A 281,352-nucleotide genomic window follows, 5' to 3' on the forward strand; every position below is an offset into this window, starting at 1 on the left:
ACGCGCGCCCACGCCGCGTCGAGCTCCGTCCACTCTGCCTGCAGGACCTCCATCTGGGCACCTAGCCCGTCCAGCACCGTGGTGTTCGCGGCGGCTAGGGCCTGCAGGAGGGGCTCCGCGTTCAGTGGGGCAGCGGAAGGCGAAGGAGAGAGCCGCCTCGGTGCGGGCGCCGCGTGGCACGGCCCGCCGATCGACGTGGCGGACTCGGGGGCGTCCCCCGAAGCTGGCACGTCCCGAGCGTCGCCCGAGGGGTCGGGCCCGAGCGGTGCGCCCGCGGCCTCGTCGTGGGTGGCCTCGGAAGTCGTCGTCGCCTCGGGCGGAGTCGGGTCGGGGGCCTGGCAGGCCGCTTGGCGTGCGCGCGCCTCCTCCGCCTTCCGGACGGACTCCTCGGCCCGGCGGAGTTTGGCCTCCTCCCGAGCGGCTTCCTCAGCCTGGCGAACTCGGACGGCCTCCTGGGCAGCTTCTTCGGCTTCCCGGAGGCGGTCTGCGGCTTCTCGCCGGTCAGCCTCCCGCCTCCGGGCCTCCGCGGTCGCCGTCTCCACGGCCTCGGACTGGCCGAACTTGGGATGGCGGGGGGGGGGCGCGATGGAATCTCGCTGAGGCAGAAGAAAAACCAGAGGACAAAAGAAACGGGTGAGTGAAAGCTTGCCTTGGGAGATGGGAGAATAAATACGGCCGCAGTGGGCGCGGGGACAAACCTGCGAGGAGGTCGGCTAAACGACCACCTTGGGGGGAGATAAGGTTTCCCCGGTATGGTTCAGTCTCCCCCATCTTGCGGAGCCGCTTCTTTTTTCGCTCCCCCTCGGGTTGCGATGTCGGCACGGCACCCTCCGGGCGCCTGCTGCTGGCACGCGCCGCCCCGCCCCCTCGGGGAGGAGATGGGGAAGGGGTTCCTTCCTGCTTCCTCTTCCCCCGGGTGTCGGCGGGGCGGCTGCTCCCCGGGCCCCCGTCGCGGGGCCCAGAAGCACGACCCCCTCCCGGGGTAGATTGTTCCCCCCTGCGGCTCCCGCCCGCGCCATCGTGGCCTCGAGGAGCCCGCTCCTCCGACGCCCCGACCGCCTGCATGATGGTCAGGATCGTGGCGCGATCTGGATCGCTGCAGAGGGGGAGAACTCCTTGGGGGATGAGGGATGCCTCCACGGAGCTGAGATTCAGCACCCGTTGGACCACTATCTTGAAGTCCTCAGGGGCCCAGTCCCATCTGACCCCCTGGTGGGTCCTCATGTAGTCTTCGGACCCGGTGTACTCCCAGGCGCCCCGGGCGCGCCGCTGGAGCGGCGCAATCCGGCGACGAAGGTAGTCGCCGTACACCATGGCCCCCGTGAGCCCCTGGGATCGCAGACCCGCCAGGCGGTCAAGAACGGCGTCGTAGCCGTCTCCCAGATCTACCGGCGCCCGCCAGCTGGAGACCTGCGCTGGGGGCTGGCTCGGAAGTCGGAGGCGCGCTTCGTCGGCGAGGGGGGTGTAGAACCAGTCGCTCTTCCAGTCGTCCCACTTCTTGCGGAGGACGCAGGGAATGTAGCGGCTCAGCACCGGCCCCCGCGGCTGGAAGTAGCAGCCACCGACTACCGACGGCGGCGACACTGGCTGTACGGTGAAGAACCACCGGAACAGCCGAAGAGATGGGCGCACCCCGATAAACATCTCGCACAGGTGCGCGAAGATGGCCAACGTCATTACTGCGTTGGGGGTAAGGTGTGCCATCTGGAGATCATAAAACTCCAGAACATCCATGAAGAAAGAAGAGAATGGCGGGACCAGCCCTGCCATTGCGAAAGGGAGGAAGAAGACGGACCGCCCCGGGTAGTGTGGTGCCGGGCGTCCCTCGCCCAGCTCGACCACCTCCCGGCCGGCGGCAGATGCCGGCATGAATCGGCACGGCAGCCCGGCCTGCCTCTCGCTCACGATGCAGGAAGGCGGCAGCACGCTACCGTCGAGCGGTGCGGAGCCCCGTGCCATGACGCCGGCGGAGGAGGAGCTTGAGAACGAGTGAGTGCGGCGAGGGTAGGGCACAGGAAACAAGGAGTTAGGGCGCAAGCGGCGAAGGCAAGGGGAATAATGGCGAGAGGAAGGAAACGAATCTCTTCCTTGGCGCCTTTATACCCTTGCCAACGCTATTCCCGGCTCCTCGTTTCCCGCGCCCACTATCTCGCCCCCTCGTTTCTCGCGCCCACGCCTCCACTAATCCCACTCGCCCGTTTGCGGCGCACGAGGCGGATGTGCGGCCGTGGCAGTCGAGATAGGGCATATCGTGCGTGCGTTAACTACGCTCGCCGACCGAAGCGCCATCATCATATCTCCAGGCGAAATGAACCGGCTCTTCCCGATTCGCGCGCTACTCGAGAAATGTAGCGGTCTTGAAGAGGCCACTCATTATTATCGGTCGTTTTTTCCTAGCCGATGCGCACGATTTGCGACCGCTGGGTTCCTGCCCGCCTGTAGAGACCGGTCCCACCTGTCACCAGACCTAAGGAGTGGCGTCACGCCCGAGCGCTTCCCTCGAGGGGGGCGATCGCCCTGGCATAACGCCGGGGGCTACTGTCGGTGACATGGGATCGGGGGTATCATGACTAGAGGCTTGGGCAGCCGCGGTCACCCACGTGGCCTGACCCCCTCGGGGGGGTCGGGCCCGAGGGAGACGTGGCCACCCCCTCCTCTGTCTCCCCGAGGGGTCGGGCCGCTCCTGTTTCGGCCCCGAGGGCTGGGGCGCCCCGACCCCCTGTGGTATTGGCGCCACGTGTGTGGGTTAGGTGGGCACAGCGGCGCTCACCTAACCGCATTTATTGCGGGATGGACAAGCGCGCCACGCCGCATTTAATGCAGCACGGCGCACGCATATCCGGTCCGTGACCGGTCGCAGTGTGTGACCGGTCACAGACCGGTCGGATCGCGGGTTAGGTGGCAGCAGGCGGCCTGTCACACGCCTCGCCCCGTCCCGTCGGAATGATGAGAGCCTCTTGGCACTCGTCCCTAGCTGGAGCCGGCGTGGTAACTCCTGGAGTTAGCACGTCAGTCCCGGCTCGATTCATGCCAGGCTTCATCGCAACCATTGCAAGGAAGTCACTGTTTGAAGAAGGGCAGATGTGCGGCATGCTAAACTGACGCGTGGTGGAGAAGAATGACCGGTCTGTGACTGGACTGACGCCGGTCACGTCATCGGCAGACAACCGTGCTCCCACGTTGCATCTGTTTCCGGCGGAGTGGAGGTAGGTATGACCCATCCCATCGGAGGGTCATTCAGACAGCAGCCATTGCAGATCTCCGCCCATTAATGAAGAGATGACAGGGTGATCCCCTGTGTCCGACGAGTGACGGCGCTGGGCATCACTCAAGGACAAGCGGTGATTTAGCTTCCAGGCGGAGGCGCGAGTCAAGATTTGGTCAAGATAGGGTGGGTCCCCACCCAAAAGAAGAGTAGGTAGAAGTGGTGCATGTGGTATCCCCTTGAAATATAAAAGGAGGACCTTGCCCACAAAGGAAGGGGGACGACTCTGAGAAGAGAAGGAAAAAAGAGGGGTTCTAGAGCTTGAACTCTCTTGCTCTCCGGCTCTCTGTAACTCTTTCTCACACATATCCACCAGAACACAGGAGTAGGGTATTACGCTTCTCAGCGGCCCGAACCTGTCTACATCGCCCGTGTCTCGTGCGTTTGCTCTCTCGCGTACATTCCACAGATCGAGGGTGAAGAACCTCACTCAGCGCCCCCGGCCGAACCGGCAAAGGGGGGCCTGCGCTGTCTCCCGGTGAGGAGCCCCACGCTCCGTCAAATTACTACTCTAATACTTGTACAAGAACTTCCTTCTTTATCTAGAGTCCTAGTACTAGAGCACTTAGTATAAATACTAAACAATGAACCCGTAAAGATGAAAATCTATCTTACTTAAACAAAGTAATTAAATAACATAAGAAAGGAACACTTATAGAAGTTCTCCGAACCCGGAGCAGAGTGTACCGACAGCTCCGGTACTCCTCCCGAATTCCTCCTAGGAAGCTACACTCGTCGAGGTAGAAGACGGATGAGCGCCAAACTTCCGGGCACTCCTCCAGAGCTTCCCCTCACTCTCTACCTTATTCTAATGTACAAAAGATACAATAGAGCCTCTTGTAATTCAGCTCAAAGTTGTATGTCGGAAATGATAGTGAACTCCTCCTTATATAGGCTCCAAATGATGGTTGGAGGCATGGGAAATTACCAAAATACCCTGCAACCGCCTTTGGGAAGGAATCCAAGCCATCCACGTGGAAGCAGATGGCGAGAAGCGGCAGGAAAGGTTCGGCCGAACCCAAAAACACTCCTCCTGGCCTCTCCTTCGGCTAGGAGGTTGCTTAATTGGCCCCCAACAACTTGGGCTATGTTTTGGCCCAATTCTAAATGGTTTTTATTGACTTATTGGGGCTCCAATCCGTGTAAACGCGTCCTGAATGCGGGGAGGTGCATTTTGTCACATGACATATGTGTTTTCTCCTCAAATTACCTGCATACACATATTTCACCAACACTAGTGGAAATGATTAGTAATAAACCCTACCACTAAGTTGGATACCATATTTTATTTCATTATATGCAAGTATTGACGGTCAAATATTATGATTTAAGGACCGTCAACACTCAACCAGTCATACCAACAGGAAGGTATGATGCAAGGGTATTCTCAAAGGAATGGCTCATTGGATATTTGCAATAAAAGCAGGATTTATAAATCATTTGAATAAGTAAAAGCATTATTAAATCATCACTGTTCAACGCTAAAACCACGTTGCAACAGGCCCAACCAAACCATCTGAACTACACCAGTTCTATAGGTCAAATTGTTATAGTGGGACTAATCATGGTGAGCTGGTTGACCGCCCAATAACCGCGGGCATGGCTATTCGAATAATTTTAACTCTTATCAGAGGTGTACAACTTAACCAACAAGACACGATTCCACACATGTTACCATGCCCCAAAGTACCGCCACGATACTGCAAAGAGGGAAATCGTGACAAAACCCGTCATATAACTCTCCCTAACCAAACATACCCACCTCAGGTTTCACCCCCTCCTTATTCCAAGTCGGGCAATCCCTCTTGTGCCTAGGTAAATCCGGCTACAACAGAGACCAATATCCAGGTCCAAACTGCACCATCGCCTCTACCCTTGCCATGGAATGTCAGCTAGGTTAAGCTATACTCTAGATTTAGCCTGGAGCCCACACTAGCCTATGGTAGGATTCCCAAGAACTGGTCCTTAATTGTCATGGGCACGACTTCCAAAATCATGTATGTACCCACAACCCAACATTAAAGCATATTTTAGTTTAATTAAACCATAACCATGGTGGTACATCATAATATAATTAAGGACTAAATTATAATGAATCCCATTGTGAGCTAATAGATCTAAGCATGGGTAAGCATTCCTAAACCAAGAATCCAATCAATTATAACCCAAGTTATCAACGGCATAAGATATTCAACAGGCTGAGTACGATAGGCATCCATCCCACATGACATTCTAAAGCAATGCAAGTTGATAGAAAGCAGGAGATTTTATAAAATAGGCTTCACATGATCAATGATGTATGTATAACTTGCCTTGCTCTTGAGCTGACTGAACCATGGCGACCAATTCGAAGTAAACGTGATCACCAGAATTGCCGAAATCTAAATGACAAACAAAGCACAGAAGAAATACAAGCAATAAGGCTACCGAAACAACAAAAGAAACCGATTTTATGGATTCTATACATTTTAATGGATTCACTGCAATTTGAATGGGTTAAAACGGAGCTCGGATTATTTAGTTATGAATTTTACAATATGAGCTGCGTTATTACTAATAACCGAAAAACCTTAATCAATTATTACATATTATTGCCCAAAGATAAAATAGATCAATGGAAATAAACCTCCGGTAAGCAAGTCTCACGAATTAACGACTCAGCGAGCCAATCCTTCGTGACACGGGACCATGCAAACGGTCAACCAAACCGGCGAACGGAACCAGCAGCGGCGGTGCAGGGCGGCTAGGGTTTTGATGGGCTAAACAACTAGGGTTTCAACGACGACACTAAAAAGAATTAACACCCTAAACAGGAGATTACGGATAGATTCCTCACCAAACCGAGATGATCTGCGAGGAGGAGACAACAACGACGGTCCAGCGACAACACGTGGAGACGACGGCGAGGTTAGATCAAAACCTAAGACAGAGACAAATTAGAACCGGATAGATAATGGTGATAGCCATGACAAAGAGAAGGAAAATGGATTACCGGCGACGCTAGGGTGATGATGGCGACGACGGGAGGTGGCGGCACTGACCGGTGGTGGTGGGACAGCGGTGAGCATCGGCGCGGCACTAGGGCTAGGCGGCGGCAGCGGCTAGCTAGGACTAGGGACAAACAAAACAAATAGGAAAAAAAAGGGGGGGGGTTGTTCTAACTTATATAGGTGAGGAGAAAAACTAAAGGATGTGGGGCAGAGGGGAGTCGGGAGAGGGGGGAGAGGAGGAGGCTAACTCGGACTAGACAGGGAGAGGGCGGCGCGCGGCAGAGGGGAGAGGGGGAGGAAAAATAGGAAAAGGATTAGTAAAGGAACTTCCCCAAATTGGAAAAGAAATACGGTGCCGTTTTAGGAAAAGAACGGAAATAGAACCCGCGAACAAAAACAGACACGACTTGTCTTGCAAAATGGAACCGCGGACAGAGAGGTGAGTGAATTGGGCACGATTCGAGACCAAAGACGGGAGAGAAAAAATATTATAACTTCAAATCTTATGAATTTACATTAACAACGTTAATTCCGATGCTCTGGATATTCCTCTTTAAGTCATGTTAATGATTTCAGAGCAAAGAGAATTAAAAAAAAATTCTCCTTGATAATTCCGATTATTAGACACATTGTTAATTTGTATTTTCTCCTAGTTAACCAAAACAATTTCTATAGACAATTTATTAGTGAATTAGAAACTACGGAAAAGGAAACTCCCGGTGTGACATCGATGCCACGTTTGCAGCCGGGCCCACCAAAATGAAGTCCACGCGTCCAACTGAAGCAACGTGTTCTTGGGCGATATCGAAGCCGCGCGCAACTAGGAGAAAGGGTGGTGGGTGCGCTGTGGGACGAATGGCTTCTCCCTCGTTCCCAGGCGCGTGCACCGACCTCCGCATCCCGGATTCGCCCTCTCCCGTGCCCTCGCCCTCGCCATCACCCTCTTTCCCGCGCCCCCGCTCGCCCTCCTGCGCACTCGCTGCATTCTATTTCCCCTACCCGCGCCCGCAGTCGCCCTCCCACGCGTGCCATAATTTTGCCCCCCTCCCGTGCTCGCCCTCGGTCACAAACTCACCATTGCCCTCCCTCTCGCAGCAACCGGCCTCTTCGCCCATCGCCGGGGTACTCGCTGCGGACGGAGGTACGTCGGTGTGGAACCCTAAATCATTTGGTCGAATTGATTCTTCAATTTTTGATTTTTTTTCCCCTCTCAACGTGATGTAAACCCTAGGTTGCGATGGATCCAAGCATGGCTGCTGCATTCGCTCATTTTTTGCAAGGTCCGAACTTAGTGGCTAGTTTATCTCAATCTGCCAGCCAGCCTTCTCCTTTCCCCTCACACCCGGTGATCCCATTCCAACCTCCATCGTTTTCCCCCTTCTGTACGCAGCCGCCGGGCCCGCCAGCTCCACCTCCATCGCCCCCAAACACAGCCAAGGCAAAGCCTTCGAGCTCCAGATCTGCACGCCGTCACCGTGTGACTGCTTCCCCAGAAGCTGCTGTTGATCCTAAGAGGAAAATGTACTATCAACAGAGGAGGATATAAGGCTGGTATGTTTTTGTTTGTTTTTTTCACTTGTTGACACACAACAGAGATATTGTGATTTTCTGGTACTATTGTGATCCTGCAGGCTGCAGTAGGACATTTAGGTGCTAATTCATTCTAAAGAAGTAGATTTAGGAGGTATGTTTAGGTGCTGCACTGCCGCCTCATATAAAATGGTGGTGTCATATAAATGATTCTTACAACTATACAGGTGATGGTGTTTAAAGAAATATTCTAGGCAACAATATCTGTTTACAGAATTACTCCCTTCGTTTCAGGTTATAAAACGTTTTGACTTTAGTCAAAAGTCAAACTGCTTTAAGTTTGACCAAGTTTGTAGAAAAAAATAGTAATATTTTTAATCCAAGACAAATTTATTATGAAAATATATTCGAATATTGATTTGATAAACTAATTTAGTAATATAAACATTACTATATTTGTCTATAAACTTAGTCAAAATTGAAACAATTTGACTTTGACCAAAGTCAAAACGTCTTGTAACCTGAAATGAAGGGAGTAGATTTTAATTTATAAACTTCTTATTCCTATATGTTTTCTGGGAAAGATCAAAATTTGGGCATGTGATGTTCAGTATTTGTCCTTCCTGATTCATACAGTATTATGTAGAAAAAGCAGTTTTTAAAAGAAGTATTGCAATATTTATCTTTATTTGACGCAATTAGGTGCTTCTTGATTGTAGAGAAGTCAAATTATGAGGTATATGCGATGTATAGATGCTAATTCTTACATAAATGGTGTATAAGTGATGAATATTCTTGGAATTGAGTGAATTTTGTGTGTATATGTGATGTATAGGTGCTGATTCTTACATAAATGGTGCATAAGTGATGATTATTCTTGGATTTGAGTGAATTTTGTGTGTATACCCTTTGAACTTGGTGTGTGTAGGTTTCCTGTGTCCATGGTCTCAATTTCTCAAAGAGTTTTCCTTGTAAATAGGAGCTGATTGAATGAAAAAAATATTATTTCTGGTTGGTCCAAGAACATGCATATCAGTGACCATCTTTTTTTTTTGCGGGGAATATCAGTGACCATCTTAGTTGGTGCATGTGCCAGTTGACAACTGTTTGGATTAGGGTCCTTCTATAGTTTTAAATTATTTTACTGTTATAAACTCTTGCCATCATTGGTTCCGAGAAGTTGTTAATATGAATAGAAATTGGCCCCCAAATTAATTGGAACAACTATTGATATTTTCTCTGTTTGTCTGGGTCCACTTGCTAGCTGCCAGAGAGTATGACAAATTATTTCTAAGATTGCTTCATATGCATGCCTAGCTGGTTTCATGTTTCTTAGTGCACATTTTTTTTCCCTTTGCTCATTTTTTCTCAGTGCACATTTTTTTTCCCTTTGCTCGGAGTTACAGCACGCCATGATCCATTGGAATCGCCACCGAGGAGGACAGGAAAAGACAGAGCGCCATAATTATTGATTTTCATATATAGGTAACCAATTTGAAATGAAAGTATTTTAAACTACGAATTTAGTGATATAACATGCATAATACTTGGCATAGATATTGTTAGTATAATCAGTAGTAAAAAAAATATCAAGTTTGATTTTCCCTTAAAATAAAGGTACTCTATAATTTGGGAAGGGAGGAGTACATCACAAACATCGACTCACTAAAACATATAAATGTCTCGGATAAATCCTCAACGGTGAGTGGTGCACCTGAAAGGATTTATTTCAATCTATGTGGCATTCAGAGAAGGCTTGCAGCTTTATGAGGAACTTCTATAGCCTAGCTCTTGTCAATTCCCTTGACTCATAATCCATGACACCGGGGATGTGAGTTTCCATAAAGTACTTGTCCCAATTGATGAACTTTATATTACAGGGTATCAATTCTCGGTCTCTTTCAGTAACCATTCCCATAAGATTCTGCATTTTCGAGTCATCGAACCTACAAGAAAGGGTACAAAATGGGACCAGCTCTTGATCAAAGAAATCTTTTCTTTTTTATTTATTCTTGGAGTTACATCTACATTACCTCGTTTTGGATATTGTGAATGGCCAGTATACCTCTGCCACGGCAACAGTAAAATCATACTCTCTCTTGAGATGGTTGTAAATATGACGGTCTTCAGTGGTAGATAACCCACGGCGCAACATATCCTGCAAGCGGAAATAATGACCCACTCTGTGAGAAAGTAGCCAAAAAAACATTGTCGAAGTGAGGTTTAACAAGAACAAACTAACCTGCAAAGGCATTTTGTAGTGTTTATCCATGGTCTCGTAGAAGCTGGCCATTGTTGCTAGAAAATTCGGTTGTTTCACCTTGACTACATCTCCTTTTGCACCGACGAATGGTATCTGCGAGAAGTATTTGTACGTTGTTTGAGACATCTGGCCAAGCTTGATCGGGTTGCTCATGGAAGAACCAATCTGATAGATGAAGTCTGCTGTTCCTTGAGGATGGTAGCTGATAATACAAAGCATCGCATTGACCACAATGTCTGCAGGTACCTGCAAGGATAGATTACTCAAAAATGGTAATACATTGAGTCCATATGTATTAAATTTTACAATTATATAGGTCAAATAGATGATGGTGGTACACTAAGGCTCCATTCCTTTCCACGTTTAACTTTTGAAATTTCCTTGTTTACCGTGAGCATTTTTTCAAATTGCTAAATTGTACTACGTATTTTCATCAATTTATTTAAAAAATCAAATAAACAAATCTTTCAAGTTTGTAATAGTTAATAAATCGTACGCTAATGATATTTATGTTTCACGTGCGGCAAAAAAGTAAAAATTAAACCCGCTTTCAAACAAAGCCTAAATCCTAGTCTTGCTCTACACCAATCGATCAATTCCTTATGCCCAATAGTACAGGAAGATAGTATCTTACAATGTCTATGACTGTTGCCACATCTGTAGGAAAAAACTTCAGTGTCCCCTTACCATAGTTAGTGATCCATGTGTCAATTGCTCTGCACCAAATCCACAGGGTGTATTTCAAAGTGAGTTTGCTGTTGATTAATAATGCAAGTAATTAATTAATGGTCCTGGACAGTGATGGACTGACTTGGCTCCTTCTATCCATCCAGGAAAAGGCTCCTTCCATGTGCTTGTTGTGGCTGATGGACGGATGATAACAATTGGGAGCCGTGAGTTTTGTTCATATGCCAGCATCTCACCCATTGCTTTTGTGAACACATAGGCATTCGCCCATCCAAACTTCTTAGCTCTATTTAGTCATCATGCGACGGTTGTCTTAATAATGTTGTTCCTAATGATGTATCACATAAAAAGTACTAGAAGTCTAGCGAATAGCAATGAATAAAATTATGTGTGAAACCTTTGTGCGCCTATCTTTTTCATGGTGTGTCTTATGGTACGTTCTGAAGCATTGTTGTAAACTAGCTCCTTCAACTTTTCATCCTTAAATGCCATCTCTTCTGAAATATCTAGATCTGATCGACCATCATAACTCCTCCATTGTTGAAGCGGCTTCTCCATCATGATCCCTTGTTTCATTAGATTGACATAAGCTTGTTTCATTAGATTGACATAAGCTGAAATTTAGAAACAAATATGTCATTTAACAAGAAATCATTGTTATTGGATAAGTAGCATAGCCATAGGTAAATTTTAGGTTTCACCTGTTGACACAAGAAGAACGAGCTCTAGGTTTGTGCATTTTGATGCAAAATCTATCATATGCTTCACACCCATAGTGTTTATTGCCAACGCTGTATCATATCTGCACTTATGATTAGCGTTAATAACTTGAATAAATCTTAAAGTAACCAGTAACCTTGTTTTACCTTTCTGCGAAGTTTACTGTCGCAGCCATGTGAACAATAATATTTGTTTCTTTCCTTATATCTTCAGCCAGTCTAGCGTCTCCTATACCGAAATTCTTCAAGGACACATCTCCTGCTAGAGGAAAAACCTTGTCCCAGAACCATGAACTGAAGTGCGTTTGATACTTCTCCCGCAAGGGTTGAAATATCGGAAGTTGCATGATCTGATATGACATGTAGAAGAGAACTGAACTAGATCAGATCTTAATCAATTACTCAACAATTCAACTAACTAAATTTTTTTCTGAATAAAAGACAATATGCATGCCGTGGGGGAGAATCCATGTTGAGCTTTTACACTATATGGAGGATGGAAATTTCAATTTGCTACATTCAGTCCACGCTTCACACTAGTATATGATCCCCAATCCACATGTCTTTTTGAACACAACACTCCTGCCATGAATCAATATCACTAGCGCTTGGCTTCGGGCTCGTCGCCTTCGCTGCGGTGCGACCCGTTGTCGGCCTCGTCGTCGCCGAACGTGACGGAGGAGTTCTCGGGCATCACGGCAGAGTACTGGTCCGTGCCAGCGCCGCTGGGCGCCGCGAGGTCATCCGCGCAGTCGGCGGCAACGCAGCCGGAGGAGGTGTTACGGCAGGTGGAGAACGAAGCAGCTCGAAGGGGCATTTTGGTCAGCCCGGGTGCGAAATTGGGTGGAAATGGAGAAAATTGGTTCAAATGGCAAAATAAATGTTTAGTATCTCTTGTGCGTGGCATTTTAACGAATCCATTCGGCGGAATGATATTTTGGCGAAACCCACTCTTAGCAGTGGCATAATGTCCAATTTCTCACTGCCGCCACCACCGAGCTCAACACACCCGACAACCCTGAATGTCCTAAATCGAACTTTCCCATCAGCTTTGGATCTGGATCAGACAGAGAGGGAAATTGTGAAGAAAGAAAGGGTGGGTGAGCTTGCCCTTTCCCTCTGGAGCTCACCACTGAGGAAAAACCGCTGGCGTGGACGCCATTGATGAGCCACCGGATCCGCCGGCAAAGAAATCGCGGCTGCCGCATCCAACACCCAGAGCCTCCCCTTCGAGTCTGCGTCGGCAGCGGCGTAGCAAGGAGAGCACCGGCAATGAGGGTGCTGCGAGGACACCACCCATCCACAACATCGATCCCCTTCGAGCGGAGAATGGCAGCAGCGTAGGGAGGACACCCGACGGCGGTCACGGCACTGGGAGGACACCCAGCGGCGGCCACGGCCAAGCCAAATCCAGGCGCCGCGCAGGAGAGAGCGAGAGAGATGAGAGGGACATGGCGGCTGGGAGTTTTTTCCTTTTTTTTACGCGCCTGGGATTCTCGCGAAGGGGAGAGAGAGAGAAAGAAAAGGAAATTTTGTGAAAATACCCTTCAGTTTCCAGGATTCAGGGCGCAGTCCTTTTTTCCTCTTTTTGTCTCCTATGTATTGAATTTCGTAGGATGCGAAGGGCCTAAACGCAATATTTTAAACCGAGAAAAGAACAGAGAGGACGTATAACAAAATATCTATAAAAGAGAGGGCTTTTCTGCAAAATTTGCAGAGGCGACGCGGACGCATGTAAGGCCGTGAAATCCATCCGCTCTCCAGCGCGTGTCCACGCGTCGTGACCCCGTGATGGCCACGGCAGCGCAAAACGCTGAGGGCGCTGCATTTCCCAGTTGGTTTGAAGACTTTAGATATCGTATGGGATCCTTAGTTTTCATGACCCCACCAACAGTGCCACGATGAATCTCAGTGCAACTAGCGTTGCTACAGGGCTTCTCTTCTGTGCCATCCAATCTTTTCATCCACCTTCGATCCCCTTGTCCACGAGCATACGTTTAGCTCCAAAGCCTCCCATCTGGCCCCCGGCCTGCACTTCTCGCAATCCCCTACTCAGCATGCTGGCCACTCCATCATGTTTCCTCCTTGGTTGGTTCAAACCAATCGGGAGGCTTGCCCAAAACTCCAATCCCGTCTTGGAATAACTCTGCATGCTTACTCCAAGTTTTATTTTGCTCTGTTTTCGCTTGCAGATCTGTTTCTTGATCAAGTGCACAATTTGTTAACCAGCTGCGTTCACGTGGAGCTTGTAGCGTCGTGCATAACGTGCCCTGGATCATGTGATGGTAACATGTGGCAAAAGGACGTGGCACGCACAAGCAGCGGTAGTGCGATCAGTGCCTACCGATCGATCGAGATTCAGAAAAGCTACCGATCCACAACATCAAAACTTGCGTTTTATGTTGTTGAATTGTTCCAATCTCATGTGGTTTCTATCATTGTGCACCCCATCCCCAATTCCCGATGCTTGCACTGGGTACTCAGATTAATGGTGGCTGGTCCATGCACGAGTTCATATTCATGCATAAACAGAGCTATGTGTGCTCGAGCTTGGTGGTGGTGTGATCCAAGAAGGCGGTGGTGGTGCTGCAGGAGGTTGTCGGCTTGGGGTTGGCATGACAAACCTTGTGAACCAAGGTGGAGCTCAATAGGCTCAGGGGTTCCCAGGCACCCGGCCCAATTTAAATTTTTTGTGCTTAACCCTCCTTTTTGTCATATGGGAACCCCTCATAAGAAAGGAAAAAGTCCACTTAGACTTCCTTAATTGTTCACCGAATCTAATTCGTTACCCTTAACTATAAAATCAGGTAGGACGACTCCCTGAATTATTGAAACTAGTGTAATTTGACTCCTCCAGCGGTTTTGGAGGGTGGTTTTGCTCACGTGGTGCTGACGTGGCGAGCGGGAAGAAGCAGCCGCTGCAGGGGCTGGACCACCGGGTGATGGTGGCGCTGGTCAAGATGGTCGCCGCCAACTTGTTCCTACCTCTGGGCAATGCCGCCGTCCGCCTACCCGTCGTCGCTCCCGCCGCCGTCCGACGTGCTCGACGACGAGGTCCCCGTGATGGTGCTGCTCCCGTGGATCGTGCACTGGTGGAGAAACCATCTTTCGTCGGTCGGCCGATTTCCACAATAGTCCCGGATGCAATAAAAACCGGGGCTAAAGATGATCTTTAGTCCCGGTTCAAAAGGGAAACGGGCATATTTGATCTTTAGTCCCGGTTTGTGTTACCAACCGGGACTAAACATCATCTTTAGTCCCGGTTCGAATGCTGTCAGGACCTGTCAGGCCCCCCCGGGATCTTTAGCCCCGGTTGGTAACACCAACCGGGACTAAAGATCTTAACTTTAGTCCCGGTTGGTATTACCAACCGGGACTAAAGATCCCGGTGATCTTTAGCCCCGGTTGGTGCTACCAACCGGGACTAAAGTCCCACCCCTATATATATGTCTTCTTCCTCCTCCAGCTGCCCGAGCAAGCTTCAAAATTACTTCAAAAAAGAGGGGAGGTCATGCCAAAATTTCTATTGAATTTATTTTGGTGATTACATACAAATCGGAGGTGCCTAAAAGGTTTGCAACTTCATCCTCCAATGTTTTTTTTGTCATACTACATTTGCACCTATGTTTTGCACACTTTTTTTTGTCTCCAAAATTTAGTTGTAAGTTGATGAGAGAGAAAATGTGTGTGGGGAAGAAAGAATATATAGAAATTTAGTTCATTTGCTAAACAAGGTTTTATAAAATAGTTGAGAAGGAAAACTCTAGTGAAAGTTAATCTTAAATAATAGAAAACAAACTAAAATGAAAATTAAAAGAAGTAAAACACATTAAAATTAGTTTAAAACTTTACAAATAGTTTTTAAGAATTATTTGGTGTAATATTTTATGATTTTTGTATGAATAAAGATATCTTATAATTATTGTATGACTGTCATTATTGTAAGAATAATTATTTGTGTGCGGTTTTTTTGACTCATGTAGATGGATCGGAAATGGATGTACGCTGACCGGCGGTCCAAAGAGTTTATTGACGGCGTGCACTATTTTTTGAGAGTGGCCGAAGCTAACAGGCAAAGGGGTTTTATTTGTTGTCCATGCAATAAGTGTAAGAATCAGAAGGAGTATTCTGCATCCAGGACTATTCATTTCCACTTGTTTGAGTCGGGGTTCATGCCAAGCTATAATTGTTGGACATCCCACGGAGAGCAAGGTGTTGAAATGGAAGAAGATGAAGTGGAAGACGACAATATTCCGGACTTTGCTCAGTATGTTGGATTTGAAGGAAATCAAACGGGCGAGGAGGAAATAGCTGCTGATGGTAACGACGTTGCGGATGATCTTGGTCAGATGTTGCAGGACGCTAGGGAGGACTGCGAAAGTGAAAAGGAGGCCCATAAATTGGACAAGATGTTGGAGGACCACAGAACTTCGTTGTACCCAGGTTGCGAGCAGGGGCACAAAAAGTTGGATACCACTCTGGAGTTGTTGCAATGGAAGGCAAAAAATGGGGTTAGTGACAAGGCATTTGGCGATTTATTGAAACTCATTAAGAACATTCTTCCGGTGGGAAACAAATTGCCCGAGACAACGTACGAGGCTAAGAAGATAGTCTGCCCGTTAGGACTGGAAGTTCATAAGATTCACGCATGTCCGAACGATTGTATCCTATATCGCGGTGAGGAGTATGAGAACCTAGAAGCATGCCCTGTTTGCAAAGCACTACGATACAAGATTAGACGGGACGATCCAGGAGAAGTTGACGGGCAGCTAACAAAGAAGAGAATTCCTGCTAAGGTGATGTGGTATTTCCCTATAATACCACGGCTAAGGCGTTTGTTCAGGAACAAGGGGAATGCTAGAATGTTGCGATGGCACGCTGAAGAGCGTCAACAGGACGGGATGCTGAGACACCCCGCAGATGGTTCGCAGTGGCGAAACATCGACAGAAAATTTAAAGAATTTGGAAAGGACGCACGAAACATACGGTTTGGTTTGAGTACGGATGGCATGAATCCTTTTGGAGAGATGAGCAGCGGCCATAGCACTTGGCCCGTTACGATGTGTATCTACAACCTCCCCCCCTGGCTATGCATGAAGAGGAAGTACATAATGATGCCGATTATTATTCAAGGCCCCAAGCAACCTGGTAACGACATCGACGTGTACCTAAGACCACTGGTCGAAGATCTTAAACAGTTGTGAAAGAAGGAAGGTGTCCCCGTGTGGGACGAGGACAAACAGGAGGAGTTTAACCTACGAGCGCTGCTGTTCGTAACCATCAACGATTGGCCTGCACTTAGCAACCTATCCGGACAGTCCAACAAGGGGTACAAGGCTTGCACTCACTGTATGGATGAAACAGAAAGTACGTATCTTAAGCACTGTAGGAAGGTTGTATACATGGGTCATCGTCGATTCCTTGCAGCAAACCACCCGGTACGGAAGAAAGGCAAGCACTTCGAACATAAGGCCGACCACCGTACGAAGCCTAAACATCGCAGCGGGAAAACAGTGTTTGCTATGGTTAAAGATCTTAAAGTAGTGTTCGGAAAGGGGCCTGGAAGCCAGCATATAGAGAGCGAAGATGGTCACGCGGCGATGTGGAAAAAGAACTCTATATTTTGGGAGTTACCATATTGGGAATTCTTGGACGTACGCCACGCAATCGACGTGATGCACCTCACTAAGAACCTTTGCGTAAACCTTCTTGGCTTCCTAGGTGTATACGGAAAGTCGAAAGATACACTGGAAGCACGTAATGATCTGAAGCATATGGAACAACGCGGCGACCTTCACCCGGAACCAAAGGAGAAAGGAAGCCATTACTTGAGTCCAGCCAGCTACACTCTTAGCAAGGCAGAGAAGGAAAGTATGTTTGAATGCTTGGAGAGCATAAAGGTACCGTCTGGATACTCCACGAATATCAAGCGAATAATAAGCACGAAGGAGAAGAAGTTCACAAACCTAAAGTCTCATGACTGTCACGTGTTGATGACACAACTGCTACCAGTTGTAATAAGGGGTATCCTTCCAGACAATGTCCGGGCAACAATAACAAAGATATGTGCATTCATGAACGCAATTTCGCAGAAGGTCATCGATCCGGATAGATTAGAAGCCCTTCAGAATGAAGTGGTGCAATGTCTCGTCAGTTTTGAGTTGATATTTCCACCTTCATTTTTCAATATAATGACGCATCTGCTTTGTCACCTTGTGAAAGAGATCCGTATTCTCGGGCCTATGTACCTACACAACATGTTTCCTTTCGAGAGGTACATGGGCGTTCTGAAGAAGTATGTTCGTAACCGTGCTCGTCCAGAGGCAAGCATCGCCAAGGGTTATGGAACAGAGGAGGTCATCGAATTTTGCGTAGAATTTATCGAAGACCTTCGCCCAATCGGGGTACCTGAATCACGCCATGAAGGGAGACTACGGGGAAAGGGAACTCTCGGAAGGAAAGCAATAAAGACGGTAGACAACAATTTATTCCGTAAAGCTCATTTCACTGTTCTGCAACACTCTTCATTGGTAGCTCCTTACATCGAGGAGCGCTTGGCTCTAGTTCGCGCAAGGAACATCGGTAAGTCCGATGCATGGATTACACGGCATCACATTGATACTTTCCCCGCGTGGCTACGACAACATCTCATGGGTAACGAGTCGATCAACCAACAACTTGCCTTCCTGGCGAGGGGACCGTCTGGGTCGATCGCGACATTCCAGGGATATGAGATCAATGGGTACACATTCTACACGAGAGCCCAAGACATGAAGAGCACGAACCAAAACAGCGCTGTTCGTGTCGATGCCATGGGACACGATGGAACAACTGCCACGTATTACGGTTCCATCAAGGACATATGGGAACTTGACTATGGTCCTCTCAAGGTTCCTCTGTTCCGGTGCCAATGGGTTAGGTTGACTGGTGGAGGCGTAATGATTGATGACAGTGGGATGACAACTGTTGACCTTAACAAGGTTGGATACTTGGACGAACCTTTTGTCCTTGCCAATGATGTAACGCAAGTCTTTTTCGTGAAGGACATGTCTAGTAAAGGAAAGAAGGGCAGAGGGCCTGATGAGCCTAAGCGTCAAGTGGTTCTCCCAGGCAAAAGAAAAATCGTCGGAGTTGAGGACAAGACTGATGAGGATTACGATCAGTTGGATGGGCAACCCCCTTTTACGGTGACGATTGACCCTAGCATCCTCCTATCAAATGAAGACACCCCTTACTCACGCAGCGATCACAAGGAGGGAACAATAGTGAGGAGAAAGTACGTGCCGTAATTATTGTGTACACGATGTAAACTATTTTGGATGTATTGATTATCCATATAAATCAATTGATGTATGGCATATGTTAATTACGCACGATTATTAGAGGTTTCAACAAGTTTAAATCATGTATATGCTAGTTATATGTGATACTTACAATTTTTAAAAGTTTTAAATCACACAGGTGGCAATTTCATATGTATGTTAATTAGAGTTTTTAACTTTTAATTTACTAGCATTCATATGCTAATTATAATTGACTAGAGGATTTTTAAAAGTTTTAAATCACGCAAGTGGCAATTTCATATGTTAATTAGAGTTTTTAACATTTAATTTACTATCATTCATATGCTAATTATAATTGACTGGAGAATTTTTAAAAGTATTAAATTTAATATATTTTTAAAACTATCATTCATATATTAGAGTTTTTCACAATTTAATTTACTATCTTTCATATGCTACTTATATATGACTATTCGAATTTTTAAAAGGTTAAAATCATGCATGTGGCATTTACATATGTTAATTAGAGTTTTTAGCATTTAATTTAATATAATTCCTACGCTAAGTACATATGATGATTACAATTTTTATTAATTTTAAATCATGCAGTATGTACATACATATCTTAATTAGAGTTTTTACCAATATAATAATATCATTCATATATATGCTAAGTATATATGATTATTGGAATTTTTATTAATTATATTTGCTTATTACGATTTATCCACTTAATTTATTACAGCCAAAAATAATTTTTCGAAGTAATTGTCATTAATCTTTGTACTTTAAATAATGTTAATGCATTAACTTCTATTTTATAAACACATATGTAAGCGAAAATCATATGCAGTGCTATAATCTTTAGTCCCGGTTCTTAACCCTAACCGGGTTTAAAAAGAATTTCGAAATAGCGGGAAAAGATATTTACTCCCGGTTGTTGAGAACAACCGAAACTAAAGATATCTTTAGTCCCGGTTGTTGAGAACAACCGGAAGTAAATATCTTTTCTTTACTCCCGGTTGTTCTCAACAACCGGGACTAAAGATATCAAGATATCTTTAGTCCCGGTTGTTCTCAAAAACCAGGAGTAAAGATCTTTTCTTTACTCCCGGTTGTTCTCAACAACCGGGACTAAAGATATCTTTAGTCCCGGTTGTTGAGAACAACCGGGAGTAAAGATCCAGGGGTATATATATTCCCGGTGTGCCCTCGTCTTCTTCACCAACACTTAAACGTTTTCGGCCGATCGATCTCTCTCGGCCTCTCTCCTTCGCCGCCACTACCTAGGGCAAATCCCCGCGCCGACGCCGCCGTATCTCGCCGTCGTCTCGAGCTCATCGTCCTCGCCGCCGCCTCCGCCTCCTCCGCTGCCGCCGCATCTCTGGGGTGAGAGCCGCCGCCGCCAGATCTCCCTTCATGCATCTCGATCTCTCCGATCTCGATCTCTCTCCGTCGCGCCGCCCGCCACGAGACGCCGCGCCACGACGACGACGCGCCACGCCGCCGCCTTCGACGCCGCGCAACGCCGCCGCCGCATGCCAACGCCACGCCGCCGCCGCCGTCGCCTCGCCGCCGCCGCCGTCGCCACGCCGCCGCCGCCGTCGCCACGCCACCGCCGCCTTCGCCGCCGCGCGCGCAATGCTGCCGCCGCCACGCCACGCCGCCGCCGCCACGCCACGCCACGCCACCGCCGCCACGCCACGCCGCCGCCGCCACGGCCCCACAACGCCACGCTGCCGCCGCCGTCGCCACGCCGCCGCGCCAACCGCCGCCCCGATGCCGCCACACCGCCGTTAACGAACGAGAACGAGAACGATCGAACGAACGAGAGCGAGAACGAACACGTCAACGTACGTTGCCGCGACAACGTGAACGAGAACGAGAACGATCGAACGAACGAGAGCGAGAACGAGAACGATCGAACGAAGACAAGCGAGAACGAGGGAACGAACGTGAATGAGAACAAGCGAACGAACGTGAATGAGAACGAGCGAACGAACGTGAACGAGCTAGGGAACGTCAACGAGCGAACGAACGAGGACGAACGTTAACGTGAAATGCAATATATATATATATATATATATATATACATGTATATATATATATACATGTATATATATGTATATACATGTATATATATGTATATATATATATATATATATATATGTTACTTCGCATTTATCCTAATACATTTTTTTTATCTTGCAGAAAAGACGTGTTGTCGGAGTCGTCCGTCAAGCCTGAGTGGAAGAGCTAGCCCTAGAAGGAATTGGAGCAGGCAAGTGACGTAATAATATAAATGATTGTTATATTTGTAATGCAATTAATTAAGATTATTAGACCTGTAATTAGACTTATCATATAAGATTGTGTAGTGTTCTAATATTATTTGAGTTTTAATATAAGATTATTTTATTGCAAATTAGACTTAGTATGACATTATTGACTACGGAATTGGTGCGACTCCTAGGAATTGACTATTGTAGTCTTAATTAGACTTAGCATATACGCACGAAACACTTAGCATACATTACTATTTTAGTCTTAGCATGTAATATTATTTGAGTTTTAATATAATATTACTTTATTTGTAATTAGACTTGGTATGTAATTATTGACTACGGAATTGGTGCGACAAGTAGCAATTGACTATTGTAGTCTTAATTAGACTTAGCATATACGCACGAAACACTTAGCATATACATGACTATTTTAGTCTTAGCATGTAATATTATTTGAGTTTTAATATAAGATTATTTTATTTGTAATTAGACTTAGTATATAATTATTTACTAGCTAGGGTTGTATAATATACGTCACCTAGACTTAGCTTATATCACGATTTGTAATTAGACTTAGCACGTAAGGTTGTGTAGGGTTCTAATGTACAACATTTACACTTAGCATACATGACTTAGATTGTTAAAACATAAATGTCTCGTGACTTAACAGATGTTTCTTGTATCAACAGATGGCTGACCGTGATGAGGAACAGATATTGTACGATACAATCGCGGAGGGAAGCAGCCAGTACTGGAATGAAGAAGAGGGGAACGAGGATCCAAACCAGTACTTGAACGAGGAAGGGAACGTGGAGAGGGATGCGGAGGGGAACCAACAGGGGCACGTGGAAAGGGATGTGGAGGGGAACCAGGAGGAGGAGGCTAGTGGTAGTCAACCCTCCATTGGACAGAAGAGGGCACGCGGGCAACGAGGTGCAGCGAAGAAGCTTGAGGGTCGGCACATCATAACGGAAGTGGAAGAAGATGGACGTCCTAGTGCCCCGGCCGAAGCCGCCAAGAACTATGTACGTCACAGCGGTTGGGTTGTGCGGGATAACGTGCCTGTCAGTACGGTGTACTGGCGAAGAACAAGGGCAAGCGGAGATCATGAGAGCTTTGTCCCAGATTCGGAGAAAGAGATGCTGTGGACCACAATGCTCGAGACATTCACCCTTCCTGCGGGTACAGAGGACAAAGTGAAAAGGTGGACTCTGAAGAAAATGGCAGAACAGTTTCAGAGCTTCAAGGGAGATCTGTACCAGAAGTATATACTGAAGGGGCAGACACCGAAGTTCGACACATTCCCAAAGCTAAGGGATCACTGGGACGAGTTCGTTGCATATAAGACAGGTGAACAAGGGCAGGCGATGATGGAAAGAAACAAAGAAAATGCCGCCAAGAAGAAGTACCATCACCACTTGGGGTCAGGAGGCTATAGCGTCGCGATGCCGAAGTGGGAGCAGATGGAGGCTAGCTTGATTGAGAGGGGTATCGAACCGGCAACAGCCAATTGGCCGGAACGATCGAAGTTCTGGTACTATGCTCACGGTGGAACGCTCAACCCAGCTGATGGCTCACTGGTCTTCGGCTATAAGATACAAGAGGCTGCGCGACAACTAACAGATGCAGTGGAAGCCTCCTCTCAGGGCACGTTCCGACCAGACAGAGATAGGGACGAGCTGACACTCGCCCTGCAGACTCCAGAGCATCCAGGACGAACTCGAGGGAAAGGGGTGATTCCTTGGAAGATTGGTTTCAAGGAGGACATCCACACGTACAGGAGTCGGATGAGGAGCAAGAGAGATACCGAGGCAAAGATTGCAGACCTAGAGTTCCGGGTATCGAGCTACGAACTCAACATGCAAGAGGAGGTGGCAAGGAAGGTTGATGAACGCATGGCCGCACATCGGTCCCATGATCCCCAGCCGACCATTCCTCCTGCAATGGTGAGCCCGTCAGGAAACCGTAGCAGCTGCGCCTCAACGGGGCAGGTAGGATCACAGAGCATGGACGCCATGCAAACACAGGACGAATCGACCTGTCCCGTTGATGACATCACTCAGCGGACACCATGTGAGCTGCATATTCCTTTCAAGAACTTATCAATAAAGGTAAGATTTAGCCATTCCGCTAGTTGCTGCTTATATATGTTGATTACTAATAAATAATCTCTCACAACATGAAGGTGGCGTCGGGCATGGCCATCCCAACGGACCCTTCAGGTACTTACCACTGCAGGCCGATTCCAGCAGGATACTCCAAGGTCGAAGTTGAGTTGGTCGAAGGCGCGTACGAGGACCTCGAGCTGGATTACCCTGGAGGAGACGGTGAGACGCATCTACGAAACACATGCCATGCCATTATTATATGGCGCAGGCGGTACATCATCCTCCCTGGGCGACAAGCGGCGTCTCGTGCACCATCTCCTCTGGCTCCGCCATCTCCTCCTCAGGATCCTGCACCGTCTCCTCCTCATGCTCCGCCAGCACCGTCTCCACCTCAGGCTCCAGCATCGACTCCTCAGGATCCTGCACCGACTCCTCCTCGTGCTGCTACACCTACTCCCCCGCAAGCTCCTCTTCCGGCACCTTCAAAGTCAAGGGCCCCCCCAGCTCCACCGCTTGCCCACACAAGGGCAACAAAGAAGGCGAAAGTTGACGCCGCCAAGAACAAGGACCCGGGGTACGATTGCACGCAAGAGGAGCTTGACGCTTACGTTGCATCAGAAGTCAAGAGACAATTCAAGCCTCGAAGTCCAGAAAAGAAGATTCCTATAGACCTAGTGTCAGGAACTTCTTCAGGGGTATGTCTGCATCTGTCAAGGAGGCCATCAAGCTATCGGACTATGAGCGAACGCTGAAGAAAGCATCTTCTGGAAAGTCCAAACCAGTCCCTCAGCTTGGAGAGCAACCAAACCAGGAGATCGAGCCGTTGGTGACCGGTAAAGAAATGACGATAGAACAATTTATTACTGACACCGGTCTAACTACGGATCAATTGCTAGGAGTCGCACCAATCGAAAAGTCGGAAGTGAAATACATGTACGAACTCGGTAAACCGCTTGTCAAGCCTGAGCTGCTGCAGTCCCTACCCACACAAATGTACAAGTTCCATCAGCTGTACATGGAGATGAGCGCCACCGGTAGAGAGATGATCGGAGCGAGGATCAGGGACACGGACTTCTTGCAAGGAGATGACATTCTCTGGATCAATTTCAGGGGAATCTACGAACTATACCAGCTGGACGCCCTCGACGACTCTATTATGAGTTGCTGGATTTTGTAAGTATATCGTTCAGTTAGATTTCTTACTATACGTCTCCTTTAATTAATTAGGTCCTTGTATATAAGTAGACCATAGAAAATAATATACTCCCTTTTATCGTTGTAGAATGGAGATTCAAAGGGCCCGACGGCGGAGGGTTTTCGATACTGGATTCATCGACTCTCGGAAAGTAAACGTCGCAATGCTCGACCAATATCCACAAGAAACAGAGGACAATCTCGTCCATCTCCTGAAGGCGCAGCATTACAAGACGTTCATACTGTTGCCATACAACACAGAGTTAGTTTAATTTTACTGTCTTCCTACATACCAAATTTCATTCCCGTACGAACTTGCTAAGTGTTTCATATGTAATGCATCCCACGCACATTGCAGATTCCACTGGGTGCTTTTACTCATCGACCTGGAGGCCTGCACCGTCAACGTATATGACTCAATGGATAAAAAAGAGTCTACGTTTGACAAGGTTTTCGAACTTATAGACAGGTACCGTCATAAGTTCCTTTGTTAATTAAGAAAATCTTGTTATGTTAATTGCTACTACGAATCATAGCTTTAAACTCCATGTAGGGCTTGGTATCGGTTCCGTCATTTGGTCCGCGGCAAATGGAGAGAAAGACTTAGGCGGAAGTTCAAATTTCCTGTGAGTACACATGCTCTACATTTATATTTCTCCGATTCAAATACATACAAGTGTATATTAATTAGATCTCTCGTTGTTTGTCATTTATTTGTAGTGCGCAAAGTAAAAGCAGGGAACTAACTTGTGCGGCTATTACGTGTGCGAGTATTGCCACTGCCTTGCAGACCAAATCATCACCACAAGAGAGCTCGATGTACGTACAAATAAATTCAAAATTTCATTACGTAGCGATTTCTTGTTTAATTACTAATCAATTTCATACATTCATATAGTTTATTCGCATGAGGGATAACCTGACCACACACAAGGAATTTATCGCGGCGGTTCAAGAACAACTCATGGGATTCATCAACGAAGAAATCCTTGATCCCAAGGGTGAATTCTACTACGACGGAAACACAATTCACCGGTCCTTAGCTTCTGAGCTAGCAGCGAGTACTACTACGTCGAAATCGTAGCTAGCTAGGACATATAATGGATTGTAATTAATACATGACTATATATGTTTCTATATGCATGTGTACATATTTTCTATAATGTAAATATATTTTGTTCATATATATATCTATATACATATGCATTTGCATAACATATATATGTATAAATACATATATATATGTATGCATATATATGTATTGAAACATATATATGCATGGTTTATATATATATATATATATATATATATATATATATATATATATATATATATATATATAAACCATGCAGCAACAGGGGCATGCAAAAAAAAAAAGGTCAGCTCGATCTTTAGTCCCGGTTGGTGTTACCAACCGGGACTAAAGATCGATTACCAACCGGGACTAAAGATCGATCTTTACTCCCGGTTATTTCACCCGGGACTAAAGATAGCGATCTTTAGTCCCGGATTGGTACTCCCGGTTTGAAAACCGGGACTAAAGGGGGGTTACGAACCGGGACTACAAAGGGTTTCTCCACCAGTGGTGGCCGCACCTCCACCTCGTCTACGACGTGCTCACCGCCGCGGTCGCCGCCGCGGACGCCAGGACGCTCCGTAACCACGTCGACCGGAGCTTCCTCGCCGGCCTCGTGGCGCTCTTCGCCTCCGAGGACCCGCGCGAGCGCGACCGCCTCAAGACCGTCTACCACCAGCTCTACTCCAAGCTCACCGTCGAGCGCGCGTTTAGGCAGCGCACCATGGCCGTCGCGCTGCTCCGGTTCGTCTACGGCACGTCCCCGGCGGAGCCCGAGCGCCACTGCGGCGTCGGCGAGCTGCTTGAGATCTGCGGCAGCATCATCAATGGCTTCGTCGTGCCGCTCAAGGAGGAGCACCGGGCGTTCATGGCGCGCGTGCTGCTGCCGCTACACCGGACGCGGTGGGTGCACACATGCCACCGCCAGCTCTCCTACTACGGCAGCATCCGTCGTCCGGGACATCTTCCTCCGCCACTGGCCGGCGACCAACTGCCAGAAGGAGGTGCTGCTTACCGACGAGCTCGAGGAGATCGTCGAGATCCTCGACCAGCACCACTTCGACAAGCTCGTCGTCCCTGTCTGCTCCCGGATTGCCCGCTGCGTCAGCAGCTGCAGCTCACAGGTTTGTGTGCTTCTTCATCCATTTTCACAATCGATTTCATTTCAGTCAAAAAAAATCGATTTCATCTACATTTCCACATTCAATTAAGTAGCACATGCATAATTACTGCTTGCTTCCAACATCCGGGTTCGCGCTGGATCCGAGCACCGGCCGGGCCTAGAGGGGGAGTGGCGGCGGGACTGCTTGGAGACGGGGCAGGCGGTGGCGAGGCCGTCGCCGCTCCAGCCCTCGCCCGCACCCTGCCGTCGCCACTCCAGCCCCCGGCTGCCGCCGCCACCGATGCTTCGAAAGGGGGAAGAGAAAAGGGGGAGAGAGAAGAGAGAGAAGGGAGAGAGAGAGAGGGAGGAGGAAGAAGGGAAGGAAAAAGGATGACACGTGGTCCATATGTCGGTGGGTCCCATGATATATTTTGCGTTTGAATGGCGGATGGGCCCCACATATATTTTTTTAATTCTAAATGCTATATAAGCGCCACGTGTAATGAAAACCGGGTTAGCACTGCCACATTAGCGCCACGTAAGCAAAACCGCTCTCCAAAACCACTGGAGGAGTCAAATTGCACTGGTTTTAATAATTCGGGGAGTCATTCTACCCGGTTTTACAGTTAAGGGTAACGAATTAGATTCGGTGAACAATTAAAGGAGTCTAAGTGCACTTTTTTCCCATAAGCAAAAGGCACTGGTGCATGGGCTCGCAAGCACCAAATCTTGTGGTCGTCCAGAGAGGGCAGCGACGCCTCGATCCCCCCGCGACTTTGTCGCGCCGCCCCGCCCCGCCCGCCCATTCACCTTTCTCTTTTTTTTTTCTCCTTTTCTTCCTTCTATACCACTTGAATCGCTCTCCTCAATCGTTTCCTGTCGCCGACCCGATGCTTGTCGATTCGACATCAGCAGCCCTGATCGGCCATCGCCGTCGACGCCGAGTAGTGGAAATCAATTGCTATCTCGTGGTTAGACACATCTCAAGCTATACACATCTCCATCATCGTGTTCTCTAATCTCAACTCGTCATGACATCCTCTAGTGTTATCTCCAAAAGGCCAAAAGTTTTCAGGAAAGGTATCGACTTTCTACTCTTCTTCTAATCTAATTTACTTTTTGTTCCAAATAAATCTCAAAAATCAAAAGGTATTGTGATTACTGAATACTGATAGTGCTTTTTCGTTTTATCCATATTATAGGTTAGGGTTTGAACTATTGAACATCTAAATTTGTGGTTATTAAATAACTGGTGTAAGATTATAAACGAAGGCATCTGCTTCAGGCAGGGGCAAAGGTACAGTCAATTACCAGGGTCAGTAGACCCCGATGATTTTATTTTAACCTCTCATATCCTCTTTATTTTACCAGCTATGACCCCGGTGAAAACAAATATTAGACCCCGGTGACATTAATTGTTGATTGTTGTGTTAAATTCCAATTGACAACTAGAAACAATACTAGCAGCAGCAAATAGAAAATTACCTAGCATTTATGGTTATATGTCAGCCGAATATGCATATACTTTGAGTTTTTGAGATTTGAGACCATGCATAAGGCCAGCGGCTCGTAACTTTTCAAATTCCCTAGCAAAATAATTTCTATAGAAAATTGTTTTAAAAACCATATTAATCTATTATCTTTCAAGTTTTTTATAAGCTAATAATGCTTAATTAATCATGTGGTAACCTCGCTCTATTTTGCGTGCTGGGAGGGAAGGGTTCAGATCCCGTAGCTAGGTCTGAACACACCCAGATTGTATCAGGGTTCACCAATTCGATTTAAAATTAGATTCCAAATATAGCAATATGGCTTTTTTTTTTACCAAAATTTGATATTTTTTTATTAATTTGGTTTAATTTTACAATTTCAAATTTGAATTCTTGAAAAACTATTCCAAATTTCACTCAAAATCTACTTTTGTCCCAAGTTGGAACATCGAAATTGCGTTGTTTTCAATCCGTTCTGGTTGAAAACATAGACCCGGTTAGTAATGACCCTAGCGATCATTTATCTTGGCTTCGCCCCTGGCTTCAGGACTTTTGCAACCTGCACTGGCTAAATTTCTCTTCATGGTGTTTTCCTTCGAGGCTTCCTTCTACCCTTTATTTTTGGTAAGAATTTTTCTTGCTTATCACATTTCAATTTTTTATGTTAAAAGTTGTACAAGAATACTATTAGTTAGAGCAATGTGCTGCTACAGAAAAAAAATACCATTAGTTAGAGCATTATTATCCCCTCTATGTATGAAAAAAAACACTATCTGTTAGATTAATGTGCCCATATATTCGGCAAAGTGGTGCACCCCCCTCCGTTCTGTTCCAGCTCCGCAGCTGTTGTGAACCTTGACCTATGCATGCCCATACTAGCAGTGCGGCTCCTCTTCCACCTCGCCCCCTCTTGTTGTGACCGTGTTCGACTGCGCATCAGACTTTTCGACGCTATACCAATACCGATTCCATTTCCAACCTCAACGGATAGTAGTTATTTTAAAAATATCAGTTAAGTTTTAAAATATGAGTTAGAAAGTTTTATATTTGGAGTGAAAAGAATCAACTATTGGGTAGAGTTTTTCAAATTTTGAGTTTTGAGTTGAAAGTTTCAACAACTGAGTTGAAAATTTAAAATTTTAGTAGAAAATTAATTGAATTTTGTAAATTTAAAATGAAACTTTATTTTGGAAAAAGTATCTATTACAAAATTTTACCCAAATTTTAAAAATATTCAGTAATGACTAAAATATTGTAATTCTTTTTCAAATATATCAAAAAGGTCTTGCAAATAGAAATTTTATTTAGATAACTTTTAATATATTCTAAATGATTGCATGTATATGGGCATGAAGGCCTGATGACTCTAGTCACAACACGAATTAATCATCTCGCTCATTAATTCACGGAGACGCCTACACACTTGGCCTAATAAAAACACGAAATATTTGTCCCACCCCTCTCCCTGCACTTGTTCTTTCTCTATCCACTCTTTGCATGATGACTTCTGCGTGCATCAGGCTATGCATACTTCTCACACACGGCTTGTCTCCACTTCCATTCTCTCTCTTCTTTCCCTTAATAATTTATTAAGCAAAATTTAAACTAATTTTTACTATATTGTCTATCTGATATGAGATCTAACTACACTGTTCTATTATTGTAAATAAGTCTTTACAGTAAGATCTCACATAAATATATTTTGGATAAAAAATTATTATGTTTCTAGTTGAAGTATTTTATATTATACATGAAAACATCGAATTGTACTTGTCGAAACATTATAAAATATCCACAGGAACCACAAGAACATAGAAAATAGTTATTGAAATATCCAAAAGAACACTACAAAAACATTAAGTGTGAAACATATTAGTATTTATGTTGAAATATTACACTCTCTTACATGGAACATTGAATTTTAACGAATTATAACGGTTGAAATATTTATATCATTTTCAGCGGGATATAATTGTGTGATATTGTCAATGTTGTAGATATGACATACCTAATATACTTGCACTTATTATCACCAGGAATACCGTATTTATCTATTCTTATACGATATGGTGTTCCTACGTATGAATAAAAATATGGACAATGAAGGAATCTGATCCACTTAATGAGGGACAGTGTAGTCCAATATATGGATGATAAGGTCTTATCTGCCCATATCCTATTTGGGATCCTGAGTTCTACTTACACAACGGGTCATGTTCTTATAAATATAGGGCCTCCGAGGAGGGGTATCGAATTATAAGCTTTCCATCAGGCCACATCGAGTTCACACTAGGAGGAAGCCTTTTCTGCTAGCCACCGAGTATTACCAGTTGTCTTGCTCATCGAGATTAGTTTGGTAGGCTAGATTAGCTAGCCTGCTTCCTCTTCTTTTGTGATATACCCTAGCTCAATACATATAAATTGGAGAGGTCCAATACCCTTTACGAGAGCCTGAACCAGTATAAAACTCATGTCTCCCATGTTTTTATTCCATACTCATGCATATGTTGGTATGAGCCATATCCTACGTCCCTCAAATATCATAGTCAGATATAACCCGTCGACCAATATATTGTTATAAAGATGAAATTGCAAATAATAGAAGGGTTTAATTGAAAAATAAATAATTTAGAAGAAAACATTTAAAGTTTGCTAATGAAGTGGTTAGAGCAAGGGAAGGAGAGGAGAGTTGTGGGAGGTTGAGTGTAGCCAGGGCTGGCCCTTGTGTGTGTTTTGGGTGGGGGGGAGGGGGTCAGGCCGTGCGGCCGCTCGAGGCCCCCCAAATCTAGGGGCCCCTGTACACATATAGTATATAAAGTCCATGGGCCATGGGTCCATATTAAGTTAGGCAGCTGAATAGCCGAATACAGAAAATGAATTTTAGTCCATTGTTAGGCTTGTTTCAGCGAAACCGAAGCGATCTTCATCTGACTCTCCTGTCGCTTCGCCTCGATCACATCACGCCACTCGCATCGTGCCGCCTCGATCACATCACGCCGCTCGCTGCTCCTACGCTCTCAAGGACTTCTCGGCGTCTTGCAAACGGAAACAACAAGTCGGCAAATCGCGGCTCGCTAGTAGCCACGCTCGTGTCGATCGTCCGCCGGTCACCTTCTCTGCTCGCTACTGCTATTTATTTCTCTTTGAAGTTTTAAAATGTTATATATAGATAATTTTATCACATCGAATATTAAATGTTGTGTGTGTGTTTATAAGACTATATAAATATGTATATATTAGTTTATGTATATATATAGAGGCCTCCATATAAGTTTTTGCCCTGGGGCCTCAAAATCCCAGGACCGGCCCTGAGTGTAGCTGTGGAACAGGAGGGCGCTCGACCATGGGCATTTTGCTTAATTCGGTCATACCTAATCGCACATGTGGGCGTAACACATGGGCTATCTTGTTTGCGTGGAAAAATTGTAAAAACAATCCCAAATGTCACACTGAGTTAGATGCGCTAAGTCATATAACACATGAGGGAAAAGGAAAAAAAATGCGAACAACGGCAAATGTTGAGGAATATCGAATCAAGGTGAATTAGGACTGTGTATTTGCAAATAATCTTATTAGGGGAATTTCAAAATCAGGATGACATTTAGTGTGGTTTTTGCAATTTTCCCAAATTGCGCCATTGACCCAACTCGGTGAAACCTTTACCGCCTGTAGAGGTGGAAAAAAAAGCTTGAACCTTGTGGCTCAGATCGGCCCAAAGTGAGCTCATCTCGGATCAGTTTGACCTCGTAGTCATAATGAGTCAAACCGAGTTAGGGTTTTAGCATGTGAGCAGCTCGTTTAGCTTGCTAGTACAAAAATCTCCCTATCTTTATATACTTATTGCTTCTTAACTAGTGCTTAGTATGTTAATTAACATTTAAACTATATATATATTTGGTGAGTTATTTATGAGTTAGTGTTTATTATTGTGTTAGTATACAATAAATTAATAAATTATGAAGGTGGTATAAATTAAATAAAGCTTGTTAACAAGCCAGCTCGTGAGTCGAGTCAAGCTTTTACCTCACTAAGCTTACAAGCCCAAACAAGCCGAGCCTTACCAAGCTAAGCTGACTCGTTATCTACACCCATCAGGCTTGATTGGTCAATTGAGTCAACCATGCCGCTAGTTGTCCATTTTGATAGGGATCAAAACGGTTCGGAAACTTTCCAGTTTCAGTACCAGTTTTCGAAAACAAAATGTGTCGGTCAGAATTTTTTCTGAAAGTTTTGGAAATGAAAGCAGATTCAGATTTTTTTTCCCAACGAGGAGTTTCCAAAAGTTATTTATGAGTTAGTGTACATTTTTGGAAACGAAAGTTTTGGAAAGAGTCCTCGGCTTCTTACACTCCGTGCGAGTGGAACGTAATCGACGGAGAAGGTACCAGTTGTGCAGCTGCTCGGGCAACAACGGATCCTGTTCGTACCCCTGCGGTGCCCAGTATCTAAACACTATCAACTCAGGGCCTGTTCGGTACAGCTCCAACTCCTAAATATAACTCCAGGAGTTGAGTCTGGAGTGGAGTTGTGGAGCTGCCTAAACCTAGCTCCACAACTCTAGTACATTTTGTGAGAGAGCTCCACCCAACTCCACTCCCAGTTTTAGTGGAGCTGAAATTGATTGGCTGAGCTCCAGCTCCAGGAGGGGTGGAGCTGGAGCTAGAGTTGTGTCAAACAGGCCCTCAATCTTGAGGGAAAGCCCTTTCGACCCAGTCTTGCACCCTAATGGTGATCAGTGGGTTCAACGACTACGATCTACAGTGGCGAATCTCAATAGTGCTTTTGCGGCGGTAATTGAATCACCGGCTCAGAACCCACCTCCACTTCCCGCTAGAGAAGAAGAGTTGAGATCTACGTCGTATCCCCTGCAACACCTCATCACATGAACTTTGTTAGCGGACCCCACCGCCTCAAGGTAATCGCCATCTACGTGACCACCTGAATGGGCGCCGGCAAGAACAGCGAGGACAGGACGACGCCGGGCATCGTCAGCGCCGTTCTCCACCTCGACGCGATAACAATGCTAACCCAGGTGGCTGACCCAGCGAGAACCAACACCGACAGGATCGCCAAAGCCACCACAGGGCGACAACGGTCGAGGTCGACGACAAGACGACAATGATCGACGACTGCGAGATTAATTCACGTTCTCCCAACGACCGTCGAGATCAACAACGAGGACGCTGATCCAGGGGTCGCACACCTAACCCAAGCGACCCTTCGTCATCATCATCGTCACCCTCATCGTCAGCTGGCCCACCCCGACAACAACACAGTCATCGACCACCACTTGTACCAGGAGGCGGATGCAGAGTGTTCACGCTGATGTTATGAGAAGTACGGTGGCCCGAGAAATTTTGACCAGGAGCGGTAGAGAAGTACGACGGAAGCACTGACCCTGAAGAGTTCCTTCATGTCTATTCCACAGTTCTCTACACTACTAGGGCAGATGACAATGTACTCGCAAATTATTTGCTTGCTGCGTTGAAAGGATCTGCTCGGTCTTGGTTGGTTCACCTCCCGCCCTGCTCAATCTCTTCATGCGAAGACCTATGGCAGCAATTCATCGCCAACTTCTGAGGCACTACAAGCGTCACACAATCGAGGATGACCTCCACACCTTAACTCAGAATCCAGGTGAATCTTTGAGGGACTATATTCGGGGATTCAGTGAATGCCGAAATATGATCCCTGAAATCATCGATGCTTCGGTTATACGAGCGTTCAAGTCGGGCATCCGAGATTGTTACACCACCTAGGAATTGGCAACAAGATAAAATACTTCCGCACGCAAGCTATTTGACATCGTGGACAGATGTGCCCATGCAGATGACGCCCTGAGGCGAAAGGATGGAAACAACAAGATGGGCGACGAGAAGAAAATAAATAGCCAACAAAGAGGCACCACAGTCTAGCAAAAAGAGAAACAGGAAGAACGGGAAGCGCAAAGCGATAATGGAGGTTCTCGCCACAGAACAGGCAGACCCACCCAAGCACCCAGAACCCCAAGGTGATAACTCGCAATGACAATGGTGCCCGATTCATAAAACCAACGCTCATTCTTTAGAAGAATGTCACATCTTCAAGAACGCGTTAGCAAGACAGATGGCAGTGGAAAAAGGAAAGCGAGTTCACGTCGTCGAAGCAGAAACTGACGTACTCTCGCCCGACAACGAACTCGTCTTCCTAGAGTTCGACCTTCATGTCACACACATCTTCGGCGGCTCTACAACATACTCCTCAAAGAGGGAATACAAGAAGGTAGAGCACGGAATCTGTTCTACATCACAAGGAGTTCCTCCTGAGATGAAGTGGTTCGAACAGAAGATCGAGTTCTCTGAAGAGGACCACCCGACGACTACAACTATCCTAGGGAGATATCCGATAGTGGTTGAACCCACTATTCAGAACATTAATGTCGCACCAGTTCTCATCGACGGTAGCAGCTCAATCAACCTTCTCTTTGTTGGCACCTTGGACGCAATGGGAATCCCACGAAGTGAGCTAGTCCCTTCGGATCAGTCCTTTCACGGGATCACTCCGTAATCGTCGTCCAAGCCATTGGGCAAAATTACGCTAGCTGTCACTTTCGGACAGTCGACAACTTTCGAACAGAGCAGATCACATTTGATATCAGTGCCATCTTAGGGAGGGCTGCACTCGCGAAGTTCATGGCGGCATCCCACTACGCGTACCAATTGCTCAAGATGCCAGGGCCAAAAGGGACAATCACTATTCAGGGAAATGCGAAGTTGGCAGTACAGTACGACAAGCGGAGCCTCGACATGGTCGAGCATACTCCCACATCACTCACCACAACTGAGCCACCTAAGAAAGTGAGCAAGCCCAACAAGGCGCCAAGACCTGATGACGCGATCAAAATTGTCCCGCTGACCAGCACCAACCCTGATAAGACTGTAAAGATTGGGGCAATGCTCGACAGCAAATAGGAACTCGAGCTCATCACCTTCCTCCGCGACAATGCAGACGTGTTCGCTTGGCAGCCGTCAGACATGTCCGGAGTCCCCAGGGAGGTGATCGAGCACAAACTTATGGTGCGACCCAATGCCAAGACAGTTAAGCAAAGACCGCGGTGATTTGCACCTAACCGAAAACAAGCCATACGAGAAGAGTTGGACAAACTTCTCAAAGCTGGCTTCACCAGAGAAGTTCTCCATCCAGAGTGGCTCGCCAACCCAGTCATGGTTTGCAAGGCCAATAGGAAGTAGAGAATGTGCGTAGAATTCACCGATCGCAATAAGGCGTGCCCCAAGGATCACTTCTCTCTTCCTCGAATAGACCAGCTAGTGGATTCAACGGTTGGTTGTGAGATATTGAGCTTTCTCAACACTTACTCTGGTTACCACCAGATCAGCATGGCTGCAGAGGACGAGGAGAAGACAACATTCATCACGCCTTTTTGTGTTTTCTGCTACACCAAGATGCCCTTCGGGTTGATCAGCGCAGGCAACACGTATCTGCGGGAGATCCAAGGAGTTCTCGGTGACCAAATCGGACGGAACGTCGAGGCCTACGTCGACGACGTTGTCGTCAAGACAAAGATGGGCGACACAGTGATCGATTTCCTTAGGGAAACATTCAACAACCTCTGACGCCATCGGCTGAAGCTGAATCCGGAGAAGTGCATATTTGGAGTACCGTCGGAGAAGCTACTCGGTTTCCTCGTCTCCGGACGAGGCATCGAGGCAAACCTCGAGAAGATCAAGGCCATCGAGAATATGAAGTCACCCACAAGACTCAAGGAAGCCCAGAGACTGACTGGATGTATGGCAGTACTAAGCCACTTCGTAGCCAGGATAGGAGAGCAAGGACAACCTTTATTTGCTTTACTTAAAAAGCAAGCAAAATTGGAGTGGACTCAAGAGGCCGAAAACGCGTTCATCATGCTTAAGCGCTACTTGTCAATTCTCCTGTACTCGTTGCCCCACAACCTAATGAGGAGCTCTTTCTATATATTGCTGCCACACCCTATTCTGTGAGCACGGTGATCATCGTCGAGAGGGAAAAAGTACAACACCCAGTGTACTATGTCAGCAAGACCCTCCACAACGCCAAGGCCAGATACCCACAGATCCAAAAATTGCTCTATGCTGTGATCATGACATTGAGAAAGCTGTGCCACTACTTTCAAGCCCACAAGATCACTGCTGTCTCTTCTTTTCCTTATTTATCCGGTCTACGGATATCCCTTGTCGACACAAAAGAATTCAAAACATATTCGATTATGCCACGCGTTCAGTGGATGATGGATGAAACGATTGGTCTATGACGCGTACAACTTGACCAAACGAGCACAAAAACCGACTCAAATATGTACCAAAAATACCGACAAAAACAACTTTATTTTTTATATTAGTAGAGATAAAGATAGGAATAATACAGCTCTAATTCACACCCCCTATAAAATATCTAACTACTCTACAATCCCCAACCCCTCACCAACCGAACCTAACATCGCTCCCTCCCTGCCGCGCCAAGCCAACGCGCCTCTCCCACCTGTCTCTCCTTCCCCCGAACTAGCAGCACCACCGGCACTAGCCTTACTTCCTACTCACTCCTGATCGATCTCTTCCTTGAACAAACCAGCACAACGCCTCTTTTTTTTTCCCCTCCTGATCCAAGCGCAAGAAAATTAGAAGAAAACAAGTTATAGGTCTTCCCTAGAAAACTGTCTCCTTTGTAACCGAATCTGAGAAAAACCGGCTCCCCTCCCATTAACCAATCCTCTATCTTTGTTTGGAAGCGATCCGAACCAAGACATATAGAAATCGACGGACGAACGAAAAAAATATCATTTCTACCTTTATTTAGATTAGAAGCGATACGAACCGAGATGGATACGGATCGACGGATGGAAGCAGATTTCATTTTTTCAGTAGGTAAAGATAAAGATTACATCATGTCATATTTGCTTACAGATACAGCTTACAGGTAAAAACGATTATAGTTTTTCTTCTCATGAAAAGTGAACTGTACAATTAGTTATTATTTGATAAAATTAAAAAAGCCGATTTATTGTTTTAAACAAAATAATGAGGTATATCTCGTTGTTTTGACGAGTTTAATTTGAGACTTATACGTTACCATATTCCCTTTGTTTTCGTATTAGGTTCCGATTTCGGTTTCCGATTCGTAGTCTCTCCGTTTTCATATTGATTCCGATTTTGTATCAGTGTTTCTGATTCGTAGTCTACTCCGAATAAAATTTGGAAACGGAAACAGTAGAGGTGATTTTCGTCCCGCGAGATCGATGGCTAATGGCTACGCCGCGGCGGCGGCGGCTCGGACTCAGTGGCGACGCTGAAGCCATCGCCGGCGCTGCGAGCCTGCGACCAAATGCGGCGAAAGCTGGTGCCGGACAGGCTCCTGCGACGGCGCGCGCTCCGCGTTCGCGAGAACCTGCTAATGCTCGCAATCCAGACTGGTGGGGCTGGCGGGAGTTGATGCCGGCCGAGCCCTCGAGACGGCGACGTCGGCGCCCGTCGGCGATGCCGGCCCTATCTTATTCCGGCGACGGCGGTGCTTATACCGTGCATAAACCCGAACCGCGAAGGTGCAAATCCCTCTTTACTTTGAGTCTGATTTGAGGATTTGATGAACTTCAGAACTTGGGTTTCTGATGATTGGGGAAAATATTATGCGACCTGATTTCTCCACCCCTTTCCCCGCCGGCAGGCAATACTAGTACTATACTACTATTTATCCAACTGATGCTTCCTATTCTACAATTCAGAGTTCCGATTAAATCATCTCTGTAATTTTTCCATCTCAAGCGCGAGTAAGCAAAGAGTAGGACATAAAAAAAAAATCAAAGTTTCTGCTCACCATGAACAGAGTGTAGTCCAGAAAAGAAGGCATACCTCGGATTCGACTCTCCTGTTCGCGGAAACCTGATCCGCAGCGCGCACGAGAAGGTAGAGCCTCTTCACACCCGGCTGCAGCCGCAGGATCTTCTCCACAAGTACTGCATCCAGCAGATGCGTTAAAGTATCAAGATTCGATCAGGTGCGTGGGGTGTTCTTGAAAAGCAGTGAGAGTTGATCAAGGTTTGGTGTTACGTACGTTTCGCTATGAAACCGGTGGCGCCCGTGATGAGTACGGTCCGGCTGTGGAAGCGCTCTGCAACACCGGCGAGCTCCATGCCCAGACTGATCGAGCAACCGACTCGGGTGATGGTTGCGCGAGCAGGAACGATGAGGGTGTGCTTGACAATATAGAAGCCGGAGTAGGAGCTCTGCTAGATGGACCTTAACAATTATTAGAGTCGACAACTTGAAAGAAATGGGAAATGGATTTTTTTTTGGTGACATACCCTGTTTTATATATGCCATTTTAAAAGTTATCTCAAAATTTGAAACTAATTAGTAAGATAAATCAATATGTGATATGACACAAACATGCAGGTTTAAATTTGAGTTGTATAATTTGAAAAAAAATAACAAATTTGACTTCGAAGTACATGTTTATTCAGAGTCAATTTTTTTTCTATTGGTATAAATTGAACTTAATCCTTCATGCCTGTGGAGTTACATGTCACATATTTAACTATCTTACTATAATTTTTTTATAACTTTTTAAGTGACATGTAAAAACGAGAGGACATTGTTTTAGGAAGAAATGGTGGGAAGGAGTGGAGACCGCCCGGCGTGAGCATTCATTGGTATTCGAAAAATTTGGCCATTTAAATCTGAGGACCGAAATATAGTGGAAACAAATTCGAAGACTTAGCTATTCGGTTTGGTTGGCCACGATCGAAATAATTAGGTGATTTCAGAAGAGCCAAAAAAAATCGTAGAAAGTAATTACAAAAAGTAATTATGTTAAAAATCAAATCTTGTATGCTCCATACAACGAGTGTAGTAGCTACAATAGGTAAAAATAATGTGTAACATAGCTAGATAACATAAGATTATGTAAGTTAAAGTGGTTTATGATAATTTAAATTTAAAAAGTATATAGAATGATGATTCAAATGTAAAATTAAGGTGATATGACTTTATGAAAAAAGAAAAATATTGAGATAGTTAATCATCTAAAGGCTAAAAATAATTGAGGTGATATGGCTTAATGAGAAAAGAAAAGAAGAGAGATAATTTAGACCATAGATTAATATAGCATATTTGAATGATGTTTAAATTTATTGATTGTTAGTGGATGATGTTGTGGCATCTTGTTAGTAGATGATGATGTTGCATCTTTGCATTTAATCATTAGGTATTAGTGGGTTATAATTTGATAGTAAGAGAGGATATTCGAGAGCTGAATGTAGTAGTAGCAAATAGCTCTCCTCTCTCTAATTTCTTCTCTCCTCCATCTCAGCATTTAGCCGATTTATAGCCTCCTATTATACTTGCTCTTAGGTATAAGTGGCAGAAAGACGCACGGGTGTTGGGGGAGGCAGCGATGGGTCAGTGGGGTCTTGGAGAGGCGATGCCAGAGCGTAGGAGATGAGAGCAGGAGGAATAGACGACGGGCACCGCCACGGGGGAGGTGGGGGGGGGGCGATGAGCGAATCAGGTTTTTGTCAGTGGGATGGGATATACATGTTGGCTTGGTGATATTTCGGTCAATTCAATTAATCGTGGTAGACAACTGAAATGGCTGTATTTATGGACAGTTTTGTCCAACCTCATGCCCGATTGAGTTTGACTAATATCCATGGAAAGGGTGAAACAATCTCTAATGCCGCATCGATCAGTCCGTTCATCAAGCCTGACCCTGACTACATGTCAACCAATTGTAAACAACTTGGTCGATGATAATTGCGTCGATGCGATATATCTGACAGGTTTACTTGTGATCGATTACAGCAAAGTGCTGGAACGAATGTAAAGATAAGCAATCTATAATATTAATTATGTTATCAAATCTTGTATGCTCTACACAACGAGAGTAGTAGCTATAGAGATGAATCTGAGAGTTGGATTAGTAGGAAACAGCTCTGTACTCCCTCCGTACGCATAAAGGAAGTCGTTTAGGACAGCGACACGGTCTCCAAAACACAACTTTAACTTCTTGTTTCTATAAAAATATTTATTGAAAAGTGATATATGTATAGTTTTATGAAAGTATTTTTCAAGACAAATCTATTCATATAATTTTTACATTTTCAAACTCAACAACTTGAGAGTTATTTATGATTTATATTTTCAAGGTTTGACTTAAATATTATCCTAAATGACTTCCTTTATGAGTACGGAGGGAGTATATCAGTATTATTGTAATTTACCCATTAGAAGACAGAGGGGGGCCTTGTTTCTATTGTATCATAATGAAACCAAGCATAAGTAGAGTAATTCTTGTAATTTGTAACTGTATTTATGACGCTCCCTGTTACAGACAGTTAAGGAAATTGCAAGATATATAGAGAGGTGTTTTTATTTTTTATTGACAATTTCATTTGAGTTTATAATTAGTTTACGACTTCAAGTAGATTACGGGTTCTGATGAAGAGATGAGGCAAGACCGACACGGCTTATTCTGTCAGCCCTTTCTGTACGCCCGCTGGCTGTTGCTGCAGGAACTAGAACTTGTTGCAGTACCAGAAGACGCCCTTGTGGTCCTTGGACTGGATGTAGATGCACTCCTTAGCCTCGCGCCATATCGCCTTGACGACGGGTGTGGGGTCGAACTGGTAGTACTCTCTGAGGACGGGTGGATCACCTTGGTCGCCTCCACCATGTGGTAGTGCGGGATGGTAGGGAACATGTGGTGCGCGACGTGCGTATCCGTGATATTGTGGAACACTCGGTTGAGGAAGCCGTAGTCGCGGTCCACGGTGAGAAGGCTAATTCACGACTGGTTGCGTGCGCCCTCCCCGCGCGACTGGACATGTCGTGCGCGGAGAGGAGGGTGGCGGACGGCGTGGTTTCTTTTTTTTTTTTTGGACTCGGTATTTTTTTTTGTTTTTTCTTTTTTTTTCATATCTTTTTCAGTTTTTCAGTTTCCTTTTTTTTGTTTTTTTTTTCTGTTTCGTTTTCCGTATCTTTTTAGTATTTTCAGTTTTTTAATATGTACTTAAGCAAACTTTGAATGCGTATGTGCATACAAAGTTTGTATACGTGTATATAATGTTTATATACGTTAATATTTTAGTTTTTTATACATATGTAATTACACAAACTTTGTATACACGTATACAAAGTTTGTATAAGTGTATTTTTTATACTTTTTGTACGTACGTACATCAACTTTGTATACATGTGTATATTTTTATACACTAAAGTGCATATGTATATACAATATACATATGTATAAATTTTATATTTACGTATACAAATTTGTACGTACGTATATGGTATGTACATACATATATACAGTAGTATATATATAGGAGAAGAGAGACTGGGGTGGGGGGGGGGGGGCAGCTGATCGCGCGTGTGCGCGGCGGCGCGACTAGCTGCGGATCAGCAGCCCCAAGGTCCACGGTGGCGAGCGCCCCGCGCAGCCAGTCCCACTCGTTGGAATTCGTAGTGTGGGATCGCTCGGTGAGTGTGATGGAGGTGTAGGTGACGACCACCAGCCACGCGTTGACGACGAGCAGCGGCAAGCCTTTACAGCGCGAGCGACACGGCCAGCATGCCGATGTCCGAGATGGCGATGAAGACGCGCTCCCGCCTCATGTAGATGGCTCCGGAGGGATCGAAGTGGCTGGCGAACCGCGGGTACCAGCGACCCCAGGTGTTGAACACCAAATACATCGGCCACCCGACAGTGAGCTGCATGCCGAGGAGCAGTAGCCGGGCGACGGGCCGTTGTTGTACTTGTACACGTACGGGGAGTTCCACGGCAGATCGGACTTGAACCTGGGGACGAACACCTCGTCGCGCTCCTGTGAGCTGGTGTTGGAGTGGTGCCGCTGGTGGCTGTATTTCCACGAGAAGTATGGTGCCAGAAGCCACAAGTGCAGGACCAGACCGAGGGTGTCGTCTTGGAGCGCGTGGTGCCCGCACTCGTGCGCGATGATCCACACCACGAACAGGAAGCAGCCCTGCGCGGCCCAGTAGAACGGCCAGGCGACGAGGCGGCCGGAGGACGCCTGCAGGGAGGACAGGGATGCCGACCAGCGCAAAGTTGAGGAGGCCCGCGGCAATGGCTACGTCACGGAGCAGGTAGGAGAATGACTTGATCACGGAGCGGTGGAAGCGCTGCACGGCTGCACTGCTGCCGGCACGGCGAGGCGGCTCCTGTTCACTACAAGAAAAGAGGTTTTCGCAGGTGGGCTAAACTGGTTTTCGCAGCGCCTGCGAAAATAGCTCTTAGCATTAAAAAAAAATTGGTAGTCACCGCCCACGGCAGCAGCTTCCCGTTCCCATTCCCCCATCCAATCTAGTGTCCATTCCCCATAAATCCAAATCAAATTCACAAAAACATCACAAATAGTTCACAATCAAAACAAACACATCACAAATTAACACATCACAAATCGTGACAAATCTGGCAGGAGGGAGGAGAGACGCCGCTGCCTCCACCATCCTCGTCGTCACCGCCGGATCTGGGAGGGAGGGAGGGGATCCACCGCCATCCGCCCCACCGCCGTCCGCCCGCCATGTCGTGAGAGAGGGGAGCGCTGCCGGCCACCGCCCTCCGCCTCCCCCCTGCGGCCAGATCTCGGAGGGAGGGAGGGGCCGGAGGCCGCCGCTGCTGCCATGTCACGAGGGAGGGGAGCGCCGCCGGCCACCGCCCTCCCCCGCCCCCTCCGGCCAGATCTGGGAGGGAGGAGCTGGGAGTCGCCGCCGCCCGCCGCTGAGAGTCGCCGCCGCCCACCGCCGCCGCCTCCAGCCGGGGGCCAGGGAGAGGAGGAGAGGTGAGGGGAGGAGAGGAGAGGGGAGGGGAGAGGAGTGGTCTGGAGGGGAGGGGGAAGGGGATGGACGCGGGAGAGGAGTGAGGGAGAAGGGAAGGACTTAGAAAAAATCGCCCGAGGTTTGCTCTATTTATATTCCAAGTCTATTTTCGCAGGTGGACCACATAAGAGGTCCACATAAGAGGTCCACCTGCAAAAATAAAGGGTACTTCCTCCGTTTCACAATGTAAGTCATTTTAGCATTTCCCACATTCATATTGATGTTAATGAATCTCGATAGATATATATGTCTAGATTCATTAACATCAATATTAATGTGGAAAATGCTAGAATGACTTACATTGTGAAACGAAGGGAGTATTTTTTAGGCGAACCACTTAAAGTGGTCCGCCTGCGAAAATGGATTTTCACAGGCGGTCAGCCAGCATTACCCCATTTTGTATTTTTAGGCGGCTATTTGGCTCAAAAGGTCTTGTCCGCCTACGAAAATAAATACCCCACTTCAGCGAAAATATTTTTTTTAGTGGTGGTTTCTTCCCCTCCTTCACCGTCGTCGGCCGGCTGCTGGTACCCATACTGCTGCTGACAGCAATTACACGAAGCAATCGGTCAACAAGTTCATAGTGCTAATTTCCTGGAGAATCGAGAAAAATATCCAACGGGGAGACCAGAAGACGAATTATTAGGGGAAAAACACTATTTTTTTCATTGATTGACGTGTGCATCTAGCACACATGGAAGCCGCCACCTTCTGTCGTTCCTGGTATGACATGATCAAGTAAGTCTGAATTAAGAATAATATGACAATGACTCACCACAACACTTGACTCATCTCACTTGGTTTAGATTGTCTAATGTTATATCTTTTAAGGTTTTAGGGTATGTGCAATCGTCATTAATAAGGAGCTCTTTTGCTTGTTAATTAGAAATGTTTGCTGACAATGAAAAGATAGTGAAGAGAGAAAATATCGTTGTTATGCTTAACAACAACTCAACATTAAATCTTATTCTCTATGAAAACATATGCTTTCATGAAGTGAAAAAAAATAAAAATAAAATAAATATGTTTAAATTAATGGTTACAACTTTTATCATCTTAACTAACTATCGTAAAATCACGGTCTCTAGATATTTTTGCAGTGCCTAATATTGTATATTGGGCTGAACATATTACGGGCTCGAATGAAGCATTTGACAGGAAAAAAAAAACAAAACACCAGTCTCTAAATATGACATGTAATCATCTTTTCTCGCTAGGTAGCTTGTTGGTTTAGATTTTTCATGGCCAAAGGAACATTAATTTAACATAAAAACGAGCGTGAGTCATAAAAAGGACTTTTCTTTGCTAGCTTGTTCAGATCGTCTTATGTTCTACTGGTGCTTGACAGAACCATTTAACACAAAAATTTAAAGCGTGGACACATCAAGATGACTTTTCTTGCTAGGTGGTTTAGATTTTCTTTGTTCTACATATATCTGGAGAACAAAATAGGCCTGTTTAGTTCGCGAAAAGAAAATTTTTAGGTGTCACATCGGATGTTTGACCGGATGTCGTAAGGGGTTTTCGGACATGAATGAAAAAAAAATAATTTCATAACTTGCCTGGAAACCGCTAGACGAATTTTTTGAGCCCAATTTATTCGTCATTAGCACATGTGGGTTACTGTAGTATTTATAGCTAATCATGGACTAATTAGGCTCAAAAAATTCGCCTCGTGATTTCCTCCCTAATGTGCAATTAGTTTTTTTAAGTCTATATTTAATGCTCTATGCATGTGTCCAAATATTCGATGTGATGTTTTTGGGAAAATTTTTTCAGAAACTAAACCAGGCCTAAGGCCATTCACAATGCGCCTAGCTGGCGTTCGGCCTCAACACCAAAAGTGAAATATTCGCTGCCGCATCGTCCATCCACGCGGCCTACTCAAGAACGCGGAGCAAACTGGCCACAGGTTCCTGGCGTCGCAGGTGGGACCCACGCTCGTGCTCCACGTGTCAAGGAAGAGAGAGGGAGGAGAGATAGCAGAGGGCATCCCCAAGATCCACGCCGCCAAATCTGAGCCGGACATTGTCCTCCTCCTCTCTGCTCCCGCCGAAGAGGCACCGTCGTCCTCCTCTTCTCTGCCACTGCCGGAGAGAGGAGCGCCGGAGAGAGGGGTGAGGGAGATGCACCGGGGTGGAGGGGCACCGATGGAAGGGGAGGAAGAGCGGCGCGGGCGGAGAGGGGCACCAGCGTGGAGGTGCGCCGCCCTCGATTTGCCGCCGGCGCCGTCGCCGCTAGGGCCACCCAGCGTCGGAGGGGAGAGGGGAACGGCGGCGGCGGAGTGAGGAGGAGGAGCGGCGGTGGTGGAGAGAAGAGACGGTGGCGGAAGGGAGAAGAGGTGCCGCCGCCGCCGCTCTTCCCGGCTCCGCGAGGACGACTGCGCCGGGCGGAGGAAGACGCGGAGGAGGCGAACCGGCGGTGGAGGCAGCGGCAGTGCGCGAGAAAAGGGGGGCCAAGTCCACCGCCCGCCCGAGCTCCACGTCTGCCGCTGGTGCTCCATGTCCATCGCCGTCAGCAGAGGCCGGTTAAGGTCTTGGGAGTGTTGGAAATTTGGTCATAAATCGGCATATTTTAATCCAAAATATTAAGACAATAAACATGACAATTGCAATATGAATAGATCTAATGACAGTGCTAGATGTATACAACTTGAGTACGCTTAATATGAAATAAGCATCAACATTTACATAGTAACGCAATGCTGCCATTGCGAAGAGTATTAACAATGAAACATCTAATAGAATCGGGAGAATGAAAGTATACCCCGAGAACGTCCCACCGCTGGATTTTGAGGCAGTATTGCCTCCGTTGATGTCGTTCATCATCTTGTCTCCAATCTCCGTCGACATCTTGGTGAAGGCGTCGATGCAGCAGTAGTAGCCGTGAAGAACAAAAGCAGTCGCGCTTGAAGCGCTACCCAAAAACTTGATCGCTCGCCTGCCCGTGCAAGTTCTCAAGCGGATGGAGTTTCGGAGGCACCTGCTCGTCCCGTACACCTGTGCGGGCAGGTGAACAGATCCGGGGAAGGATTCTGTAGCTCAGGAACAGAGGAGGAGGAACTCGAAGTGCAAGAGAGGTCGGGAAGAAGAACTTCCCCCGTCCTTCTGGTCGCTGCGGAGTATATATATGCGAGCGCGAGAGTAACGTTCGGAGTCATCAACCGCAGTGTTTAATTTCGTAACCGACGAAATCAATTCACGGTGTTTAATTCCGTAACCGACGGAATCAATTCACGACATTTAATTCCGTAACCGACGTGTTCATTGGTACGAAATCAATTCTCCGTGTTTATTACCGTCCGTTACAAAACGAGAGAGCGCAGCAGCAGCTGGCTGCCTCGCCTCGCCCCGCCCCGCCTGGCTGTCCGCGCACCATCTCAACCGGTCAACAGAGACTCTCCACTAGCTCCGTATTTAAGTTGAGACCTCTTCACTTAGATTTCCAAGGTGGTATTATTACCCATAGCACTTAATGTGGGCCAATGGAATTTATTAGGATTTAATTGGGCCTAGTCCATTAATCTAACAATCCCCACTAAATTTCATGGCTCATAGGAAATGCTCTCGATTCTGATCCTGTTTGTTATACCAGTGTTTCGGTGGAGACTGTTAAGTTGAACTTCCACCTAGGAAAAGAGCTACACCAGATCACAACTGAACAATGGACTATGCCTTGAATTGTCAGTCTTCTGCGATTCAGGTTTCACTCAAACCCTTAACTGGTACTAGGCTGCCGTTTGCATCCCCTCTGTTTGGAGCGTATAAATCATACTCCTGGCCTTTTTCATGAGTATCTAGAGATCACCTAGATCTCATAGACTGTGACTACCAGTCGGACTCATATAGGTGTGTTCCTTCTAAGATGTTTTGTAGGCCAACATCTCTGCTTTATGAAAAGCCACTCGGATCAAATTAAGGTGTATACCATCTCTGCTTTTAAGAGCATGCCAATGATCATCTCCTGGATTTGAAACAAATCGGCTCAACTTGCTCACAGCAAATGAGATGTCAGGCCTCGTTGCACTAGCTAACTACATCAATGAACCAATGATCTGGGAGTATCTCAATTGATCCCTTACTATTCTTCTGTTTTTCCTTAATAGCACACTAGGATCATAAGGAGTAGGAGCTGCCTTGCAGTCACTATAACCAAAGCGACTCAAGACCTTGTCCACATAGTGAGATTGCACAAGTGTAATCCCACCCTCATCTCCTCTCAGTAGTTTAATGTTAAGAATAACATTAGCCACTCCCAAATCCTTCATTTCAAAGCTTTTGGACAGAAAGTCCTTGACCTCCTCAATCACATTGAGGCTGGTCCCAAAGATCAATATGTCATCGACATATAAACACAAGATCACTCCCTCTCCCCCACCATAGCGATAGTACACACATTTGTCAGCTTCGTTCACAACAAAGCCAGCAAATGTAAGTGTATTGTCAAACTTCTCATGACATTGCTTAGGCGCTTGTTTGAAACCATACAAGGACTTCAACAGCTTGCACACCATTCCCTCTTGACCTTTTAGTACATATCCATCTGGTTGATCCATATAGATCTCCTCCTCCAACTCTCCATTGAGAAAAGCTGTCTTAACATCCATCTGATGGATGAGTAGACCATGAGAGGCTGCCAGAGCGAGTAGTACTCGAATCGTCGTCAAGCGAGCAACTGGTGAATAAGTGTCGAAAAAATCATCGCCTTATTTTTGGGTATAACCCTTGACCACAAGCCTTGCCTTGTACTTTTCAATTGTACCATCAGGCCTAAGCTTTTTCTTGAAAACCCATTTGCATCCTATAGGTTTGCACCCATATGGACGCTCGACGACTTCCCAAATACCATTAGACATAGAGTCCATCTCACTGCGTATCGCTTCTTTCCAATAGTCAGCGTCAGGAGATGAATATGCCTCTTCAATGGTTCTTGGAGTATCATCCACAAGATATACAATGTAGTCATCTCCAAAAGATTTTGCAGTCCTTTGTCTCTTACTCTTTCGAGTTGCTACAATGTTATCCTCTTCAGGATTTTCCTCAAGCGTTTGATCAATGTGTTCTATCGGCACAAAGTGCTCAGGGGATAAAATAGGTTCTTGACTAGAAGTGCTAGGTGCATTTTTCATAGGAAATTCATTCTCAAAAAATGTGGCATCTCTGGACTCAGTAATTGTACCAACACGCATGTCGGGAACTCCAGAATTTACTATTAAGAACCTATATCCCATACTGTGGATAGCGTAACCAAGGAACACGCAATCTACGATCTTTGGTCCAAGTTTACGCTTTTTGGCTATAGGTACATTTACCTTGGCCAAACAGCCCCATGTGCGTATGTGAGAGAGATTTAATTTCTTCCTTTCCCATTCCTCGAATGGTGTTACTTCCTTATGCTTAGTAGGAATTCTTTCAGGACATGACACGCAGTCAATATTGCCTCACCCCACCATTCCTTGGAAAGTCCCGCAGTGTCTAACATGGCATTCACCATCTCAGTTAGAGTGCGGTTCTTTCTTTCGGCTACCCCGTTTGATTGGGGTGAATAGGGAGGCGTCCTCTCATGAATAATTACATATTCTTCGCAGAAAGAAGTAAACTCATTAAAAAATACTCTCCACCCCTATCAGACCTTAACCGTTTGATTTTCCTTACCAGTTGGTTTTCTACCTCAGCCTTATGGATCTTAAAGTAATGTAATGCTTCATTCTTTGTTTTCAATAGGTACACATAGCAGAATCTAGTGCAATCATCTATCAGTGTCATGAAATATTTCTTTCCCCCTTTAGTCAACACACCGTTCATTTCACACAGATCGGAATGAACAAGTTCTAGTGGTGCCAAATTCCTCACCTCAGATGCCTTGTGAGGCTTGCGAGGTTGTTTCGATTGAACACAAGTATGATACTTAGAGCCTTTGACTAAAGTGAATTTTGGAATTAAACTCATGTTGGCTAAGCGTGTCATACAACCAAAATTCACATGACAAAGTCGCGAATGCCACACATTGGACTCATCATCATCATCGCTTACATGGTTCACAACTTTATTACACATATCATCCAAGGAAAAGCGAAACAAACCTCCACTATCATAACCTTTTCCAATAAACATTCCATATTTAGATACGACACATTTATTGGATTCAAACACAAGTCTAAAACCATCTCTACACAGTAGAGAGCCGCTAACTAGATTCTTCTTTATTGAAGGGACATGCTGCACGTTCTTCAGCTGTACGATCTTTCCCGAAGTAAACTTCAGATCGACCGTACCAACACCATGAACAGCCGCAAGCGATCCGTTTCCCATCAACAGGGAGGAACCTCTCCCGACTTGATAAGAAGAAAACAGGGAAATGTCCGCACACTCATGAATATTAGCACCAGTATCAACCCACCAATCAGGTGAGTGACAGACAGAGAGAACTATAGGTAAAAATTTACCATACCCCAATGTTTCTTCGCCCTCACTAATAACCATGTTTGCAGACTTCTTGTCCTTGCGCTCAGGACAATCCTTGGCCCAATGCCCAGGCTTGCCACACACAAAGCAATCTCCTTTTGCCTTTCCCTTGCCTTTCTTCTTAAAATTGGTTGTAGCCTTGGGTTTGACGTCAGGTTTGACTTTCTTCTTGTTGTTGTGGGATGCGTGAGGGTTCTTCTTCTGCACCAAATTGGCACTAGAACCTCCCTCGATCTTTTTGCCCCGGTTGTCCTTTGCCCTTGCCTTCTCCTCAATACCTAAAGAGCTAATAAGATCAGCAACACTGAACTCTTGCTTCTTGTGTTTTAGAGGAGTAGCAAAGTCCGACCAAGAAGGTGGCAATTTGGCAATAATGCCTCCAGCCACAAACTTGTCCGGCAACTCGCAGTTGTTGTTCTCAAGTTCCTTTACCAGCATCTGAATCTCATGAGCCTGTTCCACTACAGAACGGTCATCGACCATCTTGTAGTCATAAAACCGCTCCATGACATACAGCTCGCTGCCGGCGTCGGAAACCCCGAACTTGGCCTCAAGAGCATCCCACATGTCCTTCCCTGAAGGTATGTGCATATACACATCCACAATATTATCGGCGAGCACACTGATCAATGCTCCATGGAATAAGCAATCCGTAGCCTCGAACTTAGCCTCCTCCTCAGGAGAGAAAGGCGGTTCACTCGGTTTGCCCCGTGAGACAAAGAAACAATGCATCACCGTCAACCACAAAAGTGCACGTGCTTTCCATCTTTTATAATTTGAACCATCGAAAGCATGTGGTTTTAGTGATGCAGCAAAGCCAACTACCGAAAAAGACCTATCAAGTTTTTGGATTGTTGGAAATTTGGTCACAATTCGGCATATTTTAATCCAAAATATTAAGACAATAAACATGACAATTGCAATATGAGTAGATCTAGTGACAGTGCTAGATGTATACAACTTGAGTATGCTTAATATCAAATAAGCATCAACATTTACATAGTAACGCAATGCTGCCATTGCGAAGAGTATTAACAAAGAAACATCTAATAGAATCGGGAGAATGAAAGTATACCCCGAGAACGTCCCACCGCCGGATTTTGATGCAGTATTGCCTCCGTTGATGTCGTTCATCATCTTGTCTCCAATCTCCGTCGACATCTTGGTGAAGGCGTCGATGCAGCAGTAGTAGCCGTGAAGAACAAGAGCAGTCGCGCTTGAAGCGCTACCCAAAAACTTCATCACCCGCCTACCCGTGCAGGTTCTCAAGCGGACGAAGTTTCGGAGGCACCTGCTCGTCCCATACACTTGTGCGGGCAGGTGAACAGATCCGGGGAAGGATTCTGCAGCTCAGGAACAGAGGAGGAGGAACTCGAAGTGCAAGAGAGGTCGGGAAGAAGAACTTCCTCTGTCCTTCTGGTCGCTGCGGAGTATATATATGCGAGCGCGAGAGTAACGTTCGGAGTCATCAACCGCGGTGTTTAATTTCGTAACCGACACGCTCATTAATACGGAATCAATTCACGGCGTTTAATTCCGTAACCGACGAAATCAATTCACGACGTTTAATTCCGTAACCGACGCGTTCATTGATACGAAATCAATTCTCCGTGTTTATTATCGTCCGTTACAAAACGAGAGAGCGCAGCAGCAGCTGCCTGCCTCGCCTCGCCCCGCCCCGCCTGGCTGTCCGCGCACCATCTCAACCGGTCAACAAAGACTCTCCACTAGCTTCGTATTTAAGTTGAGACGTCTTTACTTAGATTTCCAAGGTGGTATTATTGCCCATAGCACTTAATGTGGGCCAATGAAATTTATTAGGATTTAATTGGGCCTAGCCCATTTATCTAACAGGGATGGGGTCGATTTGGGAGAGAGAGGAGATTGAAAAAGGGTTTGGTGGTGGGACCCATAGTAGCTTGTATTGTTCGCATTGTGGAGTGAGTTGCTTTGTAGGAGCTTCATCCAACGTGGCACCTCAGGTCCGGGAAAACCCCATGACGCACTGTGAATGGCCTAAAAGCAAGTGTGGCACAACCGTACAAGATACTGTCACCACCTCCATATTCTGTTCACAGTGGTGTGGCATGACTGGCGGTCTGGGTTCAATGAGTCATTCATGGTACAACAAAATCGTTATATCTTTCCCCTGTTCCCAACCCATCTCCCTTATTTTTCAAGTGCACGCTTTTCAAACTACTAAATGGTATACGTTTTGCAAAAGAATTATATAGGAGAGTTGCTTTAAAAAATCATATTAATCCATTTTCAAATCTTTATAGCTAATACTTAGTTAATCATGTGTTAATCTATCGCTCCATTTTCCATGCAGAGGGGAGGGGTTCCCAACCCCTCCAAAAGAACATAGCTGTGTTCAAGAAAAGAGAAAGAAAAACATTAATAAAGCAAGAAGATTAATAAAACATGAGAAATTAGTATATAATTAATTCAGTATTAAATAGTCAAACTTAAAAATTAGATTCATAATCTTATATATAGAATATTCTTCAAAAGATATATCGTTTAGCCGATAACTTTTGGCCCTATGTAGAAGGCAGCCGGGGGCAGTGTTGACGTATTCAGATTAGCTTTGGATTTTGCTGCTTTAGCTTCTGATCTCCGAAAGGGAATGGAGCTTAGATGGTGAGATAATGTAGTAAATAAGGTGGTTGGTGTGAACTTAGGAGAACAGCATGCAATACATGAAGAAAAATATAAAAAATAAATTTTTATAGCCTATAATCTAGTCGATACGTACGCACTATTAAGGCCGCTTTTGTTACAACGGATTGAGAGGAAAGATTCCTTATTTTCCAAATAAACACTTCTCAAATTGTCAAAACGATATACTTTTATAAAAAATGTTTATGTACAAAAGTTACTTTAAATAATCATATTAATTCATTTTTTAAGTCAAATAGTTAATACTCAATTAATCGTACCCTAATAGTTTACCGTGTTTTGCTATCTTAATCTTCTCCAATCCACTTCTCTCAAACACTCTCTTAGTTTAAATACGTGATGTTTTCTCTTTTCATCGGATTTAGATGCTACAAGCATGCCTACTCATGCGTATAATGTAACTATTGCGTATGCACTATTTAGTCCAAAACACGTGACATTGTTTTCTTCGTCTGATCAGTTTTAGATGCGACAAACCATATTCAAAGCCAACGTCAACAATCATAACTAGGGTAGGTTACATTAGTCTAGTTTTTTAATAATACAACTTTTGACAATTTATTTCTTGTATTATTTTCTAGATTTGTTTGAACTATCGTACTCTACTCGAAGTTTAATATTAATAAATATATTCAAAAAATTTCAAAGCAATATACTTCATCATAACATTAAACGTTAGAAGTAACTATGTGGTGGTTGACTTAAAATAAACTATGCAAGGTAATTAAGTTCACATGGATAATATAAAGATATAAAGAAGATACACTCAACGATTTTATTTGAAGTAATCACTGTATTGTTTTTTCTAAAAAAAATAAGTGCCAATTCGGTTCTCAGGATTTTCAAATCACAAGAATAGAAAAAACGTAGGAATAATGTACGAATGCATGTGAAAAATAAAATATTGGAACACATGAATTTTTCATACACTGAGCTAAACAAAAGAAGATAGTGTGGATGTTTTCATTCCTATGAAATTAATATATTTTGGAGGATTGACATAGTGTTCCTATGAAAAAAATTTCTTTTAATCCTATGAACCGAGTGCATGAAGAGTGTTTATTCCAAAAAGATTTCCTTTAAGAATCCTTCAAACCAAACAAGGCCTAGTTGTGTTTCATTTTGGGGTGGGATCTAAACACCCCCTATCACAGTGGCGTCACGTGACTGGCGGTCTGGCGTCAATGTGTCATTCGTGGCACAACTATATCATGTTCCCTGCTAGACTAGCTGTGTTCGAGAAAAGAGAAAGAAAAAGATTAAATATTCAAGCTTAAAAAGTAGATTCATACTCTTATGTAGAATATTCTTTAAAAAGATATATCATTTAGCAGTTTTTACAAATTATGCGTGTGAAAAATAAGATAACTTTTGGCCCTATGTCGGCCGCAGCTGCCTGCGGTGACATGTCGACGTATTCAGATTAGCTTTGGATTTTGCTGCTTTAGCTTCTGATCTCCGAAAGGGAAAGAGCTTAGATGGTGAGATAATCTGGTCAATATCGTTGCTGGAGAAATTTAAGAATATGACTCTATAGAGGTGGCTTTAACAGATGCCACCTGTAGGATGTCCTTATGAAAATGCCACTTCATAGAGGATACTTCTTAATAAAATACCACTTTGGGCTGCTTAGAGGTATTTAATCACATTTTAGGATGATTAGAGGCATTTAATCATACTTTGGGGTGATTAGAGGCATTTAATCGCTCGGTAGGAGGGATTGGAGGCGGTTGCTAGCGGGCAGCTGTGCGAAGCCAGCGAGGTCCGGGAACGCCGCCAGCACCGCCGCCACGTCCACCCCGGACGCGACAGGCGCGCGGCGAGCAGCAGCGCTGCCACCGCCTGGACGACGACACGGGAGGATGCGGGAACGGGAGGACGATGGCGACTCGGCCGACGGCGGTGCCGCGGGGGGGGGGGGGGGGGGGGGGGGGTGGTGCGGCGTGGTGGACGGGTGGCGGCGGACGGATGACGGCAGCCGGTATTCTCCTCCCACCGCTGCATCGTCCTCCTGGCGCATCCTCTCTCTCGGCCGGCAGCGCTAGCGGTTGTCGCCGCCGGTCCCCGGCCGCCGCTGCCGCCCGTCCGGTCACCCCCTCCCGGCTGCCGTCGTCCGTCCACCCCACCCCCCCCCCCCCCCACCCGGCGTCGGCTGCCGTCGCCCGTCCGCCACGCCGCCCCCCCTTGCACCGCCCCGCCGTCACCCGAGTCGCCGTCGTCCTCCCGCGTCGTCGTCCCGGCGGTGGCCGCGCTGCTGCTCGCCGCACGCCTGTCGCGTCCGGGGTGGACGTGGCAGCGGTGCTCGCGGTGTTCCCAGACCTCGCCGGCTTCGCGCGGCTACCCGCTGGCGACCGCCTCCAATCCCACCCCGCCGAGCGATTAAATGCCTCTAGTCACCCCAAAGTACGATTAAATGCCTCTAGTCATCCCAAAATGTGATTAAATACCACTAATCACCTCAAAGTGGTATTTCATTAAGAAGTATCCTCTATGGAGTGGCATTTTTATAAGGACATACTATAGGGTGGCATTCTGTTAAAGCCACCTCTATGAAGTGGCATATTGTTAAATTTCTCTTGGTTGCTGTGAACTTAGGAGAACAGCATGCAATACATGAAAAATATATCTTTTTATAGCGTATAATCTAGTCAATACGTACGCACTATTTAGGCTGCTTTCGTTACAACGGATTGAGAGGAAAGATTCCTCGTTTTCCACAGGAGCGTTTCTCAAACTGCTAAATGATATATCTTTTACAAAAAATATTTATCTACGAAAGTTGCTTTAAAGAATCGTATTAATCTTTTTTTAAGTAAAAAATTAGTACTTAATTAATCGTACCTAGTGGTTTACCATGTTTTGCTATCTTAATCTTCTCCGATCCTCTTCTCTTAAACACTCTCTTAGTTTAAATACGTGATATTTTTTCCATTCATCACTTTTAGATGCTACAAGCATGCCTATTTAGGCGTATAATGTAACTAGTGCATATGCACTATTTTGGGGGCGTTTGGATCCCACCCAAAATTTTAAACCCGAACGTTTAAACACCTGCATAAAATATTTAATATAGGTAAAAAATAACTAATTGTACAAATTAAGACTAATTTGCAAGACAAATCTTTTAAGCCTAATCGCTCCATGATTTGACAATGTGGTGCTACAGTAAACATTTGCTAATGACGGGTTAATTAGGCTTAATAAATTCGTCTCGTGGTTTACTGACGGATTCTATAATTAGTTTTTTGATTAGTTTTTTATTAATACCCAAACACCCCATATGACACCCTATAGAATACCCGATTTGATATGCTAATACTTTACACGTCTGGATCTAAACACCACTTAGTCTAAAACACGTGACACTGTTTTCTTCGTCTGATCAGTTTTAGATGCGACAAACCATATTCAACGCCAACGTCAACTATCAGAACTCGGGCAGGCACACTAGTCTAGTTTTTTATTAATACAACTTTTGACAATTTATTTCTTTTATTATCTTCTAGATTCATTTGAACTATCATACTCTACTTGAAGTTTAATATTAAATATATTCAAAAAATTCAAAGTAATATACTTCAATAGTAGAAGTAATACATCATAACATTAGAAGTAACTACGTGGTGGCTGACTTAAAATAAACTATGCAAGGTAATTAAGTTCCCATGGATAATATAAATAAGATACACACAATGATTATTATTTGAAGTAATCACTGTACTACTTTTTTTAAAAAAAGAGGGCCTATTTGGTTCAGATGATTTCTAAATCACAGGAATATGAAAAACGTTGGAATAATATATGAATGCACGTGACAAACAAATGATTGGAAAACATGAATTTTTCCTACACCGAGCTGAAAAAAAGAGGATAGTATGGATGTTTTCATTCATATGGAATTAGTATATTTTGGAGGATTTTTTTGAGGATTTACTTAGTGTTCCTATGGAAAATTTTTCTTTGAATCCTATGAACCGAATGCATGAATAATATTTACTCCAAAGGAATTGAGATTTCTTTTAGAAATCGTTGAATAATTGTGTTTTATATAGGAACTAATTAAACTATATTAAAAGTAACTTTATTACGGTATTAGAAGTATCTACACCGTTAGAGGAGAGGAACTCTTCACGCCGTGTGTTCCTCGGGGTGTGGTGGTGTCGGTGATATGGGCCCGGGGTACCAAGCTTAGAGGGAAGAGGCCGCCCCCAGTGTCCACGTGGTGCTCCCCCAAGGGGGTCGAGCCCGTGGATAGGTGGCAGCCGTCCCCTCTGAGCCCAAGGGGTCGGGCTGCCCCGACCCCTCCCCACAATCACCATGTGGCCGCCACGTGTGTGAGGTTAGGTGAACGCTCTCCAGCGTCCACCTAACCACCTTTGATGCAGGCGGAGCGAGCGCACCACGCTGCATTGAATGCGGCATGTTGCGTGCCTGACAAGCCTACGACCGGTCTGTGACCAGTCGGTCATAGGCCGAATGACAGATGGGACGGCAACAAGCCGCTCACGCCCTGGTCGTACGTCTGGCGGCGTGTGGCAGGTATGCCCCGTCCATCGTGATGATGAGAGGCTCTGGGCCTCTCATCCAAACTGTAGCCGGTTTGGCCGCACCAGATGTGCCCTAGATTGTATTCCCGGTACATGCATGCCCCCAAGTCTTCCTCCATTAAAAGGTGAGTGAGAGGGATGTCCCCTGTGTCAGCCGGCATGATTTGATGGGCCCCGCACGGCAGCCGACGCGCAGATGACTTCCAAGTTAAGGCACAAGACACACATTTAATGTGGAGAATATTTCCCTCTTCTCTAGGTAGCTCTCGTGGCATATGTGGTAACCCCTTGAGATATAAAAGGAGCTCCAGGCCTACTGAGGATGGGAGGATTCTCCCCCCAGACTGTGGATGAGAGGTTGAACTTTAGCTTGCTCACCAGAGATTTAGAGACTTTGTAAGCTCGGAAAAATCATCATACACAGGAGTAGGGTATTACGCTTCTTAGCGGCCCGAACCTATATAAACCTCTAGGGTCTCACTCTTGCTGAGGGGCCCCGACCCCTCGACATAGCCATACTCTTCCTTTCTTCCAACTCCTCAACTTTCACCCGCTGCCCCCGGCCGAACCAATAAAGGGGGGCCACACAGTCCCCCGCTCAAGGAGATCATCCTCCGACAGGTGGTGTGTGGGCACGTGGCGGGGTGTGTTTTCTATTTTATACTGAGTATAGCCTCCTAGGGGTATAATCTTGTATTAATTTGCTTCTCTCAAAGTCTTAATTCAATGATGCGCAACTCTTTTGCGTATTCTGGAAAAACATGAAGAAATGGGAGATGATTTTTTTCGGGATATCCATATTTTATATATATCATTTTGAAAGTTATCTAAATTTAAAAATAATTAGTAAGATAAATCAATATATGATATGATATTCCATAAATATGCAGTTTTAAATTTATATAACTATTATTAGGAGCACAGCGCACTCCTAATATTCCAAGTGCCAAACATGCATCAGCCTAGGCCCACCCCACCCCACGTCCCGTCATCCCACTCCCACCGTTATCGTAGTAAACGATTTACTCCTATCGCGCACCTCAACCACCCACCTTTATTCAAGTAAACGATCTACTTCAATAATAAAAACAACTCCCCTGCTTCCGATCCCACCCCATGTCCCGCATCGTGCTCCCACCATTATCGGAGTAAATGATTTACTTCGATAAAAACAACTTCTCTGCTTCCGGTATATATTCTATTTTTCCCGTACCCAACCAACCACTCTCGCCCCACTTCCTTTTTTCCTTTATTTCAGATCTAAATCGATCAACCATCCTAGCCCACAGATCGGCGATACACCATGGAGGAGGACGACGACACCGTGGCGGTTGATGGCGGTCGCCAGTGAGCGGTGGCCGGTGGCGGTTTAGGCGAAGGCACTGCTCCGGGCCTCGCTGCCAGACGTTGGGTAACACCTTAACCAGTAAGGAGGTGTTCACCTGGGCCAATAGCAACAACCAGCAGCTACTCCACGTCGACGACATTGATGCAGCAAACAAGTAAGGAAATGACACTCTGATTTGCATCTGTGTACTCTCCTTCAACTTCACGCATGAAGCCCCAATTTTCTTTTTTTTGCAAATCAAATTAACGTGCAATCTCCAATATTACCTAATCTCAATTGATGGGCTAAACAGGTCCTACATTTACACATCGTGCTCCATGTCGTTGGCTGCAGAGGATAGGGTGGAGTCCGCCGGTGATGGAGGTTGTTTGCTATTTTTGTTTTGCTCGTCATCTTTATTGACATGAACGAGAATGTTTTTGCATTTTTTTTCATGCTTGCTAGATGATGGATGGCTACTATTGCGCAATGTCGAGCTCATCTCTATACCACACCGCTACATCCTTCCATGATTCTATCGTCGACTACAGCTCGCCACCCGGTTGCCCTCTCCACAACCAGTCACAAGACATAGACCGTTCTCTTCATCCTTATAGCAAGATCCATATAGCAAGATCCAGCAAAGCCACCCGATGGATTTTTGGCTGAATCATTTTTTTTTCTAGTTTGATTCAGCTGTGAGTAATTTTATCGCTTGTGTGTCATTGAGCCTGCAATTTTTTCATTCATACGACTATTTTATGATATAGATCAACAATACTCTTAGTATCAGTTTTTTACTCTTATACTGTAAATTGAACATATCAGTAAACATATTACTACACGGTGGCTACGAGATCATGGATATATCGAGAGGAAGGTGGTACTTGTTTTACTCGCAGACCACGAAATCTCAGTTTTTACTTTTATACTGTGTATTGAACACATCAGTAAACAATATTACTACACGGTGGCTACGAGATCATGGGCTATATCAAGAGGAAGGTAGTAATTCTTTTACTCACAGACCATGAAATCTAAACAATATTTATAATATTGGTAAAAGAATTACTAGCGTTGTAAGCTGGTAGTAATTCTTTTACAACTGGTGCCATACGATGTGGAGGCATTCATGCGAGTAAATTTGTTACTTTTGAATGGGCAGATGTGGGAGGCTGGGAGTAAATGAAAAACTCCACTGAGTAAATTCATTACTTTTGAAACGTGCGGAGATACTAGAAAAATGGAAAACTCGGAAAGAAAAATAAGACGGTAAATATTTTACTAAAACGCGAAAATAGAAAAACTACAGAGAAGGAACGGAAAACAAAAAAAATGGATGGTTAATATTTTATTGGGCCCATTGATGAAGCACAGATGAGATGGAAAAGAGAAAAAAAGAAACACGGAAGGTGGAGTGGTAAAAAACGAAAAAAACCGAGAAAAGGTAGGACGCGGAGGAAATGTGGGGTGGTAAAAAATGGGAAAACTGGAAGGAAAGGACGTTGTGCGGCGCTCGAACTAATATTTCACGCTGTAGAGCGCGGAATAGCGCTACCGTTAAATTTAACTTGTTTAATTTGAAAAATAAATTAACAAATTTGATATCAAATTACACGTTCTGTTTAAAGTCAAATTTATTGTTTTTCTTCTACCGGTATAAATTGAATTTGGACATGTATGTCTGTGGAGTGACATGTCACATATTTTACTATCTTACTAAAATTTTTTATAACTTTTTAAGTGACATGTAAAAACGAGCAGACATTGTTTTATTTAGAAATGACGAGAAGGAGAGGAGACCGCCCGGGGGTGCATTCATGGGCCAGACCAAACAATTCGATTTGATGATTCGATCCTCTATTCGAAAAATTCGGTCATTTAAATATGGGGACCAAAGTATAATGGTAACAAAATTTGAAGACTCAGCTATTCGGTTTAGTTAGCTGATTTCAGTTGAGCCAAAAAATCGTAAAAAATAATTGCAAAAAGTTCATCAACTCATCGTGGTCGACTCCACACCTCTCAATTCCGCCGTCGTGGTTGACGATCAAGGAGGCCTTCTCTTCCTCCTCATTGTCGCAGCGGTGTCCTCTAGGCTAGTGCAGACATCAGGCAAGACGCATTATAAGCTGTTTAGACCAATGTGACGTTGGCATTAGCCATAAGTCGCCGAACGGCGCGCGGGTGTTGGGCGAGGCGGCGATGGGTCAGTGGGGTCTTGGAGAGGTGTTGCCAGAGCGTAGGAGATGAGAGCAGGAGGAATAGACGACCTGGGGGGGGGGGGGAATCAGATTTTTGTCAGTGGGATGGGCTATACAGGTTGGCTTGGTGATATTTCGGTCAATTCAATTAATCGTGGTAGATAACTGAAATGGCTGTATTAAATTTGATTGGTTACAACTGATAGCCTTTCGATCTTGGTTACTTTGGTTTTGGTCTCGGTTAATTCAGTTGTTATCTTTTATTTATGGACAATTTTGTCCAACCTCATGCCCGATTGAGTTTGACTAATATCCATGGAAAGGGTGAAACAATCTCTAATGCCGCATCGATCAGTCTGTTCATCAAGCCTGACCCTGACTACAGGCCAACCAATTGGAAACAACTTGGTCGATGACAATTGCATCGATGCGATATATCTGACAGGTTCACTTGTGAATTGTGATCGATTACAGCAAAGTGCTGGAACGAATGTAAAGATAAGCAATCTATAATATTAATTATGTTAATCAAATCTTGTATGCTCTATACAACGAGAGTTGCTATAGAGATGAATCTGAGGTTGAATGTAGTAGTAGGAAATAGCTCTGTATATCAGTAGTATTATTGTAATTTACTCATTAGAAGACAGAGGGGGACCTTGTTTCTTTTGTATCGTAATGAAACCAAGCATAAATAGAGTAATTCTTGTAATTTGTAGCTGCATTTATGGCGCTCCCTATTACAGACAGTTAAGGAAATTGCAAGATATATAGAGAGGCATTTTTCTTTTTTATTGAGAATTTCATTTGAGTTTACAATTAATTCAAGACTTCAAGTAGATTATGGGTTTAGATGAAGCGATGAGGCAAGACCGACATGGCTAATTCTGTCAGCCCTTCCTATACGCCCGCTTGCCGCTGCTACAGGTACTAGAACTTGTTGCTGTACCAGAAGACGCCCTTGTGGTCCTCGGACTGGATGTAGATGCACTCCTTAGCCTCGCGCCATATCGCCTTGACGATGGGTGTGGGATCGAACTGGTAGTACTCGCCGAGGATAGGGCGGATCGCCTTGGTCGCCTCCACAGCGTGGTAGTGCGGGATGGTAGGGAACAGGTGGTGCACGACGTGTGTGTCCGTGATGTTGTGAAACACTCGGTTAAGGAAGCTGTAGTCGCGGTCCACGGTGGCGAGCGCCCCGCGCAACCAGTCCCACTCGCTGGAGTCGTAGTGTGGGATCGCCCGGTGAGTGTGATGCAGGTACGTGACGACCACAAGCCACGCGTTGACGACAAGCAGCGGCACGCCGTAGACGCGCACCACCCACCAAAACCCGTAACCCTCCGCAAGCCTGTACAGCGCGAGCGACACGGCCAGCATGCCGATGTCCGAGATGGCGATGAAGACGCGCTCCCGCCCCTTGTAGATGGGCCCAGAGGGATCGAAGTGGCTGGCGAACCTTGGGTACTGGCGACCCCAGGTGTTGAACACCAAATACATCGGCCACCCGACGGTGAGCTGCACGACGAGGAGCAGCAGCCGAGCGACGGGGTTGTTGTACTTGTACACGTATGGGGAGTACCACGGCAGGTCGGACTTGAACCTGGGGACGAACACCTCGTCGCGCTCCTGTGAGCTGGTGTTGGAGTGGTGCCGTTGGTGGGTGTATTTCCACGAGAAGTATGGCGCTAGGAGCCATGAGTGCAGGACCAGGCCGAGGGTGTCGTCGAGGAGTGCGTGGCCCGAGAACGCGTGGTGCCCGCACTCGTGCGCGATGATCCACACCCCGAACAGGAAGCACCCCTGCGCGGCCCAGTAGAACGGCCAGGCGACGAGGCGGAGGACGCCTGGGAGGGCAGGGATGACGACCAGAGCAAAGTAGAGGAGGCCCGCGGCAATGGCAAGGTCGTGGAGCAGGTAGGAGAATGACTTGATCACGGAGCGGTGGAAGCAGTGCGGTGGGATGGCCTTTCTGATGTCGCCCAGCGTGAACGGCGGCTTGTCCACCGGAGAGCGCTTCACGGCTGCATGGCTGCCGGCACGGCGGGGCGCCTCTAGTTTCTTCCCCTCCTTCACCGTCGTCGGCCGGCTGCTGGTACCCATACGTACTGCTGCTGACCGCAATTACACGAAGCAATCAGTCAACACGTTCATAGTGTTAATTTACTGGCGAATCGAAAAAAATAAGCAACGGGGAGACCAGAAGACGAATTATTAAGGGAAAAACACTAATTTTTCATTGATTGACGTGTGCATCTAGCACACAGGGAAGTCGCCATCTTCTGTCGTTCCTGGTATGACATGATCAAGTAAGTCTGAATTAAGAATAATATGACAATGACTCACCACAACACTTGACTCATCTTACTTGGTTTAGATTGTCTAATGTTATATCTTTTAAGGTTTTAGGGTATGTGCAATCGTCATTAATAAGGAGCTCTTTTGCTTGCTAATTAGAAATGTTTGCTGACAATGAAAAGATAGTGAAGAGAGAAAATATCGTTGTTATGCTTAACAACAACTCAACATTAAATCTTATTCTCTATGAAAACATGCTTTCATGAAGTGAAAAGAAAACGAATAAAAATAAAATAAATATGTTTAAGTTAATGGTTATAACTTTTATCATCTTAACTAACTATTGTAAAAACACGGTCTAAATATTTTTGCAGTGCCTAATATTGTATATTGGGCTGAACATTTACGGGCTCGAATGAAGCATTTGACAGGAAAAAAGCAAAACACTAGTCTCTAATTATGACATGTAATCATCTTTTCTCGCTAGCTAGTTTGTTGGTTTAGATTTTTCATGTCCAAAGGAACATTAATTTAACATAAAAGCAAGCGTGAGTCATAAAAATGACCTTTCTTTACTAGCTTGTTCAGATCGTCTTATCTTCTACTGGTGCTCGACAGAACCATTTAACACAAAAATATAAAGCGTGGACACATGAAGATGAACCATTTCAGATCGTCTTCTGAAATTAGTTTTTTCATTTGCGTCCGAAAAAAACCTTCTAACATCCGGTCAAATGTCCGATATAAGACAAAAAAAAATTTCTTTCCACGAACTAAACAGTCCTAAAAGAGCAAGTGCGGCACAACCGCACAAGATACTGTCACCATCTCCATATTCTGTTCACGTTGGCGTGGTGTGACTGGCGGTCTGGGTTCATTGCGTCATTCATGGTATAGCTATATCGTTATATATATCTTTCCCATGTTCCTAATCTATCTCTCTCGTTTTCTGTATGTACGTTTCTCAAACAACTAAATGGTACACGTTTTGCAAAAAAAATTATATATGAGAGTTTGCTTTAAAAATCATATTAATCTATTTTCAAGTTCTTTATAGCTAATATTTAATTAATCACGTGTTAATCAATCGCTCCGTTTTCCATGTAGATGGGAGGGGTTCCCAACCCCTCCAAAAGAACGCAGCCTAGCTGTGTTCGAGAAAAGAGAAAGAAAAAGATTAATAAAACATGAGAAAATATTAGCATATAGTTTATTCAGTATTAAATATTCAAACTTAAAAATTAGATTCATACTTTTATATAGAATATTCTTCAAAAGATATATTGTTTAGCAGATAACTTTTGGTCCTATGTCGAACGCAGCCGGCGGCAGTGTTGACGTGTGCAGATTAACTTTGGACTTTGCTGCTTTAGCTTCTGATCTCCGAAAGGGAAAGGAGCTTAGATGGTGAGATAATCTATAGTCAATAAAGTGGTTGGTGTGAACTTAGGAGAACAGCACGCAATAAATGAAGAAAATATCTTTTTATAGCGTATAATCGAGTCAATACGTACGCACTATTTAGGTTGCTTTCATTACAACGGATTGAGAGGAAAGATTCCTCATTTTCCACATGAGCACTTCTCAAACTGCCAAACGATATATTTTTTATAAAAAAAATTATGTACGAAAGTTGCTTTAAAGAATCGTATTAATTCATTTTTTAAGTTAAATAATTAGTACTCAATTAATCGTACCCTAGACCATTCTCAACCAAAAAACCTGACATGGTTTCTATAAACTTCACATCATCAAGAAACTAGTACTAGACACCACTCTTTTAATGCAAACACTACTATTCCATACTTAAATTTAATGCTCTTTATCTCACATGATGTCTTGGATATTGTGTATAAACCATGTCTCATGCAAGACATGGTTTTCTTCTCTTTTCCTCATTTATTCACTTGCCACATCATTTTTCATCCTAGGTGGCAGTTTATTTAATACTATGTACACCATCCTAGTCATTGGGTTGGGAATGACCTAATGGTTTACCGTGTTTTGCTATCTTAATCTTCTCCAATCCTCTTCTCTCAAACACTCTCTTAGTTTAAATGCGTGATGTTTTCTTTCTTTTCATCGGTTTTAGATGCTACAAGCATGCCTATTCAGGCGTATAATGTAACTATTGCGTATGCACTATTTAGTCTAAAACACGTGAGATTGTTTTCTTCGTCTGATCAGTTTTAGATGCAACAATCCATATTCAAAGCCAACGTACGTCAACAATCAGAACTAGGGTAGGTTACACTAGTCTAATTTTTTATTAATACAACTTTTGACAATTTATTTCTTGTATTATTTTCTAGATTTGTTTGAACTATCGTACTCTACTCGAAGTTTAATATTAATGAATATATTCAAACAATTTCAAAGTAATATACTTCTAATGTTACATTAGAAGTAACTACGTGGTGGCTGACTTAAAATAAACTATGCAAGGTAATTAAGTTCACATGGATAATATAAAGAAGATACACACAAGGATTTTTTATTTGAAGTAATCACTGTATTATTTTTTTTAAAAAATAAGGGTCTATTCGGTTCACACGATTTCCAAATCACAATAATAGGAAAACGTAGGAATAATGTACGAATGCAAGTGAAAAATAAAGGATTGGAATACATGAATTTTTCTTACACTAAGCTGAATAAAAGAGGATAGTGTGGATGTTTTTATTCCTATGGAATTAATATATTTTGGAGGATTGACATAGTATTTCTATGAAAAAATTTTCTTTGAATCTTATGAACCGAATGCATGAATAGTGTTTATTCCAAAAAGATTTCCTTTAAGAATCCTTCAAACCGAGCAAGGCCTAATTGTGTTTTATATAGGAACTAACTACACTATATTATGAGTAACTTTTTTACAGTATTAGAAGTATCTACACTGTTAGAAGAGAGTAACTCTTCACGCTATTAATTAATACACTACTAGAGGGAATTAACTCCAAAAGAATAGAGAAGTAACTCTTTATAATATTAAAAGTAATTTTTCACAGTATTACAGATAACTACACTGCTAAAGGAGAACATGAATAAATTATAATGATTGATTGATATAGTAAATCTGAAAGTAGAAGGCATAAAACTTTCACAGTATCAAGTAGATTTGAGAATGTTATAGTGCATTTTTGTTTTATTTTGTTGCTTGTGCCTTCGGCCTGATTTGTCACATATCATAGTGGCTGGAGATAATTTTAACATAATTCGAACTAACATATGGGAGTAATTTACACATGAATAAGATGTAACCACAAAATATGTTTCTGTGGTTGCCCTGCACGTGTAGCTGCGTCCTTTCTATAAAATACGTGTGTTACGATCATCTTCACATGGACCTTTAAAGGGTGTGTAGAGATTATTTTAGTTCAGAGCAAATGTAAGATAATCTTCTCTAAAGTCTTAGACACATTAATTAGATGCATGCGCTACATGTAGACGCATTTACATTATGTGTTTATTACTAGTAGTGATACGATATACACTGGTCATTTGTTGCGTGCTAATAAATATGTAAACAGTTTTGTATAACACTTCTACTAATGGAAAAAGTCTCATGAAACCCTCCAATTTTACGTGAATACGTGTAGGACATCATTAATTTGGGTAGTGAAGAGCATATAGACGAGTGTATAATATTATGTAACTTTGACGCGATCTCAAACATCATATTTGAATGTTAGAGGGCTATATATATTGAAGCATGTGTAATGGTGTCTTTTATGGCGTGCGGTTACGTTGTGTCAAAACGTGACTGGCTTCTAATAAACAAGACTCATTTTTTTTTTTATAATGGAATTATGGAAGCTTATTCTAACATGAGATTTTTCTTGTAATGAAATGCTACTACCATGACAGACAAAAGGGTTGAAGTGCGAGGAGCCGAGGAAGAAGCTAGGCCCTCGCACTGCATACCCGGCCCAGCGCACATTTCCTTCAAATCAACTTACCTCCCCATGATGAATAGATACTAATTTCACAACGGTTGATATCCAAAAAGAAAACTTGCATATATATATATATATATATATATATATATATATATATATATATATATATATATATATATATATATATATATATATATATATATATATATATATATATATGTAAAACTGATAAGAAAGAACAAGAAACCCGAGAAGGCTAGGCGACCTGGAAGACTGGAACTGAGAAGTATATATGAAGAACAGATAGGGCGGATGCTTTTCTGGTTTCTCCTGTCCCTTCCCTTTTCCTCCCAAGGATACAACGAAACGGGGTAGCTTATGCTGGCCGCGCCTCTGAACCAGTTGGTGCAAGCCTCTATTTAAAAGCTGTCCATCAAGCCCCAAATCGAACGCTAGCGGAGTGTTATTGACATTATTTTGGATTGAACGAAATTAAGGTGTGTCACCGTATACACATTGAGGAAGATACATGTCATCTTTTCGATTTTTCTTTTGAAGACTCGCCTTTTCTTATATTTTGAAGTACTACCATGGAGTGTTGGAATGGATACAGATGGGTATTGAAAGAATCAAAGAAGGTTGATGTTTACAGACCAGCAGCTGCCTCCCTTGTTTTAGGCCTTGTTTAGCTGGGAAAAAAATTTAGGTTTTGTTGTTATATCAGATATATGGACACATATCTGAAGTATTCAACGTAGTCTAATAACAAAATAAATTACAAATTCCGCCAGAAAACTGTGAGACGAATTTATTAAGCCTAATTAATCCATCATTAGCAAATGTTTACTGTAGCACCACATTGTCAAGGCACAATTAGGCTTAAAATATTCGTCTCGTATTTTACACATAAACTGTGTAATTGGTTTTTTATTTTGTCCACATTTAATACTTTATGTATGTCTCTAAACATTTGAACATTTGATGTGATGGGTGAAAAATTTTTGTCTTAGGAACTAAACAAGGCCTTATTCCAAGACAATGTCACAGATGGTACTACAAGTACACGCTGACACATTTTAATATTACGAGCTTAGACACACCTCTTATTTAAATTCGTTATTTCAGATTTATAGTAATCTCTTCGTCCCAAAATAAGTAGTGCAGTTTTATATTTTTTATGTTAAATGAAGTACTATTTATATTTTATCATCTAATAAAAATAAAAATATTAACCATACAAAATTTTCAAGGCGAATAGGGAGTCATCGTTCCTCCTGCTGCATCCGCTCGCATCCATCCTGGTGAGCACGTCCTCCGCTACCGCCACTCGTTCGTCTTATTTGAAAACTTTTTATTATTAGTATTTTTATTTTTATTAGATGATAAAATATATCTAATAATCTACTTTCATGTTGTATCATCTAATAAAAATAAAAATACTAATTATAAAAAAAATTTCAAATAAGATGAACGGACGGCGGTGGCAGAGGATGCACTCACCAGGATGGATGCGGGCGGATGCAGTAGGAGGAACGACGGCGCCCTGCTAGGTGGGTGTCTAATTTTGGCCGTTGATGTACTCTTTACTATACTATAATTCAAAATTTCCGATAGTAGATGAGGAGATGAACATAATTATTTAGCGCAGTGTACTGAATTGCTACGGTCTCTGCATTCCTGCTCAATAAATAAATAAGGTTTACTGGTCATTGTAGTGTCATGGCACACTCTGCCATTGAAACTAAAACGTCGACAAGAAAAATGATTTTTTTTCCAAGTCTGACTTTATTTCTCAGGTTGACTAAAAAAAATTTCCGCTTGTAACCAGTTGCAAAAATAGAGAGAGACCCTATAGATCGAGTCCTTTATGTGAAAATCGATTTGCAAGGCCCGCTGTGAATCAATTTTAGCAAACATGATTTTCACAAGTAGGATCTTAAGTGCTCTGCCTGCAAAATATGGAGGCACTATTAGCGTCTGTTTGGTTTGGAGATAAAGTGGGATGGGTTAGACATATCCTAGTTTTTTTGGGATGGGATAGTTTCAGTTGTCTGTTTGGTTTGTGGTATGGGATGGTTATAGTTTTTTTTTTGTTTGGTAGAAGGGATTGAGGTGGGATGGGATGGACGGCTTTCACGGACCGTTAGGGCCATCTAGCTCCCAGCGGCTAGCTCGCAGCGAGTGGCGAGCATTGGGGTGGAGGAGCTCGTCGGCGCAAGCAGAGGAGAGGCGAAGGCGGGTCGCGGACGAGCGGCGACGGTCGCAAAGGTGGCGGCAGGGGCGGACGAGCGGCAGCGGTCTTTCACGGAGGCGGAGGCGGTTGCGGACAAGGTGGCGGCCGGGCGCGGAGGTGGAGATGGTCGCGGACGAGGCGGTGGCCAGGCACGGAGGCGGAGGCGGTCGCGGACAAGGCGGCGCCTGGTCCCGGAGGCGACGCGGTCGCGGAGGCGAGGCGAGGCACGGACAAGCGGCGGCGATCAGTCGCGGAGGTGGAGGTGGAGGCGGTTGCAGACGAGGCGCCGGCTAGGCGCGGAGGCAGCGGTGGTCGCGGACGAGGTGGCACCCAGTCCTAGAGGTAGAGGCGGTCGCAGAGGCGAGGCGAGGCGTGGACGAGCGGTGACGGTTCGGTTGCGGAGGTGGAGGCGGTTGCGGATGAGGCGGTGGCTAGGCGCGGTAGCGGTGGCCGGGTGCGGAGGCGGCCGCGGTCGCGGACAAGCAGCATCAATCGTGGATGAGCTGATGCCGTGCACTCGTCCCAGGTGGGACTAGTTTGTCCGGCTCTTTTTACCGGATCGATTGGTACCAGATCTGAGACGAATATTCCTCTCCTGAGACCAACCCATTGCACTCACCCCTCAACCAAACACCCCTAAAAGTGGGTTCATCCCATCCCATCTCATCCCAGCAACCAAACATAGCTAGCGGCTAAGTCCTCCATCTCTTCTCTCTCGGCTCTCTCATGTCACCTACTACATCTCTCTCACACTTCTCTCCTAGCTCCATCTCCTCCCCACCTCGATCCCTATCCACCTCTCCTACTCCTCCCTCTCCCGATCTTCCTCTTCCACTCCTGCCTATGACTGTGCCACGACGGCAACAGCAATTGCGATGATGACCGTGATGGTGACAACGACGACAATGATGGCGCGACGTCAACATCACAAATCCATCGTTGTTGGGCCTTGGGTGGGCCTCGGCTTCAGCAACAGAGACTGGCAACGATGGTGACAACAGCAGCAGACGGTGGTGACCGTAGCGACCCTCCCCTCCCCTTCCCCCTCCAAGTCTAGCTAGAGGGGTGGAGGTAAGCGATGGCACCGGTAGAGGGCGACAGCCAAAGAGGGGATGGCGACAATGACCACTCGGGGACTACGGATTGGCGGCGGGTCACCATACCCACTAGCAAGAAGGTTGGATTCGAATGGCATCGACAATGCTCAAGAGGGCGGGGGAGCAAGGGCGGATGTAGGGAGTTGCGGAGAAGGCAGATCCAACACTAGCAGTGTTGGGGAGCACCAGATCCGCCGCCTGGCGCTGCCCATCCACCGCGACGACGACCACGACATCAAGTGTGTCGAGGATGACAGTGACCTCTAGCGCTCGGCGAGGGACGGTGGATCCGGCTGGACTAGATTCATGATGCTATGTATTTGTTCTACTTGCTTTGGATTTGTGAATTTGTGATGTGGTTTTGCCCTTGTTCAACGAATTAGTGAGGCTGTGGATTTGGAAACTTTGATCTTTGAATTTGTGAATGGGAATTTTTTATGGGATTGGATCGGATGGGGAATCCTGGAATGAGAATGGGATGAAAGCTGAAGCCGGCTCAAATTTTTTTTTAGTTAGAAAATATAACTTGGCCGACTGTTGCCGGCTGTTCACCTGTGAAAATATATGCCTTAACTCACAGGCGGCGAGGTTGTCCACATGTGAAATTGGTTATCTGCGAAATTCATTTTTCTAGTGTATATTAATTAATTATACATGAAAGACCGGTTATTCAAGACAGTGCATAATTCTCTTGATTTGTGTGGACTCAGAGCATCACGTGCAAGACTAGCATGACTCCGATAAATCATGAGTGACGACCAAAACATCACGCTTCTTCAGTAGCGTACGTGACACGCCTTTTAATTTTGTTTTGTTCTAAAATAATGCTAACAGAACTTGCGTTCGCCTTGGGGCTTAATCGGCAGCTTTGAAAGGGAGAAATCTATCCATCGGACGTCTGATCACTCAAAAAAAATCGGACGGTCAATAGTTAACCAACAAGTGAAACATTAAGTTATATATGGTGAAATAAAAAAAATCAGCAACTGAAACATTTAAATATTTTATGAAACATGGTGAAGATATACGTTGAAATATATCGCTGTCATGTATGAAACAACGAGTATGAACGGATTGAAACATATGTTTTTCTTTTATTAAAATATAATCATACGATATCTTGTTGTAAAGATTAATTAAAACGAATACAATGGTGTGATTGGATCATAGATTGGATAAGTAATTTAAGAGAAAAAACATTTTGAAGCTTGCTAAAATACATAAATGTATGCATGGATGAGGTGGAGAGAGAGGAGAGAGAGTAGTAGCAGTTAGTTTCAGGAATTTTGTGAAACACACTGAAAATGCACATTGAAACTTGATAGCATGAAACATTTAGTTTTAACGGCTTGAAACACATGTTTTTCTTTTGATATAATATAATCATATGATATCTTATTGTAAAGATTTGATTGCAACGAATACAACGGTGTGATCGGTTCGTAGATTGGATAAGTAATTGAAAAGAAAAAAATATTTAAAGAGAGGAGAAAAGAATGAAAAGAAACCTTTAGCATGCATGTTACAGTGAGGTTCCTCCGATCCATCGAGCTTTTTAGTAGGGTAGATGAGACGCCAGATATTTCTGTTTTGTCGGACATGCAATACAAAGCATTTTCCCATTTTAAGGGGTGTTTAGATACAGAGGTGTAAAGTTTTGGAGTGTCACATCAGGTATTATATAGAGTGTCGTATAGGGTATCCGGGCAATAATAAAAAAACTAATTACAGAAATATGTCATTAAACCGCGATACGTATTTATTAAGCCTAATTAATCCGTCATTAGCAAATATTTACTGTAGCACCACATTGTCTAACCATGGAGCAATTAGGCTTAAAGCATTCATCTAGCATATTAGTCGCAATCTGTCTAATTAGTTATTTTTTAGTCTATATTTAATACTTTGTATAGGTGTTCAAACGTTTAATATGATAGGGTAAAAATATTTAGGGTGGGATCTAAACATGGCCTAAATACAGGCATGCGACAACAGATTCAAAAGCGGCCTGCACAATTAATATATACATGCCTGCATAATTTCGGAGAGTAAAGACCAACAGTTACCACCCGTAAACTTTTCATCATATCACATCGAACGTTTAGACACATACAGAAAATATTAAATATAGAAAAAAACTAATTACACATATTGTGTGTAAATTACGAGATAAATATTTTAAACCTAATTAGTACATGATTTGATAATATGGTGCTGCAGTAAACATTTGCTAATGACGGATTAATTAGTCTTAATAAATTCATCTCGCAGTTTACAGGTAGAATTTTTGTTATTAGTATATATTTAATACTTCAAATATATATCCGTATATCCGATATGATACGTCAAAACTTTTCACCCCTGGAACTAGATAGGCCTAAATAAGCAGACGAACTGAATTGTTCTGGGCAGTGGTAGTTAATTTAACTGTAGTCTACAAATCGACTATGGCTGTGTTTAGTTGCAAAATTTTTCTTCAAACTTCTAACTTTTCCATCACATCAAAACTCTTCTACACACACAAACTTCTAACTTTTCCGTCACATCGTTTCAATTTTAACCAAACTTTTAATTTTGGTGTGAAGTAAACACAACCTATATAACCACAACGTAGAACTAAACACAGCCTAACTCGAAAGAAAAAGAAAAAAAAGAGAGAACCGTTGGTTTCGTACAAGAGTTAACTCTTCCCATATACTCTTAGGTAAATGCATTTATTACAAAGGTGATATTAAGAAAAGAAGAAGAAAATTAGATATAACCATATAACTAATTTATTATATATATTAGCTTTAATTCTATTTTTTATTAGTTTATAGCTAGTTAGCTCTACTATTGAACTTGCTCGTGGTATAAGTATTTAGAGCAAGCTTCATAATAGCGTCGACTACTAGAGCAAGCTTATTAATAGCGTCGACTACTAGCTATCTATAAGGCTATAACTTATGCTACTTCCTCCGTTTCACAATATAAGACTTTTTATTATTGTCCATATTTATTTAGATGTTAATGAATCTAGACATATATATAGACATATATATGTGTTTAGAGTCATTAACATCTATATGTATGTGGATAATAATAGAAAGTCTTACATTGTGAAACGGAGGGAGTATTAGACTTGTTCTATTAAGCTATGAGCTTATAGATTAGCTATAAATTTATCTCAATTTTTTACTCCTCTCTCTCACTTATACCTGTTATGTATATATGTAGAGATAATTCTGGGATAATAGCCCACATTCCTCTTTTTTTCTCTCCTCCATATGAGCTTATAACACACTATCAATAGTAAGTTTAGTATTAGCTATTGTCAATAAGTTTACATATATTAGAGTAAATATGTATAATCGGTTAGCTATAAGGTTACTTCATTTCTTTTCTCCTCTCTTTCTCTCGTTGTTAAACTTAATGCACCTATCTTACAGTACGTGTAGAGCAAGTATTTACATTAGAATCAACACATCATATTTTTTATCCCTCTCCTCCACGTAATTTTATAATTGTCTTATAGCTCACGCTAGTACAATAACGATTTTTCCGTGCGGTCGGAATTGGTTTTCACGTGCGGATCTTCCACCCATCTGGAACGAGGTGTCTGTGAAAATCGTGATTTTTGCGTGAGGGCGCTTAAGCCGCCGGCACGGAAAAATAAAAAATCAAAAATAAAAAATAGAAAAAAACAAACCCTAATCCAGCGGCCATCGCCACCGTCACGCCGTCACCACTGTCGTCTTCTCCGCTACCACCGTCATTGTCGCCGCCTTGCACGAGGCCTATCGTCGTCGTCCCCACGGTCGCCGGTGACAAATCCGGCCTCCCCGCGGTGGTAGGCGACGGATCCAGCCTCCCCGCGGTCGCCAGCGACGGATCCAACCTCCCCGCGGTAGCAGGCGACGGATCCGGCCTCCCCGCGGTGGCAGGCGATGGATCCAGCCTCCCCGCGGTGGCCGGCGATGGATCCGCCCTCCTCGTGGTGGCCGTCGATGGATCCGCCCCGCCGCCACCACCCTAGCCAATGTCGTCGCTGCTCTCGCCAATGTCGCCCTCACCAATGCCGCCGCCACTACCGCCCTAGCCGAGGTGGCGGCTATCGCCAGGAGTGGATAGAGAGGGAGGCGGAAAGGGAGAGTAGAGGGAAGACGAAGAGATAATGTGAGAGGGAGTAGGTAGAGGAGGAGTGAGCAGTGGGAGACAGAGAGGGAGTGGGTGGAGTGGAGGCGCGGAGGCCGACGCGGAAATAAAGTGAGGAGGGGAGATTAAGTGGTGTGGGCTATGTTTTCGTGCAGGTCACATATCAGACCCGCACGTGAAAATAAAATGTCTAAGAAAATCGATTTTTTCGTATGGTTATTTTAAGAAGCCGTATGTGAAAATGGATGATGATTTTCATATGTAACCAGTTACGGTCCGCACATGAAAATTCAAGGCTCCTGTAAAGGAAAATCATTTTTTATAGCGTCATATCCTTGCTTTACTCTAACCTGGCTCTTATAGCGTCATGGCACACGTAACTCTGCGATTCACTCCTAGATATTATTTAATTAAAATAATACAGGAAAGACCGTGGATTCAAGATAATGCAATTATATCTTCATTCGTGTGTACTCGCAGCCCCACATGTTAGACCGATGATGACATTGACTGGTGGCCCTGGCCAGTCAAACATGAGCGACGACCAACCATCATGCTTCTTCAGCACCGTGGCACGCGTTAATTTTGCCTTATTCTAACATAATGCTAACAGCACTCAGCGCGCGTTTGACTGGGGCTTAATTCAAAAGCGGTCTGGATAAGCTTAATCTAGTTGGAGAAGGAAATTAAACTAGATATATACACTGAGTTTGATCATATCACTGGATATCTTTTTATCCTACGTCTAAATTTCTTTAAAAACTAATTTGTTGAAAATGCATGCCCACCATCCACCCGGACCCCTCCACAAGTTAGTCAAGTCAGACCATTTCCATTAATTGTCGTGTACCCGTTGTTCTGCAACATAACTCGATTGCAGTCAATTGCTGCTAGTGATTACCACGCCCTCAGCCCTTGCGCTGGTCCAGGTCGTTTTCGTGCTTTGAACCACACCGAGGGTCGAGCTTGAATTGGATGCACCTAAAACCAAGAGTTGCCAGCTAATTTGGGCTTCTGCAGGTACAAGTCGGTGGAAACAGGCTGACTCGGCTATTCACTTAGGTGAAAGAGTTTGGTTGGGTGGACTGTGGACTGTGGACATTTCTAACAAATTAGCTGTTGGAGGGAATTTTAAAACAAGAGAGTAACAACTGTAGTGGTTTATACAATTTTGCCTTATCTTATTAACTCGGCAGAGCATCCCAGTAGCTTATCCAAATTTAATAATCCATATCCCCATTTGAATGGTCATCTAAAAAAGATTCCCTCTCCATATTTCTCTTCGCTCCAACAGGTCATCCATACTACATTCTTCATATCACAACCTTCTTTATTTTATTAATATCTTATAACTACCTATACATTTATATTATTTTATATAACCATATCTGTAATAATTCATACTGAAAAATCCAAACCTACTGTCTTCTAAATCTATGAAATACTAATTAGTAGACAACTAATGCTCTATTATTAAATACTAATTAGTCGACAATTAATACTCTATAACTCTGTCCGAGCATATTTCTCTCCCTCTTCTTCTCGGTACCTACGGATAGCAAGAGACTGTGATAAAAGAGGGGGAAAGGGGAAGGGCGGACGAGGAGGGCTGATGGCGGATGGCGGGTGACGCGGGCTGGAGGTGCGAGCAAACGGCGGGTGAAGCGAGCGGAGAAGCCAAAATCATTATTTATAACAGACAAGCCTACCAATACAAAATATTGGTCACAGATGTAGAGCCTCATCTGTAATGGTACGCAGTTGTCGTTCCAAACCGTTATAGATAATTATTGTACTATAGTGACTTATTATACACTAGCCCTTTTACATGAGAGGTGACAAGTGTCGGCACCTCTTCTTTAACGGCTTTGGTGTTGTGAACCATTATAGACATCTTGTTGGTGGATTTTACTTGACTCGGTATTTGAGAGGCGTATGGTGCGGCTGATACCATGGTACAGGCGAGTATGGAATAAAAAAAAATGAGGGACAAAGATTTTGTACTACTTTAGTCCTTGAAAAGGGTAATAACCTACTCCACTTTATATGTATCGATCTAGAATGTATCACACCAAGTAAAAGGGGGAACACAATAATTGATATAGCCTACCAAATTAATCTCGACAGGCAACATGGCGGGTTGTAGTCAGCAGCTAGCTATAGGGTTTTCTTCTGGCGTAATCTCAATATATGGATTATTTCTATGACCTGTAATTTAATTTCCTCTATTCCTAGGTGGCTCTATATTTATACTGGAATATAACCGCTTCTTCAAATAGAACTTGTAGAGCCCAAATAGGATATGGGCAGATAAGACCTTTCCATTCTTAGGCCGTACTATAGTTTCCTCCCTTAAACGGACAATGCTACTTCCTTATATATATATATATATGTATATACATACTTAGGGACACCTTCTCGTATAATACAAGTTTAGGTATGCAATATTCATAGTGGTGGTAAGTATATGTATACATGATATACCATGTTTATTACACTGATATAGTCTTACTATCATTTATATATTTCTTTAATAATGGCTAGTCTTAGTATTTGCTACCCACACCCTCTGCCAAAACCGAACACATATATTTCACATACACATTCATGGCTACCATAATACCATTAGACATTCATATTTACATACACATTCACATTATCACCTACTCACCTACACATATATTGTCAAAGGTTTAAACTCATATACAATATTCAACCTCTTACCCAAGGTGGAATCGCATGACATGGGCAACAAAAATCCTATTGATAATGTCTAATCGATCCAATAAGGCTTCAACATTACATATATAATGCATGTAAGAACACATTTCCTTTTCCTGATCCATTGCATCTTCCAAAGATTGTGAAATCATTTTGCGTCAAATAAAAATAGATGTAGACCTGACACTTGCCGCCTCCAATTAGATAGGGATGAGGGTAAGTGAACTGATACCCTATCTCGAGTATCGCCTCAACTATGGTAAAGTGCAAGCTATCTTCCGTTAGCATGCATGTTGTTCCTATTCACACCTCATACACAACCAAATGCAATGACTATATTATAAATAATAAAATTGGAAATATTGTACTAATAACTACAAAAGTACATGGTTAATTTAGAGATGGATGTGTGTTGGAAACCTTGAGAGGCATATTTGTCACATCATCATTATCTTAAAATGCTTTTAGTTTGAAATAACTAAAATCTAGAATTAATTTGTCTCTTAAGCTGGTTGGCACTTCTCTCACAGCACTAACCTGGCATACCTTTTTGTTGTGCCTCTAAGCCTGTGATGCGTACATTGATCTTCTCAGCGCCTTCTGGGTAATATATTATGATCAAAAGAAATGTATACCCTGGATATATTCCTTGAACCAGTCGTGTTGTCACCATAGAGATAGTGATGCTTGTAAAAAGGCATGCCACCCTCAACTAGAGTTCAGCGTTAACCATTTATATCATTTCATCTTTTACTTACTATGGGGTTGCAGTTGGTGCCCGGTGCAAGGCGCCTATGTTCCTCATTGAGTAAGAGATCATGAGGGTGCCTTGGCTCTATAGGACCAGCATATATGTCTAAGTAAAAATATCCATTACATCAGTTTTTTATGCATTTATGATTAATTCATTTCATCAACAACAAATTATAGAACTATATATTTAAAAATATTTGTTACAAAGTTTAAGAATTCAAGTTTGTCAACTCAATTTGGCCGTTATCTTTGAACTCCCCTAGTATACTTTTTTGCCACGAATTCATTGCATAACTTTGTAGTTACGAAGGAATAAGTGCTGAAACGGGTTTTCTATGCAAGCACATACACCTCCCCCCCTCCCCCTAAAAAAAAACTAATCTTGCCTTTGTACATGGACAAGTGCATCAGATTCACAATTGGATTCATACCATTATAATTTTGCATATTTTAATATGCTATTACAATTCATGAAATTAGAACCATACCATTATAATTTTACATATGTTTGAGATGTGCCACTACTTACCCTTTCAATACAAATTCCAAAATTTTCTGACCAAACTGCCCTCGTCTTCTTCCTCCATCCTCTCATTCGTTCCTCTTTCTCTCTCTCATCTCACCTCTGGCATGCATCAGCAACTGCCACAGCAAGGCTAGGCCCGGGGAGGGGGGGTCATGGACGGTGACAAGCTTGGTGTTGAGCTGGATTTTTCACATTTTGGTCCTTTTGAAAAACTTATTTCGTAAATAGACCCCTAGAAAAACTTATCCCAAAAATGGTCCTTTTTGGAGCGCCAGAGTGGCTGGCGCCGTCGTTCAACAGGACGGCGCCAGCCTCTTTGCCACCGTTCCCCTGCCGACGTAGCGGGGCGATGCTGAGGTGGCTAGGGGGAGTGCGCCAGAGTGGCTGGCGCCCCCCCCCCCCCCCCCCGAAATTTTTTATTTTTGTTTTATTTGTTTGATATTTTTTTCACGCTTAGGGACACACAAGAACCAATCATAGAAAAATTGAACTCAAATGGACGTAATATGTAACATGTAGAATTTTTCCTCTCCTCTCCTCTCCTCTCTCTCTCCGAACTAGTGCAGAGGAGAGAGATATGCAACTTTTTTATTTTTATTTTATTTTTTTGATATTTTTTTCATACTTAGGAACTCATAGAAACCAACCATGTAAAAAATAAACTCAAACGGACGAAATATGTGGCATGTGGCATTTTCCAAAGCTCTACCGAAAAACTTCTCTCCTCAAAAACACAATCTTGCAAGCGGAATTTGGAGGTTTTAATATCGCCGAACCCGGCAAAGCGGGAAGAATCGGATGTAACTTTTTCTGTAGATGTCCGTGCATATATTATTTGCCTGATTCCGAGTCCGTATGAGAAAGTTACGCCTATTTTAATAGATGACATATTTTGTCCGTTTCGGTAGAGTTTTGGAAAATTCTACATGTCATATATTTTGTCCGTTTGGGTTTATTTTTTATATGGTTGGTTTCTATGTTCTCCTAAGTGTGAAAAAAAATATCAAAAAAATGAAATAAAAATAAAAAATTGCATCTCTATGTACTGTTTAACTTATATATGTCATTTCATGTGGTTATATTTTGAATTAGATTAACTAATTTCATATAGTGGTAGAGTGCATTATGTTTAACATGCTGATCAAAGGGTTTTACTAAAGTAGTTATGGTCTAATTTTAGTGAAGGTGTAAAGTAGACTAAGTGGTATGCTAGATATTTTCAAACTTAGCTGAGTGGTAGTTTGAGTTTAAATTTTTTTTGTGGTTGGTTGTATCGTGATCCTGAGTGTGAAAAAACATCCGAAAAAAATAAAATAAAAATGACACCGTTGCAACTCCATACAGAGAAACAGGAATGGAGGCGGCGGCGCTAGCCATGCTGGCGCCCTCCTCCTGCCACGTCGGTTCGCGTGCGCCACGGCGGCAGGAGGACGGCGCCAGAGAGGCTAGCGCCGTCCCGTTGGATGACGGCGCCAGCCACTCTGGCGCCCCAAAAAGGACCATTTTTGGGATAAGTTTTTTCAGGGGTCTATTTGCAAAATAAGTTTTTTAAAAGGACCAAAATGTGAAAAATCCAGTGGTGTTGAGGGGGCTGGTTTGGAGCTGCTGCTTACCATTGGCATGTTGAGAATGTGGTGAGCGTGTATAGGGTGCAGGTACTGACGCCGTTGCACGCGTATAAGGTGGGGGTGGTAGAAGCGCACGGCGGAGGCATCCATAACAATGACGCGCCGCGGCTGTACCTGCAGTTTGCGCGCTTCGCAGCCAAGGACTTCACCGTTATCAAGTGGTCCGACGGCTGGCCCATCACGCACTGCCACAATATTGTGCTTGAGCTCGAGCGGAGTGCAAGCAGCTGATGCGGCGGAGCTCACGATATTGTGTTGTTTTCTTTCAAAAATGCTTCTCCCGACGACCTATGTACAAGAGCAGGTATAATAGTTACTCCCTCCATCCCAAAATTTTAAATTACAAGATATACTCAAGCACACTTATTTTTCGTAATATAATAAGCACCGGAGTCTAGTGTTTTTTTTCTTTCAAAAATGCTTCTCCCGACGACCTATATACAAGAGCAGGTATAATAGTTACTATTTCCATCATAAAATTTCATGTCTAACGTTAATCGTTCGTCTTATTTAAAATTTTCCTATTATTAGTATTTTTATTGTTACTATATGAAAAAATATGAATAGTATGTGTGACTATTTTTTTTATTTTTTCATAAACTTTTCAAATAAAACGGATGGTCTAACGTTGGACACGGATTCCCACAGTTGCACTTATTTTGGGACGAATGGAGTATGTATTGCGTTCGTTCCAGAGACATTAGTGAGAAACACATCGTTTTCCGCATGTACGCTTCCCAAAGTACTAAACGGTGTGTTTTTTAAAAAAATTTCTATAGGAAAGTTGCTTTAAAAAGTCATATTAATCCATTTTTGAAATTTAAAATAGTTTATACTCAATTAATCATGCGCTAATGGCTCACCTCGTTTTGCATATCTTCCCAATCCCCTTCTCCTCAAACTCATAGTATATATGTGCTCCCTTTATCCCAAAAAATAATAACTTCTAGCATTTATCATTTATCCCAATATATAACAACTTCTACACTAATATTTTCTTTCTAATCAATCACAACCCTCCACCATTCATTTTTCTCGTATATCTCCACTTCTCAACCAATCACAACATCTTCAGATTTAATTGTACATACTTTCTTAATAATCGTATCCAATTTTAGAACTTTTTATATTTTGGAATGGAGGTAGTATGTCACAACAAAATTTTGAATGAGTCCAAAGAAAGAGGAGAGGAAAGTGACCGGAGCTAAAAGATGGCTGCTAATTAGTGTTGACTGCAAGCACGTGCTTCCTGGAGGGTGGACCTCACCTATATTATTTCACATCATTCATAGTCATAGGAGATGTTACATCCTCTAGATTTGTAATCTTAGAATATGTCACATTTTGTTCTAGATAAACTTATATTGGGATGGAGGGAGAAAAGTTCATGTGTAGTATGTGGTTCTAGGCACACAAATATACAGTTACTCCCTCCGTCCCATAATATAAGGGATTTTGAGTTTTTGTTTGCAACGTTTGACCACTCGTTTTATTCAAAAATTTTTGAAATTATTATTTATTTTATTTGTGACTTACTTTATTATCTACAGTACTTTAAGCACAACTTTTCGTTTTTTATATTTAAAAAAAATGAATAAGCCGAGTGGTCAAATGTTGCAAACAAAAACTCAAAATCCCTTATATTGTGGGACGGAGGGAGTATATGTTAATTACAAATTATTTTTTAATGATTTATACACTTCTACAGAAAATGCTTTAGGTGCTGGCTACCAACCCCACAAAGATGCTAGATTTGGAAACCGGTACCCAGCAGGCGACACCTTTGAGTTCTCTCAAAGGCACACCGGTTTAAGAACCGACACCTTTGAGATTACAGGATTGAAAAGAAAAAAGATCGACTCGATGCAATCGGGCAATCCCCTTCGCACCGACCAGATTTCATCGAACATTTAATTCATACGATGAACATTTAATCCAAGGAAATGCAAGAACACTAACAAAAGATGGCGCTGCCTGGTAGCCTGTCGCCTCCCTTCCCGCAGGATCTGGTGCAGGGGAGGGCGTTGTCGCCACCGCCGCTTGGTAGCCCGCCGGATCTAGCGGAGGGGAGGAGGACGCCGCCTGGTAGCCCACCACATCCCCTCCTGCTGGATTGGGTGGAGGGGAGAGGGTCACTGGGCTACTGCCACCTGGTAGCTCACCGCCTCCCCTCCCGCCGGATCTAGCGAGGGGAGGGCGCCGCCGCCACTGCCGGGTGGGTGGGTGCGGTGGAGAGAGAGCGATCGTGAGAGAGCGATGGATGGATGAGGAGGAGAGAGATGGAGGAAATAAGGACAGGTAAGTGAGGAGGTAAGGAGGAGAGAGAGTGGTGGGTGGGTGCCGGAGGAGATAAGGCGGAGGAGAGAGCGCGTTCGCCTCGGCTCGATATATTATATGTACAAGTGTAAAAAAAAATCTGACACCTATAGTGTTGGTGTATTTATTTAGAGCCGGCACATATAATTACTCAAAGGTGCCGATTATATATTTTCAATCCGCAGAGGTGAGAGGTGGGAAAAAATTTATAGGTGTTGATTTTAACACTTCCGGCACCTATAGTGCCGACACCTTTGTGCGTTTATGTAGTAGCGATGATATGAACAAAATTATTAAGAGTAAATTTCATAAAACTATAGATACTTTGTACGATCTATCATAAAACTATAAATTTAAGAACTTGTTTCACAAAACTACAGATTCAATGTCTTCATTTATCATAAAACTACATGTAATTTGCACAATATATCACAAAACTACAGATTTAAGAATTTGTTTCACAAAACTACAGATTTAATATCTTCATTTATCACAAAACTACAGGTTTAGTGTCTCCATTATCACAAAACTACAGATTTTAGCATCGTTAAAACTTGCAGTTTTGGGATAATGGAAACACTAAATGTGTATTTTTTTGAAAAATGAAGACACTAAATGTGTGTGGTTCTGTGATAAACGAATATACTAAATCTATAGTTTTGTGAAATTAGTTCTTAAATCTGTAGTTTTGTGATAGATTGTACAAAGTACGTGTAGTTTTGTGATAAACAGATACACTAAATCTATAGTTTTGGGAAACAAGCTCTTAAATATGTAGTTTTGTGATAAATTGTGTAATATACATGTAGTTTTGTGAAATTTACTCAATTATTAAAGTTATATTTGCTTTGTTCCATATAATAAATCGCTTTGATATTTTTTATAGTCAAACTTTTTAGATTTGATCCAGTATATAGAAAAAATTAGCAATATTTACAAAATCAAATTAATTTTATTAAATGTAACAATGAATATATTTTGATAATATATTTGTTTCTTATTAAAAATATTGTTATATTTTGAATATATTTTGATCTAATTTTAAAAGGTTTGATTAGGAAAGAAGTCAGAACGAATTATAATATGAAACGGAGGTAGCGTGTTCTAACAAAATCGTTATGATATTACTCTAAATCCAGACTTGCTCATGTAATTCCGGTAGCATAGTGGTTGCCCTTTGCGTAAGATTTACACTACTACAGTCTACAGTAAATGGATGTTATAGATTTCCCGTAATAATTCATCGACATGTCTCCCCGTTGGATTTTATTTTTCTGGATTCGCATGGAACACTACAAAATTGTTGACTAATCGATTCATGCAGTTACGTACTGTCATCAATAGAAATACGGGTACCAGCGGGCGCCGGACGACGACGGTGGTGGAGGGGAAGAAACAGGAGCTACTACTCCGCCGTTCCGGCAGCAGCGCAGCCATGCAGCGCTCACCGGTGGACAAACCGCCGTTCACGCTGGGGGACATAAAGAAGGCCATCCCGCCGCACTGCTTCCACCGCTCCGTGATCAAGTCATTCTCCTACCTGCTCCACGACCTTGCCATCGCCGCTGGCCTCCTCTACTTTGCTCTGGTCGGCATCCCTGCCCTCCCAAGCATCCTCCGCCTCGTCGCCTGGCCGCTCTACTGGGCCGCGCAGGGCAGTGTACTCACCGGCGTGTGGGTCATCGGGCACGAGTGTGGCCACCACGCCTTCTCGGACTACTTGCTCCTCGACAACCTCGTGGGCCTAGTGCTCCACTCGGCGCTTCTCACGCCCTTCTTCTCGTGGAAGTACAGCCACCGGCGGCACCACGCCAACACCGGCTCCATGGAGAAAGACGAGGTGTACGTCGCGAAGAAGAAGTCCGCGCTGCCGTGGTACACCCCGTACGTGTTCGGCAACCCCGTCGGGCGGCTGGTGTACATCGCCCTGCAGCTCACCCTCGCGTGGCCACTCTACCTCGCGTTCAACCTGTCCGGGCAGCCGTACCCACGCCTCGTCACCTGCCACTACGACCCCTACAGCCCGCTGTTCAGCGACCAGGAGCGCGTCCAAGTCCTCGTCTCCGACGCCGCCATCCTGGCCGTGCTGCTCGCGCTGCACAGGCTGACGGCGGCGTACGGGCTCTGGTGGGTGGTGCGCGTGTACGGCGTGCCGGTGATGATCGTGGGCGCGCTGTTCGTGCTCATCACGTACCTGCACCACACCCACCGGGCGCTCCCGCACTACGACTCCAGCGAGTGGGAGTGGCTGCGTGGCTCGCTCGCCACCGTCGACCGCGACTACGGCGTCCTCAACCGCGTGCTGCACAACGTCACGGACACGCACGTCCTCCACCACCTCTTCCCCAGCATGCCACACTACCACGCCATGGAGGCCACCAGGGCAGCGAGGCCCGTCCTCGGTGAGTACTACAAGTTTGACCGCACGCCCATCATCGAGGCAACATGGCGTGAGGCCAAGGAGTGCATGTACGTTGAGCCCAGGGAGCGCGATGGTATCTACTGGTACAACAACAAGTTTTAGCTACAGACAGGGGATGAGATTAAGATATGATTATAAGTTTTATATACTTGGGTATGTCACTGCTTCTGAATAAATATGGTGCTGGTCTCACAATAATTAATTAAGGGGACCGGCCAACACATTTTAGCTTATCGGTCTCACAAATCGCGTACCTTAGTCCATTCCCAACCCAATGACTACAATAATGTTCATAGCATTAAATAAGCTGCCAACTAAGATAAAAAATGATGTGACAAGTGAATAAATAAATAAAGATAAGAAAACCATGTCTTGCATGAGACATGGTTTATACACAACATCCAAGACATCATGTGAGATAAGTAGCATTAAATTTAAGTATGGAATGATGATGTTTGCATTGTAAGAGTAGTGTCTAGTACTAGTTTCTTGATGATGTAGAGTTTATAGAAACTATGTCTATTGTCTTGGGTTGGGAATGGCCTTACAGTATTCAAATCAATAATCATTATTGTCCATATTCTCTTCATGCATACTGTTCACTTTGGCGATTGATAAACGTTACTTGTGCACCTTACATCTTACATGGGCTTCAGAAGCATCTTCACATGACAGAGTCCGTTTCAGCTCGGTTTGAATCAAGGAATAAGTTCACCAAAGGTCCCTCAACTTAACAGCTTGATTTTTTTTCCCTTAACCACAAAACCAGAAATGTGGACCTCTAAACTCACACAAACCATGCACACAAGGTCCTATGAAAGTATATATGGGTGGTTTCGCTGACGTGGCATTCTAGTCAGCAAAAAAAATAAAATAAAGTATGTGGGGCCCACATGTCAGCTGCACATCTTTTTTCTTCTCTTTTCTTCTCCTTCTCTTTTCTTTTCTCTCTTCTCTCTTCTCTTCTTCAGGCCCACCCACTGGTGGAGAAACTCTTTGTAGTCCCGGTTCGTAACCCCCCTTTAGTCCCGGTTTCCAAACCGGGAGTACTAATCCGGGACTAAAGATCGCTATCTTTAGTCCCGGGTGAAATAACCGGGAGTAAAGATCGATCTTTAGTCCCGGTTGGTAACACCAACCGGGACTAAAGATGGCTCAGCCACGTGGCCGGCTGAGCCATCTTTAGTCCCGGTTGGTGTTACCAACCGGGACTAAAGATCGAGCTGACCTTTCTTTATTTTTGCATGGCCCTGTTGCTGCATGGTTTATATATATATATATAAACCATGCATATATATGTTTCAATACATATATATGCATACATATATATATGTATATATATATATATATTATATTATATGTATATACATGCATAATATATATGTATTTATACATATATATGTTATGCAAATGCATATGTATATAGATATATATATGACCAAAATATATTTACATTATAGAAAATGTGTACACATGCATATAGAAACATATGTAGTCATGTATTAATTATAATCCATTATATGTCCTAGCTAGCTACGATTTCGACGTAGTAGTACTCGCTGCTAGCTCAGAAGCTAAGGACCGGTGAATTGTGTTTCCGTCGTAATAGAATTCACCCTTGGGATCAAGGATTTCTTCGTTGATGAATCCCATGAGTTGTTCTTGAACCGCCGTGATAAATTCCTTGTGTGTGGTCAGGTTATCCCTCATGCGAATAAACTATATGAATGTATGAAATTGATTACTAATTAAACAAGAAATCGCTACGTAATGAAATTTTGAATTTATTTGTACGTACATCGAGCTCTCTTGTGGTGATGATTTGGTTTGCAAGGCAGTGGCAATACTCGCTCACGTAATAGCCGCACAAGTTAGTTCCCTGCTTTTGCTTTGCGCACTACAAATAAATGACAAACAACGAGAGATCTAATTAATATACACTTGTATGTATTTGAATCGGAGAAATATAAATGTAGAGCATGTGTACTCACAGGAAATTTGAACTTCCGCCTAAGTCTTTCTCTCCATTTGCCGCGGACCAAATGACGGAACTGATACCAAGCCCTACATGGAGTTTGAAGCTATGATTCGTAGTAGCAATTAACATAACAAGATTTTCTTAATTAACAAAGGAACTTATGACGGTACCTGTCTATAAGTTCGAAAACCTTGTCAAACGTAGACTCTTTTTTATCCATTGAGTCATATACGTTGACGGTGCAGGCCTCCAGGTCGAAGAGTAAAAGCACCCAGTGGAATCTGCAATGTGCGTGGGATGCATTACATATGAAACACTTAGCAAGTTCGTACGGGAATGAAATTTGGTATGTAGGAAGACAGTAAAATTAAACTAACTCTGTGTTGTATGGCAACAGTATGAACGTCTTGTAATGCTGCGCCTTCAGGAGATGGACGAGATTGTCCTCTGTTTCTTGTGGATATTGGTCGAGCATTGCGACGTTTACTTTCCGAGGGTCGATGAATCCAGTATCGAAAACCCTCCGCCATCGGGCCCTTTGAATCTCCATTCTACAACGATAAAAGGGAGTATATTATTTTCTATAGTCTACTTATATACAAGGACCTAATTAATTAAAGGAGACGTATAGTAAGAAATCTAACTGAACGATATACTTACAAAATCCAGCAACTCATAATAGAGACGTCGAGGGCGTCCAGCTGGTATAGTTCGTAGATTCCCCTAAAATTGATCCAGAGAATGTCATCTCCTTGCAAGAAGTCCGTGTCCCTGATCCTCGCTCCGATCATCTCTCTACCGGTGGCGCTCATCTCCATGTACAGCTGATGGAACTTGTACATTTGTGTGGGTAGGGACTGCAGCAGCTCAGGCTTGACAAGCGGTTTACCGAGTTTGTACATGTATTTCACTTCCGCCTTTTCGATTGGTGCGACTCCTAGCAATTGATCCGTAGTTAGACCGGTGTCAGTAATAAATTGTTCTATCGTCATTTCTTTACCGGTCACCAACGGCTCGATCTCCTGGTTTGGTTGCTCTCCAAGCTGAGGGACTGGTTTGGACTTTCCAGAAGATGCTTTCTTCAGCGTTCGCTCATAGTCCGATAGCTTGATGGCCTCCTTGACAGATGCAGACATACCCCTGAAGAAGTTCCTGACACTGGGGTCTATAGGAATCTTCTTTTCTGGACTTCGAGGCTTGAATTGTCTCTTGACTTCTGATGCAACGTAAGCGTCAAGCTCCTCTTGCGTGCAATCGTACCCCGGGTCCTTGTTCTTGGTGGCGTCAACTTTCGCCTTCTTTGTTGCCCTTGTGTGGGCAAGCGGTGGAGCTGGGGGGGCCCTTGACTTTGAAGGTGCCGGAAGAGGAGCTTGCGGGGGAGTAGGTGTAGGAGCACGAGGAGGAGTCGGTGCAGGATCCTGAGGAGGAGTCGATGCTGGAGCCTGAGGTGGAGACGGTGCTGGCGGAGCATGAGGAGGAGACGGTGCAGGATCCTGAGGAGGAGATGGCGGAGCCGGAGGAGATGGTGCACGAGACGCCGCTTGTCGCCCAAGGAGGATGATGTACCGCCTGCGCCATAGAATAATGGCATGGCTTGTGTCTCGTAGATGCGTCTCACCGTCTCCTCCAGGGTAATCCAGCTCGAGGTCCTCGTACGCGCCTTCGACCAACTCAACTTCGACCTTCGAGTATCCTGCTGGAATCGGCCCGCAGTGGTAAGTACCTGAAGGGTCCGTTGGGATGGCCATGCCCGACGCCACCTTCATGTTGTGAGAGATTATTTATTAGTAATCAACATATATAAGCAGCAACTAGCGGAATGGCTAAATCTTACCTTTATTGATAAGTTCTTGAAAGGAATATGCAGCTCACATGGTGTCCGCTGAGTGATGTCATCAACGGGACAGGTCGATTCGTCCTGTGTTTGCATGGCGTCCATGCTCTGTGATCCTACCTGCCCCGTTGAGGCGCAGCTGCTACGGTTTCCTGACGGGCTCACCATTGCAGGAGGAATGGTCGGCTGGGGATCATGGGACCGATGTGCGGCCATGCATTCATCAACCTTCCTTGCCACCTCCTCTTGCATGTTGAGTTCGTAGCTCGATACCCGGAACTCTAGGTCTGCAATCTTCGCCTCGGTATCTCTCTTGCTCCTCATCCGACTCCTGTACGTGTGGATGTCCTCCTTGAAACCAATCTTCCAAGGAATCACCCCTTTCCCTCGTGTTCGTCCTGGATGCTCTGGAGTCTGCAGGGCGAGTGTCAGCTCATCCCTATCTCTGTCTGGTCGGAACGTGCCCTGAGAGGAGGCTTCCACTGCATCTGTTAGTCGTCGCGCAGCCTCTCGTATCTGATCGCCGAAGACCAGTGAGCCATCAGCTGGGTTGAGCGTTCCACCGTGAGCATAGTACCAGAACTTCGATCGTTCCGGCCAATTGGCTGTTGCCGGTTCGATACCCCTCTCAATCAAGCTAGCCTCCATCTGCTCTCACTTCGGCATCGCGACGCTATAGCCTCCTGACCCCAAGTGGTGATGGTACTTCTTCTTGGCGGCATTTTCTTTGTTTCTTTCCATCATCGCCTGCCCTTGTTCACCTGTCTTATATGCAACGAACTCGTCCCAGTGATCCCTTAGCTTTGGGAATGTGTCGAAGTTCGGTGTCTGCCCCTTCAGTATATACTTCTGGTACAGATCTCCCTTGAAGCTCTGAAACTGTTCTGCCATTTTCTTCAGAGTCCACCTTTTCACTTTGTCCTCTGTACCCGCAGGAAGGGTGAATGTCTCGAGCATTGTGGTCCACAGCATCTCTTTCTCCGAATCTGGGACAAAGCTCTCATGATCTCCGCGTGCCCTTGTTTTTCGCCAGTACACCGTACTGACAGGCACGTTATCCCGCACAACCCAACCGCTGTGACGTACATAGTTCTTGGCGGCTTCGGCCAGGGCACTAGGACGTCCATCTTCTTGCACTTCCGTTATGATGTGCCGACCCTCAAGCTTCTTCGCTGCACCTCGTTGCCCGTGTGCCCTCTTCTGTCCAACGGAGGGTTGACTACCACTAGCCTCCTCCTCCTGGTTCCCCTCCACATCCCTTTCCACGTGCCCCTGCTGGTTCCCCTCCACATCCCTCTCCACGTTTCCTTCCTCGTTCAAGTACTGGTTTGGATCCTCGTTCCCCTCTTCTTCATTCCAGTACTAGCTGCTTCCCTCCACGATTGTATCGTACAATATCTGTTCCTCATCGCGGTCAGCCATCTGTTGATACAAGAAACATCTGCTAAGTCACGAGACATTTATGTTTTAACAATCTAAGTCATGTATGCTAAGTGTAAATGTCGTACATTAGAACCCTACACAACCTTACGTGCTAAGTCTAATTACAAATCGTGATATAAGCTAAGTCTAGGTGACGTATATTATACAACCCTAGCTAGTAAATAATTATATACTAAGTCTAATTACAAATAAAATAATCTTATATTAAAACTCAAATAATATTACATGCTAAGACTACAATAGTCATGTATATGCTATGTGTTTCGTGCGTATATGCTAAGTCTAATTAAGACTACAATAGTCAATGCTACTTGTCGCACCAATTCCGTAGTCAATAATTACATACTAAGTCTAATTACAAATAAAGTAATCTTATATTAAAACTCAAATAATATTACATGCTAAGACTAAAATAGTCATGTATATGCTAAGTGTTTCGTGCGTATATACTAAGTCTAATTAAGACTACAATAGTCAATTGCTACTTGTCGCACCAATTCCGTAGTCAATAATTACATACTAAGTCTAATTACAAATAAAGTAATCTTATATTAAAACTCAAATAATATTACATGCTAAGACTAAAATAGTCATCTATGCTAAGTGTTTCGTGCGTATATGCTAAGTCTAATTAAGACTACAATAGTCAATTGCTACTTGTCGCACCAATTCCGTAGTCAATAATTATACATACTAAGTCTAATTACAAATAAAGTAATCTTATATTAAAACTCAAATAATATTAGAACACTACACAATCTTATATGATAAGTCCAATTACAGGTCTAATAATCTTAATTAATTGCATTACAAATATAACAATCATTTATATTATTACGTCACTTGCCTGCTCCAATTCCTTCTAGGGCTAGCTCTTCCACTCAGGCTTGACGGACGACTCCGACAACACGTCTTTTCTGCAAGATACAAAAAGATGTATTAGGATAAATGCGAAGTAACATATATATATATATATATATATATATATATATATATATATATATATATATATATATATATATATATATATATATATATATATATATATATATATATATATATATATATATATATATATATATATATATATAAAAATATATATATATATATATATATATATATATATATATATATATATATATTGCATTTCACGTTAACGTTCGTCCTCGTTCGTTCGCTCGTTCACGTTCCCTAGCTCGTTCACGTTCGTTCGCTCGTTCTCATTCACGTTCGTTCGCTTGTTCTCATTCACGTTCGTTCCCTCGTTCTCGCTTGTCTTCGATCGATCGTTCTCGTTCTCGCTCTCGTTCGTTCGATCGTTCTCGTTCTCGTTCACGTTCTCGCGGCAACGTACGTTGACGTGTTCGTTCTCGCTCTTGTTCGTTCGATCGTTCTCGTTCTCGTTCGTTAACGGCGGTGTGGCGGCATCGGGGCGGCGGTTGGCGCGGCGGCGTGGCGGCGGCGGCGGCGGCGTAGCGACGGCGGCGGCGGCGTGGCGTTGCGGGGCCGTGGCGGCGGCGGCGTGGCGTGGCGGCGGCGGCGTGGCATGGCGTGGCGGCAGCGGCGTGGCGTTGCGGGGCCGTGGCGGCGGCGGCGTGGCATGGCGGCGGCGGCGTGGCGTGGCGTGGCGGCGGCGGCGTGGCGTGGGGGCGGCGGCGTTGCGCGCGCGGCGGTGAAGGCGGTGGCGGCGTGGCGACGGCGGCGGCGACGTGGCGTTGGCATGCGGCGGCGGCGAAGGCGGCGGCGTGGCGCGTCGTCGTCGTGGCGCGGTGTCTCGTGGCGGGCGGCGCGACGGAGAGAGATCGATATCGGAGAGATCGAGATGCATGAAGGGAGATCTGGCGGCGGCGGCTCTCACCCCAGAGATGCGGCGGCAGCGGAGGAGGCGGAGGCGGCGGCGAGGACGACGAGCTCGAGACGACGGCGAGATACGGCGGCGTCGGCGCGGGGATTTGCCCTAGGCAGTGGCGGCGAAGGAGAGAGGCCGAGAGAGATCGATCGGCCGAAAACGTCTAAGTGTTGGTGAAGAAGACGAGGGCGCACCGGGAATATATATACCCCCGGATCTTTACTCCCGGTTGTTGAGAACAACCGGGAGTAAAGAAAAGATCTTTACTCCCGGTTGTTGAGAACAACCGGGACTAAAGATGATCTTTAGTCCCGGTTGGTATTACCAACCGGGAGTAAATATCTTTTCCCGCTATTTCGAAATTCTTTTTAAACCCGGTTAGGGTTAAGAACCGGGACTAAAGATTATAGCACTGCATATGATTTTCGCTTACATATGTGTTTATAAAATAGAAGTTAATGCATTAACATTATTTAAAGTACAAAGATTAATGACAATTACTTCGAAAAATTATTTTTGTCTGTAATAAATTAAGTGGATAAATCGTAATAAGCAAATATATGACTTATTATTAATAAAAATTCCAATATATATATATATACTTAGCATATATATGAATGATATTATTATATTGGTAAAAACTCTAATTAAGATATGTATGTACATACTACATGATTTAAAATTAATAAAAATTGTAATCATCATATATACTTAGCGTAGGAATTATATTAAATTAAATGCTAAAAACTCTAATTAACATATGTAAATGCCACATGCATGATTTAAACCTTTTAAAAATTCGAATAGTCATATATAAGTAGCATATGAAAGATAGTAAATTAAATTGTGAAAAACTCTAATATATGAATGATAGTTTTAAAAATATATTAAATTTAATACTTTTAAAAATTCTCCAGTCAATTATAATTTGCATATGAATGATAGTAAATTAAATGTTAAAAACTCTAATTAACATATGAAATTGCCACTTGCGTGATTTAAAACTTTTAAAAGAAATCCTCTAGTCAATTATAATTAGCATATGAATGCTAGTAAATTAAATGTTAAAAACTCTAATTAACATATGAAATTGCCACTTGCGTGATTTAAAACTTTTAAAAGAAATCCTCTAGTCAATTATAATTAGCATATGAATGCTAGTAAATTAAATGTTAAAAACTCTAATTAACATACATTTGAAATTGCCACCTGTGTGATTTAAAACTTTTAAAAATTGTAAGTATCACATATAACTAGCATATACATGATTTAAACTTGTTGAAACCTCTAATAATCGTGCGTAATTAACATATGCCATACATCAATTGATTTATATGGATAATCAATACATCCAAAATAGTTTACATCGTGTACACAATAATTACGGCATTACATCGGCGGTGACGGTTGACCGCACGTACTTTCTCCTCACTATTGTTCCCTCCTTGTGATCGCTGCGTGAGTAAGGGGTGTCTTCATTTGATAGGAGGATGCTAGGGTCAATCGTCACCGTGAAAGGGGGTTGCCCATCCAACTGATCGTAATCCTCGTCAGTCTTGTCCTCAACTCCGATGATTTTTCTTTTGCCTGGGAGAACCACTTGACGCTTAGGCTCATCAGGCCCTCTGCCCTTCTTTCCTTTGCTAGACATGTCCTTCACGAAAAAGACTTGCGTTACATCATTGGCAAGGACAAAAGGTTCGTCCGAGTATCCAACCTTGTTAAGGTCAACAGTTGTCATCCCACTGTCATCAATCATTACGCCTCCACCAGTCAACCTAACCCATTGGCACCGGAACAGAGGAACCTTGAGAGGACCATAGTCAAGTTCCCATATGTCCTCGATGGCACCGTAATACGTGGCAGTTGTTCCATCGTGTCCCATGGCATCGACACGAACAGCGCTGTTTTGGTTCGTGCTCTTCATGTCTTGGGCTCTCGTGTAGAATGTGTACCCATTGATCTCATATCCCTGGAATGTCGTGATCGACCCAGACGGTCCCCTCGCCAGGAAGGCAAGTTGTTGGTTGATCGACTCGTTACCCATGAGATGTTGTCGTAGCCACGCGGGGAAAGTATCAATGTGATGCCGTGTAATCCATGCATCGGACTTACCGATGTTCCTGGCGCGAACTAGAGCCAAGTGCTCCTCGATGTAAGGAGCTACCAATGAAGAGTGTTGCAGAACAGTGAAATGAGCTTTACGGAATAAATTGTTGTCTACCGTCATTATTGCTTTCCTTCCGATAGTTCCCTTTCCCCGTAGTCTCCCTTCAGGTACCCCGATTGGGCGAAGGTCTTCGATAAATTCTACGCAAAATTCGATGACCTCCTCTGTTCCATAACCCTTGGCGATGCTTGCCTCTGGACGAGCACGGTTACGAACATACTTCTTCAGAACGCCCATGTACCTCTCGAAAGGAAACATGTTGTGTAGGTACATAGGCCCGAGAATACGGATCTCTTTCACAAGGTGACAAAGCAGATGCGTCATTATATTGAAAAATGAAGGTGGAAATATCAACTCAAAACTGACGAGACATTGCACCACTTCATTCTGAAGGGCTTCTAATCTATCCGGATCGATGACCTTCTGCGAAATTGCGTTCATGAATGCACATAGCTTTGTTATTGTTGCCCGGACATTGTCTGGAAGGATACCCCTTATTACAACTGGTAGCAGTTGTGTCATCAACACGTGACAGTCATGAGACTTTAGGTTTGTGAACTTCTTCTCCTTCGTGCTTATTATTCGCTTGATATTCGTGGAGTATCCAGACGGTACCTTTATGCTCTCCAAGCATTCAAACATACTTTCCTTCTCTGCCTTGCTGAGAGTGTAGCTGGCTGGACTCAAGTAATGGCTTCCTTTCTCCTTTGGTTCCGGGTGAAGGTCGCCGCGTTGTTCCATATGCTTCAGATCATTACGTGCTTCCAGTGTATCTTTCGACTTTCCGTATACACCTAGGAAGCCAAGAAGGTTTACGCAAAGGTTCTTAGTGAGGTGCATCACGTCGATTGCGTGGCGTACGTCCAAGAATTCCCAATATGGTAACTCCCAAAATATAGAGTTCTTTTTCCACATCGCCGCGTGACCATCTTCGCTCTCTATATGCTGGCTTCCAGGCCCCTTTCCAAACACTACTTTAAGATCTTTAACCATAGCAAACACTGTTTTCCCGCTGCGATGTTTAGGCTTCGTACGGTGGTCGGCCTTATGTTCGAAGTGCTTGCCTTTCTTCCGTACCGGGTGGTTTGCTGCAAGGAATCGACGATGACCCATGTATACAACCTTCCTACAGTGCTTAAGATACGTACTTTCTGTTTCATCCATACAGTGAGTGCAAGCCTTGTACCCCTTGTTGGACTGTCCGGATAGGTTGCTAAGTGCAGGCCAATCGTTGATGGTTACGAACAGCAGCGCTCGTAGGTTAAACTCCTCCTGTTTGTCCTCGTCCCACACGGGGACACCTTCCTTCTTCCACAACTGTTTAAGATCTTCTACCAGTGGTCTTAGGTACACGTCAATGTCGTTACCAGGTTGCTTGGGGCCTTGAATAATAATCGGCATCATTATGTACTTCCTCTTCATGCATAGCCAGGGGGGGAGGTTGTAGATACACATCGTAACGGGCCAAGTGCTATGGCCGCTGCTCATCTCTCCAAAAGGATTCATGCCATCCGTACTCAAACCAAACCGTATGTTTCGTGCGTCCTTTCCAAATTCTTTAAATTTTCTGTCGATGTTTCGCCATTGCGAACCATCGGCGGGGTGTCTCAGCATCCCGTCCTGTTGACGCTCTTCAGCGTGCCATCGCAACATTCTAGCATTCCCCTTGTTCCTGAACAAACGCCTTAGCCGTGGTATTATAGGGAAATACCACATCACCTTAGCAGGAATTCTCTTCTTTGTTAGCTGCCCGTCAACTTCTCCTGGATCGTCCCGTCTAATCTTGTATCGTAGTGCTTTGCAAACATGGCATGCTTCTAGGTTCTCATACTCCTCACCGCGATATAGGATACAATCGTTCGGACATGCGTGAATCTTATGAACTTCCAGTCCTAACGGGCAGACTATCTTCTTAGCCTCGTACGTTGTCTCGGGCAATTTGTTTCCCCCCGGAAGAATGTTCTTGACGAGTTTCAATAAATCGCCAAATGCCTTGTCACTAACCCCATTTTTTGCCTTCCATTGCAACAACTCTAGAGTGGTATCCAACTTTTTGTGCCCCTGCTCGCAACCTGGGTACAACGAAGTTCTGTGGTCCTCCAACATCTTGTCCAATTTATGGGCCTCCTTTTCACTTTCGCAGTGCTCCCTGGCGTCCTGCAACATCTGACCAAGATCATCCGCAACGTCGTTACCATCAGCAGCTATTTCCTCCTCGCCCGTTTGATTTCCTTCAAATCCAACATACTGAGCAAAGTCTGGAATATTGTCGTCTTCCACTTCATCTTCTTCCATTTCAACACCTTGCTCTCCGTGGGATGTCCAACAATTATAGCTTGGCATGAACCCCGACTCAAACAAGTGGAAATGAATAGTCCTGGATGCAGAATACTCCTTCTGATTCTTACACTTATTGCATGGACAACAAATAAAACCCCTTTGCCTGTTAGCTTCGGCCACTCTCAAAAAATAGTGCACGCCGTCAATAAACTCTTTGGACCGCCGGTCAGCGTACATCCATTGCCGATCCATCTACATGAGTAAAAAAACCGTACACAAATAATTATTCTTACAATAATGACAGTCATACAATAATTATACGATATCTTTATTCATACAAAAATCATAAAATATTACACCAAATAATTCTTAAAAACTATTTGTAAAGTTTTAAACTAATTTTAATGTGTTTTACTTCTTTTAATTTTCATTTTAGTTTGTTTTCTATTATTTAAGATTAACTTTCACTAGAGTTTTTCTTCTCAACTATTTTATAAAACCTTGTTTAGCAAATGAACTAAATTTTTATATATTCTTTCTTCCCCACACACATTTTCTCTCTCATCAACTTACAACTAAATTTTGGAGACAAAAAAAGTGTGCAAAACATAGGTGCAAATGTAGTATGACAAAAAAAACATTGGAGGATGAAGTTGCAAACCTTTTAGGCACCTCCGATTTGTATGTAATCACCGAAATAAATTCAATAGAAATTTTGGCATGACCTCCCCTCTTTTTTGAAGAAATTTTGAAGCTTGCTCGGGCAGCTGGAGGAGGAAGAAGACATATATATAGGGGTGGGACTTTAGTCCCGGTTGGTAGCACCAACCGGGGCTAAAGATCACCGGGATCTTTAGTCCCGGTTGGTAATCCCGGTGATCTTTAGCCCCGGTTGGTGCTACCAACCGGGACTAAAGATCCCAGGGGGGCCTGACAGGCCCTGACAGCATTCGAACCGGGACTAAAGATGATCTTTAGTCCCGGTTGGTAACACAAACCGGGACTAAAGATCAAATATGCCCGTTACCCTTTTGAACCGGGACTAAAGATCATTTTTAGCCCCGATTTTTATTGCATCCGGGACTATTGTGGAAATCGGCCGACCGACGAAAGATGGTTTCTCCACCAGTGACCGCTGCTCCCGCACCTCGGCGAACTCCACCTCGTCGCGGTGACCTCCTTCCATCTTAGCCATGATGCACTGCAACGCGGTGGACGTTGTGTCGGTGCCGGTGTTGAGGAACTCGGAGCAGAGCTTGATGATCTCGTCGTCGGCGAGCACGTGGTTGCCGTCGTCAGGGAGGTTGGTGTCAAGCAGCGTGTCGACGTACGAGTGCTCCAACATGGTTTCTTTGTTCTCCTCTCGCCGCCTTGTTTCGTACTCCCGGCACGCGTTGATCAGTGGTAGGAAGAGCTCTCTCACCCGTCGCCGATCCGCCGCCACGCTTGCCCGCCGTGCGCTCCACCCACCCCCACGCTCGCCCGTCGTCCTCCGCGTGAGCGCCATCGTCACCGCCGTCCCCACACCCCCGGGAGCGGTGGCGGCTGAGGAGACAGGCGCCGCCGACGCATGGATCCAACCGCCCTCGTCCTCGGTAGCAGTGCAGGCGGAGACGAAAGTGGCGGGTGAGAGCGTCAGCCGCCTCTTTCCCCCTTTCCCGCTGGCATCCACTCTCCCATCGCCCTCATCTGCTCGCTCTTCGGCCGGCCTCCACTCTCCCCTCTTCGGCTGGCACCAGCTGCTGCTGCCGCCGCCACCTCTCACCCCTCTATCATCGCCACCTGCTCAACCAGTCGCTGTCTCCGTTTGGGACTCCTCCCGACACGAGCTCGCGCAGGCATCGGTCCTCCACCGCCGGCCACTCTGCACCTCTCTCAGCCCTCCTCTCCCCCATCTCACACCGGCGCGGCCGGTCGCCTCTCCCCTTGCCGGCCGCTCCGCGTGCCGCTGCCACCACAACCTAGGCGGGGAGACGGCGGGCGAGCGCGGAGGCGGCAGCGGAGTTCGTCCGGGCTCGCCAGCTCGCCTTGCCCTCATCTGCCGCCGGCCGGCAGCCTCCTGGGAGAGAAGAACTGAATAGAAGGGGAAAAAAGAGAAAAGAGAGAAGAAGAGAAGTGGTCCCAACTTTTTTTTTTGTTGATTAGGATGCCACGTCAGCGAAACCACCCATATATACTGCCATAGAATCTTGTGTGCATGGTTTGTGTGAGTTTAGTGGTACACATTGTTGGTTTTGTGGTTAAGGGATCTCAAAAAATCTCGCTGTTAAGTTGAGGAACCTCCGGTGAACTTATTCCTTGAAACAAACCTCAGAAGCATCTCTCATTGGGCCTTTCTTTCAAAGAAACAGAGTCCGTTTCAGCTGGGTTTCCCACTGGACTAGAAGCCATTTCTCTGTTTTTTTTAAAAAAAAAATTGCTATCCCTTTATTGATCGGTCTCGCGGGTCGCGAGGAGGTGGTCTCTCGACGTTAGGCAAGAGACCGGACCTGAGTGCAGCTTGGAGCTCTTCCACGGTAACTTTGTACTCTCGACCATTTCCATAACGATGTTTTTTCCCTTAAAAACATAGTTAAAAGGGTAGAGCTGGATGAAAAACAGAATCGAAAATATTGCAAAATCAAGGACAGAACTATACGAATGAAAATATGGCTGTATCGATCAAAAATCAGTAATTAATGCTGAAAACATTGAAATTCAATAGTTAGCTAAATATAGACTACATAATTAATATATATAACCACATAAATTCAAGCTTGTACTAAGTAACAAAGTGTATCTCATTATCGATGCACTAGAATTAAGGATTTGGTTGAGAAATGTTGATGGATGTCTAATTTTAGAAACACGGTAACTTTTGTGGAAATACGGTAAAATAAGGAAACGGTCGGTACAACAATATTCGTTTTTGTTTTCATTACCATATTCTTTGCCATTTCCATTATCGTTTTTGCCGGCTACTATTTTCACATGGTTCAATCAGTAGAACATAAAAAGGTCTATTTATGGCAGTGTCAACACATTTTTCGGAAACGAAAACAAATTTGACTTTTTTTAGGCTATTATCCATCGGAAACCAGAATTGGTTGAAACTTTTCAGAAACGAATTCAGAAAGTTTTAGGAAAGAAATTCGATTTTTTTAAGTCGAAGACGAATTACTTCTCATATACAGCTGATTAGATTCATCCTTTCCTAGTCATGATGTTCAGATTTGTACTAAGTATTGAGATAGTTAGTCGAATCGAGATTATTTTTTCTACTCTCGTGCTTTATATCTATTTTGCTTTTGATAAATTACTACTTACAGTTATATTAGGTCATACCATGCTACTTACGGTTATAGATGAATATAGTTCTTGTTATCCTAGAAGTGATGTGTACAACTAGTGGTATATTATTATTGCTAAAAATATAAATGTGAGTTAGATGTCTTTGTTGATTTGAAAAGTTTAGTTCGAGGGGTTTTCATATCATGATAGATATCTGTTGTCATATTCACTCTGTTTTCGCATTTAATTTTGTTTTCGTATCCAGGATTTTTATTTCCAACTATAATTTTAAAAAAATATGAAAACAAAAGCAGTATAGATGGTTTGTCCCTTTCCGAGCCGTTTTCATCCGTACTCCTACTATTCCAAAAGAATGTTTTAATTGTTGCATAGGCTGAGAAAGTCTCTATTGAAGTCTTTTCGCTTCATTGGGCCGGCCCAAACTGAGAATCCAAGCCCCGACCATGTGTGAAATATCTATTAGGGGGCTTGCACTTCATATACTACTTTTTTAGCAGATCCTGCTGCACACATTAGTTGATCATTTTAGCCGTTTTTACCGAGTAGGCTCAGAGCAAGTTGTTTGCCTTATTAAATGGTCAGCAACGCATCCAGGATTGTTACACAGAAAAGCTGAAGTATAGTAATTGTGAACATTAATTCCAGGAATTAAACGACTAATATATCTTTGCCTCTTATGTCCAACTCATTACACAACCACCCAGAGATAAATTAACAACTCGGTGCCGTCCATCCAATTTCTATATATGTATCCTTAATTTTCAATGTGTTTAAACATTTTAGATACAGACTTGGAAATAGAACAAGACTCGAACTGACCCGGGAGTAGAACAAGACTGGACATTATAGGCCTGGTCAATAATAACTAATTAAGGAGTAATTAGTTAAAGCCTCCCTGCAGCTTAGAGGACCCAGGTGTCTTCGCTCCTGGAAGGAATACCAGTCATGAGGGTGTGCTTCCCAATAAAATACCTAGGTTTGCCTCTTTCAACATGAAGACTGCGAAAAGTTTACATGCAACTGCTTTTCGACAAATCGGCTGGGCGCGCGTGTGATGGGCTGGAGATGGAAAAACCAGGACATGGCTGGCCGAACGATCATGGTCAAGTCGGCACTCACCTCGCAGCCAATATACCTTCTCACAGCACACAAGGTGTCCAAGGAATCCCTGGAGGTCCTGCACAAACAGAGGAAACAATTTCTATGGGCAAGAACCGATGACATCATAGGAGGAAAATGCAATGTTGATTGGACAATACGTGCTTGCCAACAGAAAATGGGGGCCTAGGAATCCTACATCTAGTGAAATTCGCAAGAGCTTTCAGGATATGGTGGCTATGGCATGAATGGAAGTTACCCAAGAAAACATGGGTTGGGATGGAGACCCACGTGATGACACAGACAATCCTCTTTGCAGCAGCCACAACAATCAAGATCGGAGATGGGCCACCTATGATTTTGGAATTTGGTGTGGCTCAATGGACAACGTCCTAAAGATACAGCGCCAAGGGCGTATGAACTCTTGAGGAAGAAAAACTAGACCTTAAAAAAAGCCATCCCTAACAGTCAATGGGTACAAGAGCTAGGTCTTCCAATCGCCCAAGGAATGACAATTGACCTTATAGATCAATTGGTACAATTATGGAATACAGTGCAAGGAGTGCAACTAACACCTGAGAGACAGATGACATCACTTGTAAGTCACCATTCATAGACAATACTCTGTTGGCTCTGCATAGAAAGCGCAATTCATCGGCTTGACCAAGACGAGCTACGAAGCCTTGATCTAGAAACCCTGGGTCCTACGAAAATGCAGATCTTTTGCCTGTCTAGTAATCCAAAACAGAGTTTGGACTTCCGATAAACAAGTGACAAGGGGATAACCGAACAACACTTACTACCCACTTTGTCGCCACACACCTGAAACTTCTTTCCATCTAGAATTGGATTGTAGATACACAAAAGAATTTGGGAAATGCATGCAACTTGGACAGCTTGTGAACAACTAAGGTTGGGATCATGGGAGGCGACAAACATAGTCGAACAATGGTGGGAGGCAATGGCCACATGAGGACTACCCAAACTCGAAACACGGTCTCTTATTTTGCTAACGTCTTGGGAGATTTGGAAGGTAAGAAACCAGTGAGCCTTCCACCACAAAGAGCTCCCAACGACCTCACTTGTTGCTAAGATAAAGGAGGAAAGGAAAGCTTGGGCGCAAGCAAAAGCAAAAAGACTCGCAGAAATGTTACCCTAGCTTTTCTAAATTCATTTGTATAGTCTTTTCTTTTTCAAACTCCTTGCAAATACTTTTACTTTTATTCTATACAATGAAATAGGCACTGTGTTGTGCCGGTTCGTTAAAAAAAAAGGGGTTAGTCTTGGCTTGGATGCAGGATGCTTAAACAACAATCAGCTGTTTTTTCTGGTAATCTAAATTAAACATGGTACTCATGCATAAGTCAAAATTAGAACACCAACAATTTAGTTACTCCACACATAAATCCTTACAGAATTTCTGCAGTGCCGAAAAGCATTAGTTTAGTCTTACCAATTATTTCTTTTTTGTCTAATGAAATGCAGCTTTGATATGTGACAATGGATAATTGATTTTTAATATGAAAAATATTTCATGGTATTATACTCCTACTTTATATTATACTCCCTCCTTCCCATAATAAGTTTATTTTTAGCCCCTACCGTTTGTCCCAAAATAACTTTATTTTTTGAGTAATTATTACATCGAAGTTTATGAAAGTAGCTAGGAAATAAGTGCATTGGGAATATATAAAGTGAGTGAGCATTAGAATTTGATAAAGTTTGAGTATTCTAGTATTTTCGGTATTGTATTGGTATGTGTGGGATGGGTAAAAAATAAACTTAATTTGGTATGTAGAGAGTATATATAGCAACAAAATTTAGTGCTATGAAATTAAGTGGATGCATATCTTAATCTTAATACTTTGAAATTCCACGTTCTTACTCCCTCCGGGTTGTTAATATTTATTGTTTTAGACAAGGCTATGATCAAATTTTAAAATTTTTAACTATAAATAGAATCTAAAATATTTATCTTAGAAGTATAGAGTCCATACGTATAGATTAGTGTTAAAAAATAGTTCGATAAAATAATATTTTTATTAATATATATATATATAATAAAAAATATAGTGGTCAAATTATTTTTTAAGGAACCGTGTACACTAGTATAAGAACCATTTTCCCATGCGTGTATTTGGATTATCCCGTGCGGGGATCCGGCCCGTTTGCAGCCAACCGTCTGGGAAAATCGCCATTTTCACGTGCGAGCGGGCCGACCGCACGGGATAATCTATTACCCCGTGCGGTCGTGTTATACCGACCGCACGGGATAATTAAAAATAGAAACAAAAAAAATCAAAATCCACCCATGACCCCTAATAAAAAATCAACACCGTCATCGTCGCCGCCACCACCATCGTCGTCGCTGCCTTCCCGAAGCCCACTGTCATCGTTCCCGCGGTCGCCGGCGACGGATCCGTCCTCCCCGCGTTAGCCGGCCACGGATCCGCTCTACCGCCGTCGATGCCGCTGCCGTAGCCGATGCAGCCACCGCCGCCGAAGCCGTAGCCGATGCCACCGTAGCCATAGCCGATGCCGCTGCCGTAGCTGTAGTTGATGCCGCCGCTTTCGCCGCCCTAGCCGAGGGCGCCGCCGTCGCTGAGGACGAGAGGGAGAGGGAGAGGGCGATGAGAGGAGGGGGAGGAGGACAGGGAGAGAGAGAAGTGTGGGAGGAGGAGGATGAGGATATAAGTGTGGGAGGATGAGCCGGGTGGAGGGAGCAACACTTTATTTTCGTGGAGCGCAGCGCGTGACGACAGGGTGAGCTATTTTCATGTGCGGGTCACTTTGCGTACGGATCTGTTAAGTGACCTGCACACAAAAATTGATTTTCCTGTACGGGTGACAAACTATCGCCGGTCCCCCTATTTTTCTGTGCGGTTCCACTTACGGACTGCATAGAAAAAAAGGGAGGACGTACAGGAAAATCAATCATGTAGTCGTGATACTTATCGGACCGGATGGAGTATTTTTCAATTGTAAGCTTATTAAAAACTTCCATACAGAAACTAACTCTACTTAATTTATACACCACTCGCCTTTATTATCTCCTATATATATAATATCTTACATTTTTCACTTTGTCGATCCTAATTTCAAACGCAAACTGAACTTTTAAGATATATGGATTATATATTAAGCCCGGTGAATGTTTAGGAAGTGTGGCACTATAGTGGTGGAAATGAATAAATTAAATACAGTTGAGGTTCTCACTTTTTGCTAAAAAAAATGGGAGTACAAACTCCGCTGGTTTGTTCCAACATCTGGTCATAGGTATGGACATGACTGGCGACTTGGTGTTAACTACGACGTAGTTAAATAATGCAAAAAGTTTTGAGACAAAAGGGATAGGACAAATCGAGGCATTTTTTGACTGGATCAAAGGAAATTAAATACAAAGCTAATTTCTTGAGAAAATTGAACCAGCATTCCCCGGCCCATAGCGCTTGATAACACCACACGGTCAATTGTTTTATAATCCTATGCTAACGCGCAGCAATCAAAGGTAGAGAGTGAGAAACCACTGCTGCACAACTGATCTTTGCCACCGGTTGGCAACTGTTTTTTTTCCAACCGAGACGACGAATCCGGGACTCCCGGTTGGTAACTGGTTGGTGTTACCAACCGGGACTAAAGAGAGAATAGCGGCAGTCATTCGTCCCCTTTTTTTTAATCCCTGTATTTTCTCCTAAATCGAGTGGGATGCATATCCCCAAATCAAACCCCAAATCCCCAAATCAAAATCACATCCCAAATCATTCACATCCCAAATCTTTACACACAAATCAAATACATCACAAATCCTAACAAAATTACACACAAATCAAATACATCACAGATTATACATCTCAGATCCATACAACGAATCACAAAATTATACATCTCAGTGAATCACAAATTATAAAAAAAAGAGAGAAAGGAGAGGGCGCCCGGCGCGGCCCCGCCAGCCGCCAGCCCCGTGCCGCCGCCGCCCGCCACGGCCGGCGCCTGCCGCCTGCGGCCCCGCCAGCCGCCTGCCTGCCGCTGCCGCGCGCGGCCCCGCCGGCCGCCTACCCGCCAAATGGGAAGGGAGGAAGGGGAGGAGAAGGGGAGGGAGGGGAGGAGGAAGAAGAGAAAGGGGATCTGTGAGGAGAGGATAAGGATAAGTGAGAGGGATTATATACTACGTGTTGAATTTTAGTCCCGTGTTGAATTTTAGTCCCGGTTGGTATTATCTACCTGGACTAAAGATCATATAATGGTTGTGAGATTTTCAACCGGGGCTAAAGATCATTTTTAGTCCCGGTTCTTTTTAGAATCGGGACTCTTGTGGTTTTTACCCCACTCGGCAAAGATCACATCTCCAGTAGTGAACACTTAGGAGTCTTTCGGTTAGCTCTACGAGGTGGTGAGCTAGACGATCTGGGTTCGAAGCCTTCACCCCTTTTAAATATTTGATATTAAGTCATTTCTTAATATTCACCTTTTTTTTATCAAAGGTGGAGAGTACTAGAGCATGGTAGATATCTCTCCCTTGATGTCACATGAGCCAACTTTATTTTATTTTAAAAAAATGAAAAGTTTGGGCAAAAGGTTTTTAATTAACCCAGATGCATGTAATTAGCTAGGGAACTTATATAACTTAAGCAGCACTTATGACAGCCAGGACCAACCCCATCTGATCGGAATTGGATCGCCGGCAGCCACATGCATGCATCAACCCTACCTTTTCGAAATGACGCATGTCGAATAATTAACTTTTACATCAAAATGCATATTATTGTTTGACAATCTTCATATCACACCTTACATATATGGTCAATTGGTCACTACTCACTACTTGATCAAAACATACTTATATCAAAGTACTCAGAAAGTGATCAGTCGCATGCATGGGTCCAAAGAAAATGACAGGGAGAGACCGGCTGCTTTCTCCGTGCACCGAGGATGTGATGAAGCGTCGATCAGGACGAAAGCAACAGAAACTCCAAAGCAAGCAGCGGCTGAGCTCAGAGCAACAATATATCAGCATATATATACGGATCGTAATGCCCCTCTCTTAACTAACCTAATTAATATCTCCTCGATCGTCTTACATATTTTAATTTCTTTTCTCAATATCTCTAGCTTGATCCAAGCATAACGTACGTATCGTGGTAAATATGATAAGAGTTTGCAATTGCCGTATAATTAAATAAGTTGAAGCACGTACACGACGCTTCTGAAGTTGACATATATATGTTGTGTGTGTAGAAACTCAACTTGTGCATCACACTATGCATATATATGTAGTCTTGTTTTGGAAGTTAGCTAGCTATGAGAAAAGAAAAAAAAACAAAGAGTAATAAAATTGATCAGCTGTTAATTAATGTCTAAGGGGCTTCATTTGTTTATCTAATAATATTGTATGCGGGGTGGGGCTACATCATTGTACTCAGTTGATATTTATTTTCCATTTTTCTTGGCGATTATATTTCTTTTTCTTAATTCTAGACCTAGCTACTTTTCCGATAGTGGAAGTAGAAAAACTTGGCCAACCTCTATTGCTCCCGTGTAAAGCTTTAATTTTTACACGATAAAGGAAAAGTGACTGTAAATTCCCCTTTTTCTTGTTGGATCTTTGTTTATATCATCCTTTCAGGACACGTCTATAAGAAGTAATAAAGGAAATCGATTAAACAGTCGATCTTAATGTCGTAAAAGAGAAACCGGCTACATAGGGAAGCTTATTATAAAGGTCATTGATATAGGGTTTTATTCCTTCTTCTTCTAGTAAAAACATAGATTCGATCGATCCGCTGCACAAATTAAGAATACATCACATAGCTAAATTTTTTAGAGCTACGTACGTACTAACCGGATTCCAGGATTTAAAATTGCGGAATGAAATTTCGTCCGAAACTATTCTGGACCCCCTCTTCCCCCCCCCCCCCCACCCACCCATTTTTTTGAATTTGGTAATATTTATATTTAATCAATTTTTGTTAAAAAATCAAATAATTTCGGACCGAATTTCGGTCATAGCGGTGACCACTGACCCCGATACAAATGCATGAAACACCCTGCTACTGGCAAATATACCAATGCTATACTTTTGGTTTCCTCATCGATCGATATCACGCGGAGATTGGGTAAGGAGTAAGGACGATTAATTCCATGCACGCCAAAACAATACAATACGCCATGTCAGATGGACCGAATTCAGGTGGCCGGCTGCCGTACGTGTATGCTGACGAGGACGGCAGCACCTTCGCCGGCCGGCCGGCAGAGTTGTTTAATTACTCTCCATCACACGCCAATATTGCAAATTACGCCCTTAATTCCTGTGCGTCTCCATCACTCCTAAAGGAAGCTACTAGCTTGCCACTCTATAAAATCACCTGCCTTTGCTGCTTCCCAAGCCTCCTCCCCTTCTCCTCTCCAAGACTCCACTAGCTAGCTACTAGCTCCAAGAAACCCTAAAGATTCACTCCTCCAAGCTCACTGGTACTACGTACTAAGCTAGTAGGCGGCGTGTGTTAATTTCCGATGGACGGCGAGGGGGCGCCGGCGAGGCGGGCGCCGGCGGCGTCCTACTACGAGTGCACCTTCTGCAAGAGGGGCTTCACCAACGCGCAGGCGCTCGGGGGCCACATGAACATCCACCGCAAGGACCGGAGCGCCGGCGGCAAGTCGCAGGGCGGCGGCCAGCACCACGAAGGCGGCGGCAGCGGCAGCGGTGGCGGCGGCGGCCAGCAGCACGGCAGAGATGTCCACCTGGGCCTCACCCTGGGGAGGAACGAGGAAGAGAGGGACGGCGTCGACCTGGAGCTCAGGCTTGGCCATGCCCACTATCCTTGAACTGAACTAGCCATGCATGTGGTTCAATTAGGGCCGGATCGCCATAGATTAACTTGTGAAGCGCTTAGCTATATATAATACTACTACTGATGAATGGGTAAGCAGGTTCTTGCGTACTTTAATTTGGTTGTTGTTTGATTTTATTTGGTAGTATAATATGCAAAGACACGAATCATAAGAAACTATAATGGATTGATAAAATTTATATAGGATGATCGATCGAGATTAAACAAAATTAGGTTCTTTTTTTTGGTTCCTTATGTAAATATGTGTGAGAAATCTGCTCAAAGTTGATAAAAATGTGTACATATTTGAGAATTTCTTGAGGACGTACTAGTATATATCGATGATCCGATGATCAGGCTTATACAATTCCACCAATTTGATCAATGTGGAAATTAATTCTACATTGCAGTCTCCGTGGTAAAAAGTAAGAAAACGAAATGTATATATATGTTGGCATGTCCTACCGTGATCATTGGAAAATACAGAGAACAAGAATGCAATTGTAAGAAAGATTTAATTATGATTTTCTTGAGATTATAGGCATATAATGATTTAATCTATTCCATAAATAAATCATGACATTACAGATGAAAACTAGCATGAACGCATCATTAGATCTACACATGTAAACTACACAGTATAACATGAACAGATCAAATATGCGCAACATATTGAACACGTACCAAGGTGGCGGAAAGACCGGCTGCTCGGTCGAAACTTTCCGTAGGCGTCTACGGAGGCACGCAGCACACGAGCGAAGGGGAAGACGAGCCATCGCGGAAGAACAGGGAGCAGTCGCGCAAAGCGCTTCCCAAAAACCTTATTGCCGCCTTCTCCCGGTGCAGGACGTCGAAGGCAGAGGTTCCAGAGACCTGCTCTCCCGATCGCAAGTGCACGCCGGCGAGCGGGATGGAGTAATCTACGAGCGACGGCGTAGCACAGAGTAGGAGGCAAACCCTAGATTGATTTCGCGTATGTTGCGTGAAGACGGCTGGTAGGTTTATATAGAGAAGGGTCGCTTGATCAGGGTGCCCGCACGATCTCCACTGCGCGTAACCGAACCGGATAAGTCGCGCGTAACTTATCCGGACTCCACGCCGTTTGCACGCACCGGATTTTTCGGAACGTTCCAAAACAAAAATGAATCCGAACTGCAAAAGGAGGCTGCATCTGCGCAAGGTGAGGAACCAATTTTGGCAGACCATTCGACGCGTACGTCATGCACGCGCGCCGCCTGCCCTGCCCTGCCCTGCCAGGCGAGGCCAGGCGAGCGAGCGCTTGTGTTCCCCCTCTTTTCTCCACCACACATGCTTCAAGTAGCTAGGAGGGCATCCTCCCTTTTAAGGAGGTCCCCCTCTCCGAGAATAAGCAAGGTGGTACTAAACTCCACATGCATGCCATCCTATGAGGTGGGCTTTTGTGATGTTCCAAAGAATTAATCTTCGAATGGGCTAAGGCCCATTCATTAATTCCAACAATCCCCCACCAAATCTCAAAATCCCACTGAGATTTGTCTTTTCTAATGTACTGTTTATATACCAGCGGTTCGATGGAGACCGATTAAGGTTGAACATCCACCTAGAACTCCAAGCTACACTTACTCACAACTTGAACAATGGACTATGCCTTGAATTGCAAGTCTTGTGCAAGCAAGTTTCACTCAGAGTCTTATCTGGTACTAGACCGTCTGTAGACTACCCCTCGGGTGGAGCGTATAAGTCATACTCCTAGGTCTATAGTAAGCTTCCTAGAAGATTCACCCAAAATCTCCATAGACTACGACCAACAGTCAAGCTCACAAAGGTGAGTTCTTTCAAGAATGCTCTGCAGGACAACATCTTCGCTAATTAAAGCCTGCAGATGTCAATGTTTTGTCAAATTTCTCATGCCATTGCTTAGGAGTTTGTTTCAGACCATACAAAGACTTCAACAATTTGCACACCTTGCCTTCTTGACCTTCAACTACAAACCCATCAGGCTGATCCATATAGATCTCCTCATCCAGCTCTCCATTAAGAAAAGCTGTCTTAACGTCCATTTGATGAACGAGAAGACCATGTGAGGCTGCTAGGGAAAGTAGCACACAAATTGTGGTCAATCTAGCAATAGGTGAGTAAGTGTCAAAGAAATCTTCGCCTTCTTTCTGAGTATAGCCCTTAGCAACAAGCCGAGCCTTGTACTTTTCAATAGTACCGTTAGGCCTAAGCTTCTTTTTGAACACCCACTTGCATCCCACAGGTTAACACCCATAGGGTCGCTCTGTCACCTCCCAAGTCCCGTTAGCGATAATAGAATCCATTTCACTACGAATAGCCTCCTTCCAGTAGTCTGCATCAGGAGATGCATATGCTTCTGAAATTGACTTAGGAGTGTCATCCACGAGGTACACAGTGAAATCATCACCAAAAGACTTAGCCGTCCTTTGTCTCTTACTCCTTCGAGGAGCTTCACTGTCATCCTCCTCAGTGACATGTTCATGTGTATGTTCAGTTTGTTCTGGTGATGTGATTGAACTGGGAATTATTTCAGATGGTTGGCTCGAACTACTATGTGTATCCTTCATTGGAAAAAAGCTCTCAAAGAAGGTAGCATCACGAGACTCCATAATTGTACCAACATGCATGTCAGGTACCTCAGATTTAACTATTAAAAATCTATAGGCAATACTGTGATAAGCATATCCCAGAAAGACACAGTCCACAGTCTTAGGTCCAAGTTTGCGCTTCTTCGTTATTGGTACATTGACTTTCGCCAAGCACCCCCATGTGCTCAAGTAAGAAAGTGATGGTTTTCTTCCAATCCATATTTCATATGGTGTTTTGCCCTTATTTCTGTTAGGAACTCTGTTTAACACATGATTCGAGGTCAACAATGTCTCCCCCACCATGCCTTAGGTAGTCCCGCAGTGTCCAACATGGCATTCACCAAGTCAGTCAGTGTGCAGTTCTTCCTTTCAGCAATCCCATTAGACTCGGGAGAATAGGGAGGTGTCCTCTCATGTATGATGCCATGTTCCTCACAGAATAAGTCAAACTCGTTTGAGAAAAACTCTCCACCATGATCAGACCTAAGTCTTTTTATCTTTCTGTCAAGTAGATTTTCAACTTCTGCCTTATAAATTTTAAAATAGTCTAGAGCTTCGTCTTTCGTTTTCAACAAGTACACATAGCAAAATCTAGTAGCATCATCAATCAAAGTCATGAAATATCGTTTTCCACCCTTTGTCAACACCCCATTCATTTCACAAAGATCTGAATGTAGGAATTCTAGTGGTGCCAAGTTTCTTTCCTCGGCAGCCTTGTGAGGCTTGCGAGGTTGCTTCGATTGCACACAACTATGGCACTTAGAACCTTTGACAATGGAAAACTTAGGAATTAAACACATGCTGGAAAGCCGAGACATCAAGCCAAAATTACTATGACATAAACGTGAGTGCCAAACATTAGCCTCATCATCCACACTGCCACAAATATGGTTCACAGAATTATTGCAGAAATCAGAAAGGGAAAAGCGGAACAGGCCTCCGCACTCATAACCTTTACCAATAAAATTTCCATGTTTAGACACGACTACTTTATTAGACTCAAAAACCAACTTAAATTCGTCTCTAGTCAGACGGGAGCCACTAACAAGATTCCTGTCGATAGAAGGGACATGCTGCACGTTCTTCAGCTGCACGATCTTTCCCGAAGTAAACTTCAGATCTACCGTGCCAACACTATAAACAGAAGTATGTGACCCATTCCCCATTAGGACGGTGGAACCCCGTGCGACCTGATAAGAAGAAAACAATGAGATGTCAGCACAAACATGTACATTGGCCCCAGTATCAACCCACCAATTAGTAGACTGATTAACTGAAAAAACAGTAGGTAAATTACCATACCCGCTTCCATCTCCAGTGTTGCCAATGGTCACATTAGCAGACTTAGAAGTCTGCCCTACAGGTGCCTTCTTCCCCTTGTGCTGTGGACACTTCCTAGCCAGATGACCAAGTTGGCCACACACAAAGCAAGTCTTCTCATCCTGATTAGGATTGTTGTTGTTCTTCTTCTGCTTCTTCAAGTTGGTGGTCTGCTGAGCTTTGTATTTCCCCTTGCTCTTGTTCTGGGCCTTGTGCACAACATTGGCACTGGACTGCCCACCATCGCCCTTAGACGCGGCATCTTTTTCCCGAGCTTTCTCCTCAACATCAAGAGACGCTATCAACCCCTTAACGGAGTATTCCTGTCTCTTGTGTTTGAGTGTAGTACCGAAACTTCTCCAAGATGGATGTAGTTTCGCAATAATGCACCCGGCCACAAATTTGTCGGGTAAGACACACTTAAGGAGTTCGAGTTCCTTAGCCATGGTTTGTATCTCATGAGTCTGTTCGACTACAGAACGGTTGTTAGATATCTTGTAGTCATGAAACTGCTCCATGATATACAGATCATTGCTAGCATCAGTAGCACCGAATTTAGTATTCAGTGCATCCCACAACTCCTTAGCGTCGGTCATATGCATATACACCTCGACCAGACGATCGCCAAGAATGCTAAGAATGCATCCCACAAAGAGAGTAGTGGCTTCCTCGAATTACTTCTGCTGTTCAGCAGTAAGAACTCCTTCAGGTTTGCCAGTACTCACCCAGAAGCATTTCATAGCTGTCAGCCACAGAGTGACTCTAATCTGCCATCTCTTAAAATGCACACCGGTGAATTTATCCGGCCTCAGTGCATCGGCAAAACCAGCCATAGTAAAATCACAGTGCCTATAATAAGGTTTTTGGATTGTTGAGATTATAGGCATATAATGATTTAACCTATTCCATAAATAAATCATGACATTACAGATGAAAACTAGCATAAACGCATCATTAGATCTACGCATGTAAACTACACAGTATAACATGAACAGATCAAATATGCGCAACATATTGAACACGTACCGAGGTGGCGGAAAGACCGGCTGCTCGGTCGAAACTTTTCGCAGGCATCTACGAAGGCACGCAGCACGCGAGTGAAGGGGAAGACGAGCCGTCGCAGAAGAACAGGGAGCAGTCGCGCAAAGCGCTTTTCAAAAACCTTATTGCCGCCTTCTCCCGGTGCAGGACGTCGAAGGCAGAGGTTCCGGAGACGTGCTCTCCCGAACGCAGGTGCACGCCGGCGAGCGGGATGGAGTAATCTACGAGCGACGGCGCAGTATAGAGTAGGAGGCAAACCCTAGATTGATTTCGCGTATGTTGCGTGAAGACGGCGGGTTGGTTTATATAGAGAAGGGTCGCGGGTTGGTTTATATAGAGAAGAGTCGCTTGATCAGGGCGCCCGCACGATCTCCACTGCCCGTAACCGAACCGGATAAGTCGCGCGTAACTTATCCGGACTCCACGCCGTTTGCACGCACCGGATTTTTCTTATTGCCGCCTTCTCCCGGTGCAGGACGTCGAAGGCAGAGGTTCCGGAGACCTGCTCTCCCGATCGCAGGTGCACGCCGGCGAGCGGGATGGAGTAATCTACGAGCGACGGCGCAGTACAGAGTAGGAGGCAAACCCTAGATTGATTTCGCGTATGTTGCGTGAAGACGGCGGGTTGGTTTATATAGAGAAGGGTCGCGGGTTGGTTTATATAGAGAAGAGTCGCTTGATCAGGGCGCCCGCACGATCTTCACTGCGCGTAACTGAACCGGATAAGTCACGCGTAACTTATCCGGACTCCACGCCGTTTGCACGCACCGGATTTTTCGGAACGTTTCCAAAACAAAAACGAATCCGAATTTGCAGCATAAAAGGAGGCTGCATCTACGCAAGGTGTGGAACCAATTTTGGCGGACCATTCAATGCGTACGTCGTGCATGCGCACCGCCTGCCAGACGAGGCGAGTGAGTGCACGCATGTGTTCCCCCTCTTCTCTCCACCACACATGCTTCAAGTGGCTAGGAGGGCATCCTCTCTTTTAAGGAGGTCCCCCTCTCCTAGAATAAGCAAGGTGGTACTAAATTCCACATGCATGCATCCCATGAGGTGGGCTTTTGTGATTTTCCAAAGAATTAATCTTCGAGTGGGCTAAGGCCCATTCATTAATTCCAATAGATTTATGGACAAAAGGAATAGTAGCCCAAATACGCTGGATCACCTAAAGTAAAACTGATGTACGTGTTTGTGGAAATATGGACATCAATGACTAAAGAATTATAACTGATTTTCATCATGTCTGTTTGTTTTTGATAATTTCGTTAACATTTTCATATTGTTTTGAGCTTCTTGGTTTGTTTTTTGTTTGACGCCCTAGGGGATTTAATAAGGTTGCTCATGAATTAATTAGTCCGATCATTTGACAAGACATTGTGAACGCTGTGGAGAACTGGAGATTTGCAAGCTCTTTTATTAATGTACTGGTGAAAAATAACCCGTTTAATCACCCGCATAAAAAGGATTTTTTTTCTGTTGGAAGCAAAGCTTGTTAATTATGTGTGATTTTTGTATAGAGCTTCAATGAACTAGCTATAGCTTGCCGACCTCATCTAGTGTGTTTTCCTCTTTTGGCTTTCTTGCATGGGAGAGAGAAGGGAACTGATTGTTTTCATTTAACCTTCCCCAATCTACACATAAAGTGATACTATGGGATTAATTAACGACTCTTTTGAAACCTACGGTCCAAAATACTTTGCTTTTTATCTCCAGCTCACCTCCTATTACACATTTGTTTATAGTTGTAATTGAATTCAGCCGTGTACAATACAAATGTTCCCTGGACCTGGACCATTGCTTAGAATTTTACTTAATACTGTAAACTGATCGAAATGGCAGATAACCCAAATATGATGGGTCACTTAGTATAACTTTCTGATTGCTGTATTTCTGCAAATCTGAACAATGGCAGAAGTATTCTAATGATCTTCTGATCAGTTTGACCCCCTGCTGCATCAAAAACCTTATTTGAGGTATTTATATTATTTCGTTTTCGTATTGTTAGAATATATCATTTCAAATTTCTTTGTTTGCCTGTTTGGTTGTTAAGAAAAGGGTTGAAAAATGTGTCCATGAGAAGCAATTTTTAACAACCTTCCTTTGTGCAAGATTTTGTGGCTTCTTGATATAAATGAGCTAGCTTGCCGACCTCATGCTACTATGCTAGTGCATCTTCCTTATTTAGCTTCCATGGGAGAGAAAAACGGAACTGTGTTTAATTAACACACTATAATTTTGCCCAATCTACATATGTTGTGAAATCATAAATAAACTACAGCTTCTCTAAAATTTACTGTCCATTCTCTTATTTTGATTACTACAAACATCTGTTTCTTGTCTCAAGAGAGCGCCACTAGTCCACTTTCAGTTTAATGCCCTTTCATAGCTCTTGTTTACAACAAACATTAAGTACATTAGCTAGATATTTGGCTAACTATTGTATTTTGACTTTGCTTATATGTATATCTTTGGTAGATCAGGTTGGTGCATATATATATTTTTTCTATAGAAGCCCTGTTTGATTCAACTTAAGATTATTATAATCTCGATTATTAGGAGCAATCTAAATATAAACAAGTAGCTCATTATGATAGATTATTATAATATGGTAATCCACTCTAAAAGTGTTTCTTTTTTCAGATTATTAGATGGCTAAAGGCCCATTACCCTATATACTTAAAAAATTACCCACCTTGCCATCAAACTGAACAAATCGGACTACTTCCCTACTCGGCGCACACATTGACCTTCTCCTTCCCTAGCTGCACGCGTATCGGCCTCCTCCCCCGGCCGCGCCGCCACTTCCTCCCATGGTCGCGCACGCATCGCCCTCCTCCTTCCTGGCCACGCCACCGCCTTCCCCGCTCCACTCCCGACTTCTTCTCCGATCCGCACCACCATTGCGCCCTGGCTTCTTCCCCAGGCCACGTTGTCGCCGCCCCCATTCCACCGCCCTGGTTCCTTCCCTAGGCCACGCCGCCGCCGCCGCCACTCCACGCCTCGGCCCCTTCCCAAAGCGTCGCCGCCGCCACCGTTGTCATCTCCTCATTTTCCCACTTGGCGCATCCATCTCCATCTCCAAGCATTGGTGTTCAGATTATTGTAGAAAAAAAGTATTCATGAATGTTTTATTTATTAATATATGACATTATATTTTAGCTATTTCATATTATGTATTTGTTGTATACATTGACAAAAGGATGAGCAAGGCATCCAAAATAGTTAAGGGTATTACAGCCTATAGCATTTCAAACATAGTAATCCATGTCTCTAATAATTCAGAGAAACAAACAGCTAACAACTTATTCTATGTCAACTTATTATAGTGCAGCTTACAGTAATCTGGCTCAATAATCTTAAACTGAAACAAACAGGGCTTAGCTAAAAAGAACTTTTTGTTATCAAGAAGACTATACTTAACATGTTACATTTGTTACCTTTTTTATTAGCAGTTGACACTCATGTAGTTAACAAAAAAACAAATTTATAATATTTTTCTACAAAAACATGAGAGTATTTTATAACATTAATTAACTGTTTTTATATAAATTGTACTTTGTTATTAATTTTTTCTTTTGTAGGTGATATACATTTTATGGGTTGTTTCCAGAGGTCCAAATTTCTGGTCTACCAAAATCCCAGCCTATCCAAGCGATAAGGTCTTTATCGTAGGATTTCTGAAATGCGGGAATAGAAAAAACGAAAATATATAGGACGTTATATACTCTGGATTCCTACAGGGTTTCAAATCTCAGAGTTAAGTGTTTATGCGTTTGGATGGTTTGTAGAAAATAAAACATATGAATTTGGGAGAAAATTGCAGAGATTATAGAGAGAAAAGGAGAGAGTACATGGGTCTTCTCAAAATAAAGTAAAACAAAAACATGAGGTATGAGCTCCTTTCCAGATTAATTCCGGATCCGCATCCTCTGCCTTTGCTCCCAGTGGCAAAATTTGCCTTAGCTTCGATCTAAGCGGTCCATCAATTGATCAATGATGCATTCTTCGATTGCTTCCACTATCATTCTGGAGGGCATACATCGAAGGAAATTGTTGTTTCCTGCTCAATTAATTAAAACAAAAGACACAATATTGAACTCTAAAGAAAATAAAAGGAGAAAGTGACTAGGAAAATTGCCCACAAGAAGCAAACTGAAACAAGAAAGAATGCCTTGAGAAAAATGGTTCATTACTTGCAAGGATGCTTCGTGCTTGTGCAGGAGACGTCAAACAGAAGGTGCATAAAAAAGTTTATGTACTCACAAACAAAATTTGTTCTACAGTGGGTTTTTTTTTCCAATCTCTAAAATATTAAAATATATTTAACACAGTGCTTAGATTAATTCAGTTTTGAGTATTCCTAGGGAACCTTCTACTAAAAAAATCCAGCTTTTGAATCAAATTTTGAAATCTTTCATTCAAATTTGAAAACTGTCAACTCAAATTTTAAAACTTCAATATCAAATTTGAAAACTTTCAACTCAAATTTCAAAAAACTTTGAAATCAAAATTCAAAACTTTGAACTAAAAATTTTAAAACTTTCAACTCGATCAAATTTGGAACTTTTAAACGATATTATAATCATATCATTTGAATGGGTAAAAGCTAGCCTAGCAAAGTTTCAAATAACGTACTTTAAACGACTATAAACATCGATCATTAGATTTAAATTTTGTTTTCACTGCAGTTTACTAGCATAAGGAACCTTAAAATTAACAACAACAAAAAGAAGAAAAGTTCTGCCGTTCAGATAATTCCGAAGCGAACTAGATAGGCAAAGCATAATAACCCCTGTTATTCAATAAAGAGTTCCAAATTGACAGCTAATCGATTAATCCAAATCTATCAGTAAATGATCAAATTGCTAGGAGGTCAAGGGCAGAAGGTGATTTGGTAGCTGGCGCCAGAGGTGCAGGTGAAGGTGCTGCTCTTGTCGTCGTAGGCGTAGCTGTACGCCTGCGGGCACTTGTCCTTGAAGAACTTGGAGTACTGGCTCGGCGGGCACTTGTCCGGCGTCCCGTACGCCCCGCGGCAGCACAGGTCGTCCCGGCCGAACGCCAGGCACCCGCTCTTGCACCCCACCACCGCGCCGCCGGCGCCCTTCACCGCCAGCTCCGCGGGGCACGACGCGTCGATGTCGGCCGCGCACGCCACCGCCGAGCACCCGGCGCCCGACGGCGCCACCTGCACGGGCACGTTGAACCCGTCCACGTTGCTGATGTCGTAGAAGTCCGTGTCGCGGGCGCTGCCGCCGCGTAGCGTGAACTCGGACAGCGTCGACGGCGGGCCGTTGCCCCTGCCGTCGCACTCCACGCGGCCCGTGCCGCAGTCGCCGGACTCGCACGAGAAGCGGCCCGAGGCGTCCGTGGAGCAGAGCCGCCGGGCCCAGATGTTGCCCGACCAGTTGTCCGGGACCCCGTCGTACGCGGCGGACGCGCCCGGCTGCAGCTCGAACCCGGTGGTCGGGAACGCCTGCGCGGTCGCCGGCGTCAGCACGCCGGGGTAGAGCACTTCATGGCAATTGTTGGTGAACACGAACTTCGCTGACATGGCGCCTGAAGAGAAATGCAATGCACTTTATGAAATTTGTTTTGTTAGCCAGCATCCTCCATCCCAAAAAGCCAATTTCTAGGATGAATCTAATCATTGTTTTTTTTTCTGATACAGAGAGAGTAAATAACTAAATCGCTATTTGTAAAAGAGAAATTTTAGAAATCTTTTCTCACTTATTTAATAAAAGAACATTTGATGTTATTCAATAGGTGACACCTGGCATGCTAATTGCAACTTACAAGTGACATCATGCATTTATTAACTACTACTATATACTCCCTCCTTTCTAAAATATAAGGCACAATCACGTTTAATCTAAAGACTAAGAAACAATTATTATCACCTTCTAATTTGAATCACTCTAATAAATAAAATACATGTACCCAATAGAATTAGAGATCTCGAGGGTGGAGGATTTTAAAAAATCATAATTTAATATAGAAGAGGTACTAATTACTTGACTTGCATGCATACTAATTACTTGACTTGCATGCATGTACGCCTTATATTATGGAACAGATGAAAAAAATAGTTATATTATGGAAGGGAGGAAGTATTTATAACCGATATCCTATATATTTTAAATTGAAAAAGTCATCATGTTTTCGCGCCATCAGTCTCATATTTTTCGCATCTTACAGAACACTTATCTAGCCGAAAACAAGAAAATAAGAACCTCACATTCTCAGAATAAGAACAAATTTGTACATGAAAAAACAAAAACAGAATAAGAACGAATTTGTACATGAAAAAACAAAAATATGTTTTTTTATGTTATTGTCGCCAACAGATCTACATCGTCAGAGAGAGAAAGAGAACAGCCAAAACAAGTTGTGTGCAAAAATTGGATTTTGAATCAGCTAATCCCTACAAATCAACCACCTTACCGTGACTTCCATATGCGATTCGAAATCATTTCCTCTAGCATATATATATATATATATATATATATATATATATATATATATATATATATATATATATATATATATATATATATATATGTATGTATGTATTGGCAAGATCCATCTTACAGGAACATCATATATTGTTTTTTGAACAAAAAAAGGTTAATTACCTCTCAAATAAAGAACACGACACTGAAATCATCGTCAAGAACAGAAGCAGATGAAGATTGTTAAGACGGATGAAGATTACCTGGAGCAAGAACGGAAGCAACCAAGACCAGAACAACAACCGGCGAGGCTCCTCTCATAGCAACCATGGTAGCAAGAACAGAAGCTTTTTTTTTGTCCTGTATCGCTAGAGACACCGGCCGGCTATATGATACGCATATGTATTTATAGGGAGGGATGCCAGGATTGGTAAGTAGTATGAAATTTATAATGCAAATAAATGGAAATATTTTTTATTATTATTTCTTCTATCCCAACAGATGGCAAATTAAGGAATATACATTTAGCCATTTCAGGTAACCCGACGTTTCTATAAGGGTAATGGTAAGATATGGATTTGTACTGTGCCAGGGATTTCAGTTATTATCCTGGCCCAAATACAACAGGATTAGGAAAAAAAAAAGGTTTAACACGTCATGGATGGTTGATTAAAATTAGTCTCTATCTACTGCAAAGAGGCATTTTTAGAGCAAGTTTAATACTATAGCCAACTACGAGCTCTAAATCGTCCATAGTCAATTTAGTAGTCAATTCATACGATAGTTACCTATAAACATATACTACACAATTCATACTTGGTCTCACCTGTCATACACACATATACCTTGTAGTTTGTGTTGTAGCTGGCTACAAATCTATAACACGCTGCTCTTCTCTCTCTTCTTTTATCTCTAAGATTTGTAGCCAGCTGCAGCACAAACTCTAAGATATATGTGTATGACAGGTTTTTTTTTTTTTGAAACCGAAGCCAGCAAATGCTGGTAGTGTATGACAGGTTGGACCAAGTATGAATTGTGTAGTATATATTTATGAGATTTGCTCCGGTCCAATAAAAAGTAGCTCGAGGTACCGGTAGCTCACGGTACCAAATCGTTTTCGATCGTTGGATCTAACAATGCTCATCCTGCCCAGCTAGATCCAACGATCGAAAATGATTTGGTACCGTGAGGTACCGGTACCTCGAGTTACTTTTTGTTGGACCAGAGCAAATCTCTATATTTATAGGTAACTATTGTATGAATTTTTTTTACTATTGTATGAATTGGCTACTAAATTGACTATAGATGATTTGGTGCCCGTAGTTGACTATACTATTAAACTTGCTCTCATAGTCTGCTATTATACCTGCTCTTATGGCAACCAATCCCAACAATCTGTTTGTATCGCCGATAGTTTCAGACCTACTGTCAAACTCCAAACGAATTTGAACCAAATATGGCAACTATTATCTTTTCGAAGAACAAAATTAGTTAATCTTGAAGAATGTGATACATAGTAATGGTTGACTTTTTTGTTTCCTGGTATTCAGTTTTGGCACACCTTTAATCTTTTTCCAAAACAACAAATTGCAATAAAGGGTGACAGACAGGAGATAGCGGGTGGCGTTCATGCCCAACGTGCAACCAGCTAATCTGACAGTTGCCTTTCTGCCGCGTGCCAGTGAATACGACACGAGCGTTTCCAGCCAAAATCCTGTGCTGCAGCTAGGGGTAAAAATGGCTGCGGGAATTCCCGCACGATCGTTTGAGATGTCTAGCTGTTGTATTTGCAAACGAAAAATAATTTATAAATAATATTTTTATATATGTGTTCATAGCGATTTAAAAGTAGAGGCTAAAAAATAAATTTTAATAAGAAAACCCTAAAATCAACTCTCAATTTATGGTTGAATATTCAAATTTTGGCTGATAAGCTTACGCTAAGATGAGGCCCGTAGTATCGATCGAATCATTGGGGAAAGGTTATGAAAAAAAGGAGGAAAGTAAAAATGATTTTGCTATATATTCTACCGACTATTGTAGATATTGCGATCTACTAAGACATAGGTGCTAAGCCTAACATGATCACCCTAATGCGGAATTTAGGATTACTGACCGTTGTTTGAAGCCATTGCAATTGTTCTTGCTTGGTCCGGGGTGGATGTACAGGATGTAGAAACCTCGAACCACCTCGCGAATTGTCAGTGTAGGAGAAGTGGTCGTAGCAGTGAGTACACCGGCTTGATCCTGAAGAGGTCGCCGGCGATCACCTACGGGGTGGCGGCGGCCTTCCGGTCGCCACCTACTCTGTCCCGGAACAGCAATACGAATCCCTTCCAGCGCAACTGAGAATCGGGAAATTAGGGTTTTGGGATGTCGGGGAGATTGGAACCGTGAGTGAGATCGTCATCTTTCTCACGGGCCGGCCTCCCCTTTTATTTTTTGCGCTGAGGGAATCGGGGGCTGCTTCAAAAGGAAATGTTGGAAGCGCTACCGATTATTGCGCGTGCAATTAAGGAAATTTAATCGTGATTTGATTTAGCTAATCACACTGGTTAACGGGTGGAAAACGGTAATGCGTGATTTTCTCCCGATTTCCATAGCCGAGAGATTAACTTTCCTAACATTCTCCCCCCTGATCTTGAGGCTAATGAGTTTATTCTTAGAAAAATAGATTTACTAAGGCAATGCGTCAGGGTAGTTATCATGTCCTACCAAGACTCCGGTACCTATAGTTCACTATAAAGCTTCGAAAGAACTCTATCTAATCTTAATGGGAGTTAGTTAGGACTAATGCCCCTATTTCCAGGATCTTAGTCTTAATCAAAGGCAATCAGTTATTCCCATTCCGGCTACATGATCTTTAAATAAATTGGGAGGTAAGCCTTTGGTGAGCGGATCCGCGAGCATTGACTTAGTACTAATATGCTCAATCTTAATGGTTTGATCCTGGATTCTATTTTTCACAACATGATACTTAATATCAATGTGTTTGGCAGCACCACTCGACTTGTTGTTACTTGAATAGAATACTGCAGCTTTATTATCGCAGTATAATGTGATTGGTCTAGAAATGCTGTCGACCACTCTTAAACCCGGGATAAAATTCTTAAGCCATACGGCCTGCCCCATTGCTTCATAACATGCCACAAATTCCTGCATTGTCGACGATGCAGTCAAAGTTTGTTTAGAGCTATTCCATGAAATAGCTGCCTTTGCGAGAGTGAAGACATAACCTGATGTAGATTTCTTAGTGTCTACACATCCCGCAAAGTCAGCATCTGAATAACCTAGGACTTCAAGTTCTTCAGACTTCTTGTATGTGAGCATGTAATCTTTAGTGCCTTGCAAATAACGCAAGACCTTTTTAATAGCCTTCCAGTGGTCTAAACCTGGATTGGACTGAAATCTGCCAAGCATCCCGGTAACAAATGCTAAGTCTGGACGCGTACAGACTTGAGCATACATTAGGCTTCCGACAGCTGAAGCGTATGGTACCATTTTCATCTGATCTGATTCTAATTTATTTTTCAGGCTTTGAAATAATCCGAATTTATCGCCCTTAACTATTGGAGCAGGTGTTGCAGAGCACTTACTCATATTATATCTTTCTGATACTCTGCTAATGTATGATTTCTGAGATAATCCCAGTACTCCTTTAGACCTATCTCGGTGTATTTCAATGCCTAAAACATAAGATGCCTCACCGAGATCCTTCATATCAAAATTAGATGACAAAAATTCTTTAGTCTGATGCAACATATTAATGTCGCTGCTTGCTAACAGTATGTCATCCACATAGAGTACTAGTATTATGAATTTTCCACCCTTAGTCTTAATGTAAAAGCAATTATCCACCTCATTCTCCTTAAATCCGAATCTCTTAATTATTTCATCGAATTTAAGGTACCATTGCCTTGACGCTCGTTTAAGTCCATAGATAGATTTCTTAAGTTTGCAAGCCAAATGGTCCTTGTCTTCCACAACAAAACCCTCGGGTTGTGCCATGTATACATCCTCATGCAAGTCACCATTAAGAAATGCGGTCTTTACATCCATCTGATGGAGCTCTAAATCATAATGAGCAACAAGTGCCATAACAATTCTAAATGAGTCTTTCTTAGAGACGGGAGAAAAGGTTTCATTATAATCTATTCCATCTCTTTGTGAAAAACCCTTTGCTACAAGCATTGCCTTAAACCTTTCGATTTTCCCTTTGGAGTCAAGCTTAGTTTTGTAGACCCACTTATAGCCTACTGTTTTAGCTCCTTTAGGAATTTCTACTAAGTCCCAGACTCCATTATGACTCATAGATTTTAATTCATCTTCCATAGCTTCAAGCCATTTGGATGAATGTTCACTCGTTATTGCTTCTTTAAATGAGATGGGATCATCTACCTTCCCAATATCTTCACCTAAATAAACCTCATAATAATTTGGAATGGCAGATCTCCTCTCCTGTTATGATATTCTAAGTGGTTCACTTTCGATCACTGGTGGTTGAGAAAGTTCTTCTTGAATTCCTTCATTTTGTGCCTCAGAAGTCTGTTGAGTGTCATTATTTAATTCATTATTATTTTCAACAGAGTCGGTATCACCAGAATTTTCATCTGGTGCTACCACGGTCTGAGTCACAGGTACAACACGAGTTACCAAATTTATTGGAATATTATTCTCTAGGATTTCCGGTGTAACGTTAGCCCGAATTTCCTCAAGATTAATTTCCCTTTCCTGTGAGCTCCCCCAGACTTCATTATTTTCTAAGAATACGGCGTGTCTAGTTTCCACAAATTTAGTGACACGGTCTGGGCAATAAAATCGGTGCCCTTTAGATGTCTCAGGGTATCCGATAAAATGACAGCTTACAGTCTTGGGATCTAATTTCTTTAGTTGTGGATTAAATATTCTTGCCTCGGCACGACAGCCCCACACACGCAAATAATTTAATGTCGGTTTTCTTCCAGTCCATAATTCATAAGGTGTTTTAGGTACCGACTTACTTGGAACTCGATTGAGTATGTGTGCAGCTGTTTTAAGTGCCTCTATCCATAAATTCACAGACAAAGTAGAATGACTAAGCATACTCCGTACCATGTCTATAAGTGTTCGGTTGCGACGCTCAGCCACTCCATTTTGTTGTGGTTCTCCAGGCATGGAATATTGGGCAATTATTCCATGTATCTAAAGGTATTGGGCAAATGGACCAGGACTTTGCCCATAAGGAATATGTCTCCCATAATATTCTCCTCCTCGATCTGATCTCACTACCTTAATTTTTGCATTATGCTGATTTTCAACCTCAGCTTTGAATATCTTAAACTTATCGAGTGATTCAGATCTATCTTTAATGGGAAAAACATATCCATAACGGGAGAAATCATCTGTGAAGGTAATGAACGAGTCATATCCATCAACAGATGTTACTGGGAACGGTCCACATATATCCGTGTGGATTATCTCTAATGGACACGTGCTCCTAGTAGCTCCTTTCTTAATTTTCTTAGTGAATTTTCCCTTGATACAATTTAAGCAATGATCCGCATTCGAAAAATCTAAAGGTTGAAGTATCTCTTCCTTAATGAGACGCTCCATTCTCCCCTTAGAAATGTGGCCTAAACGACAGTGCCACAATTTTGAAGATGTCTCATTATCATTACAGGCATTCAATATATTCATAATATGATCATCCAAAGAGAGCAAATAGAGCTTGTCTTGCACGCTAGCAAGACCAATATCAATATTATTATACTTAATAAAGCATTTGTCCTTAGAAAAATTACAATCATAACCACTGTTTGTTAAAACCATTACAGAAATAAGGTTCCTCTTAACAGAGGGAGCATAAAGAACATCATGAAGTAAAAGATTATTGCCGCTTGGAAGTCGAAGATGAAGCTCCCCAACGGCCATCACTTTAATTTCAGCTCCATCAGCCACTCTTAGGATCCGCTCCCCCTTTCTTAGCGTCCTCACGGAACGGAATCCCTGTAATGAGTTAGCAACGTGCACAGTGGCACCTGAGTCAATCCACCATGATTTATGAGAAAATTCAACATAATGTAATTCATCAACATTAGAGACAATATCAACATTAGTACCTTTCTTAGCAAGCCAAGCCCGAAAGCCTTCACAGTCCCTCTGTGCATGACCTTCTGCCTTGCAAAACTTGCAAAGGAACTTACCAGCAGAGTTCTGACCTGCTGGAATCTGAGTTTTGCCCTTATGGGCACCATTAGAAGCCTGAGTGGAAGGAGTGTTGGGCTTCTTCTTCTTGTTTTGGGAGTTGCTGGACTCCCCTTGATAGAACTTCTTCTTACTGCCCTTAGCACCATGAAGGAGGTTCAGCTGATCCTTATGCTTCTGTTTGTCAGCCTTCTAACGATCCTCCTCCTCAACAGAATGAGAAATGAGTTCTTCAATGGACCACTTATCCCTCTGATTATTATAGTTAATGATAAAAGACTCAAAATCAGAAGGAAGTGAACTCAAGATAAAATGGACTAGAAGATCATCATTAATTCCCATGTCCATACTCTTAAGCTCTCCATTCATAGCACCCATCTGCATAATGTGCTTTCTCACACCATCTTTATAATTATAGCGCATGGACGTTAGGCGCTTAATTATAGAGCTAGCGTAAGACTTAGAAGAACTCCTGAAGTTCCTATCAATATTTTCTAAGTATGTCTTAACATCATCAGAATCCTCAATACCACCAATAATGACAGTTGATATGGCACTCTTGATGTACATGAGAGAAATCCTATTGGACTTCTCCCATTCATTAGTTTTCTCACGATATAACTTCAGTTTCTCCTCATAATCGTGCTCAACACTAAAAGGCTCCTCAGGACGGTCCTCTCTAATGGCATAATCATAATCGAGTATGCCTAAGTTGAGTAACACATCAGCCTTCCACTTAGCATAATTTGACCCATCAAAAGGCTCAATGAGTTGGATCTGAAAAAATCATGAAGAAAATATCCATAAGTACATATATGCAATTAATTTTCGTTGGCTCAATTAATTACATAATTAAACAGAAATAAATTCCCCTAATTACATCACCGTTGGGCAGAAATAATTTTGGGAAACATAATCATAATTAAATTTACGTGAATTTATAATCAACGTTGGTTAGAAAATAAATTCACATCATGAAAAACAAATATCTAGCCAAATTTCCCATTGGTTCCATTTAGCTAGAATTAAATTAATAAGCCTCCATAAAATCTTTCATAATTTTTCAGCAATATAAATGGTACTAATGCAATTTCTAAAAACAACATAAGTGAAAAAGCCAAAATCTAATGGCGCAGCCCATTAACCCGCCGGCCTGACGTGCGGCCCAAAAATGCACGCGGCGCGGCCCAGTACGGCTTGGCGGCCTGCTAATGGCACAGCCCGATGCCGGATCGATCCACACCGTTCGTTCTGATGGACGGTTTGGATTAATCCTTGTTAGTCAAAAGAAGGAAAAAAACATAAAACGGTGCCGCTTTTAACCCTAACCCTAAGAAACTTTTCCCCAACTCTCTCTCTCTCGAAAGAAGCAGCGGCGGCGGCGATTTCGCGGCGAGGCGGCGGCGCGACGGCGCGTGATGCAGCGCCGCACGCAAGGGGCGGCGCACGCGAGAGGTGGTCGAGCGCGCGGGGAGGCGGCGGCGGCAGGGCGCAGCGGCGACGGCGGCGGAGCGGCGCAGCGACAGCGCGCGGCGGAGAGGCCGCGGCCGGCGGCTCCCCGTGCGGCGGGCTGATGCCGCACGGTCTGATGCCGTGTCGGCGCCCACCGTCCCGGTTCTCCTCCGCGCGCAGCCGGGGCCACGGCAGTGAGCCTCGACCTCGCGCGGCCCATGGGAGGCAGGCGCGAGGCCGGTCCGAGACGACGGCGAGCTGATGCCACGCGCGGCGACGGCAGCGAGTTCGTCATAAGGGTAAGTAAATTTGCTAATCCGCCGGGCTTTTAGGGTTCTTATCTGGGGATTTCTCAAATTAGGGTTTCGAAAAATTTGGGGAAATTGGGGATTGTTACTATCCGCTGAAATTCACCTCCTTCTAATTGCTACCCAAGCCTAAATCTATCCTAAAACGTAAACATAAACTTAATAAACCATGAGCAGTGATTAATCGAAACTTAATCCGAATAAGACATGATTAATTAACATCAATTCTAATGTAATTTGCATCAAAACCGACATGAAAACGAGGCTTAGATGCACCTTATGGCTTCTAAACGGGATGATGGGATCATTAGGCTATAGCAGTGGCTCTGATACCAAATGTAGATATTGCGATCTACTAAGACATAAGTGCTAAGCCTAACATGATCACCCTAATGCGGAATTTAGGATTACTGACCGTTGTTTGAAGCCATTGCAATTGTTCTCGCTTGGTCCGGGGTGGATGTAGAGGATGTAGAACCTCGAACCACCTCGCGAATTGTCGGTGTAGGAGAAGTGGTCGTAGCAGTGAGTACACCGGCTTGATCCTGAAGAGGTCGCCGGCGATCACCTGCGGGGTGACGGCGGCCTTCCGGTCGCCACCTACTCTGTCCCGGAACAGCAATACGAATCCCTTCCAGCGCAACTAAGAATCGGGAAATTAGGGTTTTGGGATGTCGGGGAGATTGGAACCGTGAGTGAGATCGTCATCTATCTCACGGGCCGGCCTCCCCTTTTATTTTTTGCGCTGAGGGAATCAGGGGCTGCTTCAAAAGGAAACGTTGGAAGCGTTACCGATTATTGCGTGTGCAATTAAGGAAATTTAATCGTGATTTGATTTAGCTAATCACGCTGGTTAACGGGTGGAAAACGGTAATGCGTGATTTTCTCCCGATTTCCATAGCCGAGAAATTAACTTTCCTAACAACTATTTCTTTATTTTACCATATTACATGGAAATTACCCATGTTATATAATATACTCTGATATATCTATGTAACCAACCATGTCTCCACGTAGTTTTATCATCATTCATCAACCAAATGTATAATTTGAACACATGCCTAAAAGAGAGATAATTTGTAACTTACAATGTAACCTTGAATTATTTGGTTATATAAAGTTATACTCCCAACATCCCAAAATATAAGGAGTTTTGGTTGGATGAGACACATTCAGATTCATAGTATTATAATGTGTCCCATCCAACCAAAACTCATATTTTGAACGGAGGAACTATTATATAGTCATGATAAGTTAAATATGTGATTTTACTTGCCAATATTTATGACACTATTTACCGGTCTCACCAGCATGTTTTCGTCCATACGCATCAACAAATCTATGCATACTTCTTATTTTTGAAAAAGAAAAGCATTTGAGAACTTATGGATAAAGTTTCAAAAATTTTATTTTTCAAGTCAAATGCATCCATCCGCTAATTTCTTGTGCATACAATGTAATTTACGCAAGTTTTACCCTAAAAGAGTAAAAGGCGTTAGTCTGGTGATGGTGTCCCGTGTACAGAGCAACTCCAAAAGACATCAGCGAAAATTTTGGAGAAAGGTAAGCACACCTACGAGCCACAGAAGTTCTACAGCAATACGTCTGTCGGAAAGAGGATAGTAATGTCAACAACGAACAAATAGCCAAATGCAGCTTAGGAAACTGATATAAACACCCTGAGTGAACAAGCTAACAACACTATGCAACGGATAGTCGGACACATGACCACCGGATTGAGATACTAAATCAGAGATGACACAGTGCTGTGACACAGTACTGAAGCTAAATCGGAGATGCCATAGTCCTGTGACGTTGGATAAATCTCAACCATCCAATGCGCAGCAAACGGTTTAGATCTATCACAATAGTAAATAAACAGTAAAACTGAAACTAATAACAAATTTTGATTTAGGGGGTGTTTAGCCCCCTCTCTCTCCCAAACACCCCCTTTTAACTTAGCCCCCTCTCTCTCCCAAACACCCCCTTAGTAAGCAGAATTTTTTTTTTTTTTTTTGCGAGGGAAGGGAATTAAATTACTCAGGAAACATATCAGTTCTTACAAGATTTGAGATAAAAGTGCAATCACTTTCGCACCAAACCTTACTAAGACTCTCACATCGGCCCTTATTTGCCAAGTAGTGGCTAACAGAGTTTTGGCTCCTGTGAATCTTCCTGAGACGAATCTCCCTATTCCCAAAAGCAGCACTCACTATCTCTCTGATGAGGTATGCTAACTCTGACCTCTCTTCCTCCTTGCCCTGGATCATCTGCAAAGCCACTTGACAGTCAGATTCTATATAGAAGGGGCACATCGTCCATTGAGACGCTAGAACGATGCCCTCCCTGCACGCTTCCAGTTCTGCTTCAAGTGCACTCTTGCAACCATTCAGACTTTTGAAGGCTGCAAAGATCACTCTCCCTTCGCTGTTTCTCATAACTACGCCGATCCCACCACTTTCCTGCTGCGCATCAAAGGATCCGTCTACATTAACCTTCATCCATCCAGTTTCCGGACATGACCACAGCAGATCGCTGGCCACCCTCTGCCTTTTACTCTTTTCCCTGTCCCTGGGATACATGTACACTACCTGCTTCCCTTTTGTCAGCTCAGCGGTGGGGTGTTGTCGGATCATGAACAGCGACTGTAAATAGCTTTCCAGGAATCGTTTGGAAACCTCTACTGGCGGGGGGCTTTTGCCATGTGTTAGCTCATTACGAACGAACCAATTACGCCACATAATCATGAGAGAAACATCTCGTTCCTCTCCTGACACCAACTGAAGATGATCAAAAAACTAATGTAAATTGCCACTACACCCAACAGGAACTGAGGAAATGTTTCCAGCTTTTTGCATAGCCGACCACAAGTGGCTTGCCAAGGGACATCGGCATAGCGCGTGTATTGTATCCTCAACTTCTGTACCACAAACTGTGCAGGTGGCAATGCGCTCCAGCTTGCGCTTCACCTTGTTTTCCATCGTAGCAAGGCAGTTACTCGCTATCTTCCAAGCAAAGATTTTTGACTTTCTGCGGTACATTGCTTTTCCAAATTAAATCCCAAGAATTTGAGCTGCATAAGGCCGACGAGCTAGAGCCCTCCTCTAAACAAGAGAGTTTCAGTGCCAATTGATAAGCACTCCTCACTGAGAATCTCCCATGTTGGTCCGGATGCCAGGCAACAAAATCATCCTCTTCCCTATGCGGTAATCGAATCCTCATGATTAAGTCCACATCTAAGGGAGTAAAGGACAGCTTTATCTTAGCCTCATCCCAAGTACCATTCTCAGTAATGAGGTCAGAGACCCATTTTAATCGACAGTTTTTCTTCTGTGTAATTGGTCTTCTCGAGTGATCTCTCTTGGCAGCCAGGGATCCCGCCATATCCAAACAGATCGTCCATTACCAACTCTCCATATAATTCCTTCTTTCAGCAGGGATAAACCATGTTCTATGGCCTTCCAAACAGGGGAAGCATTGCCACCAAAACTTGTGTCTACAAGGGATCCATTCGGAAAATATTTAGCTTTTAAAACTCTGGAGCACAAACTGTCCGGATTAGCAATAAGCCGCCAGGCCTGTATAGCCAACAGAGCTTGGTTAAACAATCTGACATCTCTAAAACCGAGCCCCCCCCCCCCCCTGAACTTTTGGCTTCGTTAGGCTAGCCCAGGATTTCCAATGGGTTCTCCTTCTACCATTATCTGCCCCCCACCAGAAATTCCTAGTCAACCTGTTCAGATCCTCGCAGACCGATTCAGGTAATTTGAACATTCCCATAACATAAACCGGTATGGCTTGAATAACCGATTTGATCAGGACCTCTTTTCCACCACTAGATAGAAGATTTTCTCCCCACGAAATGATCCTCTTCCAGATTTTCTCCTGTAAGGTTTGGAACTTACCCTTGTTCATTCTTCCTTCTGGGGTAGGAAAGCCCAAGTATTTGTCCTCAAAGGAGGAGTTAACAATCTGCAGGGTATGCTTAATGGCATCACACACAGCAGACGTAGAGGAACTACCAAACAGAATGGAACACTTTGCAGGGTTGATCAACTGTCCAGTCGCCGCTGCATATGTTGACAGGGTTTCTTTGATCACCTTTGCCTGCTGGTTGTCAGATTTGAAGAAAAGCAAAGTATCGTCGGCAAAGAGGTGTGAGATCCCCAGTGCACGGCGACAGATATGTACAGGGGTAATAGCACCCTGAGACACTTTATACTCCAGCAGTAAAGATAATCCATCAGCCACGAACAATAACAAGAATGGGGATAGAGGATCACCCTGCCGTAACCCGCGGGAAGGAGCAAATGTATCAAGTAAGGTTCCATTGAATTTGACAGAGAATCTCACCGAGGTTATGCACTCCATTATCCAGGAAACCCAACGATGAGAGAAACCCAACTTATACATTGATTGCTCCAAGAAGGTCCAATCCACGCGATTGTAGGCTTTGGACAAATCCAATTTGTAAGCACAAGATGAACTGTTTGGATTCTTGTTCTTCTGGATCGAATGAAAACACTCAAAGGCCAAGATAGCATTATCCGTAATCAGACGTCCTGGGACAAATGCACTCTGTGATTGAGAAACCAGCTCATCAAGGATAGGTCTTAATCTATTTACCAAGCACTTAGACACAAACTTATAGAGGACATTGCAGAGACTTATGGGACGAAAATCTTTAACCTCCATAGGTTGTTCAATCTTCGGAATGAGCACTATAGCAGTGTTGTTCACCCCTGAGGGCATAACTCCTGTCAGGAAGAAGGTTTTCACCACTCTCACTATATCTTCTTTCAACACACCCCAGTTCCTTTCATAGAAACGAGCTGGAAAACCGTCAGGACCTGGTGCCTTAAGCGGCCCTATCTGAAAGACAGCTGTGGCAATTTCTTCCTCAGAAAACTCTCTGCACAGGGATTCATTCATTTCAGGTGTTACTTTCTCCTGGATGAGGTGTATTATCTGTGTGTGATCTAAGGTACTATCAGCTGTGTACATCTCTTGGAAATACTTGGTAGCCATATCCTCCATCACTGTTGTCGAATTTTGTACAGTGCCTCCTGAGTCCCTCAGCCTGACAATTATATTCTTTTTCGCCCGCCAAACTGCTTTGCTGTGGAAAAACCGAGTATTTCTATCCCCTTCCTTTAGCCAGTTAATACGGGACCGTTGCAACCAAAGCATTTCCTCTCTATAAAGCATCTCATTCAATTTATCCGAAGCCTGTCGGATCAAGCGACTCTCAGCATTTGCCTCCATCAACGCAGCTATTTCCTTCCTATACTTCTCAATTTGACGACCTATATTCTTACACTTCTTCTTACTCCAACTGTGCAGGGCTAGCATAACTCTTCCCAGGGAATTATTTATATCCGCCAAATCAGACTTATGCCCCTAAGACGACCATGATTCGCTGATCAGTTCTGGTAGCTCTGCCTCATGTTCCCAGAAAATTTCATAGTGCAGGCACTTACGCTTTACTTGGAGACCCAACTCAGAGCTGAATCTTAACATAATTGGAGCATGATCTGAGCACGGAGAAGTCAGGTGCTCAACATGTGAATTACTAAACAAGGCTCTCCAATTATCATCTGCAACTGCTCTATCAAGCCGTACTTTTACATTATTCCAACCATGTCTCTTATTATCATACGTGTATGGAACCCCTTTAAAACCCAGATCATGAAGCTCACAGGTTTGCATGATATCACGGAAATCTTGCATTTGGTTCTCACTGCGTTGCTTCCGGGAAAAATGCTCAAATTGCCACAGGGCTTCATTAAAGTCGCCCAAGACTAGCCAAGGCAAAGTTGAACTCTGGTGTATAGTATATTTTCTACCCTGGGCTCACCATACACAAAGGTAGTGTAATGGATTCAAATTTCAGGGAAAAATTTTTGCGAAATATTTTAAGTCATGTTCTTCTTGATTCTTCCGTTGGAGTAATCTCGTTTTTAATCTCTTGTTTAATTTGGATCTAAACTTTATTTGCAAAATTTATCGCTCTCTTTTTAATTTTATAAAAACCCCTCTGTTTATTTTATTTAATCTTTAACTTTGGCTCTAAATTATATTTTCTTTAAAACCCTTTGAATTCTATTTAAATTCTTTGACCAAGATTCAAAAAGTCCACATCCACTCATCCCTTAGATTTCATCTCCTTTAAATTCTACTCAAAACCCTCTACACAAAATTCCTAAGAGTTCCCATTCGAATTCTTTAACCAGAATCCAAAGGTTCACAAATGACCTCCTTTGAATTATCATCATCTTTGAATCCTATTTTTAAACTCTCTTTGATTCTATTTCCTTGAAATCTATTCAATTTCATCCATACAAAATAATCAAAGATCCTGTTCTTTTGGGCCAAAAACCCCTTTCTTTTGGCCCATCCCTTTTTCCTTCCACTTATTCCTTCTTGGGCTGCCGGCCCAGCCGAGCCGAAGCCCAGCCGAGCCGGCCAACCGAGCCGCTCCTCTTTCTTCCTCCTGTGGGCGCACTTGGCGCACGCACATGGCGCCGCCGCCGCCCAGCCAGTCCGACGCCGCCACCTTGCCGTGCCGCCCACGCCGTCGCTGCCAAGAAACCACCATCGACGTCATCCGCCACCTCACGCCGCCGACGTCAGCCGCCGAACCGAACCGACATCACCAGCCAATCAGCGGACAGAGCTGGCGCCGTGCTCCACTTCTCCACGCCGCCGTCGCCGAGTTCTCCTTGTTTTCCTCCTCCGCAACCGTCTTACGCCACCGCCTCTCATCGCCTATAAATAGACGACGATGCCCTCTATTTTCCCACACATCCGAGCTCTCCGAGCTCTTCTTCTCTCTCTCCTGCCATGACCGACTGATGCCTGCCACCGGCCGATCTCCTCCTCTGTTGCTTCCCTGCCTATTCCCTTTCACCATAGGCTTTGCCTCACTCCGGTGATTCCATTTTTCCTATTTTCCCCTCTCCTTTAGCCACTTCCACCAGTCACCACCGGCACCACCATAGCCGGCCGGAGCTGAGCTCTTGTTGTTGCCGTTCCGGCCATCCTCTTTTCTCCCTATGTCTTCCACCGACCTTCCCGGATGCGCAGCGAGCGGGAACACGCTTGGCCGCCGCCGTCGAGGCCGTTCAACCACCGAAGCACCGGCGCCCTGCCCCTCTTCCTCTCTGTTGTTGCTCGGGAGAAGAAACAGAAGGAAGGAGAGAAGAACGGGAGGAAGAAGAAGAGACATATGACAAGTGGGCCCTCTGCACAGTAACTTTTCTCTTTTATTTGATTTTAATTCAATTTCAATCTTTAGACACCCATATCTTTCCAACCACAAATCTAATCCCCGTGAACCTTTGATCGAAATTCATCTAATTTCAAACCCTCCCTTTTGATACCAAATTTCCTATTTTAAAATTTTATTTTAATATCTTTTTGATTTATCCTAAATCCCTTTAATTTTAAATTTCTTAATTTATTTAAAAACCTTTTTAAAATTAAATTATCTTTAAATATATTTTCTTTATTTATTTAATTACCTTTTCTTTATTTCTTTTAATACCATTTTTTAAATTCTATCTATTTAAAAACCCTTTTTGAATTCAAATTCCTTTGATTTATTTAAATACTTCTTTTTATTTTTAAACCATTCTTTAGCCACCAAAAAAGCTGCCGTGGGAACTTTACGCCTTCCATGGAGATGTTCGCGTGGCCTTAAACCCCGACGTCGAACCGAAGATCGTAAAACCCGGCATAACCTAATCCTAAGGTCGAAGTGTTGCTCTTCGCACTCCACGCCTCGACGCGTATAGTTGTCGAAGCCTCACTACTCTTTCGATCTCGACAACACGCCACACACTAGTCTTTGAGCTACGTGTGATCCTAGCCGCTCTACTGTCACACACGACTGTAGAGTAACACTATTCCATAAACCTGCACCAACCTCTCAACTCCCTAGTCGTTGGGCTGCTTAACTGTAGCATCGACTAGACGAGCAAAACATTTAGCCGATATGCTGCCCATCCTTAACATCGGCTAACCAACTCCACATATCTAGCCGTCGTGCTGCCCTATTCTAGCACCGACTAGAAACCAAATCCACCAAATAAACCCCACCTATCCAAAATTATTCTTTATTTATTCAATCTCCAACCTATAGAAACCATCACCTCTCTTTTATTTTCAAATTAAAACTTCTTTTAAACCCATTACTTTGTCCTCTCGCCTCGCTCCAATTTTATTCCTTGGCTTTATCGTTTCTTGTAGCAATTTTGCTTATAGGCTTTATTTTCTATCTTTTTTTGTATTCGTACGTTAGACCGTACATCAAGTTCTATCAGCATCCAAGGAACTGACGTGGACCCAGATGGCTACGCTAAAGCCGCAGGAAATCTTAAGGCGCAAGGCAAGACATAACTAAAATTTTGATCATATAGAAACCTTGATATAATCTTCACATTTAAATTTGATACATGGTATTTACTCTTTTAACATCTCATGGGTAGATGTTATACTTCAGAATAACATTGCGGTAATTATTAATGCTTTCTAGCATTGTTACATGAGGTTATTGAAAAGGGTGCATTTGAGATCATTTTATGTGGTTTATTATTCAAACAACTTTACAAACTTAGGAATCCGGTTAAAATGGGCATTTATGAATTGAGATTGTGAATGTTGTGATTATGAATGTTGATATATGATGAAGTTTGTTGGTGTGGGGAGTTTGGAAAGTTTTGGGTGATTTAACCGAATTATAATTACCCCCTTATACCATGGAAATAATATAGTTGCGTCCATCCACACGATCAAGTAATTGGACTTAGCCTAGTACATTGTCCCACTATATGAAAGACTGTTGGTTGGCTCACTAGGAGCAGGATTGGGGTGAACGCATGCGTAAGGAGGTTGGGGGCATGGTTCACAACGGTGGAACCCGTGAAAGCAGCGACCATGTAGCCTTGCCTAGGCCTGGCAAGTGCCCGACTGCTAGGACGGATCAATATCCCACTCGTGCAGTAACTAGTAGTAAGTGGGACCTTCGAACGGCTCTGGTGTCCTCAGCCTTGCAAACTGTTAACATCGTGTGGGTAAAGCTGGACAGTCTCTGCAGAGGTGAATTAAATCATTCGAATGTGCCGTACTCCCGGTTCTGGAGTTGTGTCATCAGGGTGATTCCTACTCCTAAAGTATAAGTAGTTTTAAAATTAAAGAGTTGAGGATAAAAATGATTTATGGTTTTTATTATTCTTTTATTTTATTATTGTTTATTTATTCATATCTATTTACCCTTAATTATTTATAATATGTCTTGCTGAGTACATAAGTACTCACTCTTGCATAATTTGACATATGCTAACAAGAAGATCAGAAGGAAGAAGCAAGGTCTACGGCATCGACGAGTTTTTCTAGGCTAGTCTACACTCGAGCTTTTGCCTGTGGATTTTCTTTGGAGTTTATTAGTTGTAATTTAGTGAACTAAAAGTTTGGATTTTTCTTGTATTTCAAATAAGGATATATTAGTTTGGATCTTTTCACCCTTTAACAGTTGTATAATTAGCTTGTATGAACAAACCTGTGTAAATAATCGAAAGCTGTTCTGTATATCAATCTGTGCGTGATCGAAATCCTGGACGATCACGAGTGGATTTTTGGGGCACCAAGCCTAAATTGGGTGTCCTCACAGGTAGCATGCCACATCGGGTCCTCCTGGGATAAACGAATATAAGCATCAATGTATCTCTCATTCATTCCTTTTATTTCAACATAAACAGACTCATCCCAAAACAAAGCCAACCCACCACTTAAACCTTCACAACTTACACTAGCACACCCTTTTAACCCTAATCTATTCCGAAGCCGACGAACTTTTTCAAACTTTTGTCTCGTCTCACAAAGAAACACAATTTTGGAACCAGCCTCCCGACCAAGGCACAAAGATCCCAAACTGTCGTGGGGTTCCCAATGCCACGACAGTTCCAACTTAAACAACTTATTGCTCCTGGCGAGTTCCCTTCATGGAACCCGCCAGTTTACCAGCAGCCCCAGGGCTGGTTGCTTCCGACTCTCCCCCCACCAAAGCTTCCCTGTCTGTCTTCTTGAATCTTTTGAACTCCCTGCCTTGAAAACCTATCTCCGGCGCCTGTTTCAGCATAGCCGCTGGCTCCTGTCCTAGCTCAATCAACGCCTGTTGAACCCTGCCTGTCTTCTTGAGTCCACTTTGTGCTGGTGTACTCCTCTTTTGGGCTGATAAGACATCTTTTGTTGAGACTTCTCCAAAAGATGCAGCTTGCTGCAAATTAGCCATCGCCGGTATCATCTCCCCCTTTGAGCTAGGCTCTGAGGATTTATTACCTCTGTTGCCCCCTGTTCGCTCAACTTCTGCAGAAACATTGAGTTTTCTAGCGTGGCTGGCCAACTGTTCATCCACCAACATATCCCCTTCCTTCTCCTTGGTCTCAAAACCATCACGGGCATCCACTCTCGGGGGGATAGCTTCATCCCAATGTTCTTCTTGAGGTCTCTTGGATGATGATGAGTTTGCACTTCCAGCACCACGGAAGACCAATCTGTGAGAGACCTCGGGCTTCTGAGTAGCTTTAACCTTGCCAATCTTCCTCTCAAAAGGCTTAAGAGGAGAGCATCTCAGTTCAGCCGAGAATTGGAACGGTACCTCATTATTTGCACCCTTCTTATCACATTCCTTATCTGAGTGGCCGATATACCCACACATAAAGCAGAAGTATGGGATCCTTTCATAGCGAACATCAAATCTCTTAATCTCCTCCTTGCCTTGAACATGCATTTTAATTGCAATCTTTGGTTTCGGGGGTTTCTTGACAGGCAGGTCCACCCTGATCCTAAAGAAGTCTCCTCCTTGCCTTGAACATGCATTTTAATTGCAATCTTTGGTTTCAGGGGTTTCTTGACAGGCAGGTCCACCCTGATCCTAAAGAAGTCATGTCTATTCCTTCCGTCTTCTTCCACATCCACCTCCCGAACACAACCAAATCTGCTCCCATATAGCTGGCCTCTGGCTTTGGTCATTAAAACCAAGGGGAGATCGTAGATACGAATCCAGATCGGTACTGTCTCCAATGGGATTTTTGAAGGGCAGGTTAGACCGTCAAATGCCGCAACCAGCAGGGCATCTCCCTTATGCAACCAGGGACCTCCTTGCAGGACGAACTTGTAATCACCCTCTGTGCTAAAGGTGATGATGAACAGGTTGTCTCTCAGGGATTTGTGTGTCATATCAGAACGCAGCCGCCATGCTCTACTCATATCTTCAAAAAGCGCAGTTTGATTTGGATTACGTAGAGAGTAGAACCGAGCAAGCACGGTCCAGATACCATCCTGCTTGATCTCTTCATCCTCTATATTCCTCTATCACATCTTCCTCATCTGTTTCGATCTCTCCCACAGTACAGGCTTCAGGTCCTCTTGACTGACTGCTTGATTCCTCCTCCCTGCGAGGTCCTAACTTCTGATTCCCCTGGGACAGTGCCGCCTCCATGTGAGTATTTCCTCCCAGCAGATTACTCCCAGCAGGATTCGTCGCCGCCAACTCCAAGCCTAACCCTTGATCTGACAGACTCAACAAGGCATCCTCATTCGGCTTCGGGCGGGTAATCATCGCATTGATGATCCCTTTATCGCCCCCACCTATGGAAGACACCATAGATTGGATCTGGAGATCTTGACCACGAAACAGGGGTGAACGAGACCTTGACGCTGTTCTCTTTGGATCTTGTGAAAATACTGCCTTCAGCCCTCCCTGATCGTTCCTTATAAAGGGTTGCCTCTCCGAGTCCCAATCTTTCACGAGATCATACCAAAGGCAACACCACAGATCATGACCTAGACCATAACGAGGAATAACAGATTGGAAACCACTAGAACAAATCCGATTCTGGTTTGGAAACCTAGGGCTTGTATATCCCCACGGAATTACCCAGGGTAGACGACTTCCTCTGCCCCACGGTGATTGCAGAACAAACCCTAATTCAACATCTATTCCAAAACCCTGATCTTTACCCAAAACCGAAGAGGATCGAGCAGGCGGAACCCCTGCAGACATCCAGAGCAGATCGGGGATGAACCCCATCCAAAACCATCGCAAAGTTTGAGTGCAGGCCGCCGCCACCCGATCGCCCGGGCGTCGCCAGAACCCTAAACCCATGTGTCCCTGTGAAGGCTGACGTAATAGATACTCTAGTAAGCAGAAATTTAAGTATATGGAGCTACAAATGTTATTGGATGAACAATGCCATGTTCAGGCATTCTGCATGTTATGGCTGCATTGGTTGGAGTCCAAGAATCACGGTTTTCTTGTCATCAAGTCTAACCATAATATCTCCATCTGAACAAACAAGCAGTAAGCATGCAATAAACAAACCATATCCAGGCAAAATGTTATAGACAAATCATTTGAAAAGAAATGAACAGGGAAGCGATCTCTACAAGGGCTGTCAACGAGCCGAGCTCGAGCGAGCTCGTCTGCCTAGGCTCGAGCTCGATACAAGCTCGAGCCGAGCTCGAGCTGAGCCTATAAAATTTTCAAGCTTTCAGACAGGCTTGGCTTGATCAAGCTCGAGCTCGACTACCGAGCTTGATTTTTAAGTAAAACAATATATATTTCAAAGATAATCTTTAAAAAATAATTAATTTCTAGTTCATCATATTAATAGATGAGGAAAAAAGAATAAAATAAATATATGATGTCAATATAAGACATACAAATAACATATTTGATCTACTAATTTATTAAATAACAACAAAAATCATATATTACTAGGCTCATTGGAAGCTCGAGCTCGGCTCGACAAAGCTCGCGAGCTTAGAGAGAGGCTCGGGCTCGGCTCGTCTGGAGCTCGAGCCGAGCTCGAATCGAGCCTAGAACAAGCCGAGCTCGAGCAGCTCGCGAGCCTCGAGCTTTTTTGACAGCCGACTACACATGGGAATGACACTGCAGCGATCTAGCTAACACATTCCTTTTCTTCAGAAAATGCAGCGGTATGGAAAGATATAGTGTCCAGAAAAGGCAAAAACTACTTTATTTCTAGTTAATTCTTTGCTATAAATAGACTATGGCATGTTGTGCTCAAACAGAAGAGCAATGATATATTGTGCAAGAATACATTTTATTGGATGAGTTATGCAGGATATTGTACAGGGGCGAAGCCAGAATAAATGATCGTCGGGGTCATTACTAATCAGGGTCTATGTTTTCAACCAAAACGGATTGAAAACAACGCAATTTCGATGTTCCAACTTGGGACAAAAGTAGATTTTGAGTGAAATTTGGAATAGTTTTTCAAGAATTCAAATTTGAAATTGTAAAATTAAACCAAATTAATAAAAAAAAATATCAAATTTTGGTTAAAAAAAAGCCATATTGCTATATTTGGAATCTAATTTTAAATCGAATTGGTGAACCCTGATACAATCTGGGTGTTCAGACCTAGCTACGGGATCTGAACCCTTCCCTCCCAGCACGCAAAATAGAGCGAGGTTACCACATAATTAATTAAGCATTATTAGCTTATAAAAAACTTGAAAGACAATAGATTAATAAGGTTTTTAAAACAATTTCCTATAGAAATTATTTTGCAAGGGAATTTGTAAAGTTATGAGCCGCTAGCCTTATGCATGGTCTCAAATCTCAAAAACTCAAAGTATATGCATATTCGGCTGACGTATAATCATAAATGCTAGGTAATTTTCTATTTGTTGCTGCTAGTATCGTTTCTAGTTGTCAATTGGAATTTAACACAACAATCAACAATTAATGTCACCGGGGTCTAATATTTGTTTTCACCGGGGTCATAGCTAGTAAAATAAAGAGGATATGAGAGGTTAAAATAAAATCATCGGGGTCTACTGACCCCGGTAATTGACTGTACCTTCGCCCCTGATATTGTAGACGAGTCCATGCCACCTTTCTTGTTTACAACGAATAGGTTACTCCGTAATTCAATTTTCTGTTCCCGACTCCTGAGAGAGGAGGGATCATTCAATCAGTAACATTACAAACTTCATACACAAATCTAAAATATTAAACAGGGATTATTAGCTCTTAATGTGGATTTGTCCAATCTTATTTGATCTAATGGTAATGTGATTCTGTTTTACAAAAACCAGTCACCACACAAACAGGACACATGAAAAATGCTTATGAACCATGACACAAACATGAATTCAAGCACTAAATATCTCACTTCGCTGAAGCATAAAGCAAATTCAGAAAGGCATGCAGCACAAAATCCACAATAATATGGCAGAAAGAATTGTCACCAGAGAATACATTACATATGAAAAAGCAGAGGCACAAAATGTGACGAAGTGTGAGCACCTGGACAGAACAGCCCTGGAACAGACTAGTATACTTCCCAAGTCAATGGTTGTTCTAAAACCTGCAACTAAACTGGCAGAGTGAGGCGCTAGAGAACAAATATAAAAGGTGTCACCAAAATCTAAATAAATGCTACCCTACACAGGCCTGAATTAGGTACAGAGCCACCAAAAACTCAAAGCAGGAAATCGAGTGTCAAAGAAACGAAAATACATAAACAGATCAGTAATGCAGAATGATAAACGAGAGAGGCACACAAAGGAATCACCTTGAACAGAAAAGGCACCGAGCTGGTGGACAAGTCCAGCCTGCAGAACCATAAGGGTTAATTACCAGCGGATGGTAACTGCAACAATAAGGTACCACACCACGGATTAGGAAATATCAGGCAACTAGCTGCCTCTGCTGATCAATAGTTCATTCTGCAAAGATAATGAAAAACTTTGAAATTAGTAGCAGAACTGTATTTCGCTAACGAACAAATGTCATTCTATACACATCAAACAGCAACTCATGCACTTTACAGATCAACCAAACTTTTTGCATTCTCTCTAGTTCTCCTTAAGTTGATGAAAAATTGAAGTAAAACTAATCATCTGAGAAATCTTCTCTCCCTAAGAATCTTATTTATCCAACCAATCTTGTCATCTAGGCCAGCGAAATGAACCATAAAGTCTCCATCTGAATAAACCCCTGCACATTGCACAATCAATTGGCAATGAAAAAAACTTACCGTAAACAAATTAAAAAAGAACTAAAGCATGGAACACGGGAATCTCTACTTGAGTGACTGGCGCTAAAAGTTATAGAACCACTAAGCTGAGTTGACAATTTCAATCTCTTCTGAAATTAATGCAGGAATAGACAACAATAAAAGGTATCATGCATGTGAATCAAAATTTTATTAACATTACAAATATCAACCACAGCACAAGTATAATGTATCCAATTCTAAAGTGTAAGAAAATGAGGTTTTTAAACAAAGGATTAAGGTTTTAATCAAAATTACAATGTGTAAATTCTCTTTTATAACCAAACAGGCATAAACACCAAAGAAAATTAGTCATAAAGCCAAAAGTATTTTCAAATTAAATTAATTTGGCCATGGGCACCAGGAGATTAAGTAGATAAATCCAGATAACTCCTATAAATCCCAGTTCTAAAATCCATCTAAACCATATTAAATATGTAATGTAGAGTGATTATGAAAACAATGAGACCTTTCCATGTAGTAGAAAGATGGAAAATAAGGCGATGCATTGATTTCCATGTGGGTCTCCAAGGATAGGAATTAAATAAGCACTGCATTTTTGCAATCCGAACATGTTCTTGCATTTCTTCAGGTGAAAAGTGATCTATAAGATGCTTCAATGCTGCATTATCTCCACTTTTTGTGGAACCAAATTGTATGAAGGATGTAAGGTTCCACCATGTGTCCAGAAACTTCTCACTCCACTTTGAGCCCCGTATGAAGAATACTCCTGCATAGCAAGGGGTATGGATATATTACTTCATGAAGCCATGAATGAGGCGTTATCCCCCTTTTAGTTTGCAAATCTCTGTTGATAAGAACAGAAGGAGTAGAAGATACAAAGAAACATGAAAAATGCACAATTTGAAATGCATATTTGTACTCCCAAAGGGAGTAGCTATATTTATGGCACCATATTTTTCACCAAAAAATAGTTGGTATGTATTTACATTACAAGTCCCTAAATTACATATGTAATTTTAGTGTATCTACAATGTAAGTCCCAAAATTACATTGTAAGTGGTGTGTAAGTAGGGTGTAACTACTGTGTAAATTTGTATAAATATATAAATAACTACCTACCTAGCTTGTAGTTGTTGCGCAACAGCACGTGCGAAAGCTACTCACACGAAGCAGCACTAATCTTGGAAAAAATCGGACCCCCATTGTAATGAGCCAGAAAAAGTGGCGACACAATTCTAGCAAAGCCGGTCCCCCATTGCCCCCCAACAACCATTCATGCTAAGCAGTGTGATTCCTATTTTAACTTGGTAATTTAGCATTAGAAAATATGCTTATTTGTGGTTGGACAAGCTATAAAATAAGTTGTACACATGTCATGATAGTTATCATTAATTTCATGGGAACGTGATTTGGAAAATCCCTGCACAGAAAGGAAGCGAATGCTCAATTATGCAATACCAGCGTTAACACCATTGAAATCCTCCGTCAGGATGAGATCAGGAGCAGCATCAAAATCACTGTGCCCAATCACCGAGAACAAAATCATCTCCTGCATTACATAATAATGAGGACATAATATTTTGATTAAACAAGCAACTCGGTAAAACTAAACACCAGTAGTACCTCCCAACATTGAAGACCCCTTCTGCACGTGCAACTAGAACCACAACTATTTACGCAACATTTATTGATTACAAAAAAATTGTTTATAAGAATAATGCATCCGACTCACCAACGGGATGTCCGGATTTGTAACCAGTGTGTCCTGAAGCAAACCAGAAGAAACACATACAATTAGGCCTAAACTTCCTAACAATAACAAAGAGACATTACTTAATTTTGCACAATAGAAGAAATGTGGCGGCGTCGGTCGAACCGCGTCGTTCCAGAAGAGCCAGTGGTGGTGGTGGAGGTGGAGGTGGGCGCGGAGGGCGAGGACCTTGCTCCAGCTAGGCGGGCGGCGGGGATCAACGGAAGCCGCGGGGAGCACGGCGAGGCCGTACCCGTGCGCTGCCGCGTAGGAACGCTTGTTCCGCGCGGTGGCCGCCAGCACGCCGCGGAAGGACCGCCCACGCCTGCCGCGGTCCTGGTCCGAGCCCGACGCGGCCCCCTCGTCGGAGAGGGTGACGATAGCGATCTTGAGGAGGGGGGCGGCGCGCGGGAGGAGGACGAGGTCGCCGGCGGCGGCGCGTGGCGGCGGAAGGCACCGGCGACCGAGGGAGTTGGCGCGGCGGAGGAGGACCCCGGGCGTGTACGGAAGTAGCAGGAAGAGGAGGAGCGCTGCGGGGAGGAGGAGCAGGTGGCGCGGGAGGAGGCGGCGCAGGAGGCGAGCGCTGGAGGAGGCGGCGCGGCGCGGCCGTGCGGGCGCGGCCATCGGTGGGGGGCCGCTCTCGCCGTCGCCGTCCTCGCGCCGCTGGACTGGAGAGAGCGGAGCGCAGCGGAGACGCTGTAATTAGTTTATAATAATTAATTAAAAGACGGGACGGGAATTTGAGGATTCCTAGGTCGTCATTCGTCAACAGTGACAGAGTTTAGCAGGGGAATCATCGATTTGAGAGCTTTTTTTTTAAAGAATTGCACAGTACAACGCAGACACTCACAACGCACGCGCACTCACCCCTATGAACACACGCACGCAAACCCTACCCCTATGATCGATTTGAGAGCTTTGAGTATATATGTCGAGTGACATTCGCCTTGCGAGCTTAATAGTTCCCCTGCTAAACTATTAAGATAGTTTAATAGTATAGCAAGTTTAAAAGTATAGCTGGCTACCACTACCAGCTCTAAAATGTTCCATGTCAACAAAAAATGATGAAAAAAGATAGCTTGTACAACTAGTTACTCCCTTCGTTCCAAAAAGAATTAACCTGGGAGGGATTCCCTTCTAGGACAATGTATCTGGGCACAAATGAGTCCAGACATCCCCTCCTAGGTTGATTCTTTTTTAGACGGAGGAAGTACGTTGCACATTTCTCTAAAAAAATATTTTCTAATTTTCTAATCTAACCGCTCTTGTAATTGGCAAGACAGGCATGCATGAATGAAACAATGTGTTGGGGCTAGCGACTAATTAAGCGCCAGCCTTTCTCTCTCCTTTCATTCTCTTAGCTCCACCTCAGCGAAAAACTAAGTTGTTTATTCCTATCGCCGGCTAACATAAGCCTATTGAACATGCTTCCCAAAAAACATCGATTTTATCGGGAAGAGATTGTCCCAAGAAAACCGATCTCTACTTAGAAAACAAGAAACATTCAATGGTCTTCTTCTGTCTCTCTCTTATTGTTCACACTTCACACGAGAATCTTATCTCCTCCGGTCCTCCCCCCATCTCTCTCCTTTACCTTATCTCCTCCCACCAATCTCTCTCCTCTAGAGAAATTGAGCACACACGGCAGCTAGCCTTCACCGCTCCACCGCTCCCTCTCCCCCTCAGTCATCTCCCGCTCCCCCCTCTCCCTCTCTCCCTCTCCACCCCCCCTCTCCCTGCTAGTGGCCTTCCGCATCAACCTCGATGTGGCGGTAGAGGCAGAAGCTTGCGAGGAGGGAGATCCAATGCAGGCGACGGTGGCGTTGGATGGATGTGACTCAGATGTGACGGTGAAGGCAAGGAGGGGGAGATGTTGGAGAACGCGAAGGCGATAGGGAGATGTGGCGTCATTGTCGGTGGCGGAGGTGACGAGGAGATGCGGTGTCACCAGTGGCGGTGGAGGCGACGGGGAGATGCGACGTCGGTGGCGGCGAAGGCGACGAGGAGATGTGGAGTCCGCGGCGGCGGCGGAGACAACGAGTGGATGCAACTCCATTGGCGGCGGAGGCAACGAGCGGATGTGGCTTCGTCGGCGGCGGAGGCTTGTATGTGGTTGTTTGATGCATGGCTTGCGGTAGTAAAGGCAAACAATGCCGCATTTCTTTTTTTCTCTGGGTTCTTGCTATTGCTAGTAATAGTAGACAGTAGTTCTTACAAGTGAATCCAGAGCATTTCTTTTCTCAATTGGAGATATTTTTTTGGAGTATTTGCTTTCGGCAAGTGAAAATTTTTGAACTTTTGGCATTTTTTATTCTACGTTAGATGTCTTTGGCTGTGTAATTAACACATGCAGAGGAACGACAGTAACAAATGGATGTAGTTAATGAGGGCATTTTCATCTTTTCACATTAGTACTAAACTTGCATCGAGGATCTAGGATTCGACTTTTTTCAGGACTGAGGGAGTACAAAAGAACATAACCATCATGTTGTCACCCTACATGAGATTCCCAAAGGTTCCCGTCCCACTGCTAGAACCGGCTGCCCATTTAGAACATTATCAAGGATACAACCTAGAAAATGTTGGTTACAACTCCCGAAGTGGTAGCTTGATAAGTGTATTACACATTTTTTTTATATAGTTGAGTGTACTACACATTTACAGTGGTACTTGAATGCTCTGCGAACATGAATATAGAACCGGCAAGTTCAAGACCTATCTGATTGCCACTCAGAACTCTATAGAAGGACTATGATGCGCTAGCTCGAGGAGAGTTGGAGGAGGAAAAGGAGGTGCACCTCAAGAGAATCGTCACCGACCAAACTTTCATGCTCCCTAGAATGGACAAAATTGTAAAGGAAGCACAAGGCATTCCTCAGTTCACAGCGTAGCATGGTTGAGATCGATAGTCAACTTTATAGGTCGTATTCAATGTCACTGGCATGCTCTCGAAACATGCATAGCATGGCCACATCTCACCTCGAGCGACTGTCATATATTGTCCAAGCCAACGAGTTTGCTACCCTAATCCATATATTGGATTTACCTTTGGTTATGAATCTACATCATCGGCAAGTGTCTTTCGCCAATTAAGAAGGCCAAGAGCGCCAAGAAGATCAAGGCGGCAAGAATAATTGCATTAGTTGTAGCGAAGAGGAAGATGATGGCAACGAGATCGCTGATCTGGTAATATTATAACCAGCATTGAATTTTGCTAACCACCATTGAATTTTGCTTGAATAAATGCTACTCCCTTCATTTCACTCGTTCTATATTTATCCTAAATCAAACATTTTAATCTTTGGCCATCAATTTCTATAAACTCATACTCCCTCCTTCAAAAAATTTGAGACCTATTTCTTTTTGCATCAATACCAAGAAGCAATTAACTCACTCACCATGTGGCAAAACCAATGAACATGCCACCAATAAGTATTAGAATGACTTTTTGGTTTTCGATCAACAATTAGCACATAGTGACTACAAATAGGACTTAGATTTTTGGAAAAACCAAAGAATGAAATAGGTCTCAGATTTCTGGAAGGAGGGAGTATAATTTAACATAATATAAGTTCTATATCTTTTGATTCGCCGTGAAAAATATTTTTATAATATATATTTCACATGTTGTTAATCTGTACGGATTTCTATGAATTAAATGTTAAAGATAAACAAGTTCGACTTATGACAAACCTATAATGATAACTAATTTGAAACGGATGAAAATAATCCTCATGTTATACTCTTTGAGGGCCTCCGTTTTTATGCTGCCCTAGGCCTATCAAATGTCAAGACCGGCCCTGAACTTGGAAAACAATATCTCCGGTGAGTCTTCACCAATCGACCTCTCATTCGATCAGTCTCAATCGAGTATCAAGATAGCAGATACTCTCCCTCCATCTTAACATAAGTGCATTTCTAATATTTAAAATTTCACTTATTTCTAATATTTAAAAATTTATATCATAAAAAGTAAACTTTTAGCTTATGGACTACTCCCTCCGTCTCATAAAGACTTCGTTTTCAGTTTGTCTCATAAAGACTTCGTTTTCAGTTTTTGGCTACATCGTTTAACGTTTGACTCTTCATCTTATTTAAAAATTTTCAATGATTAGTATTTTATTATAATTATTAGATGATAAAATATGAATATTATTTTATGCGTGACTAATTTTTATTTTTCATAAATTTTTCAAACGAAACGGACGATCAAATGTTAAATACATAAAAAAATTAAGTCTTTGTGGAATGGAGGGAGTACTTAGTATAGGTGAGGATCATTAAATCCACGCCCACAACCAATAAAAATGGCGAATGGTAAAGACACAAAGGTCATTTCACGATAGTATCGGTTATTTCATGAATACTAATCTATTCATGTTATTGCTAAAAGTACGCTTAAAAAGACTACTTTTTTTAAGGGACAGTGGGAGTATATAATAGTATTCTTTTGTAAATAAATGACATCTTTTCAATGCACAAGAAATGAAAAAGGAAACAAAGTTACACTGTTCGGTGGTAATTACCTCGTGCATGTGTTGTTGTTTTTTTTTCTTTTCTTTTTTTTGGGGGGGGAGTCGGGTTTTTATTAACGGAAAGTCCAAAACACATGATTTTTTTAATTTTGTATTTTTTATTTTTAAAATTTTATTAATAGACCATTCTAAAAGATATTTCCAAATCTGAACCTTTCGGCCAGGCGTGGACAAATAACTTTGTCACACCACGCTAGCCTCTTGCCACACCACCAATGCTGGTGTGGCCAAAAGGTTCAGTTTTCGGAAATATTTTTTTGAAGTGGTCTATTAATAAAATTAAAAAAAATTAAAAAGTCTAAAAAAAATTCCGAAACACATCTCGGTTTGTCAGAGAAGCGACAGCCACCACGGTCAGTGCTTTCACATTTTTCAGAGAAAAAAAACAGAGCTCCTGAATGTTCAACAGTAAGTTCATAAATAATAATGTATATTCAATGAAAAAAATCAAGTATCTGTGCTGTTTAAGCACATCAAGTCAAAGTGATCACTAGAAATGCGTAATACATTTGGAAGATTTTTGCATTGGTTTAACTATTTGAGCTTTTGGCTGAAACCAGGGAGATCAATGACCTGGATCCTTGATATACCTTCTGCGTCTTCCCTCTCTTTTGGTGTGTTGTAGCCCCAGTTCACTGCCCAAAAGGCATCCAATCCATAAAAAGTAGTTCAGAAGTGATCAAATGGTTATTAGAATAACTAAAGGCATGGCTTACCCAGGTAGAGGTTCCATTGGTCCAGTGCTGGCTCTTTAATGACATTCTTCAAAGTTGCAAGACGGTCCTCAACGAAACTGGTTATGTTGCATCAGAAAGAATTAACTTGTTAAGTCTAATTTATTACTGCTTAACTCTTAACAGTACACGATTATTTGAAGTAAAAAACAGAGTGCTCAAGGAAGTAGTTGTTCTTTACTTTTGAGTATTATGGAGATAGTATTGTCCATGTTATACATTTGTAAACAATATATCTAAATAGTTCAAAATATGATTTACAAAGTTATTGTCATCTGACAAGGGAACATCGTTCTTTTGAGAAATTTGCTCCTTTGCCACAAAGGTCAGTGGCGTACTTATATTTGCCACACACTTCATCGGCTTTGCTCTTTTGCCACATAATTTGGTGCAAATCCTTTCATTAACTAATAACATTTACCCTAGCAAAATATCAAGTTTACTCTTCTCCTTCCTCCAGCACTGAACCTCCTCTTGTTGGCTTACCCACAGCCATTGGGCTGGCACTGTGGACCTCTGGCTTCCATGTGCTTGACTGCTTCCAACCTGGCTGACCAAGGTGGAGCTCAAGCCAAGGGGAAGAAAGTTACTTGGAGCTCGGTCTAGAAAGAAGAGGTGACGATTAGCGAAGCAGGACCATTGCTGTCCGGTGGTTGCAGTGGAGCTTGATCAACACCATCAGAGCCTGAGCTGAGCCGACGCCAGCTCAATTATTGCTCACCAAGACCCACATAGGGCCTCATGTGCCCGTCCATTCCTACCTGGTGAAACCCAATGGCCTAACCTCCTCATCAACACTAGAGGCACCAGCAACAGCTCCTCCGCCTCCAAGCTCACAGCCTTCATCCTGTCCAGCAGTGCGCTTACCATCAAGGCATCAAGGTCATGGAGTTCTCCAGCCTTCGCATCCCCATTGCCGCCACATAGTTCCCTTCCATCGCCATCCGCAGAAGCTCACATACAGAGTGAAGCTTGTGCAGGATCAGTCGGAGGTCAGCAGCAGTGGGGACTGGGGAAGTGGCCAGCTCTCCAGCGCAAGCACAGGAGCTGCCTCAGAGATGGAGAACAGAGGATGGTTTGTAGCGAATGAGTGGATTTTCACCAAACCATGAGGGAAAACAGAAAAGCCAACTAGGTGCATAGCAAATATCAGCATGCCACTCTTAACTTTGTGGCAAACGAGCAATTTTTTCTAATAATTCTCTCACTGGATTTCCATTCTAGTGTAAGGATAAACCATCAGTTCAAGGAGTAAAAACGAAAAAACAAAAAAGTTATACAGGGCAATTCCAGCTAGCAAATTATGTGCTACCAAATTGATGAGGAGGGAAATATTGTTCAACAGAAACATTTCAAGAGAAAATAGTATCTCGTACTCAAATTTAATCGGTAAATCAATAGGGGCTTACTGAAGTGTCAGGCCTTGATGCTGTGGCATTTGCTGCAGTTGCTGGAGAACTTTTACCTTTGGACTGGAGCATAAACTCACGGATTCAATAAAATGATTAACAGGTGAAAATAAAAAATAAAAAAAATACTGCACCAACCCAGTGCCAAGCCCATATATCCTTTCAGAGGGAAATTCTATTCCCGCTAATTCTTTTAATAGTGCTTCAGCAAATCGGCCCTGAAAAAGATGACCAACAGTTCACAAGTGGACAACAGTGAACTATGAAAAGAATATATGAATTGCATATAAGATGGACCAGTGCTTTGATCATTTCTTTTACAAAAAACCAATGAAATACAGAAATGCATAAAAGATGATAGTAGGCATCATCGGTAGCACAGCATGCTCTGTTGTTCCCAAACCAAGATATGTATTTTGAAAAAGCGTACAAGTTACAACAATGATGCAGAAACCCAAAATATAGGAAGAAGTTAGTTCCCAACCGTAGGATATGCAAGTGAGGTACCTGTTTTGTAGTGACTATGTAGACTTCTGAACTTGAAAATTTTAATGCATCGGCTGTTCCAGGATAAAATCTGCAGTTATGTATAATTGTAAATAATTAGTTCCATATTGTTCATATGACCAATCACCATGATACAGTCATGAACTCATTATAATGAATGCCTGAAGAGGTTCATCAATGTTTAAAAAGCTTCACTATTGTTTTTTCACTTATACTGTTTCCAGAGGTGCTATAGTGTGATTATTATAAAGATGAGATGGCTCAAGTATGAATACACAAAGAAGCAACAGTACACATGAAAGCACGTGCATGCAGGCATGTGTAAGACACTAAGACCAGAGGTATAAGTGAAATGGAGGCAAAAGCAAGAATTATTTCAAGTGCCATTGTGTACTCTATAATAATCTTCTTTAAAGGTTATATCATATGCAAATATAAAATCATTTATTTTACTCCATTTTGATATTTGCAAAAAAAAGAAAAAAAAACTTCATTTGGATAGCATGGTGCTTTGTCAAATTAAATTTGGACAGTACTCATAACATAACAGCGAAAAAGAAAATGTATCGTGCATATATAATCCATGTCTCATGGTTTTATTACTGAATATACAAGCGAAAGATTAGCATATGTAACTGGTTTGCCAGTGAACCATCATACCTTCTAATTCCAAACATGGACAAGAAGGTATTTTTTTCTTAAATTTATCTGTTTATGTATATATTTATTCGAAAATAAAACGCATTACTTATTGCAAAGGTACAGCTACCTGTTAGCACCTATCCAACCAGACAAGTCATTTTCAATCCAGTCATCCCTTATGCTGCCAAAGAGATCAACTAGAGAGTCCCTATCTTCATTCCATTCACTCATAATTGTGGGCTTCAGTTTTAACCAGTTCTCCAGTATTTCTTGGATGCTAAGCCCATCTGCAACCTTGCAATATAACCTTGGCATAAACATCTGATAAAGCTAGAACCATATGCTTATTCAAGTTAAACTAGTATCATCTGATTCATTTCATCCGAGACAGATATATTATCAATAAGCTCTATGAAGGAAGTATTGAAGAGCTTACCGATGATCTCCGGGCAGAGGGTATCCGAATCTCAATAAGCAACCTGACAAGCAACAGATTCTCGTATCCTGTTTCAACCACTGGGCGAAGCTGAACAGCAAAAATATCGTAACGAGTATTGGATTGTGGATAATAAAATTATTAAGAAGAACCTTAATTGCTGCACCAACATGATAGTATGGAGCTGTGTTATGATGGTAAGCAGCATTTATAATCCATAGTGCTTAATTTGTAAAATATGAATATCCTTTCACTATGCTTTCTTGGTTGATAGAGGAAAATCAACTACATCAGCAAGCTACACTCCTTTATATATTATAAAGTTAGTAGACAAGGATATATATCATAAATTGTCCATGTGAGCAATGCTATGTTCCAAATCTGATGGGCATTATACAATGCCACACTATGTAAAAGTTTAATTTCATTTGGTTCTCCTGTTATTTTTGTCAGGTCTGCTACAGTCACCAAATACTTTATTTTAGTCCATCTTATTGTTTTGAGATGCTATTTGTCTGTTAGTGCGAGAAATCATTAGCTGCCAGTTAGGGGCGAAGCCAGACGCGTGCGGCGGGGGGGGGGGGGGGCCCACCCCCATCAGCAGCCGAACCCCCTACCACCACAAAATCTTGCAGTAGTACATGCTGTTAGCCTGTTACGATGATGTAAGTACGTAATGATTAATCATCAGTTTCCTACCGTCTCATGGCTGCTGTGTGTATCAGTTTTCTCGTAAATGCATGTGCAGCATGATGGCTGGCAATTCGGTTTTTGCTGTAGCTATAGTTTCGTGTTTTCGTTGCGCTCGGGCCACTATGATTAGGAAAATGATCATACTTATTGTCATATCATTTTAATTTCAAATGTCTGAAATATTAGTACTTGCAATTTATTGCTAATTTTACTAAGTGCCTTTTCTAATTATTTGTCTATTTATATAGACTTTTAGCTCAGATGATTTCATCATCGCTTATGAATTGTCTGCTCATTGCTTATATGGCTGAATTGCAATGAAAAAGTAGCTATATGATATACCTATTAAGTATTATCATTTTTTTACGTTGACATGCTATACTACTCAAAATGTTAGTAGTGGTGGTGTCCGTTCTACCACACCACCTCTACCACTGGCATTCGGAGCCCATAATCTATACTATTGCATTACCACCACCAACCTAATAAATGAGCCTCATTAGTCAGCCCTCACCCTCCAACGAATCTTCTCCCATTCCACCACTTGCTCTCCTCACATTTCAAAAGCACCTACTTATTCAATAAGGAAAATCATAAAAATATTACTTGGACTAAATATGTGCTTAATCGACTTAATAAGCTATAAACCTTTTTTTCGTTGCAATGCAAGGGCTCTTGGCTAGTCTATGAAAAATCTTTAAATTTACATATTTTTTTTATTGTATTCACTTGTTAATAAGTTGGTCCCCCTTATACTCAAATCCTGGCTTCACCACTGCTGCAGTGCTGCCAGTATTCAGCAAGTGCTTTTTTTATATGACATTGAAATTATTGGTATCCACAAACAATCCCGAAAGCAAAATTAGAGTGCACATATATATCCTAATTAATACTAGATAGAAGCCTACAGCCATAAGAACAACAAGCCACACGGCCGGCATACCCATCCGCATTAAAATTGCAAGCGTGGCTGTGCGGGGAACCAAAAGGGACTCACGGTATACATTTGCTCCACGATCCACTCCTCCATGGCAGCGTCGACCTGCTCAAACACCCATGGCCACCTCACCTTCGCAGCCTGCCTAACCAACGCAGCCATCATCAATGCACGAACGGATGGACCCATCCAAGAAACGGGGCGAAAGGAAGAAGAAGCGCGTGGAGTGACCTTGACGGCGGAGAGGGAGCTCTCGCCGCAGCTGTCGCAGAGGACGCCGTCGAAGTCGAGCGCGTACAGGTCGCCCCCCATCGCGCGGCGGCCTCCTTCCTCCCTCCCTCTCTCTCTCCGCCGCACTGGACGGCCAACGAGGAGGTTTTGGGGGTGGTCTGGCCTTCTGATTTTTCTTTTTCTTTTCCTCCTTTTTCTTCGTTTTTTATATCCTCCTTGGGTTGGTGAGGCCGTGGATGAAGAGAGAGAGGATGAGGGAAAATGACAAGCGGAGAGCTGCGTTCCACAGGGGAGGGGAGGAGAGTCGATATGCGCTACGAAATCGGAGTAATTAAAAGTAAGGGCGATCTGCTCCTCCCACAACGATTCACCCCTTTTTTTTACTGGCGTGTTCGTTTGCGCTGGTATCCACGTCTTCCGGAATTTTTTACGTGTCTCTGCGCTGTGGGCCTCCAGTGTTCTTGCGATGCGCGCCATAGGTCTCCACTCTGTGGGCCTACACCGCTGTGCACGGGAGCCGTCGACAGGGTGGCTCAGTGCCGGGTTTTTGCTCCCTGATCAGTGGGCCTGGTGCTGTGTGGGGCCACATGGCTCGCTGGTTGGGTGGACTATGCCCGCTGAAGATTGCTCATTATAGTTCACGCGTTTAATGGGGTCTTTCGTATCTGCCCTGCGCCGAGACCAGGGACCATGGATATATATCCAGTTTGCTCCCGTGCAGGGAGTATGGGCCCATGTTTGTACTGGTTGGCGAATGGGAGATAGACAACGCTATACAGGCCTGCTCCATGCGGCGTGCGGCGCGAGGAAACCGTCATAAATCGCGCCGGTACTGTTTTCCCCTTTTCTTTTTCGTCCCCTTCCTTCTTCTCCACCCTAATCCCCTTTTCTCTGTTCGCCTTTCTTGCGTCCTCAATGGCGATTCCGAGGTGAGCGCTCTGGCGCCGTGCGCCCTCCATCGCGGACGCGTGTTCTTACTCCGTGCGTTCTTCTTGCAGATGCCCTGTCGGTGATCTCGCTCTCGGCTACGCGTAGGACCCCGCCGGTCGTTCCTCACGCAAGGTCAGCCGTGGATTCGCGTTCGATTCGTTCTTGCCCGTGGCCATCAATCGTGGCCTTCACTCAAGTTTCGGTTCTGTTTGCATGTAGGGAACTTTCTTCCACTTGCGCCGGCGCTGTTTTTTTGCTGTTGTTCAGTGCTGCTCCTTCTTGCGAGCCGTACTGCATCAGGGTTCCCGCCTTGTCAGCGGTCGCTGCTGTCGGTTGCTCACACTGAAGGTGGTGTTTCTCTCTCGCCTATGTTTTCCTTGCTCTGTTTGTTGTGTGTTTGTTTGTTATGCGTGCCTTTATTATAACATCCTCCTATTTGGTTGGGGGAGGGGGTGAGTGAGCCGTTGGCAGTGACGACCTATGGTCAATGTTGGGTTTTTTTCCCACCCTGGTTGGGGAAAAGGACAGGGGTAGGGGAAAAATGGTTGCGTTTTCTGGCCCCATAGAGTTGCCTTATATGCTGTCTGTTGGGAGCTTCTTCTTACACCTTACCCTCATTTCACTCTCTTTCTGCTCACACCTCTCAGAGTACTTTAGGGTCCTTTGCCTGCTGTTTGAAGACTCTCTCTGTAATACGCAGTGTTGTTGGCAGGATGGCCGCTGTGGGGGTTTCGTTCGTTTCGTTGTTGAACGCTGCTGCTTCTCATTGCCAGTTGCCCATGGTGTCCTACCTGTGGGAGCTGGACGGTGATGGTATGCTTCTAGCCGGTGTAGAGCTTGTCCTTCCGGCTGAAGACCTTGGCAAAAGTTCAGCTAGGAAGTTTTTTTGGGTAGCTGCCACAGATCCATTGATTGTTTCCCATGAAATGGTTGCTCAGCAGGCCGTTAGGTTCCTGCAAGCGAAGTACGGTTTTACCATCCATGATTACAACTTTGAGATGTTACTTTCCTATAGAAAGGTTGCTTCTTCTGCGGTGGACGCTGCTCTGGCAGCAGCTGCATGTCTTGCTAGGTTCCAGGCACGTTATGGTGCACTGGATCTGCCCTGTGACAGTGTGGTCACACAGTGCAGGTCTCTTTGGTTTACTTTTCTTAGGGAAGAACACTTCTTTTATAGCACATATCGGTCTTAGGCAGAGAGTGGGTTTATCTGTGGTTTGTAATAATGGATCGATTTGTACTTTTAAGTTCCATGCTTTTAATTGGTTGTTTACGGTTCATAAATTTCTCCTTTTGTTTTACTCTTTTTTCCAATCTCAGTTTGTTTATTTCTACTTGCATTGGAATTGTCCTCTGTGTTGTATGGTTTACCACATCTGTTTATCGCACGGCCATGCAGATTGTTGTGTTCTGTTGTTTAGAATTTGTGAGCGATGTCAGGTCGTGCTGCATTGCGCGTTCAACGTGCCCGTGAAAGCCGATTAAGACGACATGCTTCAATAGGACAGGGTTTGTTCTCTGTATATTACTACTGTGGGTTCCCTTTCCAGTTATGATCTGATAATGAAGTAGTTTGGTTTGTTATATAGGCTATCTGCAGGCTCCCATTTTTGATGCCATAGGTTCTAGAGGCTTGCAATCATGCCATGCTTCTACAAGTTCTGCCCAGATTGCATTCCCAGATACTCAGCAGCAATATCCTGCTGCTGTTGCAGAGCCAGTCATCGAAACATCCGGTGGATGTGACCCCACAGTAGCAATTGCTAAAAGTAAGCCAGCTGCCAAGCAGTTCCTATGACAAATCTGATGATATAATTCAGATTAGCTATGAAATACTTATTTGAAAAATTAGCCGACATGGTACTCCGATAGTGTTCTAAGTATTTGTGAGCACGCGTAGGGAAAAGATTGTTGCTAGATATACCACGGAGTGCTGCTGCAGTTAATAGGGAAAGACGTCGTATGAAAAGATCCGGTGATCAGCCAAGCTGTTCTATCAGCAATGTTCTTAACGGTATGCTTTCTCTTGGTTTGGTTGGATTGGCTATGCCTTATTATATATAGATTAGAGGGAAAAATAATCTAATTTATTATTTTGCGACCATTTTTCGTACGCATAGGTCCCAGGCCTACTGCTGATGACATCTTGCCTTTACCTAAGGACTATGTTGCATCCTTGAAAGGTTTGTTGTGTCCTTTGACATTGAGGGTTACCAATCTTTCGTTATGATCCTCTTCTCATAGTTATCCTGTGCAGCTTTGTATCCTGAACGGTCTTATTACGGTGGGCCATCTCATGAATGCCCCTATTGCGGTGCGGTCTTTTGGTACCAAGAAAGGGTTAAAAAGGGGACAGTTCTTTCGCAGCGAAAAATTGTGTACAATCTGTGTTGTAGAGGTGGCAAGATTAGTCTGCCCGAATTAAAGCATCCACCTTCTTTGCTGGCTGAGCTCTTAAAGTTTGATGGTGGTGTGCGATCAAAACGATTCCTACGACAAATCCGATCATATAACTCCCTCTTTGCTTTCACTTCTCTAGGGGCTAATATTGATAAGACGATAAATAATGGAACTGCGCCTTGTGTGTTCAAGATTAATGGTGTGGTGCACCATCGTATTGGCGGTTTACTGCCACAGCAGGGTGCCCCACCTAAATTTGCACAGCTCTATATATATGACACCGAAAATGAAACAGCAAATAGAATGAATATCTTCGAGCGAGACAACCTTTCTGATGAACCAGACCCAGAAATTGTTAGAGACCTTGGTTCTATGCTCGATGAGCACAACGATTTAGTTAAAGCATTCCGCTTTGCTAGGGATCGACTAAAAGATCACGGTGATCAAAAAGTTGCGCTTAGATTGCTTGGCTGTGATTCAAGGGATGAGATTCAGTATAATTTGCCAACAAGTGGTGAGATTGCTGGCATAGTAGTTGGAGACTATTCAGCTGGTCAATATACGTACGATGTTATGGTTCAATCCTCCAATGCTAGGCTCCGACGTGTCTCAGCTTTGCACCCATCATATATGGCTCTTCAGTACCCCTGCTTTTCCCGTATGGTGAACGAGGGTTCCATTTAGGTATCAAATATACTGACTTCCCTAGCATCACTGGTACGTCCAGGCGATATGTCACAATGCTTGAATACTACCGATATCGTCTTCATTACCGACTGAACAAGCCAAATCCATATACTTGCTGTGGTCGTCTTAGTGATTCTCTATGTGTTGATTCATACTCGACTGTTGAGTCGTCAAGGCTTAAATACATCTCTGATAACCAACCTGACCTTCGTTCCGAGTCTGTACAGGGAATAGTCGATGCAATAGATCATGGCCTAGATTCTGGAGATTCTGTAGGACAGCGATATGTGCTTCCCTCCAGTTTTACTGGAGGGCGACGCTACATGGTCCAAAATTATCAAGATGCAATGGCTATTTGTCGTGTCTTTGGATCTCCTGATCTTTTTGTGACTTTTACATGCAACTCAAAATGGCAGGAGATATATGATGCCCTGCTGTTTGAACCAGGCCAGCTCCCAAGCGATCGTTCCGATATGATTGTGAGAGTATTTAACATGAAAGTAAATGAGTTTATTGCAGACATTAGAGAGGGAAAAACTTTTGGTCCAGTCCTTGCTGGTAGGATATTTACCTGGTTCATTAGTATTTGTTTGTGCTGTATAGCTTCTAACATTGGCCCTCTTTACATGTAGTCCTGTATACAGTTGAGTTCCAGAAGCGTGGCCTCCCTCATATTCATTGCTTAGTTTGGCTTGCTGCTGAGAATGCTGAGTTTAGTGCTCCCATTGTCGATGGTTTTATTTCTGCTGAAATACCTGATGTGTTGACTGATCCTTTAGGTTATGCTTTAGTTGATGAATTTATGATTCATGGCCCTTGTGGCAATCAGAACAGGGCATGCCCATGTATGAAAAAGGGAGAATGTTCTAAGCATTTCCCTAAATCTTTTCAAGAAGAGACTACGATGGATGAATTTGGATTTACTATTTACAAACGCAGAAACGATGGTCGATATGTTGTGAAAAATGGTATTAAACTTGACAACATATGGGTAGTGCCCTATAACCTAGAACTTCTGAAAAAATACCAAGCTCACATTAACGTAGAATGGTGCAACAAATCTAATATGATCAAATACATGTTTAAATATGTCACAAAAGGTGCTGATAGAACAAAAGCATATTTTGAGATTTCTGGAAATGCATCGAATAAAACATCTGAAAGCTCTACTTCTCCACGAAATGAAATACAAGAATACATCGACGCAAGGTTTCTATCTACATGTGAGTCTCATTGGCGGGCTTTTGAATTTGACATACACTATAGAATGCCTTCTGTAGAACGCCTAGCTGTGCACCTTCCAAATATGAACTTTGTTCGATACAAGAAAGGATCTGACCTGCAATCTTTGCTATCTAGCCCTGCAGCGAAAAAAACAATGTTAACGGAGTGGTTCGAAACGAACAGAAAACATACCAGTGCACATACGCTTACTTACTGTGATTTCCCGAGAGAATGGACATGGGACAGTAGCTCACGTAGTTGGCGTCCTAGAACACCATGTGAAAAAATAGGCAGGATGTACTATGTGAGTCCAGTGAGCGGCGAGCTTTATTATTTACGAATGCTATTAATGATCGTAAAAGGCGCCATGTCTTATGCTGATGTTAGAACTTATGATGGGATTGTTTATCCAACCTTTAGGCAAGCATGTGAAGCAAGAGGGCTCCTTGAAAGTGATAATGAATGGCACTTATTGTTTGATGAGGCTATAGTATCTGCGTCGTCAGGCCAGCTGAGACAACTCTTTGTTACTGTTGTGATGTTCTGTTCTGTTGGAAATGTCCGGTCGCTATTTGAAAAATATTGGACCTATTTTACCGATGATATTCAACGACGTGTTAGGACAGCTTTATCGAATCCTTCTTACATAATACCTTCTGATAGACTGTTGTCCTTACTAATGAAAGAACTACATACTGTGTTTTCAAACAGTGGTGGTAGTATAGATGATTATGACTTACCACGAGCAGCAATTTATTCAGATGACATTGTAGGAAACAGAATGGTCGATGAAGAGCTTGCTCTTGATGCCGCCACCCTAGCCACAGAAGCTAACCTGAATATACCTAGGCTGAATACTGATCAAAGAAAAATTTTTGACACAATCATACAACGAGTAGATGAGAATAAACCTGGTTTTTTCTTTGTTTATGGCCATGGTGGTACAGGGAAAACATTCCTATGGAACGCATTGATTTCCAAAATAAGATCTGAAAAAAAAATTGTTTTGGCTGTTGCCTCCTCAGGAGTTGCCTCTCTTCTTTTGCCTAGAGGGCGCACTGCTCATTCTAGATTCAAAATTCCGATCGAGATAGATGAGAACAGCATTTGTACCATTAAAAGAGGAACCATGCTTGCCGAGCTTATCCAAAAAACTTCTCTCATAATATGGGATGAAGCCCCCATGACTCATAGAAGATGCTTTGATGCTTTAGATCGAACCTTACGTGATTTGCTTTCCGAACAGACACCTTCTAATAGTATAGTTCCATTTGGTAGTAAAGTCATTGTTCTTGGAGGTGATTTTCGACAGATATTACCAGTTATAAGAAAAGGTTCGCGTGCCTCCATAGTTGATGCATCCATTACGAATTCTCCTCTCTGGCGACATGTTACTCTTCTTAGGCTGACAATCAATATGAGACTTCTTCACGGTGACCTTGGTGAGTAAGGCTGCAGAGATCTTAAGGACTTTGGTGATTGGGTTCTAGCGCTTGGTGATGGTAGGTTGACTGCGACAAAAAAAATTGATGAATCAGAACCAACATGGGTGGATATTCCTGATGATCTTTTGATCAAAACATCCGGTGACAAAATAAAGGCCATAATAGATGAGGTATTTCCGCGCTTCGCAGATAACTATACAAATCATTGCTACCTTGCATGTCGAGCCATTGTTTGCCCAAATAACTCAACGGTTGATCAGATAAATGACTGTATTGTTGACATGATAGCTAGCGAGCCAAAAGAATATCTTAGCTGCGATACAATTTCAAAATCAAGTGAACACTTACCTGACTTTGATATCCTTTACCCTCCTGAATTTTTGAATTCCATTAATGTCAACAACTTCCCATCTCACAAACTTGTGCTCAAAAAAGGTGTGACAATTATGCTTCTGCGCAACTTAAATCAGTCCATGGGTTTATGCAATGGGACAAGATTATTGGTTACTTCCCTTGGTCATAGGTTGCTAGAGTGTGTGATTCTAACTGGATCTAATATCGGTGAGACAACATTCATACCACGAATCGCGCTTACCACCACGAGCCCTAAGTGGCCTTTTACACTTCAGAGAAGGCAATTCCCTGTCCGTATATGCTATGCAATGACAATTAACAAGAGCCAAGGACAAACCCTTTCACGAGTCGGTGTATACTTGAAAAAACCTGTTTTCACGCATGGCCAACTATATGTTGCTGTCTCTAGATCAACATCAAGGGAAGGTCTTAGAATACTCATAGAGGATGAGGATGAAGTATGTTGTTCAAAAACCATAAATGTGGTTTACCATGAAGTGCTAGAGGCTGTCAGCTCTATGGTACATTATGCGATTGGGTTTTGTGCATGATTTGCGATTAAATTGCCAGGATGGCACTGTGAAGGCTAATGTACTATATCTTCACACCTGCAGGATGTTGATACATAGCTCGCAGCCATGCTGCCAGTTTTTGATGCTGTTGTGTGACTCTTATTTTTTTTCCTCTTCGTTGTGCATGTGTTTGGCTTTTGTACGTTCATTAGGCTCTATTTTCTTCTGATCTCAGCTCCTTAAGTGTTTTAGCAATACAGTTCCTTTTGGAATCTAATGTATTTTTTTATGTTCTTGCAGATGGGCGGCCTGCAGATTGCTAGCCTTGAGCCTGGTGATGGGAATCCAACTCTCCGCATACGCATTTCACGGTTATGGGAATACCGTGACCAAAATGATGAAAGTATCTTGCACTATATTGGCTTGGTTTTGGTTGATCAAAAGGTCATTTCTTTGAAACCTTTACATAATAAACAGACTACAAAATATGTGTTCTCATTAGCTAACATAATTGTTTGAACAGGGATCCAGCATTGCTGCTATGATTTATCCTCCATGCGACAACAAATTTAAGCCCCTCATCACTGAAGGCAAGGTATACTTGCTTACGTACTATCGTGTGAAACCTTGCACGAAGCACTACCGGCCAGTTGACAACAAACTGGCGATCACTTTCACTTGGTGGAGTACAGTGGAAGAATGTGTTGATGTGCCAGATAACTTTGCTCAGTATGCTTACTCCCTTAAGCCTTTTAATGAGCTACGCTCCCATGTGGACAGGAAAGACTCCTTCACAGGTGCCACAGTTCTAGACCTATGATTTGTTACATATTACATTGCTAATTTTTTTGCTGCTAACATGGATTCCTCTTCTTTATAAAAATATCATAGATGTTATTGGAATCATCACTGAAATATCATCTGTTACAACCGTTCAGACACGCATTAAAGACGGTGATAGCTTGAAAAGGAACGTCTACATCCGCAATGCTGAGTTAGATCTCTTCCCTAAATTTGTATTGTGTATATTATTCCTAGCTAATTTTCTGAGGCTCTCTAACAACTCTGACATCTTATATCATCCATGTCAGCCAACAACCACCATATATTTACCTTAATACTAACATATCGTTTTACTATGCCAGCTCCCTTAATTCCAGTACAACAGCTTTTTTTTGTGTTATAGACTAACCACTCACTACACCACACTCCCTCTGTGATTTTTTTTATATACACACAACATAGCAATGAGACAACCAATATTGCATTGTGGGGAGAAAGGGCTACAAGCTTTCCTGCAGATGAGATTGTCAGTGCAGGCAAGCATCAACCGCAGATAGTTATCTTTGTTGGCACATTGGTGAGAGGCCATGGAAGTAAGCGATCTACTGGACACTTTGGCTGCATTTTTCTACTACGCCTTTATCTACTATTGTCATAATGCATGATACCATTGTTTCAGGAAACGTTTCTCTGTCAGGTAACTCGGCATGCAAATGGTACATAAATATTGACACACCAGAGGTCAAATCCTTGGCTGCTAGGTATATTATTCATATCTTGCCATCGCCCACTGTTGTTTTACCCTGATTTATTTCTATCTAGATCTCACCTAGATAATATTATATAGTGTTGAAGGGAGCTATGAGCCAATAAAATGGCTTGATCTGCCGTCTGGACCTGCTGCCCACAACAATGGTGAAGAAAAGACAATTGCTGAGATCAGAGAACTTCACCCTTTTAAGTTCAAGGTAAAACCCTTATATCCAGTTCGTCCTATTGTATTTCACACTATGTAACAGGTTGTATTGACTGTCACCATCTTATGGAAACAGAAACATGAGTTCTTGGTTACTGTGGTCATCAAAAAACTTAACATGGAGTATTCCTGGTGGTATACTGCTTGTGATATCTGCAAGAAGACAGCAAAACCATATGGAAGTTCTTATAGATGTGGAAACAACACATGCCCACCAGTTGTTTCAGCTTCACCTTGGTCAGTCATACTAGAACTAATCAAACCACACAGCATAGGTATTGATGTATGAGAACTAATGCCACCGTGCATTTTTCAGGTTCAAACTGAGTGTGATAGCAGGAGATCATACAGCCGACACTACATTTATTGTTTTTGGCCGTTTGGCTCAAAGGCTCATTGGTCGTTCAGTTGATGCACTGGTGATGGAGAATCCAACCGGCAAGGACTACATACCGAGAGAGATCACTGATCTTCTTGAGAAAGAATTTGTCTGGAATGTCAGCTTTACAGAGAACACAGTTTCTAGCGGCATTGTAGCTTTCCAAGTGAACAAGATTATTAAAGGAGGCCAGAATTATTCCTTGGCTCTTCTACAATCTCCATCTGGATCCCAAGCATCTTCTGTGGTACCTTCCATGGCCCTATCTCCAGTTACATCTCAGGATGTTTCTGTTGGTCAGCACACAGAGACAGAAACTCCATCAGTAGGGTTTGTTGATGCTCAGCTACCTCTGGTTAGCCCATCCACCGCTACACAAAAAGATAAGAATATAGACGATGAGTTTGCATCAAAGACCCCTGGAGAGGATGTGGCTGCTGATGATGAAGACTATGACCAGGTTCAGTGCATCCCATAGCTAGCTCTCTAGCACATACAAATTGTTCACTGCCCACACTAACTCTATATATTGGGAAATAGGATGATGAGCATCTCAACCTTACACAGAAGGCTCCTGGTTCTGCAGCTAAAAGCACCACTTCCAAGGCATACAAAAAGAGGTGAGCCACTTGATTTCTTTCTCTTCCAAAGTATAAGCTATTTGTCTGTATAGTAACTTATCTAATAACTCGCACCAAAAAAAGGCCCAGACCATCTCCTGGAACCGGTGCAGCTAAGAAGTTGTTCAAGGGCAATGATGCTGACAGTACTGATGATGCTGCTGGAAGCAGGTACTGTTACTATTCTTATCTTTCGTTGTATACTCGAAACCTTTTGCACAATTCTCATATGTTCTGTCCTAAATTTCCAGTGCCATCAAGAAGACCTAGAGCATCAGCAAAGATCGTTGCTCTTTTTTTTTGGGATATATTCAGCCATGTGTGGCCACCAAGATTAGCATTGCTGTCATAGAGACCAGCATTTCTCTGAGAAACTTCTTCGGGCTGAACAGAGCACATCCCTGGCTAATGTTTTCAAGATGCCTCTACAGTCTTTTGTTCCCATGTTGGATGAATGCACATCAAACCAACTAGGCTAGAATTATTCATTTTGCAAGCAAACTTCTTATTATTCGTCCTGTATTTATGTAGCTGGCATTCTACATTATCATGATTCGTCCTGATAATAAATACCAGCAGATCAGACCAACTATTATACCTTTCCCAACGCGTAATTGCTTGCCATGGCTGATATTCTGTGCCCATATATCGTTTCCACGCAATTACGTCCACATATTTTTCAAGCCAATCTTTGCAGCTCAAACGTTTCAAACAAACATCGGTAGCTTTTAGACCAAGTGTACATATATACGATACACAACACAGTACGTTCTCCAAACCACCATCCGTGCCAACCCAGCTGCACATTGAAGAGAACATAAACGCCCTATCTGCTCACTTGCCCACTTCTCTTGAAAAGACAACACAGCTAGCACCCTAGCAACCTGTCTATCCTCACTCTTTAACCTTCTTCTACCTCTATCCGTTCTCTCAGCCAGACCTCTCTCTCTCTCTCTCTCATATCAAGAACACATCCTCTTTTTCAGCTTCACCTCCTCCTTTGGTTCTTGCTTGCGATCTACTGCATTGAGCAGAAGAGCAGCGGCTCATTGCTATTGCTGCTCTGATATTCATCCATACCAGGTACCACAGTTGCCGCATCTCATTCTCCAAACTGATTTCTACACGTATATTATGCTTTCCTCGCTTATCTTATCTTATCAAGTAAACATAGGCACAACAAATCGATTAGTAAATAGAACGGCAGTGAAATTAGATCTGTTTATAGGTAGAACGGTTTCCCTACATGCACAAGCCAGGCACATTCATAGCCATATTTTTGTTTTATTTTTGCAGTAACATGGAACACAACCAAGACAGGGAGGTTACTAGGCCAATAACACAACCATCGACCTATGCGAAGAAACGGCCACTAGCAGCAGCAAAATTTTCCAATAAAAAGGAAACGTCCCAATTACTAGCCGACATTATATACCAGAATGCAGTAGTTGTCAAGGTCCATGGAGCTGGTAATCCAACCACAACCCAGATATCAGCGATGCTAGGTTTCGTCTGTGACTGCCAGGTTGATGATTTTGCCTTGCTTCCATTCCGTCACCGAATGTATATTGCCATTTTTATGGATCATGACCAGCAAGAAGAACAGTATGAGAAAGCACTGAACCAAAAAACATACACATTCAGAACAACAAAGCTTGAATTTCAGCCTTTCAAAATGAACTTCGACAGTACCATCAGTCCACTACGTCAAAGGGTGATACTAGCATTAGAAGGAGTGCCACCTGAACAATGGAACAAAGAGGCTATAACAGAGTTGCTAGACAACTGCTGCAAAATCGAAGAACTGTATGAAGAGCACCATATCCAGGATCTTTCGGTGTTTAGATTGGCGGCATGGACATCAAACTGTGATCTTATCCCCAAAATCATAGAGTGGAACATTGGCACAAATCAGCCAGGGCAACAATCTACTGATCTGAATTGGAAACCAAATGGGGATCTATCTATCGTACTAATTCACATCGAAAAGCTGTTTGACTACAGTGATCCAACCAATGGAAACGAAGACAATCCAGAGGCTCTCATAGAGTATGAAAACAAAGTGCATCATCTCCCAATTATCAAAAGATTCCAGTGGCTGCCCGGCAGGATCGACTCTGATTATGGCCCAATCGAAGGAGGCACACCGTTAGTGCCACGGCAACAGCTTCCAGACAACCTTCACGAAGAGCAGCCGTTTGATCATCCTCAGTAGCAGGCTATATAGTTTTGTAGCGCCTGCAAAAGAACCAAAAAAAATATATGTTATGTATCCTCTGTTTTGCTCAATGCTAGAGCTTCTTGGACATGCAATGCAGCATGACTACCCCTGTTATACTAGCCTTTCAGCTTTATATCCATTTGCTATTACTAAGATCCTCCAATCCTATTTGCTTTGCTTGAATACCTTCACCATAAAATTCTAAAATACTGCGTTAGCTCCATAGCCCTAAATGAACGGTGGGGAGGCGCCGCGAAGCGCGCCCAAAGTCCTAGTTTCACCAAAACCTAGCCCGCCCATTCACGCGCGGGCATATAAAGTAGGTTATGTTTGAATAGAATATCAATATAACACATGCTATATTTGAAAAAAAAAAGTACTTCTTTCATTTCACAATGTAAGTCATTTTAATATTTCTCACATTCATATTGATGTAAGTCATATTTAACATCAATATGAATGTGGGAAATGTTAGAATGACTTATATTGTGAAACGAAGGGAGTATTATTTCTTTACAAATTTTCTTCATCGACATTGCTTAGAAAATTTTTTACGAGATATTTTTAAGGTTTGAACTATATAGTATTTAACTCATTACTATAAGCAATTATCAATAATTTTCTTTATTTTCTTGAAAGAGTGAGTCAATAAATACATAGGAGATATATATTGTACACATCATTTCCCTATTATATATGTGATTTATGGTGTTCTTTTTAGAAAAAAAAAACTAGTCGACTTGAGTCATAAATTTAAAGTGTCTAAATTCATTGGCATCTATATGATTGTGGGTAATGCTAGAAAGTCTTATAATATGAAATGGAGGGAGTAGCATATATAACTTTTTAACCAACGAAGTACTTCTATGTCCCGCTACCTTTGTATGTTTTACATATGCAACAATATATGGAGAAACTCCTAATATCATGGTATAGGATAGATGGAAGGCCATTAATATCTAAGCACTTAAACATGGTTATGGCAATGGAACATACAATGGTTGTTCCAATTTGTGAAAAGCAATAACTAAGTTTTGCAAATTTATAGATTCTCTCTAATTGATTTAATTCAATCCATATTGACATTTTTTCAATTTTGTTTTATACAAGTCTTATTTTAGGTTAAAAATATAGTCATTATGGATCATGAATTGTTAGTTTAACTATTTAATAGAGAAACAGTTAGATTAAAAATTAGACGTATATCTTAAAAATATGGTCTTTTCAGTACGGGCGGTGTTTTGTGCATGTGCTGGGGAGGATGAGAATTTAGGGACTTTATTTTTCTATAATTTTCTAAATAATTTAAGTAACACCATGATCATATGTTTTTTCTTATAATTTGTAATTTTTTTTGTAATTTTGAGACATTAAAATCATATATGAATGTCCCCTCTAATGGGTGAAGCCGACCATATCCGTCGAGGCTTTATTTCTCAACTGCCTTTAAACATTGGTCCCGAGTCGACATAGTTGTGCCCGGCAAGGTGAGCATGAAGTATATTTTTAATGCCTAGTTCACTATTAGTACCCTTATAGATAATTGCATAAGTAAGTATAAAGTTAAGCACTATTGTCAAATGGTGGCCTCTGCTGGGGTAGCTTCAACTCAACCATATGTCTGAACTTTGCTATACTTGTGGTAGCATAGCATGCTTGGTGTCCTTTAAAGGAAAAAAAAAGAAGGAATGCAGGTGATGAAAATATTTTTCGATGAATTTTTTAAAGTTTTGTGTAGACAAAATTGTTTATAGTATTAATCAGTAATGCTTATTTTTTTAATTGTGTAGATACAATATTCTCTTTTCAAATGAGCGAGGTTGATAAAAAATATAGCTAAACAAACGTACCATATCATTCTTACAGTGTGAAGATGAAGATGAAGATTAAGTGTTTTATGTAAAACGAGGTGGTAATAACATGTGATTAATTAAGTTTTAATTATTACAAACTTGAAAAATGGATTAATCTAGTATTTTAGAACAACTTTCATATAGAAAGTTTTCACACGAAACGTACCGTTTAGCAGTTTGAAAAGCGTGCCACGAATATCCAAAACTTAATCCACTGCTTACAGTGGAAACGAACGGGGCAAACATCATCAATTATGTTTGATATATTAGAATATCTAAACTATAAAAAATATATGATGAATAGTTTAATGCGCGGGATTGTTCATTTGTTACCAAATCAATTTCGCAAAGAAAAACCGTATATAACCATAATTCTCGTGATGGATTAAGAGGTCATATTCCGCTCAAATAGTTCTTAAAAAGTTTTAGAAAAGAGAATCTTAATCTCTCATAAATTAAAATTAAATCAAAACTAATTGTAAACCATAATGTTGTTTCACTTTTTCTGCATGTAGATTTGAATTAGTGTTATATATATTAATTATTGATATTTAACACCAAGTTGATCATTTTTATCATGTGAAATTATTTTAAAAATGATCATAATATTAATTATTATATGCCAGTTAAATTATTTGAAAAATAATTATGACATTACATATTATATGTCGGCACCATGTGTTGTAATGAATTTTACAGTACCATATAACTATTATAAGTTATCAGTATTTTATTTAATTAAAGAAATACAACGGATTATAAGTTAGATATATATTTAAAAATAATTTAAAAGATAAACATTTAAAGACTGTTGATTTGGTATTTGTGAAGTAATTAATTTTATTTTATAATTTAGGAAATCTTATTTTAAAGACCGGTTCTTGCTTTATAGCTCTTTTTATCTTCCTACGCATGTATGGCCCTGTTTGGATGCTTCAGGCTATTAAATAGCCCTCCGGAATCTTGCTATTTAGGAGTATTAAACGTAGATTACTGACAAAACCCATTCTATAACCCCTAGGCTATTTTGTGAGATGAATCTAACGAGGTATATTAATCCATAATTTGCTACAGTGATGCTACAGTAATCATCCGCTAATCATAGATTAATATACCTCGTTAGATTCGTCTCGCAAAATAGCCTAGGGATTGTGGAATTGATTTTGTCAATAATCTACATTTAATACTCCTAAATAGTAAGATTCCGGAGAACTATTTAATAGCCCGAAGGATCCAAACAAGGCCTATGTCTGTTTTTTTAAGGAGAACAGTACGTAAGTTTTATATCCGATCATATGTACGTTAATTTTTCTAGTAAATAATTTTGATGAAGCTAGGATTTTTTTTAAATAGATCTAATCTAATGGTCTAAAATAACAAGTCCACCAATTTAAGTAAAAATCGACGGTTAGATTAGAAAGTGCCACGTGACGGTTTAGGAGCGTTTGTAGGACGGCTTAGGTGCGTTGTAATAGATTTAAGGTTCCGGACTTCCGCCGATTTTGGAAGTGAAAACAGGTCTTTACGTTGGGAGAAAATCGCTGAGGGCTTTGCTTGAGTTTAGGCGCTCCCACCGTTTCAATTTACTCACAACTAGAAAGAAGCACGCGCTACGCCACATGCGATTTACAATTACTAAATTGCATCATTAAGGTAAAATATGGTATAAATCTATCTTGCTTCCCCCAAAAGACAGATATCACCGTAACATCTGAACTTAACATGTTCACCAATCCTCGATAATGCAAAGGGTAAAGAATAGAAGATATCTTTGCATTGATCCAATTCAAGATTATTCAAAATTGACTTCAGAGTCAGGATAACACATTAGTTACACTGACCAGATATAATCTGATATTTGAGATTTATTTGATTGAGGATTTTTTTCATAAAAAAAGAATTACTACACCATATTCATAAAGGATGTCGTTTAGGACAATATTTAAGTCAAACATTGGGAATATAAATCATGAATAACTCTTAAGTTGTTGAGTTTAAAAATGTAAAAATTATATGTATAGATTTGTTTTGAAAAATATTTTCATAAAAGTATACATATATAACTTTTCAATAAATATTTTTATAGAAATAAGAAGTCAAAGTTGTGTTTTGGAGAACGTGTCGCTGTCCTAAACGACTTCCTTTACGAGTATGGAGGGGTAGTAGCTATGGCCAGTAAAGATCCAACCACCAGCTTGCATGTGCTTGAGATGTACTGCACGCTTGCTGATCCCTATCACCATCTACAATGAGAATAATAAGAGCAATCCATGAGAATTGGTCTAGACAGTTTTTACAATAGAAGGTAAATATGCCCACAAAATATATAGAGAAGTTGGTTAGGGAAGCATGACTAACTCAAAAAACTAAAATATGTATGGCTGTAAAGTAGGGAGAAATGGTGTTTCCATACGTTGGCACAAAACAAAATAACTTAACTAAAATACCTTTCATTTGTATCACAAAGAACTAAACTGCATTTTAATAATTGACCTAGTGAAAACTTAATATGTGGTAGAAAAACAACAGATCATGTAGCTACTGAAATATGGCTATCGTTCCATATTGAGAAGGAAATTATTGCTCAGGTTAAGCCTCTATCATCTTACTGTGCTTGGTTCTTCAACTGATAGCTTCATTATTTTTTTTCATGAGCTGAGGACAGTGGGTTGCCCCTCTCAACAAAAGTAGGAGTTTTGTTTTGCAAGAAGATAATTTGTTCCATCTGATTGCATAGGATCTGTCACCTCACTTGTCTCAAGATAAAGAACAACTAAGACATAAATATAAATCATGGATGTTGTATACAAAAGAACAATTTTCATGAACTCCTATCCAAAAAGTAAGAACACTTGCTATAACAACAGGATATTTTGTAAAGAAATAGGAAGAACATGGAGCCGATGGCAACTATATTAGTGGTACATGCGCTCATGTGAAATCAAGGAAAACTAATGTACTCCCACATTCTAGCATTTCCCACATTATATGTCTAGATTCATTAGCATCAATATGAATGTGGAAAATGCTAGAATGACTATATGTATATATGTCTAGATTCATTAGTATCAATATGAATGTGGGAAATGCTAAAATGACTTACATTGTGAAACGGAGGAAGTATATAGACAACCCATCATAGAATGAAGAAGCGCATCTAGAATTTCTCATAGGATCTCTTTAAAAAAAAATCAAAGCTGAACACATGTTGCAGAGCCTTTCATGTGGGTCTGAACTTATCGCACAATCATTTATGAATATTCTTCATTTGTATCTTGTACATATAAATTGGAAGACCTACAAACTATAACTGTCACTTTGTCAAATAGGTTGTTGCTTTCTCATAGGTGGGACAGAGCATATACTTGACATTTGACATCATGATGAATTAAGCCTAAATCATTTTGCTGAAATAGAATAGAACATTACTCTGGAAGTTTGGATACCTCAATATAATTCAAATGCAAGCACCTGCAGTTGCTGAAAGTGAGATGTCTTGTTCATTTTCCAAAATGATGGTCATTCAATAGTTTGTCGATGAGATAAACATTGCATGATTGTAATATGCTGCAAATTAAAAACATGATGAACCAAAACTTAGTTGATTTGAAAATTTGATATGGCAACTAAAGCAAATATGAAAGTACTGGATTAAGGAGCTGATTTCTACAACTTCCATATACAAAGAATGGCATTATCTGCCATGTAAATGGGGTGAAAACCCTCTGCAAGTTGACAGATCAAGTTATAGTTGAACTGCAATACACAGACTTCTTATCAGAAGTTACCTCTGTCCTTAAACTTGATACCTGCAACTTTGCAGTTTTTCACATTCTCTGATTTGGACTTCAGAGATTGCAAATATCAGCTAGATGTAAATTGCATACTAAGAAAAGAAAATCATATAATTGAAATTAGGATGAAGCATGAACCAATCACCTCATAAATTGGAATGTGGTCTGAATATAAATACATAATGTAGTCTCTGAAAACTGCATCAGAGTAGCACAATCTTTTGCCCATCTTTTCCCCTAGTTCCTCTATTGTTCCCTTCTCACTTCAATTCCATTGGATCTAGCAGTAGCACAATGGGATCACCCTCTTCAGTAGGATTAGCTGTAAGGAAAAAAAAAAGAAAGAGGGCAGCCGCTAGCATACCTCTCGTTTGGGTGGCTGGATCTTCCGATGTGGCAACGACGGCTAGAAAAGCGCAGTGGCGGCGGCGGCGTCGACGACGGCGGTAGTGACGGCGGCGGTGACGTCATGGCAGCGGCGGCGACGTCGTGGCAGCGGCGGCGGTGGCGACAACGGCGATGACGGCGTATGCGAGGGGAGGAGAAGGATGAGGGAGCAGGCCGGCGCGCGTGAGGGAGGAGGAGGCGAGGCGGCGCACTTGCGCGGCTGCGGGTGAAGCGAGGCTAGGGTTTGGTGCAGGCTGGTGCAATCTCTGCCGTCCGTTTGCGATCCGATGATATCACGGGTGCGGAAGCGCCGGCACGGTAGGACAGATGTACGACCCAGATCGATCGTAGCACAAGATCGGACGGTGGGGTAGCTGGGACTGGCACATAATTAACTGAAAGTTCAGGGACCTTTGTGCAAAAATACGCTGACGTGGCGCTCTAAATTTCAAGCATTCCCACGGCGTTTAAGTAGGAGGACTTTTACGGTACAATGTAGTCTCTGTCAGTATTTACAAGGATATAATAGGAATTTGCTAAAATAAATTATAAATGACATTTTAATAATCTATTATTAGGTTCAATCTCTATCTTTTGGCGCCGTCGTGCATGATTCAGGTGAGGGAGAGACGAGCCAAGACGGTGCGATTAGTCCTCTTCGGCGGCTGGATTCACCGGCGCCTGCTTCCTGTTCGTGCAGCTAATCGATCGCCACCTCCCACCACCATCTCATGCGATCTGTGCACACGAAAATGCATGCATTAACTTATGTACTCTTATGTTCTTGCAAATATTCTCTGCAATTTTAATATGTAGAATCTGATCTTAAGATGGCAATGGTACAGGGAGCGTCCCCAGTAGAGTTAGGGTTCAGTGACACTGCAAAATGTTAATTGTTCCCTAGAATTGATTAGTACTAAATCACCATGCTTAATTGATTTTGAGTGTTAGCATTGTGGCGTGCTTGTGGTGCCTGGCATGGCGAGTGTTGACTGTGTGGCTGCCGGCACAACTCCGCCGCCTGGGATGAATGACGATGGGAACGGGGAATCGGATCGAGCTGGCTTGTAAGCTGGAATTTACGAAATTGCCACCACGAAATAAAACAAAAAGACCAGAATACCCTTTTTAGAATTATACTACAAATCCAATTAAGTGGGTAGGTAATCAATCTACAGCGTTAGATTAATTATACTGTCAGTATATACTTATCAGTATAGTGTACCGTAAAATTTCTCTTAAGTAGACTAATATTCCTCCTCTTTCAATTGTATTAGTACTGTGGATGTGCTTTGGAACGGGATTAGGAGAAATCCTGATTTTTTGCCGCTCGGATATTTTATTGCGTGGAAACACTGTTTTTCGTTGGCTGAGGTGGTTTCTTAGGCATAGTGGTTTCTTTACAAGGAAATATACTATGGTGAGAAAAAAAGGAGAACGACTTCGCTGGTACATTAACAGGTATATATATATTTTTTTGCGGGGACATTAACAGGTATATTTAACTTTAAGAAAAAAAAGTTATGCACCCAATCTTGGGACAAAAGAAATTGAACTTTAGTTGCTACAGTACGTACGTGCGTCTTCCAATTTTATACCGCGGGAAACACCTGAGTTTGGTCATGCGCAGCACAGTGTCGGCGTGTCCGTGTTACGACCGGACCCCCAGTGGGGCCCATCACCACCCGGCCGGGACCCATCTCCTTCACGACCCGAATCTTGATTGGGATGCGGTTCGAGCCCGGGCTCCATCTCAACTTTTCACGAGCAAAAAAAAAAATAATACTACTAAAAAGGATTTTGCGCCGCCGAGGCCGAGGCCGAGAGCCGCACGCCTCACCACCACACGACTCCTCCTCTCCCCCAACCGCAACTACTGCACGAAAAAAAAAGTTTCGCTCCCCTCTCGCGGCGTATTTCCCTTCTCTCTCTCTCTCTTCCCCGTCGCGTGGCCGGCGGGAGGCGCGGCGAAGCGCGCGGCGCCGGTGTCCAGGTGAGGCGGGCATGCCGGACCTCGTTTCCCCCCCTCTCTCTCTCTACCCTCCCCTTGGGTCTGATTACTCTGCGTCGAGGAGCGGCCGGGTCCAGATCTAGCGCCGGGGTCGGTCGGCGAAGCCTTGGGGGGTTCCTCGTCGTCGCTGGCGGGCGGCGGCGGCGGCGGCTCGTTGTCGTGGGATATGTGGCCTCGGTATTGAACCGGTGCGCTTAACTGTGGCGGTGGCGGAGTCCGCCGACCGCCGGTTACCTTAGGTCTAGCCGTGGCCTGGCCAGCTGGCCTTCGAATAAATGCAGCTGTTGTATGGATGGACGCTTTGTTTAGGTTTTGATTTTGATTTTGTGAAGCATTAAGCAAGTTGGCAACCACGCAATACTTTGGATGGGATTTGGCTCTAATCCCCCTTTTACGATTTCATATGTCGTACATGTTTTTGAATTTAGATCGGTGATCCTTCACATAATTTGTATACCTATTCTTTAGTACAAGATGAATTTAGATTTTAGAGCCACTGAATACATGAACCTGTGAATCTCCTTTTGGTTTTCTCTCCAATCTGCATGCACAATGTTGTGCTTGGACATAGGTGTTTGCAGGTGAGCATATAGGTTTTGGGTCGGTTTGCCGCCTATAATCCTAAAATGCCAATTTGTCCTTTCAACATAGGGGATAAATTACTTGTTAATAGTAAAACTCCAATGAAACATGACTTAATTATCACAGTACTTATACTGGGAAAGTGGAAGGTCTTACTAGTTTTGACAGTGGAATGTTCTAAGGTATATACCATCTTATATACTTTCTTTGCTCACATCTAATATCAATACTTTTGATGTTTGTACTAGGATTTTATGCATGGCAGAAAACATGAAATTTGCTGAAGGGTCGTACGTGGCCAACGAATTGGATATGCTCTCTCTGGCTTCATCAGTATATACTGCTCCATTATTTCAAACAGAATTTGATTCAGTTTATGTGCCTGAATATGGGGACGTGGGTAACAGTCAGGATGGCCTATTTCCTGGTTTATTCATTTCAGATGGCTTTGTTTTCCCTCCAAGCGAGCATGAGAATTTGCCAATAGAATCTGATCTTGATGGATCGAACAACAATAACAATGGTCAAGAAAGCAGCTGTGCTGGGAATATCTATGAGGGTTGTAATGAACCAGCCAAAGAAGTTGATGGCAGAAGTCTGTCTGTTAGTGGTGACCTGCACTCTGCCAACGAAACTACTATCCCGAATTTAGAGCCACCTGAAATACGTGCTGAACAAGAGAAAGATAATGCAACCATCAAGTGTGATCTTCCATGTGAAGGATGGTTGAAAAGGAAATCAAATTGTCTTTCTCACCGTATGAAAGGAGTGACGACAGTCTGCACTATTGTGGCAGCTGGTGCTTTGATGGGCTTTGTTATAATAGGTCAGAGGTGGCAGCAGGACAAATTGCACCTTCATCATTTTCAGTTCAATATCGGCACTGAGGTATGCTATCTGAACTTTACCCATAATAGCTGTATCGACAATGCTTCCAGTATTTATATCTCGTTTTTCTTGTCTACCTGTTACTTATTTTGAGGGATTGATAAAGCATGCAACAATATATAATGTTCCTCCTATCTTATGTGCCATGAAGTATTCAAATTTCTGGAAGTTAAACAAAAGCTTCCTGCATCCTGTATATATAAGTGCTGCTTATGTGGTAACCTTTTCAGTACTCCTACTGAATAAGACAGATAATTGGTCCATAAATCTAACACATTTAGACCAAATCTTTAAATTCGACTCAGCGTATAATAGATCTATTTATCATGGTATTTGACCAATATCAACATGGTGTTTGACTTTCGGTGTAATTAATTCCTTAATTCTGGATCCAGCTCTAGAAGAAGATATGCACTTATTTGATTTATCTTTTTTAATTAAATTTATGAAGTTATTGAATCACTTCTATTCCAAAATTAATTTCTTAATTCTGGATCCAATTCCCTAAAGATCATACAGTTAAGGTAGTTTAGTTCAATTTCTTTTTCCAAAATTGTTTCATCTAAGGTCATCCTTTATAAAAGACTAAACTTATATTGGTCAGAATCTTAAGCTCCCCCAAACGATCCCTTAATATGCTTTTGTTTGACCATGAAGATTTTCTACTTCCCCCCATGAGGCCTACACTTTAGCTTGGAGCAGATGCATTAATTCTGGTGCATTTGTGTTAGACTAGTCGCCATGCTTTTATTTATATAACCGTCTCATCTGATTATGCTGCTTATGCTTATTTCTAACCGTTTCTTCTAATTATGCTGCTTTTGCATGAGCCTGTGTTTATGACTTTGTACGTATATAAAATGAACAAACTATGTACACCATAGCTCCACTCTCAGGCTGTCTATTAGATATGAGCCATACTTTAGATTTATTGAAATCAGTTATGCTACAGTGACTGCAAGTTTCACTGATGACAACACTGTTTGACAGGGCGTCAACAGAATCGTTGGAATATTCAGCCGTTGTAAGGATGCGCTTCCCAGTAGTCAGCAGCTCAAGTCTCTGCTTCCGACTCGCGTGCTCCCTCAAGAGCCAGTGAGTGCGTGAGTGGGACTCGCGTGGCAAATTTTGATGGCAGGCATCGCTATAATTGAGTTTTTGTTTTCTGATATGGTTGGAGGTAGCAGATTATTTTTTGTACTAGCGCAACCGTTTGATCTTTGTCCTTGTGTAAATTTGTGGGGGTATTGATCTTGCTCGTGGAACCAAAACATCATTATTTGTACTCTGTACTCCGTACGTACTAATTGTAAAAATACAGGAGAACAACACACGCGAACATCTATCTGTACCTGCTTTTTTGCCGCTGATAATTGCTACTCTCTCTTTTTCACGTTAATTTTTTATGGTATAAGACGCTTTGAGTATTAAATAGATTGATGTATGAGAAATTGAGACAAACGTCTCATTCTCATAACGTGAGACGGAGGGTGGGATACGGAGGACTTTCGGGCATTAGCTTAGATCAGAACCATTTCATCCAAAAAGGGCACGCTTGTGATCGGACTCGGAGCAGTGTTTTTCAGTGTCAGGGCTGTGGTGTGTACCCTTTTGCCGTTGCCAAGCCATTAGCCGTCATCTTGCTTGCCCTCTGTAAAAATGAGCTTCGGTTTTGGAGGCCATCGAACTCAGTAACGTCTCTCGCCCATGCATGCTGGACATATGTCTGGGGCATTTAACTTTTTGCTATTTCTAAGATGTGACAATTAAGAATTACCACTCGTAGTCTATAATATATAGGTTCTCATGTGTTATCACAGTCTATGAGCCCTCATATGTCTATGACATATAACATATGAGGGTCTAGTGGCAAAGTCTTAATTGTCACTTGTAAGAATGGCAAAAGGTTAAATATCTGATAAGTTTTCTGTATTCGCCATGCATGATCGTTGGGCTCTTCCGCTGCTGCAATCTTGTCGAGCTATACACAAGTTTGTTAGTATCTCGATCCATAAATATGTAAGCATACTAAGATCCTACCAAACCGAAACGATATGGATTTTACCTAGTATCCTGATTTTTATAGTATTTCGATCTTATTATTTGTTTTTACATGATTTTACGAAATCTTAGATAGTATCTTGATTCTACGTGATCATATAAAATATTATTTAAAATAAGATAGATTAGTAATATTGTGAATAAATATGCTCAAGTTTACATTAAAAACCAATTAAATTTATCAAAATTAATATTACATGATTCAGTATTATATATTTTGTATAAAAATGTGTATTTTTTGAAATCTGATAGTATGACGATTCTATAGTAGTATCTCGAATACTATAAATAAAAAACAATCTTATCTCGATACCGACTATCTCGGCTAAACAGAAATGGCTAGAGGTTGGGCCTTGGTCCTAGAGGTTGGGCCTGTTTAGGCTGTTTTTGGAGGTGGGGGTTGTGAACTCATCTCCCATACACGAAAAACGGAGCGGTCTATTAACACGTAATTAATTAAGTATTAGCTAATTTGTTTTCAAAAATAGATAAATATGATTTTTTAAACAACTTTTGTATAGAATCTTTTCGTAAAAAAACGTACCGTTTAGTGTTGGGAACTTGCTCTTGCAAATACACCCCTAGTTTACGAAAATAGAATTTTTAGATGTCACATCGAATATTTGATCAGATGTCGAAAGAGGTTTTTGGATACGAATGAAAAAACTAATTTCATAACTCGCCTGGAAACCGCGAGATAAATCTTTTGAGCCTAATTAATCCGTCATTAGCATATGTAGGCTACTGTAGCACTTATATCTAATCATGGACTAATTAGACTCAAAAGATTCGTCTCGCGATTTCCCCTTAACTGTGCAATTAGTTTTTTTAATCTATATTTAATGGCTTCATACTTATATCAAAGATTCGATGTGATATTTTCAGAAAAAATTTTTGGAAACTAAACTCAGTCCAAAGAGAACGCAGAAGGAACGCCTTCTGGCTTCCGATACTTTTTATTTGACGACAGAGGGGATCTAAACACTGTTGTCGTTCGGACTTGGGACTCGGGAAGGTCTGACGCAGAAAGCTAGTAGCTGCTTTCTATTAATACACACACAAATTCGACGCTTTGGCCGAGTGGTTAAGGCGTGTGCCTGCTAAGTACATGGGGTTTCCCCGCGAGAGTTCGAATCTCTCAGGCGTCGTTTTATACTTTTATTTTTTTCTATTTGTAAAAAACTACTCCCTCCTTGTTTTTTTATACTTTTATTTTTTTCTATTTGTAAAAAACTACTCCCTCCTTGTTTTAATGTGTGACGCCGTTGACTTTTTAATCAACGTTTGACCACTCGTCATATTCAAAAATTTTATGCAAATATAAAAATACTTATATCATGTTTAAAGAACATTTGATGATAAATCAAGTCAAAATAAAATAAATTCTAATTATACAAATTTTTTGAATAAGACGAAAGGTCAAACGTTGTCAAAAAGTCAACGGCGTCACACATTAAAATACGGAGGGAGTACGTAATTAGCCAAGTGCCCTGCGGAGGAATTCGCATTCTACCGGTACATGTACCGTACTACCGTATAGAACTTTATATAGTTCCTACTATATACATTATTACACACATTTTTCTCTACATCACATGAATCTTCAATGTTTGAATCGCGCGGCAACTTAAAAGTGCCCTGTGGAGAAATTCACATTCTACTGGTACATACATCAATCATTACACATATTTTTTCCTACATCACATGAATATTCAATGTTTGGATCGTGCGCAACTTAAGAAAAGATTATTTATTATTTATATCTATGGCGCTGCAACGTCAAACTCTTCATTCCTACCTCTATTTCAAAATGTTACTATCTAATACTGGATATGATACATTCCAGCTATGGAAATAACATATTATAGGATGGAGAAAGTATAAAACATTTAGAATATTTTTACATTGTAATTTTCATTACTTACACGTTAAATTATATATATATTTATACAGTAAATTTTAAACCTTTACATAGTAAATAGGAGTAAATTGTAAAACTTACACAGTAACATTACACATTCACATGAAACTGACAAATCAAAACGCAGTTACTGTACTTTTTCTTCCGACATAAAGACTAGACACCGAGACAATATTAGACAGTATGGTGGATAAAATTCTAGGGGGAAAGCACGCGGCGTGCCGATGAGAGAGAGAGAGTAGCTGGAGGTGGTGGCCAAGGGAAGGTCAAGAAGGTCCTAGGAGAGCTTCTATGGCCTGCCGTGGAGGCCGATCGGTGCCAAGGAAGCAGATGGCCGGGGTTAATGGCGGCGGTAGCAGTGAGTGGACTTCGATCTAGCAATACAATGAGATTAAAAGCCCAATTCAAGGGAAAAACATGGGGAATTAAAATCCCTTGCTTGTGGGAACTGATTTGCTCATTTGATTCGAAGAAACCACAAACGGGGGAGCCGAATCGAGTGGCGACATCGGCTAGGGTTCCTCAGCGCCGTAGCAGCTAGGATGGAGACCGACGTGAGCCAAGTATGATGGATGGGCCATTGGCTTAACGGGTCTTTGGGCACGAGAGAGACTGGGTGGGTGAGTGCACTGGGAGAAGGCGAGTGAAGGAATAAGTTCACTTTGGGTCCCTATCTTTGCGTCGAGTTCGAATTTCATTCATAATCCACAATACCAATATAACACGTCCCACAACTAACAAAATTGGATTACTGGAGGTCGCTAGGTAGTATTACGTTCGGTTTTGGCTGTCATGGCAAGTTGACCGAAGTTAACAATGCTGAGTCAAATGTGAGACCCGCATGTCAGCGGGATCTTTCTTTCTCCTCTCTCCACCTCTTTTCCCATCTTCTCCGGAGCAACGGCGCACAGCTTGGTTGGGGGTGTGGGGGGGGGGGGGGCAGCGCCCGGTGGAAGAGGAGTCGGTGGTCTTTGTGGCCGGTAGTGGGCGGCGGGAAGATGGGCGGTGCAGCGCTTAGCGGGAGAGGAGTCGGCGGCCTCCGTGCGTTCGTCCCCGGCCTTGTCAGCCTAATTGGCATTTGAATCGTGGCGTACAATTCTTCGAGTGACTTGTCAGCCACCAAGGCCGTGCTCTTCTACTTACAAACCTGTTAACTGAATAAGATGATCAAATCTAAGACCGTATTGCACGGACAGAGAAGCATGCAGCAACGTCAAAAGCCAAAAGAAAGAGAAAAGGCACAATCGGTTGACACGCCTGGACGTACTGGTAGTCTGCCATTGCCAAATGAAGGCTCTTGTTGGAGAAGATGACTCCGCCACCGTACATCTCCCTGCGTGGAGCAGCTCAGGCTGCCTCGCCTTTCTTCCTGCATCCTGCTGCTGCAGCCTGTGGTGCACCATGCATGCGTCACGAATCCGCGGCTCAGATGACGCTACAGTGGCGAGTGATGGTGAGATGTTTTACTTGGGGTGGCGGGGGCTCGACAGGCGGCGGTGGTGCAGGGTGGCGGGTGGTGGCGCCGGTGATGGGGATGGGCTGGCCCCTGATGGGGAAGTAGTGGTTCTTGTCCGGGTCGTAGTAGAAGACAGGCAGCTCCGCGAGCGATCGCCCCGATGTCAAAGACTAGAGAGGGAGGAGGAGTCCACGGAAGGGAACAAGTACGGACCTTTTGAGGGAGGAGGCGTCATCTCGCCGGCGTGGTCGAGGGTTAAAGAAGGGCCTTGTACCCCATCGTGCGCCGTACAGGCCAGAGACAAATGCGCGGAGGCCACCGACTCCTTTCCCGCCGGGCGCCGCCCTTCTTTCCGCCGCCCACCGCCCACTGCAGAGGCCGCCAACTCCTCTCCCGCCTGTCACCGGGCGCCGCCCGCTGCACACCATGCACGCCGGCGCTCTGGAGAAGACGGGAAAGAGAGAGGAAAAGAGGAGGAAGACATGTTGCTGATGTATGGTCCCATGTGGTCTTACACTTACTCAGCGTTGTTGTTGACTCCGATTAACATGTCACATCAGTTAAAAACGGACATAATGCTGTAGAGGACTTCTGGTAATCTTAATTTGTTAGTTGATGGACGAGTTATATCTGGTATTACGGTATAGGGATAAAATTCAAACTCAATGTCAAAATGAAGGACCTAGGGCTTCGACCTTTCAGCCCGGAAGGAATATGGGCTTTATTTTAACCTTTCCTTTTGATCATTATTTCTTTTGAGTAATTACATTCCATATGTTAGCCTTGTTTATTTTTCACAACCCGAGTTATTCATTTTTCACATGCATTGCTGTCCGAAGAAACTCTCTAGGTTCCCTTACGACCACATGCATGAAATGAATTTTAATCTACATAAAGGGATAATTGGAATTACATTACCATAGTACTGAATTTTTTTAAAGGACGACTATTCATTCAAATGGTTCTCGCCCCTAGGCCGCAGCAACGAGAAAGGGGCAAAGACCACAGTCCAATTGCCTCCATCAAGCAGAGGAGAGACCAAAGACGCCTCTCGCGTCACCCTCCCCAATGGGCAACCCACCTCGCCGCCGCTCAAGCATTTGTAGGAAAAGCCACGTGGCCGTAAGGACGGTGGTGGTAGGGCTTTGTCCTCCTCACACTCGGGCGGCATTGGGACCTGCTTAGGACGGTGGGACCGTCTAGATCCGTGTCATCTGGCCGGGTCTAGCGGAGCTGAGTGGTGGGGCGATGGCGACTGGTGGTGGTGGTGGCGGCAGAGGAGACCGCCTAGATCTGCGCCCCGGCTGGATCTGGTGGGGTGGCGACTGGTGTCGGGGCTGAGTGGGATAGGCGGCGGCGACTGGTGGTGGCGGCGGTGGCGAAGGGGACCACTCAGATCCATGCCTAGATCTGGTGGGGTGGCGACTGGCGGTGGGGTCGACTGATGGTAGCGGTAGCGACGATTGGTAGTGGCTGGGTCGAGTGGTGGTGGTGGCGGCGACGGTGAGCATAAGCCACCGCCCGACAGGCTTGCCAGGCCATGGCGACAGCGACAGTGACGGTGGAGGAGATGAAACGGCGACGACGGCAACCCAGCGGTCTCGACGCGGCGCGAGCCTTCCTTGCTGGTGCTGGACGTGACGGCTTGGTCTGTGTGGTGAGCGTCTGGCCTCTACCCGGGTAAGATCTGATTCCCTCCACCAGATTTGGGGTGAGAGCGTCGTACTTCGGTGGACGTTCCAGTGCCACGACATTTGGACGGCGGGAGCTTTGTGATAGAGGGTATCATTGGCATGGTGCGGAGGGTGGCAAGGTGGCAAGGCGACGACAAAACGGTCTGGTGGCCCGATGTGACGCGAGCAACGGGATTGTGGAGGAGTCGGCGGTTGCTCTGTTAGGAGGGGAGCTCCGGTATTTCGACATGCCCCAATCCATGCTTTTGTCCTCTTGCAACGGCGCCTTTACCCACAAAAGATGGCCTCGTCGGGCGGGCTAGTGTGGGGAAGAGGGGATCCATTCTTCTCTCTCACCCTCTCTCCATCCAACCCAACTGTGTGGATGGAGCCGACACGTGTTGGGGGTTGAGCTCCCCCATGACGGTTGGCCGTCGGCGTGGCGCCGACATGGTGGCTGTGCGTTGAAGGCTTTTGATGGTGGTGGCAGCAAAGTGTGCAGGAGTTTATTTTTTGGGAGGGGTGAAAATTTGGGCGAAAGCTCTGCCTTCGAGCTGGCAACAACGACGCCTGCGGGCGTCGCTTTCCTCTTGGGGTGTTGTTGCATTTTCTTGTCTCAATTACTTTCTTCAGGTAAAAACCATGTCCTGGCTCCCCGAGACAGGGGGCAGCGATGCTCTTTGTGTCGTTTCCTTCTTGGAGGCGTCGTCTCGAAGATCTCCTGTTTTGTTCTTGTAGCGGGTGTTGTTGTAAATGCGCGTGTGGTTTGCTTTTTTTTTTCCCGACTATGGTCTTCCAGCATTATAGACTTGTATTTTTTCCTGCTATATCAATACATGAAACTCGTACTATTTCGTGCGGTTCGTTTAAAAATAAATTGCCTCAATCAAAAGCATCTACTACTGCGTAAAAGAATGTTGCCTGAATACTGAATCATCCGAACTACTACCATTGTTCCCAAATTAGATGTTATTTTGACTTTTTTTTACAATATTTGACCATTCGTCTTATTTAAAAAATTAGTGCAAATAAGAAAAATGCTAAGTCATACTTAAAGTACTTTTAATAATAAAATAAGTCACAAATAAAATAAATAATAATTTCATAATCTTTTGAATAATACAAATGGTCAACGTAAAAAAAAAACCTTAAAGCCACAAATATTTTGGAAAGGGAGTATATTCTGACTGAGACGCTAAAACTCTGCACCAATGCAGTTCCAAGCATTACACATCATCTCATACGTATACGTAGTACTGCTGTTTTTCTTCATGTAGTTACCCTTCTAGAAAAGCAATCCTCCCCATCTGATTGACAAAAATGACTCCGAAGAAGTCAATTGGAACCTCTCAACCCCAGCCTGTGTTTCAGTAAGCGACCCCTCGTCCATGTCAAGTATATATTGCCATACGCGCGTAGACGGCACGTGCTCCCTAGCCAGTCTGTCTAGAAGCCTTTTGCATATATATCCAGCCGTTACCGAAACTGCTTGCATCACCGCTGATATCATCGCCTCCACCACCCGCCTCTCAGTCTCTTTCCGACCACGCATATATGTATACTGGAAGGTCAAACCGGCCACGGGCGCCGCTATAAATACAACTTTCGCCTCACCTCGAGTCTCATAACACAGACACACACCAACACAAGCGAGAGACAAGCAGTCTCAAGCTAGCAACCAAGCAAAATAGGAGCTAGTAAGCAAAGCAAGAACTAGATCGATCTCTGACAGGGAATGGCCATGGGATTGTTAGCGTGGATGGTGGCAGCGGCCGCGGCGGCGGTGCTGGCGTCGTGGGCGTTCAGCGCGGTGGTGCACCTGGTGTGGAGGCCCCGCGCCATCAGCAGGCGCCTCCGGGCACAGGGCGTGGGCGGGCCGGGCTACAGGTTCTTCTCCGGCAACCTCGGAGAGATCAAGAGGTTCCGCGGCGATGGCGCTGGCGTCGTGCTCAACGTCTCCTCCCATGACTTCCTCCCCATTGTACAGCCACATTTCCGCAAGTGGATTCCCCTATATGGTAACATATTTAACCGAGTTCTTTTTTTTTTTTGGATTTATCCGGGTTCTTTTAATACACTCATCAGTCCCAAATAGTTTAGAATAATAATTGTCATACTTCTAAAAATTTTGTCGACCATGGGTAATTTCTCATAGGCTTACTTTTTTTTTTAAAAAAAAGATATGGCATGCATAAATTTGCTAAATTTTATGAACTTATTGTACTGTATAATCTGATGATGTTTAAACTTTTAAAAGTTTGACCGAATCTTATATAGTTATACTTAAAAAAGTTGAATATTCATGATCGGATGGAGTTCTGGTTTTATATGAGTATCATAATTTTTAGTGTTAGTTTATAATATTTGTGCATTTATGTATTACAGGAAGGACATTCCTGTATTGGTTCGGAGCACAGCCAAACATATGCTTGGCTGACGTGAGCATGGTGTGGCAGGTATTGTCAGACCGGACGGGGATATACCCCAAGAACCTGACGAACCCTCACTTTGTGCGTCTACTTGGCAAGGGGCTTGTGCTCACTGACGGCGATGAGTGGAAGCGCCACCGCAAGGTGGTCCACCCGGCCTTTAACATGGACAAGCTCAAGATGATGACGATGACCATGTCTGACTGCTCTCGGTCCATGATGTCGGAGTGGGAATCGGAGTTGGCGGCGAAGGGTGGTCTTGTTGAGATTGAGCTAAGCAGGCGGTTCGAGGAGCTCACTGCCGATGTGATCTCGCACACGGCGTTTGGTAGCAGCTACAAGGAGGGGAAGCAGGTCTTCCTGGCACAGAGGGAGCTCCAATTTCTTGCCTTCTCCACCTTCCTCACTGTTCAAATTCCAGGGTTTAGGTACACACATTATTAACTTATCCCAATACAAATAGAATTAGAAAGAACACAAAATGATATATCGGTGCTTTTTTTCTTTTTTGAAAATGAATCAGCTACCTTCCGACCATGAAAAACTTCAAGACATGGTCGCTCGACAAGAAGGTGAGGGGCATGCTCATGGACATCATCAAGACCCGGCATGCCAACAAGGATGTAGCTGGGTATGGGAATGACCTACTTGGGTTGATGCTGGAGGCATGTGCGCCGGAGCACGGGGAGAGCTGCCCACAACTGAGCATGGATGAGATCATTGACGAGTGCAAGACCTTCTTTTTTGCAGGGCATGACACCACATCACACTTGCTCACCTGGACCATGTTCCTGCTGAGCACGCACCCAGATTGGCAGGAGAAATTAAGGGAGGAGATTGCAATGGAGTGTGGTGACAAGGTGCCCACTGGTGACATGCTCAACAAGCTAAAGATGGTCAACATGTTCCTCCTAGAGACCCTAAGGCTGTACAGCCCTGTCTCACTCATACGGAGGAAGGTTGACACTGATATTGAGCTCGGCGGCATCAAGATGCCTGAGGGTGCACTATTGACGATCCCGATCGCGACAATTCACCGTGACAAGGAAGTGTGGGGGGAGGATGCGGATGAGTTTAGGCCGGAGAGGTTCGAGAATGGGGTGACGAGGGCAGCGAAGCACCCCAACGCACTACTCTCCTTCTCCAGCGGACCGAGGTCATGCATTGGGCAGAACTTTGCAATGATCGAGGCCAAGGCTGTCATTGCCATGATCCTACAGAGGTTCTCCTTCACTTTGTCCCCCAAGTACGTCCATGCACCCACTGATGTGATCACGCTGCGTCCCAAGTACGGGCTCCCTATGATCCTCAAGAGCCTCAAGCTGTAGGGAGAAATACGTAAGAAATATATGAATTGTCCTTTCTCTTCTATAAGAGTTTGCCACTTCGCTGGTAGGAGTTATTTAGAACTAATTGGTTGTACATGATACATCAATTTTGTTGATGTTATTCAGACAATGTATTTGTATATTTCATTTTAACAAAATTTGGATGTGGATTTGCTTTTTGATTGGGTGTAAGAAGTTTTGCTTATTTATTGCTCATCAACCAAGTAGCAATGTGATGTATGTTACGTATCTAAGGTCAGAAAAAAAGATCATACTCATGGTTGTGTAATACTCTAAGTCAATATGTACTTTGTATACATTACTTCTTGATACTATAATGATCTTTGGATGCGTAAAATATAGTAATTTGGGAGAAGTAATATTACAATCTCAACAGTTCCGATTATCTAACATACCCCATTCACTCACCCCTTAACATTCAATGCCATTTAGTTTACCACCTCCTAGCTTTCCACCCTTGATTTGGGCCATTGGATGCCCACAACTGTTACAAGATGGGCCATTCGAGCTGCCCCATCACTACCGGTTTTCATTTGTAATCAGATTTGATGCCACTGGAACCAGCTAGTCTATGTAGCTATGTCCCAACTTGATCCCCCACCATCACAAGCAATGATACTGAGTACCTAGATCCATGAGCTCTCCTCTCCTCCTCCTATCCCGGTGAGCCCTCTCCTCATCCAAACTTAGGTGAGCTTCTTCTGCAACTCCGATGAACTCCATGATTCATCGTTAGTGAGCATCTAGCTCCAGGGAACTCTGGCAGTGTCACACCTAGAAATTTAGCCCAAATTTCCAGACTATTTTGTGTATTAAATCCCTGTCCAGGAATCAGCCAGGGTACACAAAACGACAAATTAATATACAGATCCAAACAAAAATAAAGCGCAAAATACTTATAGAAGAGGCACTTAGTCCTCACATCGAAACGAAAGCAACAACAGCGGAAAAAAGGCGATCCTAGAGGGGCTTCAGCTCCACTCCACAGGCAAAACTCAACTGGGGTCTGATCTTTGGTTCTCTAACTTTGTCTTCACCTCAGAAGCACTACACTTATGAAAAAGGGGGGATAATAGCAAGCTAAGTAAACCGCCGTACTCAGCAAGCCACACCAACGATGCAGACGTGCAAGTGGTACAAGGATGATTTGTTGCTATTTGCATAAAGGCGGTTGTAAACATTTTAGAGTTGAAAACAGTAAAACAATTGATAATTAAGGCATTATAAAATCTCCACTTAACAACGCTACACCACGTTGTATAGGCCCAACTAAACCACCTGAACTACACCGGTTTATTAAGCCAATTTATTAAAGGTGAAACTAATCACGGTGATTCTGGTCGATCGCCCATAACCGCGAGCATGGCTATTCAAATAGTTTTACTCTGGCTAGAGGTGCACAACTGTACCCACAAGACACAATCCATCGGCATGTGACCATGCCTGTGCAGAACGTCACCATGTCGAGTGATTGTGACAAGACCCTTCGCATAACTCCCCCTAACCAAGCAATGCCACACCTCATGTTTAGCCCCTGCTCCCCAACAGGCAGCGGGCAGCCCCCCTCGTGCCTAGTGTTGGTAATTCTTACGGCCACAGATAAAATCCGCAAGCGCACGGATATACCGATGTAGCACTTCCTCTACGGAGTATTCCAAAGGGTATCGAATCCAAGGGAACGTGTGTGGTCAGATCTTCCTCCGGTTCATCCAAGGACACCAAGCAAATGATAGGCAGGATAGTGAGGATTTACTGGTGAGAAACAGTGTCTAGGGAAAGCTTAAGTTTAATCCTAACGCAATACTTCAGGCACCGGCAACCCGTTGTTCCCAGATGTTGCTCTACTACGTACCCGGACAGGGAGGACTTAAGTGATCTCGAGGGCTGTCACCACCTCTACACCTACCTCAAACGTACTGTGGGATACACAGCAATTACTGGATAACAATTACCTAAACACCACGTCTAAGCAATTAATATCTACTTTAGAGTTTATAACTCACTAAAGCAATCACTATACTTTAGTTGATTATAGTGAACAATAATCCCGTATGCTATTTATGAACTAACCAAGAGATAATTCTCACAAGATAAGTCTAAATTACTCAAGAAGAATATTATATTGAAATCAGAGTAATGAACAGAATAATAGAAATGAGAGAAGATTACCGACAACTCCATAATTCTCCCGACTTCTTCTACTTTACTCTCTTCCTATTCTAGTATACAATATAGTACAGTAGAGCCTCTTATAATTAAGCTCAAGCTTGGAAGTGTGTGTTGAAGTGAGTGAGATGATATCCTTATATAGGGGTAGGCATGACGGTTGTACAACGCGAATTGTCGGAAATGCCCCGCAACCACCATCAGGAGATGATCAGGACCGTCCACACGAAAGCCCAGCCTGAACGGCTGAGATTTTGGTTCGGCCGAACCCCCTGGCCTGGCTTTTGGCCCATCTCCTCCTCTGGTCCTCCTCTATCTATTTCTCAGAATTTTGGGCTGATTCTTTGGTATTTTGATGAAGTGCACAACTCATCCTTGTGTGGATACATGTTTCTCCTCACTTTAGTCTGATTTTCCTCCCAACTTCGGGGTTTAACACCTGCATACAAATATACACCAACACTTGTGGAATATGTGAGATTTAACACTTCGGGGTTTTATTATATGGATTTTATGTAGATGTTGGCGGTATAGAATCGGTATTTAATAACCACCAACACCTAGGTGAATCCGGAAGTAGAAAAGGTTGTCGCAGGGCCCATCCTAACTCCATCACGCTCACCCTTGCTGCGGTACGTTAGCCAGAGGAAAGTTTTACCCATTCCCGCTTGTGGTAAGCGCGGTAAATCATCAGTACATCCCGCGAACCGGTCCTTAATTGCCATGGGTGCAACTAGCAAAGCCATGCACCCACATCCCACCATTCAGTCGCATTTTAGTTGGATAATTACAACCATTGAAACATGGCCGGATGTCTCGAGCACGCAGCTCGTCATGATACTAAGTGTCTAATATTGTAATTATCCCATTATGTGAGCTAGTGGTAATTAAGCATGGTTAAGCATTTGTGATTCTAGCTAGGTGAACATAAGTAACACAATCTAGTCAAATTATCACCCAAGTTTGTCAATGAATGGATATGAAGTAATATGGCACAAGCGAGCAGATAGGTAATCATATAATCCCATGTACTTCCTCCGTTTCAGGTTATAAGACTTTCTAGCATTGCCTAAATTCATATATATGTTAATGAATCCAGACATATATGTGTGCTTAGATTCATTAACAACTATATGAATGTAGGCAATGTTAGAAAGTCTTATAACCTGAAACGGAGGTAGTAATTAGCAAGGCATGCAATTTTATTTGCAAATGATAAAACGTTTATAAAGTTGGATCAATATGCTCAAGAGGAATGTGGGACTTGCCTTGCTTCTTCAATTCGATCTTCTGAACTCTTTTCCTCGTGATCTTCCTAAACGGCGGAATCTACGCGCTAGCATACAAAACGAGGAAAAACACTAATAAAAACCAAGTAAATAGTACATAAAAAGTAAACAATCATGTAGAGCTCCATTTTAGATGAATTTTGCAAGTTGAATGGCTCAATTTGGAGTTCATATGATTTGGTTATGAATTTTAGAAGTTTTGAGCCATTTAAATGAATTTCTAGAATTAAAATCGATTTATTGCGCAATTACTAAATATTTTCCAAAGGAAAAAGGACAGTGCTAACGTCATCAAGGGGAGGGGAAGCAACGGCAAGCAGACCCCACCGGTCAGCGGCACAAGGGCGCCGGTCACCGTGGAGTGGGACCACCGAGGCGGTCCACTGCCGGTCCACAGGAACCGATGGCCCGGATCAGCCCAAGCCGATCGGGCAGCCACGGGGCGGTGTGGCTGGGGCACGGGCTTGGCACAAAGCCGGCTTGGCCGACCATGGCGAGCGATGGCGCAAGCGTGATGACCGGCAGTGGCGGCCGGCGGCACACGCTCGGGAGCGGCGACACACGAGGGTAGGCGGCGGCGCGTGGCGCTAGGAGGGAAAGGAGGAGGAACCCGGGGGTTTTCTCACCGAGTGCTCGGCCAGCGCCCGGCGCACAGGAAGACAACGATGAACGGCGACGGCGAGCGACGGAGGATGACAACAAAGGGTGGACGGGCTCGAAGAGGACCTAAGGAAACAGTTGAGAGGGGTTAAAGGGAGAGAGGGAGTCCACAGCGAGCGAGGGCGCCGGCCGAAGGCGGCCGCAATGGCGAAGCTCACCGTCGCATGGTGGAAGGCAACTCTCGGCGGCGGATTTGACTGAGCGACCGGCGGACGAGGCGGCCCTTGGGCTTGCGAACCCAACAGCGGTGATGGCGCGGTCCGGCGGCCACCCTAGCGGCGGTCGAAGGTGGAGAAATGATGGCGGTGGCGGGTGTGATGGTGCAGGAGTGGTAGGGTGCACGGGAGTGATCGGCGAAAGATGGAAAAAGACGAAGGAGGTGAGGGCGTGGTTTATATAGGTGCGGCGAGGCTGGACGTGGCCGAGAGGGGGCTCAAAACCGCCGGTGACGTGGGGGGAGATTGGCGATGGCTCAGCGCCGTTTTTTGCGGGGATAGTGGGGGTAGTGGGCACGAGGGTGGGTGGAGGCCGGTCCACGCGCACGCGGGGCGGGGTGGAGCATGGGAGAAGCGGCGACGTGGGGCGAGACTGGCGGCCATGGCGGCGGTTGGAGGCGGGCTGGAGGTGGGAGGAAGAGCTGACGGGTGGGGCCCACAGGTCCACCTGTCGGCCGGAGGGAGAGAGAGGAGGCCAGAGGGGAGGCGGAATAGACTTTCGCGAGGGGTAAGGAAAAAGGGCTGACGACGCAAGAGAGGAGAGGGGAGGCCGGCCTGAGAGAGAGAGAGGGGGTGCGCGGGCCGCGGGAGGGGAAGGGGGCTTTGGGCAGGAAGCGGCCCAAAGACAATGAAGGGGATTTTAATTTGTTTTTCTTTTTATTTAATGGATTTAATGAACTTTGTGCTATTAAAATTACTTCCTGAGCTCCGAAAATTCACGGGAAATTTCAGAGAATATATTAGGGCATAGAGAATATTACAAAATAATTTCCTGCCATGATTTTTAAGGAAATTTTAATTTCCTCATTATTTTACTTGACTGAATTGCTTTATTTTTTAATATAATTTCTAGAAATGATTTATTTAATGATGTTTAATCCCGAACGAAAATCGGGGCATTATAGGTAGGTCCTTCAAGTTAGCGCTTTGGGTTTGGGTTAGGGGGGGAGGTGTGAAGAGATCGGGATTTCCTTGATTGAGGGTACGACAGAAAAACACGTTGGGGTATATCTTGTTATGCCCATGTTTAATCCAAGTTAATCAATTTATTCATATTATTTTATATGCGATTGGTTGGTCAACATGTAGAGGTTGACAGCGGGATCATTGGGACCAACAATTTCATTAAGTTGAGTTAAAGAAATAAATCCCAAGAAATAAAAATGGTATTGATGCTCAAGTGAGATCTAGTCACGTATGTTTCAAGATGAAGAGAAAAAAATATGGGAATCATGTGTTGATCCACATGAAGAGTGACTGATAAAAAAGCATTGGATGGTTGTCATAAGTTGAAAGGCATCAAGTGGCTTGAAGAAATAAAAGTGATGGTACATCATGCGTTGATGAATATCAAGTCAAGTGAATATTAAAGATAGTGATGTCCATTGTCTAGTTAAGCCCGAGAGAAGAAGTACAAGGAAAATGTATAATGAAGCTAAACATCCCTTTTCTTACCTTTTACCTGTCCCAGTATTTTTATAAAGACCAGACTGAGTTTGAATGACGACTACTAAGACGGATGTAAGCGTGTTTGGTTAGTTTTGTCTCAAGTGCTCAAAATGATTTATCTTTCTATGAGTTGAAAAACCTAAACTAAAATTCCAACTCTTGGTTGTTTCACATGTCACAACACATATACCTGATTTCTTTGCAAGTTTTTCAACATCTTTTAAAGGTTTTGGACCATGTTTTATGTAGGGTTTAATAGTACTCGAAATAAGCTTTCCATGGAGTCCAAGATCATTAAAGTCATACTTCAAAGTAAAAGTTCTTGCCTTTTCACTTGAGCAACATCAGACTATCCTAACTCATGTTGAACATTGGAGTGTTTATTTTTTTGAGGAACTTAGTTCTATGTTTCGAACCAAATTTGGTGATCGGGATATCCGATGGTTAGTCAGACTATTGGATGCCTTAGAGAATTGGAAGTTTTACCAAACTTTATTCTCTATTTGGCTTGCGATTTTCTGATGTCGCGATCGGAGTATTCAGTCCAATGTTTTCCAGAGACCTTGGATTGAGTTTTTCACTGTTGGGGACCTGACACTGAGATCGAAATGTGCAATCTAGAAGTAAGATTATCCGAGGTGGTCCTAGAATCTCCACCCAACGGGCAGATCTAGGGGTTGCTTATTTAAACCCCCACCCAAACCCATTACAATGTTAGCCCTTCATTTCCAATCTTTGTGGATTTGTGAGTTTGGAACTTTCCATCCTTGAGCTCTCTTGCTTCCTCTCAAATGCTCTATAATCTTTGTGATTTGGCTTTTGGGTGCGTAGATTTGAGTTAAGTTTCTTATATGGGCACAAATCTTATTTCTTGAGCACTAGAGTTCATTTCCAAGCAAGCTTTGGGTGCATTTTTTTTGTTGGTGATTGAGGTCTCCTAGTTGACTAGGAGTCGCTTGTGAGTGTTGGTACTAGAAATATAATTCCCAGCAATGGCACAGAAATACTCATAATATATTATGGTTATAGAGTTCATCTGCAAGCGCACGGATATACTATTGTAGCATTTCACCCGAGAGTATTCCAAGGGTATCGTATTTATTTAATCTCGTGGGAAGATCATAGTAGAGGGAACCGAACTAATAATTTATATGTTACTTGTAATAATCATAGTCTAAGCAGGGGTTAAGATAAATCAAAGGGTAGAGTGACACAGAAGTAGGGAGCTACTCATTCTCGTACTAAAATATCTAAGCAAAGTGGAAAGAAAATAGAAAGAGAATCTATTCCTATACTTCTAGTATACTTACATTCTAGTTATATGTTATACTAACTAATACCCTCTATCCGATGCTCTCCTGGTACTTCGAGAAGCCACCCTGGACTGCCGAGTTCCTTACGACAGCCTGTCATGACCATACAACCGGGGCTAAATACGGAGGAGTACCCTCCCTAGGAAATTAACTTAGGACTATATACACGCGCGGAGGAATACCCGTACTGAGCTGTCACCATCAGCGGCCCACCTCTCATCCGCAGCATATAACATCAAATAACGATATCCCGTAATCTAGACACCACGCCTAAACTACTAGATACTACTCTAATATCATCGTCATGACATAGAGTAATTGCATAAGCAAACACTATACCCGTACCGATGCATCTCCCAGATAAGCTAGCGGTATAATCAGTATAACATGAACATAATGTAAAGTTGGCATTCATATACTCAGAAAGTATTTCAATACCACAAATGTATAAATAAGAGTATTCTAATAAAAGTACAAAGCTTACAAAAGAGAAGAGGAGAGCTACTAGAGCCATACCCGAACTCTTCCGAAGGCGTTCGTACTCCTGATTTCTACTCTATTCCTACTCCACTAGCTTGAGAACACTAAACTAAACTTGAGAGAATATGAGAGAGCTTTGCTTGAGGTGTGTGAGTGAAGTGATGATGAGAGCTCCTCTTATAGCTTGAGAATGACGGTTGTGACGGTTGGAAAGGTCGGTAATACCCACCAAACGTCATTGAGGAGTCATCTCAACCGTCTAGGAGAACCCTGGATCGAGTGGCGCTATGGGGGGTTCGGCCGAACAATGGGCTGGGCCGACCTGGCCCAAAATCAGCTGGTGGCCTCCTCCTTTGCTCTGACTTGTAATTTTGGCCCAATTGGTCGTGTCATTTCTGAGTCCTTGGCCCATTCATGCATAAGTCTAGTTCTCGACATCGTCCGATTGATTTATCATCTGATTTGATGTCGATTCTCCTCCACTTTATAGTTATTCTCTGCAAAAGGTTAGTGAACCAAATACTAGTGGAATATTGGAATATTATTGTTCTAACATAAATTTGCATTGCAAGCATAACTAATTCTCCTCTATTTTGGTAATATTGACGGTCGAAACTGATCGCTAACGACCGTCAACAGTGAGCACCCCAAGGATTGCGGTGTGTCGCGGTACAGTTTGTGAAAGTCAGATATCACCTCCGCAAGGAAAGAGATACCCTTAGTGGAATTAGTGATTTGTGTAGTCTCATGAGGAATAGGTGTCACCCCTCACCCTGATACTAATCGTGACACCAAAGAGGGTGCATCCTAGGAAATTAGGACATACCAACTCCTATGGAACTGTGTTGCTAGTATTAGTCCCAAGACACAATAGCAGGTACCCGTGGTCAACTGAGATATGCATCATTGCAACTAAATATAAATATCGATAGATTATACCCTTTTATGAGCTTACATCTTCGACAAAGTTAACCATTTTGCATCGCGGCTTTCACAAACAACTTTTATTTTGCAAACTCATTGAAACCTTGTGTTGGGTTTTCAATGTTGTAGAAACCAGTTTTTTCATAACAACAAACAAAGGGTGCTTCTGTGTTTGTCAGTACCTATGCCCGAGGGCACAAATGCTGAGGTACCACAAGGGTGGAGCGACAAGGATCAGGGGTATCAACATCCTATACTGGTGTAATAGAACTATTGGGGTAGGTCCATCGATTCATCACACAAACCGAGGACGATCAAGTTTATCATGCACAATAGCAATGCAATTCTCGAACATAGCATTTTTTTAACTGGGAGGAATATGATCATGTCTTTGTCTTCAAGTCCTTCGAAATTCCGCGTCCAAAATAATTTCTGATGATGGCGATTATGCGCAAACAAATGAAAACCACACAAAACCCTAAAATGAAAATACTATTATTATTAGTAACTAATAGTGCCACAAGGTCTATCACAATTTTAGAAACATTTTGAGAGTCAAATTTGCTCAATCGGAGCTATGGAGCTGTTGGGGCTGAGTTGGTCTGCCCTTCCAGGTCAGCCCATAAGCGGGTGGCCTAGCCCAAGCGTGTGTGAGGCCAGGGCTGGAGTATGGGGTGGTTGGCCGCGTCCCGTCGATTGGTAGTTTTCCGGAGGAAGGGGAGCATGGGTGTGGGGGAAGGAGAGGATAGTGAAGCGGCCGAGTGTTTTGGATTTCGTCTAGGGTAGCAGGAGGTGGCAGACGATGAGCGGCAGGGAGCTCATGTCTGTTGATGACTAAACTGTCGGTGGGGACGTGTCACGCCCAGAAATTCACGAACCAGAATTTCTAAGCTGAATGTGCATTAAACCCCTGTCCAGGACCAGCCAGGGTACACAAACGACAATTGTTGACATACAGATCCACGTCTTACAAAAATATAAAAGATTACAAATGCAGCGGAAAATATAAAAGCGAGATAAGCCCGAAGACTTGACTCCTGCAGCGGGCGACTCCATTCCACAGGCATCCTTGACGGCAGCGACGAAACTAACTTCTTCGAGACATCTCCAACTGAGAAGAACTTCCACTCTGGGGTGGGGAAAAAGAGAGCAAGACTAAGTACTACCCACTGTACTCAGCCAGTCATACCGGAAGGGAAGGTATGATGCAGGACATATCCAAGGGAGGCTAAAGGTTCTTTTGCATAAAGCTAGCATTTAAAAGCAGTAGCTGAAAGCAGTAAAACAATTGTAGTAATTAATCAGCATTAACCAATCATTGTCCAACGCTACACCACGTTGCAACAGGCCCAACCAACCACCTGAACTACACCAGTTCATTAGCTAACTAGGGTGAGACTAATCACGGTAAATCTGGTCGACCGCCCATAACCGCGGGCACGGCTATTCGAATAGTTTTACTCTGATCAGAGGTGTACAACTGTACCCACAAGACACAGCCCCACGACACGTTTCAGTGCGCCGACATGCCACCACGACATACCGGAAAGAGGCTGTGACAGGACCCTTCGCATAACCCTCTCTAACCGATCGCACCACACCTTAGGGTTCGCCCCTGTCCCCAGCAGGCAACGGGTAGCCCCCGTTTCGTGCCGCGGTGAATCCGGAAGCCAATCAACCGGACACCCCGGCCGACCCAACTCCATCACGCCCACCCTCGCCTAGGTACGTCGGCTAGAGGAAAGCTACACTACAAGCCCAGCCGTTGCCCACGCTGGCTTGTGGTAAGCACGATAAATTCTTCCAGGGTTTCCCGCGAACCGGTCCTTAATTGCCATGGGCACAACTAGCAAAACCATGCACCCACAGCCCACCATGTAGTGTATTTTAATTAACTAACACCATTGCGGTGGCACTAATCCAAAGCTATGCCAATAATCGAAGTCTATGCTTTAATGTGATCCCCCTTTGTGTACTAGTTGAACTAAGCATGGCTAAGCATCTCCTAAACCAACATCTAGTCATTTTAATACCCAAGTTATCAATGGCGTAAGGGAAACAACATATAACTGAGTAATAGGACCCATCCCACATTATATTGTAAAACAATGCAATATTTAATAGAAATGCGGGACATTTGTAAATTGGGTACAATATGATCAATTGTAATGTATGACTTGCCTTGCTCTTGCACTGATGAGACCACAACAACGTCTTCGAGAAACCGCAGATCGACGAAACGGCCAAAATCTACGCGACAAACAAAGCACACAAGCAAAACACACTATAAGACTACTAAAACAGGAAACAAAACCATTTTTAGTGGATTCTATGCATTTTTATGAATTTACTGAGACTTGAATGGACTTAATAGGAGCTCGGATGAATTAGATATGAATTTTAGAAGATTATCTGTGTTTTTACTAATAAAGAAAAGCCTTAATGTATTTATTGCGCAATAAAGCATCCCAGGGCTGACGTCATCCAAGGGGTGGGGGTGGCGCCGACATGCGGGACCCACGGGTCAGTGACACAAGAGGAGGAGGAGGTGACCTGGTGGGTGGGTCCCACCAGGCAGCGGCTCCAAGGGAGGAGAGGTGGCGCCTGGCTCGGCTCGGCTCGGCTCCAAGCCGGCCAGCCATGGAGGGGCGGCGGCGCGCGGAGCTGGCGGCGGCAACCGGCGGCGAGAGGCTGCGGCGGGCGGTGCGAAAGGCGGCGGCGACCGGCGCGAAGGGCGGCGACGCACGGCGCGGCCCGGCGCTAGGAGGGAGAGGAAGGGAAAAAAAGGGAAAGGGAGACCTCACCGGGGAAGTCGGCTGGCGTGGGGGAAGTCAACGGTGGATGGCGGGGCGCGGGGTGGACGAGGTGGCTCTCGACGTCGCGAGGCCAACGGCGGCAACGGAGCAGCGCGGCGACAGCACTAGCGACGGCTAGCGGCAGTTAGAGGCGGCGGTGGGCAGCGGCACATGGGGTGGGTGGTGCGGTGGCGGCGCGCGGCAAGCGAGCGGTGGCCGGGATACCTCCCGCGACGGCGAAGCTAGCGGCGGTGACGGCTTGGCGCGGCGGCGGCTATAGCGGCGGCGGTGCACAGCCGGAGGCGGCAGCAAGCGGCGGCGCTAGCAGCGAACGGCGCGGCGGCGTTAGAGAGCGCAGGCGGAGACAGCGAACGCAGAAAAAGAGAGAGGGAGACACGGGGAGCGTTTTATAGGGGCTCGAGAGGGGCAGACGTGGCCCGGGGCGGCCGGATTTCTCGCCGACGACGTGGGAGGTGGAGAGAGAGAGTGGGAAGGGGGATTCGAATTGAATCCCGCCCTTGCGGGCGCGCGCGCGTGGGCGGGAGAAGGCGGGGCGTGGGGGCGGCGACGTGGGGGTGTGTGGGCGCGGAGTGGGTCACGGATGCGGAGGAAGCGGCGGCGTGGGCGGCGGTTTCGGCGGCGGCGCTGTCGTCGGCTGGAGGTGGAAGAAGGGGCCGACAGGTGGGCCGCACCTGTCGGTGACCTGGAGAGAGGAGGGAGGGAGTGGGCCGGCCCAGCAAGGAGGAAGGGCGCGGGAGGAAGTGGGCCGACGGCCCAACAAGAGGAAAAAGGGAGGAAAAAGGAAGAAAAAGAAGAGAAAAGGAAAAAAGGATTTTCCAGGGATTTAAATATTGCACTATGCTTATTTTAATTGGTTAAAATTATTTCCATGGCTCTGAAAAGCATATTTTGACATGGAGAATCCAAGAAAAATTCCACATGCCGATTCCGGTTATTATTTGTATTTATTAATTAGGATTCAACTCTTGGTTAAATTGAACAATTTCTTCGGACGATTTATTTTATGGATTTTAAAGCAAAGAGGGGAGCTTCAGGGCGCGACAGGACGCTTGGGAGAGGTTTCGTTGAGGGCAGTACAGTGAGAGTTAGGGGATGGAAGGATAAATTAGGGCGAGAGTTCACCAGAGGGAAGGTTGCTGGTGGTGGATTTGTTGTGGTGGCAATGGTGGTTGGTGGAGAGGAGACAGAGGGAAATGAGGCGACATATGTGGAAGGAGGACAATGGGGTCCTTGAAGTCTTGGAGGTAAGGCCAATTGAAGGATTTGTGGGCTTATTTATAGTGGATCCTGTCAGATGTAGACGTGCGAGACAGGTGGTGGCATGCGATTCGGTGTAGACGTCGCGATAGTGAGCGAGGCGGTGGCATAGTGGTGACATGTGGCGAAGGCGGCAAGTAGGGTGCGGTTGTCGGTGTGGCGGTCAAAGAGGCGTGTCGACGCATGCTCGGTAGCTAGAGGTGTTGTCACACCCTGATTTTCGTTTTACGGATTTATAAATTATATAATAAATTATTTCTAGAATTTATATTGAAGTGCAAATTAATGAACAAGTGAAGTAAATAGGGGAATTATAATTTCCTATATAAAATATGGCTGGATTTAATTTTTATTAAATTCTCCATGATTAATTATACTCTCTGGAATTTTCTCGAAGTTTTCAAAGCTCAATTACTAATTTTAAAAGTACAAAGATCATTTTAGTGATTAATTAAATTAAAAAGAAATTAAAATCCCTTCTAAAGCTTTGGGCCAAATTTGGCACATTCCTCTCTATCGCGAAGTCTAGTTTGCCTCTTCCTGCCGGCCTCCCTTCCTCCCTCTCCCTCTGGCCGAACCAAATCTCACCAAGCCCATGCGCCGGCCTAGCAAGCAAAGTGGCCAAGTTGGCAGCACAGGCCGCCTCTAACCGCTGACGCATGGGGCCCACACCAACACTGACGAATCCAGGTCGCGTTCGATGGTGTGCCCGTTGACGTCCTAGGCATGCTTGGCACGCACTAAGACTCCACCGCATGCCTGGCCTTACCATCACCAAACCTCCGTGACCACGTCCGCGTGAGGATGCAGTTCGTCGGCGTGTTCGTCATCATGACCAATGTCGTGCCCATCAATGACCAGGACTCGCGCATCAACAACTATGGCTTCACCGAGGAGGACAACCTCTCTCACCTCGACTGTCACGACCGGAAATAACCCAACGGACGTTCCTTACGTGCGTGTATTATTCCTTGTCCCAGGAGGCAAGGTACACCAAAAGTTGATACAATTCAGAGTTTAACAAGCGGAAGCGTAAATAGTTAATTATTACACGGGCAACGAGGGCCCAGCACACACGAAGACAACGAAAAACAGCGGAAGACTTGGGCGACGACCACAGGCGCTTGACGGCAGGCACGAGCTAGACACCAAAGCCTTCGTCATCCAGGAGCTCCTCTTCTGGGTTTGAAAAAAATTGAGCAAGACTGAGTACAACCACCGTACTCAACAAGACACACCCACAAGTGCAGAGTAAATGCAAAGGAGTACAAAGGAGTTATAATACGGGGGGTTAGGGTTTGCAGTAAACAGCATTTAAAAGCCACTTAGTTGCTCAAGGCTAAATTTAAACACGATCCTAGAACTATTTGATATTATTAAACAAGGCCGTGAACCCACACGAGCCTGCCTTAACCCAAGGCCTACGATGATTCAGACCGAACCGGCAACCCGACCCTGGGTCCCAGCTCGTCCCAAGCCAACCCAGGCCAACCATTCCACATTTTAGTTGTTAAGCCAGTTTTAAGAATTAAAACACTAACTTGGGTACATTGCTAGGTTTGCCCATAACCGAGGGCGCGGCTATTCGAATAGGTTTTACTCTGATCAGAGGTGTACATCTTTACCCACAAGACACGTCTTTCTCACGTGCAACCACGTGCCACATACCACCACGGCATATGGACGGAAGACATGACATAGTTTCCAACCCATCCTAGCCATAGACAAGAGTACCGACCCAACCCCACCTACGGCCGGAACCTCCGGGACAGGTAGGCAGGACTGAGCCCCTAGCAGCAGGACACCAGCCCTGTGCCATGACATCTCGACTACCGGGCCGCAGCTCGTGTAGCCTTCATCTGTCCTAGAGATGTCCATCGACCCCCGACTTCGTCCATCTCCATCCGTGTACTTTTGTTTATAACCAGACTGAGTCACAAACTAAGCCTTACCCACTAGACATGTGAAAGTACGGTAGTGCTTTGCAACAGAGGCCCGAAGACCGGTCCTTATGTGGCCGAGGTGCTACTATCAAAACCATGCACCCAAGCCCAGCCTAAAACCATTTTGATGGTTTTGAATAGAGGGGGAGGTGTGCATCCAATTCCACAATAATCCAACCATTCCATAATGTCCAAGCGATATGAATCCCCAAAGTCTAGAATTATAAAATCACCTAATGTTGCCTAAATAATAAGAGAAGCATATACCTAAATTCAGACTAGTGGAACCATGAGTAGAGTGCCCACTAGTTGGGGTTTTGTTTATTCTAGGGTGAACAAGGTAATAATAACAATAGCAATAGTAAGGTCATAACAAAGGTAAATAGGCATGGCTAATTAAAACAGTGATAACGCGGGAATTTAAATAAAGCGGTAATGCATTAATTTAAATCAAAATAATTTCGCAAAGTGGGATCCAATATGTTCAAAGATGATGTGACTTGCCTTGCTCGCTTTCCCAAACGTCGGCTTCAACCTCCACGAAGAGTGGATCTTCCGAAGCTGCAGTGTCTACACGACCAACGGAAAAGAAAAGGGCTTTTACTGTAATAAACTCCATATAACAAGCAAGAACAAAGCACAAAAATGGGTTCTTGACTTCTTAAGGAAAAATTAGAGACTTGAACGGTCCAATTCCGAGTTCAAATGGCCAAGTTATGGCCATTTGAAGTTTATATGCTCTTTAAATGAATATTTACGAATTTCTTCATTTAAATTTTAATTTAAAAATGGTTTATTGCGTCAGCCGAGGGGGAGGGGCGCGCGGACCGGGTCCACGGGAGTGGGGCTCACGCGGCAGCCTCACGGTCCATGGTGGACCGGGTGTGCCCGGGCTCACACCGGCCGGCGCCGTGGGCCCCATGCGTCAGCCGCACCCGAGGGCGTGGGCGGTTGACGGCCGGGCCCCACGCGGCAGCTGCTCGGCGCGCCCGGAGGCGTCCACGTCAGCGCGGCCGGCGGGAGGCGGCGCCCGCGCCCCTATGGTCGCCGGCGGCGGCCATAGGCACGGCGGAGCGGCAGCCGGGAGAGTGGAAGGGAAGGGGGAATGGAGGCGGCGGTCCACGGCACACCCCCGGGTCGACGGCGACGACGGAAGAGGCGGCCGGAGGGGAGGAAGGCGGCGGCGCGGCTCGGGTGGACGGGGACGACGGTGTTCCGGCGGTCGGCGAACTCGGCGAGGTGGTGGACGGGGACGGCGGCGGTGCGGCGAAGCCGGAGAAGGCGACGCCGGGGTGGGAGACGGTCCCGGCGAGCGAGGAGGGCCGGCCGGAGGTCGTCGGCGACGGAGGAGAGAGAGAGGGCGACGGCGCGAGCTCGATTCCGGCGAGGAGGAAGGGCGGCGAGAGGCGGAAACGAACGGGAGAAGCGCGGGGAGGGTTTAAATAGGGTTGGAAGGGGGAGAGGGCGGCCGGGGAAGGAAGGAAACCGGCCGGGAGGTCCGACCGCCATCAATGACGCCGGCGAGATTTGCGGGAGCAAATCCGCCCGTTTGAATGAGAGAGAGAGAGGGGAAAATGGGGGGAAAGGGAGAGGGGATCATGGGGAGTAATCCCCCCTATTGATTTTACGCGGGGGCGACGGGATGCGGCAGATTCGGTGGCGGGAGCGGCGGGAGGAAGGGGATGACGGGTCGGCCCTACCCGTCAGCGAGGGTGGCGGGCGGGCCCGCCCGTCAGCGGCGCGCGCGCGGGGAGAGGCCGGATGGGCCGCGGGGGAGAGGAGAGAGGGGGAGGGAGATGGGCCGGATTCGGCCCAAGAGAGGGAAGGGGGATTTTTAGGGCTTTTCTTTTTATAAAATCACTTTAACTTTGTTTATTTCTTAATAATTATTATTTGTGCTCTGAAAATTCCACTAAAATTTATTTACACATTTTAGGCTTTTAGGAAATATACAAAAATCCTCCAAGCCTTAATTGACTTTTAACTTTGCACATTTTAATTTTTTTGAAGGCTCTCACAAGGATTTTAATTATTCTAGGTATAATTTAGAGGATGTATTTTAGGATTGTTTTGGGACGCGACATCGACCTCGGCTTCAAGTTTTACGACCTCACTGATAAGGTGCATAGGGTCCTCGGCCAGACTCACCGCTTCGACTATGTCAACAACCTCAGTGTCAGCGCCAACTTGCCAGTTATGGGCGGGACTCTCTGGTACACCATCTCTGACATCTTCTCCACTAACTGTGCCATCGACAGGTTCGGTCGCCACGCCGGCATCTCTATGCAAGGTCAATGGCAGGGCCAGTTAAACGGCTTCAACTTGGTCGTTGCGAGCTTATCTGATCGTTACCCAAATAACAATACAGCTAAATATCGGAATAAGTTTAATTTGAAGTTTAGGGACAAAATATGTACTGATCACCAACATGATACATGCATGACATCTGATATTTGAGAGCACACAAAATACATGGATCGGAACTTCCTGGTCGCTGTGCTGCTGGTGCTCTACACCTTGGATCAACAAGAGAATTGGTGCCGACGCCTGGGCGCCGGTAGCATGCCAGCCAACGAAGATGGCATGGAGATGACCAATGAACAAACAATTGAAAAGGTTGCTGATTGCCATGGAGTAGAGGACTTGACGGCCTCCAAGGTGGACACCAAAGGTGTTGCTATAGATGGAAGGCGGAACTCCTACACGCATGCATGGCAATGAAATGACACGATGGACAGAGGAGGAGAAGGGGAAAAAGAACAGGTCTATGAGAGCAGCCATAGGTGTAGATCGCCACCTGTGGGAGATTTTGCCGAGCGAGATCAGTGATGCGCCATGTGACGTGCGATACAATTATGACGAATGGATAATTATCTTTTAATCAAAGAATGGATAAATTGACTACGTTTGACAAGTACTGATATGCCCTTTTGAATCAACGGTTCAGATCAATTCTACTAGTAGAATAATACTACCAGTTGAGAGCATCATAGTGGGACTATGCTTTTTTTTGTTTAGTGATTCTTTTGACCAATATGTTTCTAATTTCATAGTTGTTCAATGTTCTTACCTGTACTACTCTGTTTTCATGCCTTGCCTTATATGCTATCTTCCTATCTAAGTGTTAACATATATAACTATTCTCACAGTCGTTTTGATAAGATTTTTAGAACACATATGTAGTTGAATGAGACCGAAAAATGTTATAAAATCAATAGCTTATTTGATTCAACAAAAAAGTATAAGGGTAAAGTCATTCCAAGACAGCGGCTGAACATCATGGTACAAATGGACTAGCAAACCTACCTGCCAATCTTACAAAAGAGGCATACCAAGAACAATAAGTACCCCCACATACTGTTCAATTACCTACATATGATCTCATCTACTTTTGTCATAATAAAGTATCTATTTAGATAGCAGATATTGTAATTTATAGAATGGCTAATAATTTATTTTTCTTAGGCTTACTCAATCCCAACAAATTTAATCTTTATATTATTTACTCAAAAGTCAAAATTACATATTTCTATATGGGATTAAGAATTCCTTAAACAATACGTGATATATCTTCCAATTGACTATAGAGCTACGAGACGGGCATCCCATGGGCAGGACAGCCCATTGGCATCGCATGGCCCATCTCTACTAAACGAACATCCGTTTTTAGGACAACTACTAAACTATGCTTTCTTTGATCTAGTCATTCCGTCAACAACTAATTTTCAGACACCACCATGCACACGGTTCCTCGATTGGACACTTGTGGGAATGGATATGCAGACTTGCATTGTGCCATGCATGTACAATGTCTGTGTTGTCTAGGACAAAAGGTGACCTTATGTAGATGCATGTACAGTGGCTGTGTTGCCTGGGACAGAAGGTGATCGACCTTCATCATCGCTACTAAGCACCATATCTTGACATTGAGTCACCCTTCAGCGATGGTGATGCTCGGTGTCAAGTGCCCTGTGCATGGCCTCGCTACAGCTCTACTTTGACACAGGATCACATCAGTTGCCATTCCAGTTATTTCGGAATGTTTGTCCTAAGACATCCTCATCTGGAGATAGGAAAAGTGGGTTTACAATGCCTATCGCCATGATAATAATTGGCCATGCTAAGCCTAGTTTGTTGGACATCTTTTGCCGCTCTCCTCAGTGATGAGCAACAATTTGTCGCTTGGATTTTAATCTAACAACATGCCAAAAACATGAAGACTGTCCTTTGTGTATTTGAACAACTCTCAGGGCTAAAAATAAACTTAATTTCATAAAAGCAATATTTTTTGCTTTGGGAATACCAAGGAAGTGGAGGATCAATATAGATCATTTCCTTTTAGATAACTTGGTATCCCCATTCATTATCGAAACTCCGAAACATCGATTGGAAAGGCAATGACGATACATTTGAGAGCAAACTCAACACAAGGAAGGGAAAAACATATCATATGGTGGAAGACTGGTCCTTCTAAACTTAGTTCTTTCGAGCCTTCCCTTGTTTATGTTACCATTCTTTGAAATTCCATGAGGGGGTACTTCAAAGATTGGATTACTATAAGTCACATTTGTTTTGGAGCAATGATGATAAAAAAAGAAAATATAGACAAACTAAGTGGGAAAACATATGTCGACCAAAAGACCGGGGGGACTAGGTGACCAAAACATTTTTATAAAAAACAAATGCTTGTTAAGCAAATGGCTTTTCCAACTGGTTAATGGTGAAGGCATATGGCAATACCTTTTATGAAATAAATACTTAATGGGTAATCCTCTTTCTAAAATGTTCAACGAAGAAGGAATTTCCCAATTCTGAGCTAGTTTAATGGAAGTGAAAGATCATTTTCTGAAGTATCATTCGTTTAGATGTGGCAATGGAACTGAAATAAGATTTTGGGAAGACACATGATTGGGATCACGTGCTCTTAAAGATCAATACCCTGCTGTATATAATGTGGTTCGATAGAAACAGTCTACTTTGGTAGACTGTTATGAGCACAACACCATTGAATATTTCTTATAGGTGAGCCATTGTTGGCAAAAACTAATCGAGTGGAACGATTTGATTCTCAGACTTACTAATATAACCCTGTGAAATAAAAATGATTACTTTGTATGACCGCTTCATAAAAGTGGCCAATTTTTTGTTAGCTCTATGTTAGGATCCGCAAGAGGATTATATGGGATTTAAAGGTTCCATTAAAAATCAAGGTTTTTGTGGTTTCTTCGTAACAAAGTAATCCAAACAAAATATAACCTGGCTAAAAGAAAGTGTGTGTGTGTGGGGGGGGGGGGTAGGGACAAATATTGTGCATCTGTTATGCAAAAGAGACAATCCACTATTTTTTTTAGTATTATATTGCTCGATTTGTCTGGAGATGTGTGTTCTTTACTTTTGATATCCCTCCAACTCGTAATGCAACAATATTGGTTTAGAGGAGTATCTAGGTCCATGAAAAAGATTATATTAATTGAAACTTGTGCTTTATGTTGGTCAATTAGGTGTTGCCGTATTGACAAAGCTTTTAATGCATGGTAAACAATTCTCTAACCCGATGCATGCTATCTTCATGTTTTTCTATTGGCTCCATTTTTGACCTACGATGCTACCACAAGAAGAGCATGATACTATGCACAATAGTGCTATACTTTTGAAATTGATAGCGATGGGTCTATTATTTTACTATGGGTGACATAGTTTCATTAGAATTATGGCTGAATCTATGTGATTTAACACTCTTTTTTATTTGTTAAACAAAATTATGGTTACTTACACTGGTGGAGAAACTATCTTTCGTCGGTCGGCCGAATTCCACAATAGTCCCGGTTGCAATAAAAACCAGGACTAAAGAGGTTAAAAAGGGTAACGGGCATATTTGATCTTTAGTCCCGGTTGGTAACACCAAATGCTATCAGGGCTTATCGGGCCCCCCGGGATCTTTAGTCTCGGTTTGTGACACCAACCGGGACTAAAGATCCCGGCGATCTTTAGCCCCGGTTCATAACACCAACCGGGACTAAAGTCCCACCGCTATATATATGTCTTCTTCCTCCTCCAGCCCGACCAAGCTTGAAAATTTCTTCAAAAAAGAGGGGAGGTCATGCCAAAATTTCTAGTGAATTTATTTTGGTGATTATATACAAATCGGAGGTGCCTAAAAGGTTAGCAACTTCATCCTCATTGTTTTTTTGTCATATTACATTTGGAGCTATGTTTTGCACACTTTTTTGTCTCCAAAATTTTGTTGTAAGTTGATGAGAGAGAAAATTTGTGTGGGGAAGAAAGAATATATAGAAATTTAGTTTATTTGCTAAAGAAGGTTTTATAAAATAGTTGAGAAGGAAAATATAGTGAAAGTTAATCTTAAATAATAGAAAACAAACTAAAATGAAAATTAAAAGAAGTACAACACATTAATATTAGTTTAAAACTTTAGAAATAGTAAATAAGAATTATTTGGTGGAATATTTTATAATTTTTGTATGAATAATGATATGTCATTATTGTATGACTGTTGAAAGAGTTTGTAATTATTTTATCATTATTGTATGACTGTCATTATTGTACGAATAATTATTTGTGTACGATTTTATTTCATTTCATGTAGATGGATCGGCAATGGATGTACGCTGACCGGCGGTCCAAAGTGTTTATTGACGGCGTGCATTATTTTTTGAGAGTGGCCGAAGCTAACAGGCATTATAAGGGTTTTATTTATTGTCCATGCAATAAGTGTAAGAATCAGAAGGAGTATTCTGCATCCAGGACTATTCATTTTCACTTATTTGAGTCGGGGTTCATGCCAAACTATAATTGTTGGACATCCCACGAAGAGCAAGGGGTTGAAATGGAAGAAGATGAAGTGGAAGACGACAATATTCCGGACTTTGCTCAGTACGCTGGATTTGAAGGAAATCAAACGGGCGAGGAGGAAAGGGATGCTGATGGTAACGACGTTGCGGATGATCTTGGTCAGATGTTGCAGGACGCCAAGGAGGATTGAGAAAGTGAAAAGGGGGCCCATAAATTGGACAAGATGTTAGAGGACCACAGAACATCGTTGTACCCAGGTTGCGAGCAGGGGCACAAAAAGTTGGATACCACTCTAGAGTTCTTGCAATGGAAGGCAAAAAATGGTGTTAGTGACAAGGCATTTGGCGATTTATTGAAACTCATCAAGAACATTCTTCCGGAGGGGAACAAATTGCCCGAGACAACGTACGAGGCTAAGAAGATAGTCTGCCCTCTAGGACTGGAAGTTCAGAAGATTCACGCATGTCCGAATGATTGTATCCTATATCGCGGTGAGGAGTACGAGAACCTAGAAGAATGCCCTGTTTGTAAAGCACTACGATACAAGTTTAGACGAGATGATCCAGGAGAAGTTGACGGGCAACTAACGAAGAAGAGAATTTCTACTAAGGTGATGTGGTATTTCCCTATAATACCACAGCTAAGGCGTTTGTTCAGGAACAAGGGGAATGCTAGAATGATGCGTTGGCATGCTGAAGAGCGTCAATAGGACGGGATGCTGAGACACCCCGTGATGGTTCGCAGTGGCGAAACATCGACAGAAAATTTAAAGACTTTGGAAAGGACGCACGAAACATACGGTTTGGTTTAAGTACGGATGGCATGAATCCTTTTGGAGAGATGAGCAGCGGCCATAGCACTTGGCTCGTTACGATGTGTATTTACAACCTCCCCCCTTGGCTATGCATGAATAGGAAGTACATAATGATGCCGATTATTATTCAAGGCCCCAAGCAACATGGTAACGGCATCGATTTGTACCTGAGACCACTGGTCGAAGATCTTAAACTGTTGTGGAAGAAGGAAGCTAGGTGTCCCCGTGTGGGACGAGGACAAACATGAGGAGTTTAACCTACGAGCGCTGCTGTTCGTAACCATCAACGATTGGCCTGCAGTTAGCAACCTATCCGGGCAGTCCAACAAGGGGTACAAGGCTTGCACTCACTATATGGATGAAACAGAAAGTACGTATCTTAAGCACTGTAGGAAGGTTGTGTATATGGGTCATCGTAGATTCCTTGCAACAAACCACCCGGTATGGAAGAAAGGCAAGCACTTTGAACATACGGCGGACCACCGTACGAAGCCAAAACATCGCAGCGGTAAAACAATGTTTGCTATGGTTAAAGATCTTAAAGTAGTGTTTGGAAAGGGGCCTGGCAGCCAGCCTATAGAGAGCGAAGATGGTCACACGGCGATGTGAAAAAAAAACTCCATATTTTGGGAGTTACCCTATTGGGAATTCTTGGACGTCCGCCACGCAATCGACGTGATGCACCTCACTAAGAACATTTGCATAAACCTTCTTGGCTTCCTAGGTGTATATGGAAAGTTGAAAGATACACTGGAAGCACGTAATGATCTGAAGCATATGGAACAACGCGGAGACCTTCACCCGGAACCAAAGGAGAAATGAAGCCATTACTTGAGTCCAGCCAGCTACACTCTTAGCAAGGCAGAGAAGGAAAGTATGTTTGAATGCTTGGAGAGCATCAAGGTACCGTCAGGATACTCCACGAATATAAAGTGAATAATAAGCACGAAGGAGAAGAAGTTTACAAACCTAAAGTCTCATGACTGTCACGTGTTGATGACACAGCTGCTGCCAGTTATAATAAGGGGTATCCTCCCAGACAATGTCGGGCAACAATAACAAAGCTATATGCTTTCATGAACGCAATTTCGCAGAAGGTCATCGATCTGGATAGATTAGAAGTCCTTCAGAATGATGTGGTGCAATGTCTTGTCAGCTTTGAGCTGATATTTCCACCTTCATTTTTCAATATAATGACGCATCTGCTTTGTCACCTTGTCAAAGAGATCGGTATTCTCGGCCCTTTGTACCTACACAACATGTTTCCTTTCGAGAGGTACATGGGCGTTCTGAAGAAGTATGTTCGTAACAGTGCTCGTCCAAAGGCAAGCATCGCCAAGGGGTTTGAAACATAGGAGGTCATTGAATTCTGCATAGAATTTATTGAAGACCTTCGCCCAATCGGGGTACCAGAATCACGACATGAAGGGTGACTACGGGGAAAGGGGACTCTCGGAAGGAAAGCAATAATGACGGTAGACAACAATTTATTCTGTAAATCCCATTTCACGGTTCTGCAACAATCTTCATTGGTGGCTCCTTACATCGAGGAGCACTTGGCTCTAGTTCGCGCCAAAAACATCGGTAAGTCCGATGCATGGATTACACGGCATCACATTGATACTTTCTCCGCATGGCTGCGACAACATCTCATGGTTAACGAGACGATTAACCAACAACTGGCCTTCCTGGCGAGGGGACCATCTGGCTCGATCACGACATTCCAGGGATATGAAATCAATGGGTACACATTCTACACGAGAGCCCAAGACATGAAGAGCATGAACCAGAACAGTGTTGTTCGTATTGATGCCATGGGACACGATGGTACAACTGGCACGTATTACGGTGCCATCGAGGACATATGGGAACTTGACTATGGACCTCTCAAGGTCCCTCTGTTCCGGTGCCAATGGGTTAGGTTGACTGGTGGAGGCGTAACGATTGATGACAGTGGGATGACAACGGTTGACCTTAACAAGATTGGATACTTGGACGAACCTTTTGTCCTTGCCAATGATGTAACGCAAGTTTTTTACGTCAAGGACATGTCTAGCAAAGGAAAAAAGGGCAAAGGGCCTGACGAGCCGAAGCGCCACGTGGTTCTCCCAGGAAAAAGAAAAATCGTCGGAGTAGAGGACAAGACTGACGAGGATTACGATCAGTTTGATGGGCAACCCCCTTTCACGGTGACGATTGACCCTAGCATCCTCCTATCAAATGAAGACACCCCTTACTCACGTAGCGATCATAAGGAAGGAACAATAGTGAGGAGAAAGTACGTGCGGTCAACCGTCACCGCCGATGTATTGCTGTAATTGTTGTGTACACGATGTAAACTATTTTGGATGTATTGAATATCTATACAAATCAATTGTTGTATGGCATATGTTAATTATGTATGATTATTAGAATTTTTATCAAATTGAAATCATCCATATGCTAGTTATATATGATTATTAGAATTTTTAAAAGTTTTAAATCATGCACGTGGTATTTACATATGTTACTTAGAATTTTCAGCAATTTAATATCATGATATGCTAATTATATATGATTATTAGAATTTTTATTAATTCTAAATCATGCATGTGGTATTTACATATGTTAATTAGAATTTTTAACAATTTAATATCATGCATATGCTAATTATATATGATTATTAGAATTTTTAACAATTTTAAATCATTCATGTGCTTATTATATATTATCCACTTAGTTTACTACAGACAACAATATTTTTTCGAAGGTTTTATCATTAATTTTTCGACTTTAAATAATTGTAATGCATTATTTACTATTTTAGAAACACATATGTAATGAAATTAAAAATTCAGTGCTATTATCTTTAGTCCCGGTTTTTAACTCTAACTGGGTTTAAAAATAATTTGGAAATAGAGGGAAAATATCTTTAGTCCTGGTTGGTGAGAACATCCAGGAGTAAAGATATCTTTACTCCTGGTTCGTAAGAACAACCGGGACTAAAGATCTTTTCTTTAGTCCCGGTTGTAGGTACGAACTGGGAGTAAATATATCTTTACTCCCGGATGTTCTCACCAAACGGAACTAAAGATCTAGGGGTATATATATTCCCGGTGCGCCCTCGTCTTCTCCACCAACACTTAGAAGTTTTTCCTCCGATCGATCTCGGCTTCTCCTTCGCCGCCACTGCCTAGGGCAACCCCGCGCCGACGCCGCCGTCGTCTCGCGGTCCTCGCCGCCTCCGCCGCCGACAACGCCGCCGCATCTCTTGGGGGAGAGTCGCCACTGCCTCTCTCTCTCTCTCGATCTATCTCTCTCTCTCTCCAAACCGCCGCCGCCTAGCTCATTGCCGACGCCGCCGCCGACGTCGACGCGCGCGGCCGACCCCGACCCCGACTCCGCCTCCCGCCGATGCTGACCCCGTCTTCGACGCGGCCGTCACCGCCAACGACGTAACATCCACGCGGCCGCCACGGTGACGACGCCGACGCCACTGCCACGCCGCCGCCCCCGCCTCGAGCTCGCCACGCCGCCGTCGCGGCACGCTGCCGCCGTGCCCCCACGCCGCCGGACCGCGCCACGTCGCCGCGCCGCCACGCCGCCGCTCCGCTGCCGCCACTGCCGCGCGACACGACATTGCCGAACATGAACGAACGTGAACGAACATGAACGAACCGTGAACGAACGTGAAGAAATTCTTCAAGGGAATGTCCACAACAAACAAGGAGGCCTTAAAGCTATCGGACTATGACCGAACACTTCAGAAAGCCTATCACAAGAAGTCCAAACCAGTCCCTCAGCTTGGAGAACAACCAAACCAAGAGGTCGAGCTATTGGTGACCGGCGAAGATTTTGGCATAACGGATTTCATTTCAGACACCGGTCTAACTGTGGATCAGCTGATTGGAGGCGCACCAATCCCGAAGGCGGTAGTGGCATACAAGTTTGAACTTGGTAAACCGCTTGTCACGCCTGAGCAGCTGCAGTCCCTACCGACACAGATGTACAAATTCCATGAACAGTACATGGAAATGAGCGCCAAGGGTAGAGAGATGTTCGGAGCGAGGATCAGAAACCCCGACTTCTTGCAAGGAGAAGATGTTCTCTTGATCCATTTCAAGGATGTCTTCAATCTGTACCATCTGGACGCCCTCGACGTCTCTCTTCTGAGCGCATGGATTTTGTAAGTATCTTTGAGATCGATTTGTTTCATTCATAACTAGCTCCTTGTATATATGTAAACAATAATAATTTCATTTTATCATTGTAGAATGGAGATTCAAAGGGCCCGACGGCGTGGGGTTTACGATACTGGGTTCATCAAATCTCGAAAAATCAACACCGACATGATCGACAAGTACGAGAAAGACACAGAGGACAATCTCGTCCATCTCCTAACGCAACAGCATTTCAAGACGTTCATACTACCGCCGTACAACACAGAGTGAGTTTTTATTGTCGTTTGAACAAATTTCGTTCCCATACATATAAGATGTACATTTTCATATATATCTCATCTCACGCATATTCCAGATTCCACTGGGTCCTGTTATTTTTCGACTTGGACGCATGCAAAGTCACTGTGTACGACTCAATGAATAAAGAGGAGAAGATTTTTGACAAGGTCTTCCAATTGATAGACAGGTAATATAATGCCATCTATTCCAATGTCGCGGGAATTCTATTGCTATTATGTTGATCTCGGGTAATAATTAATTAATCATAGCTTGCAACTGCATATGTAGGGCATGCGATCGGTTCCGTCAATTGGTCCGCGGGACTTGGAAAGAAAAACTTGGACGGAGGTTTCATTTTCCAGTGAGTACATGCATGATCCAAAATTATATTGAATTGAATCTCTAATTACAGTTAATATAAAGAGTATATTAAGTCTCTCATCGTTTCTCACGTAGTGTGCAAAGCAGGACCAGGGAACTAACTTATGCGGCTACTACGTATGCGAGTATGCCCACTGCCTATCAAACCAAATATACACCACACGAGAGCTCGATGTACGTATACATAAACCATTCAAAATTTCATTGTGTATCAATTTGTTAAGTTGTTTATTAATTTCATATATTGATATGTCATTATTTTTCGAATGATAGCGTATTCATATGAGGGATAATCTCCCACACAAGAATTTTATCACGGTTGTTCAAGAACAACTGATGGGATTCATCAACGAAAAAGTCCTTAATCCCGATGGTGAATTCTACTACGACGGATCGACAATTCATAACATCGGTCCTTCCTCTTCTGACATAACGCCGGCGTCGAAGTCGTAGCTATAGCTAGCGAGCAAATGAATTGTACTATATATATGCATGTATATAAATATTTATATATGTACACATTTAATTTACTGTTAATATATATTTTGGTAACATATATGCACATAAAATGTTAAGTGCTTTAAATTATACATATGTGTGTAATATATGTATTATATATATATATATATATATATATATATAAAATCAACCATGCAGCAAACAGGGCCATGCAAATAAAAAAAATGGTACACCGATCTTTAGTCCCGGTTATTTCACCCGGGGCTAAAGATAGCTATACTTAGTACCGGATTCGTAGTCCCGGTTGGACAACCGGGACTAAAAGGGGGTTACGAACCAGGACTACAAACGGTTTCTCCACCAGTGTTATTTTTGGATAGAAGTAAGAAATGTATATCATTTTCATTATTAAAAAGAAGTTCCAAATGTGATCCAGATCCTGTATGAGCCGTACTCATGTTCTTCGATTGTGATGTTCTGAGCCGAAGTTACGTTCTATTTGATTGATGTTCTGGGGTAATCAGATAAGTGTTTCTTTGTCCTTGAGAAAGCGGCATGCACTGATGCACGAGAAATTGAGTTGCGATGGTTCATGCACTCACAACCCAGTAAGTAATCATTAAGAAAGGAATACAATCTTCTGTTTGGATCAGAAGCAAGAGGCTAGCTGATCGATATTCCTTTGAGTCACATCAGCAGAACAGATACAATTTCATAAAACAGCCCAGAAATAGTGACACACAGGGATACATGCTCTTTTTATTCATGGTATATATGTACGCACATACATAACACACGTGCATATATATGCTTTATTATAAGAAGCACGCCTGCTCAGATGCAACAGCATTAAGAAAACACATAGATAGCCACATGGACACATACACCAGTGAACAACACACGACAAACACATAGATAGTCACTAGAGCAATAGTACATACCAAAACTATGCGGAATCATACGTAGCAAAAAGTCTACTCAGTTCCCGGGCACAATTATAGCTATTGCTGGTGAAAGAGGTGGTGGCTTTGGCAGAGATGGCTCTGGCTGAGGCTTGGGTTCTGGCTTAGGATCAGGCTGTGGCTCCGGCTTAGGATTAGGATTTGGCTTGGGGTTAGGACTTGGCTCAGGTTTGGGTTCAGGCTTTGGCTCCGGCTTAGGATTTGGGCTCGGCTCCGGTTGTGGCTTAGGCTTTGGATTTGGTTTTGGGTCAGCTTTGGGGCTAGGTTGCGGGTTCGGTTGAGGATCTTGTTTCGGGTCAGGCTGTGGCGTTGGTTTTGGGTCAGGCTGTGGGTTCGGCTGAGGATCTTGTTTTGGGTTAGGTTGCGGCGTTGGTTTTGGGTCAGGTTGTGGGTTCGGTTGAGGATCTTGTTTTGGGTCAGGCTGTGGTGTAGGTTTCGGGTCAGGCTGCGGAGATGGTTTTGGATCCGGTTGTGGGTTTGGTTTAGGATCTTGTTTTGGTTCAGGCTGTGGTGTAGGTTTTGGGTCAGGCTGCGGTGATGGTTTTGGATCTGGCTGTGGGTTAGGTTGAGGGTTAGGCTGTGGACTGGGCTTTGTCTCTGGTTGTGGTTTTGGTGTTGGGTCAGGTTTAGGATTGGGATCTGCTGGCTTTGGATCAGATTTAGCTTCAATCACGCGTCCATTGGCAATGTGATCAGGAACATTTGCCGCCAATGCAATGGCAAGCGCCAAATGGAAGCACAGTGAGAGGATTGATCTCATCTCGTTGTCACTACAAACTCTACTACTCACTCTTGACAGTACACAAGCTGTGGTAGCTAGGTGTGTTGCAGAAATGGCAGGGAGAGGCTAGGAGATTTATAGACATGGAGAGCCAACTGGCGGTAGACGCGTGTGATGCTCCCTTTGCTTCATCGGCAACGTTAGCATGTCACTAGTGATCCACCTTTTCTTCGTCGTTGATCCGTGTAACTTTCGCGCCCACCAGCCCATTCAGATCCATCAGGAAAAGCACCAAATAAACGGTATTAATTTGTGCCTTGTCGTTGTCATCACTGTGGTGATATTGCAGGGGCTTCTTCAATTAATTTACGTTGTGTTTATCACATGTACGCTTTCTCAATGCTAAAGGGGAAGAAATGGGAATTACTTTGTGTGACTACTTTATCTGGCTTTTTTTTTTCATGTATGCATGCAGCTACTCGATCTTGTAACTGATTTACGCCTAACTTTGCAAGCACGGCTAATGATGTGCAGCTCTTTCCCCCCACCTGTGCCATATATACAATTAGTAACTACGTGGTTAGGACGCGGTTTACAATTAACTAGGTAAATTATGATAATCTTATCTGTTCTAGCTGTGATATGATGTTTTACTATTTTCTTGCAATTAAAGTTGTAAAGGTAAACTTGTTTTGCACACAAAAAAAAAACTTGGGTGAGACACGGTAGTTCAATAATTTTATATTTGTATAAGTTTCACACAAGAATCATAATTTTATATTTTTCAATCCAGTCCTTATTTATGGCAGGACAAAAATCTCAAAATAACATCTTGATTTTTTGAATTAAATTCCTCATTCTCCAGATTGAGTTGTTATATATGGATACAGATTAAAGACGATGTTTATATGTAGATATAGGATCCAAATTGGTAGATATAGGATACGTCTCCTCGTATTCCACTAATGTCAATTATAATATAAATTTGTTTGGAAGATTCTAAAAAAAAATGCGCCCATGCAGAATATATTAACACTTACCATTTCAAAAGAAAAAAAATCAAATCTAAATTCAACATACAAATAAGAAAAAGAGAAGTTAATTATATTTTCATCACCATTTATAACCGAAGTGACACTTTGTTCTATCTCTTAGCAGAACTAGTTAGGATGGCAAAATTTATTGCAGGACACTTAAAGTTCGTGGTATTTGCTGCAGGACACCTAAAGAATGCTTATTTGTTATAGGGCATAAAAAAATGGTAATTATCCGTTGAACATCGAACATATTATTATATTATATCCGATGCAAACGTAGAGAGAAATAGTGTGAAAAAGTCCTATTTTGCCCCTGTGTCTATCGGTTTGTAAGTGGTCATGTTCGAACCAAACCCAGGCCATTCTCATTCTCCCTATTTGGTCTATTGTCAATCCCTTGGCCTGGGTCCGGTTCAAACTATATCCGGTTGGGTTAAAAAGCATGTCGTATGGGCAAACTCGTCATTTTAGAAAGTTTCTCTCTCTGTTTGCACAGGATATAATAAAATAATCTGTTCAGTGTCCAACAGCTAATTACTATGTTTTCGGAGTGTTCTATAGCAAATACGCGTTATTTAGGTACCCTGCAGCAAATTTCGTAAACTTTGAATGTTCTATAGCAAATTTTGCCATTTAGGATTGTTGTAGTTTGAACCACCCAACTCCTTAGTTGAACTTATCAATGACCTTAGCATATCGGCGAACTTTCCCACTACCATATAGGCCACTCTTTACTGGAGGAGAGTCTAGATGCAGCTGGAGAAGAGGATTAGGCTGGTCCGAGTCCAAAGTGCAACAGAGCAATTAAAACTGAAAAGATTAATTATAAGTAATCAGAAGGAAAATTTTAGTAATAAAAAGCGGTCCAAACTGGAATACACTATGCGAAGAAAATATAACAGTGAATTGTTCACTGTAATGTCTGCATGGTTATAAATTTGTTAAACAGCTTCGTTTTCTATTCGTTTCAGTTACGTGGAAGATCGTACACCACTACTTCGTCACTCAACTTCCTCTGTTGAACAACTTCTGTTGTTGCCAAAAACACATATATAGAATCGCATTTCTTAAAAAAGTATAATAGTTTCCTTAAGTATTGAATCAATCTCTGCAGTTATAATCTGGAATTAGTATGAGTAATTATTTATGCATAATATTTTCTTATACTTATTTTATAAATAATAAAGTTTTTCCAATAATAATGGGGTGACATGTGTTATTCTAGTTTTTTGGGTCTTTGATTGTCTTTGAGGCTGCTCGTGTACAGCACACGCGTTTTCACCTGTTTTGACGAACTACTGTTACTTTATTTTCTTGAGCCTTTGTGTCCCTGTCTCCAGCCCTGCAGTCCATCACAAACCTGTTCTTGGTGAGCGGCACGCATGTTGATTTGACTAATGGATAAGGTGTTCAGCAAATCACCGATATTGAGAGTGCTGGAGATGGACTTTGGGAAGAAAAAACTGGTTGGATATATCAACACTAAAATCCAAATAGGATAATATACGGCATGAAACTTAAATAGACATGTAATCCAAATAGGTAACAGCACGGTTTTCACTAACCATGCAGTTACTGTGATAACCACCTTACCATGGAAGTGGCAGTAACCGTACCCCACCCAAAACAGTTTGGTGATTAGAGGGGTTTGTCCCTTTTTTTTCACTCTAATGAGTTCTTCCTCATACAACATCAGTATAATTTTCACTGGACAAGTTTTGTCATTATTTATTTAAAAAGTGTATAACAAAATGGAAGAGTTCTTATGACAAATCTATCGATATAGTTTTCAAACCTCAAAGCATAATGTTTTTTTATCTTCGATTATTTTAGATTTTAAGATTTGATGGTACATATTGGAACCATCTATTTGAAAACGGCAGTAGTACCATACCATTTCGAATGTACTAGGTAGAAGATCGATATGCTATACCAAAAAGGACAACGCGTCATACTCTCATCTGGCCGGCTCGGGGCGAAACCCTAGCCGCCACCACTGCCACTCCTTTCCCTTATTTTTTCTGCCTTGCCGATGCAGGACAATCGTGTGGTAAGCCGGGATGGTAGTGGTAGGGCTACATCACGGTGACACATCATCTCTGGCACGATAGAGGCAGACAACAGCGCGTGGTGAGCTAGAGTGCTGGACGCCACTGCGGCGCTCACCGGCGAGGGAGGATGGGGACCTGGTGCCGCCGTGGCTAGATCCTATGTTCCCATGGCCGGATCAGGCACCTCCATGTCGGATTTTGTCGAGGTCAAGTAGTCGGCGTGATTTAGAGATCAAGGGCGATGGTAGGGAGAGGATGGTGTGGGAGACAACAACGAGTGGTCAACATAGGCGACAACAGCTGGAGGCCAGTAAGGCTGCAGGCGGTGGAGGCTCACGGCCGATGAGAATGACAGAGGGCACAACTTTGGCGATGGCCACCCGCACCGACAGCGGGATTGATTGCGAGCTATAGCGATGGTAGATGGTGAAGCCGACAACATCGAGGCGGCACAAGAGCTAATGGAGTTGGTTTGTCCAAGCTTGCTAGTCACACCCTTTTCTTCTCCCTAGAGCTCCTCCCCTGCTATGGCCATCCCTTTTGGTTACGGGGAGCTCTATTGGTGAGACGACGGTGGGGGTGGTTAGAGAAGACAACGCTCTAGCGACGAGGCTTCGTGGGAGTTGTGGCATACTAGGCTGCGGGTTGGTAGAGGTTGTTCGGGTGACGGAGCTCTACGGTGGCCACGACAGCTGCGGCAATGCGTGCTGCAGCCGAACTTTTGACCTACCACCCTCCCCATTCCTAATAGGACTCTCCAGGTGAAAGCCAGTCTAGAAGGATGGGCGACGATGGCGCATTGGCGCATAAGGCGTAATGGCTTCCCTGGATGCGTTGCCCACAAGGTATTTGCTCCATGCCTTTGTTGTCTCCTCTCTTGTTGGTCTTTGGTGGCTTCTTGTTTATAATCATCAGGTTGATGTAAGGGATGAGTGGTTATAATCCTAATAAAACCTAACCAATCCCAATCCTAAACTAAGCGCTTGAGGGTCATCGAAGGGCGGTACTAGACTAGTGCAGGCGGCGCCCCAAAAGATGTCTGCATCTTGCAGTTGATTGCAGCAGCCCCTTCAGGATCAAGCCGGTGACCGCAGCTGATACGACTACTGCCTCTACATCCACTGCCTCTACATCCACTCTAGCCATCGACAACCTCAGGGCAACTACGACATCCATGGCTTCTAATAACAGTCAGTGACCCTAATTATTCCATATTAAGGTGATCATAGATGGCTAAGAACTTATGTCAGTAGATCAAATAATCTACATTGCCTTATTCTGGGCTAGCGGACGGCGGTGGTGGTGTTTTTTTCCTGGTTATGATCTTATAACTTTTTTATGTTAATATAAAGCTTCACTACTAAAAAAGCAATTTTTTTTCCAAATCATCAAAACCTATTTTTGCATGTGGTTGAGCTACCCGTTTGCCCGAAAGTGTCAGCGAAAATCACCATTTTTCCATGCGGGTGGCGCACCCGCACGCAACAAATCCGATTTTCTCATGCGGATGCTTATGTCGTTCGCACGAAAAATATAAATCCCCAAAAATAAAAACCCTAGCTAGGTGAGGTCTGCCGTCAGGCTCCTCCTACTAGATCTGCGCCGGGGATGGTTGCTGCCGCCGGATCCGGGCGGGAACAGCCGCCACCACTAGATACGTGTGGAAGATAGCCCAGCCGCTGCCAACACCCCTTGCCTCACGCCGGTCTCGTCCCGCTGCCGCTGCCAAATCTGCTCAGATCCATGTAGGGGACAGGCGCCGCTGCCAGATCCGCGTGGATTCTGGCGGGGGATGACCACTATTGCCGGATCCAAGTGGGGGAGGCCGTCGTTGCAAATCTGCGCGGAGAACGGCCTTGCCCCTACCACCGTCGCCCCTCGTCTCCCATCGGGCTCCTCCCACCGCAGCCGCACGGGGGCCGGCCTCCCGCCACTTCCACATGCGCACGCCCGCCGCTGGCTACTCCCCCTCGAGCTTGCCAATGGCTACTCCCCCTCGAGCCTACCATTGGCTAGTCGCCCATCACCGCCGCTCAGGAGGGTTGTCCGCCGTGCGCCCGCCGCTGGCTACTTCCCCTCGAGCCCACCACTGGCCAGTCGCCTGTCACCGCCGCTCAGGAGGGAAGTTAAGGGATAGAGAGGAGAGAAGGTGAAAAATGAGAGAGAGATGAGTTTGAAATAATATGAGGACCTTCTTGGCGGACCTTTAAGAGATCCATATGTGAAAATACATTTTCCCATGCGGTCGTTTAAAAGGCTCCTACGGGAAAATAGGCTTATTTTTCTATATGGCGTCTTAAGAGGTATGCTTGTGAAAATAGATTTTTGCATGCGGGTCTCTTAAGAAAATGTATGCTAAAATGAAGGTCGATTTTTACGTGCACAACCAGTTATGGTCCACCTGTAACCTCTATAGATCTCGTACATGAAAATCGTTTACATAGTAGTGGTTGTATGGTTCTGGTTGTTTAAATAAAAACATATATATTCTCGATCTCAGAACAACAGCACTGAAATCAGTCGATCGACGTACGAGGTACAAGATCGATATGCAGCACCAGCTGTCGAAGCAGGAGCCAGTAGTGTTCAGTAGTGTTCCTTCCACCGCTCGTCTCATAAGCTAGTTAAGTATAAATAAATACTCCTTTAATTTCATAGTGTATGGCGTCATTGATTTTTTTATTTATTTTTCATATAACCTTTGACCATTTACCTTATTAAAAATATAAATAAATATTATTTATTCATTGCCACTTGTTTAATTATTAAATAAAATTTAATCTTATTATTTATGGTTTTACATATTTATATTAAACTTTTTAAATAAAACGAACTATAAATGTTCTGGATTCTGGACTGTTCGTTACATTGCCCGTACAACGACGAAATGGATCGATCGACACGACGGCAGGCAGCCCCAGCACGCATGCATATGCTCTCGTGGCGAGGACCAGCCGGAGAAGTGGCGCGTACGCGTCTGCGAATCATGCAAATGCCCGAGCGCGCGCGCGTGCGTAAAGCCCCTCGTCCTCGTGTTTCCTCGCTCGCTTAATTTGTTGCACGGCCCCAGGTTCGTTCGATCCATGGATTTAACCGGGTGCAATCGCGATATATATGTACGCGCCGCCTGCGCCTTTTGATCATGAAGCGAATGCACGATGAACTGCGAAACGGCCGGATTTTCGCTAAGTGGCCACAGGAGCTCGATGCAGATAGACACTTGATTTGATGCCATTCAGTTACCGGTGCGCGTGCTTGGTCGATCGATCGATATGATTTAAGATTTACACGACAAAAGTATTCCTTCTTTACTGTTCTCTTAGTGTCTGCGTAAGTCTTCTTTTCCTGCGATAATGCCTGATTTTATTTACAGGCCTTAAATCATAGGCGGAGCACTGATCAACTGCATAGAACAATTTTGGTTGTCTGCAAAAACACTTTTCGTAGTAGGTGACTGAAAAAGAGGTCTGTTCACTGGGCTAGATGAATTTTGTGGTGGTCCAAAATATGGCCCCCTCTTACTCTCTCATCCTAAAATGGAATCCAATTTTGCTATACACACTCCTAAGTGGAATACTTGACAAGAAGCTGTGGTTTAGTGGGGATAATATGGATTGGCCCTTGGACACAACTGCCTCCACTCTTCTGTGCCGCTTCCAAGTGCCAACCATGTCTTATTTGTTAGTAACCGCAGCGGCTCAGTTCAAAACTACGTTTTTGACTCGCGGTGTTGGTGCATCGGAAAATGTGTTGGATCATTAGTGTACGATTAATTAAGTATGAGCAATTATAAACTGGATAAATAAATTTACTTATTTATTTTAAAAAAGGAAACTTCTATATAGAGAAGTTTTACATAAAACGTGTTGTTTAGCCGTTAAAGAAGTGTGCTAATAAAAACCGAAAACTTACCATTTCACATTTTGGGAAACTACTGACGAGTAGATCAAGTTGTTCGCCAGCGAAGTTGAACTTGAACGCCTCGTTACTTTTTTTTAAGATAATGGAATAGTCATCCCGGCCTTTGCTCAAAGAGAGCTACAGCCCATTATTACAATCTAGCACTATAAAAAATGAGTGTAGTTCAGAAATGATTGAAGAAATGACCACACAAAGGTAAATTTAACCAAAACAAGATCAGGAGAACACATTATTAGAGTGCGCTCCTTTTTACATTTGGGATTAGGCAACCGTGTAGCATGTCTCAAATGTTTGGGAATTGGCTGAATTGTGTTGAACCTAGGCTCAAGAGAATATTGTTTGTGGGCATAGCTGCATTTCTTTGAGCAATTTGGTTATATAGGAATGATGTGGTCATAATGGCTCCAATCCTACATCTTTCTTGCAGGTCATTTTCGTGGGAACACATTGGGCAAGGACTTGGTCTTTGCTTCTTAAGGGAACCGATGAAGAAATAGTTAAGAACTATTGCAAAGTGCTGGAGAAGCGTGTGGTGGAATTCTTCTCCGTGTATGGCTGGAACCTTAGAAGAAGATTGGAAGCCTAGTCTTTTCTTCGTTTGTTGTTCTTAAAACCTTTGTGCTGTCATCTCTTATGTAATGGGAGAGGTCAGTTGATGCATTTTGTACCCTTTAATTAGGGAGAGTCTTATGTACTCGTGTTCGGATTTTTGGCTGTGTACACCCCATAAAGGTGTAGAGGCCGGGTTTGATAATCCTTTATCTAAAAAAAAGGAGAACACATTATTGAAGATCAGGTAAATTTAACGCCTCGTTACTAGATGTATTGATGTTGCTCACCCATCTGCAATGACCAATTGAGCTTCAATTCGTACAGAATTAAGGACTTTAAAAGATTTAATTTTCATAAGAATTGGACTAATTCTTGCGAAATTCCTTCATAATTTCTGCGTTCCAACATAGCCTTGATAGCCTTGATTGAGTGTGCATGTTTGGCTTTGAGATTATACCGTGAGGAACCCTGGTGCCCCTATCAAACTAATCGTAAATATTTGATGTTTAGAACTATATTCGTTAAATATTTCAAAACTTTAAGAATATTAGAAAAGGTTTATAACAATCTAATGAGTTTATGATTTTTTTAGATAATGGAATAACATTCCGCCCTTTGCTCAATGAGCTACAACCAATTATTATAAAATCCACACACGAACAAACTCAACACACACTGATATATGATGTAAAACACAAGATAAAAGGCACCAACACAAGATAAAAGAACACTCAATTACTCAAGGCAGAGAAAAGAAGGGAAAGGAGGGTCAGCGGTGGTGGCTAGGGTTTCGCCCAGAGCCGGCCAGATGAGAACATGAAGCGGGGTCCTTTTCTTTTCTTGTATAGCATATCGGTCATTTACATAGTACATTCGAAATGGTATGGTACTACTGCCATATTCAAATAGATGGTTCCAATATGTACAGTCAAATATTAAAATCTAAAATAATCAAAGATAAAAAAAAACATTATGCTTTGATGTCTGAAAACTATATCGATAGATTTGTCATAAGGACTCTTCCATTTTGTTATACACTTTTTAAATAAATAATGAAAAAACTTGTGCATTGAAAATTATACGGATGTTATATAGGAAGAACTCACTCGAGTGTTAAAAAAAGGACAGACCCCTCTAAACAACATGGATTGAACTAGGGTTCAGCAAACCATTTTAGGTGGGGTTACCGCCACCTTCATGATAAGACGATTATCGCGGTAACCGTGTGGTTACCGTGAAAACCGTGTTGTTACCGCGAGGTTGACCGTGGTATCACAAACTACGTGATAACAGCGCAATAACCACACTGTTTTGCAAACCCTGAATTGAACCCATCGTGTTACCCCTTCACATTCTCCCTCTACTTGTAAACTATGTTTATCTAAACTATAAATTTATATATACTTATGCGGTAAATTTCAAATATTACATCATAAATTAGAAATTCCACCCTGTAAATTTTTCAGTAATCTTATATTAGTGTTTACATGTCTATTTAAGTTTCATACCGTATATTATCCTATTTGGATTTTAGTCTCGATATATATCCAACCAGTTTTTTCTTCCCAAAGTCCGTCTCCAGCACTCTCAATATCGGTGATTTGCTGAACACCTTATCCATTAGTCAAATCAACATGCATGCATGCCTCTCACTCTCACTCACTCACCAACAACAGGTTTGTGATGGGCCGCAGGGCTGAAGACAGGGACACAAAGGCTCATGAAAATAAAGTAACAGTAGTTCGTCAAAAACAGGGGAAAACGCGTGTGCTGTACACGAGCATCCTCCACGTACGACAATCAAAGACCCAAAAAAAGAAAAACTGACATTGAATAAAACATCTGTGACCCCATGATTATACGAAAAACGTTATTTTTTTACAAAATAAGTATAAGAAAATATTATGCATAATTAATCCTACTAATTCCAGATTATAACAGCAGACATTGATTCAATACTTAAGGAAACTATTATACTTGTGCAAGAAATGCGATTGTTTGTGTTTTTGGCAACAAAAATGGAAGTTGTGACACGAAGTAGTGGTGCACGATCTTCCACATAACTGAAACGAATAGAAAAGGGTCTTGTTTAACAAATACTACCTCCATATTCCATATTTTAATATATAACGCCGTTGACTTTTTATCTAACGCTAGACCATTTGTCTTATTTAAAAAATTTATGTAATTATCATTTATTTTATTGTTACTTGAATCATCATCAAATGTTCTTTAAGCATGATATAAATATTTTCATATTTGCACAAAAAATTTAAATAAAACGAATAGTCAAATGTTGGTCAAAAAGTCAACAGCGTCATACATTAAAATACGGAGGGAGTATATAACTATACAGACATTACAGGGAACAGTTCACTGTTGTATTTTCTTCGCATAATGTATTATAGTTTGGACCGCTTTTTATTACCAAAGTTTTCCTTCTGATTATCAATAATTAATCCTTTTAGTTTTAATTGCTCTGTTGCACTTTGGACTTGGACCAGCATAATCCTCTTCTCCAGCTGCATCTAGACTCTCCTCTGGTAAAGGACGGCCTTCGTGTAAGTGGGAAAGTTCACCAATGTGCTAAGGTCATTGATGAGCTCGACTATGTTGGGTGGTTCAAACTACAATAATGATAAATAGTTCCGCTAAAGGGTAGAACATAGTGAAACTTCGGATATAAAAGATGACCAAAACATAATTAACTTCTCTTTTCTTATTTATATATAGAATTTAGATTTGAATTTTTTTTCTTTCGAAATAGTAAATGCTAATATATTATGCATGGGCACATTTTCTTTAGAATCTTCCAAACAAATTTATATTATAATTGACATTAGTGGAATACGAGGGGATGCATCCTATCTACATATAAACATCTTTGTATCCATATAGAACCGTACTTTCAATCACTGGAGAATGAGGAATTTAATTCAAAAAAATCTACATATTATTTTGAGATTTTTGTCCTGCCATAAACAAGGACTGGATTGAAAAATATAAAATTTTGATTCTTGTGTGAAACTCATACAAATATAAAATTACTGAACTACCGTGTCTCTCATAAGTTTTATCAGCAATACAAGTTTACCTTTACAACTTTAATTACAAGAAAATAGTAAAACATCACATGACAGCTAGAACAGACAAGATTATGGTAATGTACCTAGTTAATTCTAAACCGCTTCCTAACCACATAGTTAATTGTATATATGCCGCAGGTGGGGGGAAAGAGCTGCACATCATTAGCTGTGCTTGCAAAGTTAGGCGTAAATCAGTTACAAGATCGAGTAGCTGCATGCATACATGAAAAAAAAATTAACCAGATAAAGTAGTCACACGAAGGAATTCCCATTTCTTCCCCTCTAGCATTGAGAAAGCTTACATGTGATAAACACAACGCAAATTAATTGAAGAAGCCCTTGCAATCTCACGACAGCGATGATAACGACAAGGCACAAATTAATGCCTTTTATTTGGTACTTTTTCCTGATGGATCTGAATTGGCTGGTGGGCGTGAAAGTTACACGGATCAACGACGAAGAAAAGGTGGATCACTAGTGACATGCTAACGTTGCCGATGAAGCAAAGGGAGCATCACACGCGTCTACCGCCAGTTGGCTCTCCATGTCTATAAATCTCCTAGCCTCTCCCTGCCATTTCTGCAACACACCTAACTACCACAGCTTGTGAACTATCAAGAGTGAGTAGTAGAGTTTGCAGTGACAACGAGATGAGGAGATCAATCCTCTCACTGTGCTTCCATTTGGCGCTTGTCATTGCATTGGCAGCAAATGTTCCTGACATTGCCAATGGACGCGTGATTGAAGCTAAATCTGATCCAAAGCCAGCAGATCCCAAGCCTAAACCTGACCCAACACCAAAACCACAACCAGAGACAAAGCCCAGTCCACAGCCTAACCCTCAACCTAACCCACAGCCAGATCCAAAACCATCACCGCAGCCTGATCCAAAACCTACACCACAGCCTGAACCAAAACAAGATCCTCAACCAAACCCACAGCCGGATCCAAAACAATCGCCGCAGCCTGACCCAAAACCTACACCACAGCCTAACCCAAAACAAGATCCTCAACCGAACCCACAACCTGACCCAAAACCAACGCTGCAACCTAACCCAAAACAAGATCCTCAGCCGAACCCACAGCCTAACCCGAAACCAACGCCACAGCTTGACCCGAAACAAGATCCTCAACCGAACCCACAACCTAGCCCCAAAGCTGACCCAAAACCAAATCCAAAGCCTAAGCCACAACCGGAGCCGAGCCCAAATCCTAAGCCGGAGCCAAAACCTGAACCCAAACCTGAGCCGAGTCCTAACCCCAAGCCAAATCCTAATCCCAAGCCGGAGCCACAGCCTGATCCTAAGCCAGAACCCAAGCCTCAGCCAGAGCCGTCTCAACCAAAGCTGCCACCACTTTCACCAGCAATAGCTATAATTGTGCCCGGGAACTGAGTAGACTTGGTTGTTTGCTACGTATGATCCCGCATACTTTTGGTATGTACTATTGCTCTAGTGACTATTTGTGTGTTTTTCGTGTGTTGTTCACTAGTGTGTCCATGTGGCTATCTATGTGTTTTCTTAATGCCGTTGCATATGAGCAGGCGTGCTTCTTATAATAAAGCATACATACATACATACATACATACATACATACATATATATATACACGTGTGTTATGTATGTGCGTACATACCATCAATAAAAAGAGCATGTATCCCTGTGTGTCAATATTTCTGGGCTGTTTTATGAAATTGTATCTGTTCTGCTGATGTGACTCAAGGAATATCGATCAGCTAGCTTCTTGCTTCTGATCCATACAGAAGATTGTATTCCTTTCTTGATGATTACTTATTGGGTTGTGAGTGCATGAACCACATCGCAACTCAATTTCTCGTACATCAGTGCATGCCGCTTTCTCACAAAGGACAAAGGAACACTTATTTGATCACCAATCAAATAGAACGTAACTTCGGCTCATCCCAGAACATCACAATCGAAGAACATGACTACGGCTCATATAGGATCTGGATCGCCATCCAGTGCATTTGGAACTTCTTTTTAATAATAAAAATGATTTACATCTCTGACTTCTACCAAAAAATAAGTAGCCATAAATTTGTTTAACAAATAAAAAAGAGTGTAAGGCGACAAACCCCCAACTCTCTTATGTCTCGGCTTCTCATCTCTCCTAAAAGAGGGGAGAAATGACGAAGATACAATATAGGTAAAAGTTAGTGGCTCAATGTGCAGTTCACTTAATTATAGTATACCAGTGTAGCACTGTATATTGAACGCTTACAATCTAGTCCATTTTCCATGAAAACAGACAAATGAGATAGCATGTAGGTGATCCTGATGCACTTGGATGTCTAATATGAGCCATTCATTCCAACTATCAAATATTTATTTAGATTGACTAACGTTCCGTTGAAGGCTACATATAGACAAAGAAATGTAACATTCCATAAAGCAGTACAATGTTGGCACGTATTTATTGGATGTTGTATGTAACATTTGTACACTAACGTGGCAGGCATTAATTACTTAACACAGTGTGCAACATTTGAACAAGAGAGTGTGACACCTGAAAATCTGTGCAGCATCTACAAATCAATTGATGGAATATCAAAAAGGAGTGAAAACATTCAAATTCAACAAGTGCAACAAAATTTAATAGAGTGTAAGGAAGATGGGCTAGGGGTAAGTGGTGAGAAGTGGAAAAGATGTCAAACAAAGTGGGAGTAGCATGGCCAATTATTATCATGGCGACAGGCATTGTAAACCTACTTTTCCTACCTAGGCATTGTAAACCTACTTTTCCTACCTCCAGATGAGGATGCCTTAGGACAAACATTCCAAAGTAACTGGAATGGCAACTGATGTGATCTTGTGTCAAAGTAGAGCTGTAGAGAGGCCATGCACAGGGCACTTGACACTGAGCATCACCGTCATTGAAGGGTGAATCATTATCAAGATCTGGTGCTTAGCGGCGATAATGAAGGCCACCTTCTGTTCCAGGCAACACAGCCACTGTACATGCATAGCACAATGCATGTCTACATAAGGTCACCTTTTGTCCTAGCCAACACAGCACTGTACATGCATGGCACAATGCAAGTCTGCATATCCATTCCCACAAGTGTCCAATCGAGGAACCGTGTGCATGGTGGTGTCTGAAAATTAGTTGTTGACGGAATGACTAGATCAAAGAAAAGCATGCATAGTTTAGTAGTTGTCTTAAAAAAGGATGTTCATTTAGCAGAGATGGGCCATGCAGTGCCAATGGGCTGTCCTGCCCATGGGATGCCCGTCCCGTAGCTCTATAGTCAATTAGAAGATATATCAAGTATTGTTGCAGGAATTCTTAGTCCCATATAGAAATATGTAATTTTGACTTTTGAGTAAACAATATAAAGATTAAATTTGTTGGGATTGAGTAAGCCTATGAAAAATAAATTATTAGCCATTCTACAAATTACAATATTTGCCATCTAAATAGATACTTTATTATGACATAAGTAGATGAGATCATTTGTAGGTAATTGAACAGTATGTTGGAGGTACTTATTGTTCTTGGTATGCCTCTTTAGTAAGATTTGCAGGTAGGTTTGCTAGTCCATTTGTACCATGATGCTCAGCCGTTGTCTTGGGATGTCTTTACCCTTATACTTTTTTGTCGAATAAGGTAAACTATTGATTTTATAACATTTTTCGGTCTCACTCAACTGCATATGTGTTCTAAAAATCTCATCAAAACAACTGTGAGAACAGTTATATATGTTAACACTTAGATAGGAAAATAGCAAAGAAGGCAAGGCATGAGAGCAGAGTAGTACAGGTAAGAACATTGAACAAATATGAAATTAGAAAAATATTGGTCAAAAGAATCACTAACCAAAAAAAAACATAGTCCAGCTATGATGCTCTCTACTTGTAGTATTATTCTACTAGTAGAATCAATCTGAACCGTTGATTCAAAGGGCATATCAGTACTTAACAAACGCAGTCAATTTATCCATTCTTTGATTAAAAAATAATTATTCATTCATCATAATTGTATCGCACGTCACCGGGCACATCCCTGGTCTCGCTCGGCAAAACCTCCCGCAGGTGGCGATCTACACATATGGCTGCTCTCACAGACCTCTTCTTTTCCCCCTTCTCCTCCTCTGTCCATCGTGTCATTTCATTGCCGTGCATGCATGCAGGAGTTCTGCCTTTGATCTATAGCAACACCTTTGGTGTCCGCCTTGGAGGCCGTCAAGTCCTCTACTCCACGGCCATCAGCAACCTTTTCAATTGTTTGTCCATTGGTCATCTCCATGCCGTCTTTGCTGGCTGGCCTGCTACCGGCGCCTTGGCGTCGGTGCCAATTCTCTTGTTGATCCATGGTGTAGAGCGCCAGCAGCACAGTGACCAGGAAGTTCCGATCCATGTATTTTGTCTGCTCTCAAATATCAGATGTTAGGCATGTATCATGTTGGTGATCAGTACATATTTGTCCCTGAAGTTCAAAATAAACTTATTCTAATATTTAGCTGTATTGTTGTTTGAGTAACGATCAGATAAGCTCGCAACTACCGACTTGAAGCCATTTAATTGGCCCTGCCAGTGACCATGCATAGAGATGCCGGCGTGGCGACCGAACCTGGCGATGGCATGGTGTCACGCCCGGAATTTCTATCCAAAATTCCAAACGCTTACATGTGTGTAAACCCTCGTCCAGGAATCAGCCGAAGCACACAATAACAAATTGATAATAGAGTACAATTATTACTCTAATTAATAAGCGAATAGAATGTCATTACAGAGGTAGATAGTTCCTCTCAATCAATAAAGTTCTAAGCAGCGGAAAATAAAAACAGCGCAGGCGACTCCTCTCCACAGGCAGCTTGACCAGGGCTACGCCTAATCATCCACTCCATCAGCATCACTATAGAACTCCTCCTCTGATGAATGATTGCAAGGTGAGTATATGACATACTCAGCAAGCCACGCAGCAAATATGCAAGTGCACAGGATAACAAAGAATGGCATAATATGGTCTCATTTGCATAAACATCATTTAATAAATATTTCAGAATTTAATAAAACGGTTAAATAATAATTAAACAATATTAATCCAACGCTATACAACAAACCCTGTTGCATAGGCCCAACCCTTATGAACAACCAATCCCGGCTGCACAGTTCTATCTCCAAACCAGGAATTAACCATTCCAAACCAGGAGCTAAACAAGTTATTAACAGCATCATTTAATATAGTGAGAGATGTGAAACTAATCACGAAAGACATTGTTAGACCCGCCCATAACCGCGGGCACGGCTATTCGAATAGTTTTACTCTGGCCAGAGATGTACCACTGTACCCACAAGACACAACCTCAACATCATGTCAACCATGCGTCGCGATACTTGACAAGTACCCGAATAGAGATTGTGACAATACCCCCTATATAATACAATTCAAAGCAGTACACCGTTCCCGGATCATAATCACCCCCTTATAAACAAGGTATGGACTCCCCAGTGACCCCCGTGGGCTTATCTCCGCCACTTCACAGTCTGGTACTCTACTATGAATCATACTATACAGAAAGTAAAGCCGTTGCCCACGCTGGCTTGTGGTTGGCACGGTAAATGTTTCACAACCGAAAATCGTGAACCGGTCCTTAATTGTCATGAGCACAACCATCAAAACCATATGCTCACAACCCACCATTATCAGGTTTTAGTTGACAAATTAATTAATTATCCAATCATGATTAACCATCATGAGCTATCATTAAGCCATCATTAAATAATAGTGAAGCATAAGTTATCACAATAGTGTGCTAATGTTTCTAAGCATGGCTAAGCAATTATGTCTAATATCTAGCTGAACCATTATATAAAGCTCAACTAGTCTAATTATAATAACCCAAGAAATCAAAGAATAAAGTAATCAAGAACAAAAGGGCTATAACAAACAATAAGTTTATTCCACCCAATGACATTCGAAAATAAATGCAATAGTTGAATAGAAACAATAGCTTTAAACGGGATCAACATGCTCAAAGGGTTGTTTGGGATCTGTGTAACTTGCCTTGCTGGCCTTGGAATTCCTCAAAATCTTCTCCTGCAAGATCGGACTCTCCGGGAACGTCGGAATCTAAGGAGAAAAGAACAAAATCACCAAAACAGCACATAAATAAGCATGAACAGTATATGTGGATATTTTTAACATGTAGATCTCAATTTTAGAAAAATTTAGAGACTTGAACCAACTAAATCCGAGCTAAGATGAATTAGTTATGAATTTTCAAAGATTAAATCGGATTAAATCATTTATAGATATTTTAATGGAATTATGACGCAATTATGAATTATTTTTGAAGAGGAAAAAGAGGATTATTGCGTCAGCATCTAGGGTTCACGGTGGACCGGGTGCACGGCGGCGGCTCACGGAAACGAACGGTCGGGATCTATCGATCCAAAATGAACGGCCGAGATCTATCGGTCCACGGCCGGTCTACGGCGGACGGCAACGATGACGTCGGCGATGACGTCATCACCGGCGATGGCTTGGACGGCACAAGCTCACCGGCGAACGACGGCACGACGGCGCGAACAGAAAACACCTAAACGATGCGGGCGATGCGGCGAACTCACCGGTGACCAAAGCGACGGCGGAAGATCAACGGACGGCGACGGCGACGAGGAAGAAACGGCGGCGACCTTCGGATTGACGATGACGGCGATGTTCCGGCGGTCCTCGGCGAAAATGGAGGGGCGGACGAGATCGGCGACGGCTTGACGACCACGACGGCGACCTCCCCGAGCGGTGACGACGACCGAAGCGACGGCGGCGCACGGCTGGACCTGCGGCGGCGACGGCGGCGCTAGGCGGCATGGCGCTAGGGCTCTACCGGCGACAAGAGGCGAAGGCGAGGGTGGCGACGGGTAGCGGAGGGCCTGGGGGTCCTTTTATAGGGGCTAGGGGGCGGCGGCGAAGGCCCACGGCGGCCGGCGACGGGTAGCGGAGGGCCTGGGGGTCCTTTTATAGGGGCTAGGGGGTGGCGGCGAAGGCCCACGGCGGCCGGCGACGGGATGGAAAGTTTAGGGTTCGGAGGAGAGAGATCGATCCGAATCGAACTCAAATCCACGGATTTCCAAAGCGAATTAGCCGATGATTCCAAAAGGGAAAAGGTAGAAGAGATCTCGGGGATCCTTTCCCCTCAATCAATTCGACCGGAGATGGAAGGATGCGATCGAATTGGAAGGGCGGCGGCGGCTAGGGTTCGGCGCGGCAGCGGCGCGAGGTTGACGACGGGTCTAACAAGCGGGCCCCACCTGTCAGCGACGGACGCGCGCACGCGCGGGCGGCTCAGCTTGGGCCGGCTTGGGCCGAGGGAGAGAGAACGGTTTGGGCCGACTTTCGGCCCAAAGCCAAAAGGAAGATTTTAAAACCTTTTTCAATTTAAATTATTCATGAAATGCAATTCCATTTATTAAAAATACTTCCTTAGCCCAAATAAATCCCAGAAAAATCTAGGAACTATAGAATTAAGCAAAGTATTTAATAAAATTTTATCTAGACAACTTTTATATTGGAATTTATTATTTAAAATTAGATCTTCTCTTCTAGGCTTTTAAAATAAATTCTAATAATTCCAATTAAACAACAATTTATATATTTGGGATTTTTAGGGTGTGACACATGGTTAGTGGAGAAGATGTCAGAGACGGCGTACCAGGGAGTCCCACCCATAACTGGCATGTTGGCGCTGACACTGAGTTTGTTCACGTAGTCAAAGCGGTGAGTCTGGCCGAGGACCCTGTGCACGTTATCAGTGAGATCATAGAACTTGAAGCCGAGGTCGAGGTGAGTGAGGTTGTCCTCCTCGGTGATGCCATAGTTGTTGATGCGCGAGTTCCTGTCATTGATGGGCACGACGTTGGCCATGATGACAAACACGCCAGCGAACTATATCCTCATGCGGACGTGGTCATGCTGTTGGTCACATCGGTCTTGGTGATGGTAAGGCCAAGCATGGCGGTGGAGTCTCAGTGCGTACCAAGCATGCCTAGGACGTCAACAGGCACACCATCGAACGCGACTTGGATTCGTCAGTGTTGGTGTGGGCCCCATGCGTCAGCGGTTAGAGGCGACCTGTGCTGCCAACTAGGCCACTTTGCTTGCTGGTCCGGCGCATGGGCTTGGTCAGGTTAGGTTGGGCCAGAGGGAGAGGGAGGAAGGGAGGCCGGCAGGAAGAGGCAAACTGGACTTCGCGATAGAGAGGAATGGGCCAAATTTGGTCAAAGCTTTAGAAGGGATTTTAATTACTTTTTCATTTAATTAATCACTAAAAGGACCTATGTATTTTTAAAATTAGTAATTGAGCTTTGAAAACTTCGAGAAAATTCCAGAGAGTATAATTAATCATGGAGAATTTAATAAAAATTAAATCCAGCCATATTTTATATAGGCAATTTTGATTCCCCTATTTACTTCACTTGTTCATTAATGTGCACTTTAATATAAATTCTAGAAATAATTTCTTATATAATTTATAAATCCCTAAAACGAAAATCAGGGTGTGACAGCACCTCTAGCTAACGAGCATGCGTCAACACGCCTCTTTGACCGCCACATCGACAACCGCACCCTACTAGCCACCTTCGCCACCTGTCATTACTATGCCACCGCCTCGCTCACTATCGCGACATCTACACTGAATCGCACACCACCACCTGTCTCGCACGTCTAAACTTGACAGGATCCACTATAAATAGGCCCGCAAATCCTTCAATTGGCCTCACCTCCAAGACTTAAAGGACCCCATTGTCCTCCTCCATTTGCCGCCTCATTTCCCTCTCTCTCTCCTCTCCACCGACCGCCATTGCCACCACAACAAATCCACCACCGACAACCTTCCCTCCGGTGAACTCTCACCCAAATTTATCCTTCCATCCCCCTGACTCTCACTGTAATGCCCTCAACCAAACCTCTCCCAAGCGTCCCCACTGATAGTTTAGTCGTCAACAGACCTAAGCTCTCTGCCGCTCATCGTCTGCCACCACCTGCTACTCTAGACGAAATCCAAAACACTCGACCACTTCACTATCCTCTCCTTCCCCCACACCCATGCTCCCCTTCCTCCAGAAAACTACCAATCAACGGGACGCGGCCAACCACCCCATGCTCCAGCCCTGGCCTCACACATGCTTGGGCTAGGCCACCCACTTATGGGCTGGCCTGGAAGGGTAGCCCAATTCAGCCCCAACGGCTCCGTAGCACTGATTGAGCAAATTTAACTCTCAAAATGTTTCTAAAATTGTGATAGACCTTGTGGCACTATTAGTTACTAATAATAATAGTATTTTCATTTTAGGGCTTTGTGTGGTTTTCGTTTATTTGCGCATAATCGACATCATCGGAAATTATTTTGGATGCGGAATTTCGAATAACTTGAAGACGAAGACATGATCAAAATCCTCCCAGTTAAAAAAATGCTATGTTCGAGAATTGCATTGCTAGTGTGCATGATAAACTTGATCGACCTCGGTTTGCATGATGAATCGAAGGACCAATTTACCCATAGTTCTATTACACCGGTATAGGATGTTGATACCCATTGATGAACCCTAAGTTCCACTCGACACTCAAGGCTGTTGTTTGGTCCGATCTTTCAGTGAGTTGATGATAACTATGATTTGGGAGAAACGTTGACGATCCGAATACAACCGTACAAGACGTTGTGTTGTGCCTTAGCGATCAATACACCTCTCCGTGGGTTGTTGATCTTGCCGGCGCAGATCAACCTTATTCCCGCAAGCAAATCGAAGAAACAAGCAAGAACAAGATAAAGCACTCTGAATTGCAGATAGGAATGAATACACACGATAAGTTGGGGTTTCGAATACAAGCAGATGGACGGTATAGCTGACACGCGGGCTGCAAGGAAGTAGCAATGGCTAAACTTTCATCTAAACAAAATTCGGGAAACCCAGAAGGGGTACCTAGCTATTTAAGGATGTGGGAGAACAATCAAGAGGGTCCTAGGTTCGTGCTTCACCAACTTGGGGCGCACCCCACATGGGCCCCACTTGAGCCGAGGTCCCAAACGAAGTTACAAGCTCAAAGGCCCATGATAGGTGACGCAACACTTTGTTTCTGCAATTGCGGCCAAAAGAGATGGATTTCGGGGATGAGGCTGGATCTGTTGGAAAGAGGACTCTGAGAGCTTTCCATCAAGTACTCACGGGCCGAAAACAGAGGTCATATGCAGATTCTGTGGCCATTTGAAATCAGCAGTGTAGCAGGTGGCCGAATCGGATTCCAGCACTTGGAGGACTTGAACTTGATATCGTGCTGTTCATCCATGATGTCAGAAACGGTTGTATCCGTAGTAGCCATGGTCACATCATCCTCCCCTTCTTCACAGAAAACCGTCCTCGATTTTTCCATATGGTGCTCATCACGTGGTCGATTTAAAACAACATGTTTCATCCAATCAAAACAAGACAAACTCGAAGTAATATGATTAGAAATAACATGTCTCTCTAGCTTGCAAGTTTTATCCACATGTACAGGAGGTTCTAAATCCGAACATAGATAAACTCTATGCACCAAATATATTTCTCTATCATTATATTCGCCAAAGATATGAAAAATAGCATTAGTTGGACATAGCAAATAATATTTAGCAAATAACTTCTCCTTCAAACTATCAAGCTCACAAAAATCATCACACTGAACATAGCCCAAAGTATTTAAAGAAGAAGTCAATTCACATTCCTCTACTTCATTAGCAATGTGAATAACATGCTTAAAATCATCGCATAAAGAACTGACATTAGAAATAGCATGTTCATTCACTAGTTGTGGCATTGATATAAGTGAAGCATTATCACACAACTCTTTTTTATCACAAGGAACATCAAACAAATCAACTTGTGACAAAGGAATCTCAACAGTTGGTTCCACTAATGGTTGCTCTACTATAGCATGAAAAGTGGACAAATTCAATTCATTAACAACACACTCACCTTGATTAATTTCAGCACCAATAAGTTTACCTTTGATGCCCTCTTCAGATGATGGAGGTGCCTCGACTTTGAGTGTGAACAATGGGACTGATGGCTCTTTCATGTCTCTCTCCTCCTTGTTGCAGTTGTTCACTTCCTGCAAAATATTAGTAATAGGAGGTATGGGCACAACTTGTTTCTTGTTCACATCCTCAATTTGTTTTTCCACATGGCAAGAAAGTTGTAACAAATGAGCAAAAGAGCTATAACTTTGACAAACAAGCATGTCCTGAATTTCTTTATTAAGCCCACGTAAAAACCTCAACTCTGTAGCTTCTTCGCACTCATCTAAACTACAATGTAATAAACAAGCATGCATATCATGATAGTATGAAGTAACAGTTCTGGTATCTTGTTTTAAACATTGCAGTTTGTTGAACAAAATGTCAGCATAATACATGGGAACATAAACATCTCTGAAATATCGTTTCAGGTCTTTCCAAGATTGTGGTATTTTGTTATGCCTACAAAGGTGTTTCCAATCATTAGAAGCAAGTTTAATTAAAACACTAGAGGCACACATAACCTTTTGTTTCTCAGACAAGACATGCTTTTGAAATTCACTATCAACCGCTAGCTCCCAATTAATGTAAGCATGAGGATCATAGTTTCCCTCGAAATAAGGCAGTGCAGATTTGATCTTACCTAGAACATCGTCACTTACCTCGTAATCGTCATGTTGATCACTCCTCATGTCTCGACGAAGATGTCGATGTTGAGCACAGCTATCCCCAATTATCTTGCGTATCCCTGCCATTGTTAGTAGAAAAGAAGAAACATACACAAAAATATGTGAGTTCCTATTAACTACTAGGTAGTAGCAGCTCAAAAATCACACACTCAAGCTTTTAACCAAGCTCTTACAAGATCTTACCAATGCAAGCGGAATGATGACATACACCGACTCAACCAAGCACCCTAATGGAGGTTGGATGTATCGATGCCTTGGCAAACACTTGCTGTACGGCTGCAATCAAACCTGTGGAACTCTGGGTAGGCTTAAATATGTAGCAAAAGAATAGCAAATGTTCAAATCAGATAATGCAAAGTTGAATAATTGTTCAAAGTCAAGTACCGTGCTGATCCTAGGCTAGAACGTACTAGAGACGCGAGCCTAGACACAAACGATACCACAAGATAGCACCGGAAACAACTCAAGCACACTATGATATATCCAAGCGATCCAACAGATAACAAGTGATTTTCTCTTTTCCTTTTTTTTCTGTCTTTCTTTCTTCTTTTTTTTGTTTCTCTCTTTTTTTTCTCTCTCTTTTTTGCGGCTTTTCTTTTCTTTTAGCACCTTTCTGCCTTTTCTCACTTTTTTTTAATTTCTTTTCCAGCAAAAACGACTCAAGGACCTGAATGACAGATTACAGGGACTCAAATGTAAATATAAAAATTATAGGGACTCAAATGCAAAAGACCAAACCAAAAATTAGAACCATACAAAAATGGAATGCTCCCGTCCCATAGATTCCGTTTTAGCAAACAGATCTCCAATTTGGCATTCCAAAAATTTTCACCAAGGTGTCTAGCCACTCACGGTATGCATTGGAACCGAGAGGAGAGGGAGTCGGAGTCAGGGAACAACGCCGACTTCTGTGCGGTGGAAAACTGACTATGCCAAGATGGTAAGTTCGGTCTTAGAGGGAAACAAACCGACCCAATCTAATCTAATCCGCAAACTTCCTCCAATAACCTGATCCGTTATCCTTTCTTTCTCCTTCCTCGCGCAACAGATCTTCTTCCTTGCGCACAACAGAACAGCATGCACGGCACAACCTCGGGACCGAGACAACCACACGGCAGAAACCCTAGATGCAACTCAACAACACCAAAACCGACCGACAGAAACTTCTGAAAACTAGAAAAATGGAACCGTAGCAGCGAGCCGATTCCGTTTTCATAGGTCCCGACGACAACAGAGACATGGTGGCGGCGACGACTGTGGTACAAAACGTGACTAGAACTCGAAACTCTAAATGAACTAGACGCTAAGACCAACAACACGACGTGACAATGCAACAAAAATTCAACAAAACAAAAACTGAATAGAACAATGCAATGGCACAAATGTGGCTAGGTAACGTACGGAATTTTTTTGGCTATTTTCTAGTTATAGGTCAATGAAAACTCACCGAGCAACAAAAGCTCTGATACCACCTGATGAACCCTGAGTTCCACTCGACACTCAAGGCTGTTGTTTGGTCCGATCTTTCGGTGAGTTGATGAAAACTACGATTTGGGAGAAACGTTGACGATCCGACTACAACCGTACGAGACGTTGTGTTGCGCCTTAGCGATCAATACACCTCTCCGTGGGTTGTTGATCTTGCCGGTGCAGATCAACCTTATTCCTACAATCAAATCGAAGAAACAAGCAAGAACAAGATAAAGCAATCTGAATTGCAGATAGGAATGAATACACACGATAAGTTGGGGTTTCGAATACAAGCAGACGGACGATCTAGTCGACACGCGCGCTGCAAGGAAGTAGCAATGGCTAAACTTTCATCTAAACAAAACCCGGGAAACCCAGAAGGGGTACCTAGCTATTTAAGGATGTGGGAGAATGACAGGGAGGGTCCTAGGGTCGTGCTCCACCAGCTTGGGGCGCACCCCACATGGGCCCCACTTGGGCCGGGGTCCCAAACGAAGTTACAAGCTCAAAGGCCCATGATAGGTGACGCAACACCTTGTTTCTGCAATTGCGGCCAAAAGAGATGGATTTCGGGGATGAGGCTGGATCTGTTGGAAAGAGGACTCTGAGAGCTTTCCATCAAGTACTCACGGGCCGAAAACAGAGGTCGTATGCAAATTCGGTGGCCATTTGAAATCAGCAGTGTAGCATGTGGCCGAATCAGATTCCAGCACTTGGAGGACTTGAACTTGATATCGTGCTGTTCATCCATGATGTGAGCAACGGTTGTATCCGTAGTAGCCATGGTCACATCACCCCTGATCCTTGTCGCTCCACACTCATGGTACGTCGGCACTAATGCCCTCGGGCATAGGTACCGACAAACACAGAAGCACCCTTTATTTGTTGTTATGAAAAAACTGGTTTCTACAACTTTGAAAACCCAACACATGGTTTCAACGAGTTTGCAAAATAAAAGTTGTTTTTGAAAGCCGCGATGCAAAATGGCCGCCTTTGTCGAAGATGTAACCTCATAAAAGGGTATAATCTATCTATATTTATATTTAGTTGCAATGATGCATATCTCAGTTGACCACGGGTACCTGCAATTGTGTCTTGGGACGAATACCGGCTACACGGTTCCACAGGAGTTGGTACGTCCTAATTTCCGGTACGTCCTAATTTCCTAGGATGCACCCTCTCTGGTGTCACCATTAGTATCAGGGTGAGGTGTGACACCTATTCCTCATACTTATTCCACTAAGGGTATCTCTTTCCTTGTGGAGGTGAGATCTAACTTTCACAAACTTTACCGCGACACACCGCAATCCTTGGGGTTCTCACAAGCGACTCCTAGTCAACTAGGAGACCGCAATCACCAACAAAAAAAAATGCACCCAAAGCTTGCTTGGAAATGAACTCTAGTGCTCGAGAAATAATATTTGTGCCCATACAAGAAACTCAACTCAAATCTACACACCCAAAAGCCAAATCACAAAGATTAGAGTGCATTTAAGAGGAAGCAAGAGAGCTCAAGAATGGAAAGTTCCAAACTCACAAATCCACAAAGATTGGAAATGAAGGGCTAACCTTGTAAAGGGTTTGGGTGGGGATTTAAATAAGCAACCCCTAGATCTGTCCGTTGGGTGGAGATTCCAGGCCCACCTCGGATAATCTAACTTCTAGGTTGCACATTTCGATCTCAGTGTCAGGTCCCCAATAGTCAAAAAACTCGATCCAAGGTCTTTGGAAAACACTGGACCGAATACTCCGATCGTAACATCAGAAAATATGACTTTAAATCACAAGCCAAATAGAGAATAAAGTTTGGTAAAACTTCCAACTCTCTGAGGCATCCAATAGTCTGACTAAGCATCGGATATCCCGATCACATCGGATATCCCGACACCAAATTTGGTTCGAAACATAGAACTAAGTTCCTCAAAAAAATTAACACTCCAATGTTCAATATGAGGTCGGATAGTCTGATGTTGCTCAAGTGAAAAGGCAAGAACTTTTACTTTGAAGTATGACTTCAACGATCTTGGACTCCATGGAAAGCTTATTTCGAGTGCTATTAAAACCTATATAAAACAGGGTAAATTGGAACCATGCCATTTTAATTTTGTAAAGTTTGAGATATGCCATCGGTATCTCAATGACATGTAGGACCCACATGAGTCAATGACATGTGGGTCAGGATGGCATATCTCAAATTTTGCAAAATTATAATGGCATGGTTCCAATTTACCCAAAACATGGTCCAAAACCTTTAAAAGATGTTGAAAAACTTGCAAAGAAATTAGGTGTATGTGTTATGACATGTGAAACAACCTAGAGTTGGAATTTTAGTTTAGGTTTTTCAACTCACATAAAGATAAATCATTTTGAGCACTTGAGACAAAACTAACCAAACACGCTTACATCCGTCTTAGTAGTCGTCATTCCAATACTCAATCTGGTCTTTATAAAAATACCGGGACAGGTAAAAGGCTAAGAAAAGGGATGTTTAGCTTCATTATACCTTTTCCTTGTACTTCTCTTGAGTTTAACTAGATAATGGACATCACTATCTTTAATCATCACTTGACTTGATATGCATCAACGCATGATGTACCATCACTTTTATTTCTTCAAGCCAATTGATGCCTTTGAACTTATGGCATCCATCCAATGCCTTTTTATCAGTCACTCTTCATGTGGATCAACACATGATTCCCATATTCTTTCTCTTCATCTTGAAACATATGTGATTTGATCTCACTTGAGCATCAATACCATTTTTATTTCTTGGGATTTATTTGTTTAACTCAACTTAATGAAATTGTTGGTCCCAATGATCCCGCTATCAACCTCTACATGTTGACCAACCAATCGCATGTAAAATGATATGAATAAATTGATTAACTTGGATTAAACATGTGCTGATGTGCATAACAAGATATATGATATACTCCCCCAACGTGTTGCTTCTACCGTACCCTCAATTAGGAAAATCCCCTTCTCTTCACCCCCCCCTCCCGGAACCCCAACCCAAAGTGCTAACTTGAAGGGCCTACCAGAGTTCCCTGGAGCTAGATGCTCACTAACGATGAATCATGGAGTTCATCGGAGTTGCATAAGAAGATCACCTAAGTTTGGATGAGGAGTGGGCTCACCGGGATGGGAGGAGGAGGAGAGGAGAGCTCATGGATCTAGGTACTCAGTATCATTGCTTGTGATGGTGGGGGATCAAGTTGGGACATAGCTACATAGACTAGCTGGTTCCAGTGGCATCAAATCTGATAACAAATGAAAACTGGTAGTGATGGGGCAGTTCGGATGGCCCATCTTGTAATAGTTGTGGGCATCCAATGTGGTCCAAATCAAGGGTGGAAAGCTAAGAGGTGGTAAACTAAATGGCATTGAATGTTAAGGGGTGAGTGAATGGGGTATGTTAGATAAGCGGAACTGTTGAGATGGTAATATGACTTCTCCCAAATTACTATATTTTACACATCCAAAGATCATTATAGTATCAAGAAGTAATGTATACAAAGTACAGATTGACTTAGAGTATTACACAACCATGAGTATGTTCTTTTTTCCGACCTTAGATACATAATATACATCACATTGCTACTTGGTTGATGAGCAATAAATAAGCAAAACTTCTTACACCCAATCAAAAAGCAAATCCACATCCAAATTTTGTTAAAATGAAATATACAAATACATTGTCTGAATAACATCAACAAAATTGATGTATCTTGTACAACCAATTAGTTCTAAATAACTCCTACCAGCGAAGTGGAAAACTCTTATAGAAGAGAAAGGACAATTCATACATTTCTTACGTATTTCTCCCTACAGCTTGAGGCTCTTGAGGATCATAGGGAGCCCGTACTTGGGACGCAGCGTGATAACATCAGTGGGTGCATGGACGTACTTGGGGGACAAAGTGAAGGAGAACCTCTGTAGGATCATGGCAATGACAGCCTTGGCCTCGATCATTGCAAAGTTCTGCCCAATGCATGACCTCGGTCCGCTGGAGAAGGAGAGTAGCGCGTTGGGGTGCTTCGCTGCCCTCGTCACCCCATTCTCGAACCTCTCCGGCCTAAACTCATCCGCATCCTCCCCCCACACTTCCTTGTCACGGTGAATTGTTGCGATCGGGATCATCAATAGTGCACCCTCAGGCATCTTGATGCCGCCGAGCTCAATATCAGTGCCAACCTTCCTCCGTATGAGTAAGACAGGGCTGTACAGCCTTAGGGTCTCTAGGAGGAACATGTTGACCATCTTTAGCTTGTTGAGCATGTCACCAGTGGGCATCTCGTCACCACACTCCATTGCAATCTCCTCCCTTAGTTTCTCCTACCAATCTGGGTGCGTGCTCAGTAGGAACATGGTCTAGGTGAGCAAGTGTGAGGTGGTGTCATGCCCTGCAAAAAAGAAGGTCTTGCACTCGTCGATGATCTCATCCATGCTTAGTTGTGGGTGGCTCTCCCTGTGCTCCGGCGCACACGCCTCCAGCAGCAACCCAAGTAGGTCATTCCCATACCCAACTACATCCTTGTTGGCGTGCCTGGTCTTGATGATGTCCATGAGCATGCCCCTCACCTTCTTGTCGAGCGACCATGTCTTGAAGTTTTTCATGGTCGGAAGGTAGCTGATTCATTTTCAAAAAAAAGCACCGATATATTATTTTGTGTTCTTTCTAAATCTATTTGTATCGGGATAAGTTAATAATGTGTGTACCTAAACCCTGGAACTTGAACAGTGAGGAAGGTGGAGAAGGCAAGAAATTGGAGCTCCCTCTGTGCCAGGAAGACCTGCTTCCCCTCTTTGTAGCTGCTACCAAACACTGTGTGCGAGATCACATTGGCAGTGAGCTCCTCGAAACGCCTGCTTAGCTCAATCTCAGCAAGACCACCCTTCGCCCCTAACTCCGATTCCCACTCCGACATCATGGACCGAGAGCAGTCGGACATGGTCATCGTCATCATCTTGAGCTTGTCCATGTTAAAGGCTGGGTGAACCACCTTGCGGTGGCGCTTCCACTCATCGCCGTCAGTGAGCACGAGCCCCTTGCCAAGTAGACGCACAGAGTGAGGGTTCGTCAGGTTCTTGGGGTATATCCCCGTTCGATCTGACAATACGCCATGTCACCTAACAAGACCAAGTCAAACTGCCACGTAGGCGCTAAACCACTCTCAATACTGCCTTAAGAACAAATATGATCTGGTTTTGTAAGTTAAGGGACGTGCTATATCTGGTTCTGCGGTTCAATGACGAATTTCTAACTTGGTGACAAATTGAGGGATGTAAAGTGCACTTTTTATGCAAATGAAACCGCCATCGTTCTTAGCAGGCCGAGCTCATTTAGCCCGTAAAGCCCAAGATGCTCTCGTTCTCACCAACAAGTCTCTCTAGGCTCTCAGCCAAGTCAACCAAACCCCGCAGCTCCCAAAGTTTTCCAATGGCCTCCTCCGTCGTCACCCTCAACGTCGGCGGCGAGGTCTTCCAGACAACCGTCGCCACGCTCTCCCGCGCCGGCGCCTCCTCCCCTCTCGCCTCGCTCGCCCCGACCCCGGCCTCCGCGCCGCACTTCCTCGACCGCGACCCGCGCCTCTTCGCGACCCTCCTCTCCTTCCTCCGCCGCGGCCGCCTCGCGCCGACGTCGCCGGACTCGGATCCCCCCTCCCCGGCGCTCCTGGCCGAGGCACGCCACTTCGGGGTCGAGGGCGCGCTCCTCGCCTCGCTGTCCCCCGCCTCCGCCTTCTCCCCGCTGGCCCTGCGGCCCTCCGCGCTGCTCCCGCTCGCCGGCCGCGTGCCCCCGTCCGCGGTGGCCGTGCCGCCCTCCCCGCATCCGGCCTCTGTCTTCGCCGCGCATGGCGGGGTCGTCACTCGGTTCGACGCCGCGCTCGCCTCGCGCGGCAGCGTGCTCACGCCGCTCCCCGCCGTGGATTCCCTCGTCGCGGTGTCCCCTACACTCGCCCTCGCCGGCGCACGCGATTTCGCAGGGGTGCACCTCTGCCTGTACCCGGATGATGCCCCCGCCACGGCTCGCGAGGTGCTTTCCTGGCCAGGATCCCCCTCCGCCACCGTGCTGTCGATGGCAGCCACTTCTGCCACCGAAGTGTCATCCCCTTGGCTGTTCACCAGCTTCGAGTCGGCACGGCGGAACTCGAGCGCTGTAGTGACGTTTGACATGAATTCCCTCTCACCTGTGGCAGAAATTGGCCGGAAGGAGGTGTATGGTGCGGACGTGGAGGCAGCCATCCCGGCTTCCAGGCTCAGCTGGCTTGGCAGGCACAATCTCCTGCTCGCCGCTGGGTCGCACTCTGGTCCTGCCGGAGTGGTGGGGGACATTTGCCTCTGGGATGTTCGGGCGAGCGCGACTGTGCCAGTGTGGGAGTTAAGGGAGAAGGAGGACTGCTTCGCAGACATTGCCGCATCAGAGGCACTGTCATCGTTGTTCAAGGTGGGGGCAGCATCCGGTGAAGTGTTCATGGCTGACTTGAGAATGCTCGGTGGTGGTGGCATTAGCATTGAACCGTGGGTGTGCATTGGAGATGGGCAGAGAGCAGCAGCTGCGGCATCTGCAGGCAGAAAGGAGGGGAATGGTTGCAGGATTGAGTGCTATCTCAATTGGGTATTTGTGGCGCGCGGTGGAGAGGTTGAGGTGTGGACACAGGTGGAATTGGCTCAAGAAGCTGGTGGGAAGAAGTTGATGAGGAGGAATTGGGTGGGGAATGGACCATCCTTTGTGATTGCAGGCGGAAGTGGCCACGAGAGTGTGAAGGAGAAGACCAAGATTGTGAGCTGGGCCTTTGGAGGCAGCAGGATGGCATTGGCGAGGGATGATAAGCGGTCCATTGAGGTGTGGGATAGTGCACCGGCGGCTATATCTTTCAACCCCTAACCCTGAATAGAGGAAGAAGACTACAAATGTGCAATAGTGTACGTCAATTTCCATTTGCTGGTCTTGTTCATCTATAAATGTTGCCCTGTGTCATTATGTGTTGTTTCTACTAGATACTTTGATCCTTAAATGCAATTCAAGAATATCATTCCATTTTAGTTGAACAGAGTCTATGGTTTGTGAATTGTGCCTTTGCTCCATGCATACCACCAGCAGCTGCAAGCCACCTGCTTCTGCTTTACTGCATCTTTAACTGATTCTGATTCTCAGAGCTGTGGAGAATTTAGTAGTTTTGGGGGGTTTGGGAACAGTTTTTCTAGGCAGAAGCTGCCTGTAATCTGTCCAAAATGACTTTTATGGACTAAATTGACCATAAACAATGAATTATTGACACTGTTTTAAGTAGCTCTCTTCCTTCGTGTAACTGAGGTATTGAACCAGTTTTAAGTAGCTTCTAAAAACCAGCACTAGATTCATCTAGCATCATATATGGTCATTTGATTTAGGATCTCTAGAAGCTCATCACATTTGTAGCATGACTTGAGAATCTGTTACAACACGCATTGCAGTTTTCTGTTTTCAGAAGAGGACTTGATACATGCTTAATCCTCTGCACAGTGGTGTCCTTTTAGATTGTTAAATGAGCGCATGCTATGTAGTGCGAATGTACCTACATGGCATCATAAGAACAATTTAATCATAAAACATTCCATTTCTAGTTTTTTTTTATTGGTATTTGGTTCGTGAATTAACAGATCCCAAGATTTGATATTTGCAACCAGCTCCAACAAAAGCTATCGAAATTGACCTCTTAAGTAAAAATAAAGATCTGGAGTTCCATATATAGAATATTATGTTTGTTGACTGCTTGTAATTTATATCAAAACCTACTTTACCATCAAATCATTTGATTGTTTAAATATTTAGTATTTTGCTTTCTCTTGTACATATTCAGTATGATGTTTTTCTGCCCTTTTCTTCACTAACCATTACCTTAAGGCCCTATTCGGAGCAAAGAATTATGGAAAAATTATTCCAACGGAAAATTCATGTAGAGAACCTTTGGATTGTTTCAGGTATGTTATAATATACAAAATTTTCATTTGAATCTTTTAGGGACTCTTGGAATATGAGCTTTAAAAGATGTAGGACTAAAATACCAGTATGCCATGCCATTTCAAAGTATATGAATATTAGTGGATTGTTCATGGGAAATAAAACATCAGAATACTGGTCGAGAACGTTTATTAACAGTATGGAGAGAGAAAGAAGGTCTGTGTATTGGGCTTCCTAAAAAAAATGGCATATATAAAGAGAACTCTAATTAGAGTAACACTAAGTTAATGGCATAGCAGGAATTAATTTTGATTTAATTAGATAAACACAGTCACATATCTAGCTTGTGCTTGCCACCTCGATTCTCGGTTGACTGGCCACTCATGCTGAAGTAGCCTGGGTAGCTCCGCAACCACTTGTTCGCTGCACACCCAATGTCTCTACATCAGGAGAAGATTTTCTTGTGTTAGTTCGTGCGAGCTTGTTAGGTTTTTGAATTATGCATTTGTCAGTAAGTTCAATTCATGGCATCTTCTGAAGTTTATGAATTCTTCATTTTAGCTCAATTTCACCTTGGATGGAGCAAGTTGGGATCTTCAGGTGGTATCATAGGTTACTGCCCCTCTACGCACCGCCACCGCGAAACCATGACAAAGTTCCCGTCACCCATTAGTCCTAGTGGGATCTCGTGTCATTCTAGAACTGAAGTTCGCAAGGGCGATACTTTGGTCAGATATCTAAACGACTGAACCAGAAACCTCCAGTGCAGATCTGAATTTTGAAGCCGAAACTTCTTACCTGAACAACAGCACATTGTAGGCCCATTAGATGTTGCTTTGCAAAGTTCTACAAGTTGCAAAATGATTATTTTGAGTAATAGCATATGCACTACTGAAATAATGATAGTAGAGCAATATATGAATTGGCATTAACACTCCAGATATTATGCAGTAAATCAGGCAACAGGATCAGCCGATTTTAATGTTAAGAAATATTATATACCTTATGAATTCAGATGCGATTTTGAGATTCTTTGAGAGATTGCTCCATCACTCTTATATGGTTAATATTCTTAACCTTCTTGGGATCGCTCCTATACCCGAAGAACATGGTACATTGTTATATGTGTTCCTTAATCCCTTTTTATGCCTTTACCCTTGAGAATCGCATTTTAATTTTATCCAATGCGAGTAGATAATTTGTGGCACAGCCCAAGTTATTAGAAGAATCGGAGGTATTTACCCGAGACTTTTGGACATCTGCCATTTGACATTGCAAAGCACCAAGGTGACTTGATCATTCCTGCTAAACATTGACTGAATCAGCATTAGACAGGAAGCGATAAACAAGAAATTTCATAAGCTGTTATATCATCCTTGTTGAATTGTTGAGGTTTACCTTGATAGCCTGACCCCTGCAATAGATTTAATGTCAAATGTATAATAATATAAGCAAAAGAATTCTACTTAAGCTCACCAATTCTTTGCTCTACTGAATCCATCAAGAACAAATTGGAATCAGGGACCAAAGAAAGGATTTACCAAATCAAGCTGGTGAAAGAAAGGAGCAATTAATTAGGATGGACAACCGATTTCTACTTTATATTTACCCTATTTACAGCATCCAATATGGTAAAGAAAAAAATTTGAATCAGCTTTAACTTTTTTCGATCCCCATTATTTTTACCGGAACAACATTATGCTGATGATCTATCCAATCTTTCGATTTTCGTTACACGATTACATAAGGATTGTGTGCATGCTTACACGTATACGCTAACAGAATGGGATCCTATTTATGTGTATATATAGCAAGCTGGAAGACCGCCCGGGAGCGTATATAAGCTGTGGCAACTATCACAGGAAACAGAACAACTCCATTCAGGTTGCAGGAGAAGCCAGGACGAGAATCCATGGCCATGGGCGACTTCCTACCGGCCTCCACCGCCGCTGCCTTCTTCGTCCTCTTGCTCGGTGTCAATGGTAATCCTATCTACCAGAAAATCTATCTGCAAATAGTCCTTTTCAGTCTGATGGATCTACTGGTCACTTGTGTTTCTATAGTAGTAATATATATAGTTGAATGGTTTGCCGAATCGCCGTGAAATATGTGTCCAAATGGGCCATGTATGTAGAAATCCTGATACCGGCATGGGCGTGAGATGCGGTCCTGGACAACTTGCTTCCGTGCTTGCGCATGGCTGCCCTGTTCATTCGCATCTCAGGAACTTCATACTTGGAAACGGTCCGTTTTTTGTGTTTGCCTCTTCTTGATGCCAGAAAGATTCTGAGTAGGTTTTGAAAACAAAGTGTTTCTCAAAACTTAAGGCTGGTTCTCAAAACGACATCCTGTCTTTTAGTTACTCGTAATGATTAGAGCAAGTTTAATAGTAGAGCTAACTATTGACTATTAGGCTGTGTTCTTTCCTCAAGGTTCCCAACCTCACATCTCTCGTTTTTCGCACACATACTTCACAAACTGTTAAATGGTGCGTTTTTTGCAATAAAAATTCCATACAAAAATTGTTGTAAAAAAATCATATAAATCATTTTTTAATTTTTTAAGCTAATACTTAATTAATCATTCGTTAATTTGTCGCTATCTTTTTGCTCAAAGAAATACAGTCTTAGCCTATGTTAGAGTTAACTTGTATAATAGGCTAACTATGAGGTTGGCTCTATTTTTCCTCTCATATCTCTTTCTTTCAATATGAGTTTAATATAAATATCTTGAAGAATGTGTAGAACTAACTCTTGTATGAGAGTAAACACTCCTCGCTTTTCTTTCTCTTTCTTTCACATAAGCTTATAATTAGCTTATAGCCCACTATTATCCTTGCTTTCACAGGTCGATGAACCTACAATGATTCCCTTTATTGTTGACTCGCTGAGTGTTATTCGCATAATTTTTATTTTTCAGTTATCGAGTGTATAAGCGCATGAATTTTTTAGTTCTTTAATATTGCATCCAATCTACTCATAATTGACATGATTATAAGACGTATGGACGCTCTACTCCTGTTTTTTTTTTTTGGACTTCCATGGTTCATGCTTTTCATGCACGTCCAAAATCCAAACGTGCACACACAGTGATCGCACTCGTTCCAAAACATACACGCACAGTGATCACTGTCCCTGCCTCTCTTGATTTGTTTGTTTTCGTGCTCTTTGCTACGAGTATGAGATAATCTTTGTTGTACATAAGCGGGCAGCCATATGTGTTTCTTCTTCTTGAGATGATTTGCTTCTTCCCTCTGTTTTGCTTCCGATGACTGTCAACCCTTTTAGTGCCTATCAAAACCAATAGTCACATTGTAAAATCGTAACTCATGCGTGACCATATACAAGCATCTATAAAAGGGTATTATTTTATTCAAGAAAATGAAATATGTAAGTTTGATAAAAGAGCAAAATGAAATATAAGTATGCTTGCATAATCAGCATTCACACCATACGCATGCCCGGGAGCATATCACGTGCAGTTGTGCACTAACAAATGTCATAAAAAGATCTTAAAAAAACTATATATGTGTACTTCTAATATTACCCCACCTATATATGAAATTCCAACTTCAAATTCGTAACGCATAGGGAACAGAAAAGAGAGAAATCTAACAAATATATTTACTCTTGAAATTATCAGATTTTTTATTGCTGAAATAAAATAAATTTGAAATTGGGATTTTATATATAGGTTAAGTAAGATTAGAAGTATATGTACATATTTTTAAGTTTTTTTGGCATTTGTTTTTTTTAGGGGACTGCTAATAACTCTATTCAAGCCACGTTAAGATTCTTACAATCATCCTCAAGAAAAGATAAAATGAAAACCGGAGCGCAGGTTAACAACTGCACCTTCCTTTTTGGCATTTGTTAGTTGGTGTGATTTGTGCAACGAGTGTATCCAAAACTTTTTTGCGCATAGTATATGTTCCTCGCGTGCCGACACTGGCTGTAGCTAGGTAGCATGTACCACAAGCATGTGCTGTTCCCCTTCCAGCCAGGATAGGTAATTAAGGTAAGAAATTCAGCTGGAGCCCAGGATCATGCAAATAACCAGTAGTGGTTCATGACAACCAAACTCACCATTTTTTTAAAAAAAAATCACTTGTTAAGTCCTAAAAATTGATGTATCAAGATTTCCAACAGTGGATTGATTGGAATTTCGACACATTATTGCGAATGACTTCATCAGGTGCAGCGGCCGTCAACTTCACGTTCCATTTCCATAACAACTGCCCGGAGACCGTCTGGCCAGCGGCGCTGTCCTCGGCGGGCCGCCCGCCGTTCCCGACGACCGGCTTCGCGCTGCCGCCGGGCGCCTCCCTCTCCGTCGCCGGCGTCACAGCCACGTGGTCGGGCCGGGTGTGGGGACGCCACCGGTGCGCCACGGGCGGCGGCCGCTTCTCCTGCGAGTCCGGCGACTGCGGGACGGGGCAGGTCGCGTGCAACGGCGCCGGCGGGGCGCCGCCGGCCACCCTCGCCGAGTTCACCCTCGGCGGCGGCGGAGGCGGCGCCGGCGCCCTCAGCGACTTCTACGACGTCAGCAACGTCGACGGCTTCAACCTGCCGGTCGAGGTGCGCCCGGAGCTGTTGGAGCGGCGGCAGGAGGGCGCCGCCGCCGCGCTGTGCCGGACGACGGCGTGCCCTGCGGACATCAACCGCGTGTGCCCGAGCGAGCTGGCGGTGCGAGCGGCAGATCGCGGCGGTGCGGCGGCGGCGGCGGTGGTGGCGTGCAAGAGCGCGTGCCTGGCGTTCGGGACGGACGAGCAGTGCTGCCGCGGGCGGTTCGCGTCGCCGGACAAGTGCGCTCCGAGCGAGTACTCGAGGCTGTTCAAGGCGCAGTGCCCGCAGGCGTACAGCTACGCGTTCGACGACCGGAGCAGCACCTTCACCTGCGCCAACGCCACCGGCTACCGCATCACCTTTTGCCCCGCCGCCGCCGCCAAAAACTAACTAATTTAGCAGCCTGCACTGCAGGCCGGCGATCGATCACTCAACCGATTGATTAGTACTGGAAGGAACTTGAATTCTTAGAAAGACGGTGTAGTCATGACGTATACATGTATGTTTCGGAGCATCTCTCAAGTTTCGATCATTATTTGGAACCTTCCATGGGAATAAAATGAATACAATTTTAGCATCTGATTATGTAGAATGCAAATGCGTGGCATAATCAATTGCCTAGGTGGTCTCTGACGTCCTCTAACGCGGTAACACCTGAAGAGAAGGGATGCAGGTCCTCTGCAGTACTGCTCACTGACATGTGGGCCCGAGCCCCTCGGGCCCACATGTCAGCTGCACATGCAGTACTGCAGAGGATCTCAATTGGAAGAGAAGTGGTAGAAGCGAGGATCAAGGATCTTCATTCTTGCTAACCCGAGTTCGAACCAGCAAGGAAACCAAACTCACTAGAGGAGGAAGAATAGGGGGACCGGGCCTAATCGGCGCCTGGGCACACGCCCTTGCCCCTTCTACTCCTCTAGTCCTGTCCCAAAACTGAAAATAAAAAACCGACCAAAAGAAAAAAAAAGATCCACCCCACCCGGCGCCTCTCCCTCTTTCTCTTCCTCACGCGCCGCCCTTCCCCACCGCTTTAAGTGGCGACGGCGCCGGTCCCCTTCTCGGCGCTCCCTCGGCGCTCCCCCCACCCCCCCCCCCCCCGCGGCTCCCTCCCTTCCTTTCTTCTATTGGCTAATCCCTAACATTATTTTCCTGATTTTTGGTTTTTTTTAATAAATCACAAATTCAACAATGTTGAATTCAAATTTACTTTTGTGTTTGCCCCATGTGCCGGACCAATATTGAGATGAAAATTGGTTTCACCTAAGGATAGAAATGCTATTAATTTTTCTCTGGGTAAGAATTTGTTGGTTCACCACCTAGAGTACTTTGACCTATTTGTCATGACATGTAGGACACGTATAATCCACATATTTAGTGATGGTGTGTACATGTATATATCACTAGCTCTCCCACTGTTGGCAAATGCACAATGACAATAGGTACAATCCGGTAATATATGTTATTATTTTAGCAGTAATCATTTTTCATGCATTAATTGGTTGATGTATGCATTGCCCATGTGCCGGACCAAAATTATTGAGATGAAAATTCGTTTTCACCTTGCACAATGCATTTTCCTTGTAGGTTCTTATTGGTCACACGGTGACATATTTTTTGGGGGCAACTTTCTATGTGTTGCTAGTGGTAACGGTACTCTATTTGGCACCTCTTCTCTAGAAAATCCACTTCTTGCAACAAGAGAGGATCAACAATGAAATGTGAGTGTTGATAAACTAACCATGTTTTTTTTACAGGATAGTAATGCCTTTTTATTAAAGTTGTGTAGTACAATTTCTTTTAGAAACAAATGTTTCTTGATAACTATGAACTTTGGTGTAAGTTTTAATAGCTATGGGTATGGATGTCATCATATTTGGTATAGAGGTCACAATATTTTGTTATTTTTGTACATGAAGTTATGCATGGTGCCTGACTTATGTTTTCTATAACATGGTTACTCAGTTACAATTACATGTGTCTTTGCCCCTGCATTAACACAACCTATACGTAGTTTAGATGTTTTTGCAATAACACAAACCTTACTTTGTAGTAACATATTTTATTTTTTGCAGCAACTCATCTATGTGCTTATCTATTTTTCATGCAATGGGTTCAGTTGTTAAAGATGGCAAGCCCTTGAAGTTAGTAAAGGTTGTGAACAGAGATGGTGATAACTTGGAGGTTTCTTTTGACCCAACCCAAACTCGGCCTACTGTGCTTGCAACGGAATGGGAGAGGAGGGTGAGCCAGTAGCAGTAGCGATGGGAGGGGGAGAGGAGAGTGACGCAGTGACAGTGGTGATGGAAGGGAAAGAGGAGAGGCAACCACCTGCATAAGTAAAAGGTCAAAAGAAATCACAGCATCCATTGCGTTATAGAAACAAGCAAACTTGTAAAAGAGGAAGGGTCAAGCTCAAGAAGAAGACAATAACTTTATGGAAACAGCTTGTCAGGTGCCTATAAGTTTCTTTTTTTTCAGCATACGATTTGTTTTCTGCAATAACTACACCATATTTTTGCTAAAGGAAAAAGTACGAATTACCCCCTCGAACTATCGCGGTCATCTGAATTACCCCCCTGAACCACAAAACCGGACATTCTTCACCCCCAACTATGTAAACCGGACGAATTACCCCCTCGACCCAATCCACGGTGGTTTTGGTCTACGTGGCGTACACGTGGCAGTCCAGTCACTAATAGTAGCAACCTTCCCCTTCCCCTTTGAAACAAAGTAGCATGTGATTTCCCTACACCTCAGCTACATGAAAGTATAGATAAAAAAAAAGATTAGTGTCACAGCCAGCCACTATCCAACCAAAAGAAAAGGAGAGTGTAAAAAAAACAAAGTTACATTTAATTTCCGAAAAGAGATAGAGCCATCTTATTTTTGTTGATTTCGTCAGATTCTCAATTTTGTCAATAAGATTGGAGTTGAAAAATTGTGAGCGTGGTGTCTCGGTGTTCGTGATCATAGACTTGCACAACAGGTTGTCAAGGTAATACACCTACAAACAAAAAAAAGCACAAAATGTTTGTTACTACAAAGTAAACTACATTGTTACTACATAACATATCTAAGTATTGCTACAGTGTTACTTCAAGCAAGCAAGCAAAAATATTAGAATGTGATAACAAATTGACCGTACACAAGAAAGAAATGAATGTTTTAAGTTACTGCAAATTAAGGTGGATGTTACTGCAAGCTAATAGATGTGATACTGCAAATAAATAAGCATTAAGGTTGCCATGAAAAGATGATGAAAATTACCACAAGGAAAGCAGTGCAGCCGTAAACAATACTCCTCTTGCCACTCTTCCGCCTTTGTAGAGGGTTATGTCTTTGTACTGCTCTAAGTCTTTGCTCACCATGTTGACTACATTTCCTGTGATGTCTGTGCTCTAGTCTAGAGCCAACAACTTGCTAAACAGGATCATCATAATACACTGCATTGTGAAATTGTCAGTCCCCCCCCCTTCGTTAATCCTATCCAGAATGGATAAACTAGAAATTTTCTCTTTCCTTCCAAGACAAAATTCTTCCTTGATAGGACCCAATGGAGTAGTGTCAGACGCTATTGGTAGATCAAAGTGACCATTCTGTAGCCCCATCACACAATGCACAACATAAGGAGTCACTGGTAACTTCCCACAACCACCATGATCAAGACACATAGAGTAGGGTCAAGACAATTCATTAGATATTCAATGAGTTCCCTGGATCAAATACCATTCATCCGAAACTTGAAAACCCAATCAAAACCCAAATCATGCAATCTATCCCTCTGAGGTGGCTTCAACAAACTAACCTTTTCAAGGATGGAATTAGACTGTCATCTAGTGGTCACAGAAAAATGATAACGCTTCTTGACTGCTTGCACCTCCTTAGTCAACTTATGCTTTGAAGCAACCTTCTTTTTAGGACCTTGCATTGCTTCTGTCTTCCTAGTCTGAGCTACCTTTCGCTTGATCTATAGCAAAAGGACAAGAGAAAAACAACAAGTTAACATGATGTGCATATCATGCAAAAAAACATAATGCCCTGTTCTTTTCTCCAACAAAAGTTGGTTAAACTTTTGGATACTCGTGGTACGCTTTTCAAACTGCTAAACGGTATATATTTCGTGCGAAAACTTTCTATATGAATATAGAAATTTGTTTTAAAATATAAGATTAATCCATTTTTTAAGTTTGTAATAATTAAAACTTAATTAATCACATGTTATTACCACCCCGTTTTGTGTGAAACACTTAATCTTTATCTTCATCTTCATCTTCAGGAGATTCAAAAGACCACCTCTTTTTAGGACCTTGCATTGAATATGTCTTAGCAAAAGGACAAGAGAAAAACAACAAGTCAACATGATGTGCATGTCATGCTAAAAAACATGATGTGCTAAAGAGGACCGCTTGCATAATATTATCACCATAATATAAATCGATGATGTGGCCTACCACCACCCACACGCCCCTTCCTCCCTCTCTCTCTCTCCACCGCCCCAACCTCTCTCCCTCCTCCCACCTCATCTCCACCGCCCTAGGCTCTTCTCTCCGCCTCTCTCACACCTACTCCCTCCTCTCGGCCGCCGGCTACCGTCGCCTCCTCCACTGCTCCCCTACCTACTCCTGCGTTTCTCGGCTCTGCCATTCCCCCACCCACCCATGCGCCTCTCCCTCCTCTTCCTCAGCAGGCACATGAGGAGGAGACTGTGACGGTGACGATGGCCACGGTAATGACTATGACGGTGACGCGAGGTGCGCAGGCGGCGGTTCCATCCGCCGGAGGTCCACGGGCAGCAGATCCGGCTGCGGGAGGGGTAGCGGTCCTTGGCGATGGCGGCTGTCGGTACGATGCTCAATCTGCTTCGGACTCGGACTCTGTCGGTCTGACCGGGCACATGCCTGTGGTCAGACCAGCCCTACTAGCCGATCAGACTAGCCACACAACTGTGGTCTGACCGGCCCCATGCAGAAAAACCCAACGCTTTTCAAACTTTGATAGTTTTTCCCTATTTCGTTCAAAGGTGTCAATTTTGGTGTAAACATTTGGTGATGTCCGCAAAGGTGAGAACAACCACGGCTCGGTGATGGCTACCACGACCTCGACCACGCGTAGCTGTGACGAGGATGTGCTGCTTCCTGTTGCTTAGTGATGACCGCGACGGTGTTTTGCTGTTTCCCATTGATGCTTGCTACTGCTGTGTTGATTCTTGTGTTCATGTACTTCGATGTTTGCTGCTGTTGTGTTGATGGAGTATTGCTGATGCTAATGCTTGCTACTACTGTGGAAGTACATTTTCTTCTTTTTTTTTTGTGAAAATACATCTTAACTGGCAGGTGACTTAGGGGCCCGCTGGCAGGTCTCTTAATACCTCCATCGGTGAAAATTGGTCTTTGCAAGCAGTTGCGAGTCCGCTAGCGAAAATTGACGATTTTCTAAGGCCTTTAGTTGCACGCGGCTAACTAAGCCGCCACTGAGAACCAGTTTTGGTCGCCAACAAAACCAATTTTGTAGTAGTGTCTCTTGTTGATAGACTTCTAGCAATACCTAAAAATTTGTTGTGTGTATTCGTTGCCACCATAATTTAAATAATGTTACGTGAAGATATATATCAACCACTCCACGCATGTGATTCGATGTCGATGACATGCGCAATGCCTGTATAAACTTCAAAACGTTAATTTTCTCTCCTTTTTTTTTTCTGAAACCGACCTTTTCCCTTTTCCGTTATTAAACAAATCCATGTTTTGGGGATTCCTTTTCTTTTTCTTTTTTTCCCTTTTTTTGCAAAATGCTACTGATCTATCAAAAGAACCATGATGCCATATGCGATATAAATTTTTTAACTAACGGAAAACCACTTTGCACAGCCGAACGACACGCACTTTGGCATGTGTGGAATGGGGATTATGAAAGTTTTCTTTTTATTTTTTTTGGAAGGAAGGGGATTATGAAAGCTAGTAGTATCATTCTTACCATTTGCATTTGCACAGAGATTTTGTCGTTTTCCGTTATCATATTTTTAAACTGTTAAATGGTGTATTCATTAAAATTTTTTCTATAAAATATTGTTTTAAAAAAAATCAAACGAACCTTTAGTAAAGTTTGTAATAATTAACACATAATTATTTATATGCTAATCTTATCTTATTTTACATGCCGCCGAAAAGCTTAACCACCATGAACATTTAAACTAGCCCTTAATCAAGTCATATATCCAACTTCTGAATTACGTCCTGTGGAAAAGGGACAATAGCTCATTTGACCCTACTTTAGAGTTTAACTATTAATTTGACCCTACCTTTTTAAGTTTACTCATTTGGTCCTGTTTTTCAATATCGAAGTTGTCATTTGATCCTATTTTTGCTACATCGTGAGTGTTTCATTTAAAAAAAAAGGAAAAAACATACAAGCCCAAGTGACTAAAATGCCCTTGAATACATCAACCCTATCCTCTACTACTCATTTGTTCATTCCTTATCCTCTCTCTCTCCTCTCTCTCTCAGCAGAGCACAAAGGGCAGGAGGGGAGCGACGGCTCAACGACGACTACGGAGGGGCGGCGGCAACGGGGCAGCGTCGGCTTGGCGATGAGGAGGGCCGCCGCTAGCGGCTGCGGCAGCAGCTCAGCGGTGGCTGTGAGAGGCGGCGTTGGCACAGTGACGAGGAGGACCACCGATGCCTGCTGTGGAGGGGCGGCGTTGGCTCAGTGATGAGGACCATCGGTGCCCTGTGAACTTGCCACCCATGGTGTCTAACTCGAGCTCGCTCGAAGCTGCCCGTGCCGTCTCCGCCACAACCCACGAGCTCGCTTTTCACCCACAATGAGGAGGAAGGTGCAGCATCTCGCCGATTTGTAGCGCGGTGAGAAGAGAGGTGCGGCGATTCGCCCGGCGCTCGACGCGAAGAAGAAAGGGTACGGTTCATTTCTTCTGCACAAAATTGGACCAAAGGAGAAAAATAACTTTGGGATAATAAGGTCAAATAAGTAAGGGTAAAAATGGTATTTTAGGCTTTTTTTTAACATCGTTAAATGTCCTTAACAGAAAAAGGGTCGGAATGTAGTTTTGATTTTGAAAGGGAGGGTCAAGTGAGCAAAGTAACGAGTAACGAGAACAGGGTTGTTAAATCGATAGTTAGATCTCCAAATAGGGCTAATGTGCAATTCTCCCTAGGGAAAAATAGGGTGCTAAACACGCTGTCACACCTCATATACAGTACATATCGTAACGGTAATGCATGCTTGAATAGCTGACGTTCGGCTTGTGTTTCAATTAAGAATACCGACAGCTGACGTGCCAGGGTTCAAGTCTTCGTTTTGAGCTGGCAGGAGTAGCAAAGAACCTAGCAACCATACCGCCGCGCTGGCCGGACCAGCCGTACGCCGCCACCGGCTGCGGCTCATGCGCGGTTCCGCTCTCTGCTCTTGGTCTCGAGTCTCGACAGCGACCCGGTTGGTCAACCACTTCCACGCCAAGTCGAAACCACCCCCCACCCGCACCATCCTCACCGCCCGTCCGCGCCGTGCACGCTCCCAGATCATGCCACGTGGGTGGGCCCCACCCCCACCCGCGCCGCACCCAATGGCCGCCTCCCTCTTCCCCGACAAGCCTTCCGCCTCTCTCCTGCCTCCTCCCCACTTCCCTTCCCGCACCGTGGTCTCCTCCTCCTCCTCCTCTCCACCCGCATCCGTGGCTCCGGTTGCGCTGCTCGGGAGGGAGGGAGGGTTACTAGGAGGTTGCTGGAGCGGCCGATGAGAGGGGCCAGCGGCGGCGGCGAGGGATTCGTCGGCGCCTCTTCCGGTGATTCCCCTCTCCCCTTCCCCTTGTTTATCGCTTCTCCGTGCCGTTGCCCAGGTGCGAAGGCTTCTGGGAACTTTTACTGCTGTGTTCGTGCTGCTTCGTTTGTTTCGGACAGTTTCATAGTCTCATTCTCTGCTGTTTCGTCCTGCGCCGTGTCGGTGCGCTTGCGCTGCGGTATGGTCCCTGCGGCCTGGTTAGGGTTTGGTGTCGAGGTGGTCGGGGGAGTCTTAGGGAGGGCGGCATTGTTGTATGGAAAGCTGGGGGTTCGGCGATGATTCCGGAGCGCCCGTTAGGGTTTATGCGAGCTTGGTGCTTCTTTTTCGCGAATTTTTGTTCTACTGTATTAATAATTCTGTCAGTAAGAGAAACTTAGCAACCTTTGTTTTGCTTTCTTGTGTTTGGGTGTAATTCCATTTTTTGGGAGGAAAGAGACAGGGAGAACTGGGCATATTTGGGGAAGTATGGTGTTTCCTGCCGGTCCCCACTCTTTTGACTGAATAGTTGTGGACTTTGACATTCAGTTCTCAGGCTTGAAAGCTCGTCCATTTTATTGATTTTCTCTTCTTATATTTTCTAGTGCTACAAAATGTGGCACCTGTAACCTGTTAGTTGTGATAATGGAATGAACTAGGGAGGTTCCTGCTAGTATTTGTCGCCACCGAGTGTTTGTTCTCTTCAAATTAGTTCCTTGTACACAAAATGTCCTTTTGATTATCATATGTGATTCCTTGTACATTTGATTGCACTACATGTTTTGCGACATGATTTTCATCCTATCTTGAGTAATACACAAAAATGTTGGCCAGCAAGATTATTATAATGTGACTATTAGAACTTAGAAGCTTGATAAGAAAAATGGAGATCAATTGTAAAGCTATAAAGGACATGCTGGGTTCCACTGATGTTCTGGACTTCTGGTGTTATCAAAAAGTGCTCCCTGTGACCTTTGAAGCTGCATTATTTAGTCAAGTATTTCTTGGATGGTGGAATTTTAATTCATTATGTAACTTTTTTGATAATGGAGACAATCCTAGTCCCTACATTGAGATGCATACGGCTTATTGCTTTACGTAACTGTGCAATACTTTGTTGTAGTTTCAAACAATATTAGCCTACCAAATGAGGGTACTAGCCCTAGAGGAACAGATAATGCTGAATGTTCTGAGACATCTTCAGACAGGTCGAATTCGGAAAGCATAAAACCTGAAGAATGTGCAATGCCATCTTCAATATTTGATAAGAAGATTTCCATAAAAAAGAAGGTAAGTTTATCTTCACCTGTGTTAGATAATTCTATTGGGGTCTCTTTGCTGGTGCTTGCATGATGACAACATGCAATTTATGTGGCGCTTGGCACAAATATCGCATTTTTTCTGTTCGCTGTACAGATGACATAATGAATTATTAATTCTCATAATTATTGCTATTAAGTCAACTGTACACCGCCATGGAGTCATGGATATGCAATGTGATATTCATTTTACTGAAAAACTGGATCACCATGGATAAGAATAGTGCAATGTTTCTTATTCTGTGAACGATGTTAATCAATACTGCAGTACAGTATTTTGGACTGATATGCCAGTATAAAAAAAGCTACAAAATATACTCTCTCCGTTTCAGGTTATAAAACGTTTTGACTTTGGTTAAAGTCCAACTGCTTTAACTTTGACCAAATTTATAGAGAAAAGTAGTAACATTTTCAACCCAAGACATATTTATTATGAAAATATATCCAATTATTGATTTGATGAATCTAATTTAGTATTATAAATATTACTATATTTGTCTATAAACTGTTCACATCAACTGGAAGACAAGGCCTTGCGAGCTTCTGTTTGTAATTTCTATCTGTAATATTGACATGTTTCCCAAATTAGCCATGTACACCTAATATTCATTCTTTTCTGAAACGTGATGATGACATGGAATGCTTAGAGTTATGATAACATTAACTCTGTTGATTTTTAAGGCATAATTTTATTTTAAAAAGTCTTCTAGATCAAATTTCGACCGTTGGTTTGTCTAAAGTATTTCTTTAATAGCTATAAAACCAATTTTGTGTGAAAGCATTTTCGAATACAAATCTATATGTATAACATTCATACAATAAAATATCTCTTCTTAATGAAATAGAAAGCACAGTTCTCCTTCGTTTTCGAGAAAAAAAATACTTCTAAGGTGATACTTTTCGATCTTGTAAAATTCAACAGAGGGAGTACATAGTTCTCCTGCATTTTTGAGAAAAAAAAAACTTCTTTGGTGATACTTTTCGATCTTGTAAAATTCAACAGAGGGAGTACATTACGACATCATGCCCTCTTGTCACCAATGTTCTAAAAATTGGCATTAGTCGGGGCTAGGCAGCGATTCGGTACTAGAGACGTGCAGTGATTCGGTACAAGTCTGGACTTTTGTGGTTTATTTATGGAAGCATGGCTATAATGGTTTAGTTATGCGAAATCAGGAAACATTTCTAAGTTAGGTAGGCTAGTTAACCTTGGTATGCATTTTTGTTGGGCCAATTATCTATTATGAGTTTGCTCCATCTTGATTATGCAAGACTTGGAGCCTTCGTGTGACCATACTAGTCAGAAACAACATCTGAAGTTCATGCTAGATGCCATAGATCTTCCCTGCTTTTATTTGGAACAATAAAATGACACAAAACATTTTACCAGTACAAACTAATAGCTAAAATTTATGCCAAGCAATGTAACTTTTGAATGTTTAAACTTTCTAATTATAATTACAGAGATTTAGTGTTTTTAGTATTAGTTATCTCAACTGTTTGGTTAACATTCATAGTGTCAAACTCCTTGTTTAACATTCACTCCTTTATGCACTTTAACAAATGGCATATTTTCTATTCTTCTGATCCTTATGTCTTCACTGCAGCTCAGATTGTTAAGTCGAATGGCTATACTGAAAGATGATGGAACTGTAGAAGTTGATATCCCCACTAATGCTGAGGCTGCATCTCTTGACCTTTCTTCAAATGATTACTGTAATGAAGCCTTTAGTGGGGAACCATTGGCATCTTCAGATTTCCAGCACAGACCTCCTATGCAAATTGTTATGCTCATTGTTGGTACTAGAGGAGATGTGCAGCCTTTTATAGCTATAGGAAAACGATTGCAGGTTGGCATGCTATTCAATCCTTTTTGATAATCTGTGGCTACTGCTTCTATTGACTGTTGCTTTTGCAGTGGTACCGTCAATACTTGGTTTTGATTCTAGTCCTTACACAGTAGTGTGTTGAACTGTCAGTAGATTTCCTGCTTTCCCAGATTAGATGAAATGTTTGATACATGGAAGTAGATACCATGTCAGCTCAGAGTTTAAAATTTTCGTTGACCTGCTTGGTGCATGAAACTGTGTGGCTAAGTTATGCAAACATGCAAGGTAGTTATTAAGTTCTTGTATTGTTTATTTTTACTAACAATTTCTGCTTCATGTGAAGTATAATTAATAAATTCTATTTTAAAAGCTCTATTTGGTGCATTTTCCTCTATATTAGCACAAACATGTTGTCATGGTTTATGATTTAACGTCAAAAATGCATAATAAGTGAGCTATCACAAATTGATGATTTTCATAATGCATTTTATTAATTGTTTATCGGAGTTAAGATTTTACTCCTGTGGCTAGGTCCTCTTAAGAATCTTGTAGAATATTCTTATTGAGCTGCCATAATTCTTAGGAATAAGTCTGAACTTGACTCGAGTTCCAAAGACATCATTAACCCTCAAACATCAATTGCACCCCTGAACTTTCTCATGCCAGACTCCTAACTCCTGCTGAAACCATCTAATTTTCTTCCAACATGGCCATCTTCTCAGCAATGCTATATGTGCAGGTGTAAGAAGTGGGTCATTTTCTCAGTTCATCTGTAGAAGTTATATTGTTTTGTTTCTATCAATGTTATTTGAAACTGGTTTCTTTTTTCAAGAAATCCAGAATTCTTGATTCATTCAACCAAAGCTAACAAAAACATTCTTTCCTTTTCCAGTTTAGCAACCTCGACATTAATTTATCAAATGCAGTCTCCTCTCACAACTTGTTTCGTATGAGCTTCAGCTATCTTGACTCTATGTGCTATCAAGCGAGCTCGTTCTTTGTTCCCCATCCTCAAATTTCTGAGTCATGTTAGTCAAGAAAAGTTGATTCAAGAAGGGGTGTTTCTCTTTACTTTATACCACATCCAAAGTGCAACCCCCAGCCTACAAGTTCAGTCAAAACTTCATATCCAGATATGCAAAAATCAACCATGAAATTAGTCCATCACTGCATCTTAACTCAAATACCAAATCAAAAGGAAAATTTCTGAACAACCCTGCTTACCCCTGACCTCATGCATGTTAGACATCTCCAGGGATTTAAATTGCTCCATGAGATCCATATTGATGTCTTACATGCTGCCCTTGCCCCATATGCAGCCGATGAAGGCCTGAGGTCCTTGACCTGCCAGAGCTTACGACTTGCTTTGCCTGATTGAATCTGTTGAAACCTCAACAGTTCGATGAATGGTGGCTAGGTTTTTTGGAGCAATGTACTTTCCCAACTAAGCTTCACAACTAGCCACCGCCCCCTCTCATGCCTGCACGTTTTATTCCCATGCCAATGTGAACTTTGCATCAAAGTGGATGAACAGGGTGGCCAGGTTGACAGAGTACCTGATTACGAGATGGTTTTAATGTTCAGTTTATCAGTTATTAATTTGGTATGACCATATGACAGAGTTCAGGGGGTGGATATATGGCCTGGGAGTTGAAGGTCTTTTTTTTAACTAGGGCGATAAGTCAAGGACCAAATATAAGTAGTATTAACGCTTCTTCTCTTTATCTGTACCAGCCAAATACTCGTGCTTTGCTACTGATTTAAACAAATTGATAGTGAAGGTTTTTGGGACAATTTTGTACCTGTAGATGTTATATTGTACAGTTGAAATATGATAGAATCATATATGTAGAGGGATTATTTTATAACATAAAAGTACATGGGTAGTTGGTAGAAAACATTATGGAGTAGATGGTAAATAAAAAAAAATACTATACTTGGTGAGGTGGTGGCAGATTCACTGCCACCACCATTACCCTCTTTTTTAGAAGAGTATAGATTAGAAAAAATATAACTCCCATCTTTTATTATGTTTGGTAATATAAGTAGTATTTACACTTCTTCTCTTTATAGGATCCAGTAAAGCTAAGACCTCTCTGTGTCTTGATGCATAATGTAAGAACTCATGCTTATTGCAATCTGGTTGAATAAACAAGCAATTGCACTTATTTTCACACTTAAATTAACAAAATGCATAAATAGCAAAACACAAAAACAGAAATAATTTTCTGAGATTTTAGTTACAAATTTAACTCATCTTTAATCTTTTATCATGCTGAGCATGAAACAAGCAAAGATTTTTCTGATATAAAACATATTATCGTTTCTACAGACAGTTTTTTTGTATGTAGGAAGTGCCTCCAGTAAAAATAATAATTTTTTTGAATTCAGATAAAATTTGTTCAAATTCAAATTTGTCAGAAAAAATCATTCAATATTTTTTCATTTCGAAATGTAAAACCTGTATCTATCTATGTCTTCTTGATTATACTGGTTGTAGACAGGTAAATTGCATAATGCTAAGTGCTAATTGTTCACTTCCAGTTAAATGAAAAGTTTATCATTCTTCTATGCACATCCCATAACAATTACTTCTATTGCAGATCTATGGCCATCGTGTTAGACTGGCAACTCATGCCAACTTCAAGGATTTTGTTGTGACGGCTGGCCTGGAGTTTTATCCCCTAGGCGGAGACCCAAAACTTCTTGCAGGATGTATGTTAAATATCGTGCTCAAATCCATTTTTCAGTTTATAGAACCTGTTTAGTATTGGATCTCGCATAACAGTACAGATTGGTAATATGAGCAGACATGGTGAAGAATAAAGGGTTCTTGCCTGCAACTCCATCAGAAATCCCTATCCAGCGGAAGGAGATTAAAGAGATTATATTCTCCTTGCTTCCTGCTTGCAAAGATCCCGATACTGATACTGGTGCTCCTTTCAATGTAAATGCTATAATAGCTAATCCTGCAGCGTACGGTAATAGTTATTTTTACAATGTGGTTTGTCAATTATTTACTTTCGTTGAATTTGTGCTTATATTATGTCTTTAGGATAGGACATTCATCATTGACCAGTCAGCCAGTGGCTATTCTCTCATGCTATTGGCGAAAGCTCTGTGGCCAGCTGGAGAAATTGAGGAAACTAGATTCTTGTTTCTTCTTGTATACCTCCTGTCATGACATGAAGGAGAGTCCTAACATTTCATTCTACGAGATGAGCTGAACAAACTAACTGGCTATTGATTAAACTTGATAACCATGTAATTATATTAAATATTTCCTCTGTCCCAAAATATAGCTATTTCTGGCCACCTGGACAAGTACTTGTCTGTTGCTAGTGCTCTGGTTCTATATATGCAAAAATATCCTCCTTAGTGTGGGGCTTTGTATCTGCTTTTGGAGTAAAGCCAGCCTTGAGTTTCATTGACATCCTTATGACTTGATTGTAGTATTCTATGCTCAATCTGTGCCTTTTGCCTTTAAGCTGCATTAGTATGACTATTGTCCTAAATGAATGCCTATACAGGGCATGTGCATGTGGCTGAGGCTCTGAAGGTACCAATCCACATAATTTTCACAATGCCATGGACGTAAGCTCTCTTTCTCTCTCTCCCTCCATGTGTGTGTGTGGTAGATGTTGCTGATTGATCTGCAATATTATTACCAGGCCTACTTGTGAATTCCCTCATCCCTTCTCCCGTGTAAAACAACCTGCAGGATATAGAGTAAGTTGATTTTGCTATGTATTTTTACATCAATTTAGAGTTACTGGAGAATTCCTTCCATGCTAGTGGTAGTTTCGACTTTTTTGGTTATTGCCTATCTAATAACATTTTTTTTGTTGCTAGAAAGGGTGATAATCCTGATTAGGATTAACTTCTATGGTCCATATAACAATTTGTTTAATCAAGGCTACTCCATTATACTGCTGTCCACTTATGCGATGTTTGTTGAGAATATAGGGGTTAGCATTTTATGTCAAAACTGATATTAGACGTTGCGCTTTTTTTTTTCAATGAACGTATAGGTGATATTTGAATGCTTAGATACATCATAGAAGACATTAAGGCTTTGATTAATAGATTTGTTTTACTCCCTCTGTCCCAACATATAGCTATTTCTAGCTATGCGCCTAGACAAGTCCCAAAATATAGCTATTTTTGGTTATGCATATGGACAAGTATTTGTATAGGTTCATAGCTATAAATAGCTATATTTTGGGACGGAGGGAGTAGGATAAACTTTGCATTTTCGTTAATAACTTTATTTTTTGTCTGAATAGCTAACCAACCCATACACTACTACACTAGTACCGAATCTTTTGTGGAGTCCAATAAATATTGTATCTTTATCATTTAACACATAACTTTCTTCTTTTTATTTATGGTTGCAGCTATCATACCAGATTGTTGACTCCTTTGTTTGGCTTGGTATTCGGGATATTATAAATGATCTTCGGAAAAGGAAGTTGAAGTTAAGACCAGTTACGTACCTAAGTAGCGCACATGCTTATTCAAATGATATTCCTCATGCATATATCTGGAGTCCTTACCTTGTACCCAAACCAAAGGGTATGTATCTCTTGGCTCTTTATTGCACTAACTAAACACATTCTCTCACTAGTTAGCTCATCATGTTTGTTGGCACAGCCATAAATATGGTGATTGTATGATGTAGCTGCAAGCATGACTACTAAAGTATCCAATATGTATTTAATTATCAAAAGGAAAAAGTCCATTTTGCTCACTCGAACTATTTCGCTGGGGCACTTAACCCTCTAAACTATTTTGTCTGCTCACTTTACCCCATGAACCACTAAAACGGGTCACTTTTTCTATCTTATGGAAGCTCTGAAAAAATATTTTGAAGGGAGTAAAATGGACCTTTCCTTTCTCACAAATTGTCTGTATATTATATGTTTATATTTATATTCCATCGTAATTTCCATGGAATTAACGGTTATGAATGAGATTAAAAATATGATGTTCTCTTCCTTTACAGACTGGGGACCCAAAATTGACGTTGTTGGGTTTTGCTTCCTCGATCTTGCTTCAAATTATAAACCTCCTGAACCCCTTCTCAAATGGCTTGAGAGTGGTGAAAAGCCTATTTACATAGGTTTTGGCAGCCTTGTAAGTTTAGCATATTTTCTTGTGTTTTTTTTCTATCATGTCCCTAGTCTCTACATATGATTATTCTATAAGTTCAAGTATGTTTCCTTATTGTCTTCATGACAACGTTAGCCCTTTATTGTTGGGTCAATTTCATCCGTTTACTTTGTCCTTTTTTGTCGTACAAGGTGAATGGATAATAGATTTGGCAGATATTTTATATGGAGCTGATTCAATACACTTCTTAAGCAAACAATCATATTGACGTTTGTGCAATTGCCCCATTTATTAGGACCTTGATAAATTTGTATCTAGTTGCTTTCCTTTTTTTTTTAAATCCTGAATTTACTTGTCTAGGAAATTGAAATGTAGTCATGTTTTCTCAATATGCCTATATTGCGCCCAACAACATATGGCCCACATGTCGACCTGCCACTGCTACTGTTCATTAATAAGGAATATTTTCTCACTTTCCATCTCCTTTGCTAATCCACTAGCTATAAAGCAAGGTCTAAAGTTAAATTAGATAAGCTAGAAGCCTAGAACAAATATGTTTAAAACCCTGGGAAAAGCTAAAGAAGACTGGTCTGGAGCTCAACAAATACATAGCTGTGAATCCTGAAGCCCAACCTGAGTGCTGACCATCAGCATGTTGCGCACAGTATAGCAATATTGCATTCTCAGTACAAAAACAAAATAAAAACAAAGCAGAGTCCACCAATACATGTATAAGAAGCTTATAACCAGAGTCTAGAACATCACAGATCCATTGGGTGAAGCAGTCAGTGGCTCATCGCAAGTTGAGGTTGAGCATGTTTGTGACGAGTATTTGCTGGAGAGAGAGGAAGACAAAGAGTCAAAGAAGGGTATTTCTGTTCTCTTGCAACCCACTGTTTACACCCAAATTTGGCACCTATGTTCAAATTAAGGAAAATTGCCAAGATTTGGGAAAGTCGCTGGTTTCCTCCACAGGGCCGGTCTGACCACCGTGTATTGGCCTGGTTAGACCGCAGCTTGAGGGCCGGTTTGACCGACGGCATGTGGTCCGTCAGACCGGCAGAGTCTGAGCCCGAGTTTGTTTTCGTCGGGTCTTGGGATTCCTTATTCGGGAGGCTATGTTTCGGGTTTCCTTTGGTTTCTATCCTGAGTTGGACGTGGAGGAGGACCTGTCGGAGGCAAGACCAACCCCTCTATAAGGGATAAGGTCGGTTCAATTGAGGACACAATCTACACACAAGCCAATTTAGCCAATTGAATCGCTTTTTCAATATTTCAATCTAGTTCGCCCATCTTTGTCGATTTGCGCCGTAAATCGTCCGCCTTCGCTGCGAGAGTGCGAAATCCTTTGTAGGTTTGTCCTGTAAACCTTCCGTTTGCCCACGAGACAGGTAGTTATCTATTGTTTCATCTAAATCGGCTCCGCTAGCCGGTTTAATCTATCAAAACCCATCTTAGTCTAGCTTTTTGCTAGATTAGGGTGGTTGGCGACTCCTTATCACCGCAAGGCGTCTAGGTGTCCGATCGTGCTTGTCTACTTGTCAAAAAAAGTTGCCAACACCCACTTAATAGGATGGTAGCCAAATATTGGTGGGGCGTAGAAGAGTAGTAAGGTCTCTGGTGGTACCAAGGAAACACTTTTTTTTCCCAGTGCAAATCAGGGAGTCTTGGGTACTTCCAGTGGGAAATAAGAAATTTCTGTTGTTTTGAGCTTCCTTACGTATTAGTTGCTAAGATTTTCTCTGCTTTCGTTTATAACTGATGACTCAGTAATTTCAGCCAATTCCAGAACCAGATAAGTTGACAAGAATCATAGTGGAAGCACTTGAAATTACTGGACAGAGAGGTATCATTAACAAGGGTTGGGGTGGCCTTGGAAATTGTAAGTATAAAGTCGTAACAGTTCTTTGGATTTGACATATTAACTTGCCATCATTATTCATGCTCTCTAACATTTCTTATTATGCCATTTTGCAGTAGAGGAACCTAAGGAATTTGTATATGTAATAGATAACATTCCACATGACTGGCTTTTTTTGCAGTGCAAGGCTGTGGTAAGGCTTTCTGCTATTTCCTGATTGTTATATGCCGACAATCTAGTATCGCGACTGAACATGCTGCAATGCTTATCTAGACAAACTGGGTAGAAAACTGATTATGACTAGCTTTAAATTCACCGGAGATTTATGTTAAGCTTGAAGTCACTGATTAACACGATTGCATACATACTACATAATCAGGGGGGGTTCTGGACTTCTGGTATTCTGATTTAGCAGTTTTACTTGACTGCATGCTAAATACCTTGTATTTTCATGCACCGCCAACAGATAGAATCATAGAAGTCATGCGTGCTGTGACAGTGGAGGATTTTTTTTTTTTTTACATAAAGGGGAGATTTGATTAAAACATGAGTTGTAACTGTGGAAGACAATGCTTGATTTTTCTTATTAATTTTCTAATTTACTCTGATAATAGTTGTAGCCTTATTTACTTTGAAACCTACTTTATTGAGATATGAACACTTTTGCACTACTTCAAGTTTTGAGTATGATATTGTTTTTGTTTCAACAGTGAAAATATAACGTGACATTATTTTGTTCAGTCATTTTGCATAGAAAAGAATAAGACTGCATTCTTTTTTGTTGACTGCTGTTGTATTCCCTTTTCCCTTGTCAGGTACACCATGGTGGTGCTGGGACAACAGCTGCCAGTCTTAAGGCTGCGGTACTCTCTCTCTCTCTCTCTCTCTCTCTCTCTCTCTCTCTGTTTGTGTTTGTATGTGTATTGTGGCACACTGCTAAATGTCTCCATTTCTAAAATTTGTAGTGCCCCACTACCATCGTACCATTCTTTGGAGATCAATTCTTTTGGGGCAACATGGTGCATGCTAGAGGATTGGGAGCCCCACCTGTCCCTGTGGAGCAATTACAATTGCATCTACTGGTTGATGCAATTAAATTTATGATGGATCCAAAGGTATGTTGCAAATTTTGCTAGTTGCTGATTATTTGTATTTTTATCGCAAGTTATTCACTAGTGTCAAAATTGTCAAGTAGCAATTATGCCACATATAGAAAAAAACAACAAAGGTATTTTTAGTTGTACGTTCTGTTGCCAAAAAATGGAACTTATGATCTCTTTTTTTTTGGGGGGCTTCCATTAGAAGTCTAGTACTTTTATTGATGTCATTGTTAAATCAAATTTTATGTGTTTCTTTACTTGATAAACAATTTCCTACAATTGTTTTGGTTTATGTTCTCTACGCAACCAACTCAGTACTGTTCACCATTTGTCATTTTTTGGGTTAATAATCATGTGAACAACTCGAAAGTGAAAATCATTTACCTGTGAGCTGTGTACTTGCATTCTTGTCTGTGAAAGAGTAGGAACTCAGAACATTCTTGTCTATGAATGCTTCTTATCCTACATTCAGAACATTCACTATCTTTTCATGGTTGAATTTTATACATGCAAAAATTTGATCATTCAACATTCTATATTGGTTGCATCACTGATAAGATGATTAAAAAAATTATCAACTCTAGTGCAGTGGTGTTGTGTGAACAAAGTTACTGTTTCTTATAGTGAAGTTGCTATCTTACCATCAGAAATCCTGATATGTTCAGGTACAGTAGTACAGCAAACAGAGTTGTGGCTTTGTGAGGACTCCCTATGCGGACCCCTTGAACAGTTTACAAAAGTACCTGTGATTCTTTTCAACTAGCACTCAAGTATTATTTTTAGAAATTTAGAAGTAGCTAGATATAGGCATCATACCCACATGAACTTGAGTCTTTGCTTTTTAACCTGTAATTCTGGAAAAACTAATTGAAGAAAATGTCTTCTTGATTATAGCTTGTTGAAAACACTAACAAGAAATGACAAGGAACTAGGGAAAATATAGCTTATAATACTTTCTTAACAAGGGCAAGGTTGCACACTTTTCAATTTGAGTTGTGGTGTTTTGATCAATGCCAGGTGAAGGAGAGAGCTGTTGAGCTAGCAAAAGCAATTGAATCGGAAGATGGCGTTGACGGGGCAGTGAAAGCATTTTTGAAACATCTCCCACAGCCCAGGAGCCTTGAGAAGCCGCAGCCTGCACCGCCATCGTCAACCTTCATGCAGCCCTTTCTCCTCCCCGTAAAGAGATGTTTTGGCATCGCCACATAGTCCGTTGCTCTCAAGCAATCGTGTTAATATTTTGGCAACACAACCAACAACCATGTTAAAAGAGAAATGCTCTCCTATAGTTTTTGTTCGTCACAGTATAGAATGAGCGGTCTCCTGCAGTTTTCTTCAAACGTGGAGAGATTGTTCTTACCTTAATTTAACACCTGTTCAGCTGTTATAGCTTGATTCATGATTGGTTTGTATAGCAGCGGTAACGGGCTCGTTTGTTTAGCCTTAATTGTACAGTTGGCAGTCACAAAGAATGTTGCTTGGCACTGCACTGTTGGACCCCTTATCTTTTTTTTTTCTTTATGTTCTTGAATGCTTTTCCTGGTACTAATCATTTCTGTAACTACATGACACCCCGTGTTGCGGCGGAACTTGTAGAAAACAATCAGGATGAGGTGCTTTTTAAAACAAATTAACAAGAATAATTGCACACAACATGTTAAGGTTGTGGCTTCACGCATGTTAAGGTATTGGTTTGGTTGCACAAAACAATAAGTCCCTAGGGGAGGGAGGGACTTATGTTTTTGAGAGAGGGGCTCTCCCAAACACCCCCTAGAGAGAGAGGATTTGTACCTGGAAATGACGAATCAATGCGTCCATGTCCTCTCCTGAAGAGTATTTACACTGGAGCAGACCAATGTGGCATAATTTGTTTACGCACTTCTCTTCCTAATTTACGCTTTCCCCAACACAAAGCGTATTTTCCTAGCTTTACTCTTTTCCCAGGCTGGTGTGTTTTCGAACCTCCTAGTTCGGATCTCGTCCCTCATCAAGAAAAGAGGTAACCCGTACATGATTAATTAATTATTAGCTTGATAAACTAGAAAAATAGATTAATATAATTTTTTAAGAAACTTTTTATAAAATTTCTAATAAAAAATATACCATTTAACAGTTTCAAAATTGTGCGCGTGAAAAATAAAAAAATAAAAGTTATAAAGGGAGAGTATATAACCCAGCCACCTACCCAAACACACATGCTTCTATGCATGTTTGGTGAGGCAGAATCATCCTACGAGAGAGAATTTTTCCCATCCAAAGTTGCAAACAGCTGGTAGGTACTTAAGCTGGTAAGTCACAGTTAAGTGAACGTTTGTTTCCAACTTAGGCCCTGTTTAGTTGCGGAAAACTTTTGGGTTTGGTTATCAAATCGGATATATAGACACAGTCTAATAACAAAACAAATTATAGATTCCGTCAGGAAACTGCAAGGCGAATTTATTATGCCTAACTAATCCGTCATTAGCAAATGTTTAATGTAGCACCACATTGTCAAATCATGGCGTAATTAGGCTTAAAAGATTCGTCTCGCAATTTACAAGCAATATATGTAATTGGTTTTTTCCTACATTTAATAGTCCATGCATGTGTCCAAATATTCGATGTGACAGCGTGAAAATTTTTATTTTGTGAACTAAACAGGGCCTTAGCATGCTAATGGACAGCGGTGAGGTGCATGGGGCTGCCTATCTACCACTTGTGACTTGTGTGCGAATTAGTAGGAGACTTGACCACAATAATGTGTCTGTCGATCAGTCCATGATGGAATGAGCAGCTTTCCAACAAGCACTCAAATAAAACCCCTCACCAACTTGGCATTTCCGGTCCGTGTTCTCCATGCTGTTTTTTTTCACAGCCACATGCACGTACGAAGATCATCAATTGAAGTAGCACCCCCATCATGATGACACTTGTCTCCTGTTGCAAAGGAAGCCGGGAAGAAAGCAGCCAACCATGGGAATCGATCGACCACACCCCACTTTCACCTCTTCTGGTGCTGGTGTGGTGGTGGTGGTGGTGGTGTCCCAAGATCCGCTGCAGCGCTGTTTTAGTGGCCACCAACGCGGCGCGCCATGTGGAGGAAAGGAAAGCACATCGAAGGTGAACTGAAAAGCATAGCGTATTCAGGTGGTGTACTCTTTTTAGGGCGCTATCATGAAGTTTCAGCTGAGTACTGTTTTTAACGTCAAAAATTGTGGTAGAGAGTTTCTCTTTCTCGCGGAGCTCCTGGTTGTGGTGTTTTCTGGTCGGACCGCTGGTACGGTCCAATGCCAATAACTATGGTTTCTCGTGGAAAAGGGTTTTCGCTAGGGGGACATTGGTAGTTGGGGCTTGAGGCCCACAGCCTAGATCCATAATCCCATTATAATTCTACGAAAATATAATATAGCTTTTAAAGATTACTAAGGTCATATTAGGTTGGTCCTAGGTTTGAGTTTTTTCTAGTTTCACCCTACTTTTTTCACAGAGCATAACTTTAATAGGAAGAACTTGTTGCATGCCTAATGACTAGAGGAACTTGTAGTGGATGGTGTTCTCTTTTGAGAATTTGGAAGTTCCTAACTTTGTTGCACAAGAAAAAAAAAAGGAAGTTCCTAACTTCCTAAGTTCTAACTTTCTCTTAAATTGTTGTAAAGCAGAAATTGCCCTAGAGTAGCATATATGCTTGTGGTTGTCTTAACTCCCAAGTGATGTATTGCATGAGTTGTTGACAAATTAATTTAGTCATGCACTTTGTATAAATGGATGACAATGTTTTATATGTATTAGCATGATTTTCTTTTAAACAAAGGACTATGCACAACTGGATTATAATATAATAATAAATTGTTACCAGTTTATGGTGATAGCTAGAGGAGCAGAGGTGAATGTGATGAATGGTGATGTAGCTGTGAGCAATCAATTCCTAAGGAAAACTGGCCGCTTACTGGTTTTTGCGAACAAAAGTTTGAATCCAACTTTTTAAATTCAAAAACTTGTTGTAGGCGGTAATTGGCTGAACTGCCCTTAACTATATATCCGGTTCTTGTTTTTGAATTCAAAATTATAAATTCAAATCCTTTGGCATAACTAATGCGTAACTTTTTCTAGATGTGCCTTGCAAAATATATTAGTTCTCCACACATAAGTTGCAAGAGAATATGTTGTTCAAATGATTTCAAATCCAAATTTACATTTCAAATATAATTTAGATTGTTTTCACTACTAAAAAAATAGTTTTTACAGGCGGCCAAAAACACTTTTCACAGGCGGGGGAGAGAACCGCCAGTATCCTATCGCCTGTGAAAATAGGTGATTTTCACAGGCGGTTCCGCGGCTCGCCTGCGAAAATAATTTCAGGGAACAAAAAATAAAATCCGGTGCTACCCGCCAGCATCGGCATCCCCCTCCAGCCGACGGCTCTCCACCTCCGCCCGGCGCCGCTGCCCGAGGGCGAGGAGAGCGCTGCCTTTGCCGCCACTGCCGACCGGCTCCCCTCTTCCGTCCAGATCTGGGAGAGGAGCGGCCGGTGCTGTCTGCGCCGCCACCGCCGTCGGCCCCTCCTCCGCCACTAGCATCTAGGGGAAGGAAGGGATAGGATTGGTGCCCAGAGCCGCCGCCGCTCCTCTTGGCCACCGCCTCCTCCTCCTTGCGCGCGCTGAGATGCCGACGGCCGCCAGCTGCTCCTCTCCTTGCGCGCGCCGACCAGGCCATCGGTTCCTCCTCCTCTGACGTCGCTGCGGCTGTCACACCCTGATTTTCGTTTCAGGATTTATAAATTATTTAATAAATTATTATTAGAATTTATATTAAATGTTCATTAATTTACAAGAGAAGTTAAATGTGGAAAATAAAATTTCCCAAATATAAAGCATGGATGGATTTAATTTTTATTAAATTCTCCACGGTTAATTATACTCTCTGGAATTTTCTCAGATTTTTCGGAGCTCAATTCCTAATTTTAATCATACAAAGAGCAGTTCAGCAATTATTTAAATATTAAATTAATCATTAAATGATCTGATTTTAATATTGTTAAATACTTTGAGTGTCCAAGTATTTTCAGGATTTTTCTTGAAATCATTTGAGCATTGGAAGTATTTTTAACAATTCAAAGATCATCTCATTGATTAATTTATTAAATTGGAAGTCCTTTGTTGCTCCCTTCCGGCCCAGCCCAAAAAGTCTATTCTACGTCTCTCTCGCTACAGTGTCGTCTTCCAGCTCCAGGCAGAGCCCGAGCTGCCGTCCTGTGCCTGTTGCCGTCGCCTCCTCCTCCATCAAATCCGGTGCATCCGTTGATCCCCTTCCAAAATTGGTTGCAAAAACGGATTCCTCTCTATCTCCTCTACCTAATCCCGAAGAAACCCCCATCAAATTCGTTATATATCTCACGAATTTTGGCCGTTTATATTCGGGTGAACTCGGATAAATCCTAACTTCTTTCACCAAATCCATCCGTTCCTGAGCCGATCTCTTCAGTCCAAGCCTATAAATAGCACCCCCTAGTCGCCCTCTTTCGTTTTCCCCATCTCCCGAGCTCTCTCGTCAACCGTAGAGCCGCCGCCACGTCGTCTTAGCCGCCGCCGTCGCCGGCCGACGAACAGCCGCCTCGCGCCGTCGTTTTGGCCGTCGCCGCCGCCTCCTCTCGCCGCCTTCGGCTGCGCGTGGAAGAGGGGAAGCTCGGCCGCCCCCTCCCCGCCGTCGCCGGTCACCGGAGAGTCGCCGCCGCCGACGACCGACTCGCCACCGCCGCACAAGCTCGCCGCCGGCCGTCATCCGTCGTCGTTCGTCGCGTTGGTGAGTATCGTTGAGATCGCGTCGTCGTCCTCTACGTGTAGATGCCCTTAGATAGCCCAGCCGACCTCTCTAGCTCCGGCGAGGTCGCCACCCATGCCGTGGCTGCCGTCGATGACGTCATCGTGACATCATCATCTTTTCTTTTTCCCTTTTTCTAATAGATTAAATCTTCGGAAAATCATAACTAAATAATCGTAGATCCGTTTCAGGTGGTTCAAGTTGGTAAATTTTTCTAAAATCGAGATCTACATGTTAAAAATATCCACATGTACTGTTTGTGCCTGTTTTTTACTGTTTTGTTGATTTTGTTCTTTCGCTTTAGTTTCCGACGTTCCGGAGGAGAGCGTTTTCGTTGAGGAAGGTTCAGAAGTGTTTGCGGAAGGTCAAGGAAAGTCACACAGATCCCAAACAACCCTTTGAGCATGTTGAACCCGTTTAAAACTATTGTTTTATTTCAACTTATGCATTATTTTTGAATGTCATCGGGTGGTGAACCTTTTCCCGAATAATTAATGGCCGAAGATGACCTTATTTTCCTATGGGTTATAATCTGATTAGCTAGAACCTTATATATTGGTTTGGTTCAGCTAAATGCTATATATATAATTGCTTAGCCATGCTTAGAAACATTAGCTCATTAATGGGATGAATCATATATATTATATTATTAATTATGGTTATATTTAATGGTAGCTCACGATGGTTAATCGTGTTATGATAATTAATTGATAATTAAAACTTGTCAATGGTGGGTTGTGAGCACATGGTTTTGAAGGTCGTGCTCATGGCAATTAAGGACCGGTTCGCGAGCTACTGTTGTGAAACATTTACCGTACCAACCACAAGCCAGCATGTGCAACGGCTTTATCTTTTGTATAGCATGATTTATTATGGTGTGCCAGACTGTGAAGCGGCGAGAAGTCCGTGGGGGTCGCTGGGGAGTCCATTGCCTCTGGTTTTGAGAGGAAGATTATGATACAGGAACGGTGCACTGTGGTAAGTTGTGTTGTGCAGAGGGTATTGTCACAGCCTCTATTCGGGTACTTTCCAGTATCGCGACGCATGGTAGACATGATGTTGAGGTTGTGTCTTGTGGGTATAGTGGTACACCTCTGGCCAGAGTAAAATTATTCGAATAGCCGTGCCCGCGGTTATGGGCGAGTTGAGCAATGTTTTTCGTGATTAGTCTCACACTACTCATTAATGTTAATAATGTGATAATTAATTTGACTCCTGGTTTGGAATGGATAATTCCTGGTTTGGAGGTTAGATCTGTACGACCGGGGTTGATTGTTCAGGTTTGGTTGGGCCTGAGCAGCATGGGTGTGTTGTTTAGTGTTGATTAAAATTGATGATTAATTACTCTACTGTTTTACTTCTCTTAAATGTTTGCTAAATGCTGCTTTCGCAAATGAACCATATATTATGCCATCCTTTGGTATCCTTGTGCACTTGCATATTTGCTGTGTGGCTTGTTGAGTATGTCATATGCTCATTCTTGCAATAATCATCAAACCTCGGTTGAAGAAAAAGGATCCGGAAGGAGATGACGTTTGGCTTATACCCCAGTTGAGCTGCCTGTGGGAGTGGAGCTGAAGCCATCGCTAGACCGTTATTCCGTTGCTGTTTTCTTTTCTTTTGTAAGTATGTAACGTTATTATTATGATGGATTTGTATATTAAATTGTCAGTTTGTGTACCTCGGCTGATTCCTGGACGAGGATTTTATGCACAAATAAGTTCGGAAATTATTAGTGAATTTCAGGGCGTGACAGCGGCCCCCTTCCTCCCACCGCTGCCATCGCCGCACGCGTGGCCACTGCCCTCCCCTCGCCCCCCTCAGGGCAGATCTAGGAGGAAGTGTCACGCCCAGAAATTTAGCCCAAATTTCCAGACTATTTTGTGTATTAAATCCCTGTCCAGGACCAGCCAGGGTACACAAAACGACAAGTAATATACAGTTCCAAACGTAAATAAAGCGTAAAATACTTACAGAAGAGGCACTTAGTCCTCACACCGAAACAAAAGCAGCAGCAGCGGAAAAGGCGATCCTAGCGGGGCTTCAGCTCCACTCCACAGGCAAAACTCAACTGGAGTCTGAGCCTTGGTCTTCTAACTTCGTCTTCAGCTCAGAAGCACTACACTTCTGAAAAGAGGGAATAATAGCAAGGCTGAGTACAACCACCGTACTCAGCAAGCCACACCAATGATGCAGACGTGCAAAGGGATACAAGGACGGTTTGTGGCTATTTGCATAAAGGCGGTTGTAAAACATTTTATTTAGCAAACAGTAAAACTGTTGAATAATTAAGGTAAATTAGATCTCCACTGATCAATGCTACACCACGTTGAACAGGCCCAACCAACCCACCTGTACTACAGTGCATTGGGTCGATTTATTAAGTGTGAGACTAATCACGATGAATCTGGTCGATCGCCCATAACCGCAGGCACGGCTATTCGAATAGTTTTACTCTGGCCAGAGGTGCACAACTGTATCCACAAGACACAACCCACCGACATGTCACCGCGTCATCATGTGCCCATGACGCACACGTCACCATGTCGAGTGATTGTGACGAGACCCTTCGCATAACCCTCCCCTAACCATCCACACCACGCTAAGGTTTCACCCCCACCCCTCAAAAGGCAGTGGGCGGTCCCCTCTTGCGCCGCGGTGAATCCGGCAGCTGGACAACCAGACACCCCGGCCGACCCAACTCCATCACGCCCACCCTCGCCACCGGTGCCTAGGAAAGGGTCGAGCTATACTTCAGATCAAGCAGTTACCCACTCCCGCTTGTGGTAAGCACTGTAAGTCTTCTAGGATTTCCCGTGAACCGGTCCTTAATTGCCATGGGTGCGACTCACAAAACCATGCACCCACAGCCCACCATTCAGTCGCATTTTAGTTGGATAATTACGACCATGAAACATGGCCAGATGTCTCGAGCACGCAGCTCAACAAGATACTAGAATGTCTAATACTGCAATTATCCCATCGACTGAGCTAATGGTAATTAAGCATGGCTAAGCATAACGTTCTAGCTAGGTCACATAAGTAACACAAGCTAGTCGATTTATCACCCAAGGTTGACAAAGGACAGATATCAAGTGAACATGGCACAAGCGAGCAGAAAGGTAAACCCTGATCCCATGTAATTAGCAAAACATGCATATTTATTTGCAAACGGTAAAACATTTATAAATTAGGATCAACATGCTCAAGGGGGAATGTGTGACTTGCCTTGCTTCTTCACTTTGATCTTCTGCACTCTTTTCCTCGCGACCGCGATCTTCCGAAACAACGGATTCTACACGTTGGCACGCAAAACGAGGAAAAACACTAATAAACACCAAGGAAAAAGTACATAAAAAGTAAACAAACATGTAGAACTCAATTTTAGATGAATTTTGCAAGTTGAACGGCCCAATTTGGAGTTCGAATGAATTAGATATGAATTTTAGAAGTTTTGAGCCATTTTAATGGATTTCTACAATTATTAATGATTTATTGCGCAATTATCAATTATTTTCTCAAAGGAAAAGGCATTCGCTGACGTCAGCAAGGGGCGCCGGCGCCGACAGGCGAGCCCCACACGTCAGCGGGTCAAGGAGCTCGGTGCACCGTGGACCGGGACCACAAGGACGGTCCACCGCCGGTCCACGGGATGGACGGCCTAGATCGGCTCAAGCCGATCGGGCGGCTGAGGAGAGTGGTGGCTGGGCACGGGCACAGCCAGGGCTGGCCCGACCGACCACAGAGGGCGGCGGCGCGCAGACGGCCGGACAACCGGCGGCGGCGGCGGTGCAACGCGGCGCTGGGACGGGAGGCGGCCGGCGAAGAGGAAAAGGAGGAGGGAGGCGGCTCACCGAGAGGCGCGGCGACGGAGGGAGCGGCCGCGGAGGGAGGCGGCGGCGCTCCTTGGGTCGACGACGCGGAGGGACTCACGGCGGTGGATGGCGAGGGCGAGGAGGCAGACGAGGTGCAGCACACGACGACGAAGCCGACAAAGGTGACGGCAAGCGGCGACCGCGGCTATGGCGGTGATGATTGCCGGCCGGAGACGGTGAATGGATGTGGTGGCTCGGGTGTGTGGTGGGAAGGTGGTTTCGGTGGTGGCGAGGGAGAGAAAAACGGTGGCCGAGCTTGGGCTTGTGGCGACGAAGCCGGCGGTGGCGGCGGAGCAGTGCTGCGGCGGTTCTAGCGACGGGAGGCGGCGGCCGGCGCTCACAAAGGCAATGGCGGCTTGGGTTGGCAGTGGAGGTGGCAGCCCGGTGGTGGATTGGGGGAGTGTAGCGGTGGACGGCGTGCGGCGTGGAGTGGTGATGCCGACGGCATGGGTTGCGCGGCACGGCGATGGCGCTAGCAGCGACGAGGTGCGGCTGGAGGCGACGAATGGGTCGGCGGCCTCGGGTGCACGGTGAAGAGGTGGTTCCGGGGGTGGAGGAGGGAAGGGAAACGGATGCCGGGGTGAAGCGTGGGACGGCGATGCCGATGGTGGCGACGGCGCTGCGCGGAGATGGCGAGAGCGGCGGCTAGAGGCGACCGGAGCTCGCCGGAGAGCGGCGGCGCGCGGGAGCGGCGTGGGGAGAGTGGGAGAAGGCGAGGGAAGCGCCGGCGAGGAGGGGAAACGAGAGAAGGGAGCCCGGGGATGGATTTTATAAGCTCGGGGAGGGAAAACCGTTGCCGGGCGTGGCGGATTTGGGGCGGCAATGACCGGCGACGTGGGTGACACGTGGGCGAAGTGGAGCTCGATCCCGGCACAATTTTTGGGGGAAACGTGGGGAGAGTGTAGAGGAGGTGGATGGGAACCGATTTCATGCGGTTTGGGCGCGAGGGCGCGAGCGGAAGAGGCCGGAATCGTGGGCGACGTGGGCGGCAATGGCGGCGCAGCGGTTTGGATGAGGGAGGCTGGAGGTAGAGGAAGGGTCTGACAAGCGGGTCCCACGGCCCCACTTGTCGGCCTGAGGGGAGGGAGGAGGCGCGCAAGGACGCAAAGCAGACTTGGGGAGGGGAGGCACGCTGGGCCGGCGGCCCGAGGAGAGAAGGAAGGAGGGGGCGGCCAGCCTGAGA

At 43.4% G+C, this 281,352-nt stretch overlaps 16 protein-coding genes, 7 long non-coding RNA genes, 1 other non-coding gene and 3 pseudogenes across 42 annotated transcripts; 15 read left to right on the plus strand and 12 right to left on the minus strand.

Moving 5' to 3' along the window:
• The first annotated feature begins 7,077 nt into the window (after positions 1 to 7,077).
• On the plus strand, positions 7,078 to 11,145 carry LOC107281804 (uncharacterized). Of its 3 annotated transcripts, XR_003243485.2 has the most exons (6): positions 7,078 to 7,396; positions 7,487 to 7,535; positions 7,646 to 7,806; positions 9,192 to 9,270; positions 10,712 to 10,794; positions 10,882 to 11,145. It is a non-coding gene; the product is annotated as an uncharacterized lncRNA (long non-coding RNA). The 3 variants fall into 3 exon arrangements; XR_010742603.1 differs by lacking the exon at positions 10,712 to 10,794; XR_010742602.1 differs by lacking the exons at positions 10,712 to 10,794; positions 10,882 to 11,145 and adding an exon at positions 9,666 to 9,745.
• LOC107278422 (fatty acyl-CoA reductase 1) lies at positions 9,316 to 38,297 on the minus strand. 4 transcript variants are annotated; one of them, XM_066312515.1, is made up of 10 exons: positions 38,075 to 38,297; positions 37,873 to 37,976; positions 11,602 to 11,804; positions 11,437 to 11,537; positions 11,133 to 11,325; positions 10,860 to 11,021; positions 10,683 to 10,764; positions 10,028 to 10,294; positions 9,819 to 9,943; positions 9,316 to 9,731 (listed from the first exon to the last, which is right to left on the minus strand). In XM_066312515.1, exons 1-10 carry the CDS (start codon positions 38,151 to 38,153, stop codon positions 9,563 to 9,565), a joined length of 1,485 nt encoding a protein of 494 aa, XP_066168612.1. In that variant the 5' UTR covers positions 38,154 to 38,297; the 3' UTR covers positions 9,316 to 9,562. The 4 variants fall into 4 exon arrangements, with proteins under 4 accessions (XP_066168612.1, XP_015647956.1, XP_015647957.1 ...); XM_015792470.3 differs by having other exon boundaries at positions 11,133 to 11,349; XM_015792471.3 differs by lacking the exons at positions 37,873 to 37,976; positions 38,075 to 38,297 and adding an exon at positions 12,585 to 12,905 and having other exon boundaries at positions 11,133 to 11,349.
• Positions 38,298 to 40,353: 2,056 nt separating this feature from the next.
• LOC107277415 (fatty acid desaturase DES2-like) lies at positions 40,354 to 45,364 on the minus strand (annotated as a pseudogene).
• Positions 45,365 to 60,745: 15,381 nt separating this feature from the next.
• LOC4343026 (fatty acid desaturase DES2) lies at positions 60,746 to 66,665 on the minus strand. The gene is made up of 2 exons (XM_015789789.3): positions 66,542 to 66,665; positions 60,746 to 62,190 (listed from the first exon to the last, which is right to left on the minus strand). Exon 2 carries the CDS (start codon positions 62,180 to 62,182, stop codon positions 61,010 to 61,012), a length of 1,173 nt encoding a protein of 390 aa, XP_015645275.1. The 5' UTR covers positions 62,183 to 62,190; positions 66,542 to 66,665; the 3' UTR covers positions 60,746 to 61,009.
• Positions 66,666 to 73,057: 6,392 nt separating this feature from the next.
• Positions 73,058 to 73,827, minus strand: LOC112939734 (uncharacterized). The gene is made up of 2 exons (XR_003243607.2): positions 73,295 to 73,827; positions 73,058 to 73,204 (listed from the first exon to the last, which is right to left on the minus strand). It is a non-coding gene; the product is annotated as an uncharacterized lncRNA (long non-coding RNA).
• Positions 73,828 to 82,998: 9,171 nt separating this feature from the next.
• On the plus strand, positions 82,999 to 84,337 carry LOC4343027 (fatty acid desaturase DES2). Its single transcript, XM_015790042.3, has one exon. It carries the CDS (start codon positions 83,003 to 83,005, stop codon positions 84,206 to 84,208), a length of 1,206 nt encoding a protein of 401 aa, XP_015645528.2. The 5' UTR covers positions 82,999 to 83,002; the 3' UTR covers positions 84,209 to 84,337.
• Positions 84,338 to 106,437: 22,100 nt separating this feature from the next.
• Positions 106,438 to 107,189, plus strand: LOC107278618 (zinc finger protein STAMENLESS 1-like). Its single transcript, XM_015790917.3, has one exon. It carries the CDS (start codon positions 106,560 to 106,562, stop codon positions 106,869 to 106,871), a length of 312 nt encoding a protein of 103 aa, XP_015646403.1. The 5' UTR covers positions 106,438 to 106,559; the 3' UTR covers positions 106,872 to 107,189.
• Positions 107,190 to 116,597: 9,408 nt separating this feature from the next.
• On the minus strand, positions 116,598 to 118,654 carry LOC9270051 (thaumatin-like protein 1). Its single transcript, XM_015790805.3, has 2 exons — positions 118,538 to 118,654; positions 116,598 to 117,381 (listed from the first exon to the last, which is right to left on the minus strand). Exons 1-2 carry the CDS (start codon positions 118,602 to 118,604, stop codon positions 116,699 to 116,701), a joined length of 750 nt encoding a protein of 249 aa, XP_015646291.1. The 5' UTR covers positions 118,605 to 118,654; the 3' UTR covers positions 116,598 to 116,698.
• Positions 118,655 to 123,975: 5,321 nt separating this feature from the next.
• On the minus strand, positions 123,976 to 124,759 carry LOC136357248 (uncharacterized). Its single transcript, XR_010742447.1, has 2 exons — positions 124,373 to 124,759; positions 123,976 to 124,259 (listed from the first exon to the last, which is right to left on the minus strand). It is a non-coding gene; the product is annotated as an uncharacterized lncRNA (long non-coding RNA).
• A 1,020-nt stretch (positions 124,760 to 125,779) lies between these two features.
• On the plus strand, positions 125,780 to 135,805 carry LOC136357247 (uncharacterized). The gene is made up of 2 exons (XR_010742446.1): positions 125,780 to 126,208; positions 135,568 to 135,805. It is a non-coding gene; the product is annotated as an uncharacterized lncRNA (long non-coding RNA).
• On the plus strand, positions 133,068 to 133,705 carry LOC107281604 (uncharacterized; annotated as a pseudogene).
• LOC136357246 (uncharacterized) lies at positions 135,758 to 140,963 on the minus strand. Its single transcript, XM_066312252.1, has 4 exons — positions 140,824 to 140,963; positions 140,556 to 140,616; positions 140,107 to 140,197; positions 135,758 to 138,563 (listed from the first exon to the last, which is right to left on the minus strand). Exon 4 carries the CDS (start codon positions 137,004 to 137,006, stop codon positions 136,194 to 136,196), a length of 813 nt encoding a protein of 270 aa, XP_066168349.1. The 5' UTR covers positions 137,007 to 138,563; positions 140,107 to 140,197; positions 140,556 to 140,616; positions 140,824 to 140,963; the 3' UTR covers positions 135,758 to 136,193.
• On the minus strand, positions 140,865 to 143,734 carry LOC9268478 (alpha-1,2-galactosyltransferase gmh3). Of its 4 annotated transcripts, none has more exons than XR_010742445.1 (6): positions 143,147 to 143,734; positions 143,003 to 143,035; positions 142,894 to 142,915; positions 142,729 to 142,819; positions 141,776 to 142,036; positions 140,990 to 141,248 (listed from the first exon to the last, which is right to left on the minus strand). XR_010742445.1 is itself a non-coding variant. In XM_026027129.2 (5 exons), exons 1-5 carry the CDS (start codon positions 143,642 to 143,644, stop codon positions 140,973 to 140,975), a joined length of 888 nt encoding a protein of 295 aa, XP_025882914.1. In that variant the 5' UTR covers positions 143,645 to 143,734; the 3' UTR covers positions 140,865 to 140,972. The 4 variants fall into 4 exon arrangements, 2 of the variants coding, with proteins under 2 accessions (XP_025882914.1, XP_015646649.1); XR_010742444.1 differs by having other exon boundaries at positions 142,894 to 142,927; XM_026027129.2 differs by lacking the exons at positions 140,990 to 141,248; positions 142,894 to 142,915 and adding an exon at positions 140,865 to 140,977.
• Positions 143,735 to 147,950: 4,216 nt separating this feature from the next.
• LOC4343029 (uncharacterized) lies at positions 147,951 to 153,312 on the minus strand. Of its 4 annotated transcripts, none has more exons than XM_015792227.3 (9): positions 153,145 to 153,312; positions 152,974 to 153,054; positions 151,284 to 151,373; positions 150,975 to 151,141; positions 150,206 to 150,275; positions 149,837 to 149,916; positions 149,699 to 149,761; positions 148,272 to 148,348; positions 147,951 to 148,190 (listed from the first exon to the last, which is right to left on the minus strand). In XM_015792227.3, exons 1-9 carry the CDS (start codon positions 153,223 to 153,225, stop codon positions 148,090 to 148,092), a joined length of 810 nt encoding a protein of 269 aa, XP_015647713.1. In that variant the 5' UTR covers positions 153,226 to 153,312; the 3' UTR covers positions 147,951 to 148,089. The 4 variants fall into 4 exon arrangements, with proteins under 4 accessions (XP_015647713.1, XP_015647716.1, XP_015647714.1 ...); XM_015792230.3 differs by having other exon boundaries at positions 152,974 to 153,058; XM_015792228.3 differs by lacking the exons at positions 147,951 to 148,190; positions 148,272 to 148,348 and adding an exon at positions 148,494 to 149,336.
• A 523-nt stretch (positions 153,313 to 153,835) lies between these two features.
• On the plus strand, positions 153,836 to 164,084 carry LOC9272338 (replication protein A 70 kDa DNA-binding subunit D). Its single transcript, XM_015792225.3, has 14 exons — positions 153,836 to 153,973; positions 154,143 to 154,206; positions 154,294 to 154,422; positions 160,997 to 161,140; positions 161,220 to 161,493; positions 161,588 to 161,690; positions 161,942 to 162,072; positions 162,159 to 162,240; positions 162,327 to 162,447; positions 162,532 to 162,692; positions 162,772 to 163,294; positions 163,375 to 163,454; positions 163,539 to 163,625; positions 163,706 to 164,084. Exons 4-14 carry the CDS (start codon positions 160,997 to 160,999, stop codon positions 163,722 to 163,724), a joined length of 1,725 nt encoding a protein of 574 aa, XP_015647711.1. The 5' UTR covers positions 153,836 to 153,973; positions 154,143 to 154,206; positions 154,294 to 154,422; the 3' UTR covers positions 163,725 to 164,084.
• Positions 164,085 to 169,280: 5,196 nt separating this feature from the next.
• LOC9270156 (uncharacterized) lies at positions 169,281 to 171,970 on the minus strand. 4 transcript variants are annotated; one of them, XR_010742856.1, is made up of 6 exons: positions 171,687 to 171,970; positions 171,468 to 171,602; positions 170,975 to 171,095; positions 170,632 to 170,832; positions 170,138 to 170,253; positions 169,281 to 169,771 (listed from the first exon to the last, which is right to left on the minus strand). It is a non-coding gene; the product is annotated as an uncharacterized lncRNA (long non-coding RNA). The 4 variants fall into 4 exon arrangements; XR_010742854.1 differs by lacking the exon at positions 170,138 to 170,253; XR_010742855.1 differs by lacking the exon at positions 170,138 to 170,253 and having other exon boundaries at positions 170,632 to 170,838.
• A 1,561-nt stretch (positions 171,971 to 173,531) lies between these two features.
• LOC4343030 (ATG8-interacting protein 1) lies at positions 173,532 to 176,563 on the plus strand. The gene is made up of 3 exons (XM_015789443.3): positions 173,532 to 173,702; positions 174,551 to 175,190; positions 176,181 to 176,563. The coding sequence occupies exons 2-3, from the start codon at positions 174,561 to 174,563 to the stop codon at positions 176,295 to 176,297; spliced, it is 747 nt and encodes a 248-aa protein (XP_015644929.1). The 5' UTR covers positions 173,532 to 173,702; positions 174,551 to 174,560; the 3' UTR covers positions 176,298 to 176,563.
• Positions 176,564 to 178,317: 1,754 nt separating this feature from the next.
• TRNAS-GCU (transfer RNA serine (anticodon GCU)) lies at positions 178,318 to 178,399 on the plus strand. The gene has a single exon. It is a non-coding gene; the product is annotated as a tRNA-Ser (tRNA).
• A 5,528-nt stretch (positions 178,400 to 183,927) lies between these two features.
• On the plus strand, positions 183,928 to 186,237 carry LOC4343032 (cytochrome P450 709B1). The gene is made up of 3 exons (XM_015789864.3): positions 183,928 to 184,319; positions 184,687 to 185,158; positions 185,254 to 186,237. The coding sequence occupies exons 1-3, from the start codon at positions 184,037 to 184,039 to the stop codon at positions 186,056 to 186,058; spliced, it is 1,560 nt and encodes a 519-aa protein (XP_015645350.1). The 5' UTR covers positions 183,928 to 184,036; the 3' UTR covers positions 186,059 to 186,237.
• Positions 186,238 to 214,228: 27,991 nt separating this feature from the next.
• LOC4343033 (uncharacterized) lies at positions 214,229 to 215,289 on the minus strand. The gene has a single exon (XM_015789503.2). It carries the CDS (start codon positions 215,217 to 215,219, stop codon positions 214,476 to 214,478), a length of 744 nt encoding a protein of 247 aa, XP_015644989.1. The 5' UTR covers positions 215,220 to 215,289; the 3' UTR covers positions 214,229 to 214,475.
• Positions 215,290 to 226,407: 11,118 nt separating this feature from the next.
• On the plus strand, positions 226,408 to 227,499 carry LOC4343034 (uncharacterized). Its single transcript, XM_015789896.3, has one exon. The coding sequence runs from the start codon at positions 226,478 to 226,480 to the stop codon at positions 227,219 to 227,221; it is 744 nt and encodes a 247-aa protein (XP_015645382.1). The 5' UTR covers positions 226,408 to 226,477; the 3' UTR covers positions 227,222 to 227,499.
• Positions 227,500 to 242,596: 15,097 nt separating this feature from the next.
• LOC4343035 (cytochrome P450 709B2-like) lies at positions 242,597 to 244,114 on the minus strand (annotated as a pseudogene).
• A 295-nt stretch (positions 244,115 to 244,409) lies between these two features.
• LOC4343036 (BTB/POZ domain-containing protein At5g41330) lies at positions 244,410 to 247,979 on the plus strand. The gene is made up of 2 exons (XM_026027150.2): positions 244,410 to 245,924; positions 247,504 to 247,979. The coding sequence occupies exon 1, from the start codon at positions 244,441 to 244,443 to the stop codon at positions 245,884 to 245,886; it is 1,446 nt and encodes a 481-aa protein (XP_025882935.1). The 5' UTR covers positions 244,410 to 244,440; the 3' UTR covers positions 245,887 to 245,924; positions 247,504 to 247,979.
• On the plus strand, positions 244,410 to 252,084 carry LOC4343037 (thaumatin-like protein 1b). The gene is made up of 3 exons (XM_026027151.2): positions 244,410 to 245,924; positions 248,754 to 248,924; positions 251,137 to 252,084. Exons 2-3 carry the CDS (start codon positions 248,855 to 248,857, stop codon positions 251,895 to 251,897), a joined length of 831 nt encoding a protein of 276 aa, XP_025882936.1. The 5' UTR covers positions 244,410 to 245,924; positions 248,754 to 248,854; the 3' UTR covers positions 251,898 to 252,084.
• Positions 252,085 to 255,972: 3,888 nt separating this feature from the next.
• LOC136357506 (uncharacterized) lies at positions 255,973 to 256,785 on the plus strand. Its single transcript, XR_010742827.1, has 2 exons — positions 255,973 to 256,349; positions 256,528 to 256,785. It is a non-coding gene; the product is annotated as an uncharacterized lncRNA (long non-coding RNA).
• A 2,345-nt stretch (positions 256,786 to 259,130) lies between these two features.
• Positions 259,131 to 271,987, plus strand: LOC4343038 (sterol 3-beta-glucosyltransferase UGT80A2). Of its 5 annotated transcripts, none has more exons than XM_015792463.3 (14): positions 259,131 to 259,305; positions 260,401 to 260,567; positions 262,204 to 262,446; positions 265,029 to 265,140; positions 265,236 to 265,406; positions 265,956 to 266,019; positions 266,097 to 266,154; positions 266,823 to 267,000; positions 267,431 to 267,561; positions 269,317 to 269,419; positions 269,515 to 269,591; positions 270,214 to 270,261; positions 270,364 to 270,513; positions 271,516 to 271,987. In XM_015792463.3, the coding sequence occupies exons 1-14, from the start codon at positions 259,257 to 259,259 to the stop codon at positions 271,705 to 271,707; spliced, it is 1,743 nt and encodes a 580-aa protein (XP_015647949.1). In that variant the 5' UTR covers positions 259,131 to 259,256; the 3' UTR covers positions 271,708 to 271,987. The 5 variants fall into 5 exon arrangements, with proteins under 5 accessions (XP_015647949.1, XP_015647950.1, XP_025882856.1 ...); XM_015792464.2 differs by having other exon boundaries at positions 262,209 to 262,446; XM_026027071.2 differs by having other exon boundaries at positions 260,482 to 260,567.
• A 3,920-nt stretch (positions 271,988 to 275,907) lies between these two features.
• Positions 275,908 to 276,938, plus strand: LOC136357371 (uncharacterized). The gene is made up of 2 exons (XR_010742705.1): positions 275,908 to 276,276; positions 276,599 to 276,938. It is a non-coding gene; the product is annotated as an uncharacterized lncRNA (long non-coding RNA).
• Positions 276,939 to 281,352: the final 4,414 nt, after the last annotated feature.

The sequence above is a fragment of the Oryza sativa genome, chromosome 7, assembly GCF_034140825.1.
Source record: "Oryza sativa Japonica Group chromosome 7, ASM3414082v1".
NCBI lineage: Eukaryota > Viridiplantae > Streptophyta > Magnoliopsida > Poales > Poaceae > Oryza > Oryza sativa.

What these genes read in the sequence shown, in the direction of transcription:
- LOC107278422 (XM_015792470.3), bottom strand. Translation starts at nt 38,153, where the DNA reads ATGGAGCTCGCCGGTGTTGCAGAGCGCTTCCACAGCCGGACCGTACTC. An exon ending in CGTTCTTCTTGTGTCAACAG is followed by an intron (nt 11,350 to 11,436) that starts GTGAAACCTAAA and finishes TCTAAATTTCAG; the next exon opens with CTTATGTCAATCTAATGAAA. An exon ending in TTCACAATATCCAAAACGAG is followed by an intron (nt 9,732 to 9,818) that starts GTAATGTAGATG and finishes CCTTTCTTGTAG; the next exon opens with GTTCGATGACTCGAAAATGC.
- LOC4343026 (XM_015789789.3), bottom strand. Translation starts at nt 62,182, where the DNA reads ATGGGTACCAGCAGCCGGCCGACGACGGTGAAGGAGGGGAAGAAACTA.
- LOC4343027 (XM_015790042.3), top strand. Translation starts at nt 83,003, where the DNA reads ATGCAGTTACGTACTGTCATCAATAGAAATACGGGTACCAGCGGGCGC.
- LOC107278618 (XM_015790917.3), top strand. Translation starts at nt 106,560, where the DNA reads ATGGACGGCGAGGGGGCGCCGGCGAGGCGGGCGCCGGCGGCGTCCTAC.
- LOC9270051 (XM_015790805.3), bottom strand. Translation starts at nt 118,604, where the DNA reads ATGGTTGCTATGAGAGGAGCCTCGCCGGTTGTTGTTCTGGTCTTGGTT. An exon ending in TGCTTCCGTTCTTGCTCCAG is followed by an intron (nt 117,382 to 118,537) that starts GTAATCTTCATC and finishes ATTTCTCTTCAG; the next exon opens with GCGCCATGTCAGCGAAGTTC.
- LOC136357246 (XM_066312252.1), bottom strand. Translation starts at nt 137,006, where the DNA reads ATGCATGTTCAAGGCAAGGAGGAGATTAAGAGATTTGATGTTCGCTAT.
- LOC9268478 (XM_015791163.3), bottom strand. Translation starts at nt 143,644, where the DNA reads ATGGCCGCGCCCGCACGGCCGCGCCGCGCCGCCTCCTCCAGCGCTCGC. An exon ending in GGCTCTTCTGGAACGACGCG is followed by an intron (nt 143,036 to 143,146) that starts GTTCGACCGACG and finishes GGTTTGCTTCAG; the next exon opens with GACACACTGGTTACAAATCC. An exon ending in TCTTTCTACTACATGGAAAG is followed by an intron (nt 141,249 to 141,775) that starts GTCTCATTGTTT and finishes TGCAATGTGCAG; the next exon opens with GGGTTTATTCAGATGGAGAC.
- LOC4343029 (XM_015792226.3), bottom strand. Translation starts at nt 153,225, where the DNA reads ATGGGGGGCGACCTGTACGCGCTCGACTTCGACGGCGTCCTCTGCGAC. An exon ending in GCTCCCTCTCCGCCGTCAAG is followed by an intron (nt 153,055 to 153,144) that starts GTCACTCCACGC and finishes TTGGTTAGGCAG; the next exon opens with GCTGCGAAGGTGAGGTGGCC. An exon ending in GGTTGGATAGGTGCTAACAG is followed by an intron (nt 150,276 to 150,974) that starts GTAGCTGTACCT and finishes ACATAACTGCAG; the next exon opens with ATTTTATCCTGGAACAGCCG.
- LOC9272338 (XM_015792225.3), top strand. Translation starts at nt 160,997, where the DNA reads ATGGGCGGCCTGCAGATTGCTAGCCTTGAGCCTGGTGATGGGAATCCA. An exon ending in TTCACCCTTTTAAGTTCAAG is followed by an intron (nt 162,448 to 162,531) that starts GTAAAACCCTTA and finishes TTATGGAAACAG; the next exon opens with AAACATGAGTTCTTGGTTAC. An exon ending in ATGATGAAGACTATGACCAG is followed by an intron (nt 163,295 to 163,374) that starts GTTCAGTGCATC and finishes ATTGGGAAATAG; the next exon opens with GATGATGAGCATCTCAACCT.
- LOC4343030 (XM_015789443.3), top strand. Translation starts at nt 174,561, where the DNA reads ATGGCAGAAAACATGAAATTTGCTGAAGGGTCGTACGTGGCCAACGAA. An exon ending in AGTTCAATATCGGCACTGAG is followed by an intron (nt 175,191 to 176,180) that starts GTATGCTATCTG and finishes ACTGTTTGACAG; the next exon opens with GGCGTCAACAGAATCGTTGG.
- LOC4343032 (XM_015789864.3), top strand. Translation starts at nt 184,037, where the DNA reads ATGGCCATGGGATTGTTAGCGTGGATGGTGGCAGCGGCCGCGGCGGCG. An exon ending in CAAGTGGATTCCCCTATATG is followed by an intron (nt 184,320 to 184,686) that starts GTAACATATTTA and finishes TATGTATTACAG; the next exon opens with GAAGGACATTCCTGTATTGG. An exon ending in GTTCAAATTCCAGGGTTTAG is followed by an intron (nt 185,159 to 185,253) that starts GTACACACATTA and finishes AAAATGAATCAG; the next exon opens with CTACCTTCCGACCATGAAAA.
- LOC4343033 (XM_015789503.2), bottom strand. Translation starts at nt 215,219, where the DNA reads ATGAGATCAATCCTCTCACTGTGCTTCCATTTGGCGCTTGCCATTGCA.
- LOC4343034 (XM_015789896.3), top strand. Translation starts at nt 226,478, where the DNA reads ATGAGGAGATCAATCCTCTCACTGTGCTTCCATTTGGCGCTTGTCATT.
- LOC4343036 (XM_026027150.2), top strand. Translation starts at nt 244,441, where the DNA reads ATGGCCTCCTCCGTCGTCACCCTCAACGTCGGCGGCGAGGTCTTCCAG.
- LOC4343037 (XM_026027151.2), top strand. Translation starts at nt 248,855, where the DNA reads ATGGCCATGGGCGACTTCCTACCGGCCTCCACCGCCGCTGCCTTCTTC. An exon ending in CCTCTTGCTCGGTGTCAATG is followed by an intron (nt 248,925 to 251,136) that starts GTAATCCTATCT and finishes TGACTTCATCAG; the next exon opens with GTGCAGCGGCCGTCAACTTC.
- LOC4343038 (XM_015792463.3), top strand. Translation starts at nt 259,257, where the DNA reads ATGAGAGGGGCCAGCGGCGGCGGCGAGGGATTCGTCGGCGCCTCTTCC. An exon ending in CCCAAAACTTCTTGCAGGAT is followed by an intron (nt 265,141 to 265,235) that starts GTATGTTAAATA and finishes TAATATGAGCAG; the next exon opens with ACATGGTGAAGAATAAAGGG. An exon ending in AATTTATGATGGATCCAAAG is followed by an intron (nt 270,514 to 271,515) that starts GTATGTTGCAAA and finishes GATCAATGCCAG; the next exon opens with GTGAAGGAGAGAGCTGTTGA.